Here is a 281913-nt window from a genome sequence, read left to right as displayed (position 1 = left end):
ACCTCTATCGGTTTGTAATATCAAGTCCAGTTGATTGTCTCTACTACTTATCATACTTTTAAACAATCTGGGCAACTGGGAACCAGAATAAACAAAAAACGGCAGACTATCACTTCCACTTGATTTAGTTATGACGTTCCAGTAAATAGATCTTCATTATTAGATCTCCAATGATGCGCTTTAGTTATATTCCAAACACCTTGATCAAGGTTCAAGTCCTTCAAGTTGTATTATGAAAAGCACAGGTGTTACTAATAACATTAACAATGGTGTCTCAAGTGTCCCAGTAAGCCATGACAATGAGACAGTGATAATATTAGCAATACCAGCAACCTGAAACAGAAGCAACTAAGTGGAATTGAGGTAGTTTGATTATTTACAGCTGTTCTTAAGGTGACCAGTCAAAATGTCGGCTGTGAAAAATGCCTACAGACACTATTTTGTAACTGTACCGTCGGGACAATCTGTATTTGTAGCCATGTTAGAACAATGTCTTGACTACTTCTTCATGGATTGTTATGTCATCATGGTCCCCAGAGGATGAATCCTAAAAACGTCATGACACCCGACAGCACAGTGAAAGAGCTGCAGGGGGAGAGTAACCACCCCATGAATGATTCTTTTGGTTCTCTATTTTTTAATACCACAAAAGAAAATAATAGATCCAATACAAAGCTGACAGAAGTTCAGGGAAAAGTCACAATAACAAATCCGTCTACTACTTCAGCACCACGGACAGCGCCATGGATTTATTTACACAGCGAAGTTAGGCTCCTGATGTTTTAGGGCAAACTAAATTACCCAAATAAACACCTGAATATCATTCCGACTTATTCAAAAGTCTTTTACTGTCAAACCTTTTCACTAAATCTGACTTATTTACATCCGCACAATGTGGAATAATCTAAGGTATATTGATTTTGAAGCACATTTTTCCATCTTTATGCGTCTTCACACCACAAACACCTCCACAACACAGCCATGACAGAATCTCCTCTAATATATTTCCAGGCTACACAAATTGCCTCCGACCCGCCTACAGCTGGAGGCTCCTCGCCCACAATCCTTTGCTCTCTAATTATTCAAATAACAGACAGGACCGAGAGCTGTGATTCGCCAGCCCTCTTCAATTAGCGTAGTGTTAATTAAAGAGCATCATCAGGTTCTCGTTAGTGATTAAACACCCGAGTGTGATTACTTAACGCAGCAGGACTCCTGACGAATCATCAGCCCCCTGATCCCTCCGATGGGTGTTTGTGAGTGTGCGCATGCATTGGAAAATTTAGCGATGCTAGGGCGCTAGCAATGGGAACAGATTCTCCCGCTCGCGCTGCATATCAATGGCTCAGTGAACACTGCATATGCAAAGCTGCGAGGTTGTGTGCATGTTTGTGTGTCCGATTAAAGGGGGATTTTTGTTCACTGGCTGATGAGGTGTCTGAAGTAAGTTAATTGCCTATCAAGAGAGCAAGCCAGCTCTGCCTCTTGTGTGTGTGTGTGTGTGTACTTGTATGTGTGTATTTGTCAGAGGCTCTGCGTGCGTGTCTATGTCACTTCACGAGCTAATTGCCTATCACATGACTGCACAGGTCCCCGTCCTTTGCTTGGATCAAGTCTGTGTTTAAGTGCGTGTTGCACGAGTCCATGTGCATACATATATATTTATTCAGTGTTGGAAAGTAACAAAGTACATTTGCTCAAATACTGCTCCTAAAGAAAAACACTGGTGTTATTATAACTTAGTATTAAGACAAAAAACAGTAAATTATTAATCCTGCTAAAACGTATTGTTTCTGTCGTCACAGTCGAACAATGCTAAAGTCCCCGTCCAGTGTCTTTGTGTTCAAGCGCTTTAAAAATATGTATTTTTACGCTTTGCTGACAAGCAACTTGTGGTAGTGACGTTAATTACTGTGCATCATGAGTAGCAAGCGCAGACGTAGTGCATCATTGTAACAGCGTCACAGGATGTCTGAAACCGGACTTATGCTTCTGCAAAGCTGCAAGTAAACATCTCAGCGAAGGGTGTTATAGGCAACCTTCTAGGTTGCAGAGGGTCTGATGCACACACCTGCAAAATCTCAACAACACATCGTCCTTCAAGAACACAGATCGCTTGATCCAAATCCTGTCAGTAAGCAGGTTCGAAACGAAGAAAAAAAAAAGTAAATGTCACGCTCGAAACGAAGAAAAAAAAAAAGTAAATGTCACGCTTATTGTATGTAAAAGTGAACGAAACGGCCACCCCGAAGGCTTCAGGGTTAAAACACAAAACCACAACGACTGGGGGCCTTTGTTACATCTGATTCTGATTTCTCCTGGAGGCATGTCTTTAGGCATTCAGTTCACAAAAATACTAAGTTTTTACCAAAAATATAATTTAAAAATGTATTTTTAAACCAAGTACAACCTGCCTAAACCAGACATTAAGTTGGTATCATCGTCAGAAAGTGACTTGTTTTGGGAAAACTGACATGACCTGGTTGGTTTTACAGTATAATCCATTTTATACTTCCCCAAAAATATAGCAGGAAATATATTACTTTTTACACTTTTACATATATTTGATAGCTTTTGTATCCAGTGACTTTACTGAATAATTTTTGACAGACAGAATACTTAATAAAACATCTCTGAATATCTTATATGTTATGAAATATGATGCAACGTAAACCACCCAACAGTATATGACGTGGATTAGTTAGCCAGCTTTATGAGCTAACTGTACCTCAATGCATCAGTAATAATACAATAATACATAATACATAATACAATAACAGAATATAAGTAGTCATATTTTTTATATAAATTGTATTAATAATACTCCTTGTATTGGGAGTATCATTATAGTATGGTTTTGCTACTTTTACTAAGTAAACATGTTTCACATCGTGTGTGTGTCTGTGTGTGTGTGTGTGTGTGTGTGTGTGTGTGTGTGTGTGTGTGTGTGTGTGTGTGTGTGTGTGTGTGCGCTCGCGTTCCCAGCAGAGTAATTTACCTCCAGAGGACCGAGATGCTAATTAAGATGAATCCACCTCCAGCTCCTCCTGGCCCCGCCTCCGTCCCTCACATTCATCAGTGTTATGCTAATGTCTGTGTGTCTGTGTGTGTGTGTGTGTGTGTGTGTGTGTGTGTGTGTGTGTGTGTGTGTGTGTGTGTGTGTGTGTGTGTGTGTGTGTGTGTGTCTGTGTGTGTGTGTGTGCATATGTGTGCACAAAATCTCAAGCCACACAGATCACAACTACCACCATCCCATCTGACTCTTAGTAATATATAGCATTTAATAACACTGTGCACACACACACATGCACAGAAAATCAATACCAATGATTTAATAATGCAATGTACTGATCCAACTGGTTTCACGGGCCTTATTCCTGGCCACAAGAGCGCATCGCCATGACAAAGGCACCAGAATAACAGATCTACTGCTAGTGCTAATTGAATGCACATATATATGTGTGTGTGTGTGTGTGTGTGTGTGTGTGTGTGTGTGTGTGTGTGTGTGTGTGTGCGCACACATACGCTGACAAAACGGGCAGCACATTCTTCATCTTTGGAGTGATGAAGTAGGATTTAATAAACTAGCAAAAACACACTCATGAACTCACACACACGCAGATACCCTCAGCAGGTGAGCGTAGCTGAGTTGACACTTTGTCAGCGCAGTGTAATTTGACATAATGAATGCAAGCATCGTTACTGCTGTTAATTGGCCAGACTAATTATACTCCGAGGACGTCATTAGAGAGAACCTGGCGCTCCAACTGTGTGTGTGTGTGTGTGTGTGTGTGTGTGTGTGTGTGTGTGTGTGTGTGTGTGTGTGTGTGTTTACGAGTCAGGTTGGGGCAGACGGTGGGAAAGAGGTGCAGGAGACTGGAGGTGGGTTTGAGCTCAGGAAGGGAGCGGGATGAGGGGGAGCAGTGCAGGTGGCGAGGACGGATGGAGGGGTGAGGAAGGGTCTAGTTTAGGGGTGAGACGGTGGGAGGGGTTAGTTTAGATTTTGGGCCAAAAAGAGGTGATGGAGAAAGACAGGAGGTTTGAGGCGTGAGAGCAGGGAGCTTGAAAGGTTCACGCTGTTAGGAAAAGTTTGCCAAAGTCAGGGTTGCAAACACATTACACAGACATCGTATTTAGTTTATTATAATGTGTGGAGTAAATGTTGTGGAGTTCTAGAAATAATAGTTGAGTGAGCGCAAGTGTATTTTTACCCATAAGAAGCTAAACATTCGTACATTGCAACACCTCTCTGTGTTCATCAGAGTAGCTTTGTGGTTCAGATGTTTTAACTGCTTCATTAGCACCTATTTAACACTGATCACAGTTTCCAAATGCCTGCACTTAATGAAGCAGATGAGCACAAATTACTTGAACTTAAAGGGATAGCCAGTGTGTTACCTGCTGTAGATGGCAGCCCCCATTTTGGAGAAACACACACAACACTTCTGAAGTCTGAACCCTTTAAATGTAGAAGAAAATGTTCAAACATGTTTGAAACCACGAGCTTGTTTAACATAATAAGCTGACGTACAGTCTCCTGTGTATACAAGGTGAAATCTAACGTTATTAGTGTGTTTGTTGTTTGGTTTTCTGGTGAAGGTTAAAGGATTAGCAAGTCAAACATTCACTTCCTGGTGGATTTGTTTCCACAAACAAGCCGTCAAAGCACCTGATCAGGAAAAATGCATACGTCAAATTAAATATTTTTCCATTAACAGAGGTCTGCCACAGAGATCTCTCAGTACACATAGTGACTTTAAAGAATAGAGTCTGAACACAATACTCACACGTCCTTATGTAATATGTTGCCGTTATTACGCTTCTCCACACTGACCACAAGGAGATCCCTTCATGTCTTCATGTTCCCTTTTGCCTAAACCTGAACCCCGACAGTAGCTCTAACCTGCAACCAGTTATCTGTCCAATGCCTTAAAATAATCATAATGTTGACATAAATTAACCTTCGACCTGAAACTAATCTACATGTGACTACCAAGATGTATCCCTCTGCTGCAGCTCTGCGAGGAAACACTGTCCATGAAAACAAAAGAGGGAAGTTGGTACTAAAAAGGTCGTAACTTTGGACCTGATTTGGCTCATTCAGCCCGCTGAAGCCTCACATTCGCTTCAGCTGAACGGATATTTGCACAGTAGTCATTTATGGTATCATGGCTCTTCATGGCCTGTATGGAGCGAAGGAGACCGCTAACTTTTTCAATTTACTAAAGCATGCGAGTATCGAATTCTATCTTTAAATTCTTCTGTGTGTGAGTACATGGAGAGAAACTTAAAACAGGAGGAAAATCTATTGTATGACACGTACATGGCCAATAAAAGGACAATATACTTATTTCATTCAAAGTTAAAAACCCTCACCTGTAAAATATTGGGTAGAATACTACGAATGAAGAACTACAAGCGAGGAAACAACCATCTCTTGGTGAACATGCTGATGCCTCTTGGCTGAAACATCACCGTGGAGTATTTACTTAGCCAGCCATTACAGCCGAGCAATTTCAGCAAATTCTGAGAAACAATATCGGCTTGCAGTCCGCTGGCAGAGAGGGAGGGGGTGTGAGTCCGCGACGGTTAAAGCATGTAATTTCCTAATTCCGATCCTGCAAGACAATCCGTCCTTATCAGTGTCTGATTCCCACATTGGAGGAAAAGTAGACAGAGAAGCTTCAGGCCAGCAAACACACACACACACACACACACACACACACACACTCACACAGCAGACAGAGGCATGAAATTACATAAAGGAAAGGGATACAGATGGAAAGACTGAGAGACTAGTGAGAGAACAAACAGGCCTCTCAAAACGACCACAGACCCAGATAACAAGATAAGGCCTAATCAATCAATCCTTGCACACTGAGAGAGATTGTGCTAAGTGGCTCATGAGTCCTGCAGTAAATTAAATCTGCACACTCCTTCAAGTAAGACAGAATGTGGGGAGTGAGAGTTGGAGGGGGAAAGAGAAAGAGACAGGGGGGATAATAGAGGGTAATTTCATCAGCGTGGCCCGTGATGAAGCTTTTACACGGTGGTTTGAGAGGCCAAACTAAAAGGCTGGAGGTTTGGTGATATTGAATATGAGTGGTGTGTCATGATTCGATTTGTAAGACGATAGCCGGGAATTCGATTATGGCGTCTAATGCGGCTATCTGAAAGGGTGTCAGATCTTAAGGGTTTGGTGTGTCCGTGTGTCTTGAAAATGTTCTTCCTTTGCAGGGGAGGCCTAACACACTGTGATTCACTTTAATTCACTCACTCCGCCCTCATCCATCCGCATCACCGCTGTTCTCAACATGTGTGTGTGTGTGTGTGTGTGTGTGTGTGTGTGTGTGTGTGTGTGTGTGTGTGTGTGTGTGTGTGTGTTGTTTTAGTGGACTAACCATCACCAGGCTACTGAAACAAAAACAAATACTTGGGGGGAAAAAGCGAAGCAGCAGAACCAGAAATACGTTTTAAAAAGATGGAAGCCAAAAAAAGAAATGAACGCAAATAATTGCGTTTGGTGAAACAGCGGTGCTAGTGTTCTACCGGATGATAAATCTTTTTCTTGGTTTTCTGTTTTGAAGCCCCAGCGCCGAAGTTTGTGTTTCATTTGGCCTCACTTAATTTTTCAGACGCTGGAAAAACGTCTTCACGAGGCAACGGCCAGCTCCAGCTCTGTGTTTATCCAGGGAAAATAGCGAGTCAGCATAACACAGTACCAGACATTAGCAGAGAGTGATGGTTCTGATGATGGACACGTTGAGACCAAGTGTTTAGCTGACTCTGTCTCATCTTTTACTACGTTGTAAGTGGTGATTTATTTTTTTTTAAATCAGCTCTGCTGAGCTTTTAAGCATCTTTAACTCATTGTTTTGGTTTAACAAAACGCAAATCATACGCAGGTGAAGGTCACATGATCAGCTCCTCTATCACCTGCAGTCAATAGAGCGGTCTACAGGCTAATAAAAGACATACATTTAAAGTGATAACAAAAGCATTAAAAATATTTTTTTAAATGCATGTCAAGCTAGCTGGCTTGCTAAGCTAGCTGGCTCTACCACCTTGGCTCCATTGGACTTACGTGTTTCTTGTTTCCTCCTCATTGGACGATGTTGTAAATTTCAGAAATTTTAAAAATGTTAATTAACGTGAAATCTTAACAAACAGCTTTTGTAATCACAGCCTTTAAAAAAAATGTTTTGTGTCATAGAGGACCCAAATGAAACCACACATTCATCACACACACTTCTATGTGGCCTACCTCAGACGAGGTTCTGACACAGGTCTCAGCGGTACCGGTCGGAGTCCTTCGCCACTGGACCATCTCCACGACCAGAGAGAGAGAGAAGAGCAGAAACTCTCCTCATCAACCTGCAAATAGACTAGGTTTATAGACTGAAACCTGTTCACACTTAAACATGTTCATACTGACAAAGTCTAATTCTTCTCAGTGAGGGTCACTTCACCTCTCAGAGTCCCCAGAGCTCAGCTGGTAAAGAAACTGTTCCACAGTTTGTCTTTTCCTACTGTTACCCCTAAAAACACTCATATTAAAAGCCAGAAAAACATTAGTTTTTAAGGGTTTGAAAAAAACAAAAAAGTAAACAATAAAGAAAAATATAATCAAAATCCTTTAATGTTATACAGTTCAACAGTGATTGCAGCATTTGGAGATCTGCTCACACATGACTGCTGCTGCTCAGGCCTTCACGCATGCGGCCCAGGTGTGTCCCACACTGCTGATTACACTCAATCAGGTCTGCAGCCCTGAGATAGAAAGCACAGAAACAGCAGAGAAACCAATCAGAGGGGCCGTCACATTTCTGTCGACCATCAGAGGGCTGTTTAATGAAGGTGTCTCTTATTGTGAAAAGCCTGTCTTGAATGAGCTTAAGGTTTTCTGCTTCATAAAGACACTCAGAGCCTGAGTTCATCAAAAGGTCTCAGAGGAGGAAATCATTCCCAACTGGACAAAAGTCGTCAGAGTGATACATATTTGGTTTTTCTTTTAGGATGAAGAGTGAAAGCATTTGACAAAGTTTTCCTGACTTGTGAAGGGACTAATGTCTCAGGACAGGACAGGAAAAATAAGACAACTACTCAATCAACATTAAAGTATATTTGTTATTGATCAGTGCTAATGAATAATTACAATTTCTGGGAATAAATGTGGGGTCAAAAAACTATATTCCGGAGGCGAGAAAGGGGTCCAGACATATTTTTTGTCCTCCCTTAGAACTGCCGCATGTGAATCTGAGAATATCTTGAAGCCTGGGCAACGAAACCAAAAGTAAGCAAGATGCCACTGGAAGTGAGAAAGAACAATGTTTGTTTGTGTTTTTGCAGTTGGAGAAAGCAAGAAGAGAAGGAAGGAAAAAGTAAACAAGGACAGAAAGGAGGAAATAATTGTGAAAGAAAGAATCAAAAAAAAGAAAGCAAATGAAAAATATTAGTCATATTTTTCTCATCTAAGTGGTCATCTTATTTTGCTAAAAGTAATTTGTCATGCCCATTTTAGTCAAATTTCAGCATACAGGGGTAGAAATTACAAGATTTGGCAGAGAAATGAATCAGCAGTACAGTACTTGTACCTCCAACATGATCTTCCACAAACACAACATGAACACATACAACAAATCTGAATTATAAAACGGGAAGAATGATGCAAAGTAAAGACCTCATAACGAAAAGTGGACAGGTACACACACACACAAACACACACACACACACAAACATACTAATAAAATTGTCAGAGTGTTGTTTGGCAGAGAGGGTGGGCGGGAGATTCATGAGTTTTAATATGCAGAGCAACTGCAAAGTGGAAAACCTGACACACTCTTAACACATGCGCAAACACACACACACGCACACACACACACTTTGCATGAACTATGAAGATGTTTTTCTATTCGTATGGTGACAGACAGCAGCTAACACACAACAGATCGCTCCCAGCAGAGAACACAGAGCCCTCACATCATTAACACCTCCTGCTGCGTACCGCTGGGCTCCGACTGTCTGGGGACACCAAGCCAAGAGAGGGAAGAATCAAGAGACGAACACTTAGGACACGGACGGAAAGGTGCTATAAATGTGTGTATTTATGTCTCCGTATGTGTGTGTGTGTGTGTGTGTGCGCGCGCGCTCTCTATCTCCCAAATGCCTCGACTCATCTGCTAATTAGTCAGGAGCAATTAAGTACGCTTAAACTAACCGCACACAGAGGCAGCCGGAACACACATCCAGGTAAACAAATAATGACAAACAAATGACTCACTTTAACTGTATCAGCTAATAAAAAACAAAGCAAAAGGAGTCCTCAAATGGAAATAGAAGAAAGGAATCACTGTAGATGAGTGGGAAGAGAGAGAGAAAGGCAGACGGAGAGGAGGAAAGGAGTGAAGCAAAAAAGGAGGTGAAAGACATAATCATAAGTCCCAATGGACAAATTCAAGCAGAGTGGATTCTATCGCATGCTATCTCTCATTTATATGCTAATTCACACTATTAACAGAGAGAGAAAGAGATGGGAAAAGAGTCTAATAAATAGCTACCGATTGCTGTTTGTTCATAAGTTAGTTTGTGGTTTTGCAGAAATGTTGTATTGAGCGACCAGCCAGCTGTTTCCTTTGTAACCAAAGACAAACTGTAACGAGTGACGGCAACATGCAAAGTGGATGATTGAAATGAAATGAGAAAAATACATATAAAATAAAGCCAGAAAAAACGATGTTATCAATGTAATTCAATTTGGATTAACGCTGAAAATCATCTCCTTTCATCCCTCCTCCCCTCCTTCACTTTTGTTCCTTTATGATACTGATAGCCACTTGAGTGCTTCTCTCGTTTTCCGCCTTAAGCTTTCTGCTGGTGCTGATCTCAATTCAGCTCAATTAACTATAAATATGAGCTCACATGCGCACACATACACACAGCGTCGGTGTACTTTATAGACCTTCAAACACAGAGGTATAAGAGATCATATTAAGGTGCCACAATGCACAAACTCATGGGCAGCAAAAGTTGTTTTTCGTGTTGTATAATAGTAAAAGGATGGATTACTGAATGGGCCTACAGGGCACAGGCCCAGGGGCCCAAAGTGTCAGGGGCCCCTTTGGCCTTAAACTACAAAATGTCACTCAAAGAGACACAAATCAACCTGGAAGAGACTCTGAATGAACCCAAAGAAACATAAAATGACTACAAAGAGAAAATGAAAAACTACAAAGAAACCAAAACAACTGGAAAAAATATGTAAAAAGACAATGAGACAAATAAAGACTGCAAAGAGACTCATGAGTACAAAGAGAATCATAACGACTACAAAGAGACCATAATGAATAAAAAGAAACACAAAGAGACTATAAAGAGACACAAAGACTACAAAGAGATGCAAAACAGCAACAAAGAAACACAAAGATACTGCAAAGAGACACAAAGACTACAAAGAGATGCATAAAGACCACAAAGTGACACAAAAAGACTAGAGACAAAAACAACTACAGAGAGACACAAAACTATATAGGCGTACAAAACAACTACAAAGAGATGCAGAAAGACTACAAAGACTACAAAGAGACAAAAACAACTTCAAAGAGACACAAAACTATATAGGCGTACAAAACAACTACAAAGAGATGCAGAAAGACTACAAAGACACATACAGACTGCAAAGAGACAACTCTGAAAAATGGCAAAACAACTACAAAGAGATTCAAAATGACCACAAAGAGACACAAAACTACACGGACATACAAAGAGAAACAAATTACAAAGCGACACAAAACCACTGAGATGAATAGCGACTACAACACAACAACAAATAGAGGCTAAGCAACTCTAAAGCCTTTGTGTCTTTCTCCTTTGTATTATAGGTGTTGGGGCCTTTTGCATGTCTGTGTCCAGGGGCCCCTTGTCTCATAATCCTCCCGTGATAATTGTTATCAAAAGGGGGACGGAGTTTGCGCAAATCCAAGCAAAGATACTCAAAACATACTAAACTGCAGGACACCAAGGTGGTCTGAACACTGTCCCAGATAAACATTTTATTTCTCTTTCCAAGGCAACGTTTCGATCTGTAAAGATCTTCTTCTGGCAAGTGTGAAAGAGACAAGAATGTGTTTCTTGTAGAGGCAGCAATTAACTCAAATCATTATCACCTGCTGGTCAGCAAACAGCCAGGAAAAACAAAACACCACAAGATGGCGATCACAGTACTCTAGATTATAGGAAATCCCACAGAGTGTATATAAGAGGTGGACCAAGTCACCGAGACATCGGCCATTGGTTTCTTGTCATCTTGTTTTTATTTGCAACCAGAAGTGACACAAGATGGTGGAGATAAGTTCAAGCGAACGCTGAACAACACATCTTTAAGCAACTAAGATGTTACAATTATCTTTTTATACATATATATATAACAACTCCTAAAGCATACCCTGTTTTATCGTCACTCGTCTGGACATTTGTAGTTTTAAGTAGAGTTAAAAAGCCATTTTTTTTCCGAGACTTTTCCCTTTTCTGTTTAAAAGAAATGTAATCAGAACTGTACTTGATCTTTTCAAAAGTTTGAACATGTCAGTGGAAATATTCACCCTGATAGACAGTGTTTTTGATTCATGGAGCACATGTCCTCTCTGTCTTTTACGTTACTAATTCAGACAAACAGAAGTATCCGCCCATAGAAGAGCTACACACACACACACACACACACACACACACACACACACACACACACACACACACACAAACTGATCATTACGCTCCTTCCTTGTCACAGACACTTAGAGAAATACAAAGAAGAAGGAGACCTGAACCAAAATCCTGAGATGATTTTGCCGCCTGTCGCCACCACTAAGGTGTGTGTATGTTATATCGTGTGTGTGTGTGTGTGTGTGTGTGTGTGTGTGTGTGTGTGTGTGTGTGTGTGTAAGTAGAGACCACATGCAAAGGTTTCCACGGGCGACATCCAGAGGTTCTTGAGGGGGGGGTCCCCGAGCTGTGATCGCTTTTCCAGTGCTGTCATCACAAAGACGCACTTATGCTCAGCACTCTTTCAATCAATCAATCAATCTTTATTTGTGTAGCACCTCTCAGACAGGCCAGTGCAGGTCAAGGTGCTTCACAGATGACTGACAAGCCGAAAACAAGATCCCACTGTGAAAACAACAGAAGGGACAAAAGCAAATCGGCTATTTAACAATTTGAGACAAATGCACGCTGGAAAATAAAAAGATAAACATTTTATAAAATATAATTAATATAATATCAGCTGAAATAACAGTAATAGCAGTAAAACATACAATTATACAACTTAAATACATTGAAATAAGTGGTAAATAAAATAGAATAAAAATGTCAAAACACAGTGATGGAGGCTCAGACACACAAAAAACAAAGCAAAAAACAATTCAACCATTTTGTTCCTTGTGTAAATGCACGCAGCAATGCATCACATCAGCCTCCTCTTCCTCCTCCTTCATGCAAAAATGTGTAAAATCTGTCATCACTTTTACACCTTATTCTCACTGTTTTGCCGAAGCAGAAACATATTGCGCTGCAAAGAATGTCATCCAAGCAGAGACTAAATATGTTCACGGGGGTATCTTTTTTTTTTTTTTTAATAAAGCAGCCGACCAAATAAGCTTACAGCACTTTAAACTTTCTCATGTGGTCCATTTTATGACCTCTCGCTGTTTTATAAGAATCTCGTGAAATCCATCAAAACACACTGAGGGCGAGGAAGTCCCACTCCCTCATAATCGTAAAAAAATTCATCACTTATTTTTTTCTGGGGACCCACTTTTTAAAACCACGGGAACCAATTCACAAGGTTCCTTATCTACAAATCGTGAGAAGAGTGAATCTGTAAGTAAATGAATGTTTCTGACCATTTTTATTTCCATTTCCAACATCACTTCATATTATGTTCAATCGGTAAACCAGACATTTTGAAGAGCTAGTTGTTTGATAAATCAAAACTTAATTTTATACATGTGTTATTCAAAACATATACGCATGTTAAATACTTTATAAACGAGACCAAGGGTCACCAGGCTCTTGTTTTTTCTTCTAGCCTTTCATATTCCATTGAACGTTATAAGTCGGCTCCAGTTATAAGAGCAACACGAACATTCAGGCTCTCTCATGGGGCTCAAAGCTTAACTGCAGATATAAAAGACAATTAAAGAATTTCAATGGAAGAAATTGTTCAAAATGATTTGCCGACCCTAAGAAAATATCCTGCCACTAACGTGTTGGACGTCTTTGGGAATAACTGATATGTGATTTAAAAACAAGACGTTTTTTCTGTATTTTGTAGAACAGATTTCATCTTCCTGCTGGAGAATAAATAACCAAAATCCAAGGTCCACTACATGGCCACTATATGTGGACACCCAAACTGTATGTGATCGTTCAACATACCAATCCAAAGCCTGCACGGGCGCTTATGTGCAGCTCTAACAGTCTCCACTTTTGGACCGTGGCGGCAGGGATTTGCTCCCATTCCGCTACAAGAGCATCAGTGAGGCTGACGTTGAGCAATAAGGACTGGCTCACTAGCAACTTCAACGGGGTTGAGGTCTCTGTGCAGGCCTGTCAAGTTGTCCCAAACCAGACTGTTGAAACAGGAAAGGAATCTTCTCAATCTGTTGCCACACAGGTAGACACACTAAAACATCATTGTATCTGATAACGGGACCTAAGAGGCCTGAGGCCCAATCTACAAGAAGGACAGACGTGTCTACTTACAGATTTTTTTTATCATCATAAGCACACAAAGCTTCATATCTGCATGAAAAAAAAACAAGTGTAGTCAGACAACCAAATGCACAAATCAACCATGTTCCCTTATAACTTGACCCCGCCGAATGTTGACAAAAAGAGCCATAGTTTCATCTACCAGATATTTCCCTCAGGAGATGGTTGAGACCAAAAGCAGAGCTAGAAGAGGAGGGACCATTGGCCTTACATGTACCAGGTGGACACTAACGATGAGTATTAATGTTGCTACCACATGTTCTACGTTATAAGATGTCAACTTGTTGGTCACGCCACCCCACCCCCCCCAAGTGGAAAATAAAACAACGAATTCAAGTGTAATGTCATGCCAGGAAGAAGGAAACAAGAGACAGCTATAAGTACTGAACAAGAAGAGGAACTTTACTTGAGTTGACTTGAAGACACCATGAAATCAGCGAGTTGTGTGTGAAAGAAAGCTGGTAAAAGGGACGAATATAACTAGTGTGCAGTGTATCGAATCCTGAACACAGCGTCCTGTTAAACCTTAAAGGAAGAGAACATAAAGGCGTGTGACACAACAATACCAACAGGTTGAGTGTATGCTAATGTCGCCTTCATACTATTTTAACACGGATTGAACAGATAGGAGCTGTGAATGGTTGAATTTCATTATGTCAGAACAGAGTCGAGCCTCACTCCGAACTCCCTAAACTGTTTAAAAGTCTTGTGTGAATGAAATGTGAGGGCCCACTGTGTTATGTAAATGAACCACCTCAAAGGTATATTTACAGTCTGCTCCGCAACCGCAGTCTCCCGCGTTATAAATGTACCTTATTGAGACGACTTAAGGGCACATTTTTAGCCCAAAGATAAACACGCTCCAAAGTTATGCGGAGACATGATTGATTCAGACGCACAGCGGCTCGGCGATGGAACGTTTTATCGTGGTTTTTTTTTGGAAGGAATCAACAAACACTTTCACACATAACAACAGGAACAGATGTTGCCTTTGGAGAGGAGAAGATTACACCGTTTTCACGCCAAAAGATATAAAACAAACAACAACTATGAGCTAAAAGTCAATTTCCCTGCTCTTTTCTTCTTTCATTGTATTATTCCTCTCTTTTCTCCTTCGCTGTGCTGTGAATGGATGTTTCAACTGCAACCGAGAGAAACTGTTTGCATGTGTGTGTGTGTGTGTGTGTGTGTTTGACCTCGTCACTGTGGTTCTGTTGCAGTAGATTACCAGCTGTTTTTAGCAGACAGTTTTCCCCCCCAACTCTGTCTTTTTCTGCATACTCATTCCTCACCTGTGGCCTTTACAGGTAGGATGATACAAGATGGCTGTACCGCTCAGGTTTTTGGTCCAAAAACCTTGATGTTATAAGAGCCCACTTGAAATGTTCCACGTGAACATCTATAAGTTACATGCAGATGACAAAAATACTCTTTTTTTCTGTCTTGAAATCTCAAAAATGAAAAATAATGTATTTTGTTCTCCGCTAAGGGCGACCAGGAATTCTTTACTCTGATGAAACATTTAATTACAAAAACAGTATACGGTTGGGAAACAAACACACTAAGAAGACTGCTAATCTTGTTAACATCCATAGTTTTTCTTTGTACTTCAGCATCACAACCTCTACATTCCTGTAATAAATATGCTAATTTCCTCTTGTTGCCTTTCATCAATGTGTCATAAGTGTGTTATTTTGAGAAATAAAAGGATGTAAGTTAGGCTTGAGGAGCATAGAGGTGTCGTACGCTGTGCAAATTGTAAATTCCTTTGAAGCAAATCTATGATTTATAATTTAAATTGTCGAATCTCTCCTCACTGTTTTTGCAGAGTTGCATTTCTTTGTTGTGCAGGAAAAAAAATCCTCTGCAGCAGAAAAAGTAAAATGTGATTTAAAGTTTGTTACAGACTGTTAACAATCAGAGTGTGCGTTTTACTTCGTTTTTTAGTTTCACCCCTGACAAAAGATCAAGAAATATATGTGACGTGTGTATTATGCAATAGTTTCAGTGGAGAAGTGAATTAAACTGAACTGTTATTGGTCGTTTGTCTGAAACTTTGTTAAATGTGCTGCTGCTGCCACGAGACCCTTGAAAATTATTTTTTACTATTATTTTAATTTATTTTCCTAATTACATACATTTTAAATTAATTAAGCCAAAAAAAAAATAGCTTGTGTTGCCTTTCTGCATTAGTGAGACAAATCCAAAGCTGAAAAACGTAACTTCCTTTAGAATTATACGTATATAATTAATACATCTTTCATGTTGTGTCTGGGTCGGATCGTGTGTATTTATCAGCTCTAAAGACCAAAAGACATAAAAGGGATTCATGCTCCGCGTGAGCTCCAGTGACATGGAAAGTCTCATGCTGCCTCCTGGTGTCTTTAAACTGAAAATGCATCATCACTGCTGCAGTTTAATCAGTTTTAAAAGACCAATAATAAATCCTGCTTGGGCCAAATATGATCACAATATTACAGTGCCTGAATAAAACCACTAAAACACATAGGCACTAACTCAAACTCCAACACATTCAAGAGAGTAATATAAAGGTAAATTAAGGTGGTTTAGCATTAATTACATTCACCATTAAAATAATATCTATTATATGGAAATATCTATTTCCATACGAGTGAATATCATAATATCAGAGAACCATGACCCATAAATAACGTCATCTTTTTATTAAAATTCTAGTTGATGTATGACAGAAATGTGTTTAAAATCCTGTTTTAAGTTTCGACTTTATACACATACAACCGAGATGAAGGGAAATAAAAGGGGACACGAACATTAACATATGTACAATGTTAGATTATGCAAAACACCAAACAGTTGTGTTGTAATTGAGCAATTTGGTCACGACACAGAAATTAAAAGTTGGCTTTAGTGCCTCTCCAAAAATGACTGATAAGCAAAAGATTATGACACAAAATAAACCGTTAATTCAGATTTTGAAACATCCAGATCCAATATGGACCAGTTCTTGTATTTCTACGACTCAGAATCATCCAGTCAACTGATTTCAGTTTAAATTGGTTAAACCTGTGAGTCACATGACACCAAACCAGACGCATACTGTTCCTCTAGTCAGTTATACAAACTACACAAGTACAGCAGAACATGAAAGTAAAACAAAGCACGACATCCAGTGACTTTCTTGCAGCCGTGTTTGAGCATCAGGTCTGCGTTAACTCATAAATGTATTATTAAAAAAAAACATTCATTTTTAAATGTCGAAGCAAATCTAAGCGCAAAGGGAAACTTTATGATTCAGAGCTTTTCCACTTGATTCCTGGAGGATCACTGTCGCTTAATGAAAACCTGAATGTGCAGCTGGAATCTGTAAATGATTAGTAAGGAAACCTTCACGACCGACTGCTGTCAAAAGTCAAGAAATGCTGCGAGTGCGTTTGGTTCTGTGGTTTCCAGCCCATTAAAACAAAGCTATCAAATTATGAGTACATTTTGTTTCTATCTTTGGCATATACACTCTTAGAAATAAAAAGGTGCTAACTAGAACCATATAGGGTTCTTCGGTTTGGTCCCCAGGAGAACCCTTGAAGCCCCGATGACGGCTTCTAAAGAGAACCCTTCTACGGTGTAATGGTCCACCTAGAAACTTCCCATCTTCTAAAGGCCTGTACACACCGGGGGCGTTTCTTTCGTGCGCCTAATTTGCACGTCAATATACTGTTGTTTTTGTCATGAAAACTTTCACACAAAACGGGAATATTACGCAATGAAAAGCAACATAAATTTTTGCCGGAACGAGGCCGACTTTTCTAAACTTTCGGACCGTGATCAAAGACATCAACCCATCACTTTGTGTGGAACGTGTTGATTTGCACTAATATCTATAAAAACCTTTCGGAATAAAAGCCCATGACATAACAGTCAGCATTTTCGTGTTGTAAATTCGTTATACCCCCGGTGTATAAAGGCCTTATGTGTGCTTACAACCTACCCAGGAAGACCTACCAATAACCCTCTTATATTCCCTTTTACTCCATAGATCTTTCTCCAACCTAACCAGGTTAGCTTGGGAACACGGTCCAGCAGCCTTGGGCCTCAAGAGCCTCCCAAAGGGCTGGAGGTGGTGCAGTTCAACCCACAACAATCATGGTTCACAGTCAGGGGTGTTGGCTCTGCTTTCAACAATACATGAAGAAAACTTTCTCCCAAAAACGGTTCTTTGAATGGAAAGGGTTTTTAATGGAACCCATAGCCCTTCGGGGAGAACCCTTTTGGAACCCTTGTTTCTGAGAGTGTTCCTACAAGCTGTGACAAAGTTCAACTAAAGACTAGAAATAGAAATATGTTTTCTCTATTTTTTGTTTTCCTGAGAACTCCTGAACCTCCGGTTGGAAACCGTTGGTCTAGAAGATCAGAGTCGAGCTCTGAGTAAACGAGATTTTAGCGAGACCTTAAATGTAGTTCAACGTGTAATGAAAGCGACCCTGACGTTAGTCTCGTAGCGTGGACCCAAACATGAGCAGAGAGCAAGAAACAGCTGTCTGACCTCGCTTCTTTAAATCGTATTAGCATCTGAAGTGTTACTGTATACAACCAACATTCCACTAAGTTGCACATGTAAGCAGATAGAGGAATAAAATGTGTGTGTGTGTGTGTGTGTGTGTGTGTGTGTGTGTGTGTGTGTGTGTGTGTGCGCGCGCGTTTCAGAGCATTAAGTAGACAGATTAAGACTAGAAGGGTATTAAAACTAACAACTGGAGCACTGAACCCAATCACATCACGGCTGGTGAGTCATTAACCCCTCAACGTTATTTGTGTGTGTGCATGAGCTTGCATGCATGTGTGTGTGTGTGTGTGTGTGTGTGTGTGTGTGTGTCACTGGCAGGCAGGAGTAACGTCAGATCTTGAGTGATGCAGTCGACAGAGGGAAGGGCATTTTTCTAAAAGCGCTTAAAATGACAGATCACACACACACACACACACACACACACACACACACACACACACACACACACACACACTATCAATGTTATCCCATGAATCACAGGCGTAAACTGACATTAAGACTACAACAAGAGCAGTAGGGAAAAAAACGATCAAAGAGAGGAGCAGCGCTGTGTTTTGCGGAGCATCATCCCTCCTTCTTGTTCCCCCAACCGAACAGTTTGGACATCGGAGACTTCTTCTTTTGTTTGTCTTTCTTCACGTCTGAGAGAGGAGAGAGGAGGGCGGTCAAAAGATGACACGGAGGTCAATGAAAACTCAATCAATCAACTCAGAAAAAGAAATTACATTTTTAAAGAAATCGGAAAATCTGATTTTTGTTGTTTTGCAGCACAAACAACAACTTAAGCAAACTACTACAAACGTGTGATTTATGGTTTGATGGGAAATTCTGCAAGAAAGCGGCCAAAAGAAAAACAAAATAATGCATCTTTAAAAATGGGCGACAACCTCACTGCAGAAGCACGAGACATTGATGCTCAGTACAACAAGACAAGATTTCCTAATATATTATTATTTCTTTGCACTATTTGTGTTACAATCTACACATTTTGACTTTCCATTGCAACCAATGTATGTTGTTGGTCGTTGCTGCTTTTCATTATATATTTATATACCTATTTTTCCATATCTTTATTAAGCTTTGTTACTTCTGCCAAGAAGTTTATGTTTTAGTTTGTGTGGTTGGTTTGTCTGTTGATTAGCTTGTCTGTTTGTCAGCAGGATTACGGAAAATCTACCGGCCTGATTTTCATGAAACTTGGTGGAAGGCTGTAGCATGAGCCGAAGAAAAACCCATTACATTTTGGAGCTGATCCGCATCACGGGAAGGATACACGGATCATTTTTCAATTACGGATACGGCCTTGTCGGAGGTCTGCGCTCGCTGAGTGCAATCTTTATTTTTAGCTCTTTTTCCAAGTCTTATCTCTTATTTCATTGGAGATAACCAGAGTCAAATTCCTTGTATGTGAACACATAACTTGGCCAATAAGGCGGATTCTGATATATTAAAATAACATATTTTTATATTAGCGCATGTATTAATGTGCCGATACCACAGCCACAAGAAAAAAAGAGAAGCTGTGTCCACAAGTTGTGTTTAAAGTGTGTTTCTAGTCTAGTTTAACTTAAAATCTAGTTGTTGTTTCACCAGTGAGGGTTCACACAACAGAAGCAACTTTACCATGGTTAAGAGCAATGTAACGTCATTTAACCCCTGTTTGAGGTTTCCTGATACAAGATTAAAAGAAGAAGAAAAACACCTGCCAGGAAAGAAAAGAGTGGTATAAAGTAGCATTTCTCTTATGAGATACAACACGTGTGTAAACGACCACATGACTACACTCCGAGTGGGAATGAACTGTGAAACTTTGGCATTAACTTTACGAATACATTAAAATAAAATGGCTAGTCTTTAGCCCACGGTCGGCATTCACTCGCTGCAACATAACGACCTTTCACTGAAGTTCAATAAATCTCCTCAATTTTCAGCCCGGCTTTCCCAGTCATGAATTGCAAATGAAGCCGGCTTTAACTCTATTCTATCAGAGGGTCAAATTAACCAGCTACATTATCCATTTGTCTAATAGGAAACGCCGCTGACAAAGAGAGGGGGAGCATTTTGTTTGATGCTTTTTCCATTAGCAGTCATTAGATCAAATGAGATGAAAACATCGCCCAGTGGCACCCTTAAACATGCAGCACATTCTCTCACACACACACACACACACACACACACACACACACACACACACACACACACACACACACACACACACACACACACACACACACACACAACAATGAGATTCCTATCTACTTCAATTAGAGGCGTCCATGATGGAAATCATCAATTGGATAATTTATAAGCAAACTAAGTTGCAGCGACATCGAGGTTGTGATAACTAATGAACAGAGCGAAGGGGGGGGGGGGGGGGGGGGGGGGGGTCAGACCGACGGCCTGTGGAGGTGTTAGAGACACTCACTGAAATTCATCATCAGCTTGTTGAGCTCCACGTCCTCCTCTTCCTCCCTGAGAAAACGCACAGAAGCAAACACAGATCAACAGCAGTTCCTACCTGTGTGAGCTTATACTGCATTTATACACGTGTGTGATCTGTGAGTACTCGGGCAGTGAGACATTTTGTCGTTTTCGCTCTGTACTCGAGTAAATTGGATTTGAAATCAAACAAAGACCATGAGATAATTCATTATTGAGTCATATTTTTCTTTGGTCTATTATTTATCATTTATTATAAAATGTCAGAATAAAATGAAAACACGCCTGGACATCACAATTTCCCCAAGCCGAAAGCGACGTCTTTAAACTAACTGCTTGTTTTGTTCGACGAATAGTAAAAAAATATAGATATATTTTCAATGTACAGCGATGTAAAAAGAGAGAAAAATCACAATTCCCCACATTTGAGAAGCTTTAAAGAGTGAATATTTGGCATTTTTGCTCAACACACAACTTTAAGGAATGTATACATTTGTAACTAATCAACAAAATTGTATTTATAGCATTACTGTGAGGTTGAAGTGCTGATGCTCAGCTATATTTTTAAGGGTTTTACACATACTCCACATACTTCCCATCAGCTGAAAAGTAACACCGAGGTGTTTTATCTCTCAAGTTTTTCTTCAAAAGGCAGAGTTTCACATGTGTGCTGTAGAGGATAATCCACATTGTTCATGGTGAGCACAGGTATCGTCTTTAATAGAAATACTTGCTTCTGACAATAACAGTTTTTGGCAAATAGCCAATCAAATTACAGCGAGGCAACAGGCATCAAGTTTGTGCCGTCAGCTTTCTTTGCCAAAAGTTTCGAGGATGCGCTTTGTTGCTTTCCAAAACTTGGGGTACTTGACATTGTGAGCGTGGGGCAGTCTGCACATAGCGGATATTCAAGCCAAGACCTTAAATTGTAGAATTTAAATTTCCCCAAATGACCCTCCGCTGTAGTTGCATACACACCTGAGTCTATCGTCATCCAGACCCTCTATAATAGCGTTTCTGTCGTTGACGATGTCCACCAGTTTGGCCATCAGCTGCTCTTCCCTCTTGCGGTCCGAGGTTGTTTTCAGATGTTCTGCTCAAACACAGACACATTTTAGTCTCAGATGTTTGATCTCTTTCATGTCATTGTGTCGAGTGCGTTTCCTTGAAACTCTCACCTGGTTTGTCTATCAGTCTCCTGAGCTCCTGCTCAACAGTGGGCTGCTCTTCCTCCAGGTCCTGGGTTTTCCCACTAGAAGTAAAAACAATGTAAATCTGTATTAAAATAGTTTATCGCCTACGATTGCATTTCTCGAGTCTGGAGTCTAACAAAAAAATTAAACACTATGAGAGACAGGTGATACTTCTCTGTAGGTTTGTCAACACAAGCGACCCCTATCAGATTACACGTGGTCATTAGATCCATTGTTAAAATATTGATTAGAGCAGCTTTAAATGGCCATAACTCAAAGGTCATATGCTCAGTGTCCCCCAAGTTATTTTCCAAAAAAACGCATGATTTCTTACACTGTGTGTATTTGAATGCAAATCTGTATTAAAAAGACAATTTTTTGTTATAATTTACCGTTAAAATGCCTTGGTAGAGGTAGAGGTTTAACATTAATCAATGAAAGGAATATTTGCAGTGCATGTGTGCTGTTAAGCAGCATCCTGCTTCACACTGCAGCCAGTGGGAGGGGGGGGGGGGGGGTGTGAGCTGTCTTGTTCCAGGACGCCCTGCTGAGAGACGGAGGAGGGAGGACACTGGGAATTCACACTGTCAACCTTCTGGCCACAAGTCTGTTTCACTAATCGCTAAATAGTGGCATGCCCCTTTTCTAAGTGTGTGTGTGTGTGTGTGTGTGTGTGCGTGTGTGTGTGTGTGTTTACTCACACGTAGACCAGTTCAGACTCCCGGCGCATTGCCACCTGCTTGTTCCTGATCAAGTTGAACCACTCAACCATGAACTCATCCATGAGAGAGTCATCTTCACCCTCTGACGCACAAAAACACACGCATGCAGTTAATCCCAGAATACATTCCTTCCTCTGAATCTTTTTTTCCCACTCCTGATTCATGAGGAGGTTCACACAGTACGAGTGTGTTTATCTCACCTTCTTCACTGCTGCGGAGCTTCACCTCCAGCTCCACTCCCCTCTTCTCCCACTCGTTCAAGCTATCTTCAATCTCCTGCAGTTCCCTTATGATGTCCTCTTTGAGAATGTAGTCTGGTTTCATCTACGGATGTAACACACACACACACACACACACACACACACACAAATGTAATGGAAGCTGTGAACCAAAACATAGATCCGAAAACTCAGGCGAACCTAACTTAGTGATCCCACTGTCGTTATTAAATGACATCCTTACATTTCAGTTTAAAGAAAAGAGGCAGTAAAAGATGATCAGATGAGTAAGATGTATAAATAATTACATTAATAAACAATTGAAATGTAGTTAGTTTGTTAAAAGAGAAATGCTTTTATTTAAAAAAATGTTTTACTACCAATCAGTAGATTAAATAAATTAAAATTGTTGTTGTTGTTAAGATAAAAACCTCAACGTGATTACATTTAAAACAATGTGCTGTAAGCTAAAGCAAACTGATTTTCTACGGTTCGATACCTTCTTTGACTCTGACTTGGTGCCATTTGCAGTTGGGTCTGTCTGACCGTTCAGGAATCCTGAAAAAGAAAGAAAGATAATTCAAATAGATAGAATGAAAGTTGAGAACAAAGGCAGGAGACCCTGAGAGGTCGGATTCATATATAGGAATTCTTTAGAAGACCATTTGTGGTACGTTGTAATGCCGACGTGGACTAAAAGAAATGGGAATAAAATAGCAATGTGCAGGGTTGTTGTTTTTTTTGTCCAAAATCATATTTAAACGGAACAACATTACAACACAGGTACCCATGTTACCCTTTGCTGCAGGTGGAGTGACAGAGATGCTCGGGTTGTGAAGATGAGAGGAGGGAGAAGGCCCAACAGACAGCTCTGAAGTCTGAGGCTGTCCAGCTCCATTAGCCCAGGGTTTAGGGGAGGGCTGGGAAGGAGCAGCAGGTCTGAGGACGAGCAGAAAAGAGACAAAGAGACTTTAATTAATGGCCCTTTATCTGCTCCTACAAGTAGTCCCCCTCTGGTGTTCAGTTTTGATTCATGAGAGCGGGAGGAAAGGTCATCCTAGGGGAAAGGAACCCTGAGCACCGAGCATATGTTGCACCACGGAGGACTCTACTCAGTCTTGACACCATTTGGGGCTCACATGCATGTGGGCGGAAGAGGAGCGGCCGAAAGCTCCGACTACAAATGATGGCCGAGCCATTTGGAGGAGCAGCAGGTACAGGCTTCCTGTGGGAGGGAAAGGTTGGATGGATGGATGAAAGGCAGGATCAAAGGATGGATGAATGGACAGGATATCAGGAGAGAAGAGGAGATGTCGCTACGCTGTGAGCCCGCCCACGTACAGATACTCCCTGCTGGAGGTATGACTTTAGGAGCTGAGCCAATAAGGGAATGAATTAACCAGAAACATAGAACACGGAGGGGACACAGGACAAACGTTTATTTAATAAGTCTTACTTGGAGATGGGTTTGAGCTTCGACCTCCAGTCCGCAGGAGACGCTTTGTTTTCTAATGCTGAGGAGAAGAAAACACATAATATTCTTGTTAAGCAGTGTGCCATATCAACATTCAGGTTAAAAGTCAGTTTAATCATGGCACCACATTAAAAATGAAATCCCCGATCGGTCTATAAAGCAAAATAAAAAATAAAAAACATTTTCTCCCTAAATCAGGACATTGTGATTATGCAAGGGGGCTGCCATCCTGACGAAAACATCCACATCTGAGCTGAAATCATTAACACTACCAGCCCTCCGCCGATCTTTATCAGCAATAAAATTAAACAAATTCTGCAAAGGAGGCAGCGAGTGCTAGCCAATCAGAGGCAGAGTAGGGCGGGTCTTCGCAAAAATGCAAACTATCGTAAAATAACTGCCATCGGCTGTGAAAGAGGTACTTTAGCGTGCAGATGAGAGCGCACTTCCAACATTTCCTGTTCCGGCCACACAAACAATGCTACTAACAAGCTGCTCTATGTACAGCCACCAGATATGCGAGTTTAACCTGAGCTGTAGGGCGATGCACTGCCGGGCTTTGAGGCTTCTCTGTCCGGGGTTCTCGCTCTGAGTCCACTTCTGCCGGCCGGGCTGGGAGTCCGGTTGTCTGTCGGAGTCACCAGGTCAGCGAGGATCGACGGGTCTGCCCTCAGCACCTTTCTCCCTCTGACGCCCTCCGTCTCCTTCTTTGGAGTCTCCACTTGAGAAGGTCTGATCAGAGGTGAGGAGTTATTAAACGCTACTATTCACCAGTAGATGTCAGGGCGAAAGCCAGATGTTATAAAATCATATACGTGTGCGTTACATTACTTACTTGTCAATTTTCTTCAGCGCTACAGTCGTCCACGCAGGCTTAGCGGTGTTGTTGTTGTTGTTGTTCTCCTCAGCCAGTGTCTTGGAGATGAAGGCTGCGGCCGATGCTTTCGCTTTCGAATCTCCACCTACTCCAGATGCTTTCGCTCTCTCCCCACCTGTGTTTGGGCTCACATCCGCTTCCTTTCTGCCAAAGCCACCAACATTCACAACCACAGAGACGGCCTGTCCTACTGTGGCCTCCTGGACCTTGGCGATCACGTTCGGCCCTTTGTTTACGACAACGTTGGCGGTTGCAGTCTTTTTCTCTTCATCGCTCTCCGATAGGAAGAACTTGAGCTTGGACTGCATTGTCTTGGCCGCCGTGGTCGAGGTACGAGGAGCAGCGGTGGGCCTGGTGTTGATAGAAGTTGTTGCTGTGGTGGAGGGAGAGTCACTAGGAGTCATTGAAGCCGCGGGTTTGGAGACGACACACGTCTGAGTCTCTTTAGCAGCAGGAGAGACACTGGAAGCAGGCCGGGAGGGAGGCGAAGAAGAAAAAGTGGTGGAGAAGCTGGGAGGGGTGCTGGCTTTCTCCGTCAGCGATGACAGTCCCAGTCTGGAGGGTGTATGAGTCGGAGTGGCCGTGTTGGTTTTAGTGGAGTCAGCTAGAGGAGTTAATCTGGAAACGGGAGTTTTGGGAGTAACGGGAGTCAATTTGGAAACGGGAGTTTCGGGAGTAACGGGAGTCAATTTGGAAACGGGAGTTTCGGGAGTTAATCTGGAAACGGGAGTTTTGGGAGTAACGGGTGTTAATCTGGAAACAGACGTCTGAGTCTCTTTAGCAGCAGGAGAGACACTGGAAGCAGGCCGGGAGGGAGGCGAAGAAGAAAAAGTGGTGGAGAAGCTGGGAGGGGTGCTGGCTTTCTCCGTCAGCGATGACAGTCCCAGTCTGGAGGGTGTATGAGTCGTGTTGGTTTTAGTGGAGTCAGCTAGAGGAGTTAATCTGGAAACGGGAGTTTCGGGAGTTAATCTGGAAACGGGAGTTTTGGGAGTAACGGGAGTTAATCTGGAAACAGACGTCTGAGTCTCTTTAGCAGCAGGAGAGACACTGGAAGCAGGCCGGGAGGGAGGCGAAGAAGAAAAAGTGGTGGAGAAGCTGGGAGGGGTGCTGGCTTTCTCCGTCAGCCATGACGGTCCCAGTCTGGAGGGTGTATGAGTCGGAGTGGCCGTGTTGGTTTCAGTGGAGTCAGCGAGCGGAGTTAATCTTGAAACGGGAGTGTTTGTGGGTAAACCTCTGAAAGGTGCAGGTGGGTTTGTAGCCGACAGTGCCCTGAAAGAAAGAAAGAAAGCAAAAGACACGTAATTGTTACTAAATTCTTCCCACAGCTGGCAAATCAGAGCTCCTGCTGGTTCTGTTTGAGCCTGGACATAGCTACGGTTTTATGAATCCTGGATGTTGCCAGAAACATGTGTAATACTTGGATTTGGTCTGTGGAGGTCAGGAGCAATGAAATACAACTTTACAAACTGACAAGAGTTGATGTTTGAGACAACAGCGGCAATTTTTCAGACGTTTTGTTTTCGACAGAATTTGACCTTAATTTTCTCTAAAAGAAAGGCAAAGAAATGTCATTGCAATGAGTCAGAACCAGAATTACTGACAACTCACAAAAAGTAAATCAAGTTATTCTTTACATTAAAACCATCATGAAATGGAAACTGTCAATGGAATATAATAAGCAGGGCACAGCCGCTACTAACATCACATACACAAACTCCAAATGAACCGGTGGAGTTGCATTGTGGGTAATGTAGGCGTCAACTTATGACAAGGAAGAAGAATGCGTCTGCTGCCTCAAATTTGATCCTTTTATTTGTCTGACAATGTGATATGAGTTCTATTTATAATTTTAATTATACATTTTAATTATAAATTCATAATTGCTTTTTTTAAATCAATTATTTCTTTTTTTTTTAATTTAAATAAAAAAAGAGTCTATAATCGCTCTGGTGGCACGCTGCAGACTAGAATAAAGAGGATCAGTTATGATTAAATGAATTAGCACGGGTCCTTACTTTGCACAGCTCCTGTGATAGAGCTTCCCGTCCACTAGATGTCGCTGCACCAGGTGAACGTGCTTGGTGCAGGACACACATTTGTTGCTCAGGGTGCCTGTCTGATGGGATCTCTCAACCACCACATCCTGGAAGAGGGGAGGAGAGGGCGAGGGAGGTTTCATGAGATGGAAATGATAACTTCATTCAGGACAAGTTATCTATCAAGGTAATTGCTGTAACATATCTGAGGCAATGTGTGTTGTTTGTTTGTTATGTAACAGCAGTTTGATACAGACACAACAATAGAACTTTGTAGGTATGTGAATTGTCTTTAATGTGTTTGGCTTTGCAACTCCCACATCGTTTGGGACGTTATTCCAAAAACAAACAATTACATTTTTTGTAATGCTTATGTGAAGAATTAAGGTTACCTTTGTGGCATTTCTGGTTTGTTTTGGGGAAGGAGAGGGCCTTGTGATGTTGGCGGATGGGGGAGGGCTGTTCTCTCTGGCCGGTTTGGAAGAGGGAAACACCTTCGCTGCCACCGGCTGGTTCTTCTTCCCGGACGGTTCATCCGTGGGGTCGTCAGCTGGGCGCTTTATACCTCCCAGACCACCAACTGCAGCGAACACATGAACAAACAGAGGCTGGTGAGACAGGAAGAAGGGGGACAAAGGCAGAGACGAACACAGCCAGAGACACTGATACTCACTCGGGGAGCGCCCGTGGAAGTAGTTGTAGTACTGGGACACGTATGTCAGGATACTGAGGCGGTCAGGAACCTTAAGAGCCACCATGTCTTCTGCATCCAACAGCGCTGGAATTCCCAACTGCTCCTCCGCAACACTGAACGCCTGCAAATTACATCGACTTTATCCAACAAGACAGAGGAAGCTCAGTGTGTTTTGACACGCTGAAACATGTTGGAAATTTGTTTTAAAGAGTTCATTTGTATGAAATCATTTTTATCTTTGATGTCTATTTGAGTGCCTAGTATTGTATTTTAGATTTCCGTCCTCCCTTTAGATGTGGACATGTATTGTCTTTGTTTAAATGAATGGTTCAACCATGTCTTGTTTGGGTTTGTTTTTTGCGTTTCCTGAATAAAATCCCTTTTTTCAAATGGCAAACATTCTGACCACAGATTGAATCTACACCTTCTGTGTACAGAGAGAAAGCGAGTCAGGAATTTCCAAACTAGATTCACATTCAGCGATTCCATGGAAGCAGAAAAAAAACAACACAAGCAGAGACAGGCCGACGAGCATGAGAGGCATTACTAAACCAGTAATCAGACGATCAAGAGAGCCAGAAAAACACTGTTTACATTGCTGAGCACTTTAATCTCTTACAGCTCATTGTTGATTTTTAACTTGTATCTGTTCTTTCGGCTTTGTTTTAGTTAAGATCCTGAGTAGAGTCAAATAGTAGCTGCTAATTTGGGCTTTTATTTAATATCACTTTAAAAGAGCAAAAGTGATGTTGAGCTTTTCTACAGTAATGAAGCTCTGCGGAGAAAGTGAAAGTAAAGAAAGCAATAACGCAGCCAACGTCAAAGTGCCCGGGCTGAAACACTCTGCATTTGGCAATGACTTCTTCTCTCAGCTACGTCTGAACACTGACACTTTTGAAAATCCTCTGTTACCAAACATCAAGCGGTGCTGATGCAACATCAACAGACGGCACGCACGTAGAAGCAATTAATGGCTGCAAGTAACAATTACTTTCATCAGCCATAAACAAATAAGTTGTTTTTTTTATTGATTTATTAATCATTTAGTCAATAAAAAAAGTTCAAAATGCTGTTAAATGAATGACTTAATAAAGTAAGGGATTTTCAAGTGTTTGAACTGGGAAGTTGATTTAGTTCAAAAATGATCCGCTGAGTTACAGACGTCTTTACGAGCTTGTAATCTTCTTCTTCACTGTCTTTGTTGGCATATTGCATCATATCCTGGTGTGTTACCGCCAGCTGCTGATCAGTGTAATAGTGTGAAACCAAAGACTGTACGGAAGAAGTACGGCCATTTCGGCCCTTGAGTTCTGCATTTTTGCCATCGCCATCTTGGCTTCTTTGCAACCAGAAGAGACAGGAGAGGGTGGAGCTTAGTACAACCCAGCTCAGCATTTTAGGCGGCAAAAAGGTTACAATTAACTTCCATGAACTGAAAACACACTGTGAAAGGGTTAAAGTTGTACGATGAAAACACGGACAACTCCCAGACCAAACAACGCTGTGGTAGCAACCGGTTAATCACAAGGTAGCCCCGCCCTAAAGCATACGCCGCTGTATCGTCTGTTTTTCTCTAAATGGACCATAATTTACTAAATGAACTTCATGCTGAGGCCATAAACTCATGTTTACTGAGGTAATAAATCAAGTGGGAAGTAGGGTCATTTTCTCATAGACTTCTATACAATCTGATTTATTTTTGCAACCAGAGGAGTCGCCCCCTAATGGCCATTAGAGAGAATGCCATTTTAAAGCACTTCTGCATTGACTTCTGCCTGAGTGAAACCATAGGTAGGGCAGGGAACCTCTAAATCAGTACGATTAATCATCTGGTCTGTAGACTAAAGCCGCGAGTGTGGACTCAGGAATCATGAGTTTGTCCGAATAAACATGTGTGGGAAACATTCAGATGACAAAATGCAGAACGTAAACATGTCTCACCAGTTTGTTGTTCTCATAAACATCTTCCTTCTTCAGTGAATCAAAGTTGCTGCAACAGAGGAAGAAGGAAAAAATGAGTAACATGTTATCCAACTTCCCTTCCTCATTGGTTTGTTTACAGTCTGGACCTAAACATGTGTCGTTTAGTCAGGCGCAGCCCGTCACATCGACATGTACCATGACACAGACAGTCGGACGTATCAATTCATTACACGGCCGCGGTGGTGACACATGGTCTCATGTCAGCCTGCATTCTTTAGAAGGATGGAAATGTCTACATTCAGGAAAGCAAAGCGGAGACGCGTCTCTTCCTAAAATGAAACTACTTGTCTTCCTGCAGTAATGGCTTCTCTGGATGATGAACAGGCGTCTGTGTGTGAAACTGGGCAACGCTCCACTGGAGATGGTGAGTCGGGTCTTTGGAATATTTAAACCAAAGCGTAACGTGGACGGATCTCATTCACGACAAAACACTTTGCAGCTGTCGAGTGACAAATATCAACAAATATTCCCGGGTGGAAATTCCCCGGTAGTTGTCAAAAAGTCCCGGGAAAACACAAAAGAGACGACTTTTTTACTTTCACTTGATCAAGGCCTCGAACTGAAAATGATCTTTGACACACAGACGGACTGTTTGAAATCCCAGTCACGCTCCTATAATTATTGTATATTACATTTCTTTGGATTTTGCGCTGCTGACCGGACACAACAAACAATATGAAGACGTCACAACAAGCTACTACAGTCAACTTGTGACGGGCATCTTTCACTGTTTTCTGACTAAACAAAGACAAACGTCACCTAAAAGTGACTCAAGAGATCATTCAGTGATGTTGAACATCATTAGTTGCAGCATCTTACGCAGGCCAGAGGATTGTGCAACTTTAAGATGAATACAAGAACAAACATTTACAAAGGAGGCGTTTTTTAAATCTTTTTGGGGCTGAGAAACAGTCTGCGATAGCTGACCAACACATTTACATTTGAATAGACTGGAAAGCTCCAGAGGCCTTTCTGCAATTCATTTGAATGATTTGCATTGAAACAATAGTGCTTTTTAACATGTGTTTGTGTGTATAAAATGTATCTTTCTGTGACGAATGTGTGTGTGTTTGACTCTAAAGGCATCATTACAACTCCCACCCACCTTCTTTTTTATTGAATTTTAAACTTTTTCTATTTCATCTTGTATCGGTTTTACATGTTTTATGTATTTACTTACAGTTATGCCCAACTATATTAGCAAGCTTAGGCCTATAACTAAATGATGTTATTACTAATGTGAAACATGGTAAAAGTAAAGTGTTTTTCTACATTGCTTGAGAATAAATGTACAGTTAAAAGACGTGCGGTGACGATGGAAACAGACTTAGGCTTTGTATTTAAATTTTAAATTGTAGTGTGACGAAGCAGATCAGTCCACTTAAATTCAGATAGACAGCTTTCAAAGTCAAATCTTTTCATTGCCACTATTTGATTCCATAGGCTTTTCTTCTTTTTTTAAGATCCAAGATTCTATCAGGTCAAACCCTGAGACCTTCATGTTGCTTCCTTTAGTCTAGATTCAGGTCATGAAGGGCGTCAAGACTAAAGTCCTTTAAGTCTCCAGATCTGCACTCTATACAACATAAACACTGAGTAGCAGGATTGCACAGATGATCACTTTAGTAGGTCAACTGTAAAGGAAAATAAAGCCCCGGCCTAATGTAAATACAGGCAGACTCTGCAGACACTGAGCTCCTCAGCTCAGCTCCTGCTCCGGTTTTTCCTGCAGACCCACATGAAGTTTCTCTCGTCCCTTTCATAACTGCAAAACGACAAGAGTACGTCTTCCCTAAACAGCTTATGTCAGAAACAGACGGGACACAAGCAGCACGAACTGACAAAAAGCGTCACCCAGTCCTCGGGTGGTCTGAGTCTACTCACATGAGATCGGGTCTGTGCTTGTGGATGAGGGCGCAGAAAGCCATTCCGTTCCTGAAGGACGTGGTCATGTTGGTGATGGACACGTCCCGGTAGCCGTCACACCGGACCCGGCACCACTGCTGCAGCGCCTTCACGGCCGACATCCCCGGAGCTCAGACACGGAACTGATCCGCGTGTGAGCGCAGCAAACGCCGCAGTAGGTTCCCAGAGATCCCCCCCCCCCCCCTCCCCTCTTCACCTCCTCCCTCTCTTCACCTCCTCCCTCTCAACAACAAAACTTCTGAAAGTTTCCACAGCAGCTCGGACGCGCTGGATCCAGGAAATGAGAGACTGCAGGACACTGCATGAGTGTGTGTGTGTGTGCGTGCGTGCGCGCCTGTGGGTATCGCCTCTATCGAGAGAATGTGAAGAAACTGGAAGTGACACCTGTGAAAGGTAGTTAGTGACGCGTCATGGGTGGAGTTCAGTCCTCCTTTGTGTTCCTTCTTTGTCAGTGTGTGTGTGTGTGCGTGTGTGCGTGTGAGATATGAGTTCATTAGTCCAAGTTATTAATAGGACATTTTTAGCCACCAAATTATTATTTTTAAATTTCACATAATATCTATATATTTTCTTGTTGGAAAGTCTTGTTTTTTATTTATTTTATTTTACTTTGGTACATTTAAGATGTTAAAGCAACTCAAACAAACACCAGTCAGTCAGTCAGCTGCCTGAAAATAAAAAAAAACTCACCACATAAATTGAGTGCAATTATGTCATCATGTCGACTCCACCTCAAAAACCCACCCAGTAACTAAACTAAACTTCCCCTCATGAATCACCTCATAGTAGCTAAGTTACCGTCACACATTTACATTTTATATTAAAGGAACGTGTAACATTGATTTAAAGGTTATAGTATGGAGCTATTGCAGTAAACGGTGCCACCAGTTAACCAGGTGTGGTTGTTGCTTTAGTAAGGCGGCCTGTCCTGTCTTGTCTGCTGGGTGTGTGTATCTTAAGGTTACCTGACACCTGCACATGCGCTTTGTTCAGCAAGCAGCAGCAGTAGCTTTGTTGCGCTGACTCAGCCTTTCTGTGCATTGTACCACCGTCTTCACTGCAGAGAAATGTTGCTTTCTCTTCCCGTTTGTGTGTCTTGTTCGTAAGCAGAATGATCTACAGATTTCATATACATTAGGTAACAGACTACAGTCATATTACAATACATACAGTGTCCATTTATAAAACACCACACACACACCTGTCATGTACACATCACCTATTCCCACCGCTTAATATACCACAGCGTTGATTTATTTTTTTGTTCGCAAAACAGTTTTTCTTCCATTGATTCTTCAAACTTTAAGCAAATTAAATCCACATTTCAATATCCCCGACAAAGTTTTTTGTGTGTTTTCTGATGGTCTATCTCATTTTCTAGTGATTGGCTGCCTATTTATTGTAGGTGTTGCCTATTTTAAATAAATTGCCATCACTCTTGAGCAAGTTTAGTCAACATGAAAACATTGATTCAACATAGTTCATGCATTTACCTGGTGATGCCAAAGCAATTAAATTAATTTATTACCATAACTCTGTTTAAAGCTGAACTGAAACTTTGTCATAAGTCGTAGTTGTGAACCTACAGATAATTATCACCCAACCTTTCAGTTCCCTTCAGCTCTACGAAGCTTTTTAGCATCTTTTACCTCTTTTTTTCCCCACCTTGCCGCTGTGATGTAGAGGCGCACTCCTGGGCAATTTCAAATGGAGTGTGCAGGAGATATAGGCTCCTGGGTGTGGCTCTTAGCTCTTGTGACGTTTTCTAAAATCACATATCACTCCACTTGTTATGAATCATCATTTCCCTCTCTATGTCAGGGGTCAAACTATTTTTTTCTATATTTACACTCATCAAGTGACCCTCGTGTCATTCTCAGTCAGATGTTCCAGAGGAGCAGTTACATTGACTTATTGGACTTTTAAACCAGGATGCGATTCTGTATTTAGAAGACGATGATTAATTAAGGGGTTTAGTTTGCAAAGCGGAAAGACAAACACACACACACAGATTTAGTTAAACCAAAGCGAGGAGAGCAAATAGAAAGGAAGACTGAGAAAAGTTAATTTGATAACAGGGTAAATATTTGGCTAGTTCATGTCTCACCACACCTTTGTGGAAGCTGTAGGTGTGGAGGCCCAATACAGACTACCGAGTGTAACACTGACTGAGCAACCTGCAGAATACTTGAAAAGGAGTCTTCCCCTATTTCCCCACATGCACTATTTTGACTTGTACATGTCCATGCATGACATTTCTTCACTTAATTATTACCGATACCTAAAACTCTAACCACAAACCTGAATTTAAGTCCAAAGTGATCCTCGAGGTAGTCAGGACTCGACTCTGGATTTACAAAACTGGATGTCTTGATGAGATGCTTATAAGTGAATATAAAGATCACACCGTTAGAAGAGCTGTAACGTGTTTTTGCTGCACTGTTTTTGTCGGTTTGAAAAAAACACACCCAAACAGAAAAGGAAAGTTTAACAATCGAACAATGACGCTGCTTTTAGATATTTTTCATGACCCCTCCAGACTCTCTTGCACAATACCCATTCGTCCAAAACGATTAAATGAAATAGTTCTCAGTTAATACGTAACAGATTTGTTTTTTGTGAAGCTTTCACTATGAACTGTGCTACATAAATATGACAACACCATAGAAAGCCCAGACTGAAACATTAACAATGTTCTGTTTTTCCTAAAAACGTGTAAACCCTGACACTACATCCCTTTTTTTGCTTTCACAGATCTGTTCCCATTCCTCCCACATGCATTAGGAGTCAAATCAAACATGTGCACGATCCCCGAAAAGAGTCCCGTACTTTGTCCCTCTCTCTGCATGCCGACCATACAAACACCCCCCACGCACAAATACTTAATCCTCCCAAATCCAGACAGGAAATGCCCTCGTCAGTAGAGCAGAATGCTTTTGACAGACCCCCGCTGCTCTCTTTTTTTTCTCTCTCTCCCTCTCCTCCCCCCTCTGCAGAATGATATATGTGCCCTCTACCAACCATCTGGAAACAGTTAGGCTGTGAACGTTTGCACAGAGCCAATAAAAACACGTCTATCAGCAGTGGAGGAGGATTCAACCCGGCTATCAGAGGGGGAATAGAACACAAGTTGTCTCCGCTTTTACTTTCTGTTGCTGATAAGTGAGTTTGTTGGGGACAATCAGATACTTGTTTGGTGTCATGGGATCAACGTCTATGGAGGGCGTGCACCACATTCTAGATGTTAATTATGGGAAAAGACTTTTTTTCAGAGACAAGCTAATTCAGCTCAGTCCTCAGATGACCCTCGTATCTTAATACCAGACTTCCTGAGACTCTTCTATCCGCAGAACAAAGCTGCTGGGTTTAGAATGGGGGAGACTGAAATACTCAGATAGAAAGAGAAAGAAAGGCTGCAGAGCTGATTAAAGGGAAACACTGACAGAAGATGTGATTAAAATAAAAGTACCGTTAGAATTAATGATGCAGTAAAGATGTGACACATTTAAAATATATTAATATTGGATGCGTTTCTTTTCATTTGAGCCAACGCAGACGAGGATTTCTACCTTCATAACCGTTTAGATAAATAAGGTAAACATTAACCTCACATCTTGCAGTTTCTCCGTCTTCAAAGGCTGTAATTCACTCAAGAACAATAAGTATTAAAAGATAAGACAGTCATATCTTATTGTTACAGTAAAACTGCATGCACTTTAACCCCCTCTTGGACCCAACTACCTCGTTCAGGGATGATTTGACCAGAGTTGTAGAGACGGGGAAGAGATTTTGTTTAGTTTGAAGCTCCTACTTTTTGAGTTAAAACCTGAAAACAATTCAAATAAATTAAACTGAAAATTTATAACAAATGACATCCGGTATTTTGTAGCCTTTGGGGGGGAAAACAACAGAATCTGTTATGAGGAATGAGTGCAACACTCACCACAGCATTGAGAAAGTGTGTCCTCTAGTGGCACACGTGCTCCAGCACCTCAAGGTTCAAATTCAAATGCAGGCAAGATAAAAAAAAAATGTAATAAATAAAATGTATTCAAATTGAATAAACTTATCCTTTTTTTATTGTTGCCACAAAAAGATGTTTGTCATGAAATAGAAAAAAACAAATCCAGCAAAACTCCAGACATTTTCATATTGTTCTTATAATTAAATTCAAGCAATTACACAAAAATTAAACACAATGAACGATAAAATACTGCACTTTTTCTTCATTTCAGTAACCTTAACGCAAAAGACAGTAGAATGTGCTCCGTTTTGCGTCGTTTGCGTCACAGCACACGTGCGTCGACGGCGCTCACGGCTGGTCTTCTGTGAGTTACAGACTACGAATTCAAATCAGATGTTCACAGCTTCACGGTCAAATTCAAGCAGAATAAATGAACTTCGCTTCAGGTTTTAGTTACATTCTGCCGTCAGAAGAAAACAAGAGAAGTCACAGTGAAATGATTGCAGGAGACACATATGGCTGGTGTAGCGTACTGGAGTTGTGCATTAAAGTAATCCTCGAGCATAGCAGTACTGTGGTCATCCGCGTTACAGGCTTACAATAGAACACTGAACAAAAAGGATAATTTGGTACAAACAGGAATCATACGGCACCTGTTTCTACTAATACTTACTTAGTACTAGTACTAATTAGTGCAAACATAAGCTGTAAATAGCATTCAAGCACATACAACGCATTACATCCTGACCAATGTTCAGGCTCATCCTGTTTCACTTATTGCACAAAACCGTACTGCTGATGAGAATTAAAAAAAATAATAAAGTTCAGATTTGACTCATGAACTGAAATAAAAGTGAAACTAAAAAAAAGCCACCAACACAAGCTTTTTGTTGAAATCCGATGACGGTTCAGCGATAAGTTATCAGGCATTAAATTAGATTATATATAATATCCACACGGATATTTAAAGCAGTGTCCAGACTACTGTAGGTCGGTGGTCGTGTGTGTTGTACTTTCATGAGTCTTCATGTGTGTTGGTGCATTTATTTTTGACAAATATGATGAACACAAACTTGAGTTGACTCACTCCAGAGTACCTGTTTATCTGTTCATCTTTTCTAAAAAAGGACAGCTTTTAATGTTTCTGTACTCCAGCACATTAGATACGAAACACAACAATGACTGAGATTAAAGTGCTGACTCTCAGCTTTAATTTGAGGGTGTTTTCAACCACATCGGATGGACAGTTGGGACCGTTAGCTCTTCTGTACGCAGAGTCCCCGCGGGTTAAAAAAGGTCTACGAGTCCTACGCCGATCACCCAAAACAAAGCGTGAAAATGAGCACGTTAACCTCAGTTATTGTTCGCTTTAAGACCACAGAGACAAAACATCACCGTCCTAAAACATAAAGACTGCACCGTGTGCATAAAAACATCCGATTCATCACATCCAGCTGATGGTGAAGTTCTGACTGAGGTTGAGACCGAGATCTGCAACTGTCAACACCTGCAGAGAGAAAACACATCATTTCAGCATGAAGAGTTTCTCCATTCTGATAAAAACAAATAAAACACGCTAATCTAAACTCATGGAGTGCAGAAGAGGAATATCGAAGGTACGCGACACTCGCCTGCTGCAGCTCTGTGGATTCAGCACTCTGTATTAAAACACCAGTGCTGTCACACAGTGGTAGAAAGTAACCCAGTACATCCCCCCCCCCCCCCATTGTAAAGCCCCTTAAGGAAAATAGGGATTTGGGATATAGGGCTAAATAAATAACATTGGAGTTCCTCTCCCCAGGGAGTAAAACAGATCTACATGATTCAATCACAGAAAATCTGGAGAAACCACACCCCTGTTAGATCCCCACACGATGAGTCACCAGGGACGTCTACCACGACTCCGCGTGAACATCAAGCACGACCACAGTTTCCAGGTCGTTTACTACCCCCCCCCCCCCGACCCTCACCTGGTTGGGTCTGTACATGAACGCTGCATCCTGGGAGTTCACCAGCACTCTGCTCGGCTCCTGCTTCACACCGTAGAAGGAGGCCGTCTCCACGGTGATGTACGTGGCCTCCACGTTGCTATGCAGCACCTGTGATGTCATCGCGTTCTACGAAAACGAGCAGATGGACACGGCCGGGTGAGTTACATCGCGACGCTGAAGCCGCAACAACCAATTATTCTTATTTTACTTCGGCTCGTAGTGATCAAACCACAGATAATTATTCCCCTCAGCGTATTGTTTTGGTTTTACGTCCCACAACAGATTTTAACACGCAATTTTCTAACAACAATGGGCATCAATGAGGCCTCAGCGGACCAGAATGCACTGCTGCTACAAAGTATGTTGTGCTTTCAGTAACTTTCTCTTCATCGACACACACGCACACAACCTTGAGCTCAATCAAACAACTACAGACGCAGTTTGTGGAGGTTTTCCAACAGCGTGGGCACCTGAGCGACGTCGAAGACGATGTAGGAGTACAGGTCGTTCTCGTAGGTGTCGATGCTCTCTCCGTCGTCCCAGTACAGATCTCCGCTGGCTGAGCCGCCGTCGGAGAGAGCCGAGACCAGATGGAGAGGCTGACCGCTGCTCACCCACAGCGTCAGGTTGGGCGCCTGTACACGCGAACGAGGAGAGAAGACAAACGAATGTGACGTTACAGACTTCTGATTGTGAGGTTTGATTAGTCAGATCCACAGAAAAAGGTCAAAACCACAACGATGTAGAAATCGCAAAACTTCAGCTTATGAAACAAACATACAGTGTATGCTAAACAGATCATCTAACACTGTATATAAATAAAAGGATATATTTACCTGTGTTGGTGTTATCGAGCCCTCGCGCAAATGCAGGTTGATCTTATCTAGAGGGGCGTGGAGTCGAAGGTCTTCACCCTTACTGCGCAGAGAGTCGCCCTGGGAAGTAGACCATCACCAGCGCTCATAAGTAAACTGTTTACACCACTTTGTTCCTGACTCATACAACACCGTGTACTCTGTGGTGCGAAGGCACAAAGAATGGATCGCGGTCGCTGATAGCGCCACGAATCGAGGAGGATTTGCAACCGATATATGCCGGGTCCGATTCACAAAATAAACCGTCTGTTTGCAGTCATCCATGTGGCAAAGTATAAATGCTCAGGTGTCGGTTGTGAGGGGCGAGAGTCGGCCTGAGTGTTGAGGGAGTGCGGGTCTTACCGTGTAGTAGTCGTACCACAGACCCTCTGGGAAGTAACCGTCCACGTAGTCGACTCCCGGATCCAACACTGGCGTCACCAATAAACTCTTCCCCCACAAGAACTGTTTGTCAATCCCATATGTTCTCACGTCTTTCGGGAACCTTTGGAGAGCACACAGTGACATTTACAGTGAGGCAACGATGCTCCCAGTCCAGATAAAGTAAAGACAATCGAATACTTACTCAAACATTAAGGGCCGTGCGACAGTGTGTCCGTGTACATGCGCATGATGGAAGAGAGTGTACAGGATGGGGAAGAGGGAATACCGCAGCAGCAGAGCCTGCTTCATGGCTGTACGAGCCAGAGGGCTGAACGCCGTCGGGTCTTGAGGCTGTAAATGAAACAAAGCAGCACTTCTTAAACAGGGACCGAAGGACGGACCAGCGCTCGACTTTGGAGCTGTGATATTAAGCTCTCACCTCCATGTCGATGGCGTTGTGGTTGCGCGTGAAGGGATAGAAAGCTCCCAGCTGCGTCCAGCGGACACAGAGCTCCTCCTCTGGCTCCTCGCTGAAGCCGCAGATATCTGCTCCCACCAACGGGATGCCAAGAAGGTTAAAGGTCAAGATACCTGAAGGAGACAAAAGAGAGAAGGTGAGCAACATCGGGAGGACATGGAGGGGAAAAACACTTAAATGATGAGGAGAGTGCGGGTGTTACTCTTCATCCTCAGCACAGAGTAGTGTGTGCAATAAAACATGTGAAACCACAGACAGCTCTAACTCTGTGTTGATCTCCCAACTTCTGTGAAAATGTATCCGAGTGGGTCTTTAGCTTTAGCTCCTTAGCTAGCTTCTGCTTTCCTCACCAGGGAGTTGCTAACTTTGTCTGTCGGGCATTAGTAAGCAGCAAGTATATAGTCGATTTATCGGAATATTTTTACGGATAACATCTGTCTGCTGTCACGGGAAGCATTCAAATATTTATTCAGAATCTGAATGTCAACGTTACGAATGAAGCTTCCAAGCTTCAAACTATAATATCCATTAAAAGCTGTTATATAGCTGTAAAAAGGTGCAACCCATGCGTCTCACCTGAGATCGAAGAGTACAGATCTTTCCACTGGCTCCTGTTGTCTCCGAGCCAGTGACCAGAGAACATCCCCTGACTGGGGAAGGTGGAGCGAGAGATTACAAACGGTCTCTTTGCCAGGATCCGCTTCAGAGCGCTGGACACAAAACAAGCAAAGACAGCGGAGAGGCAGGGGATTTAAGGAAAGGACCACGTAACAAAGAAGTCGTTCAGCGTTTTATCTTTGTCGTGTGTGTGTCTATGTGTCGTTATAGGTCTCGACCTTGCAGACGCCTTAGCTTCCATTAGTCCATAGAGGCTGTGCATGTTATAGTGGACGGACTGCTTCTGCTGTGCGGTGGCACACACAGTTTTAGCTCTCAGCAGACCTCCAAGTATACCTAAAAAGGGGAGAAAGACACAACATTTTGACAATCACAGGCAGTGTGTCATTGTGCATCGTGTTTGTTGTGAGATTTGTGCTTGAGATCTCTCACCGGGTGTGTAAGGAGGATTTTCAAGACTGTTTGATGGACAGCCATTGGTGGACCCGTCCAGGAAATTTGACGGCTCATTCATGTCCTAAAAATAAATAAAATGAGACGAAGGTCAGGGAGAAGATATATACATCGTGAAGTGCAGAGAGTCAGTTCTTCCCATACTTACGATCCATAGTCCATCAAATGGCACCTTCTGGTGGAACCTCTGGAGGTTGTCGTACCACCATTCGTGCGTCACATCATCGGAGAAATCAGGATATGCTGTCAGACCAGGCCACACCTGGAGGAAGAGACCCATAACCTTTGTGTAGTAAATGCGTGTTGGGTTAGCCTCATTTGTGCAACATCATTAGAGTCTCACCTTCCCAATGAGTGTTTTCCCTTCGGCATCTTTAATAAAGACGTTTCTCCTCAGTCCCTCGTCGTACGGCCAGTAGGAGCCCTCGGGCTGCGAGCTGCTGATACCCGGGTCCTGCAGGTCCGAGACACAACCGTCATACAAACACTCCGAATCAGACGACACGTATTAAAGCAAACACAAACTCCAGTGTACCAGGATCATGACGTAGCGCTGGTCGTGAGCGTGCAGGTCCTTGACCAGATCCGGCAGCGTGCTGAACTTTGTCGGGTCAAAAGTAAAGTCCAGGAATTGGTCCATGTAGTCGATATCGTTCCACTGGACGTCCTGTGAACAAGTCAACACACCAGTATCGATTTTAACAAAAGAACGAGAAACAAATGAATACTGACACACAGAGAAACAAACAGTCTGCTGGCTCAACTGTACCTGAGGTATCCCATAATTCCTCAAGCTCTTGACAACCTCCCAGGTGGAATTGCTGGTTTTGTAACCCCAGCGACAGAGATGGTAGCCCAAAGCCCAGTAGACGGGCATCGTCGGGTATCCTGTGAAGAGGTGGAGGGACGAGGAGAGGTCACATCCGTACTGCGTTACATCTTTATGGACATAGAAGTCCATGAAGATGAATATCTTCCAATTATTTTATCCTTAATGATGTGAACGTTGACATCCCTTTGAATCTATTTTTGCACATATTTTCAAAAAATGCATTTTTTTATAGTTTCATTGAATTTTTATTTTTCGATTCTGGTCGTTTTATTCATCCAGTAATATGATGCAAAGTCCATCAGAGTCTCTCAGAGGTACTGAAATCCAGAACTCTCTAAGTGAGTAACGGTTGTAAAATATATTCTGTAAGACAGGTTTGTTTTTGATTTTTAACCTTAATTTCTCCAGCAGTGACCCACTGAGGTTTTAAATGTATTTTTTAGTCTTACCCAAGACAGCAGCATTAAAGGTTTCACACAAAAGCCCAAACAACCCGCATCCCAGCAGACTCCTACTGACCTACGACCTCCACATACTGTCCAATCACAGAAGCAGGATCAGGACCGAGGAAAACGTAAAAGTCAAGGATTCCACCAATAGTGCGCCAGGTGAGGGCCGGGGCGGGCTGGAGGGCCACATCTGAGCAAACAGGAAAAACTGCTGATGAAACATTTGTAAGAGAATCCTGCAGAGTAAGCTATTAGGACAGCGAGAGCATGTCTATGACGCTAAAGAGCGAAGAGATAAAGATCGGGTATTAGGAGTAACTAGTTTGCAAACAAATTCAACCTTTGAGTGAGCAACATGAGCCCTAAATGACCTCTTCACCCAACACTGGAAAGATATTTACTGACACTGCTGACTGTACAAACCATTCAGAGACTTCTGTTTTCATAAAGTTGCTTAATGTTTCTTTAAATGAACTGTTGGGACACTGTCAGAATCAGCTGCTAACGTGCGTCATTGCGCGTGGTGAAACCTGCAGAGGAAGTATCGGGGGCGACTAGCACACTGACCCATTGCGTTGCTGTTCAGCAGGAAGAAGCCGTGCGCGGTGCCTCCGTCCTCCATCGCCAGGTAGAACGGATGAGCTCCGTACAGGTTTGTCTGCTCCTACAATGTAGGAGGAATGAAAGAATTAACGACGGCTAAAAGCTAAAGACGCGTTCCAAATCACATCCTTTCTATCTTTACTGTTAGTATATACCGAAGCTGCCCTAATAAAGTACGAACTGCTGCATGCAGTATGCATTCAATTGGGACTTATACTTCTTCATAACATGGCCCCTCGAACTCTCTCATATATCAGCAGCGCAAAGGATTGTGGGTCAGAAGAGCCAGAAAAGCCAGCCGGCTTGCATGCTGCAAAATGCTTCCAGGTGTATAGATAGAAGATCCTGGTATTTCTTGCATACTGCATTTGACATACTATGTATTGGGACATGATAATAATAATTATTATTATTATTAGTAAAGCACATTTCATACAGACCATGTAGCTCAAAGTGCTGTACATTTCAAAAAAAAGAAGAAAAAATGACAAAAACGTGATTTTCCATACCGTAGGAGGGACATCTCTGGCCCACATGGTGAGCGTGTTCCAGTGCAGGTCATGCAGGAAGGTGGAGCGGTGCTCACCCAGGCCGTAAATGAACTGGCTCTGCAGGGAGGTGGATAACTGGAGGAACTGATCCGCGTAGAAGAGAGGAGCCACTGTGGTGTTGAGACTAACAGGGAGCAGTTGAAAGGAGAGGCAGTGCTAGAGTGTTAATCATTATTATTTTCACAACGGAATGTGCTTTCAGAGAGTTTCTAGTAAACAATAGAAGTGCGATCGTGATCATCGGCCTTCCGTCACTCAGACTTACAGCACTACTCCTGTGGAGCTCCTCTTCACGATGAGACCAAACGGACTCTTTGAAAGCTCCACGGTGTAGTCTGGACTGTCGGCCTTCTTGGCGGCAGCGGGAACAGAGATCGGAACCTCGAACCTCGGACTAGAGGGGTCGGTAATCTAGACAGGGAAACACCAGGAAAAGTTCGTTATTAATATACAGACCAGAGAATTTACAGCGGTATTTCACAAAACATCACAAGTAGTCTTAAAGGGCCAGTGTTGGATTTTGTGGCATCTAGTGGTGAGGTTGCAAGTTACCAACTGAAACATCTCCCATGTGCCAAGTGTGTAGGCGTCATTGGACACCTTCTAGGGTGGCCGAAAGCAAAAAGGCAAATGGCCTTCTTCAGCGCCAGCGCTTGGTTTGTCCATTCTGGGCTTCTGTAGCAACATGGCGGCGCACGATAGAGGAGTCAGTGGAGAGGACCTGCTCCCTATGTAGATATTGGTTATACTAGTTAGATACTGGTTTTAGATCAGTGTTGGTTCCTACCAGCTCCTTTAAGTGTTACTGGGTCATAGATGCTCCACTTTCTTAATGAGCTAGTGACTAACTTTGTCACAGAGCAAAGGGGAAGTGCAGAGTCACTTGTTTGTGTGTTTAGGAGTGACCTTTTGGCATTTAAATGTTTTTATATTGATTCATTAATTAATCAATACAAAAACATTGATTTAGTGCAGCTTTAACTTTTAGAATTTACTCCAGGAAGCACTTTAAGACTTTGATACTGTCAGCAAACTTAAGCAGCTGCAGGGTCAGCGGTTCTTCACGATATCAGAGCTTATGTGCATGAAAAACTGTTTAAATGACAAAATATTCTACTACGCCTTGATGAGAATTGTTTTATAATTGATCAGTATGATTACATGTCCCTTAAATTCATGCTAGATCGTTGATAGTGCTACAAGTCCTCCCCACAGATGTAAAAAGTAAAGCTCTTGATTAAAAAACAGAAACTGCATGCCGAGTAAAACATGACTGAATGCTCTCGTGACTCCCTCACTCACTCACCCTGACACGTAGCCGCGTGTCCGTCTCATGACGTATCTCCACCTCCAGAGTGAGGATATCTGCAGGGTAGTAGGTCTTCACCTCCCTCACCAGCGTACCTTTCTGTCCCAGCGATGTGTCGTTTATCGACACCAGCGAGTAGGAAGGGAAATCCTGAGGATAGAAACACCAAGGGATGCCGTTTCTCCCGGATGGGCGGGCGGCAGCGGAGGAGGAGGGAGCGGACGCAGGGATGAAGCAACAGTTCCTCGCCTCACACAACTCTCGGGTCACAACCACGGCTCTTTCGGGGTAGCAGTCAAACCTCCACGCCTCGGGGATTAAACTGCAGGCCTCTCGGCGGGAGGCAGCTGCAGTGTCGTTCACTCCCGTTTCTACTTGAGAGTCCGGTGTTTGCGCAGGGGCCGGTGACGGGGGCCCGCGTGGCTGCTGGTTGGACGGACGGTGCAGCCAGAACATGGTGCCCAGTAGCCAGCCTCCGCATAGGAGCAGCAGCAGGGCGCCAATCACCAGGAGGCATGTGGTGACGGAGCACCGTGGCCTTCGGGGAAGCAGGGAGGCTTCCTCTGGATCCGGAGCCTTGAAACACAACAAGGGAATCACATAAGCAACACGTTCAGCGAAGCAACCATGAGGACCCAGACTAGTCCCTTTATACTGAAACAGATAAATGGATTAGACAGGCAGCAATAGCAGCACGTTAAAGACTAAAAACAGAGAAATAATGAGACTAATGCATCTAGATTCTAAAACATCCCAAACAACTGGCAGCCTGAAGAAAGAGCATGAAGATTCTGCTGCAATTATTATTATTATTATTATTATTATACACTTTAAAAGCTGACTGCAGGAGGTCGGAGGCAAAGGGAGCGGTAAACATATGAACTCACTGGAACTTCTTTACGCACAGGACAAGGCTCTTCTGACAAAACCGCGCCGGAAAACTGAACATCTTCCGGGTTCAGCCGCTTGTACGACACCATCCTGAGAGAGTGTGTTCGTCAAACTGAGCGACTGAACACACGAGAGAAAGAAAGAGAGACGACAGAAGAAAGTTCAGTTCCAGAGGGTTACGTCTCATTTCCTGCTGGTTGGAGCTGGTGGGACGAGTGAGCAGAAGAATCTGTGACATTTGATTTGACAGTGATGATAATTTGAACTCTATAACAGAGGAATGAGGGAGAAGAAGATGTGTGTAAGACAATTTTGAGGTACTTTACTTCTACTCCACTACATTTACTTGATACATAAGGAATATGGATTAAGATAAAACTTTACTGATCCTTTGGTGGAATTCACAAGCTACCTGGCAGTATATAGTAAAAATGAGCCCCACTTTAACCAGCCGCAACATCAAAGGGATCTATATGTTAGTGCATTGATAGTTATAATGCAGTAAAATAATATATATTACTCTGAAATGGACCATTCTGCAGAGTGAATAGTTTAACATTTGTACTTTAAGTATATTTGAATGTGAATATTTTTTTTTACTTCAGAAAAAATTTCGATTGCAGGACTTTTACTGGCAACAGAGTATTTTACACTATGGTATTACTTATTTTACTTCAGTAAAAGTATAAATATAATGTAAAGTCAGGGATTAAATAGGAGCATTGCTTAAGGGTCATTAGAGTTAAAACACACACACACACACACACACACAACACTTAACATTTAAGGACACATTAAGATGCCATAGATGTAACACCGTCAGTAATGTGCAAAGTGTTTTAATAATCATAACTGGATGATATTAGAGTCTTTGTCTCGAGGAGTTTACACGTGAGTACATATCTTATCTGTTACTTTTGACAAAACGTTGTTGACTTAATGTGTTCCTCAAACACAACACCCTCGTGACAGCTCACGTTACGTAACTTAACGTTTTGTTATTTACGGAGGCCCATATTGATAAGGCACGTTGCACAGTTCGTCCAAAGATCATTATACTGTAGCTAACTAACTTTAGCTAGCTACACTTTAGCTAGCTACACTTTAGCTAGCCATGCCTAGGACACAACATGTGAATGTCAAAGTTCACCAGGGAAACATTTGACCTCTTATTAAAATGCAGTTTTGGCTGACAACACATTAGAGTTACGAGAAAACAATTCCTAGTCACCTGAGAGGTAACAATTGACGTTACGTTAGTATAGTAACGTTAATTAGCGTTAGCTAACTTTTCACAACAGTGTAACTTTAGCTAACATGCGCTAACGTGAGCTAACAATGGCGTTAACATAAACACTGCTTACCTATAAACCATCTCAGTCTTACAGACACAAAACAATACGGCGTGCGGAGCAGATCTGTCCTTTAAATAAACGTATCGTTTGCTAAATAATCCGTAAGGTCGATAACCGCAAACATCTGCATAGTGTGCGTCTGTTTATCTCCATGTCACATTCACTACGCCTCGTAATTTCGAGAACTTCCGTTTAGAAGCCTCTGCTTCTTCTTCTTCTTCTTTTACGGCGGTTGGCATCCAGGTTATTGTGGCATTACAGCCACCTTCTGCTCCGGAGTGTGGATGAGACAATTATATTTACAATATTTCCCTCAAAACAAAACAACAAACACCACACATACCACATTAACCTATATTTGATCCTTGGTGTTTTACACTGTAGACCTATACAATCCGACACTCTTTTGAATATGATATAAATGTCTCCCTTTCTCCTCTCTGTCCCACCTTTTTTACCAAACCACCAAATAATACACATTACCTCTGCTTTACTTATACCAATTTACTAATCTTCTGACTTAGTATCTCATAATTATGTATATATATATATGAACGAAGGTTCCGTTCAGTTACAATATGATGCGTTCAGGCGCAGTTCAGTGAAAACCCGCAGCAAATATTCATTTGTGTACACATATTTGCACCCAACGCCAGTCCTAAGTATTATTTACTTTTATTGTACAGTACAACATGTCCCATACTATTAGACAGAGGCATCACTTTTCCATCACAGCCTTTTAGGATGATTCTTTTATTCACAACAGTCGTTGGCCTTTAAGAGTTGTCCAAACCAGGTGAACCTCATTCATAACAGAGATAAAGATTCATCACCACTAAGGCAAAATGGTCTTGGCCAAAAAAAAAAAAAAAAAACCCTGATGAATATCACAATCCTGTTGCTTCATTACTGGCTAAAATATGTCGGACCTTTCAGTAGCTCATACACACAGAATGAATTCCAGTTTCACCTGATTCTTTCACTGCTCATTGGCCATCGTAACGTTTGATACAATAATATATTTACTCTTAAATCCAATTTCCACATACATAAGTAGTTTAAAGGACAAATACTGCATGGACAAATGTGAAATCACAGACCTTAAATGAGCCATTTGTACTACAATAAATACTATAAATGTGATATCTTGATTCAACTAATATATAAAAAACAGTAAATATGACTTCTAAAATTTATCGTTTAACAGTTTCCAAGATTTTACCTAAGTTGTGTTATATTTGTTTGGTCATTTTGTGTGAAACTCTTAGTTGCTGAACATCATTTGTTGGAACATTTGTTTATTCATTTCAGGGAGTTCAATATTTTAGCTTCAATACTTCTTTAGCGAGCGACCACGCAAAGTTCTAACGGCGGTCTGTCCACAGAGGTAGTCCCTTACTTCCCCCCCCTCTTTCAGTTCATGTTTAACTGCCTAAAATCTTGTATAGATATATATATATATATACACGACTACTGTTCTCTATGGTTCATATGAATACCGTATCACTCATTTTTGTCTGCTATACACATATTAATCGGAGAGTTATCGTCGCTTTGTGATAAATCGTCGCTCCTCGCGCCGAATGCCGACTCCTCCTCGGGGTGAGTCTGCTCGTGTTTCCGTTTGTGGAGCCTGAGGCTCTGCGAGCGGCTGAAGCCTCTCCCGCAGACGTCGCAGGCGTACGGCCTCTCTCCCGTGTGGAGCCGGAAATGGTTCTTGAGGCTCGACGCTCGCGTGAAACTCTTTTCACACTCGGGACAGTCAAACTTCTCCCCGAAGTGGATCTTCTCGTGCTCCCTCAAGCGGCCGGACTGGTTGAAGCTCCTTTCGCACACGGAGCAGTGGTAGGGCCTCTCCCCCGTGTGTGTGAGCCGGTGCCTGTTCATGGCCCCCGAGTGGGCGAAGCTCTTCCCGCAGTCCGGGCAGCAGAACGGTTTCTCTCCCGTGTGGACCTTCTGGTGACCCTTGAGTTGACCTTTCTGGGTGAACTGCTTGCCACACAGAGAGCACTGGTAGGGTTTCTCTCCCGAGTGAATCCGCATGTGGATCTGAAGGGCGGACATCTTGTGACAGTCTCTTCCACAGAGCCCGCAGCAGTAGGAGCTCTTCGTCAGACTGTCGTTACACTGTTCCTGCCCTGGTGAGGCTGGAGGACTGTCTTTATCGCTGTCAGAGACGTGATCGGGATCCCCTTTAGACACTGTGGGAACAAAGATGACAAGATGAAACACGCCATTTAGTGACCCTGAAGACAAACCCCCCCCCAAAAAACTCATTAATCTTTTTGCTTGTTGAAGGAATACTCCAGCCACAAAATGACCAGCTGTATATCAGTTACTCACATCAAGTTACCTGGAATTCTTGAAGAAAACATTGTTTTTCTCGCATGCCTTCAAGGTCTTGCTAAATTGAAGTAAATAGGAGCCACGTGGAACAACAGCAAAACTACAACTACACACACGTTTACAAACTAGCGCAGGATAATCCGGGTCTCATTTGTCCAGTCGTACGCTCACTACTCCCCAAACACATCGGCTTTGCTAAAACCTTCTAGTTAAAACAAACTCACGCTTTTGTGCAGGCGCGCTCGTCATCCGTGTGAGTCAGAAAATGTTTGGGAATTACTGATCATACACGTACAACTGAATAAATGAGACCTGGATTATTCTGCACTAGTTGTGTTAAAGTTTGTAAGCGGTCGGTTTGATGTCGTTAAAGGTGCTAAATACGAGATCGGGAGCATTTGGATTTGCCTCTGAGCGCCTCTCAACATGCCGACGGCTGAGGAGGTGGAGGAGCTGTGTCAGCATTATCGTCCGGCCAAGGAGTGAGTTTGTGTTCAGCAAGTACAACCCGACTCATTCCACTATGGACAGGCTCCCGTCTACGGCCGGCCGCTCACAGGACAATGTGCAATATTGCGATAATTATATTACTGGCGATGAATAAAGAGATATTTAAGGGGACTCATTTCTGTCTTTCTGCTGCTTGTTGAATTTTAAAAGAAGATTTTTAACATTCTTTTATTGAACAAACTGAACATCGAACTGAACACAAAAGGCAGCAATAAAGAAAGAAAGCTAATTACATTTTTTAAGTGCCGATTTCAACGGATACTAACTCAAAAATCCCTGAGTGCAACGTGCCAGTCTTTGGTGATGAGTTTGTTGTGAAAGTCAACATGGCGCTGACGATATAAATACTCTATGTTGTACAGCACTACACCTGTCACAACCTTAAAAAAGTCCACAGGTGCAATATTCGTTTTCCTGCCATCTCTATGAGAACAAGACAAGGGTCCACTCTGAAGCAAAGGCCTGAGTGGAGCATTCCACCGATTAAAAATAGACTCATCAAAGGACAACAATATGCAATGCTACACAGTTGACTGATTAGTCCCGGAGAGAATCAACTATTCTGTCCAATTTATCATCGAGAATTATTTTAAAAAAAACAATGGATCATATAAAATTCCAATGAGCCGAAAGAAGAAACACAAAATCACCACTAACCACAAGTGCAGGCTTCTCATTTTCAAAGCAGTCAGTCAGAGACAGCAAAGAGTCAGTCGGAGTGAACTGAAAGAGACACAGTCCACCTTTTATCATTCCAAATATCAAAGAGGTAGAGCGTGATGGTTCTTTCTCTAAGAAACCACCGCTGCTTGTGAGATAAACACAGTATAAAAAAAGGCAGCTTTTAAAAAAGCATTTTAACCGGACGGAAAAAAAAAAGTTTAGTTTTGACTCATAATTAATCGATGACAGCTGGAAAGAAAAGGAGAAGCCTGCTGCTGTGATCTTTAGGTAAGTTGGGTACACTCACGATGTGTCGTCACTAAACTAACTAGATCTGAAAATGTGTCTTTTTCTCTCCTTCCCACATTCACTCAGCTATTTAACTCCCTAAAACTATCCGGAGGGGATCATCTGAAAACGAAGGAACAAAGCTTTTTTGAAAATAGATATTTGTGTCCTCTGAGAAAGAGAGACAACTTAAGAAGACAACTTCCTGTTGCCTTGAACTGGGTGGTGAACATGTTCCTGTTCCAGGGTTTCAGTGTGAACAGAAACCTTAAAAACACGAGTGTGAACACACCGCACTTTCACACACAAACGCTGATTCCTCAGAATTACCCAGTGTCGTGTGGATGAAGTCTCTGCACACATGAAAAAAGGGTGAAATGAGAGAAAAGTGGGCTGAAACCAGTGAGTGATGCTTTAATCCAGTCATTCAGTGGAACGAGGTCCCGGTTAATGACTGAAGTAAAGACAGTAACGTTGTTTCTAATGTGAGAGAGATTTGCACTCCTGTAAAACAATGTCCTTACTGTTAATAAGTTCATCTTCTTCCTCCTTCACTGTAATCCGAATTTCTGTGTTGCTGTCCTGATGCTGCTCTTCAGTTTCCTCCCGCACGCTGCAATCCTCACTACCGGACAGCTGGCCAGGAGCTTCTTCTACACAACACAAAGGAAACGATACATAAATCATCATCGAAGGCATTCACGTTCCTAATATTATATAAGAAGGGATATCTGGAATCTCATGTTCACGTACCGCACAACGGCTCCTCTTCTTCCTCCTCTTTCACTATTACATTCATATGTGGACTGGAAACCACATCCTCCGCTCGGTCTTCTGGTTCTTGCGGGTTATTTTCACACTCGGCTGCTTTGTCACAGTTAGGACCCTCTGAGGGAGGGGGCTCAACTGCACTGGGCAAACTCTCACTGACCGACACCTATGAAGACAGTTAAATAAGAACAAATGGAAACAATGGTGTTAACGGTTGTAAAGAACTGTATAAATGCAGAAGAATAAACATTGAACATCTCAATCAAAGGGAAAAGGATTCTACTTTGAAGGCGCTGTGTATTCTACCTCAGAGCTGACGTTGTTGGCCAGGTCCGGCTGCGATGATTCACCAGCTGCAGCTGGAACTGGAACTGTGTCCAAGACGACATCTGTAACTGGTCCATTCTTGTTCTGCGTACATGACCTTTTGTGGTTTCTCAGAGTTCCTGCCAGTGAGAAGTGCCTCCCGCAGTCCTTGCACGTGTACGGCTTCTCCCCCGTGTGGATCCTGGTGTGCCTCCGGAGCTCTCCCGGAGCTACGAAGGACTTATCGCACTGCGTGCAGCTGTAGGGTTTTTCTCCCGTGTGAGTCCGCATGTGTGTCGTCAGCGTCCACTGCTGGGCAAATGTCTTCCCGCAGTCGGAGCAGTGATAGGGCGTAATGCCAGTGTGGAGGCGCTCGTGTCTCACAAGTGTACCCGACAAGGCAAACCTTTTGTCGCAGAAGGAGCACTGGTAGGGCCTCTCTCCGGTGTGAGTCCTCTGATGATCTCTCAGCTCAGCGGCTGAGTTGCAGCTCTTCTCACAGTCCGAACACGGGAACTTCTTCCTCGTAAAGCCTGCGACGACCTCAGAGTGCATCGCCTCTAAGTGCGTCTTCAGATGCCAGTGTCGGGAGAAGCTCTTCAGACAGATGGAGCAGTGATACGGCCTCTCCCCGGTGTGTGTCCGCCGGTGCAGCCGGAGCTCGCCCTGGCTGGCGAATCTTTTCTCGCAGAAAGTGCACGGGAAGGGCTTTTCCCCGGTGTGGGTCCTCTCGTGGATCATGAGCAGCCCCTTCTCTGGAAATCTCTTCTCGCACATGGAGCAGGGGAAAGGCCGCTCTCCCGAGTGAGTGCGTAAGTGGCGCTGAAGTTTGGAGGCGTAAGGGAAGTCTTTCCCGCACACTGAGCAGCTGTGAAGACACGGCGGTTTTTCATTCTCGCTCTGATCGAATGTCTTGGAGGGAGTATCTGCAGGCACGGTGCCAGGGATGGCGCTCTCTCCTGTGTGGACAGACAGACGGGAAAGAATTGTATTGAGGAAACAAAATTGTTGAGGAAACAGCTCCAAAGCAGTTTGTCCCCGAGCACAACGAACAGTGACGCTGATGTTCAGACGTACTGTAGGTCAGTTAGGTGAGGATTTATTTACGCAGACTCATTTAGAGTCATTGAATTATGTCAAAGGCACGAAATTGAACATTTGACAAATTTGAAAGGAAATTTTTTTTACTATAGGCCGATTATGGAACTGATTATCAAGAGACAGAAAAAGAGGGATCATAAATCTCTTCTGTGTGCAAGCCTTCAGATGTGGTGCATTCAGGTTCCTTCGTGCATTCACATCCTAATCGAAGGCCTTGGGTAAACTTGTCTTTTTCGGATCTTGCTCGCATTGAGATCCGACCTGTCAGCCCTTACATGCCCCCCCCCCCCCCCCCCCTCAGATGGGAGTTTTATTTCCTGAGCGAGAGCAAAAGGGAAAAGAGGAGGAAAACGGAGGCTGGAGCACAGCTGACTGAGTCAAGTTACTGCTGATGAAAACCCAACATTTCCTGATTTTGCTGCTTCAAAATAAAAGCCTTTAAATACTGTTATTGTGAAGAACTTATAGAAAAATAAGTTCATCACCAAATTAGCGGAGCTTTGTTATCAGCTGTTGTGCTATACTGTGAAGAGGAAGCAGACGAAATAAGGAGGGACTTGCATGCATATAGATGGCACTGGATGTTTATCCTGACTACGTGTAACATTTTGATATAATTAAAACTTAAAGCAAGTCAACATCTTATCATTTAAAATAGCTCCTGAGAAAATCTAAACATGCCTGTCAAACTTTCGGCAGTTGTGCAAGTAACTCGCTACCATTAGACCTCCGCAGCAGAGAGCTGGAGGTAAAATTAGCATTGCCATATTTAGATTTTTACCATCTTAGATCTAATATTACCTTGTTTATGTGTGCTGTTGCTGCCAAAGTTACAGACTGCTGCTGTATTAAGATCATTACTAATGCAGCCATAAGTCTTTGTAGTGTGAATTCCCTAATTAATCATATTTACAGATAATTGAATCCAGATGTTACAGGGGAACACCTGTAGGATGTTTTGCAATGCAATAAATACGTCCCACAATAAATATCACCTCACTTTAAATGTTCTACTGTGTACTACTTCAGACGACGATGTACTGAATACAATTTTGAGCCTGCACTTTATATTATAATATATTGGAAGGTATTTGTAATGTATCGGCAACGCCATTAACATATACAGAGCGACAGCACAAACTGCAAAAGTTCAGTGTCTACTCAAAATATTAAGTTTGACAAAGTTAGTATTTATGACACGCCTGTCCGATTGGACCGCACTATACAAAGTCACTCAGTGTACACTTTGCTGTTCTAATTCGTTTGCTCACTGAGATCTGAGAAATCCACTTCTTCTCCGTCAGAGTTGATCAGGCCTCCAATTTCTTGCGGTTCCTCCTCTGCGAGGATCACAGCTGGTCCGAAGACCTCTGGGTTTTCAGAGCCCATCTCTCAAATATTCAACCTGACAGAGGTGGAAAAAAAAATCAAGAGTCAGTAAACGACAATTCAATTCATAGCAAATCACTGAATAAATGAGAAAAAATTCAGGGACACTTGTCATGTATTGTGTGGACTAATGCGTTTCGGGTCATTTGCGATATTAACATGCATTCTCTGTGTTAAATAATGATGCATATGTCAATCATAGTCCTGTTACAGATCAAATGATTTCAACTATTACAAGCATAAACCAAAGCCTACATTTACATTTATAAATCTGACAGCCAAAAAGATAAGACTTCGCTTTTTCAGCAGATTTCATTCCCCTAAAACAAAACGCATTCACTGACTGTATCTAGATCTAGATTTATTTTAGGGGAAGTATTTGTGTGTCCCCTCCACATGAGAGTGCCCAGGAAGACATTCATCCCCCTGCTCAAGGACACTTCAGCAGGGCGGATGATTTGTTGTGACAACAGGACTGAACCTGGCTGAGGCCTGATGGACAGTCTACCGTAAACAAAATTAATCGTCCTTAAAATGTTGTCGTACAGCACAATGAAACTGTTATAGTGTATAATACCGTCAACATAATTGACGTCACTGTGCTTTCAAGTGGTTGCACGTCAAGAGGAAGCACTAGAAACCTCTTCTTCGTGCATCTTGCACAGAGCAGTTGACGTTAGCTCAGTAGCATTAGCTTGATGACACTCATCTTTGCTCCATCCCTTTTAACCCCCCCACATTAAATGTAGTTTAAGTTGAGGAGCAACCTCATTGACAAAAACCTGTTGTGGCATGGTGTGTTACAATCACAGCCATCATATCAAGAGCACCCGGTAGTACAGACACTAGTGTTTGACCTCTGAATGAAGTGACGATGACCAGCGCTTTGGTCAACGACCACCTCAGCCTTGGAGGAAACTGTTATTAGCCTGCTAGCCACTGGCGTTCACTAGCATTGCCGACACTAGCAATTAGCTAACGGTTCACAACCCCCTTAAGCTACAGCCGCAAGTCAACAATAACAAACAGTCCCGACGGATTCACCATTGAGTCCAACGTGAAAATAACACGTTACATCTTCTACAAATATCACAACCACTCGCTAACTCAGCTAGCTAACGTTTAACAACAGACAATAGACATTTTGACCAACCTCAGCATTGATTTTTCCCCCTCAGGTAAAAAAAAAAGTAGTCGCTCGACAGAAGTTTATTGAAACGACTTGGTAAATGTTCTACTTCTCTCTCATTTTCATGCTCGATTATGTTCAAACAATGTCAAATTATTGGCACCTAAGTAATGAATTAAGTTAAATAAGCGTTTGGCTCTGATGATAACCTTTCTAGCTTCAGCTGCTAGCCACTTACAGTAGTGGGGGAACTTCCGGTTGGCTTTTAACACCACAATAAAAGCCCGAATAATATAACTTATTGTAGTCTCTTATGTTATTTAATCATAATCTATTAGTAAATCAATATATTTTAAACCACTATTATAATCGGGTTGATTAAATCTGGCATGTAAATAGCGCATTATAAAAGTACCAGCAAAGTGTATTTATCAAAAGTACACTCTATATACAATACTTACCTACAGTTGTACTGTATATTGTTATCCAGTGTCAGCGGTGGAAAGTAACAAAGAATATTTGCTCAAGCACAAGTACAATGTTGACATACTTGTTCTTTACTTGAGTATCTAATACTTTATACTTCTAGTGTACTTTCTGATTTGAGGAACTGCAGCATTTAAATGCTCTTAGATATATGTTAGCGATAAAAAAAAAGAATTTAATATTCTATATTAATTTAACACTTTGAAAGGAGCTATTCTTTATTTTGAGTACCTTTACTTTTTGTTGATAATACTTATATACTTTTACTTAAGTAACATTTTGAATTCCGTACTTTTATTTATTATTATTGTGAGTATTTTTTTAGACTATTGTACATCTACTTTTTAAAGAATTCAAGGATACTTCTTGCACCTCTATTTTAAGATTATCAATAAGGAAAGAGTAGTCAGTGTGTGTTTCTATGTTGTTATTATTATTATTGTGTGTACGTGTTGTAAAAGCCAATCCTTTGGTGGGAAAAGGTAAACTGACAATACCTTTGGGTCAAAAAAGTCAAAACCAGCAGAAAAGTTCCAAACTTTTTATTTTTTTGATGATCCTATGTTGCCTCCTGTTGAAGGTTTTCCAAGCATATTGGACTTGTCAGGATGTCTCAGGATCCCCTGGAAGAACTGGACAACATGGCTGAGGAATAACATTATTATATTGACTGATGCATTGTGTCATAATGAATGTTATGACATCCTCTTGTGCTTTTCCTGCAGTGAGGATGCAAAATGTCTTCTATAAAGAAACAAGAGCGCTCTGATGTCAACAAGGCTATCATGTTGGATAAACACTTGGTTCATGTTCAATGTGATATTTCACATTTTCTGACTTTGAATAGAGACAAAACGATTGAGAATCATAATTTGTATACAAAAATATGGTCAAACTGAAACGTATTTCCTTCCAGTTTATATCCTCTCAGACTATTGTGAATTCCCAGGTTACATTATTGACTATTTTGTTTTGGTCTCCCCAGCGGTTTTGTTCGAGGTTTTGGCTTCTTGTCGTGAATCTTCAGATGCTTTCGATAACCTTGAGAGTAATAGAAGCACTTGCCACACTTCTCACAAGTATACGGTTTCTCTCCGGTGTGAACTCGCAGGTGAACTTTCAGAACGGATGCTTTAGAGTAGCTTTTACCGCAGATTGAGCAGAGGTGAGGCCGCTCTCCGGTGTGAGTCTTGAGGTGCACGTTGAGGTGGGAGGATTGTGAAAACGCCCTCCCGCACTGATCGCAGCGGAAGTTCTTTTCTCCAGTGTGCGTCAACTCGTGTTTTTTAAGCGAGTCTGCTGTGACACAACTCTTCCCGCACTCCGAACAGAGGAAAGGTGACTCTCCAGAGTGAATGCGCTTATGTATTTTAAAATAATATTCGTTTTTGAATGTCTTGCCACAGTCGGGACACGCGTAAGGCTTTTTGTGACTCTGGTGGTGTTTCTCCAGCTGGTGTTTCTGAGGGAAGTCCATGCCACACTCTCCACACACATGAACCGTTGCAGGAGACTCTTTAGGCGGGCTCTTCTCTTGAACTAATGTCCAATTTGGTAACTCTCCTGTGAGAAAAACAAAGACAATTACAGTCACTTAAAGTTCTGCATTTATAAAGTTTGGTCATGAATTAGCTTGAGTCAAATCACGTATATTTGTTTGCCTTTAGGCCGTGTTGCACCATCGCTTTCATTAAACAACTGGCAGTTATGAGAAAGGAATACATGGTACACATTCATCGAAAGAAATCAACGTGTGAACATTCATCCCTTTAGCAACTGAGGTAAACCAAATATTGCTCAAAGACATGGGGATTATTTTTGCTTTGCCACTTTTTTTGGTGACCAGCCCTTCAGGACAAAGCCGACACTAGTTCCACAATAAGAACCACTTATTGCTTTTACACACAAATGAAAAACACTTTGCAGCACAAGAAGACCGTAGTGGAGGCACAAGATCAGATCTACATGACTTATCCGTCATTCAATTCAAGAAATAACAATTTAACTAATTAAGATTAGTAAATTAAAGGTTTTCTACACAACAATCAGAGCATTGAAATAGCAGCAAACAACTACTAATGTAAAGATAAAGTGGAGTAATGTCTACCTGAGCAGAGAATGAAGTCGCCCTCCCTCTGCGCGTGTTGTAATCCGAGCTTCTTTGTGCTTTGTTTACATAGCCGGGCCTTTTAGTGCATGTTAGCGTGCATGTTAGCGTGCCCCACTAGCTAGCTCATGGCCGCTGCTATGCACTGCGCTCTGAATACCGAATTTAGCACCTTTAAGATTTCAATGAAAACACATGACCAGAGCTAAAGTATCTCATTCTACAGCTAGAGTTACCGCCTCGTGGCTGTTTGCTTCCGTCACCCAGTCGAGTTACAGTTTACATCAAAATGTCCTCACTTCATCATGTTATCCTATCAGACAATTGAGTAAAATTGTCATAATTAGCATGTGAATTCTTGAGTTATGGCCAACAATGCGTTTTGTGAGGAGACCTTTGACCTCCAAAAGCAAATAAGTTCATCTCCAGGCGTTCACGAGACATCACGTTCACTAGAATGGTCGTACGGACAACCTAAAAACATAATGCGGCGCGGAGGCATTCAAAAAACCTTGAAGTAAAGATAAAGGAACTTGTTGTTCCTTTGGTTTGCCTCTGACCTTTGTGAACTTTCATGTGCGTTTTGAGGTTTCCACGCTGCGTGAATCCTCTCCCACATATGAAGCACTTAAACGGCCTTTTCCCCGAGTGAATCACAAGGTGTCGCTGCAGAGCGGTGTTGTTAGAGAAAACTCTCCCGCAGGCCGGACAGTCGTAGTTCTTCTTGAGTCTGCGAGGCCCCTGGCATTGTTTCGACGGCTTCTTCTGAGGCTGTTCATGGGAGCTGCCGTGTTTAGGTTCTGTCCGTCTTAAAGTTTCTTCTAAAAAGAGAGAAAAAAAAAACACACACACACACACAAGGTAGTGAACATATGGTAATTCTCTTCTAAGGAACAATTATAAAGCTTCTCAAATAGGAGCAGGTCTGATTTGTCACATTGGGGCAGCAGAAACAAAAGAGCAACATTAGCATTCCTGTCACTGCAGACAGTCTCTCTCTCTTTCTTTGGCTGTTCCCTGTTAGCTTCCCTTCTGTCTGTGGATTGCTACAATTGCTGTTTCTGCTATATTTCTGTAGAAACAAAGCTTAACTCACTAATCAGTGAGCTAGAAAAAATGATTTTAACGACCTGTAGCAAACAGGCGACACTTGACCGATTATATTCAACTTCGTACATTCTTAATTGGGGTCACCCCTATAGTTAATGCAAACATATTTATTAATGCAGCTTTAAGCAACAAGTTTGTTTTTTATGACCCCTTTTCTAATATAACTACCATACAAACGTTATCTTTATTGCAATATAATCATGTACTGTAAGTTCATACCATATTATTCTCTATTATGTCTCCATGTCTATAGTACTGCGTCAGCTTTTATCTTAAATCTTTCAAGATATAAAAGTCAGAAACGATGCTGACATGTTTTGTTCCAGGCTCACTGCCTGTGAGTTTCCTGATGAACTGTAGATTCCTTTGAATCTAAGTAAAGATTGTATTTTAAGGCTCTTGAGAACTTGAGTAACATAGAAGATCAAAGTCTTTCTCATCTTGATTATACATCTCTAAGGTTTGCACGTGTTCCCACACAAAAACACAAGACACTCACCTGTAGATGCTGCTCTGTGATCCTGGTCCTGTGTTCCAGGTGGTCTGTGTTCTTCGTGGGGGTTCACCTCTGGACTCGTGTCGCTCAGGTGCATCTTCTCGGATGTAGTGACGTGTGGAAGAAGCGGTGCAGAGGGGGTGGAGATCCAGAGGAAGTCCCTGAAGCCTTTTCTGTGATCACGAGAGGTTTCAGATTATTATCAAGTGCCTAGCGATATGGTTTAATTGTTTTGTTAACCAAAGTTGCACCTCTGAGTGTGATGTCTCAGTCAACGACCACCTCAGCCTTTGAGGAAACTGTTGTTAGCCTGCTAGCCACTGACGTTCACTAGCATTGCCGACACTAGCATTTAGCTAACGGTTAACAACCCCCTTAAGCTACAGCCGCTAGTCAACAATAACAAACAGTCCCGACAGATCCACCATTGACACCAACGTGAAAATAACACGTTACATCTTCTACAAATATCACAACCGCTCGCTAACTATAACTTGATGCCTGCTTACTGATGTGTTAAGTTAAATAAGCGTTTGAATGTGATGATAACCATTTTAGCTTTAGCTGCTAGCCACTGACAGTAGTGTCGGAACTTCCGGTTGGCTTTTGAAACCACAATAAAAGCCCGAATAATATAACTTATTTCATTGTAATTTCTTATGGTTATATCTTGTATGGTGTTTAATTAATTAGTCAGGCGTTAATTAGTCAGACTGACACTTACCACTGACTAGGCATTGCGGTGCCAGTGCCACAAGGAGGATCTCGGCCTTGCGGAGTTAGTTGGTGTAGTAAGAGTTCAAATTTGAAGATATGGAAGAAATTATAAAATGTTTAGGGTTTTGCTTGGTGTAGTTTATTTATTTTCTTACCTAGCGTTGTTTTTTTTAACACTCAATGGCTGACTCAGCCAGGAAAAGGATTTGTATGAATGGTGTTCCTGGCTGACAGCGAGTGGATCTCCAGATCAGCTAACACGTTGGCAGGGAAACAGCGCAGCGCCGACCGGCACATTCGCGGCATTCGCGACACCGGCCGGCATTTGCGCAACCACCGCCGACACCGGCCGGCGTCTTTTTAGCCGTCTGTGCCGCCGGCCGGTTTTTGTGGCGTTTGTGTCACCGGCCGGCTTTTGTTCGGCCGGCTTTGCCGGTGACCGGCTTTTTTCGCGGCCGCCTGTGTCTTCGGCCGGTTATTTGGGGCATTTGTGCCGCCGCCGGCCGGCATTGTGCCTTGTTTGGGACCAGGGGGACTCATGTGCCTGCAGAAATCAAACCAAAGCATTTCTGAAGTTTCCTAGCAACCACTATGAAGCATTATGTTTTGAAAACTATCAATTAGTTAGTTTGTAATATTGTTCTTGAGTTTCAGCTGTGATTCATCATTTAACTTACAACAGAGTACCTGTGGATATGTCGAGGAAGGAGGATACAAAGACACAAGGCTTCAGCCTGAAGCCCGCCATGAAGGTGAGTGTAGATATTTGTAACTTAAAGTTAGCTTGAGCAATGTATGTTAGCTATAAATTGGACAGTTTTATTCTGAAACAATCGACTTACAGCTGACTATATAAACTATTTACTGCATAAGTGTCATTAGTGAAGTTATGAAGTTATAAACGCAGGTTCACATATTTAGTATCTATTTAGTGGCTAACTGCAGCCATGTTACCCGCTAGCTTTTTCCTCGCATTCAGGTTACCACAGCCAGCATTTCAATTTCATTTCAAACTGACCACCCGTCTCTTCATTCCCATTTTCTCCTTTGTGTCTGAGCAGGAGGAGGGTCCCCCGTCTACAAAGGCTTTTGAACCGTGCCCTCCAAAAGTGTCCACCTTTCGCAGGATGTGTGACCGCGGGGACCTCCCACTCCAAATGGACTACAACAGCAGAGGCTACCGTGTCTTTTGGAAGGTAGGATCGCTGCCCTCTGGTAAAGAGTTACTAATATATGGGATTTTCTCACAGCATTAACAAAAAAAAGCCAGGGTGCTAAATTTGCCATCAAGAAACGTTGTATGTCATAATGGCAATGTTGATAGAAACTCATTAACACATAAAATGCCCTATGGCGCATAAAGCCATAGCTTAATTTAAGGTTTGCAAAGAAAAAAAACATCAATCAGGCCATGAAGAAAATGTTTTTTCTTAAATTTACAATTATACACAAAATTTTTCTTTTTGTACACAAGCTACTGTTTATTTATCGTCATCATTATCGGCTCAGCTGAAGGCGACGATGAGTTTCTCACATATTCACAGGTCCAATGTGGGCTGTTATCCTCTAGGAGGCAGTGTAGATTTGCTCACTTGTAGGCCTCCACCTGTCTCATAGCGCCAATCACAGAATCCATCAATCACAAACTCTATAGAAACTCAAGGCAGTCGCAGCAAAACACAGGGACTAGTTGTGTATTTCTGTGTACTGTACTGCGTGTGTGTTTCAATACACAAGCCTCCACAGAGCCATTCGACTCCTGACTGGCACAGTGTGGGATGGATGCATTCTTCTAATCACCATGTTGCTTTATTTCTGCCACCACCATGCTGCCTGCCATTTCATAACTTCCCAACCGTCATGCAGCAACGATTGTTAGACATTTATTCATAGTAAGCAACGATAAATGAATCTAACTAATTATACCCTTTTCCTCCCCTTTTTCCTACTTCAAAGAGAGAAGGAAAGGTGGGTAGGTGAGCGAGCATTCTCGCTAGTTAGCTGTCTGTCTTCAGGTGAAAACACTGTCAAAACTCTCTTTGTATGAATTATTTCCGTAAAATGTTCAAATGAATCTTTGCGTTTGCAGAAAAATATGGATATCTTTTGTGCTCCTCACATGAAAAAGCACTCAGCAAATGGGATGTGGTGTATGAAATTGTTGTCATCTCCAACGCAGCTGTTATGCTTATTGATTCCCTCCATTACACACATGAGTCATTTTTAAAGTCCGCCAAAAAAGAAGAGTTTATTGCTTCTTTGGGTTTACACTTTGACTGAGAACAAGTGTCAATGGAATGTTTTTTATGAAACCGTGTCGGTTTGAGTCGAGGAGATACGTGTGATTAGTTGTTTTATGTAATTTCTGTCCTCAGGTGGCATTGGACAAGCTGGACTACAACTACTACCTGCCTCTGTTCTTTGATGGCTTGACTGAGACAGGTCATCCGTTCAACTTCTTCGCCTCTCAGGGAATCCACGAGATGCTGGAGAAAGGGGGCCCTAGGATCCTGCCCGTCATTCCCCAGCTCATCATCCCCATCAGGAGTAAGTCTGGCCCGGGCGTCTCCTCTCACGGTTCACAAATCACACGCAGCACAGCTCCCTTCACAAGTGACCCTGCGTGTGTTGATATCATTTCACCTTCACTGTGTTCCTCTGCCGCTGAGCAGAAAAATGTGGTTTTGTTTACTGATCTTAGATGAACCCCCGAGTCTAGAGGACATTCACAGTTGCTTATATAGTGTAGCCAGCTGGAGCCTTATTAGCTGTAGGCCAAATATCCCTGTGATTGGCTCTCACTTACTCCTGCCTCCCCAGTGCATTTGAAATCACTGATTGCAGACAAGCCAGTCTAAATCAAAGCCAAGTTATAAAGGAAATGCTTTCAAGGAGAAAGTAGTGTGTGTGTGTGCGAGTTACGTGTAATTCGTCTTATGTACCATATCATTGCAGTTGTCAGAACCACTCCACATTTACTGTACCTCCACCTGCCTGAACAAACAACCTGCAAATCAGAATCTAAAAATGGACGGACAGTTTTACCTTGTAGCCCCTTTTTTTTCTGACTGACCTCTGGCCTTCTGTCCTGCTCTTCAGAGGCCCTGAACACGAGGAACCATGCGGTGATGTGCAGCACACTCAGAGTCCTGAAGCGTCTGGTGGTGTCCGGTGAAAAAGTGGGAGAGGCTCTGGTGCCGTACTTCAGACAAATCCTCCCCATTTTCAGAATGTTCCACGAAAAGAGCAGTAAGTTGAACTGAACAGTTTAAAAACACTGCTGCCGTCCAGTCCCAGCTGACCACAGCGTTGAAGAAAATGAACTTCGGTCCGTCCGGTGGATTTGAAGTCAGATGGAAGGATGGCCACAGGTGGTGCTCTGTGAGCCTTGACATCAAGCTCACAGTCTGCGATGACCCCGACTGAGCCTAAATATCTTTGTTGTCCTCGTCCTCAGGCACTGGAGATGTCGTGTCCGGCCAGAGGGGCGAGGACATCAGGGAACTGTTCCGTGAGACTCTGGAGCTGTTTGAGCACCACGGAGGAATCGGTGCCTTCCTACAAATTAAATACGTGGTGCCTACCTACAAATGAGGAGGACCCCTGATGTTACTCTCTACTCCCTTTGCTTTTTAATATATATATGTTCTGTTCAATCCATAATACATTCATTTGAAATTAATATTGAAATTTATTGTATTGTTGTGGCGCTTGCGCGACATTTTTTCAAATTTAAATCTATTTCTTTCTTTAACAGACTGATTAAAAAAAGAGCATACCTTTATTATTCGTATTATAAAACCATTATTCTTCTGCTACTTTTAAAAGGCAGAAACATAAAAATGACAAAAATAAATCTGCCTCAAAACGTATATCTTGATTTTGCTATTGATTCGCAAAGTATTGCACCGTCGTACCTGACGATTCAGCTGTTTGGTACCCAAGAGTGGATTTACAGCACCACCCACTGACAGTTTACCGTAACTTCCCCCCCCATTCCGTCACTTTCTAAACAGCAACAATGTATCACATACCGCCGTGCCCATGAGCAGGGCACTGAAGTCAATGCTTGCTCCTGCTGGAGCACCATAAGCCTGGTGGGCCCTCTGAGGCGCTCCAGTGAGATGCATTTGGGTTTTGGTCCCACGGGTTGAATGCTGGATAATGACCGACGGTGACTGTGATGCGAACAGGCAGAGAGTTAACTTTAACATGAACAGGATGTCATTTCTCTGAGCTGGCTGGTTCTCTGCAGCAGGGTTCTCTTGGATGCCACGGTGATGATGGGGCCTACTTCCTGTATAAACAATGACTCTTATTCAGTAGATTCAGTATTTTTGGTGAACTGACCCTTTAAATCAGAGGCCCTTTTCATAATTATCATAAGAGTACTGTTAACAAAATAGTTTGCTCCAGCACGAGTCCTCTGGTGTCTCTGTAGAGCTCCGCTGTGAGAGTTTCTTCCCACACACACACACACACACACACACACACACATGGCTTTCATCCAATCCGATCATCAGTTTGATGCACATTAGGAATGTTTTCTTTCAGACTAAACATCCAAATACACATTTAGGTGTTGATCTTATTACACGTTGTCTATTTGTGTCTGTAGACCCAAAGGTAGAATTAGATAAAGCGTAGTTTGAGTATCTAAACATAACATTTCAGAAAAATGTGTGTAATTCTACAGTAAATATCTTTCAAGGCTGTTTTCTCTAAATTAATTTTTCCTCAGACATTTTGGATGGATCCTCACGTTAGGTACCAGTTAGACATCCTTATATGATTGGTTATTAACTATCAAAAGACGGGTAATAAGCTGTTTGTGGAGAATCAATGTAAGGATACATTATTTCAGATGTAGACAAAAAAAAAACAGACACGTTTCTGAAAAACGTCTGTATTCCATCGACATGGATTTTAAAATAACAAGGATATTGTGCATAATTCTTTTTAACATTAAGTATTAGTATTTGGCATGCATGATACAAAGGCACTCAAATTGTACAGATGGGCTACGAGAGGAGAGTAAACCAAAACATGGATGCAAGAAAGACAACACAGCTCCCAAAATATTCTTGGCAACCCACGCCGACTCTGTAGCGCTTATTTTCAGACACATTAATAGTCCCAGCTGGAGGCGGAAGGAAGAAGAGCAGGAGAGAAGCGCGTTTCACTGTAATATCATCAAACACAGTTAACAACAACAACAACAGAAGTCATCATTAGATCAACTGCTAGATGTCCAGCCTGGCATGTTGCTTCGGTCGACCGAGCTGTCGGGTTGGTCCGATGCGTTTCCCAGCGTGTGTGCGCTGATGCTGCCGCAGACCCTGGCGGTAAATGAAGCTCTTCCCACACTCCCCACACTCGTAGGGTCTCTCTCCGGTGTGAAGCCTGTGGTGCACCTTCAGTTCCTCGGCTCTGGAGTAGCCTTTCCCGCAGACGCTGCAGATGAAAGGCCTGTCTTTAATGTGGGTCTGGTAATGTGCCGTTAGGTACGAGTTTATCCGAAACGTCTTGCCGCAGATGGAACACGCGAACGGCCTCTCCCCGGAGTGCTGCATCTCATGCAGCTTGAGCGAGGAGGCCGTGTGGAAACCTCTGCCGCACTGCGAGCAGAGGAATGGTTTCTCCCCAGTATGGATACGCTGGTGGATTTGTATGTAGCTTTCATTGATGAACCTCTTGCCACAGTCGGGACACGAGTAGGGCTTCGCCTTGATGTGGGTTTTCATGTGTTCCTCCAGCTTTGCTTTTTCATTGAACTGAACGCCACAGCGGCGGCAGAAGAGAAGCTGCGCTGCGCTGTGCTCGACCGCGTCCGATTCCTCAGCCGTGTCTGTGTGCGTAGTAACGTGGTGTGCTTGCAAAGCTGAATGATTCTCACATTCTTGTCCGCATTCCAGGCAACGGAGGGAGGATTTGATCCTGGACTCCCCCGGCAGAGACTTCAAGTATTCGGAGAGTTCTGACGCTATGGGATTCACCTCATCGTCGAAATCCACAGCGCCCTTTCGACCTTAACGGACACAAAAATGAGAGACAAATCATGTTTTACTCTACAAGTATAAGAATCTTTGCACTGTTTAAGACTTCAGTTTTACTTCACTTATGCTTTACATTGAGCCAGGTATTTATTACTGTACTTCTTTCCAGGTGGAAACAGTCATTTCTGTATGGTTTCATTTGAACTGCTCTTAAAAGTAGAACGTGGTAGTTTGAAGGTACGTTTGTTTTGGTTTAAGAGCTCTCACATAAGTGGACTTTGTAGTGCGTTTTGAGATTTCCCTTCTGGTTGAAACCCCGGGCACAGATGGAGCAGCAGTAAGGTTTCTCTCCCGTGTGGATCAGCCCGTGCCTCTCCAGCTTGTAGGCGTGAGGGAATTCTTTGCCGCACACGGAGCAGTGGTATTCCATCTTCTCTTTGGGCTGCTTCAGGAGCTCCGGAGGTATTTCTATTGGAACACGAACCATCTTTCTGCCGGGGCGCTTCTTTCCTATGCGGGGAGAAAGGAGGTGAAATGACAGGATGGTTGGGCTGAAAATCTAAATGATTAGAGGGCAGTCGTGCAGAAATACTTGACCTATGCCCTACATTACCAGTCATCCCATTGGTGAAGCTGAGCTAACATGGGGTAACATGGTATGAGACAATTCAAACACAGACTGCTGACCTTTGGTAAAGCAATGATCATTGCTGAGGATGAGCTGCAGCTGCACGACCACGCTGGTTATAAACTCTATACGGACATTTTTATTTGCTCTTACCAGCAGAAACACTTGTGTTGTTTCCTTCTCCCTCAGCAGATAGTTTGGTATCTTTCCTTCTTCTGTAAGGTCGCTTTGCTGGTAAAAGATTAAAAAAATAAAAAAAAGGTTTATTTCTTTAATCTAAAACAAAAAAACAGATGTTAAACTGATATATTAATATGGGTTGGGTATCGAGAACTGGCTCAAAATTAGATTAAACCTTTTTAGGAACCAGTGAGTTGTTAGGAAATCAATCTTAAAGTTTGCATGTTTATGTTGTTTACAATATGGCAGATCAGAGCTCAAACTTCAAGTGTTTTTTATGACAGAAAATGGATGAAATAATGCTTCCTCGTCCTCTAATGAACTTCCTGTAACTACCGTATTCATCTCACCTCCCACTGAGCAGATCCACTGATGATACCCCCCCACAAATATCCACATCTTAATGTGTTCTTAAACCTGTTTTTGGTTGTCTTGCTTAAATAATACACGACGAACCACGCAGAAATGGATTCAGAGTCAACTAAATCAAAGCGATACCCGACCGTATGATTTATTGTCTTACCAGCAACCCGGCGGACATGTTTGGAGTGCAAATCCTCTGATTCAACGATGGTAGGGAAATTTATCTTCCTTCGGGTGCGCCTTGATACTGTCAGGTAAGATAAGAGGTAAGACTTATTACAACAAAACAATAACATGCAAAAAAGATCACGTCAACAGCACATCAAGAACACTCACTTCCTGGCTCTGCCTCCAGGTCCTCACCAGACAACACCGGAGCTTTACAGATCTTTCTTCTGCCCCTTCTTTTGACTTCGTGACAAAGAGAAACGGCAGAAAATTGTTGCCACGTGGAAAGAAAAAGTTATTATATTGATGCTGAAACCCACCCAACTTCTATTATATTCTATTATATCAATATTGAGAAAGTGTATTATAATGAAAATCGTCTTTCCAACACTTCACTCACCGGGAGGAACTTCTTTCTCCGTGTCCGAGGCGTCTAATGACACCACCGTTACATCCGGAACCTTCTTCTTTCTTCTGAGTCTCTTCCCTGGCAACGTTTGTGTGCAAAAAGACAACCGAGTCATGACCATCGCTTACAACCTGAACACTTGTCATTGTTTTTCGTTTGACTTGTGTTTACCACGATGTACGGGCGAGACCGCTGCCATCTTTACTACTCTCTCTTTCTCCTCCCCTTCTTCCCTTTCTTCTTCCTCCCCCACAGACACAACTTCCATGATGAGCGTTGGACTACTGCTGTCTCTCTGGTTTTGGCCTTGCAGCTGAGACTCGGACTGGACGACACCCTGTGATCATAATCATCAAAAACCATCAGAAACGGCCTCCCCGGGTAACAGTACTTAGGAGGGTAACTTCAGTGTTTTTCAACCTATTTTCTCATGTTTTTCTGTCTCTAAGTAGCTCATGGAATTGGTTCAGTATTGGTGCCGAGTGCTGCAGATGGCAGACACATTTAGTGGCTGCAATGGAATCATATCGGGCAATTCCTCACCGTCAACGTACGTCCAATAAAAGTGCTCGTTTTTTGCCACTGACAGGCTCAGATTGTCACTACAGTTCTCTGACAACATTACGGAAAGGAACCTACAGAGGAATACAACGCTTTTCTTTACCCTCGCTTGTTCCCGTCTGTTTGTTTTTGTGTCATGTGACTCGTTGCAGGAAGACAACGGTGGAAACGTGAGTGAGACTTGGAGAGAGGAGTGACGGTGTTTGTGTGCTGGAGTACAGAAAGCGGAGCTTAGCATTAATGTGGATAACTTGGACGCGACGTGAGATGTTAGAACGAGACCAGACCAGATCAAGAGAAAGAAAAAACGTTTTATTTCTCGTTTTGTTTTCCGTAATGTTGTCAGACACTTATAATAACAATCTGAGGCTGTCAGTGGCAAAAAGCAAGCACTTTTGGTGGATTTACATTAACAGTGAGGAGTTGCCGTGAGCGATTACATTACGGCCCATTTAGCGGCTCCTCATTGCAGCGTTCTCCTTTAACACTGAACCAGTTTTTTTTTTTATTGTTTTCCCCATTTGTCACTAAAAATATGGAAGATAGGGTTGAAAAACACCAAAGTCACACATTAAGCCTGCAAACAGGGCAGAGATAAAATGCATTTGATAGTAGCGGTTATAGAATGTAATCCAAACTATTCTGTGTTGTTTTCCGTATCTGTGTGTGGGGGCTGATGTCTTGATGTCTATTAATTACTATTATTATTATTATTGGTAGCTGTTAATTAGTTAAAACCACCAATTTATCTTCCCTGCAGTGAGATACACAAGACTCTTTCCTCTGGTAACTAAGTAACTAAGTAACTAAGCAGAAGTTACACTGTCCAATCATTTTGTAAAGTCACTTATTTGTGGCAGGCACCCTCTGCATGGACAGTCAGAAATCAACACATCTGGGGCACTTCAGGGATGGATAGTAATTCTGCTGCACATTACAAGTCATTTTCATGTCGTCATTTCTTACTTTCCACTAAGTCAAGCTGGAAAAGGTTTTGCAGGGCACATATTAACTAAACTTGTTTTGTCATTCTGGAGCTTGTACATGTGGAGCTGTTGAATTGTATTACATGCAATGTAATGATATGCTGTATATGCCATCAGAAGGTTCAACAGACCGCCCTTATGTGTCTGAAGACAAATTACCTTGCTGGGCTGAGGACTTTCTCTGCAGCCAGAGCCTCGGTCAGGACCGCCTCCTGTAAAAAAGATGGTTATCTCAGGTTGAAGAGAAACCAGACATGACAACTGATATTCCACACTTTCAACACAAATAGCTGCACTAATGTAAACTAATGTTGTGTGTTATGACCACTCATTTGACTGTTAACAGAATGATGACAGAAAATAGAAGAATGAAGTCTCTGTACAACGGAGTTTTCATGTATTCTTGTTTTGGAAAATACTAAATAAATAAATATTTGGTTGCAAATCCCCAGAACATGTCCTCAATTTTTAACGGCTGATCAAAATGTGCTTTAGCAAATAACCTCTATGGGAAACTGAAACAACATGCTGCGCTGAATCACTTACTGGCGTCCCATTCAACCACTTCTCCATCAGAGTTGATCAAACCACCAATTTCTTCATCTTGCTCTTCTTCCTCCTCCTCCTCCTCCTCCTCCTCCTCCTCCCCTGCCTCCAGTCTGACAGTCAAGTGGAGCGTTTGGTCCTCTAAGTTCGCAGATGCCCTCTTGAGTTTGTGTGACATCAGGGTCGTACGTTCAGGAGAATCCTGAATACAGAACACAGTGCGAAAAAAGTAGTGACACCAGATTTGGACGTTTCTCTCATTTGGCTGGAATAATAAAAATCTCTAAACCGACTTTGAAACTAAAACTAAAATTTGCATACTGTTTGGCAAGGTGCTGATCTTTTGGTCTCTTCTGCGTCTGCAGTCGTCGATGTGGATTGTTGTTCATCGAGGCTCTGGTCTTGAGCAGGACACTCATCCCCCGCATGTGCTCTCTGATTGGATTTCGCGTTCCTTTTGCGGCTGAGGGTCGTCTCGCGCGCCGGACAGGAGAAGGGTTTCTCCTCTGTGTTATTGCACTGATGCAAAGTCACATTGGCTTTTCCCCGTATGCAGGATATCTGAGGTTTCTCATCCGTGTCCATGAGCGCGTGTGTCTGCTGCCCCTCTCTGGCCGAGGAGCTCTGCCCGTAGAGGGAACATGTCTCCGCTGAATACACCCTCTGCTCACCCTTCACTCCGTAGGAAATGCCGCTCTCCTTCCCGCACGCTTTGAGGTCGGGATGTCGAGAGTGTACGGAAGAATCCTCCTCTTCTCCCTCGGAGCTGATGCTCTCATCTGCGTTTAACATGACAAAGTGAAAAACAGAAATGTGAAAAATCACGAGCGAGTCTTTTTGTTTTGTGTACGTCATCGAGCAAGGTGATGCTGGTATTTAAGATTGTCCACTCACGATTTTCACTCACAGTCCAGCCTTCCTCTTCCTCTTTGATGATTACTCGAATCTCTGGTGTGTCGCAACTATAGTCGGGGCTCGCTGGTGCTTTCTGTGAATCACGACGTGGCGAATTCTGGTCGTCATAGTTCTCATTAAGACTCAGCGACAACGGATCTTGGAGTTCAGGATCCTATTGAGAAGCAAAGACAGAGACACTAATGCTCAGTAATGAACGCAGGAAGGCAAACAGCAACAAAGCTCAGAAACCTTTGGAGTCATAATATAAATTCAAAATATAAAGCAACATGTTTTTACACGAGCCTTGGGCTGTAATAACAAAAGCAAATCAAAGAGGTGGTTATTCGCTGCACTATTCAAACTTATTTTATGAATTATGACTTGTTTTTTGCCAATCATTATATTTTCTATTACATTCTATGGATATTAAAGGGTATACCTTCTGTATTTTTTGCCCTGTTTTTGTGTCTAAGTGACTAATGGGGGACAACATTTTGTTTAAATTGGTGCAGTATTGAGTGAGAACGCTGCAGCTGGCAGCCACTAAACGGGCTGCAATGTAACAGCTCAGCTCAAGGCAATGTTTACATCCACTAAGAGAGCTTGTTTTTGTCACTGACAGGCTCGTGTCAGTGGCAAAAACAAACACTTTTAGTGGACGTACAGTACATTGATGGTGCAAGATTTTCCCGATATGATCATTTCTAAAATTGTTGCACCTATTAGTCACTAAGACACAAAAACACTGGAAAATAAGGTCCAGGTTGAAAAACCCCAAAGCTACCCTTTAAGATGCCTTGCCTGTCTTCTTTTTTTTTTTATTGATACATCGTACCAATTAGTGATTGTGTAATTGCCCGAGTTGTTTGCTGCTTTATTGTTTTTTTATCCTGTCCAAGGTTTTATTTTTTTCAACAACCTTAGTGCAACATATACAGTGTGCAGGGCTTAAAAATATTCTTGCAACATAAAATGTAAAAGTTAGAAATAAAAAAAACGAATCTTTGTTTTTTTGTGTCACATACACATGGACGCATTTTGCTTTAAATCTCTATTTAAATTTACTGAATCGGTTTAATATTGAATATAAAAACTGAATATTACGGTTAATATCTGACTCACATTGACCTGCAGACGATGGTGGGATTGCAGTGCCTTTTAACACAGCGATTAACTGTTACGCATAACTATACTTTTAAGTATGCAGTTTATTAAGTACACCAAGTTATAATCAATAAATCCTACCTTTATGAAGGTTATATAGTTACATTTTTCTTCAAACTGTTGTACTGAGGTGTCATATACAGCAGCACAAAAAAGGCTCTCGTTATAAACTTTTTCTAATTTTTACACGATCATTTTAATGTTATAACAATATTCATGCATCATCAGCTTGTGTACCTGTATAACACATCTATGCAACGTGCACTGATACACAGTGCATTACTGTGTCACTACATTTATACATTAATAGAGTTAGAGGTGTAGTTCAGTTCCTTTTATCATTCTATTTAATGTGAATTATTAAAAAGATTAAATTCTTGTAGTGTATTTTGTGTCATTTTACTGAGAAGAAAGCCAACATTTGGCCTGCTTACATCCAGTAAACGTGCTGTGCATCAAGCATAAGGCTAAAATAGTACTTTTCTGCAACCCTTTAACGGATGATGGCTCGTTCACACAGGTGACACCAGTCTTACATGCATGACTGCAATAATACAACTTCTCTGTTTTGTTATGCTAGCTAGAATTATTCCTCGCACTGTGAGCTATCTGACTTATTATTTTCTTTACCAACACTTTGGGCAAGTAACAAGCTGTGAGAGCAGCGCAAATTTTTGTTAACGTTAAGTTGTACATGTTACTGAACGTTAGTTTAATAACAAACACCACTAGCTATAACGTAGCATAGCACTCAAGCTATTCTCACAACATTTAGAAGCTGTTGTTGAATGTGGAATTGAAATGTGTTTTAATGTTTAATCCACTCTCACATAACAAGGTAATAGTCATTACGTATTCATGTATACCAGGTTAACGAGATACGTCTACCTAGCTAACGTCAGTTAACTATAACAGTAACGCTACATCCAAAATCCCAGCAAACGACGGTTAGCTGCACAATAATACGCAGGTACCTCAAACATAATGCGATGCTGTCGCCGGGTTTGAAGGATGTCATAAGAAAACCAGTGTGAAGAGTGAACGAAGCTAAAGTGTTGCGTTATTCTGGGTGACAGCAGCCCGTCATGAACTACTAACTGCCTGTGCTAGTAGCTAGTTGCGAGACCACTTCTTCTTCTTCTCTAATTTGATTGGCGGATCGCAACCAACTTGAATAGCTGCATACCGCCACCTACTGTACCGCAAGTGTGCAGTTTCAGAGTAAACGTTTCATCACTGTTCTAAGGGATAAAAATAATAAAAAATAATAATAATGAATTAAAAGAGAAACAACAACTAAATCCTACATTCTAATCCCGTTTCTTTTGCGACACTACTTCTTCTGTGGGGTTTTTTCCTCCCCTTTTTGCAGCGATTCCGGTCTGTGATGGGAGGGTCAGGCCCACAGCGCCATCTAGTGGACAGTGTAGAGTAAATCATGTAAATATTGACAGTCGTCATTTTACCACAAACCAGTAGAAAGTGAAGACACCCAAATTGGGCAATAAAGTGCAAGTGGTGGGACGTGACTTCGTACATTTACTTAAATTCTGCACAACGAGCTATGCTCCCAGTAGAACACACAACACTAAAACATCTGTGCAATATAAATACTGTGTAATACTGCAATTATTCTGTATATATACAATTTTTACTTATTTAATATTCTTTACTGTTTTAATACTTATTTACTTATTTATAATACTTGTTTTGATCGTATTTTTTTACTGTCTCTTGTTTGCACTATCCACTATGCTGCTGTACTCCTGTAAATGTCCCCACTGTGGGACTAATAAAGGATTATTTTTACGTTATTGTATGTCTTAGGCGACACATTTGAAGTACATGCACTTTACTTGAGTATTTCCATTTTATGCAGCTTTATAGCCTACTTCTAAGGCATACTCCAATTAATTCCAGAGGGAAAATGAAAAGTAACTAACTTAAATCGTCCAATGAAATGTAGTTAAATAAAAAGAACAATATTCCGCTGTGAATCACAGTGGAGTACACAAATAAAGTAGCAACAAGATTCAAACATAAGAACAAATACCTAAAATATGTACTTAAGTGCATTACTTGAGTAAACGCACTTCCCACCACTGATATGAATCATGGTCCATCCTGTACCCACAGAGCCCACGTGTAAGTTAATAGGTTACTGTTTTGTTGTTAGCTAATACCTTCACGCTTCAGTCCAATAATCTGATATTCAGTGACGGAATCTGGTCTGAACTTTGAACTGAAGCCGCTTTAAAAAAGACACATGGCTGAAAAAAAATCAGCTGGTTTTACACAACATCAGGCGAGGCAGGCTACGGACGGTATCTTCTTCCTCCGTCCTCCAGGCAGCGGGGATAGGTGAGCGCGTGACCAATGTGACGATGACGAGCGCTGTATCAAGGTATACCCGCATGCGGAGACGCGGACGTGCGCATGTACGTGTGCGTAGGGGGCTTTTCCCACAGCATCGCGGAATCGAAGCCATGGCGACAGCTGCTCGAGCTGAATATTTACCTTTGATTTAAGGTTAATTTCACGATAAGCACACCTGAGTTATTTTAACCACGTCGTTATGTCATCCTCCAGCAAAGGCCATTCCTGAGGTAAGGTAAAACTGTCAGTTTGACCAGCAGTTACCTTCCTAACGTTAGTTGTTATGCTAACGTTAGCTATAATTTTGCTGGCATATTAACTAGCATATCAGTCTTAACGCGAATGATTTATCATTTACCTGTTATTTCTGCTTTAGAGAGCAGTGACGTTACGTGTCGTGACCTAACGTTAACTAGCTGCTAAGTAGCTAACTAGTTACAGAGGACAGCTAACGTCCAGAGCAGGCTGTGATAGCTACGGTAGCGTTAGCTGCTATCAAAGTAACGATAGATATATATATATATATGTATGTGTGTGTGTGTGTGTGTGTGTGTGTGTGTGTGTGTGTGTGTGTGTGTGTGTGTGTGTGTATATATAACGTTATATATATATGTGTGTATATATAACGTTATATATATATGTGTGTATATATATAACGTTATATAGATATATGTGTATATATATAACGTTATATAGATATATGTGTATATATATATAACGTTATATATATGTGTGTATATATATATATATATAACGTTATATATATATATATATATATATGTATATGTATATGTATGTATATGTATATGTATATATATATATATATGTATATATATGTATATATATATATATATGTGTGTATATATATATATATATATATATATATATATGTGTATATATATGTGTATATATATATATATATATATATGTGTATATATATATATATATATATATATATATATGTGTATATATATGTGTATATATATATATATATATATATATATATATATATATATATATATATATATATATATATATGTATATGTATATATATATGTATATATATATATATATATATATATATGTATATATATATATATATATATATATGTATATGTATATATATATGTATATATATATATATATATATATATGTATATATATGTATATATATATGTGTGTGTGTATATATATATATGTATATATATATATATATATGTATATATATGTATATATATATGTGTGTGTGTGTGTGTGTGTGTATATATATAACGTTATATATATATGTGTGTATATATAACGTTATATATATGTGTGTATATATATAACGTTATATATATATATATATGTGTATATATATATATATAACGTTATATATATATATATGTGTATATATATAACGTTATATATATATATATGTGTATATATATAACGTTATATAGATATGTGTATATATATATAACGTTATATATATGTGTATATATATATATAACGTTATATATATATATATATATATATATATATATATATGTTAGTTATCAGTGTCTAAAGTAACGGTCCTGACCAACTCAGTGTTTGTTATATAAAGCTAAGGCATCTAACTAAGTAGCTTAGATACATTTACTCAAGTACCTGTAATGTTACATCTGAACAATTTTAAGGTAACGTTACTTGTACTAAAACGTTCATTGAGTCTTTTCTTTTCGTAACTCGTCCAATAAATATCTGCATGTGTTTAGGGATATTTGTACTGTGTTGACATCAAGGATTGAAATCTCTGTGTGATTCCTATTGAGCCTGTTGTCTGTTCAGCCAAACTCAATAGATCAACGTCTCCATTAGTACAGGCCGTCTTGTGGCAGTTGGCTTCTTAAAATAGTTTTTTTCCAAAGAGCAGGGCTCCGTGATCTCAATATCGCATCAAACTGCTGCGATGTATTGAATTATGATTGCACTCTTGCATAATTTTAGGTATGTTGCAATCCATTTAGTTATAATCTGTCCAAACCTGTTTCAAGTGGGATTAGCAATACTTCCTTCATTGCTTTCTAATGCTACTAGATGATGTTTGAAATTGCAAAAAGATACATGTGTAACTGAGCTAAGGAAGTAAGCTCTATTATGCAACAAATCAAGCCATTACACAAGCTGTCATTTGCTAATTTCCTGAACCCAATGACAAACATATATTCCGTATGGCATTGAAATAATATACACACTCTTGGAACTAGCTGGAGTTGTGAAATCCATCACAGGAAACAAGTCTGTGTTCATTTGAAGTTACACTATCTTTGTGTAGTAGAGCAGTGAAGAGCTTTCAGTGCTGAAACAATTACCTCATTAACCAATTAGTCAGTTGTCTCTGAGACACTTTTAGAGACTACACACACTTTCTCCATGTAGTTATTTTGTGACCTTGTTGCTCCTCTTACTCAGACCTGGATATGTTGCACCACATGGAGTGGGATTCATCCGACGATGGTCTGGAAGCATCAATGGACGCCCCCTCTCGCTTATCTGACTCTCCTCAGTTGAAGCCCTCCACCACCACCGACATCTCGGAACACGAGTTCTCATGCCACTGTTGCTACGACATCTTGGTGAACCCCACCACCTTGACCTGCGGCCATAACTTCTGCCGCCACTGTCTGGCTCTGTGGTGGGAGTCCTCTCGCAAGAACGAGTGCCCAGAGTGCCGGGAGAAGTGGGAAGGCTTTCCTAAAATCAACATACTGCTGAGGTATGCCTTTCACAGCCAGACCATATCAGGGAATGAATATTTGCTTTTCTGACCGCAGTGTTCACATTTCTCTCCCGTACAGTAGAGAACAGAGACCCACTGACAAAAAAACCTGTGTGTGTGTGTGTGTGTGTGTGTGTGTGTGTGTGTGTGTGTGTGTGTGTGTGTGTGTGTGTGTGTGTGTGTGTGTGTGTGTGTGTGTGTGTGTGTGTGTGTGTGTGTGTGTGTGTGTGTGTGTGTGTGTGTGTGTGTGTGTGAGTGAGAGAGACACAGACAAGATGTTGTTCAAATGCACCTCCATGAGTTGGGGGCTGGGTATCATTTTATATATGCTGGAGTTACCGCTCTGCTGGCCTGTCTGCCTAATGAATGATGAGTGAGACAGTACAATGCATGCTCCACATAACCTGCGTCAGACTTTCCCTTTCAGCATCTGGTCCAAGATAACATTGTTTTTGTTTCATACAGCAGTCTGTTTGCATGGTTTCACTTTCACACGATTCCCAAACACGCAAACGACTTCGGTGAACAAAAGTCACACACTTAAACATATCTTTTGTTCATTGGTCAAGAATTTAGAGAGTAGAAGGAAGAAAACATCACGATGGAAGAATGTACTCAGATGTATGGAGTTGGTGTTAGAAATGACCGCTGTAACGCTATACTGTAACGGACACTAGTCTGGGAAAGGGAACGACTTTATTAGGGTGTTTTCACTTGTCTAGTAATTAAACTGTTTCAAACACAAAGCAGACCAACTATACATTTTTCTCCACATGGCTGTGGTGCATGAACTAGGTTGATGCTAAAGAAAAGCCCACAGAGCATTTCCCTTTCATCTACTAATTGCACTGGTTAACTTAATGCTCTCCTCTCTAGGGATGCAACTGAGAAGCTGTTCAGTGAGGTCGTTGAGCGGAGGAGAGCAGAGATCCAGGCGAACCCCAAAATCTCCCGGAGCTTGCTGGCCTTCCAGAGGTAGGACAGTATAATGGTGTAAGGCTTTGGAGCAGTCAGCTTAGTATACACTCAAAAGTGTACTCTGTCAATTTAGCACTGCACTCCTACAGCGTTGTCAGACTCACGATGGACTGTTTACTACAGAAAGCATAGAGAAATAATAGATGCAGTCTTTTTTTTAAATTCCATGCATCCTTCTTCCTTGTCAAAACCTGGTCCTGAAGCAAAAGAGCTGCCTTCCATTGAATCTCTACGTGTGTTTAGGTTCGGTGACAACTTGGGGAGATCCAGGACAAACCAGCAGAAAGGAGCCGGCTTCTTCTTCTCTGGAGTCCTGACTGCTCTCTGCTGTGTGGCTGTAAGTACGATGTACCCATTGATCAGCCACAGGTTGACATGAGCAGTCTCTCGTATGCACGATTCCTTTGCTGCTCATATCAACACACGAGGATGGTCTTACATCCCGCTCAAAGCGACAGACCGTAGAGTCTCAGCCACACACACACACACTATTTTATTTGTCCAGTAACCTGGAGTATGTTTATTTTGAGATTTGTTTGTGTGAGATTGAGAGAAGGTGCTGTAACTTGGTGCAGTTTTGGAGAAAATGTATTAAAAAAGTTATTTAACAGTTAATGTTTTACTATGAACATACAATTTAATTTAAATTTTCAATGAAAGAATATTTTACATGCTGTCAATTACAGTTCTTAGAAGGAAAGAAAGAAAATCAGAATCGCCTGGTCAGACTTTTTAAATAATTGGAAATTGGCCAAGAAAATTGCGATCGGTGCATCTCTTCTTCAAATGTCCTAAAAATGTATGTTTTACTCGATGCATACTCCATAAGATATACAGTAGTATGCAGTCAAGGCTTTGTTGCATCACTAATCAGTGTTATTTTGTAATATATAATTTCTCACTGAAGAGTTTTTTCCCCTTCTTGTTCTCACTCCATAAAACGGACAAAATCATTGTAAATCTGACCTTTTATAAGTTGCTCAGGTAATGTTACGCCTACACTGTTTATTCTGTTTAAAATAATTCACCGGCTGTGTTTTGAGCTTATTTTAACAACGGTGGTATGAAATGTTTCAAAGTTATCACAGAAGTGGATGAAGAGGTCAGTGTTCACATCATGTAGACAGATCATGTTTATTTTGTCCATGTGGCAGTTGGGAGCAACATGACTGTGTGTCTCGCTACGTGGCTGTGTCTCTGTGTGTGTGTGTGTGTCTCTGTGTGTGTGTGTGTGTGTGTGTGTGTGTGTGTGTGTGTGTGTGTGTGTGTGTGTGTGTGTGTGTGTGTGTGTGTCTCTGTGTGTGTGTGTGTGTCTCTGTGTCTCTGTGTGTGTGTGTCTCTGTGTGTGTGTGTGTGTCTCTGTGTGTGTGTGTGTGTGTCTGTGTGTCATGTGTCTGTGTGTGTCTGTGTCTGTGCGCTGCTGGCAGCATGTAAACAGAAGAGAGCTTGGTCCTGTGTTTGACCCCAGTTCATTAAATATTATCATTAATGAACATTATTGGCTCTTTTTCTGTGTGCAAAGCATCAGTTTGTTTTGGATATTTTTGGCTTCGTGGATTATGACTTTTGACTTTCTTGGCTTCCGTTCAGTGCTCTGGACAATAACACTGCCTGGAAACTGAGATTTGTACAGTTTTATCATTAGATAATGGTTTTTTGAATTAATCACGCTGGAGAAGAAGTCCCAGGATAAGAATACCTAATGTTATCATTTCAAGTGGATGTTGAGCTTTCAATTTAGTCATTATTACAATTTTACAGTAGACTAATGTGACTTTGTATGCCCACCAATCCCTTGCTAGTCTGGGTCCACCTTCGTTACAGACTCAGGTTTATAATGTACACGACACAGCACCGGAATGAACTGGAGGCAAAACCACAGCTGTGAACTGTGTGAGTAGTTGGCACCAGTCTGGCCTAAAGAGGGACTCCAGCCACCATTCCTCCTCCTCCTCCTCACCAACAACAGCTTTGTGACCCAAACCTTTTCGTTGCATCTGAAACGAGTGTTCACTGTACCTCCTCTGTATGTCTGTGCGTTTCCAGTTGCTGGTGCTGGTGTTTCACTGGAGCAGCGGTGTGGTGGAGCCCCATGACCTGTTGATCAGTAAACCGGTGTCTCACTGGGCGCCGGAGGAAGTCGTGTCCTGGTTGGAACACTTGGGGCCCTGGGCCCAGCTTTACAGAGAACCCTTCCAGAAGGAGAACGTCAACGGGAGGTACGGAATGACTTTCTGTGTGTGTTAGGATTCCGTTCATATTGGGATGTGAGTGGGTGCGTTTGCTCAAAAGAGCTGTTAACTGTAGTGCATTGTTCTACGATGAGGTTTATACTTTGCACAGACCGCCCTCATGTTGTGGATCCTTATGTTCGTCCGACGTGGTGTTGGTTTTCTTTGCTTCAGGCTGCTGTTGATGCTGGGGGACGAAGAGTTGTTAAAACCGCCTTACAACATCGAAAATCAGGCTCACCGACGGGCCGTTCTGGCAGAACTGGACCGAGTTAAAGCCCTGGGGGCCAAACCTCCGCAGAACCTCTGGGAATACAAGGTTAGGAGTCCTTTCTGCTCCACGACGAAGAAACCACTGAGCATTCACCTTTTCAGCGTCCCTTATTTTGCACTTTTACTACTTCTTTTCATCCTTAAATGAGTAAATAATAAGTTGATGTTTTGCTTCCACCTCCACTACAGTACCATGCACTAATGACGTAACGCGTGAAATGCTCTATAATTGAGTTTCTAACAACTGAATCTCCAAATAGTGTGTCTGTCATATTATTTGTCATATCTCTTCCACAAACAGCTGACAAACTGTGTGTCCTCCTCTCGCTTTCTGCCAGGCTATCAATGCAGGGAAGTCCCTGTTCTTGCTGTACGCACTGAAGCGCTCCCCTCGTCTCACACTCTTCTACTTGTACTTATTCGACTACTCGGAAACCTTCCTGCCCTTCCTGCACACCTGCTGTCCGGCCATCACACACATCGGCCAGTCAATGGAGAGCAGCTTCCTCAACGCACAGGTGACCCTTTACAAACCGCGGGTGCTTCTCTCTCTCTCAGTTCATTGAACGTCAGTGAAATGCGTCATTAGGAACGTCCCTAGTGAGCACTCGCACTAACTAACCCAGGTGTCAGACATCGCTCCTAATGAGCCACTACCCAGATCCGGGTTGGTCTTGAGGCCTAGGGGCCTTAAACGTTGGGATTCTATAATGTAGGCAAACAGAGGCGGTGGATCCAGGTCACCTTTCCTCATGAACACACCCTGGAAGATAAACAAACATTAGAATATTTGGCCAAATTTGAAATGGGCATCATGCTAGCAGTTATAAGTGATAATAACTTCATTCTGACTAAAATATCACAGCAAGAATCATCTTAACGTAACATCTGAATTCTAATTTGCATGTAAATATGCTTTCTCCACCAGATTGTCTTTGTGTGACGGAGTGATGGTGGATCTAACTGTCTGACATCCATGCCTGTAATGATTGTGTGTGTGTCTTTCGTTCTCTGTGCTGTCCCCGTGTCCGTTAGTTGGAGCCCAGTTGGCGCCAGTGGGCAGAGTTTCTGGTAAAGTACCTGCTGCTTCCGTACCAGCTGATAGCAGAGTTTGCGTGGGACTGGCTGGCCGTCCACTACTGGACGTCTCGCTTCATCATTGTTAACGCCATGCTGCTGTCTGTGCTGGAGGGCTGCGCCCTGTGGAGACTCTGGACAAGAGCCAGGATCAGGTACACACACTCTGTGTTTTAAATATATTTTAAACGCCTGTCACGCTCGAGATGCAAAGGCGAAGCAGAGAACAAACAAAGCTAGCGTCCTCTCACCATGAACAGACTACAGGGTAAAGAGACGGCACTTCTAAGCTTCTATTCTTTTTATTCAAGAGAAAATAAATATGGTGATTGTAGCGTTTGCTTCCTTAGTTCTCAAAATGTTGCATAGTTGAAAATTCCTACACTACTTGAACATTACTGGGAAATGTAATATGTTAATGGCCTGATTGATCGTCCGCTGCTCCTAAATGACTATTGGGCGAAAGGTAAATGATATCGTTATCATGATGTGTGTTATTTTTGAGCGAGAAACTTGAATGAATACAGTTGTTAGATGGAGATGTTTTCTCAGCAATGCAAGATGGATTTAAGAATTCTGACCCCTTTAACTTCCTAACACCAGCTCTTAATTTGAATTGGGTGTTTTATGCAAATAACTAGCACAGATGACAATAAGAAACAAAGAGTTAACAATTACTTTGTTTGTTCCGGGACAGTTCTGGGTCGTTGGTGAATAAAGTTAGTCTGGAGCCTTGTATACCAACTGTTTCAAGCTACTGTGCACGTTGAGGTACAGGTCGGTCAGTTCCTGTGCTGGAGAAGGCGACATGCACTAACTTGTATCTTCCACTTTCTTTAGGTCTCTGCCGCGCAAGATGTGGAACCACTTGTGGAAGACGTTATCTCAGGGCTTTGCCTTCGCCCTCCTGTGGCCTTTTGTCCCTCAGTTTGTGTGCAACTGCCTCTTCTACTGGGCTCTCTACTTCAGCCCCATCATCAACATAGACCTGGTGGTGCAGCAGCTAATGCACCCAGAGACACAGGCACTGTAGCAGACTGCATGCAGTCAGTGCCCAATTAATGCCGTACAGTTCACAGCAAATTAAAAAAAGAAAAGAAAAAAGCCAGAAATCCAGTTGCTGAAGAGGAGAAGTGTTTATTTTCAGCGGTTTACTCATGTGACATGAAACTGGCTTATTTGCTGTTGGAAAGGAAATCTTCTCGCTTCCGGTCTTGTCTCTCTGCTGGAGGGTTGCCGTGTTAGGAACAAGACGGGCGTTGAGCTGGTGAAGGAGAAACGGAACCAACAAGATGAGAAACGGTGAAATATCTGTGATGACATTGATTAGAAGTACTGCAGTGCATTCACAAACCACATTGCCTAAACGGTCTAGAGGGCAGTTATGCAAATGATAAGTGACGTGGTCGTTGGAGACTGGACACAGCCTGAGTTTCATGAAAGCTTTGTAGCACTGAGGTGACCGCTGAGCTTTTTTTAACCACACAGACTGAAGGTGGAACAAAACGAGTATAGATATATTGTTTTTATTATGTGTCTTCATGGCATGTTGTCCACAACCAATTACATGAACAGCTGCTGCTCTTAAAGTATCAGTTTGAATGAAGCAGCGTTATCAGTGTATATAAATCCTTATTCTGCATGAGTTTCAATTAGTTCTCCGAGTCCTTTAGTGCGGTTTCGGGCTTTCTCGGTGCCACAGAGCTGTCTGAAAAATTCACTGTACGACGTATGGTGACATCATTGTGAAATGTGTCGGATGTTGAGGTTTGCAGTTCTGCAGCCTGATGGGAACCTCGGCTGATTAAAGCATAAACGGAAACAAAGTCTTTACGAGCAAATGTTCAACACTTGAGCGCATTCCGGGAATTCCAGGCGTTTCATTTCAGCATAATGTGGCACTTAGATTTGAAATGCAACATATGTTCTTCAATTTGAGACGCTGATACAGATGTTTTTATAATTTTTATGATTTTAAGAGGAAACTGTTCATAGCTTATTTTATTTTCTGGTACTGCCAACAAACATTGTGTTGCATTCTTTTTCTTTTTTATTGTTTAGAAACCGTATACGTTTCCATTTGATGGGTGAGAAGAGCTAATGAAAGACTTTATTTTTTACATTGTTCATTTGCACTTAAAAGTTCTACACTGTGATTTTTGTTCTTCACTGTTCCATAATGACAAAGGAAAAATAAAGATTTTAAATAATATTGTCCTGTTGTGTCGATTTGTTTTTCTCATGACATATATAATTGCTGGACAATTTAAATTTAATGAAGACAATTCTGTTTATAAGAAGAGGTAAAACACAGTTTGGGGATGTGATGATCTGAACGGCAGAAAAAGAAATGTTGATTATTGAACAAATTACTTCTTAAATACTTTAATTGATGATTGCGTACCTGTATCATAATGCTGCTGTAGCGAACAAATGTCCCCTTGCGGGATTAATAAAGTATCTATCTACATATCTATCTACATACATATCTGTCTATCAATTGTATAATAATAAAACTTGAAAGACCTGCATTATTAGCCAGTCTTTTGATTAAATGACTAAAACATAAGAGTTAGGAGAGAGAGGTGCTGTATAAATAAAGTTTCATTGATTGAAAACGACCGCCCTCTGGTGTTCTCTCACCATAACAACATAGGGACTGTCTAAAAAGAGCACGACAGACTCGATACGCAAAAATAACCACAAACGCAATTACTGCGGACAAATTGAAACGTATGTACACATACAACACACACAACCCATTAACCTAAGTAACACATTTATTTTTGACCGAGCTTACCGCCGTTAAACGCACCGTGCGCTTTTAAATGGCCCACAGCATTTTACGGTCTCTCCCTCTACGTCATTGTTGCGGAAGTCAGAAGTCTACGTGGGGAAGAAAGGTTGGTTCGACCGTGTTTGAATCGTTTTGACTGCCTTACACACCAGCAAGCACCCATGTCCAATCCAGGTTGACTCCGTGCCCCACTTGTCGAACCAGTCCTCCTCTCCGCCCCCGCCCCCCTTCGCCCCCTCGCCCCCGTTAGGCAAATGGAGCGTTGAGTAGTGTCCGGGGCGTATAAATGGCACGGAGAGCTGACAGCGCGTAATGCTGCGCCGGGTGCGGCAGTCTCTCCGGCAGGTGCTGTTTCTGATGGCCCGTAGACCGGGTCTACTCTGCGGGACTATCGTGCTCGGCGTCCTGCTCTTACTGGCTGTCCATTTCACATGCAGGTAACAACAGTCGGTAGTGTGAACCAGAGCATATGTATAGTAAGTGTTGTTGTGACTCACGTGAGGCATTCGTGACCGAACATATTGGATACTTTGTGTTGTTCTAGCATCAGGGGATCGTAAATTAGCTCTTGTTGATTATAGTGTAGCTACTTGTAACTAATTGGGCTCTTAATCATGCTGTGCAGTTGATCTGAGACGGACGTGAACTTTAGGGAAAGAGGATTAATTAACAGACGGTGAACTACCCGAGGGCGCATCGTTCCTTAAGTTTCTTAATTTTAGTAAGTTGTTGGCCTCTGTGTTTGTAAACGACACCAAAGACAACAGTGTAACCACCGTAACTCTGTAGTAAACAACCCAGATGTATGTCCCCGTGGAGAGCTCCGCTGCTGACACTGAAACATGAAACTCTTGTTTCTAACAAATGACCTCAGATGCATCCTGCTTCTTATCCGGTTGTAGTGGAAGAAGTATTTAAGTTTTAACTGACTAAAAGCAGCAATATTATTGTAACTATACTCTGTTACAAGTAAAAGTACAGCATTCATGATATTATTGAAGTAGAAGGACAAAAGTGTTTCCAACTAAATCTGTAGAACTTAAACAATTTGTCAAATAATCTATCATTCGGCTTTATTGATAAAATGTCAAACATCCTCTAGTTCCAGCTCCATAAACCAATTTGGGGTCTTCATTATGTTACGCAGCTGATCTTGAATATATTAAAGTCTTATTTATTGTGATTTGTTTTTGTCTGGTTAAAAACCGTGAATAGATTTAATTCAAAAACCAACAAACCAGAGAATTCCTGGCATGTTTTTATAAAAATTGTTGGTGATTAATTTTCTGTAGATCTACTAATCAATTGATCATCAAATCATTGGAGCACTAAATGACACCGACTTGTCTTCCGTCTTATCGGCTGCGATGGTAAATGATGTTGACGCATCCGACCTCCTCCGTCTGTGACTGTGGCAGTTTTGCTCCACCTGTGACAACCCCAGATTGGAAATGCTTAGTCGTTTAAGGTGTCGTTGTTTATTTCCGCATTTAACATCAAATTATTTTTGCTCTGTAGCCGTGCTAAAGATGTGGTGGCAGCAGCTCGGCCTCCGGTGCGGTTCTTCTCTGCCGAGGCCCCGGTAGTGGACCTCTACTTGGGTCAGCTCGACCAGGTGAGATTCTCAGACGACTGATGCAAAACGCTTTAACACGAGTCAGATGATACCGGAATTTCCCTCATTACGTCATGTAAAATGTGCATGGTAGATGGAGTTTGAGGATGGCTATAACAGAGGAGCAATGGGACGAGGCCACAGAGTGCATACAGCTTTAACTCTGCCTTGCATCGATTACATTTCTCCTGTCCTCGTCTCACTTGCCCATATGCTTTAGCATCGTCTTATCCAGCACAGTGGTTAAGTCCATAACGTTAACACCTACACTCCAGGTGGAGCGTCTCAGGAGCGTGGCGGAGGTGTCTCTCATCTTCTTCTATGCACCGTGGTGTGCTCACTCGATGGCTGCTCGGCAGGAAGTGCAGCAGGTGGCAAAGAATCTGGCCAAACAGGTACTGAACACGACACTCACTCTGCAGGAGTGTGAAATACCAAGTAGCAGCCAGCTGCCCTGTCTGATGACCACCATGGTAGCAGAAAACCAAGGCTTGTTGTTACAGTAACATGCTTGTCAGTAAACATCAGAGGCTTCAAGGACTCTCAAGTGCTAAGAAAAAGTAGTATTTTGTAGAGGTTACATTAATAATCTAAATAAACTGACAACAGCCGCAAATAGATACTAGAGTTAGTATGAAGTTTATAGAAATCTGTTGGGATTATAAAATCAAATCAACCCTTAAAATCACAAAAAGGTAATTAACTATTAACTGTGTGTCCGGCTGTTGGGATTTAACTCTTCAGGAACAAATTTTTGGGGGCTTATATATTTGTAAATGGGACAGAATAAAGCCTGATCGGACGTCTGTCTGAGTGATAACACACTCTGGTCTGCTTGTTAAACTCTCTTTCTCTCTCTCTCTCTCTCTCACACACACACACACACACACACACACACACACACACACACACATACACACACAGGTGCAGTTTGTGGCTGTTAACTGCTGGTGGAATCATGGGAAATGCAGGAAGCAGAACCGCTTCTATCAGTACCCGATCATCCATCTGTTTTATAGAAGGTGAGACGCTCATCCTTTCGAAGTTATTTGTGTTTAACTGAACAGATGGGGAATAATGGGTGCGTGAACAACGGAACAGAACAACTGTGACTTTTACATTGATTGTAGGATCGCTGTAGTTTGATGAACTGTAATGAGCTTCAAACTGTCGTCACGTAAGTCATTTACTTCCTTTAAAATTTGCCATAATCGAGGCACCCTGGTTTGGTTTTTGGGTGCAGACCGTGAATCACAACGTCTCGTTAGTTCGTGTCCGGCCAGGGACATTTTTTGTTTGTTGTTTCCCATTTTTCCCCCCCAAAATCTCATAGGTTTTTAGTTTAAATTCATTTAGCAGGCCAGGTGCTTTTACTTTGTAACAGCTATCCAGTCAGCTTGCTTTGTATTGTTTTGCTGGCTTTGACGGCTTTAATCTATTTTTGTGATTTAACGTGTGTGTGTGGTGTATTCAGTATCTTAGAGAAGACAGTGGCTGGGCTGGTCTACTGTAGCTTACTTTATTTATAGACTTAAAGACGCACACAGCTGGTGTGTTCCCAGAGCAAGATGGTCTTTAGTGGTCTCTCCAATTTTGTTCTTTTTTTTTGGGGCTCTTTTGCCTTTTATTATCACACAGACAAAGATAGAGAGAGAGGTGGGGGTGGGGGGGGAGAGAGAGAGGGGACGACAGGCAGCAGAGGGCTGCAATGCGTGGGGGGGGGCCCACTCTACCTGGTGAGCTACCGGGGAACGCTCTGATTATTCTTGATTAATTGATTAATCATTTTATCTATAACATCTTCAAACTGTTCAAAACCCAAATATATTACGTTTACTATGATACAAAAGATAGAAAAGCAGCAAATACTCCCACTTAATAAATGCTTGTATTATTATTGTGTATATAGTATTTCACAGAGCACGTTTAATATGGTTACAAAGTACGATGCAGCATATTCAATTCCAATTTAAATGTTTTACTTTTTATGACCAAGAAGACCAGAGCGTGTTGACTTAGCTACCCTGCCGGCTTCACTTGCTGTCTTGTTTTATCTCGTGGTGCGTTCAGTGTTGTACTAGAACATCGGTCACTTCATTAGTGGCTGAGGTTTGTTGTCGTCCAGTTGATAATGTTTCCACGGTTTCCCCCTGAACTTTGTTTCCTGATGAGTCTCACGATCAGTTGACGTGGTCGAAGACGACGCCCTGAACAATGGCATCACTTAATTAAAGGCTTTTTCTCCTGAGTGTAAATGTTGTATTCTTTATTTTTAAGGATAACTCCACTTGTACAGTTTAGCAGTTGGTACGAGATTCCCAAATTGATCCATTATATTGTTTTTCTTTGTGTTTCTTTGCTGCAGGTTTGGGCCTATAGAATACAAAGGTCCAGTTGTGGCGCCGTATGTAGAAAGTTTTATCCTCCGAGTCATCACACCGCTCACGTACCTCCCATCAAGAGCCACACTGGAAGAGTTCCTCTCCTGTCACGAGGTATTGTTGGCTTCAGGCCATCTGATGGAGAGCGACTTACTCACTGACCTAACTGTGTGTGCTGGTCGAAAAAGTCACATTTATGCCAATGTTGGCTATCTTTAAGGAACGACCTGAAAGCTTAAGTGTTGTTGAATAATCTGCGTCTTTACACAGGTGATGTATTCTAATTGGTTTTTTCTTGTGTGTTTCCAGCCTCGAGTGGTGGGTTTCTTCCAGTTTAATTCCTCTCCTCAGCCGCCGGGGTACATCACATATCTGTCTTCTGCACTGCAGGCCTTAAAAAGGGGTATGAAGTCATCATACAGCCAGTTGTTTTGACGTTTTCAATTCAAGTATGTAAGATTAGATGACCAGGTTTTGGGGAAACTTGGGTCATTTTAACAGTGACGATAGCAGTAGATTGATAAGAACTGTGCTATGATGGTGTGGTTAATGTCGATGTCTCCAGCCCTGAGTGTCTCTGTTTTTTCTGGTGCAGATTTCCGTGGTGTTATACGTTTTGGGGTTGTGACCAGCAAACAGGTGGCAGAGGCCATCTCGCTAAAAGAAGATGAAGCGGTCTATCTCTACAGAAGATTTAACTCCTCTTTGGTGAGCAGCACTGATGTAGAAGATCTTATTAAACGCTGGATACATGTTACTGTAATCTTGGATGTTTACTAAGGTGTTGCACCGGCATCTGTGCCTTTCCCTTTTGTTAGATCTTCCCTCGAAGTGAACGCAACTTCACATCAGAGGCCATCTGTAGCTGGGTGTTTGAACACCTCGAGACCGTCGTCCAGTGGCTGCAGCCTCCAGGAACAAAGTCCCGTCTCCTGGAACGTGAGCTCACTAAAGGTCCTGCACTGCTGCTGTTCCTGCCGCACAATCCACTCATGTCCAGACCGAGTCCCATACTACAGCAGGTGAGCAGGGATGGAAAAAACCCCACAGAGGGTACATATCTAGAACACATTCCCAGAGATCTACTCGAGCTCTCGGCTCTTTTAAAATGGAGCTAAAAGCGTTTATTTTTGCCACTTTGACTATTATCGAGTTCAATTTGGAACAATTTCTTCATTTCTTACACTGCTCTGTTGCTGCACTTACATTTTATTGTACTGTGATTTGTGTTGTTGTATTTTTGCTGATTTCTATCTTTTTATTTCATTTTACTCATTGCTAAATCCTATTTGTCTTTTTCTTCCTTATCTTTTCTCTTTCCTTTTGTTTCTTTTATATATTGTCTGTGCCTTTCTGTTTCAGGTTGCAGACATTGCTGTGCGCTACCATTCCTGTCACAACAATAACCACTCCAGCTTGGACAAAAGCTTCCCCTCCCATTCGCTGTGCTGCCAGTCACTTCTTCTCCCGGAGTCCAGTACAAGTGTGTGCGAGGTGTGCCTCAGTTTGTCACGGTCGAGCCCGACCAGCTCCTCTGTGCGCTGCTCTTTCTCCTCCTCGGCTCAGGGAGGAGACCTCTCGTTGCAGTCTTATCTCAGACACTGCTGCCTACACCGACTACCTGCTGTGTCCATGAAAACCGCAACCTCAGCGGGCTGTAGCAACATTCTGAACGGCTACAGCCCGTTTGGTCAATACAGTGCCTGCTGCAGAAAAGTAGAACCTCAACTCAATGAGTCACAAGCCAAAGAGGAGCCAGACTTGCAGAGAGCTCCCCTTACACCACCTCCTTCCTCCATCCCTCCGTCCTCCGCCCCTCAGCAGGGAGCAGACGGCATCACGGGGCTGCGGTGTCAGACCAACAGGACGCTCAGGTTTTATGTGCTGGATGTTGCTCTGAACTGGCCTCTGGCGGTGAGGCTCGGGGCGACCGGCAACCGAAGTGCTTCTCTTCACCAGGACGCTGGTGACGGGTTGTTTGCAACTATCGTGAACCTGAAGGACGAGATTAATTATGTTCTCCACCGCAGCCCGGCAGCCACGCTGACAGAGTCTCTGGGTAAGACTGGGGCAGTGGTTCCGTTCATATCACGTGGTTTTGTTTGGGTTGTAGGTCTTAAGGCCGAGGCTGTGCTCGAAATGTATCTCCAGACCACGTCTAAATCCAAATGGCCACATTTCGAAGGTCGTAAGAGAGCGATAGGGTTTTCTTTCAAGCACAATGACCCCGATACTCCTTTTGAGTCAATGAAATCTGGCAAAATGCTTCACTCACCACAGTTTTAGACAAGTCATGTCACCATCTACACTAAAAATGTGAGATTAATAGCCAAAAATCATCTACCATCCAGTAGCTTATAATACAAAAGTGATGTATTTAAAATCCATTGTTCTCCGTGTTTTTATAGCATAGAAGAATTTACACTCATCATAGACTCGTATTTCTATTGAAAAATGTCTATCGTGCAGTATAATAGGCTTTTCAATCAGTTTTGCTAAACTCCAGATTTAGATGTGTAGTTTAAGGGCCTGTCTGGACTGTGTGTACTAAACCCCATCAGGTTGGCTGCAGCCACAGTTTAGAAACTCATTTCATGCGGAGAGCCTGCTCATTTCTGTGAGAGCCGAATGAAAAGTTAAGGAGTGAGATTAGTGTGTGGTTACCGCGTCTGTTTATATTTAACGATTCTGTGTACAAAGTGCAAATTCAACGCATCGTCAGACAAAGAAGTCTGAGGCAAACCGCAGTTTTGCATATTATGCATATCAGCAGATCAGCTCATGTCTTAGTTTCATGGTCTTTTGCATACTGAGTCTGTGCAGATGTTTTCAAGGGAATAGTCGGCACCATGAATCAAGGTGTCATGGTTATCTGCAATTTCATGTAACCATTCTGCATGCGTCTCTCCATCCATCGTACTAATTCTCTGTTTTCACTCTGCGTGTGTGTCTGTATGTTATTAAAGAGGCCTTCATCAGGAACTTCAGTGCTCCGTACAGCCTCTTACAGAGACACCTGGTGGGAGAAGAAGACGAGAGAGGAGGGGAGGAAGAGACCAGGCAGCACTTGCCTCCACGCCTCCTCATCACAGAACTGACCACTTCCTCCTTCCTGCCCGCCGTCATGGACCTCCAAAAGGTGAGAAGAGACCCAACGTGTCCACTCTACATCTATTTGTGTGAAGGATTCAGTATCGAGATCACGGACTTGAGCCGTGGAGGAAAATACAAATGTGTGTGTGTGTGTGTGTGTGTGTGTTGTCTCCTGTAGGATGTGCTGCTGTTCTACTACACTCAGTGGTGTGGATTTTGCTCTGTCCTCAACCACGTCATCATCCAGCTGGCCAGATTATTACAGGGAAACGGCACCATCACTGTGGCCAGGTACAGTTTCATGTTTGACTTGATGCAGGTATTGTCGCAGTACTGTGTGTTTTTAATATGATTTTTTTTTTTTGGTAGTTTTAATTTCAGTTGAACGGGTCAACATTAGTTTTCTGGTCCAACCTTTTAAGAAAAATTTAATAATATAACTACATTTTCTTGCTACAGGGTAAATGTTGCACGTAATGACCTCCCATGGGAGTTCATGGTGGATCACGTTCCCTCTATTCTTCTATTTCCCAAATACAGGTAAGAAACGCACACAAACATTTGGAGATGGTATTTTCCAGTAATGCCTGGACATTTGGCTGGCAGTGTCCAGAGTACAAAAAAAAAATATGTATATATATATTTACATCTATGGCTTTTCACACTTAAGGATATGCAGGTTTTTGCATCGTTGGTCAGACAAAACAAATAATTTGAAGATGTCCCCTCGGGCTTCAGGAAGTTGTGATATATATTTTATAGAGCAAACAATCAGTTAATCAAGAAAATAATTGGCAGATTAATTGATAATAAAATTGTTAGTTACCTTTGTACTTAACTTTATTATCCCCAAAAGATTTTGTCACACAAAAACAAAATGTCACCACAATTTTTTATGAATGTCAGTTTTCACTCTTTCTTCTGTTTCGTCTCTCTTCTAGAAAACACTCAAGTGTGAAGTTTCCTGACGACCTGCCCATCACGTTACCCAACCTGCTCCGCTTCATCCTGCAGCACTCTGGCTCTGTACAATATGCAGACAAACCAGCGCCGGGTTCTAGCGATCCCGGTACCGTCCTCCGCACAGAGTTTCTGGCACTCCAGCGAGAGGTCCAGGCGCTGCGTCACGCCCTCGAACGCCTCTCCCAACAGCTGGCGCAGCTGTGGCGCGACAACCGCCGACTGACGTTTGACGCTCTCAGCTTAGAGGCCCAGAACACGGAGCTGCGGAGAGAAAGGCAGAGCTTAGAGGAACAGCACCGGGAGAAAAGCCGGCAGCTCGAGGAGGCGGTGAGGCGGCTGGAGGAGCTGGCGGACACCTCTGAAAGCCTGCTGAATGAGAACACGCTGCTCAGGGTCCTGCTGACGGCGCTGAAGGACAGGACTGATGTTAAAGAGCAGGTGGAGGTGGAGAGAAAAGAGGCAGAACAGAAAAGAAGCCATATGGCCTCCTGACCACAAGTCTGCAGGGAGACCTGAGAAGAGGGGGAGATAGGAAAGACGGACTGGAATGGATGAGAAAAATGATGTTTAGACCTGCGATGTGGAGAGCAAAACAAAGCCTGAATGAGGACGTCATGTAAAACCCAAGGAGCAATATGACCTGATAATTTGTGGACATTTTCATGGAAAAGAGCGAATGAGGAATAAGGATGAAATGACAGCTGTGATCTGTCCGAAGAAAATCTAAGACTGCTGCTAAGTCAGGGCAGAAGCAAGGAAACACTTTAAAAAAGGTGGATGGGTAGCGAGGGGGAAACGGCAGTGTTTGTTAGAGACAGAATACTCTGAGGTGCTGTCATGATTGTGGGCTCATCCACTAGTAGGAATACACTAGTATGGGAATTCAGTGCCAACTGCTTTCAAGAATGTAATTTCTGTCGAGTTAAACGTTCGACACAGACCCTGCAGCCCAGTTCTCTACATTCCCTGAGTAGCCGTTAACTTACATACAAAAGGCGACATTCAAATAATTTGTCTCAAAAAAGAGCAAAACCTTGAGGGGGTTTAAATGACCTGTAGCTTACTACAACAGCTCGCATGGTAAATCCAGTATAATTTCCACATCACTAATTCTATCAACAGACTGGTGATGTACTCACCACTCTTCTACAGTTTCTCTTTTTTTATTTTTTTTAAAGAGAAATGTTTTCATCATAGTTTTTGTTTTTTGTTTTTTTTAATCTTAAATGATTTCACTTGTTCCTTCTTTGCCTTACTGCTGATCAACACTTCCTGATGTTTCCACATTAAAAGCCTACTACCTGTGAAAGGAATGATGACGGAGGCAGTTTGATTCATGGTAGCTTAAAGGACAACACCACCGAAATTAAGAATTCCAATATGTTATATTCAGGGATTATTAGTTCAATCAACATTTGTGAACATGAGCTTCTCTCTCTCTCTCTCTCTCAAGGCCAGAAACCAGAGACGATGTTATCAAGTATAACGTCTGGAGCTGCTCCATAGAGATGATTTTGACGCACACAATGCATGTTTTCTTTTTTATACCCAAAAGAGCTTTATTCTACTGCAGTGTTCTCGGTTCTGAAAGGGAAAGGTTGCGTCCAAATTTCCACACTAACACGCTATTTAGTACACTAAAACATTAGGCGATTTTATTTTATTTTTATTATGTCCGAAACCTTAGTATGAAACCAATAGTACATGAATTGCATACGATTTCCAATGAAATATAACACTTAGCAGAAACTGTACAACGGCATAAATATCCCACAATGCAATGCGGTAGTAACGTCAATAAGTCATTAATTTAAAGGTTAAAAGATGCCACTCGGCCCTAATATATTTTTCAAATGAGTTTTTCAGACTATCATTCTCACAAATCATCATTTGGTCACATGAGGTTACGCGTCTCAAACCGACAAATGGGCTCTCAGGAAGTGACGTGGTAATTACAGATCAGTGCGTCCGAAAAGACACGTACTACTGTTTATTCACAAGAGACAGTACACGTATTGATTATTTTTTGGGCTGTCGATGACAATATGAGTAACATTTTGAAAATGGGCAAAATTTCCATTTATTATCGTTTGGGGGGGAAAAGAGGCAAAGTGGAGCGCCTGACTCCGGCTGTACTGATGGAATAAGTACCGTGGAAAAGTACATTATACTGAAATTTATCAGGACAAAATGTAAATGTGGAGGGAGTGCAGGGAGTATTAGAAATACTGGCCTGGTTCTCTGCCACTGAAGTAACTATAAAAGCCACTATTATGCTGCTACAAGCTGAGAGACGAGGATGTTTCCCATCAGTGCTTAGCTTGTTAATTGATGTGCAGCGGTATGACTACAGGTTAGTGATGTAGAATCGCTGCAGGGACAGAGGGCTACTAATGGAGCTGAGACTTATTTAATACTGAAGATGTGGCACCTGCTCACCGACCTGGAGGTGAGCCTTAGAGCACTCTAAATAATTAGCAAACACTTTTTTTTTTTTTAAGGGATATTGTTCTTTTGTTGAACTGATCTATTTTTACAGGAATCCTTGAGTCACTAAAATCTTATTTCTTTGTAACTATTCAGGTATTGAAAATGAGATGCTGCAATTGTTTACATGTGAAATATTGCACCTGTTTTTACTGATTAAAAATCTTTCAACTTATTGTGCGGTGATGTCTAGGTATTGTGAATTGGGGCCGACATTTGTTTCACTTAAATAGAAAATACAAAATCAGTGCAATTGATACAAATATGTCCTCTGATTACATCGTTGATGTTAAAGTCCTGCTCGGTTTCTTTTTGACAATTGTGTCTCTCTGAATACATAGCAGCAAAGAAGCACTATAGAGTGAACATTGCAGAGACAAAGAGGAAAGTATGGATAAATCGCCTCTATTTCTTGCCTTTATTTGTGGCCTATTTTAAAAGATGTATGTTTTCCTCAGGGAACCAGTGGGCTTTCTGCTGAGGAGGAAGAACACCGTACCCTCACTATGTTCAGCAAAGAGCTAAATGCCCGATTTAATTTGGAGCAGTCATGTGCTGTTCATTTCAGTCTGAATGGAGGCTTATTCATGCACTGCAAGTCTCCGCCACAGAGTTTTATATTTTCACATCTTTGCTGCAGCTTTTAAAAACACTAAATACTTCACACACCTCTTTAGTACGTCAGCTATATTTCTAAAAACAGTGATCTTTATGCAGTTAGCTGCCTTGAACCGAGACGGCACAAAAGTCAACAGCAGTAATTATTTCCTTGGCAGATGTTAAAGATAGATTCCCGTTCAGACCTTTAAAAAATGATATTAAGAGCTCAAATAAATCACATTTATTTAAAAAAATATTTTAGTCATATCTCGTTAAAGTTTTATATATTTTTCACCATCTTAGACAAAGACTTTGGTGCCCAAAGATATAGAGACAAATAACACTAATGAAACCATGTTAATTAAAGGTTTTTGTATTTAGGACATAATCCAGCTGAGGCACACAATCCAGCTCATGCACAGAGGAAATAGGAAATCTATGGTTGTAGAATTGTTGTTGTAAAATATTTTCCTCGCTCACTGGGTTTGTCACAGGGTTCGGTCAGTCAAGTTCCAGCAATCTCATGACTCCGGGGGGAAGTAAACAAGGTTGGCAGGGAAAGTGGCCTCCGCTGGGAAAACTGCCTTCACTGCAGTCAGACTGTCCTCCTCACAGACTGTGAGTACTCTGCCGTATTTGAAAATGGTTAATGTGTAAATATACTGATTAGTATTTACGATGTATTTAAGATACATTTGTGATCACCATCATTTATTAAACTATTTATTAATTGAATCATGATACACATTTGATCCTTGTTTTTATTTGTGTATCATGAGTTTGTCTCTAGTTTTGTTGTCGCTTGTATTTACTGAAATCTCTGCTATGAATTGTTTGCACAAGTGTCAGTTGGTGAGTTTATACCGTCTGTTTGTGGAGCACAGTTTCAACAGAGCACTTTGGTTGATCCTCATCATTTCCTGTATTGGGATTGTGATTCTTCTTAACATGTTGTCAATCCTTTTGGTCTTCTCCATCCTCGTTTCCGCTAGCGCTTTGGGAGACAGTCCAGTTCACGTTGCCTGTCCAAAGTGCCATCAGACCGTTGTCTCCAAGGTGGACTAATCGTCTGGTTTGCTCACCTACCTTTCCTTTGGAGGACTCTTCTTCTGTGGGTATAAGGCATGAAGTGTCATTCGCTCCATTATGTTATTCCTAATGTGTGACTACAGCCATGCCAGCAGCCCAGCGAGGCTGTAAAACACTTTTGGGTGGATGAAAAAACTTGCTGTTGGTGCTGAGGTGTTACTGAACCTGGCAGCTGCCACTAACATTGTTATATGTCTTGTTATTTGCTGCCTTCAGAGTTTTACAGTTAGATTGGAGAAACGTGCTTACAGCTCAGACTTATGTTCTATATTCATTGATGATTTTTGTAACTATATTTGTTGTATGTTGCCCTGCACAGATGACATGATACGACTGTGACAACTTATTCCCTTCAAACGCTTGAAAAATAATAAACTGTGACCAAGCAAGTGATGAACTTTGATGATTGTAAATCGTTGCACAATCAGCATTTATTATTTATCTCAATACAGCTCAAGGAAAGATAAGCCTTCCTAAAGAAAGGCGGAATTTAAAAAATGGATACTACAGCGACACAAATACAGCAGAAACTGTCACCTTCATTTGTTTGTCTGCATCTCACCATTCATTTTAACAATTCAAAAAACTGAACTACCAGCAAAAAAACAAAATAAAGCAGATATATTATGAGCATACATACTTGCTCTAGAGGGATCAACTAATCGAGAATTTCATTATTTACATCTGCTGGATTTGTATTGCACATTAAAATCTTCGTGGTTAGCAATACAATTTAGCATGTAGCTTCGCATGCTACATGTGAAGCTACATGCTCGGATATGTATTTATCAATTACAATAATCAGCCATGTGTTTCTTCATACAAAGGGAGCGATGAGCAGCGCAAGAAGAACAAGGAAGGAGAAGCCAGCGTCTGCTCGGATGCGGGCTCCGTTGTTTCCTGAAACAGACACACAAACTCAATTTAGAGATCAGTAAAATTGTAGAAGAAATCGATCCTGCGACTCTAAGCAGAACACAGTGAAAATACAGAATGCAGGTTGTTGAACGGGCAAAAAGGCTAAAGAGAGAAACTCTGACAGTGATGATAACTGTGTGTCTTTATTAGTATTAGTACAGTTCACATGTCTGCAGACACTAATTCCATCAAAAGTCTCTCCAGCTGCTCTTGGTGGACTGTTACTATGTTACTCCAAACCAAGAAGGAGTCCAGCAGTGAACTCTCCCAATCTGTTATTTGGGTAAGGTTGTCGTAGTAGCTAAGAAAATGTTGCCTTAGTTTTGTTTACAAAACTTGCCACAGTCTCTTGTGATTATTCAAATTATTTGTGATAAACGTTAGTTTCTAGGGACAGTGGTCGGAGTGATCCACGGGTTTTTCCAGCCTGCAGCGTGACGTGTGCACAGGCCCCTAATTTGTGTAAAACACATAAATTATTATGTATTTATTATTATTATGGTGCCTGCTTACGGGGGAAGAATGGATAAAAAGTCGGTTGGAAAAATAAGATAGGCTGTTTATGGGTACTTTGATGCTGTGCTGTCTTTTCGCCGGCTCTGGTGGATGGGATCTGTTACAGGCTGTGAAAGCCTGCGATCCTCCAGCTGCTGCTGAGGGTCTTTGTGCCAACTGAGGTTGGATAATTGGCCCCGGTGGGTTAACGTAGTCTCTGGTGCCCCAGTGCCAACCGTTTTATTACTTGAGCCAGGTCGTAACTTTTAAACTTATAAAAGTACCTTTAAAGAGTTTAAGACAGTCTCCTGTTTTTAAGTTTGAAATGGACTCATTTCACAACAAGCACCCTGTGACATGTTCAAAATGGACTTGACGGCTAAATATGATATAATGCTAAAAGACTGCTAACAGGTCCCAGGGAATGAGTCTGCATTCTCACCAGTTGAAGGTAAAAGACATGGAAATAAAACAACATAAACTTTTTCAGTACTCGCCTGTGGTGGTGGAGGTGGTGGTCGCAGAGTTGGGGTTGGTTGGGGAGCCGGTGGTGGTCACAGAGTTGGGGTTGGTTGGAGAGCCGGTGGTGGTCACAGAGTTGGGGTTGGTTGGGTATCCGGTGGTGCTCACAGAGTTGGGGTTGGTTGGGTAGCCGGTGGTGGTCGTAGAGTTGGGGTTGGTTGGAGAGCCGGTGGTGGTCACAGAGTTGGGGTTGGTTGGAGAGCCGGTGGTGGTCGCAGAGTTGGGGTTGGTTGGGTAGCCGGTGGTGCTCACAGAGTTGGGGTTGGTTGGAGAGCCGGTGGTGGTCGCAGAGTTGGGGTTGGTTGGGGAGCCGGTGGTGGTCGCAGAGTTGGGGTTGGTTGGGGAGCCGGTGGTGGTCGCAGAGTTGGGGTTGGTTGGAGAGCCGGTGGTGGTCACAGAGTTGGGGTTGGTTGGGGAGCTGGTGGTGGTCACAGAGTTGGGGTTGGTTGGAGAGCCGGTGGTGGTCACAGAGCTGGGGTTGGTTGGGGAGCCGGTGGTGGTCACAGAGCTGGGGTTGGTTGGGGAGCCGGTGGTGGTCACAGAGCTGGGGTTGGTTGGGGAGACGGTGGTGGTCACAGAGTTGGGGTTGGTTGGAGAGCCGGTGGTGGTCACAGAGTTGGGGTTGGTTGGGGAGCCGGTGGTGGTCACAGAGTTGGGGTTGGTTGGAGAGCCGGTGGTGGTCACAGAGCTGGGGTTGGTTGGGGAGCCAGTGGTGGTCGTAGAGTCAACCCTGCCTCCCACAAGCCCAATTTGCAGCGTGTTAAGCTCTGGCTGGGACTGCATGCTGATCCAGTTCTTTACCAGTGTTTGGTTTTCATAGGACTTTAAATTTGGCAAGTTGGTGCCAAGCAGACCTTTAACCTCATTAACTGTCAGGTTCTAGGGGAAAATAGAGCAGATACATTTTATATTTGTGTGCAAATAAACACTTTTTTTTTTATCCATGCAGAACATAAAAACTAATACCAGCTATGTTGGACACAGCCATGAAGGTAGCAGCATTTTGTCCAGATGCAGGAGTAACTAAGTAGTTTACGCACGAAAAGTAAATGCTTAAGTACAAATTCAACGTACTTAAGATGTAGTATACACATCAATGCAGCAGTAATATTAATCCAGAAACATCATATATAATGGTAAAACACTGACAAGGAACCATTTTTCTGCACAATGAATACTTTTACTTGTATTCACATAATGTATTTATATTTTATTTTGCGGAGATTAGATGTTTACACAGCTAATGGCCATATTTAGCATTACGAAAATCATTTGGCAAAGGTGAACGCTAATTGCCAAATCTCACGAGAGTGTGTTGCAAAGACAGAGAAAGGTCTCAAACAAAGATTTGTGTGTTCGAAAAATGCCCTTTTAGTGTCAGAATGTTTCCGTCTTCTTTCTGAACTGTCTCTGGTATTAGTGCTTAAAGATCTAAGTACATAGACTAGATTGCTGCCCTCTGTAAACACCTCTCACAAACAACCGACCTTTCAGAGACTTCTGCCTCCCAAGAACTCGCAACAGCAATTGCAACAGCTGCCAAACATACACACACACACACACACACACACACACACACACACACACACACACACACACACACACACACACACACACACACACACACACACACACACACACACACACACACACACACACCACTGACCAGTGCAAGGTTCTCATCCAGGCTGGTGAAGGTAGCCATGTCCATGTTAATGTTGGAGGCTGCCAAACGTTGGACATAGTCTAAATCTGCACCTCCTGCAGGGCCAGTAAAGAAATCATCAGCTGTGCTCAAATAAAGATTATCTGCTTGCAGCATGGATGTGTGTGTGTGTGTGTGTGTTTGTTTGCGTACCGATGAATGGCTGCATGAGCTGGTAAGACGCAGCAGAGATAGCTGATGATCTGGTGTTTGTGGCAAACGCTTGTTCGGCGATGGTGAACAGTATTTTCTTTTTCTCCGTGGTGCAGATGGACACTGTCAGGGCGTCGGCATTTCTGCAGGATGCCAAAAAGGAATAAACAATAACACAACAGACTTATACTCGTTTACATTTCTCCTGCCTGGAGGAAGACTCGTGTTGGGTTGAAACGTCGCTAATAAAAGCTTAAGGGAGCTCCGATTGTGGGTTCTTTTATATCATATTTTCCAAGAGACAAAAACACCACAAACTCCATCCAGAAATTGAAAAGTTTACTCTTTGAAAATCACAACTTTTTTTTGTCTTAAAACCTATACGTCAATTGTATCATCGTGATTTAGATATGTCTGTTTTCAACTATGCTTAAAAGAAAATAGCTGCACACTGGAAAGTGTGGTCAAGTAAAAATGATTCCTACTTTATTTATAAGACTGCTTTTTTCCAAATCTGTAGTTTAGGGTTATGGTAGATGTCTAAACTAAATAATGAACTCATATTGCCTTCAGTTAAAATATTAGTTATCTAGATATTTCTAGGTCCATGGACCTTTTTTGCTGCTCTATCCTCACAGCGTGTCCTGCAGACACTGTTCAGGGCGGAAAAAAACCAACGCCACCTACTCTGTATGTTTGTAGTTTCATCTACATTCTGATGCACTGAACAAATTATGGTAAAGACACTAGAATAGAAAATAAATCAAAGATAAGGCAGTAAAGTGCTCATTTTAGTAAATATGCAAATATAACATTATCTAACAATGAAACTAACTGTGATCTTAAGAGGGATGCATTAAAAAAACAACTTGCATTTCATAGCAATGTCCCCTGACTCAACCTTGCCCCTTACACCTGCACGGCCATTTGAACTGTGAGCAACGTCAGTGAATACTATTTGGACTCAGATGTCATGGTAAGTGGTTCTGACTTCTTACTTGATGCTTTGTTGGGAAATGTTCTTCAAAACGACGGCATCCAGGGAGCACAGGTTGGTTCCTCCGATGGATTTGAGCTCACCACTGCCCAGTTTGTTCCCTGATCGACTCAGATACTTAGAGATGACGGCCTTCGCCTGGACGACGAGAAGAAACATCCATTCGTCACACGGGCACACGCGGTTACATATACGAGCAACACATTTTTTCACTTGTTTGCTCACCAGGCTCGGGTCCCACTGTCCGTCCGACGAGTCCATCAAAGCGGCGAGTGTGTCGATCTCAGTGATATTCCACGTGTCGACGTCGGCAATAGTTGCCACACGGGACGCTGGGCCTAAGAGCTGAACCTGATCTTCTGGGATGGTAGAGTAAACCTAAAAGTATAGGATCAGAGTCAGTTCATGAGTTTATGGTCTCAATCGCTAGTTTGGAGTTGTCTTCAGTACAGGATGATGCTCATTTAGTAAATGATGGTCCATTTAGAGTAAAACAGACCATAAATCAGGGTGTGTTTTAGGGCGGGGTTGGGATTTGATGGAAAAAGCGTTCTATCAAATGGCATTACGGAGAGCGGAGCGCCCAGAAAACATCAGTGCAAACGGAGGCAGAACAAAATACAGTTATAAAACTTTCTGAAACTACCTGTGAAGCATTTGCTTTTTGACTTTTCTATAGAAGTAGTGAGTACTATACACAATTTCTATTGTTTTTGGGTGAGCTAATCCTTTAGATAAAATTGACTTAACCAGCACCAACAAGCCTGAACTTTTATTGCTCAGTTTAAAAAAAACACATTTACAAACCAATCACGTCTTCTCGTCACTTACCTCTCGCAACTTGCTGAGAACGATACTCAGGTATTCCTCCTGGTCCACCTTCTCAGTGATGGCATCCAAGTTGTTTTTAACGATCAAGGCGCTGAGGCAGCAGTTGAACTGAGCTATGTCGTCATAAGCGAAGGGAAAAGTGGCATCGCTGATGGTCACCCGGGTGATCGTTCCTACAGTGCACTCATTTACTAAAAAACACAGGGGGAAAAATAGTTAAAATAGTAAGTTCATGAAGAGAAAATAGCAGATAACGGAAGGAGACTCACCGATTGATCGCTTTGACTTATTTCTGATCGACTTCCTTATTTCTTTCTTCAGCCCCTTCTTCTTCTGTCTGTCCACTCCGTTGCTCCTAATAACTTTCAGGAAGTATCTCAAGAATGTCCGCTTCGTTTTCTGCTCGCAGGAATTAAAAAAAACAAACAAAAATAACATCACCAACCTCCATCCAACACCAAGCAGGTGACTTAATGCCAAAGAAGAAAGGAAAGACAGTCACCTTTTCTTCTCAATGCGTTTATTCACGTGTTTATTACTCACTTTGTCAAAGTTATTGTAGAAGGTTGAAGTCAGATACAGCGGTAACATCCCAAGGTCCTTCAGAGTCTGTACGTTCCATGTTGATGGAGCCCTGGTTATCAAAAATCAAAAAGTGTAAAAACAGGATATCAAACTGAAATGGAAACAAAAACCCATGTTTTAAATTACAATTTATTTGTTTTTTCAAATTGTTTCATATTTTGGAAAGAAACAAAAAAATATAGGATAATTTAAGGTTACTGGTAAGAAATAAATCTGTCGATACTATGACATACAAGGAAGAGGATTTGTGATTGCCTTTTAAAAACTTGCTATTAGATGCATTGCTTCTGTTGACGTACCCGTACTGCGTTTTCCCGCTCTGCAGTAGAGCTTCAACAGCAACCACTTGAGCGTCGGCGAGGTTTGCGCAGTTCTTGAGTTTTTCCAAGATGGAGTCAGAGCTCTCGATGTAGGACCCATCCAGAGTGCAGCACATGTTTCCCAACACCGATATATTGTCCTCAGTCAAACTCGTGTTTGTTATGCCCTTAGAACATAGAAGGGTTAAGAACAGAAATGAATTACAGATTAGATTGTTAAAAGAACAGAAATATTTAGCATCTGAATTCAGATTTACACTGTTGTCACAGTTGTGCTTTTACACGATGATGAACGCTGACACTTGTTCTTTATTAGTTTATGTGCTAACAGTCAGGGTACAATTTAATTTAATGGCTTTCTGAACCACATCTGAAATTTCGATCAGCCACCTTTTATCTCCACCAGGACGATCATGCGATCGCTCGTGTGTGCTTCCGTGAGTCTGTAAGTGAGTGAGTGAGTGTGCACCTCTGTGTCTGTCCACTGCTAATCCTGCATTCTGCTGCAACAAACTGCATTATATTTTGATTGTCAAGTTATGACTGCATGCTCAAGGACCTCTCGTGGTTGCGGTGACTCCCACTTTCTCTTAATTAACACCATTAAATGCCTGTTTTACTGCCATTGTCTGCCTGCTGACTGTATGACATGTCTTGTACGATTCAAACCTTTATTTAGTCTCCGTGAAACAATAATCTTCCTTCAGAATTTATTATATTCATATTTCTGAAATGATCAGTTTAAATGTAGTTTAACGGGCTCTTTCAGCATTTGAGGAACATGTGAGATGTATTATGTGGTTCTGTTTGCTCAGGTACTCACCAGGCAGCTCCTCGCGTTATCGAACAGGGCGGTCATTTTGTAGCTGAGGGTTGAGGAGAAGACGGAGAAGTCTGCTTCTGCCAGCTGTTCAAAATAGGACCTGCAGCTGGCCTGTGGCACCAGGGAGTAGCTGTAGAGTCACAGAGAGACAGAAACTAACAAAAACTGTTCTGACAGTTATGTTCTCAAAACAAAACCTGTTTTTCCACCAAACTCACTCATAGTACAGCAGCATATCAGGAGGATAGAGGTCAAACATGGTGGCATCTGAGTCTCCATTAATGTGGTTGTACATGCAGGTCAACTGTTGGTGAGATGAGCAAATACTGTTATGAAGTCTGTATAAATCTCTGTTATTTTTCCACTAAGCTGTGATTTGTAGGTGAAAAAAGCTGTTGAGGTGAAAAAACATTCATTTTAAATATCTGGGCCACATACAGTATAACAAAGACATCTTGTCTCAACTGCGTTACAATGACTTTATTAAGAAGTCACACGTTCTCTCACCTGAGTCTCCACCAGAAGGACCTTGTTCTTGCCTTTCCTCCGACAGGCTTTGATGAGCTGCTTGATCTGCACCGATTTAACAGTCCTCACTCCGGTGCATGTGAACCCTTGCAGCAGAGAGGACGACAAACTACACACACACACAAACACACACACACGCATTGTATGTCATATACATGTTGAGAACCACCTGCAGGATATTTCTTGATTGAGTATTTCGTGCTTCAAAAAACTCACTTGTTTGGACCTCCCAACGCCACGGTCGCAGATTCCACAGCGATCACATCAAAGAACAACTCAACCTAAAATAAATAAATACATAGTGCTTATCTGAAATGCACAGCAGGTGAGTTCAGAGCAAAAGTGTGTGTTTCAGTGTTACCTACCTGCTGCCGTTTCCATTTCTTCTTGTTGAGTTTCTCGATAACCCTGCTGTTATTTGAGAAGCCCAGCAGCAGAGCACGAGGGATCTCGGCGGCCATTTCGTCTGGAACGATCTGTATGATCGACTCGATGTTGCTGTTCCCCGATATGATCTGGGTCAGGAAGTGGGAGGTGAGTTAAATATGTGTTTCACCACCGAGCACGCCCAGCAGTGATCTCACAGTGTATTGAAGTACACTTCTACATCACTTGCAGCAAGCAGAGAGGTGAGACCAGTGGAGGTTGGCAAAAACAAGACTTTCAGGGGGTGTGACTGTTAAAATTCCCCACCTTCACGCAAAAAGGTAAAGTGTGTGTGTGGTCTAAATTTGTAGCATCGGTTAGTATTCAATTGAGGCTTGAGACAGGCCTTTGGACGTTTCAAAGGTTTCAAAGGTTTATGAAGAATTAAAAAGAAAAATACATAGATTGTGACGCTCTTTCACAAACTGCATCCAAATTTTGGAATTTTGGACCTCAAAAAAATATACGAAACAGAGTAAATTTAGGTAAATCCCAGTCTGTGAGTCTCCAATCTATACTTAATGTACTGTCTTTTCTATATGACGACATCTGCTGGATGTCTGTGATATTTCTCCAAGAAAGTTTTTGTTTTTGTGTTTTCCGTCTGAAACTGAATGGAGGGTCTAAGGATAGAAAATGTTGTATATCTTGTTGTATATCTTCTGCTGCAAATTTGGACTATAAAAAATTGAATTTGTATCAGAAAAAGCAAGCTGCCATACCCGAGTAACAAAGGTCTGCCGGATGATCTGTGGAGCAGACATTATGTGCTCCACAAATGAAAGCTCTGTGAGGGATACATTAATCAGCGAGGCGGCATCGAAGTTGCTGATTGCTTTCGCGGGTACACCCACGACGAGAGAGCCCAGCATTATCAACGACGCCGGGGTGTTGATCTGTTGGGATGGAGGACACGGATGAGACAGCTTTATTCTGACTGCTGTGGTCCCGGACAAACTAAATCTGAATTCAATAGAACATGCAGTAGCAGACAGACTGACAGACAGCAGCTACCTGGAAAGCTCCCGAGGACATCAGAGCCTGGACGATGGCCTTGGCCTGACCTTCACTCCAGCCCGTCACAGCGCTGAGAGTGGTGAGGGCCTCCAACAATTCCTGAGGATTTATGGTCTTTATCTGCCCGGTGGACAAACCGGTGCTTTCGGCGCCGAGGGCAGAAATGGTCGTGGCATCGATGTTGTCACCGAAGTTACCCGCCAAAGCTGCAGACACCTACAACGAAAAAGTATAAACTCAGTCAGTTGGAGTTATATTTTTGTGTAAAGTAGAGTTCTTGTTTTTGAGTACAAAGGCTTGTTCTTGGGGCGGTTCCCTATAAAAGTACAACGTATAGGATTCACTCTTAAGTACATTTTTTTGTACTTCCATTAATAGCTTCTAAATTGCAATTATGTTCCCAAAGAAACCAAAACGTTATTTTTTTTTAACATTGAGGAGGATCACAGGGAGGACACAGAAATTCATGCTTCCCCCAAACTAACCAGTATAAATTACTTGCACAGCGAAAAGGACACGATCCCTCACCATGTTCCCACCAGTGATCACTGAAGAAATGTTTGACGGATCGCCAAAAACCCCCGCAGTATTTTTCTGATTAAACTTTAATCAAGGCATCTGCATTTGTTGCGTTTCTCCAGGTTTTTCCTTTAAAATTGTCGCCTGTCTGTTTGTGCAAAGATTACGTCCCAGCTGAAAACTACACTGCTAACCTACGTGTGTTCTAGTGTGCGTGTTTATTACCTGTGGGTCCACGGATGTACAGATGGTGGTCAGGTTGTGCAGAACTATCATACTTTCCTCTGGTGTCAGCTGGCTGAACGCTGGACCAGGAGCGACACATTGACACGACAGAGGAAGTCTGCAGAGAGAGCGAGAAGAATCGGTTTACACACAGATGGTACCGTTCACCATGGCCGGTACGAGACAATGGGCCCCTGAGGACAGACACGTAAGAGGCCCCCCACCATGTCTACATCGGAACAAGACACCCAAACTCAAACAGTCTACTTTAAGTCATTTTGTGTCCCTTTGTAGCCATTTTGCATCTATTTCTAGTTGTTTTTTTAGTGGTTTATAGCTGCTATGTGTCTCTTTTTGGTCATTTTATGTATATTTTCAGTCATTTTGTGTCTCTTTGTGTTCGTTCTGTGTCTTTCCTTCCTGACCCTCTGCCCCCTGACTGAACGGGCCTATCGGGGCTATGCCAGTAATCCATCCATGTCGTCCACGTATGTATTTGTGATGATGTGGGAGGGGTTTGTGGCTGTTTAGACTCACAGTAAGGGGTTGAAGTTGCTGTCCTGCTGATAAACGAGCTCGGTGTAGTAGTTGGTGAGGTTGAGAGGTAAAGCGGTGTGGTTGAGTGTGGCGAGGTTCAGAGGGTTCACTGTGAACACCTGGATAACCTGCAGAGAGGACAGAGAATGGCTTTAAAAACACGGGGAAAAAGGTGGTCTGAACATCATTATTCCATCTCTCTTCAACTTGATTTCAATCCCAGTGAACACAGATTTCACAAATCCGGTTCAGTACCTGTGCCGATCCAAACGTCTGAAGATCCTCCAGAGTGAGGAAAGGCATGAAACGGCCGATGTACTCAGCGAACCAGGCTGTGGAGTTTAGTTCTGGGTTGCCGGGGTCGTAACATCTTGGTACCGTCGCTACAACGACAAGTTACAAATATTTACACGGAGGACTTCACCGAGGGAATTAAGGTCTGCCAAAATAGTTGCTCGATTTATTGCTAGATTTGAAAACAAACTGGTTGCTGAAGGGGTCTTAAAGTTCCCAAATCTAGTGAGAAAGTTGCTCAGTTGGCAACACTGTTAAAGTTAAGCTCTGTGTTTTAATCAAGAATGACCTGAGGTGAGGTAGTCCCTGATGGTGTTGAACACATCTCTCCTCATGAAGTCTGCGGCAGTGTAGTTGTATTCACCCAGAACTGAAACTCTGAAAAACATAACACATGATTTGAAAACATCCAAAAACGTAAATAAAAATATCAAAACTGAGTCGAACGTTTTGTGAAGACCACTCGTACAGTTTTTGGAAAGCCAGGCAGGAGGCGTTGTGTGTGCTATTGGGGCTGATCAGACTCTTTGGGAGGAAGACCAGGTAGTTGTGGAGACGTCGGTCAAACCAGGCGTTGACCTCCGACCTCTCGGAGCTGCTGAGCGCCATGGGCCAGACGCAAAGCAGCGTGGGCCGCCGCACCGCTGCCGGGAGAGACTCCTGTAGTGAATGTACACAATAACGTTACTGTATCATGATTATGTGTTTGCTTTTGTGTGCTTGTGTGTCTGTGTGGTACATACGTTCTCTAGGAACGTCGGTGTCCGCATGTAGATGCTGTAGATCACACAGAGCTCTGCGTCGTTGTCGACGACGTCAGGGCGGCGGAGAAAATCTCCAAGAGCTGATGGAGGTATGGAGTTCACCAGCTAGAGTAGCAGCAGAGCAGAGGAACATAAGTCATCCTCTCATCCTTCAGTCCAGATACTAACAACTGATCTCGCCATTGTACACCGACCTGATGCATCCTGTCGTGAGGCATGAGGGACAGGAAGGTGGTCAAGTTGGGGAACTGGAATCCCATGAATGAGCGCTCCAGGAAACTGTAGAAACTGTGGTTGTAGTTGTCACCGTAGCACTTGAGAGGTATCGGTCCTAGAATGAGGGAGAGTGAAAGAGGTCGCCCGTCAAACACACTTGAGTTGAAATGAAGGCTGTGTGTTTGGTTTCAAAGATGGTAAATCAGAGTTTATGGACTTCTGGACAACATACAAACGCTTGCTGTAAAGTATCATTGAGAGTGTTAAGTATTCCTTTCCATCTAACACACTTGCAAAGACATTTTTCAACATAAAACAGTGTGAAACCACTGGCAGGATTTAACGGCGAGCTTGTGCGCATGCAAACAAAACAAGAACCCGCTCATTACAACATCTCTCCAAACCGCTACTAGTGGTCAAAACCCTCCACAGGGCGCCTTTAAGCATCAGCCTCTCTGCTAAATGTCATGCAATTACTGCAAAGGGTATAAAGGAGAAGTGAAGTGATTGCAGTAATGCATCATTTTGTATCATGTTACCACCCAGAACTGTTACCAGTTTCCTTTCTTTACCTTTGAGAGTCTGAACGATGTGGTTGTGGATTTCTGTCTTTGTATCTTCACTGAGAGAGGAGATTGCTGAATTCAGGCCCTCGACTCTGAAATAAAAGAAATAAAACAAAATAAAAAATAAGGTAAGCAATTTTTATTTTTACTGTATGACTGCATTTATTGACATTTGATTGGAATCTATACTACAGAGATGAAGGTAGAACTATTACATTTTCTAAAACCATCAAGGATCTGTTTTCAACACTAAGTTCAATTGATCCCAATAAAATTAAATCATCAGTTTGTCAACTTACCCCTGCTGCTCGATGCTGCAGTTTCTTCCCGCCAGTATTCTGAAGAACGGTGCAACGTGCTGCGGCAACAGGTTGACCAGCAGGGGGCCCAGTCGGTTGTGGAGCCACAGCGAAACCACTGAATCCCCCACCGAGGGGTCAGAGAGGTTCGCACGATCAAACACAACCTGCAAGATGGCCGACCTCACCGCCGAGGAGAAATTGTTTTCATGACCCTGCGGGGAAAGAGAAACGACAAAATAAGAGTTAAAAAGAAGAAATCAGTAAAGCAACGACAAAGAGCAGCTTTTAGAAATATAGGGTTTCGTTATGTGTTGCCAGTTTAACTGCAACTCCTTCAACATTTCTGAGATTAGACGGCTTTGAATTGTATTTTGCTGAAGGCTTGTCAAATCATGTTAAAACATTCACAGGGAATGTATGAACTATGATATATTCACAGGGTTCAACATTCAAGTTTATTTTTGAGCTTCAGGCAAATTTGGTCAGAAATCTAATTGCCCACAAATTGTTTTATTCATTAGCAGTTATCAAATCATGTTTAGTCTCTATTTAAGTAAATGTATCTGTATCTCGCTTGTAAACTTTGTCTGCTTTCCAAATCCTGTAAATTTCTTTCTTTTTTTATACTTCTAGTACATACTGTAAATGCCCTTAAAAAGTATGTAAAGTTGCATGGAGTATGCATTCAATTGTGACATACTACTTCGTCATAACATTGCATCCTAAACTTTGACCCTATCGCTCATATATCCGCTGTGCAGAGGATTGTGGGTCAGAACAGCCAGAGAAGCATGCTGGCTTGCGTACTTGAGAAAGAAGCGAGATAGGTCACTCCTCAGCTACTTACATCATCCTCTCCGGAAAAAAAACAAGGTGTTCATTCCTTTTTTTTACCACTTGCCTGATCGTGCAAGTAATTTGCTAGATTTGCTGTTAAACCCTGATACAACCTCAGATAAGCAGACAAACTATTTCACACACTCACCTTGATAGCAGGAGAGAAGTCATCAAAGAAGGCGGGCAGGGATTTGTTGGGGATGTGTTTCATCAACATCATAACCTGGGCAGGAGAGGTGAGCTGGCCGGGTGTGGCGGACACCTCTGCCAGCTGTCTGACTGTCAGCTGCGGTAAAGCCGTCATCTGCACGTGCACGCAGACAAATACACGAATAACAACGTAGATGGTTAAAACATGGAGGCAAAAAACAGACAAATAAATGAGGATAAAATCAAGAGATGTAAACAGGAAGTACCGTTGAAAAGTTGGAATAGAGCATCTGCAGGTCGTGGATGGACGCGAAGACGGAGAACCCTCCCAAGTTCTTCTGCAGCCATTCTCCACTGCTGTTAATGTGTGAGCTGCAGCTGGAGTCTAAACCACAAGAACAGACAACAAATTCAACTTTACTGTATGCTTTATGTGTGCAGCAGGTTCAAAAAAACCATGATGCCTTTAGTATATTTATGAATGATAGTTCTGTTGGTATCGAAAACATTATCATGCTGCACAGATGGCCATGGTCGACACGTCATATTCTACAGACTTAACGAAACATCTTTGTTTGGTACAGATCCTTTTGAGCCACTTTATACGAAACAATTTGTGATAACACACTTTATAAAAATGTGAGAACATACCTGTGGTGCTATTCCTGGTCAAGAAAGGCTTGATGAAGTGTGTGTACACAGAAATCTGCCTGGCGACTGTCATGTGTGGCTGGACGTGGCTCAGTATCTGCACCCTGAAAAGAAACGAGGGGTCGTGTGGTTAATGCAGAGTGTGATGACATCTCGACGACGACAAAAGAGAGAGATTCAGATCTGCGCTGAGATCAGATCAGTTTGGAGACGTAAATGTGCTGCTCACATGTGCTGGTAGGTGGTGCAGTTCAACCCCTTTGTGGTGAGACATGAGAGGAAGTTAGGGGAAACGGCGGGCAGGAATGGTCGAAGCCGGACTTGGAACCACAGCTGGAAGAGGGCGGGATTGTTGAGGTTGGTGTCCAATCGGATTTCTCGTATAGTGTCCAAAATCATTGGCACTGCAGGATTTGTGGGGTCCAGAGTCTACAAAAAACAACAAAATTAAGTATATAGTTCTGATCAGTAAAAGGGTAAATTGGTAAATTGGGGAGAACTGATTCATACACTGTTGGTTAGAAGATCCAGAGCTCTGTCCAGCACACGTGAGGCTTTGGAGAGGAAGAGCTTCCAGACGGGTCTCGAGCCGTAGGAGATGGAGGAGCGATTACACAACAACTTCGCTGTCAGATCTTCTGCTGTCAACGCTGTCAGCTGTGTGATGAATGAGCAGAAGGACAACAGGTGAATAATGAAGAAAGATCAGTAAAAACAAACCGAAGATCCAAACTATTTCACACATTCGGGCAGTTATTGATCAGTGGTGGAAAAGGTACTCAGATCCTTTACTTTATGTAGGTAAACTGACATTTAAGTTTAGAAGTAGTAAAAGTATCAAAAGTTAAAGTACTCATTATGTAGAACATCTCCTTTAGAAGTTTTATATTATTATAGAATATTATTTTATTCTTTTTTTAATCACTTACAGAAACATGTAGGAGCATTTTGATGTTGTAGTTTGCAGTTGTGGATGTAACAAGTACTCAAGTACTGTACATAAGTAGAGTTTTGAGGTATTTTATGTTACGTTGTACTCTCTACTTCACTACATTCTTTTTGACAGCTGGAGTTATAGTTACTTTTTTCAGATTAAAAATAAAATCAACAACAATAAGCTAATAAATGATGATGATGATGATGATGTACTATTATAGATTAAGCTGCAACAGTAGCGATGCTCACATATTAATACCTCAATAATTATAGTAAAATAATAATGATTCTGCACAATGAGTACTTTTATTTTAGGTACTTAACTTTTAATTTGATGCTCATACTTGTAACAGAGATTTTCTTCACCGTGGTATTGCTACGTCTACAAAAACATCTGAGTACTTCTTCCAACCCCTGTCGTTTGTCACCTTGGAGCGATTTCACAGACTTTGTATACTACCAGGTGGATTAGCAGTAGAGCCCTGCATCATATCATATGTTTTATGTAAAAAAAAGTAACTATAAGCGTCAAATAAACGTAGTAGAGTAAAAAGTAAAAAGATATATTTCTGTGATGCAGGGAGAAGAAGTAGTAAAGTATCATAAAATGGATGAAGTACCTCCAAACTCAACTTAAATACTTGAGTAAATGTACTTAGTTCCACCGCTGGAGGTGTTTCGGTGTCTTACCGACGCACAGGCGAATTCCTCGACAGCAAAGTCACAGTAACGTCCGTTAATATCTCCTCTGTCGAGGTGGAGCTGCAGCATGCTGCTGTAGTTTCAAAATAATAAAATAAAAATATCAAATTATTTATTGATGATATATGAACACAACAAAAATAGTGTAAAAAGCTCAAGTAAGATAGAGAGAGAGAGGTTTATAAATCCCACCTGTTCACTCCAACACACATGTCTGTTTCTGTAAAAAGAAAAAAGCAATAAATGAATTCATGGAGATTATTAACATTCACGTACTGAACTTTATAAATGTTTAAGCAGTGAGACGACTTACCGTTTGTCATGGTGACATTGCACTTGGGGAGAAAAGGATTAAGATGGTTATGAGTCTTTTATCGCAAAACAAATATGAGACAAACAATAGTCAGGGAAAAACAGATAAAATCACAGTGAATTACCTCTCCACTGTTTATGATGCAACCTATGAGAAAAGTATAAATGCACATTATTTTATGGTATAGTTCATGAATGACATATTTAAACGCTCATTGCAATCACAAGTTCACATTATGGCGTATTAACAGCTAAATAAAGACGTGTTCATGTTCACTGTGTGTCTGTTAAACCCGCAATGATGATTTTAGATTTTTGTAACACTTGGGGGCAGGGGACACAAGTTGCAAACACAACTGACACACTGACATACTTGATAAATGTCAATATTCTCTCTGTCTTTTTGCTCGGTTTTTGGTCTCCTCCAACTCCTGAGGGAAATGTCTGTCTCTCTCTAGCTGCTGAATGTTGCACTATGATCACCAGCTAATCTTTAATCTGCTGCTGACCAGGTAGTGTACAGTACGTGTTTATAATTATCTGTAGGTTCATCACTACAAGAGACACTATTTTTCTTAAATTCTTCTTTATACTTTCATTCAGTCGGATGTTTATAATTTCACTGACCTGACACTGGGTCCTCATTACAGACTCATCCTGTGCAGCTAAACAATGTTCAAACCCAAATAATTATATCTTATATTCGAGTGACGATCTCAAAGTTTCCAAAGATACCAAATACATTAAGTTGAATTTCGGAGAAATGTGTATAAAATGATCCAAACATATATCCAGAATATTTCATTTTGATTGAATGGTGAGGCAACAACATCAATCTTGGGTTTGAATATTTTCGGATGTTTTTTTTCAACCTTAAAGCTCCTCATGATTAAAGTCTTATATTGTTATTATATTGTTATACATGTTAATAATATTGTACAGACTGAGCTTCTCACCTGGTGGTATGTTGTTGGATAACACTTCCTTAGTGTACATGATGCTTGATGCTGTACTAAGAGAAACTGTAGGCACCAACAAGTCCAGTCTGGTGAACCTAGAACAGCAACAAGTGGGATTGACATCACAATGTTATGTTCATAGAATTATTTATTAATAATATAAACACAAAAAAAACATGAATATATATGAACTCACAGTGTTTTGTATGATGAACAGGAGAGGTTTCCCTTAAAATACAGAAAACAACGATTATTACCTTCAACACGCACTACAAAGTGTAAATTCTGAATAAATAAAGATTTTTGTTTTTTTACCTGGGTCTGAAGCTGGGTCGGATAAAAGGTGAGGTAAACCAGGAACAGTTTAATGTCATCAGTAGACTCCTCCACGATATCAAAGATCATATTTATGACGGCGTCTGTCTCTGCAGAATTAGGAAGAATCCACACCAGCTGTGCACTCTGTATTAGATTCAGGAATTGTAGGACCTCCAGCTACATGGAAGGGAGGCAACGAAACAAAAAGTTGACTTCTGTTGAAAATAATGAGGTAATAATAACAGCAGCGGCTAATTTTCGAAATCCTTGATATCAGCAGAAATGTATTCTTACTGGGTTTAAGTCCGGGTTGAGTTGAAACAGCTCTTTCATATTTATAATATGTAAAAACGGACCCAGATTCTTCTTCAGCCACTCTGCACTGCTGTTGGAGGCAGACACACAGCCTGGACCTGGACCAAGTCATGAGGATAAAGAGATATCTGTAAACATTTTTCAACTCACTATTTTGGAAACCAGTCGCAGCGTTACAGTCATTCCGATCGTGCAGCGAGTGTACCTGAGTGTGGCTGCGACAGGAAACGGAGGATGAAACCCTGGATGACCACATCTTTTTGCGTATAGGTCATGTTATCAAAATGGTGGGTAAATTCCTGCAGTCTGACAATAAAATCAACGACAGAATGAGACATATTTGTATTCATTTTATGATAAAAATGGTTAAAATGCCAATGGGCAAAAATAAAAGAGACACCAGACGAGAGGCCATGTTGTAACTGAATCAAGTGGGCTGTATGTTGGCCATCATCTCAAGCCAAGACCTCTTAAGTGTGATATACAGTAACCTGCAATGGATCTGCAACGTAAGACTTGTCAGTCGTTGGAAAATCTCTTACATCTGCTGGTATGAATGACAGCTGAGGTTCCTGCTGCTCAGACACTGCAGAAACCTTCCAGATGTAAACGGCAGCAACGCACGCAGACGGCCCGAGAACCACATCCTGATGACACTGCTGTTCATCAGCTGCTCGTCGGTCAGCACCGACACTCTGATCTCTCCAATCACTTCCAAAACCGCAGACGCCGATGGACCAACCATCGTCACGGACTGTAGGAAAGATCAATTGATTGAATCCATAACTGTAGCTGTCCTCCCTCAATCTACTTTAAACTGATTTGCTCTTTTGGGACTGTTAACATTCACTTTCCACAGTCCTGAAAAGAAGTTGAGGATGTTCATCAGAGGGTTAGAAAGATACCGACCATGTCAGCCAAAATGTCCAAGGCGGGGTCCAAGATGAAGGACAGCTTCGTCAGCAGCAACTTCCACAGCACTTTGGAGTTCCTGCTGTGTCCAGGCAGATTACACTTCAGAAGAGACACCAGCTGATTGGCTGTGAAGTTCTCCAGCTGTATGTGTGACACAGCAAGTGGTCATTAATATTCTGTCATATATATACTGTACATTAGGTTATACAATACATTTCACCTTATATTATAATTTACTTTATATCTCACACTATATTGTGCTATGCATGTACTATTCTGGTGTACACTGTTTAAGTAGGTATTACTCTGTACTATACTTTGTTGCTACTATGTCACTATGCTTGAGACTGTATTGTACAACTATTTTTTTCTATACTGACTGTATTGTATTTTTTTGTCTAATTGTATTAGACAAATTTTCATGCTTTATTAATGTATATGGTATTCTATCCTATGTTTAAATTGTATTCTAGTTGTAGCAATATGGCATAGTGTATTTTAACATATTCTTTATATTATGTATTCTATAGATATGCATCTTTAGAGTTGATATAAATATGTATTTATAGTGTATTTAATGTTCCTGTCTAATGCCTGGATAAGCTGCTATTGTAACACAATAATTTCACAATTTGGGATCAGTAAAATGTATTGTATTCCAACTTATATTTTTATATACTTCAAAGTATTTTATTTTATTTTGTATCGTTCTCTGTGTATCTTTGTATTTTTGTCTTTGTGCTGCTGCAACATCTGAATTTCAACAGTAAAGGCTTATCTTATCTTGTGTATTAATTAAGCCAAACAGGAAGCATGTTGCAGACTTTTCCTCAGAAATGAACCGTTGTATTTCCAATCTGACTGCGGCTCTTTAAAGCATAGTCACCTGTGCACATGCATACGTCTCCAAGGAAACATTGCAGGGAACTTCCATAGATGTGTTCAAATAAGAGAGCAGGTCAGAGCTGTGAATAAATGTAAAAAATAAATTTAAAAAAAAGGTCAAATACACATCAGTCGAGAGACTAATGAAACCGTTTTTTTTGTGTCATTTTGGATAGGTATTATAACAAATGGGATACCTGTTAACTCCTCTGCAGATGTTACTACCTGTCAAACCGCAGAGACGAAAATGTCAAATGATTTTTAGTGCTGAAAGGATTTACAGTAATGTAATGAGTAACAAAATGAGACTTTACTGGCAAAGTGTCAAAGAGCTCTTACCACTGTAGGGGGTCGCCAGGCACTGTGGATGACAGAGGTAATACATTTGAAGGAACATTGCAATAATTACATTACATTACAGTCATTTAGCAGACGCTTTTATCCAAAGTGACTTACAATTCAGAGTCTATCACATTTCTACACCGTAGGCACAGCTACGGGAGCAATTTTTGGGGTTAAGTGTCTTGCTCAAGGACACATCGACATGCGACTTGCAGAGCCAGAGCCGGGGTTCGAACCACTGACCCTCTGATTGAAAGACGGCCCTGCTATCCACTTAGCTACAGTCGCCCAATTCATCAGAAAAATCTAAATATGAGCAACAAAACACAGATGAAATAGATTCATTTGAAATATTTAAAGAACTCTCACCGTTAAGTTCGCCGGCAAACACTCTGTCCAACACAGAATAATATGCAGTCAACTATTGTGTGCACATGAGAACACTTAAACAACACAATAAAAATGGTGCCTTTGTGTTTATGGTCGTATGTTTTTCTATGTTTGTGTGAGAAAGGGACTGACCATCTGGCGCCATGTTTATCAGCTCTTCTATGGAAGTCCAGACGCCTGGTTCGGTGTCTCGAGGCACGAGTGGTATGGCTCCGTACAATCTCTCAAAGCTGGAGGGGAAACAAAACATTCAACAAGAAAGCGTTGAGAGAGGCTATCCACCAACTACCGCTACAGATTGGTTTTAAGATGATAAGTGTATAAGTTCAATATTTAAGTTCTGTAAATTACAGCACAGAAAGGGGGCAGGACCTTATAAGTGTTTACTTCTGCCTACTCCTTTTCAAACATATGCTATTTATTGATTTATTATTTGGAATTTGCTGTATGTGTTTACTGTTCACTTTATTGTGCATGTGTGAATTATTATATTCGGAGGATTTTCTCAACACATAAAGGAAACACTTCATCCTTCAGTTTATCACAAACATTCAACATCAACACATCTGGAGACACGGGGTTTTCACTGGACAGGAAGGAGATGAAGAACTGTCGTCTGAAAAGTAACTAAAGCTGTCAGACAAATGTAGTGGAGTAAATATTTACCTCTGAGATGTGGTGGAGTAGAAACTTACAGTTGCATTAATTGTAAATACTCAAGTAAAGTACCTTAAATTTGTACTTAAGCACAGCATTTATGTAAATGTAGAATTAAGCACCAACGCAGTGGTAAGTTATTCAAGCACCTGAAAGTACTCACATGTGTTTGAAGACATCGCAGGGTGGTTTTACCTGAAAAATTGAATATTTTACAATGAATCATACAGGACAGTTTAAAGATTTTCCAAAAGCTTTAATCTTAATTTTGTATGATTACAAAGCCGTTACCTTATAGATGACATAGTGCAGGTGGTACAAGGCCTCTTGAAGTTGCCTGTTTTCAGGGGACTCCAATAAGAAGTCAAAGACTCGGTCGATAACGACGTCTTTCTCAGGTGGAGTAGGAAGAGGCAACACAAGCATCTCTGCTATCTGCGTTGGAGACAATTGGGGAAGAACCTCCAGCTGGACAAGAGACAAAAGAGTAGAAATGATTAACGACGAAGGAAAAGCTTCAGGTAAGTGAGTTTTAGGTGAAGAATATCAGCCTGTCAGTGCTTTCCGGACTTACTCCAGAGAAGTTTGGGTTGAGCGTGTAGAAGTCAGTGACGGAGGGGATTCTTGAAAAGTCACCAAAGTTGTTTCTCAGCCATTCTGCGCTGTTATTGGCTGAGGAGACACACTGAGGGTCTGACACATACATGCAAAAATGAATGTATATTTATTAAATTAGTAACTAACTACATTTACTCAAGTACTGAATTTAAATTTGAGGGGACTTTACATAAATATATTTCCATTTCATGCTACTTTCAACTTTTATTCCACTATCTTTATTTGACAGCTAAAGTTACTAGTTACTTTATAAATACAGATTTTACAGACAGAAAATATGATTAGCTTTAAAAATACAGATTCAAATTGAATCCACCTCCACCAACTAAAACGTTAAAATAGTGCTTACACCACAGACATTTTCCAGCATACTTTTACGTTTGATACTTTAAGTACATTTTGCTGAAAATACTTTCTTATAGTAACTAGCAGGACTTTTACTTGTAGCAGAGTATTACTTAGTTTACTTAATAGGTAGTTCACTTGCTTCTCTGTTGTTCTTTTGCACCATTTTAAAGGCTGTTACTTCCGGGAACAGTTTACTTACCAGATGTGTTGTGATTCAGCAGGAAGGGATAGATGAAATGCATATAGATATCATAACTATATATATGTTGGTGTTTGCTGAAGGCTGCCACACTGCACATATTGAGAAAGAAAAGAAAGAAATGACATTTGATGCATCATACTGTGTGTGTGTGTGTGTGTGTGTGTGTGTGTGTGTGTGTGTGTGTGTGTGTGTGTAAGAGAGAAAGACAACATCTCTTCACACGTGTGAACTCACATGGTTTGGTAAACTGGGCAGGAGAAGTTCTTGTTGCTGAGGCAGGACAGGAGTTCTGTGGGTATGTCAGGCAGGAGGGGCACCAGTTTGATCTGAAACCAGAGCTTGATGAAGTTGGGGTCCTCCAGGTGTTCCCGGGTCAGAGACGAAGAGTCCACCTCGCCAAAGATCTGCTGGAAGTCGGACGCGACTTCTTTGAGGTTCTACGGGAGGAAAAGGTCGTAGATTTTAAATTTTTACGACAAACACACATAAAGTAGTCCACTGAGAAACTAAGATGATTGAATATTTTAATTAAAAAGAAGACAATGTAAAAGATGTTTAGGTTGACATGCTCACCGATGTGAGCAACTCTTGGATCAGTGAATTCAGACGTTCTGTCAGCTGTCCAATCAAACTCAGGACCGTCTCCTCGGACATCGTCAGGTTGTTACCAGCAGCACAGTGCAAAACGTTGGCCACATTTGCCACTGCATCCGTCAGCTGGTAAGAAAAGAAGATGGGAAGAACAAGAAGATCTTTAAGATTACTTTTCAAGCGGACAGTTGACAACGAGGAAATGTAAATGCAAGTTTGAATCAAACTTCTAAACATTCTAAACATGATTCATTATATACAAAAATGTAAGAATAAAATGAAGCCTCACCCCGCAAGGGTTCTTATCAAGAGTGATGCTACAGACATCCTGGATTTCAACGGTGTCATTGTCCATGGTACCATAGTCCAGATAGCTGCACACAACCAAGACACAAGCATACATTTAAAAGTAATTATCATTTTACAACACAGAAGCACATTGACTGACCGGGGGATGGATTTAATAGACTGGTGCTGATTATTTGACCACTAGTGGGCAGAGGAACTCTACAACAAGCCGACAAACTTACAACCTCAACACACTTCATGAAGCTACTTTGGCAATGGTCATATTACACATCTAAAAGTTAGATTAGCAGTAATTTAGAGTCATGTTTCTGCTCAACTGCCAAATCTAAATCCAACAGTCACCCTTGTTTTAGCTCTGTTTTGGTCCGCACCAGCTCCTGAGAAAGACATCAGGATCTGTAGCTGCTGGATGCTCCACTTTCTTCACTAGCGAAGTCGCTAACTTTGTCTTTCTATCTTCTGTTTTAACATGTTGACTTTGAGGCATTTGAGGAAAGACATAAGCTGATCTCTGTGTGGCTGCTGCATGTGTGGATGAAATATATATAGTCACTGTACAACGAGTCAAGAACTCTGTACAAACCTTCAGAATTGAGGCAAAATGTATTGATTTGCTCAAGGTTGAACTTTCACTTTTGATAACCAAGGTGAGTGCAATCGCTCTCCGTCACCTTTTGTACCAATTCATGTGTTTACGATGCATCATTTGTAGCCTCTTGAGGCTTATTAATTATTGTCACATATGTATGTTGGTATCAATTAATTATGAATTAATGCTACACTGCTGCTGCTGGATACTGAACAGTAAAACTGAAACAATGAAGAGGCTACAAACATCTACACAGAGATAAGTACAGATGCTTTGAATTGCAGTAATTACTGGAACTGAGCCATCATTAAGATTATCGGAGTTTTAAATGTGTATTTGTCTCATCTAATGATTTGTTTCCCACTTAGGTCTGTCTAACTGACACACACTAAATAATAAAATCAGACATGGAAAAAGATAAACAAATACTGGATGGGAAGCGATTAAGAATTGAATCTAAAATGTGAGCTTGACTTACAACACTTCGTGGAAGGCCATTGTGATGTTTTGATGCATTAGTGTCCCGTCGTTTGGCAGGAACCTCCGCAACACCGGCATCACGACATGCTGGTACCAGTCCTCCACATTTGTGACGTCAAACTTTGGTGTCTCTGGAACTGCAGATGTGTTTCGTGGTCGGTACATGTCTGCCAGCTCGGCCAGAGTCCAGTTGAGCAGGAACTGAGTCAGAGTGGTGCTTTTGATTTCTGACACGTTCCTCTGGAGAAACACAGCAGGTCAGGAGTTATTTCACTTGCCAGGTGTGCTGTGTGCATTCATCTGCACGTTGAATTATGTATAGCCTGTGTGTGTGTGTGTGTGTGTGTGTGTGTGTGTGTGTGTGTCTGTGAGAGAGAGAACTGGCACCTCTTTTGTGAAGGACACAAATTCATGAACGAAGCTCCCAATGGGTTTGAAAGCCGTCATGAATCCACTTACAACCTGCATGTGTAACAAAAGAGGAGAGATAGTCTAAAATGAGAACGAATTAAAACACCTTAAACAGGGGTTTCCCCTTATACGGTATTTAAATAAATACAGTTGCTTATTTACACATCCAGCAGATACGCAGCACCATTAGCATTAGCTGTTTGGTGCTGAGCACGTAGAGTGCATTCATCAAACGTATCCATCTTTTCGTCTAACCCTGAGCGAGATATCCAATAGGTGTATTTCCCGAAATGTCAAACTATTCCTTTACGAAGAACTGTGAGAGTGAATTAAAACAGTGATGTTTCCAGCCATAAAACCAAAACAACAGAGCTGAGAAGAACTTGCAGACTTGGTGATAATTCTGTGTGGGTTGAACGGCCACTTATACAACATTAGTCATTTAGTCCATTGCTCATATAAGAATATTGGTTCAGGCAGCTTTACATAATCAAAAAAAACACACTATGTCGTGTGTGTCTGTTTGTCCCAACAGCATTGATTTACCCTTGAACAATTAATGATTTTAGATTCAGACACTTGATGGGTGATTTAGCATTAAAGCCTGGCAGCATCGGTACATCCACGCCACATTGCAGTACCTCTCTGAAGCTGTTGTGTGGGGACGGTTGTGGGTTTGGGTAATATGTGGGATGTGGAGGATAGGTAGAAGGGTATCCAGAGTCAGTCCAGTTGTAGCCCTCTCCAGGGCTCGTCCAGTTGTAGCCCTCTCCAGGGCTCGTCCAGTTGTAGCCCTCTCCAGGGCTCGTCCAGTTGTGGCCCTCTCCAGGGCTCGTCCAGTTGTGGCCCCCTCCAGGGCTCGTCCAGTTGTGGCCCTCTCCAGGGCTCGTCCAGTTGTAGCCCCCTCCAGGGCTCGTCCAGTTGTGGCCCTCTCCAGGGCTCGTCCAGTTGTAGCCCTCTCCAGGGCTCGTCCAGTTGTGGCCCCCTCCAGGGCTCGTCCAGTTGTAGCCCTCTCCGGGGCTCGTCCAGTTGTGGCCCCCTCCGGGGCTCGTCCATTGATGGGGAGGGCCCTCTGCTAACAAGCTGTGGAAGACCAGGCTTAGGGCGCCATTGTCCAAACCCGTGACCTCAGGCATCAGCAGCAGCTCAGCCTTCTGCGCTGGAGATAGCAGGTGAAGAACCTCCAACTTTGGGGGAGAGAAAAAAAAACAAGGAAGAAGAGAGGAGGGGGATCAGATGAAGAAGTAGAAGTGTGACAAACTTTGTCCTCCACTGTGTCACTGTGAGGTTGACTGGTAACCTCATAGTATCCGATAAGTGTTGAGGGAATCTCAAGGGAACTCACTCCACTGAAGACCATGTTGAGTGTTGTGAAGTCCTTCAGTCGGGCCATGGCTCTGAAGGCACCAAAATTCTTCATCAACCACTCTGTGCTGCTCTGCTGTGGGCTCACACAACCTATACAGATATTACACACACTGAGTCAACACATGTGCACATATACAGAAGATATAAACAATCTCGTATGTTAACAAATCTCAAAATATAAGTGTGTCAGTTAAGGTTTTAGTACATTGCATATAGGCTACAATGAACTTCAGTAGTTAATTAATTAATCTACCAAGGAGGTTTTTGTTCCATTATATTTATGGAAACAGATTATAGCTATTATTTGTTTTTTTTATTTTGTCATACCAGTCTCCTATAATTTTTTGCCAATTTTTGTAAGTGTGAATAACTTGACAAATAAACGTCTCACTGTGCAAAAACAATCACATTTTGATGTCCCATACACACACTCCTGATTCTGCACAATTCGATTGCATTGTGCTTATAGTTGCCACTACAGCAACAATCAAAAATTGTTCCCAATGTAATGGCTGTGAGTTTGGTTAATGGGGAATTATACATAATTCATGTAATTCATATAATTCCCAGAATCAATCTTAAAATCACAGGGCAGGATAAAGCAGTTCCTCAAAAATCATGTCCGCTATGAGGCAAAATGATTCCCTACGTGTATGATCCAGAACCAGACATAGATTTTAAAACCCTGGGGAACACACTGATTGACTGAAGACTACTGTCTTTATCAGGGCAAAAAAACAAGTCTAATGAAAATACAATGATGTCAAAACATTGGGTTTGTTCTGAGAAGCACCTGATTCAGCTGCACATTTTCAGAAGATTAACAGAGAACCTTCTTTTCTTATAATAAAAAAAATATGATAACATTTTCTATTATTGAAATGAATGCATATTCACCTACTTCCAAGGAGAAGGAAAATGGTCTGATGAGGTTCATATTTAAACAACACTTGACCACCAGACTTTTATCTAAATGCATCAGACTCAAATAAAGTTGTTTTTTATACGAGTGTGTTTCTGGAACTATTACAAAAATAACTAATTTAGCAACATGTGCAGCTTTTTATGGAGGTATGTGCTGTCTAAGTCATTTTCTAGTTTATCACAAAGTCGAAGTATACACATTAACTTTACCAACTACTCCGTGTCCGGAGAGAAATGGGTACATATAGAATGTGTAGATCCACTTCTGTCTGACTGGATTCATCTCAGAATAATGGTGGCTGAGCTCCCTCACCCTGCAGGAAGAGAGAGAGAGAGAGAGAGAAGGTGAGGTGAGTTGTTGTAACAAAGGTAACAGGAGCATGCATGCGGACCAGAGACTCAGACGTACACAGTCTGGTAGGTGGAGCAGCTGAAGTTCTTGGTGCTGAGGCAGGACAGGAAGTGCTTGGTGACAGATTTCAGCAGCGGGTTTATCTTGACCTCCATCCACATCTGGACCAGGGCTTCGTTCTGGAGGGGGTCTGCTCCGGGGTTTAATGCCAGCTCTCCCTGCAGGCCGAGGAGTGGCACTCCTGTCACGCTGGACCTCTGTGGGTGTGGGGACGGAGGAGAGTAGTTTAGTTTAGTTTGTATTTGTTCGAGAGGGACAATGTACATTGATGAACACTTTAAATTAAAATGTAAATGCGCCCAATTACAGCCGCAAGGCTGATTTCCATTAGAAAAATAACAAATTGAAGAGGTGGGATGACGAAGTCGTAGAAATATAGAAATGTATTTATGTTGTGTGGGGGGGAAAGTACACAAACACGTGACATTAAATATTCAGTAAAACAATAGTTTCCACAGAAGTCACCACATCGTTAATCTGCCCCAGTCTGCAAAGAATGAATGCTGAATAAAGAAAACGCAACAGGCATAACAACACGGGGGCGGGGCGATTGTGGCTAAGTGGATAGCAGGGCTGTCTTTCAATCAGAGGGTCGGCGGTTCGAACCCCGGCTCTGGCTCCGCTAGTCGCATGTCGATGTGTCCTTGAGCAAGACACTTAACCCCAAAAATTGCTCCCGTAGTTGTGCCTACGGTGTAGAAATGTGATAGACTCTGAATTGTAAGTCGCTTTGGATAAAAGCGTCTGCTAAATGACTGTAATGTTATGTAATGTAATGTAACACCAACTGGTAACGGGAGAATTTCTGACAGCATTCCTTTCGTTATGTGTCAGCTGAAGAACATTAAAGCATACCATGAAGGTGTAAACATCCATCGTCGCTTCAAGCATTCCTTTCAGCCTCCGCATGTGGTCCCTCCCTGTGTCTTTCGATGGCAGTCCCACACACTGCAGGAAGTGAGAGGTCGGATCTGGCCCCTTGGAATGACGGGCAAAAGGAAAACTTGAGCGATACGGAAACAATTTGATGCACAGTAAAATAAACCAACCAAAGCTGCTGTGGAGGCAACGAGAAAGCTTCTTTCCAAAGAAATCAGAGCCCACAAATACTGAGGTGACATAATAGGTTCATGGCGTTTAACGTGACACGTAATGTGCTATTTGTGACTGATTGCCTAATTGCACACTCGGCTATGTTTCGTCATTCACTGTGGTTTGGCAAAACAATTACCTAAGTGTTTAATAGTTCCTGCTTGCCGTGTACAGACGGTGGACAGAAACACAGCAGACATTTTGACATGTGACAGCAGGAAAATCACAGGTGTAATTAATAATATTAATTTGGCTGCGATCCATTTATCTTCCCTTTTTCAAGGCACTCTGATGTTACATTCAGGCTCATTCTCAGTGGTATTAATCACACCTGTGTTTTCTTTCTGCTACGTCAGGTAAAAGTATACGTAGTAAAATAAAAAGCTGCCTATATAATATTACAGTCGTTTCTTTTTTCATCTGTACTGTACGTTCCTATGGATGTTGGCTTGAAGACACACACTCTTAATCGTACAAGTATTCACTGCATATAGCATACAGATATTTCTGTTATAGAGCTAGATGTTGCATCAGATGCTTTGACAAACTCTGTTCAGGAATATTTTATCAAGCTTCGTCAGATGATTGTGAAACAAGATGGAAACTCGTTTTGATCTTGTTGGTATGTGATTTGAGCAGTTGATACAAGTTGAGACGGTGACAGAGAAGTCACACGCATTCCTGGTCGTCTGTTGGTATGTTGCACGTTTTTTTTCTTTTCTCACATCACATGACCGATTTAATACCTCTATTAGAAAACTTTTGATTTCATCACCACCGACCACAGACTTTACACTTGCTGCCTACCATTTCCCCACAGAAACTATAAATTATAACTTCAAATATTCTACTCTGAAATAATAACAAGTGCTGAAGTCACTCTGCTGGCTAAAGAGGACTATATTTAGTATCTCACACCATGTCCACGCCGAATCTTTTTCGTCACTTCAGAACTTGTCTTATCTTTTGTTGTTTAGAAAACAATCTGAGAAATCGTCATCAAAGGACAGATAAAATCAGAACACGACGTTTGTACCTGAACCTTTGGGAAGAATTTGATCATGATGATAAATCCAAATGTATCAATATAATAAAAGAACCGAATGGAGATCTTGTGATTTCTCTTTTGCCTTTTGTTTGTTTTCGGTGCACAATTAGGCAATAGTGCATTGTATAAGTATAAGTGTGTGACATCATCACTTACCTGATCACATGCTCCTCTTCTAAGACAGGTTTCATTTCTGTAGATTTCCGGGTGAACAAACACGGCCAAAGTTTAATGACAAGAGGTCATAACAATTAAAACAGGGTGAGGTCTTTACAAGTGGAAATTGTATCCTCCACTGGTTTTGTAATGATAATGTTGTGCGTAATTTTCCTTTACAACTTTCTGATCTCACCTTTGTGCATTTGAGGTCCCTGTTGGGAGGAGACAAAGTTCATTGTTAGAGCTCCCACAAGAATTTGAAGGACTTAAGCTAGATTTAGACATATTTATGACATTTCTATCATGAGACATGTTTTTATGAGAGGATAATTGTTTATGCTTTAAACATAATAGCTTTCTGTATTCCTCTGTCATCTATTTTCAAACCTAATTTAAATAGATATTTAAGATATAACTGCAGAGATATAGATAAAAAACACAAGGCTGCTTTGCATCATGGTTAATATCGTTGGACAAAAGGGTATTTTTTTCCATCCTTATGATGGATTACTCTTTATCGAATGTCCAAAATTGAGAGAGAAGTTTTTTAATTCTGACAAACTGAAATCAAAACAGCGTGTCGTCAGGTGTTCGATTACATTTCATCAACACTGAATATATCCCAATGCCTGTTGTCTGTATTTAATCACATATCAGGGAAGTAAAGAAAATAAACATTCATAACAAAATGGGCCAAGAAATTCCAGGTATGTGCAGTGACTTTAAAGTCTTTAAAAGATAATGTTGGCAATATTCATCAATAAATCCAAATACCACAACCAACAGTGAATTAATCCTTCTGAGGATCCTATTGTCTTGTATATCCAAAGTCTAATGCCATAGACCGCCATTGTACATTAAAACATTAATAACACGAAGTTAAAGCCTTGCATGTCAATCAAGTTTACCTTTAATAAATATGTTAAACATTAAAGGAATACTTCACCCCCTGATGGACCGTTTGAATATCAAATACTCACCTCATGTTACCTTTATAATTTTTTACAAAACATGGAACGTTCATCACAATAAAAGAACATGTCACCCAGTCAAACAGTGGCGCTACTTTACATGATTTAAAGATTTTGCTCAACTGAACGGAGGAAGAAGCTACGTCAGGCTTTGGATGCACTTGCTAGCAGCATAAATTCATTGTTGGTTTATATCATCAGCCTTGTCCTTTGAGAGTGGATTTGGTCTTTGGCCATTTCTTGACAATAGATCTTGACACTAATACAGAAAAGAAAAGGCAGAAAATCTGCTCTTACCTAAGCAGCTCCCCAGTACGTAAACCAGTAGAAATAGGTGGTGTGATCTCATGATGTGACTAGTCTCATGGGATGAGAGGGCTTTATGTTGAAATTCACTGGGGAGGTAATCAGAGAAAGCAGTTGACACAGTGAGCCACTACACCAACAAGCATTTAAACACTAATGGGTGGATCAGAAGTCTGAATTAGAAATGTTTATTCCAAATTACAAATCTTCTTTTTCTTTTAAGGTTATGGCAAAATTGAAGAACATTATATCATCGTGGTTGATAATAGTAAGTACAGAATGGAATATTGTTCAGTGGTTTTTATCAGAGTCGGGCTTTTTGCTCTTTTGAAATCTAGGCCCGTCAACGCTTCAAGAATCACATCACATCTTCAGTCAGCCCATTGCTGTCCAGTCGCTGTCATTGGAAATGACGCTTGGAGCCTGTGTGTTTGGTGGCAGATATGAATCAGGGAGTGGCTGTGAGAAATGTTAACAGTAAGTGGCATTACCTTTAACTTAGTGGAACAAAGATGACACAAAAGATGCATTGGTGGAAAGAATGCTGAAACTCTACACCATTCACCTCCAAACAATGAACAAAAAGACCACGAGATATCACCCTTCTCGAAAAAAATATATTCTGTAAAATTAACAGTAGTCACAGTATTCATTACTAATGCCTTCATCTATGCAGTATAAAATCATCTCAAAGCAGTGTGTGTACTTTTAAAACAAAATATAACTCAAGAAAAGGGAGTTTCCCCATGATGGGTTTGATATGTGTCCCGATTCTCATGTTGTTGCTAATCTACTCACATCTCTCAGCATCTGTCATGGTAAAATGACAAATAAATAAAGCACACAGGTCAACATTGGTGTACCAGGGTTGGTACTGCGTGTGACTCCACTTCACTCCACTATAAATCAGGTGACCAGGTCATGAGAGATAAACAGGTTGTCTTGCTTAGCACTCTGTACAAATGTAGCAAATTGATATTGTGTGTCCTCTGTATGAACGTGTTAGCATTTTGCAATGCCACAAAGAAGTCTGACGAGTAGATGAAAAACATTTTACAGTGCTAAAATCTGTCCTATAACATGAAAATATGTACTCTAGCAAGTTACAATGAACATGATTACATACACATTCATTTGGAGTCATATTTCTGTCCTTCTAATGTAATGTAAGTCCAATATTCCAAGCTGGCTTGGTGCTTTGCTATCCTCACCAGTCCTTAACTTTGTCTGTGTGCTGTTTGGAGCTGGGCAGGTAATGTACAGTAGATTTATCAGAGCTTTTTTTTAGCCAAAAACAGCTGCCTGCTGCGGCTCGAAACTAGGTTGATAAGACCAGAGTTTGAAGGCCGTAGCACCAAAACAGTTATTCAAAATAAAAGACTCCATAGAGCTGTGGGGAGCCAGGTGATTATTCTTTACGACACATTACACACGGTCATTTGGTCTATTCTTAATATAAAAAATATTAATTAGTGCAGCTTTTTGTCCCCAAAGGAGAGGTGAGTCCCCACAATGTGACTGTGTGACCACAGTCTCCACAACGTATTAATATAAGTACACAAACACACACGCACACACACACACACGCACACACAGTCATGTTTTCATGAATTTTGGGGACATAACATTGACTTTGCATTAATGTCCTGGAGACATTGTTGTGCATTTTGTAATTTTAACGTAATCAGATTAATGTCCCCACCAGACGGGTATAACACGCCCACGAGTTCCCTTTTAACACTTTCACCCACTGATTCTTTCCTTCAAAGCCATTTGTTGCAACATACACCCATACATAGTTGGTTCCACTTCAAATGTTTGTTCAGGATCGTTCATCTTCATCACATATTTGTAGCTCTGGCAAGTGAAAGACAAATAGTGTTCTATATATTCTTTGTGACTAATTCACTATTTCCAAACCTGGAACTGAGCAGAAGTGGTGTGAAAATATTTGTATAACAAGGCTGGTTAATACACACACACACACACACACACACACACACACACACACACACACACAACCGCTCCCATTTTCCTTTTAGTTTTTTTGTATTCAAATTATGTAAGAAGAAAAAGACAATAGAATGGGGTCTGAAAGGATTTTGACAAAATCAAATGATGTTACACAATCCCCCACTAAAGGTTAACAGTTCAAATGTTATCTTATACATTATGAACTATAGATTACAAATGTTTTATTTGGAAGGTTATCACAAATGTACCTGTGATAGACTCAAATGTATTATATTATTTCTGTATCAACTCACCTATTCAAATCTGCTTTTAACCTGTGAAGCTAGTTATGTATGTTTTGTGTTGTTTCTTACAGTTATGTCATGTTCCTCGATGTAAAGATAGCAACGATGCAAGAAGTCAAGTGACATAATTTGATCATACTTTAAACAAAGAACATTTACTCAAGTAATGCACTTAAGTAATAATAATAAAATATAATAATGATAATAATAAAATAAAGGACAACGTCTGAGGTGCTGAGGGAGAGCGTTCCGGTGGGACGGAGCAGAAGGTCCGGTCCCCCCAGGGCACTTTGCGTGAGTATTTCCATTTGATACTACTTCATACTTATTCAACATTTTACCCCACTACATCATGATTCATTTGACAATTGTAGTTACTTTGCAAAATTTTTTGCATGCAAAATATAGTTATACATCTTCTGAAATATGGCGCTATAGAGTAACTAACATATAGAAGCTAAAACTGACACCACATTGAGGAAGTGCAACACTTCAATCATAGTATGTACACATTCATAAAAAGCATCAGTAATAACCTGAAAGGAAGCATTCTACATAAAGACTACTTTTACTTTTGATACTTTTAGTACAATTTGCGAATAATACTGTACTTCTAAGTGCAGGACTTTTACTGGTAAAGGAACTTTTGTACATTGTGGTGTTGCTATCTTTACTTAGTAGCATTTGCATCTTTCGTTCCTCATGAAGAACTTCATTCATAAAAGGCCATAAATAACACAGTACAATTTTAAATAATTAAAAGTAATTTTGTCAGCATTTATTATTCTTTAAAGGTCATTTATAAAGTCATCTTTTTATATTAGACTCACGCAGGTTTGAGCTCACCCTAACCCCATTTTAATGAGGCAGAATTTATTATTCCCACTGCTCAAATCCCCAAACAGCATGTTGTTGCCAGAAGCACACTCACACAACAAAAAGGACCAGATCGTGGTACCTTAAGTGATTACTTCACAGATTTGTTTTACCTTATTCGCATTCATCTATCATTGTATGACCTGCCACTGTACACCATAAGCTGTTTATTCTATCTTAAATACAATTAATATCAGTAAATAGGAGCAAGATCCAACCTTAACAACAACACCTAAACTATATATTATAACTATATTATATAATATAAAATGACATGAAATCAAAGCTACATTTCTTACCAAATCTCGGTGTTAGCCGGAGTCCTTCGGGAGCTGTAAAGTGCCGGCGTATAACTCGTTCTCTCGCTGTTGACACCGGAGACACAGGTGCACCAGTAAACTGCTGTAGGGTGTGTTGTTACTGACAATGGCACAGGTAATGCCGGCTGACTCCTTGGTGCTGCACAAGTGGGCCGGACAAGGTTGCCTTTTTTCTGCCTCACTGCAATTGGTTCGCTTCATGTGTTTATGTGCGTTCATTGACAGTCAGCTTTTCTGTACATGAACGTCTGAGTGAAAGAGAAAGAATGGAGACGCAAAGTATGAAGTTGCATCTTATTCTTGTTCAGCAGGTTGAACCTGCATATATAATATAAGCTATGTCTTCAATAAATCTAGTTAGAGTCACAAACGATTGAGTAAGTTTATCTTTGAGAGCAACACAGACCGTGCAGGAGTTTTCCTTTCATTTCCTTCATATATCTCACAATTATTTCAAGGTCTGCCAATGTGCTTTGACGCCTGAATTAAGAAATAACAAGTTACACCAGAGATCATCTTGTGATGGGATCACACCAACCGCGACACCAAATTAGGCGAGGGGGCGTAAAGTCATTGTGTCACTCCTCCCCCAGCCTACATCCTGCGCCTTTGCTCAGACCACACCCATCTTCAACCTCATCCTTCATTGTGAGCTCAAATAGTGTGTGAGGTTTCGGTTGTGACTATCGCGTTGACAAAATCAACAGACCATCAAAAATATAACCACCCGGCAAAGCTCTCAGAACAGTCTCTGAATGCAGGAGCACATTTTGCCACAATGACGTACAAACAATACCAGCCATGTCGATGCGTGCGCACGCACACACACACACACGCACACACACACACACACACACACACAGATCGAGTTAAACTGGTTTGTTAATCACCTGAGGTATTAAACAAGCTGAAATCAGCATGGTAGGAAGTGATTTGTGACTCAGTCCCACAGTAGAATAAACAGAACGCCAGCTTTCACACAGGAAACTGATTAAAGGATGTTATTGTAAAAGTAACCTGATGTTTACTCAGATATTGAAGAATGAAGTTAAAACTACTACAGCTACTAACTCACAGGTCACGCTACTTCTGTATTTCCGTCAGAGGGTAACGCCATGACTTGGTACGAGGGTGTTTTTGCAGTGTTTTCCTCAGTGGCACATTGCATCATAGCTCTCTGTACGAGTTCATGTATGAGACTACTTAAACTGGTGTCTCCCACCACCTGTTAGTTTAAATCATTTTGTTTTTTTGACTTCCCGTGAGTAAGTCTGTGTCGTGTCAATTTGTCTCCAGTTTTGCCCTTCGGTTACTGCTCCAGCATGTCTTTCTGCTCCATTGGGTTTCCTCTTCGTCCTACTACTCACTGCCAAACGTCACCTACTCCACACTGCTCGTTAAAGCTTCAGAATTCACTAAAAGGGATATTAAATTAGCTTGTGTTAACCACACACCTAATTTCAGGCATCCAACCAAAAAACCCATTGACTCTCAGACGAGTGCAAAAAATGCTGAGTCATTTATAGGTTTTAGGACTCATTCTTGCAGCGCTCTATCCCACAGAAAATTTATATTTGAAAACGTTTTTTCTAAGGGTATGTACAGGCGTTTTCCTAATGTAAAGTGATCCCGTATCCACATTTATTATCAGTATTATCAGCCTATTTCCCCTTCTTGTGACTAAACGTTGTGGACATAAAAGAGTCAAAACAAATACTATATTGGGAAATCAGTGTATAAAAAGGTTTTTACATACAGAACAGTACGTACGCGCACACACACACACACACACACACACACACCGTTTACAGTCCTTGGGCAACATGCCACTCATTATAGCAATCACGACTGGGAAGAAAGCACAAAGGCACATCACAGGAGGAGCACTTCACCGGCGTCTTCGCATGGCAATTTCTGCACTTCAGCCGACCACTGGTGCTGTGCCCCGTGATGTGCACGGGCCTGTGGTGTGATCCGCTTGGTGGAGGATGAGGAGGAGGAAGAGGAGGTGCGCGTCTGGCTGTGGAGGGAGACGCCGCCGCCGCCAGCTCCTCTACGAGGTTCTCTCTGAACGCCTTCTGATGCAGAGGTGTCTCTCCTCTACTCTTTGCGATGTCTTTGTGGAGGAGGAAGGCGTTCACGATTGCAATGTCCATGAATTGATAGAAGAACATCGTATACCACTTCTGGGTCCTGTGGGGGACTTTGTACGGCCCTGGCTGGGCGTTAGAGGCTCCACCCACGCACCTGGATGGACAGGAAAAAAAAACATTAAGAAAAATGTACCAAACCGTTAAATTTTAATTTTAATAAATAAAAAAATAGTACATACAGTCTGTACTCCTTCACCGCTGGTGGAACGGAGACGTCCTTCACCGCTGGTGGAACGGAGACGTCCTTCTCCGCTGGTGGAACGGAGACGTCCTTCACCGCTGGTGGAACGGAGACGTCCTTCTCCGCTGGTGGAACGGAGACGTCCTTCTCCGCTGGTGGAACGGAGACGTCCTTCTCCGCTGGTGGAACGGAGACGTCCTTCTCCGCTGGTGGAACGGAGACGTCCTTCTCCGCTGGTGGAACGGAGACGTCCTTCAACAGCCAGTGCCCATCTTCACATTTGATCCTCCTTTGCACTGTGTCCTCCGCATGGGCCGTGTGGATTGTTGAACACATGAAGACGTTCCTCGCGTCTCTCCACTGGATGAAGAGCAGAGAGTCCCTCCTGATCCAGCGTATACTGCCGCGGGGAGATTTGGAGTCCAGACTGTTTTTCATTTTCGGGAAACCGACTATGTTCGTGTGGATGGTTCCGCACGCCCAGATCCCCCTCTGAAGGAGGTCGCGGAAAAGGGTGGGACTTGTGTAAAAATTATCGACGAAGAGCTTGTAGCCGGTGCCCAGCAACCTCGTGTCGATCAGCTCCATCACCGAATCATAGCGGAGACCCTGGCCGCCGTTTCCCTGGAACTTTCCCTGGTAGATGAAAAAGTCCCACGTAAACCGGCTCCTGATGTCTGCCAGAACAAAGAGTTTAAATCCCCAGCGGAAAGGCTTCTTTTTAATATATTGCTTGGGCCCAAAGTGGGCTTTGGAGGCAACTATTTGCTCCTCAATGGCAATTTGCTGGCTAGGGTGATAGTTCCTGATGCAGGCGTCCCTCATCTCCAGGTAGAGTGGCTTTATTTTGCAGAGAGGATCGAAGGCTACTGTGCCCCTCTTTTGCTCATTTGCAGCATCCGCCGCCGGGCTACTGAGGCGAAGGGCCCGGCAGATCCTGAGGAACCTCGTGCAGGTCATTACCCGTCTCGGGAACGGCAAGCCGTACAGTTCCCCCCCTCGCCAGTAATCAGTTAACGCAGAGCATTTCACTAACCCCATGTAGACGACTAAGGACATGAATGAAAACATGTCCTGCAATGTCAGATCAATCCACGGGTCGGAGGCTGTTGAGTGAGTCGAGCCATGGTCATTGGTGTTTTGGACGATTGTCTGTAAAGTGGAGTTAGGAAAAAAAAGCTGGAAAAGCCGCAGGGCTGTGTAGGTAGCTCTGCGTCGGAGCTGGGGGCCTGGTGTACGGGTGGGTCTGAAGGTGGGCTGTGGTGGTGTTATGTCCGGATCGTCAGCGTCATTCCATCTCCCTCCCTCCAACAGGTCGCCACTGGGGAAACGCACGAGAAACAAGGATTAATGAACAGGCATACTGGGCACAGGGGCCCAAAGTGTCGGGGCCTCCTGGTCTTCACCTATAAAATGTCACTCGAAGGGAAACCAACCAGAGGGACACTAAACATCAGCGCAAAAAAAACATAAAACTATCACAAATAAATGCCAAACCACAACAATAAGGGTTGTTTTGCATTTCATTGATGAAAGAAAAAAAAAATCTACCAAAAGACCAAAACAACTACAAAGACACAAACAACACAGAGATGCGTAACGACTACAAACAACAACAAAAAGCTGCTTAACAACTTCAAAGTCTTGGTGTATTGATCCAAAGCAGTCTCATAATCCGCCCATGCACACAAGAATAATTCATAATTCAGACAAAAGCTTATATATGTCAAAATGTACAGATATATATTACATAATATAAAAGAATACTAACTTGTCTCCTCCCTGCAGAAACGGTGCATCTGCCTCGGAGTCAATAGACGACACGTGGCTCTCTTCGTCAGATATTTTGTCCAATGACTCGTCGCTTTCACGCTCAATACATTTTACACGCTTTTCTTGAAACGTGGGCATAGTTTTTTTAGTACGTTTCGCCATCATTCACTCTGCAAAGTCTAAAAACACCCCACTTTAACTGTTTCAGCACTGGCTCAGCCAGGAAACAGCATGTAGCGCGCTTTGCGCCTAGTCCCGCCCTACTCTGCTGTGATTGGCTATTGGCCATTTCATTGGCTCTATGAAGTGTCAGTCAACAATACTCGCGGTTGCTATTGGTTCAGTCTTTTTACAAAATAAGAGAGGCGGGTTGTGTGTAGGACTTTGCCAAGTTAGCGGAATGATCGACGTGAGACAGCATCCGGTTTTCAAAATAAGATGTCAACAAAGAGTATATACACATTTTATATATGGAAATAAGATTAAATGAATTATATTCACATTAAGAATAAAACATGATACTTGCATCTCGTGAGTTAAAGGGAAAAAAGCGTGAAGTGTCTTCAGTGTGTCAAAGTACTAAAAGTACGAGTACCTATTATAGAATATTACAGTATATTAGTTTGCTTTATCACTAATGAATACATGTTAGAGCATTTTTTATGTTGTAGCTTGTTAACATGGAGCCAGTTTTAGATGTGTGTACTATTACTAATTAGTATTATAGTACTGCATCATAACATTTCAATGTGAAAAGTAACTATAATCGTCAGACAGATTTAGTGGAGTTAAAGTACAATATTTCCCTCTGAAATACAGTGGAAAATGTTGATACTTGATTAAAGTACAAGTAGGCCTATTTTATTTTTAGCCCAATTTTTTAAACTTGGGCTGAGGTTCTTATTTTACTTTCGCTTGTGTTATTTAAAAAAAAACAAAAAAAACATATATATACCTATATATATATATATATATATATATATATATACATATACAGAGTGTTGTTGGAGGGAGCCTGAAATCCAATATTTCCATTGCCAACGACCGCTTCTTTGTAATTGTTGTGGATTTGATAATAAAGAAGGAGAAATTATGTATTCCTCCGCTGGGTGGCAGTAGGCTCCTTCAGGACGCTCAACTCGTCTTCCGGTCCTGTTTCGACGAAGAAGAAAAAAGCCTCAAATCGTGTTTGACCCAAACAAACGCCTCCAAACCTACGAACCACAGACTGTACACATGTGAGGGACAACTTTTTGGTATTATAAGGTCTCGTGTTTTTGTTTTGCTGTCGTTGAAATGCAGTTTCAGTAATTGTCGTCAACATTTACGAAGCTGGAAGCTAGCTTAGCGAATGTAAAACTGTAATATGATGCAGTTGAGATGTGTTTGGTGCCTGTCAGCGGTGAGAAACAGGCCGGTTAAACTCCAGCTGAAGGCTACAAGACGCTGCTCAACGGTTCAGGGTGAAGTGAGGGTCAGGTTTGCACCCAGTCCGACAGGTAAGGTCCTCAACCTGAATACTGTCAAACTGTCTTGTAAGGTCATCCAGAGGGATAGCTAGCAACTGGGTCAATTTTTATCTTTTTACCACACCACACATTCCCCATCAAAGATCAACAAATCAGCTCGTCCCAGCGAGAGAGGGCTGGAAGTTAATGAATGCTCACCTTCAACATATTTTAGCTTTTGGACCACACAATTCTCTGGAGTTAATATGAATTTTTGGGTAACAGGAGTCAGAAACAATCCTACACAGCCATCACGGGAATCTAATTGTTCAAATGAATACTACTCATGATATTAGTACCAACTGTGCAGAAATACCGGGTTTAAACAGAATAAAGAAGAAAAGCTGCACAGGATTCAAGCTACTCGCTGCAGCCCTAGTTAACTTTTTCTCTTTATTAATATTGTTCTGCATCTGAAAAACAGTCTCTTTGGATATTTTTGTCATTATTCTGATGTTGTAACTATACATTATTCTGTGCTGCAGGTTTCTTACACCTCGGAGGCCTCAGAACCGCTCTCTACAATTACATCTTTGCCAAGAAGTATGGCGGCTCGTTCATCCTGCGCCTGGAGGACACGGATCAGAGCAGGCTGGTACCTGGTGCTGCAGAGTCCATCGAGGACATGCTGGAGTGGGCCGGTAGGGTCTGAAGTCATGTGATCCATCACGGTTATTGGATCAATCTGATCAGTACATTTAGTACTGAATAATATCTTAATAAAATGTCCCTGTTTACGGTCATTCTTGGGATTTTACCTAAGCTCCCTCTCACCTCCAGGTGTACCTCCAGATGAGGGTCCTCGTCGAGGTGGGTTGGTCGGTCCATACCTGCAGTCTCAGAGACTGGACCTCTACAGTCAGACTGCCCAGCAGCTTGTCGGGAGCGATCACGCCTACTGCTGTTTCTGCAGCTCTCAGAGACTCGACTTGCTAAAAAAAGAGGCCTTAAGGACGGGACAGACGCCGAGGTGGCTGCAACACGAACGCACACGCTATTTACAGTTTCACCTCATCATCCTCTCCCAGGGTTGAAGATAACATACAGCCGTACTTCAGGACGTTTTCGTCAGATTTAAAGCAGCGGCTGTGTCGCGCTCTCTCTTTCTCTCTCTCTCCCCCCACAGGTATGATAACAGGTGTCGTCACCTCCGGGCCGGGCAGGTCCAGGAGAAACTGGCTCAGGGAGTGCCACATGTGATCAGGTTTCGTCTGGATGCAGGTGTCGAGCCTTTTCAGGATCTGATCTTTGGACGTAATCATCACGAGGTGGCCCAGGTCAGATTTGTAGTGTTTCAGTGGGGTTCATACTAAATTATGTCTGATAGAGTCACTCATCTATTAAGGTTGTGAGGTCCATCAATTCTCCCTTTCTCTCTGCTGTTTTTATGCATTATTACTTTTGTTGTTGTTTTTAGGTGGAGGGCGACCCTGTAGTGATGAAAGCAGATGGTTTCCCCACCTACCACCTTGCTAACATAGTAGATGATCATTACATGAGGATCAGCCACGTGCTACGGGGGTCTGAGTGGCTCATCTCCACCTCCAAACACCTCCTCATGTACCGGGCTCTTGGATGGCAGCCGCCCACCTTCGGACATCTGCCGCTCCTGATGAACAAAGACGGCACTAAACTGTCCAAGAGGCAGGGGGATATTTTCATTCAGAGCTTCCAGAGAGACGGAGTCCTGCCCGAGGCCCTGCTGGACATCACCACCAACTGTGGGTCTGGATTCAACAGTGAGTGACGGAGGAGAGGGAATGAACAGCACACATATTTAGCATTTACAATTACGTCTAGAAACAGAGATCTGCCTTAATACAAAGATTACATGCTCCGAAATTACTTGTGTTGCTTTACAGCCAATCGAATTGGACGGAGGTTAGATGAACTGATCTCTGAGTTTAACCCTTCAAAGATCACAACACATTCTGCTCTGTTAGACCTGGAAAGACTACCAGAGTTCAACAGGTAAGTCAGAGCTCTTTGTACTGTATTGTCATGTTTATCATAATAACAGAAGGACAGCAGTGTTGCTCTGTGGAAATAGAGATGCCTGTTGCTCATCAAAGTACAGCACCGCCCAAGATGACTGTAACTGGTTTAAATAAATAAATAAACCGGAGCCCCCCCCCCCCCCCCCCCCCGTCTGGAAATCAAAGTGTAAAAACAAGGTGTTTTGTGTTATCATGTTATTATCGTCTTATGTGAACTAAGTGACTTCCTGGAGTCTTGTTATCTCTGTGAGGTCATCAGGCAACCAACAGAGACGAGTTCAGGAAGTTGCTGCACGAAATGCTCCTCCACATCACCCCCCAAAAAACCACAAACTGACGTTTTTAAACTTTGGTTTATAAGAGACCCAGGCTAGCTGTTTCCTCCTGTTTTGAGTCTTCATGCTAAGCCAAGCTAAGCTAAGCGGCTGCTGGCCGTGGCTTTATATTTACCAGACAGTTATGAGTCATCTTCCTCTGCAAATAAGCACATTTCCTAAAATGTTTCATTTTTTCTTTCAATGTCCGCTAGATGCTAGCGTGGTTGTTATTGTCTCCCCTATAAAGGTAATTGTTCATTTATCAGTAAACTCTCTGATTGGGGCAGAATTCACCTGAAGCGCCGTATTGAAGATGAGGAGCAGTGTCTTCTGTTGATAAGAGATCTGCAGGGACAGATCCAGCAGGCCTGTACAGCACAGATCCAGGATGAGGAAGTACTACATGAGGACTATATCAGGCGGGTGCTGCATCTTCGTAAGGTAACCACAACAGCATACTCACAAATATGTATTCAAACCATGTTACCATGTGTTCATATTACATTTTTAACATGCTAAATGTTAGATGCTTAAAGTTGTTAACTATCTGACGTGGCTTCTACTCTTATGTCTCAATACTGCTGCCGTGTCTCTCACAGTAATAATGAAACTGGTCTCTTCCCCTCTCTACAGGGTCACATATCCTCCCTTAAGGAGCTTGTGAGTCCTGCTTACTCTTACCTGTGGGTTCGTCCTTCCGTCTCCAGCCAGCAGGTGGCAGCGCTCACCACAGAGGCCCAGCACATTGCTTCATTAGTGCTCAAGTATGTCGTATTAGTTAAATCTCTCCAACTGCATGTTTCACTTTACCTTACAGGATTATAAACATGTGTGTGTGTGTGTGCATTGCAGATTAATAGCTGAGCGAGGTGAGGAGCTGGCAGTGGATCGCCTCAATAAAGATCTGAAGACTCTGGCTAAGCAGATTAAAGCCACCAAATACAGAGAAGTGATGAAGCTGTTACGTCTGGCTCTCAGTGGTCTGCAGGTACCTGAACGCAACATGTTAATTTTTAAGACTGATAGTGACACAAACACTACAGCTTAGTGGTGGTGACTTGAAGTCCTGCCACCGTGGTGTAGTTTCTTCACAGCCTAAAGTTGGCTTTTTACTTCTGGCACGTGCATTTATGCATCAAAAATCCCATTGAGGTAACCAGTACGCCATAAACAAAAATGCATCAACCCTTCAGCATTGTGGGTCATTGTCTATGGTTAAGTTGCACTGTGGGTAATGTAGGCTCCAGGTTGTGACAATTAAGAACAATGTGTGGAGTGAAAAATGCAATATTTTTGGTTCTGCTGCATGGAGATTTTATTTCAAACTGATCAGACTCGACGAGCCTTTAAGGCGGTGCTGATTCTGTGCCGACACAGGGGATTGTGTCTTGTTTGGTGCTCTACCCTCACTGTGTTTCGTTCCAGTCCCAATATTAATCACAAGAGTTTGCAGTTATGTCCAGTCCTCACAATATCTCCATAAAATGATCTAAATTATAGCTTGTGATCATACTTTTCCAGCATCAACAGAACGAATCCAGCTTCATTCTGCCGGCTGCTCTCTCGGTTAACAAATCAAAGATGAACAGTTTTTCTGAGCCTTTTATTGCCATCGGTATTGTTCTGTCTGCCTCAGTAACAGCACCTGCATTGTAATATTTTAAGATCATTTTGACTCTCAGAGGAACTGATAACATCCTTTTTAATTATTTTTTTACAGCTCACTTGCTATTTTCATTTCTGCAACTGCATTTTTCAAACTCCACCTCTGCAATGCATCCAACCAGCTTTAGCTGTATTCATCAAAAATGACACAATTTTTGCTGACTGTTTCAATTGCACAAGTCCCCTTTTTTAATTTCTGTCCATGGCATCACTAAGCTAAACTCAAAAATAGCATGTTTTAAAAATGATAGTAATGACTAAAGCCTCAGAACCCCTGCTGTGACTCACTCACCACAGTAACCCTGCTGCAGACAGAATGTGGAAAGAGGAAGTTGATTCTGATTGCTTCTCACAGAGGTTACGGCCTGTTTGCTGACTGTGCGGTTTGATTGCGTTACTTCACTGACCTCCGATCATCTGTTCTCTCCTGAACCTGCAGCAGGGGCCCAGTGTGGCCGAGATGATGGTGTCTTTGGGGCCCGCAGAGATCAGCCATCGATTCCAGAAACTCTCGCTGCTTTCAGAGACGAGTCAAACCTAACGGATACCTGATGAAGACGAGCTGCTGTTGAAGACAGTATGTGGAGAGTTACGTGAAACCACCTTCTGATTCAGCCAAAGCTAACTGGGACACATTTAAAACCTGCTGCACTCCACTGAGTTAATTTGAATAATACTTGAATTATTATAAATGTTTTATAAAAGGGATGAAAACTGATTGTTCTCACGTGGTCTGTGTGTTTTATTCATCTCTGTGAGATTTTACAGGACCAGGCAGCCGAGGACGGGAAGTACCCGCTGTACTTTTATGCAAATTTTCTTGTGCTTTCTCCTGCAAATCGTTTTATTTATTTTTTTTTTAAACTATAACAGACGGATGTATAGTACATTCACAAGAAAAGCCTTTCCAAGAAGTCATCAATACCAAACATTTTAGCTTTCCTCCGTCATGCCAATAGTGGGACACTAAAAGCAGCTGTCATAAATTAAGTAATAGCTCTTATAGTTTTTTTTTTTTTTTTTTTTAGATGTCAAATTCGAGTAATGTGGAGGTTGGGAGAAGAAATTCACTGTAATGGATTTGTGTAGAATTTAATACTGATCATTACTGTTGTATTTTTTTATTGACAATTAAGTAACTGAAGTACAGTTTTGATGTACGTATACTTAAATGGCCCCTTTTTGCTGCTTTGTACCTCTACGTCAATACAATTCAGTCACAAATATTGTAGTTTTTACTCCACCACACTTGTTTGACAGCTATAGTTGGTACTTTATTCACTGTTAAAGATTTCACAGGCAAAATTAAACTACCCAACAGCCTACAAACTACTTAAAACTAGCTCCACCTCAACCAGGTACTCGTAGCCGTGAAATGCTAAACACGTGCACATGCAGAAGTATTAAGAATGCAGTGCTAAAATATATAATATATGCAAAACTCACAGAGGTTAGTTTGATAAGTACATTTGCTTTGGTTCCCTTGTAATGGAACAGAACACGGGACAGTACACAACACGGGACACATGCACACATATACAGTATATCATTATATGGGTACTTTAATATATTACTACTTGTACTTAGGTAAAGGACTTAACCACTTTTATACGTGCAATATATAAGTGTCAGTAAGAGATATACTGTTATATAGTATTTCAATATTCCTACTGGTTTATTAACACGTATGAACATATTTTATAGTTGCTGGTTGAGGAATTCCAATTTCTTTTGCATAGTCTAATAGAATAACTCGCTATAACAATTCATATTTTATGATCTCGGCATGAGCTCTGTATCTAAAAGAATTACTTGAGTAACGTTTCATGTACTTCGTTATTTAGCACTGGTAGTCGGTAATATGAGTAAAAAGGGCAATATTTGCATCTGAAATGTAGGCAAGTAGAAGTAGCGGAACATTTAATTATTCAAGTACAACTGCCTCAGAATTGCACGTAAGTGTAACACTTGAGTAAATGTGCAGTGCTATGTAGCGCTGCTGAGGAGAGGGGTGTGATAGTTTGGCTGGTGTGTCAGGAGGGTGACTGGGCGTGAGTGTCACATGTCAGTTTGACACCTCCGCTTCCCCCACAGAAGACGCGCACCGCTCGGCTACTAAACCTCTCTGGAGCTGCAGGAGAAAGGACGGCAATGGCGACCGCGGACAGCCAGGCAACGTTTGAGTCATGGCTCAGTAAGTAAACGGGGAAATATATAGAAGCGTTTTGTTTAGCTAAATTAATCTCCTCACATCTGAACTAATTTTGTTGTTTGCTAACGTCACAGCAACGGTCGGCTCGTGCCGTGAGTTTGACTTTATTACAGTAATAACTGCTTAGATTTTCAGTTGAGTTCTACAATGTGTCGTTTTATTTTAACTTTATAGGAATAAGTTTCGTATTGGTGCAGAAAGTATCAGTTGGAACAGGAAGTTGGTTAGACCATGCGCGCGCCTATAGCCAGCGCTGGAGCGCTGTGTTGTGTTTGCGCTCATGTGCACGCGCATCGTGGCAGAACATTCGTATACATTCTTCAATTGCTGAATGAAGTTTTATTTTGAGTAAAAGTAGCAAAACTACCATGGAGGAATACACACTGACAAGTTAAAGACCAGCATTTAAACCCAGTAAAATGTACCTAGATATGAAAAGGACTGCTCTTAAATTTCCTTCAGATTAAAGTTTGACATCCTCTTTGTCTTTCTTTAGCTTTTTAGATATTTTGTTGTTTACAATGTGGCTCACGATTAGAGATATAAGTACTATTTATCATGAGCAATGCGACATCTGAATCTTCAAAGTAAATAAAAACTCCATTCAACAGATAAATGAAGGGGAGAAAAGTCTAATGAAAGGCAACAAGTTAAGTTGTAGGATCTTGAAATAGTAGTAAAAGTAAAATAACTTTAGTAGAACTACGTACTATACTTGGCATAACACAGGTATTGATTCCCTGTTTTCGGTGTAAATCTGTCCATCTTTCATTTTCACTTCCTCATTAAATTGTGTAATTGTTTGCATATATTTGATCCAATTCATGCACATCATGAAAATATGTTTGTGTACGTTCAATCTGTTTCTCTGGTGTTCCAGACCAGGCCACAGACCCAAACAACCAGGAGGACAGATGGGACTGCATCCAGGGCTTCTACCAGCTCGTTGACCAGGAGACTGATGGGTAAACTGAACACAGTCTGCGCACCTCATCAAAGTTGTTTCCTTCTTTTTAAGGTGTTCGCACACATCGCCAAGTAGATCCTCGGATCATCCTCTGAGCTGAAGTTTTCGGGGGAGGCTGTTTGCTTCGAGAAGTCACTTTATTGTATTTGCGGCGTTTGAGAAAGAGTTGCTTCACATCCATGTTGCAGAAACAGCCGCTCAGTTGCACCATCATGCAAGAGAGAGGAGGACGTCTGCAGCACCTTTCTGCCCTTTTGACCCTTTTCTTAGTTTCAATATCAATGTGTTATAATGTCTTCATGTAACGTAAATTAAAAGCAAGCATGGATGAAAACGTTTTTTAGGTTTTCATCCGTTCCTTTTAGCTTTAATCAAGCATTGCTATGTGAATAGTACTTATTTAAATGTCGGTAAAACATGATGCTCACGGTCTACTCGGGCATTTTAAATGTGACTTGTTTTCTGCTCTCAGGCCACAGGTAGCCGTTCGTCTTCTCGCCCATAAAATCCAGTCTCCACAGGAGAAAGAGGCTCTGCAGGCTCTCACTGTAAGTCATCACATTCTTCATCTCTACATGTAGTACACAGATGATACACGTGACGCAGTTTTATCTGTTGTTAAATATCCAGTGTATTCGTCTGAGAAGTTCCCAGAAGCAACAAGCAACTTCACATATACACATCTGTTTTTATTTAATGCAACTTATTATGGGTTATGCACGGTATTTGTCACAGCATCTTTTAAAGGTACCGACCATTCATTGAAAAATAAATGTCTTTGTTCCGACCCTGGTAGAGGGGCGGGCCTGTGAAGAATATCTGTGACTAAATTTCATCACATGGCCCGAGAGACATGAGGGTTTTAATTGGCATTTTGAATCTGCTGTGACAGCGCACGGTTTGTCATATAATGTAACTTAGGGAAGCTTCATGAGCCTCATGTCATGTTCTCTTTTAAGGTGGTTAACCATGAAACACGCTGTGACAAATCCGTTCTCTCTTTCATCTTTGTGTTGCGTAAAACCAAGAGGCTTTTGTTTCTTTCATTTTCACATGTGGAGAAAGCTTCCGTTGATCATGATTTATTCTGACTTGGTGCTTTCCAGGTTCTCGAGGCATGTATGAACAACTGCGGGAAGAGGTTCCACAGCGAGGCCGCCAAGTTTCGCTTTCTCAATGAGCTCATCAAACTCTTAACGCCAAAGGTAATAATAGAGAGACAGGTGTCCTTAGCTCCTTATGCGTGCATGTACCAATACCATTTCATTAATTACTCATTCATTATATAATCAAGGGTAATGTGACTGGTCTGCTCTGAGCTATTTGGGGAAAAGGCAATGACGACACACTTTTGACTTTTGAAATCTGACTTTACTGGTCACAAGTAACAAAGTGCTTCTCTCAAGACGGCAAAGTAAAAATCAACAAATAGCGAAATAGATTCATGTAATATAAAAGGACAAATAAAAAAGTCTGAGAATGAAAGTATAATCCAGATGAGCTCTGGGATAAAACCATTTCAAGAACCATTTTTCAGTTTTAAGAAACACAGGAACCATAAATGCAGATCTAGAGGTCTAAACACCAATTTTAATCAAAATGATAGTCGAAAGAACCAAAAAATCCTTTCAAAAAGTATCAATCAGTTCAATTTATTAACAACATGTTGGCTCTCAGACCTTCATCAGTCAAATTCATACAAATAAACAAATTAAAGTCAATAAGCTCTTTGTGTAAACAAAACCATACTGAGCTCTTTCAGTTGAAAACTTAGTGGTACATTAACAAATCATCTACTACGCTACAAAAATATATATCCACTGCTGAATCAAATAGAAAAATACAGATCAACATGAATAGAAGTGTAAAGAGTTAAAGACGTGACTGACCTGGTTGATCTTTTCTGAGCAGTACTTTGGCGCGTGGACTCCACAGAAAGTGAAAGACAGAGTGACGGAGGTCCTCTACGGCTGGACTCTTTGGCTAAAGGACGAACCCAAGATTCAGGAAGCTTACAACATGCTCAAGAAACAAGGTCTGGATGCAACAGATACACCTAAACTCTTGAGACTAACCTCACCAACAACACCTCAATTATTCACATGATATATTACGAGTTTAGAGGCACATAAAAGAGTGATCTATATTGTAATGTGTTGCTTTGTGTTATGTCCTTCCCCCTCGAATAAATCCATCTTGCCCTTCTTTTTGTTATTTAAGGTATTGTGAAGAAAGATCCCAAACTACCAGACACAGTTATAATGGCGCCTCCAACACAAAGAACCACAGACTCTGTGTTTGACCAGGAGGACAAGGCCACAGTGAGTGTTTGTGTTTAATATTCGCAAATGTAACGTAAACTTTCATCCTGCTAAAAACAGGATGTTTCTGTATCATCAGCTGTTAGCCAGATTACTGAAAAGCGCCCGTCTTGAAGACCTGGAAACAGCCAACAGACTCATTAAAAGCACCATGAAAGAGGTGAGCGGTGCTGGTGGCCATGTTTGCATGCATGCAGCTGTAATAATTGTATGAGTTTGACATTGATTTGTTTATGTGTGTGTGTGTGTGTGTGTGTGTTTCAGGAGCAGGAGAAGGCAGAGAAATTGTCAAAGCGTGAATCGACTCTGAAGGAGGTGGAGAGCAGCACCGAGCATCTCAGAGAGCTGCTGGACGAGCACACGATCGCTGGAACCTCGTTACAGCCGAATGATGACGTGAAGGTAAAGGCCAATCCCGATGAAGGTCCCACAGAAATGTTCCAGTAGTTTTCATCACTATAATTAGTTATTCACATAATCATCTGTGTGAATTTGGTTCAGTGCAACATGTTGCTTCTCTTCTAGTACAACTGGTTCACGCTGGTCTGTCCCTTGTATGAAGAGATCATCATTGCTAAATAGAAAGATAGTGCAGCCTGGTTCATATCCCCCCCCCCCTCCCCTCCCTCCCCGGCTGCAGGCCTTGTACGAGCGCTGTGATGGACTGAGGCCCAGCTTGTTCCGCCTGGCCAGCGACACGATGGACGACGACGCAGCTCTGGCGCAGATCCTGGCGGCTAACGACGAGCTAACGCTAGTAGTGAACAGCTACAAAGACCGGGTGGGAAAGAGAGAGTGTAACGGCGGACGAGAAAGAAGTAGAAGTGAGGAAGAAGTGGAGGGTAAAAGTAACGGTAGGCCTCATTTTGTCCGCTGTTCTGTTCTTTCTTAGTAGTCCCTGTGGACAACAGCTTGTTTGTGTGTTTGCTCATCTTTGAGTCTGTCTCGTCTTGTTCCTCCAGCTCCGAAGAGTCCCAGAGAGATTAAAAGCTACCACCTCATCGACCTGTCAGCGCTGGACTCTCCGCGCACACACAGAAAAGCTGATTCACCAGCATCCTTTGACTCCTCTTCGCCCATGTTTTCCTCTCTTCTGGAAAGTACCTTCCATTCAGCGGCTGAACAGGACTTCAATGAATTAGGTAGGCCTGCATTCGTACCCTAGCTTGTTCTCTCACTCTCACAGTGATGACTCATAATGTAATGATGTTCTGTCCTGTGACTACAGAGTTAGATCATCTGGTCTCAAAACAGACTCCAGGGACCACAACGTCGTATTATGAAGAACTTCTACAGGTGAAGCTTGGATGTAAAGTTTAAAGATAAATCTTTTTTTTAAAGATTTTGTTTGGAAGAGTGTTTAACACAGTTTTGTCTTCTTCTGTCAGCTCAATGGAGAAGTTCAGATGAAGAATGCTGAGCAGAACGGAGGGAGAGGTGTGGTGTTGAGAGCCCGTGGATGTGGGGGGAGCAGTGCTTCATCTAACGGGACTAGCATTTGGTGAGGATGGAGGAAAGAAAGAAACCATTGTAGACTGCCCAAATCAGAAATTACATTTAGAAGGAAAAGTCTATAACGGAGTCACACCAATAATATCCGCCTGCTGATGTGTGTTGCTGGACAAACGAAACTAAATTGCAAAGCAGTAAACAAACAAAATTGCCTTCTTGTATCAGTATATATGACTCATAATCATCTCAATTCATGTTTCATTTAGTTTTGTTCTCCGCCTTTATCTACTGTCCATATTTCTTCTATCAGGTCACTCCCTCACGATCAACAATTTACTACAGAGTCGGAATCACCGTCCAAGTCGCAGAACCAGCTCAGTGAAATATCTGGATATCCTGGGAAATTTACCCCAGAACTCCTGAAAAACATCTTTGTTCCAATGGAAACCATCAAATCCAGTATGTTCATTTGGCCAAACAGCTGGCTGAACTTTGTGTTTCATAGTTCCTTTATTACGTGTTTATCGCCCACTGGATAACCTGTGCTAAATGTCTGTTTCTTTTCTTGTGTGCGATAGGAAATCTTGAGCCGATCACCGTGTACGATCACGGCGGCGTCCACGTCTCTCTCCATTTTGCCAAAGACTCTCCGCCGGGTCATCCAGGTGTCGCCGTGGTCGTCATCTCCACGGTGAACACATCTGCCCTCTGTGTGAAAGACTTCCTGTTCCAAGCTGCTGTTCCAAAGGTATGAAAAAAACAACTGCAATTCTTCTTTCACATGTAAGTGCCATGTTCGGTTATAAACAGCTGCTACATCTTCCCCCGTAGTGTCTCTGTTTCAAGCAGATGCCCAGTGCTGATTGGTCGCTGCTCCTTTATACCGATTATGTTAGTTTCATCGTGTTACTGGAGACACTTCAGATTGGCCAGACTGTGAAAAATCTTCAATTTGCTTTCTTTTTTTTTTACATTTTATTCACATTTATCATTCGACGATTTGCTGTGCCGACCGGTTTTCCATGAATGAGTTGAATATCCATTTAAATGTCATTTTATTACTTGTCCTGCAGACGGTATTGGTGAAACTTCAGCCTGCCTCGGGGACAAACTTACCTTCATACAACCCTCTCCTGCCTCCGCCGGCCATCTCCCAGGTCCTCCTGTTGGCTAATCCTCAGAATGTGAGTTTGAGGAGCGCTGCTGATTTACATTAAAAGCTCAACATGCGAGTGATGACTTCACTGTTTAGCATCAGTGGTGGCGGAAGTACTCAGATCTTTTACTTAAAAAGTAGCAGTACTACATTAGTACAAGCACAAGTACAAATATAAGCAAGAAATATAACCAAAAGTAAGTACTTGTTATGCAGAAAAGCCCAGTTCAGAATTATTGTTGATTCATTATTGTGTTCATCACTTTAATGTTGCAGCTTGTAACGGTGGAGCTGGTTTAATTACTTTAGAACCTGCTGGGTAGCTTGTGTATATTTAGCCTGGAACACCAAAGAAACAAAGGATATTCACGGGACTTTCCGTGGGTGTTGAGGTGCTGCAGTGTTTATTCATGGGCAAAATGAAACCAACGCCGTACATTTACTGTTAATTTCTTCTCTGCTCTGATCGCAATACCTGTCCGCTCCGACCATATCTCTCTTTCTCGCTCTCTTAATCCCATATATGTATGTATGTATGTGTGTGTGTGTGTGCGTCTTTTAATTAATTATTGGTTTGAATTCTGTGAACTTTGACTGTCAATCAAAACTAATAATGTCCTACAGCCAATGGCGTTGCTTTTATATAGCAGCTGCGAGTGACTTTCACTTTTCACTGGCGGATTGCCTGCTAATTTTACACTCTGGTCATAGTATGGTTTGCCATAAAAAGTCATAATATAGGGTGTAATAAAAAAGTCATAGTATAGTATGTCATAAAAAACATCTCACATGTTTGGCCTCTTCCTGTAGCGGAGGGTGCGTCTACGCTACAAGCTGACACTGACACATGGAGACCATCGGCTGAACGAGAACGGAGAGATCGACAACTTTCCTGACTGGACCTCTTTGATCGGCCACTAAAAAAAAAAACAGCTTTGACTGAAAACAAAAAAACTCTGGACCTGAAATCTAGATTGTGAAAGCAAAAGAGAGTAACATGAAGAAAAACCCAACAAAAAGGTGGGAGATGCCTGCAGTCGACCCTCAAGAGGGAAACAACAAACAAATGTCAAAGCTGTATTTTCGGAAATTATTATGTTTTCTGATACATTGATGATAAAACCTCAGAAAGATTTATATTACTCTTAAAAGGTGAGTAAACTCTATATGGCATGTTAAAATGTCACAGTTCTGGTGGGTTTGGTGAATCCCTAATTCTTCCTGTTCAGGTTCCTTCTGCTGTTTCATCAGCTGCTGCCTCCTGCCTGTTGTTGAGGCGCAGTTTGATAGCGGTTTGTTCACGTGTACACTGACGTATTTATTTGCACTTGAGCATTTGTGACCTAAAAAAAAATCCAGTGCCTTAAGATGGAAGATGTGATGTTTTTAATATGTATTTATGTTAAGAATGAGGTTGTCTTAAGGAAATGAATGTGTGAGAAACTTGTCAGAAAACATTGCATTTGCAGGTCATTTGCTGGATTTGACTGCATAATTGATGAAAAACGTAACGATGTAAATGCACTGACGTCACATTTTATACAAGCTGTGTTTTGAAACACTGCGACTTAAAACACGAGCAAATGAGGGAAAGATCTTCACCACTACGACTAAACTTTGGGAGCATTTAGAAAACCAAATAAATCGCCAAAAACATCAAGCACAAGCAAATCAAGAAACACTTCTCTGAACCTCGAGACATGTGGCATAAAGAAATGTGCTACAAATACAGGAAACGGGCACAAACAGGACAATGTAAATGATCCTTTGAAGTATTTTTTCACGTGACGAAAGTTGTCACAGTTAATTTCTTGATTTGCTTTGTTTTCTTAAGTTTGTTTTTACGACATGCTCTGTCACTGTTGATTTCATGTGTTCAGTGTTTCCTCACCAGCTGTTTTATACTGTGAAGCTTTATCATTTTCAGCCCAGAGCAAAACAATTCTGTGCAGCTGAACCTGTTCATCATCTCATACTGTCAGATATACACATGTTTAAAACGGCTTGCAAGTAAAGTTGGTCAAAACAATTTTCGACGACTTAATAAAGCCAACGTGGATGTTTCTGTAAATGCTTCCATCCTATTGTTGCTCTGCCACATGTCATCAATAAATACACACGGTCTGAAACACAGTGCACAAAAAATAAAGGTTTTTATGATAATATAATGTTATAATTTATAAATTATTACTATTATTTATTATTCTCGTCATTCAGACAACTCTTGAGATTTAAACAGCTTGTTTAATCAATCCAGCAGTACAAAGCTTATATTTATTAAGCTTAAAGTTATGCAGTTTCCCATCAAGAAAAACTGGATTTGTTTTCTCAAAACTGACTTTATTGATGACACACTATACAATGAATTATGTTTTTTACATACTTTACAATGACTTACGATGCTATTTCAACATAATATACTCTGACTTCTCATGATTTTTTAAAAAAATACTCTTGACTTTTTAATATACTATGCTATGAATTCTTCATGACATTTACTATACTATGATTTCTATCGACATACTACGCTATGACATTTTTTACAAAAAAGTAATTAAATGCCATAGTATTGTATGTCGAAGAGATAAAAAAAGTCATAGTATAATATTTATAAAAGTCATAGTATATTATCTATAAAAGTCATAGTATAATATTTATAAAAGTCATAGTATATTATCTATAAAAGTCATAGTATAATATTTATAAAAGTCATAGTATATTATCTATAAAAGTCATAGTATAATATTTATAAAAGTCATAGTATATTATCTATAAAAGTCATAGTATAATATTTATAAAAGTCATAGTATATTATCTATAAAAGTCATAGTATAATATTTATAAAAGTCATAGTATATTATCTATAAAAGTCATAGTATAATATTTATAAAAGTCATAGTATATTATCTATAAAAGTCATAGTATAGTATGTTGAAGAAAGTCATTCAATGTCACAGTATAGTAAGTCGTAAATATTCATAAAAATGTAATAGTATATTATGTCGAAAAAAGCGATAGTACAGTGTGTTGGAAGTTGTCAGAAAAAAGTCATTCATTGTCAGTTGACTTGACATACTATCGTGTAGCACAGTAAGTCATAAAAAGTCAAAAAAATGCCATAGTATTGTCTGTTGAAGTAAGTCATAAAAAAGTCATAAAAATGCAATAGTACAGTATGTTCCTCCACTATACTAAGTCTTTTTGAAATCGTATACTATTACTTTATTGCATTGTTTTTGACATACTCCACTATCACTGACTATTGGACATGCTATACTGACTTTGTCATGAAAGATCCTTTCCAGTGTTATTAGTATTATTCAGGGGAGAAAGATATCAGAGACCTGCAACTGGAAAAAATCCATCCGTCAACTTCATTGATCATATTTATTATATGACATCAGCAGATTAAAATACATGTTTATTATGTACACATATGAAACAGGGGTGTTAGATAAAGTGCCAAATTACATTTTTACAAAAACAAAAAAAAACAACAAAAGGGATTTGTGGAAGACCATCACACCCATGTACCCTGGTCCCACAGTGCATTGCTTAACGGACACGTAGCCTTGTTTGGAGGAAGGCTGAATTGCTCAGTGCTGGTCGTGGGTCAGTTTGGCACGATTCACCCGGGAATCAAACTCACAGTCTGATAGCGGTGAAACTGTCGTTACGGGATGAATACTGGGTGTGTTTTTTTAAAAAACATGAACAGACATCGACACATACGACAGGTCAGCCTTTTGAGTTGGACTGCAAATGTTTCCACCTTGACATAATGGTCCAGATATCATTCAGAACCCAGCATTTCTGCTTTAAGGTTAGTATGCGAGGAGGTTAAACTGTTCCTAGACCAGAGCCCAAAGTTGTTCTCAGCATCCTGTTCACAAGTGGAAAGTTTTTGTTGTAAATATAAGACGACAGACATTTTCCAGACTTTTTTTCTCTTTTCTGACAAACAGAGGAAGTTGACATTGTTTTAACAGTTGTTGGTCATTGTGTTCCTAATAAACAAGACAGTGAAAGAGAGATGATGGGTAGTAGTCCATGAGATCGCACTTAATTGCATGTATGCCTTTCAGTTTTTTTCAGGAGCTACAAAAGGTCGATAAAACAGTTTCCCCACTTTTATTATCCTCCGTTTTATTCCCTACGGCAGTGATGGATGTACAGATACTCTGTGATGAAGACGCAAAAGTCTTTCTATCACTACCAGTTGATTAAGACGCTGCAACAATCAGGAAGGCGTACGCTCCGGTGCTGTACTGTCCGTCTGGGAGCTGTCAAGTTTGTTTAAGACTTCTGCAGTTGAGCCTCCAGCTCTCCATCCTCCCCTATGACAGTCTTACTTATAACTGTCGAAGCCTTTCGGGCTCCAATTACGTACTTTAAAAAAATCTCTCGTTAACTTTTATTCACTGACCCTGTTAAGGTATGTTTTTACACCCAATTAACATTCCTCTTCCTCCTCCTCTCCAGCTTCATCCTCAACAGGCACCTCCTCCTCTTCTGCTTCTTCCGACTCTCCTTTCTCCTCTTCGATATCTTCCGTTTCTCCGACCTCCTCCTCAGCTTTGTCCTCCATTTCTGCTTCCTCCTCCACTTTCTCCTCTGTCTCACCTTCCTCTTGTTCTAAGTTTTCCTCAGTCTTTGTTGCCGCCTCCTCTTCTTCTTCCTCCTCCATCCTTCCCTCCTCTTTTTCCTCCACTTCTGCCTCATTTTCGAATTCCTCTTCTACCTTTTCCAAAGTTTCCTCACCTTCACCTTCCTCAGTCTTTGTTGCCTCCTCTTCTCCTTCTTCTTCTTCTTCCTCCTCCTCCATCCTTCCCTCCACTTCTGCCTCCTCATTTTCAAATTCCTCTTCTGCCTTTTCCAAAGTTTCCTCACCTTCACCTTCCTCAGTCTGCACCTCCTCATTTTCTGCAGCATCCTTGCCTTCCAATTCTTCTTCCTGCTCTTGATCTCCTTCCTGATGTTGCTCATTCTCTTCCTCCTCTTCTTTAGTCTCCTCTTCCTCCTCTGCATTGTTCACTTCATCTGTCTTTCCTTCGCAGTCTTCTTCTACTTCCTCTGCATGTTCCTCCTCCTCTACGTTCTCCTTCTCCTCTTCTTCTTCTTCTTCTTCGCCCTCTCTTTCTCCAGTATCCTCCTCTTCCTCCTCCTCCTCATCATCTTGGAGTCCATTGTGTTCGCTGTTGTGATTCTCCTCGTCTTCGTTCTCAGTTTCTACATCGTCCTGCGTACGGTCTGCACCCGCGTCATCACAGGCGCTCATCCTGCCGTTGCTCCTCAGGTGTATGTGGTTGTGGTTGTTGTGCTCCAGGTCCTCCAGGCTGAGTTCGAACTGGAAGCGGTCATGCTGCAGGTGTCTGTCCGGGGGAGGTGATGGGGACTGGGGCATGGTGTTCAGATACCACTCCCTGTTCTCCTCCAGCGTGTCCAGCAGCTCCTGGGCGTCTGGGTGCACCAGGTCAGCCCACGTCTCCCACAGCGGGTGGACGATGTAGTCGATGAAACCCACCTGAAAAAAAATAAATAAATAATCACCCCTGACACCATGATAACAAGTAGTGTTAAAGAAACAATTAGACATTTAGGGGAATACGCTGGATTGCTTTCTTGCCCAGAGTTTGATGAGAAGACTGATACCATTCTCATGTGTGTGTGGTAAATATAAAAGGTACAGCCCGCACCCAGTTAGCTTAGCATAACTACTGAAAACGGAGGAACAGCTAGCCGGGCTTTGTCCAAATGTGACAGAATCTGCCTACCAGCACATCCTAAACTCATACATTAACAGATTATATCTTTGTTCAATCCATTCAAGTTCAAATTGACAATGCTCCTGTAAAATTACAAATTGTAGTTTTTACACTTGGGTTTTTGTATTTTCTATTTCAGATATTGTTGATAGTGTTGTAATTTTATTTGGTTGTTTATTCTGTACACATAACATCTATTATCTATTATCTATCATCTATTTTTTTTCTCGGGTCCAATGACAGAGGATATTGTACTTTGTGCACACTGTAAAGCCCCCCGAGGCAAACTTGTGACTTGTGATAACGGGCTATACAAATAAAATTGAATTGAATTAAAAATATCGAAATTAACTTTGGGCAGAGCCGCCAAGAAAGCCGTTAATGTTTATTTCCAAACATCTATCGTACAGACATCGGAATGGTATCAATCTTCTCATTTAACTCTTGGCAAGAAAGCAAATAAGCTATTACCGGAAGTTTGACAGAGAAAAATGTCACTGTTTAACATCATGGAGACCAGAAGAGGCATATGACTGAAGCTGCTGCCAGCTGGATGTTGACACAGTTGTGATACATGCATCCAAAATACAATAACAAAAGCTTTAATGATTGCCAGAATTTATCTTAAGTTGTTCCAGGCTTCATTACTGGGCCAGACTTATGAAAAAGAATGTTTTTCATGTTTGGGGGGGGGGGGGGGGAATCAAAGTCTAGCTCAACAAACCCACGTCCGCCTCTTTCTCTTGCCACAATGCAAAACAAGAATCTTTGAATTAATTGTAATTATTTTGGTGATTCATTGACTTATATTCTAGACTTTTCAGTCATCAGGTGAATTCTGATCCAATATTTTGGTTTATGACCATCAGTCTCAGCTCTACTTTAATTGAATTACATGCTTTGACGTATACTTGACATACTATACTATAACTATCCACGGAGTGAAACTTGTGTTTGTCAATGACACAAACAATGGTCTCAAAAAATGACCGTTCGCACTTCTAACAGTCTTCGACAATAAACTGAAGGGTTCAAGCTTCAAACACAGTTTCAATCAGTCAATTTGGAAAGTGGATGGTAGAGCGGGATTGAGCGTTACCTGGCTCTTCTCCACGGAGGCGGTGTGTTTGTCACACATGGCACTGATCTCCATCCCTTTCTCTCGCTCCTTGTCACCCTGTCGGAAGAACTCCTCCATGATCCTCTCCGTCCACTGTCTGTATATAGGCAGCGTCTTGGTGGGGTTGCTCAGGTCTGCACAGTGCACCATGTTCCTCAGCACCTAAACACGCACATCGCACAGTGTAGATAACAATTTATTCACACGGTTCAGTCGATTCTTGAGTCTGCGTGAGCAGCCATACCGGCGAGAAAGTTACCTGTATCCGTTCTGTGTAGTTGTCCAGGAGCAGCACGCCGGAGCTGGTCACCTTCTTGGTCTCCACCATGGTCTTCAGATCAGCCAGGAGGGTCATGTGTTTGGACATGTCTGTGGCCAACACCTGCAGACAGAGACAGTAAGAAAAAACTAGAAAAGAAGCACACAGGTCCAAACTAATCTCTGTCCTTATCTGTCAAATGAAACCAAAAACCAAGGATGAGTGATGTGATGCGAGATTGGTTTCAGGGACGAGGATAGTCATTTAAAAGGGGGTACTGCCACACAAAGAGCACTTATTTGAAATGATTCTGAGATCCTTAGAAAACGTCCTGACCATATCGATGACGAGCTTGCGAAGGCTCTGACGTTGTCGCTTGGTGAGGTTCTGGAAGATGTCACAGTGTTCCTGGTGCAGAAGCTTGAAGCCCACAGCGAGGTGGTGGTTCTCCAAAACAGACTCATCGTTATACATGAGGGCCAGCTCAGAGTCTGGGCACAGTGAAGAGAGAGAGAGAGATTATACCTTTTGTCTCTGTCTCTGTGTGTGTGTGTGTGTGTGTGTGTGTGTGTGTGTGTGTGTGTGTGTGTGTGTGTGTGTGTGTGTGTGTGTGTGTGCACTCACTAGTGTTGATGAGGAACTGATTGGAAACCCCGGGGTGGTCTACATCGTGGATCGCTGCAGCGAACAGAGCAGCGAGGATCTCCAGGTCGGTGAAGACGGCCTGAAAGGAACAAGAAGTCAGAGAAACCGAGATATTCTCATCCTTTATTTTAAGTTGTTATCCAAAGAAAATATGTTAATTTGTCCGTTTATTTAGTCAGTAAAATCTTGATTTCAAAAATGTAATTTGCAATGCAATCACTTTGTAGTTGAATCCTGCTTTCTAAGAGGGACTTCATCTTTTTTTCATAAAGGACTTCCTTTATTCGTCACAAGAGGACTTAAATTACTGTGGTTGTTCGCTTGTTGACAGCAAATCCAGATGAAATTTGGTTAAAACCAATTTCATAGTTTTTGGGGTGAAAAACAGCCCTCAAACACAAAGGAGTACAACTTGAATTGAAGGTGTTTGCAAAGGCTGGCCTTGTGTTCCATGCTTGTGTTACGACTGGATACGGCTCTAAAATCAGTCAAAGAGACGTAACAGAGTAATGAACATTTTTATATTATAATGGCTGTAATACTGTCACATGCTCTTTGATAACATGAGTACAGCTTGCAAAATATAAAATATTTAATATATATAATTTTTTAATACATAAAATCGTTTTAATTATTATCATCTCTACACATTGCACATCTTCTCTATAGTTTATACTTTGAGCTTTTGCACATTCCTGCGCTAATTTTACTAGCCTTTAACAAGGTCACAAAAACTTAATATTTTCATCTGAAACATTGTTGAAATTAGACAATTTTTTGTCAGAATTATACTGAAATGCTGTTACACGCTTATTGCTTAGATTATTGCAACTCTCTTTTTATTGATCTCCCAAAAAAGTATTTCAGAAAATCACTGTTACATTCAGAACGCCTTCATATATCAGCGACTGCCTTTCATTTTGAGCAGGACATGTGCTATACAAATAAAGTTATTATTATTATAAATTAGATTCAATTAGATTTAGCTTAGTCCATGAAGGAATGCCACAAGTACTGACCCAAGTTTCTCTAGTTGTATGTGCTGTCTGATATCTCTTCACCATAACATGTAACTGGGAGGTTGTGGGTTTTTCCAGTTTTATTAACTTTAAAAAGGTTGCGATATTGCAATTGACAATATCTTAATTGAACCCGATAGCTCAAAGCTCAAGCTTTGACAGACATTATGTTTAAATGAACAAATTATTGTTGTACTGTTGTTTTTAAACATTTATCGCTCAGCATCAGGAAAGGTTAGGTTCTAATAGTTTTCCAGCCTTGGTTTAATAATAGAGTTCTGTTGTGCTGCATTTAGATGTTTTCTAAGAAAGAAATGTGTATTCGTCAAACCAAACAGAAAAATGAAAACTTTTCCATGACTCAACCCAGCGGGTAGATCTGTATGACCAGTATGTGTGTGTGTGTGTGTGTGTGTGTGTGTGTCAACATACATCAAGAGCAGGTGTGGACAGGAGGACGTGAATGGACTGGGTGACATCCGCAGCATGGAGGCTGTTGTGGTACGCTACATTTCCATGATAATGGTCCTCCAGGGTCATCACATAAGTGACAAAGGTGTCGACTGGGATACGAAACGTCTTCAACAGCTCTCGCTCCTGATGAGGGAGGACATGGAGCCACAACTTCACACATCATGTACATCCACAAACCCAGCACACACACACACAGAAAACACACACACACACACTCAGTTTGTTTACCTGGAAGATGGTGTACATGATGCAGCTTAGAGGCCTGTTGTTGGAGAATTCTGCTAATCTGAATACGTTGAAACTCCATTTGTCCAGATCCTCCAACTCCTGCTCAAACACCACACAGAGACAGACACAATGTTAGAAATGTCCTCTCTAAAACCCACAATTCCAGCACCTTCGTGTATTCCTTCAAGTATGAAGTACCCTTTAATAGATGGGATTCCGGCTTGTATGGGGTTGGGACAAGACTGATTGTTGTGCTCCTCGATAGATTAATCAAATTACCTAAATGAATAAACTGAGAAAGAGCAACAACAACAATCAATCATATATATACAGACATTAGACCAATTAGAGGTGAAACAATTAGTTTGATTGATTTGACAGAGAAAGAAAAACCCGTAAAAAAACACTGGTTCCAGCTTCTCAGATATAATATATACTGGATTTATTTTCTACTCCTCTGTGAGAGTAAACTGAACACCTTTGGGTTTCGGACTGTTTGTAGGACAAAACAATCCATCTGAATAACTCACCTTGGGATTTAATAGATTGGTTTGGCAGCTTTTCAATATTTTCTTTTGACATTTTATAGACCCAACAATTAATCAAGTAAATAGCTGTCAGAGAATTCAATGATGAAAACAATTGTGAGTCACAGTCCTAAATTACTTTGGGCAAACACTAGAAATGATTCAATACGTAAGGAAATATAATGATTTTATGTAGATTGTTTTTATGATTACATTTATTGTTAGTGAGGTAAAATGTATCATTATAAAACTTTAGATCTTGTGCCTTTTGAACAATGATCACACAGCAGACCTCCCTTTTGTCCCAACTTGATCCTTCAGTCTGTGTGTCAGCGTGTCCAGAGACACTATGAATATCTATAACCTCTTTGACTGACTGACTAGTCCAGTTCTTAATGATGATGACAGGCCACAAAACATTTTTCTGTCAGCCATGCTAAAGGTGTGGCTGTCTGAATGGATGTCAGTGGAATGCCATGGAATTTGGTACAGACTTTGATGTTCCCCTCAGGATGAATTCCCACTTTGGTGATTTAAAAACCAGGGTGAACCAGGGACAGTTTCCATCCTACTGTCTGTACTGGCTTTTCAAACAGTTGGTGCTACAGACCGGATGGAATTAACCAATGTTGGCACCAAGCACAAAATACACACAAAATAAATAACAAAAGAATTCCATCTTTATGCGATGCAGACATGGAGCGAACGTTTGAGTACTATGAGCACATCAACCCCGAAGTGGCTTAGTGTTCAGATGAAAGTCTTACAGCCTTAACACACTAAAGAAACATGCACGTCCCACAGAAAACCCTCACACTTCAATCTCAATGTGATACTAAAAGAGCCTCGGCCGTAAATCATTAAAAGAAGAAAAGTGCAGGAGACAAACTTCCTCCATACTCAACTAAGCCAAGATTGAAATAAAACTTTTCAAAGACGCAAATCTACGGAGCCCCCGGTCCTGAGAGATTTATTACATTACATTACATTACAGTCATTTAGCAGACGCTTTTATCCAAAGCGACTTCCAATAAGTGTATTCAACATCGGTTTTCGAGAGAACAACTAGTCACCAGAAGTAATAAGTGCATGTCCTTTCCTCAAACAAGCATCTAAGAGCATAAACCAGAGCCAACGTACAGTGCAGAAACAAACGAATGCAATAAGTGCCACAAACTAATATAAAAACAATAAGTGCAATAAGCTAGCGCAGGCTGAGTTTTCAGCCTGCGCCGAAAGATGGGCAGATGGGCATTTATCTCGTGTGCACAAGATACAAAGAATAAATCTGTGTTCACAGTCCAAGTCTGAACATGGATTGATTTGTGAATCTTGTTTTGAAGTGAATCAGAGAAAAAAATGAAGAAAAAAAGAAGACAACGAGACCTTGGCGAGCTCGTCCTCGTGGTCCGTGTTGACACCGAAGCGAGGCATGGAGGAGCTGGAGAGGCTGGAGCTGTGAGACAGTTTCTTCACTCCGCTGATGTGACTCATAGATTTGTCTTTCAGGGTGGGAGACGGGATTTCCACGTCGTTCTGCTTGTCTACAGTTTGATGGAGAAACACGCACACAGATAGATTTATTGTTTTTATTTGGCAGAGGACGTGGACCAGAGAAGAGACTGTGGTCCCACTCACCCATGAAGGTGCTGGAGATGTATTCAGACACCTGGTTGCCTGAGCGACTCATCTCTGACAGGTGGGACAGCTCTCTGTTCAGCATCCTCTTGAACTGTGGCAGAATGAGAGCAAAACAGAGGTATGAGTCAATGAAGTGCTGGTTCTCTGAGTTTTAGGGATAACTAAGAGCTAATATCCAAAAGAAAAACGTCAAAGTCCATAAAAATGTGCTGTAGTTTCTATCTTCAACATATACTGTACGTTCACATGTGTATTAGCCTGCTGATATGTTGGTTGGACTGGTTGGTTCAGGGATGTTTTGCAAACCTTGTTGGAGGCCATTTCGCTGACAGAGCGGTGTGTCTGAATGGTCTCCAGCTGGTCCAGGCACCAGTCCAGCTCCTCCAGAGTGTCCAGGGCGAGCTGCTGGTACTCCTGGTCTGATAGAGACGCCCTGGGACTGATGCACACTCCAATCAGAGGAGACCTCCTGAGGACGCAACGGCTTAGTTTGACCTGACAGACACTGAGGTTATCAAGGCATTGTTTTGCAAGTCAGGTGCCAAGACAAGTCACAAGTCAAGTCACAAGTCAAGACTGACAAGTCACAAGTCAAGTCACAAGGCAAGTCACAAGTCAAGACAAGCGACAGCGACTGAACTGAACCATAAAAAAAGATCTTGGGATTCATTTGTCAAATGTCTGGGAATGGTTCGTGTTAACGTTAGTTGATTTTGTCAATTCGATTCTAAAGTCATCAAATTTGTGACTCGAGTCTAAACATCTGCTTATGCATGTTTTAGACTTTTCCTTTGTCCTGTGTGTATCTGTTGATCTGACGAGCTGCTAAGTACAATTTCGTAATAAAGCTGTATTGAATTGATTCTAACATTGGGAACTTAAATGATACAGCATGAAAGTTGTTCTCTCTCTCTCTCTCTCTCTCTCTCTCTCTCTCTCTCTCGCTCTCTATTAACAAAAGATCTGTACGATCTGGATGGCCTAATGCAGGATTTGGGTTTGGTGGTCACGTGCTAATAAAGTTAAGTACTGCATGACTACTGTTCCTAATTATTTAAAGATGTTGCTGTAGTCACAAAATGAGTGTATGAGTGTTACATGAGCGTGCTTATAATGACAAGTAGCTTTATTAATGTGTCATATACTGCAGTAAAGTAGATTGTTGTTCAGTCTGAACTGGTTACACAGATGGGACATTGCAGGACAATGAGTTGGTACTGACTGGACTGGTGTTGTGGAGACGTTGGCAAGAATGGTGAAGTTGCTCCGCACTGATCGCAGACTGGCCAATACCTAAATAATAATAGTAACAAATAATCATAGAAATATACATACCCTAATGGTTGCTTTTAGAAATGATGAATGCACACTCTGCTTTCAATTCGTCAACATGCTAATTTAACCATTTTTCAACCATCGTGAAACATTTTACACAATGATTTATCTATTACTCACTTGAGCAAAAGGTGTGACGATGAAGTCCTCTCCTGTGTGCTGCCTGAGAGAGAGTTCAAAATAAGAGCGGAAGCAGAGATGATTTTTCAACATATGACTACAACCACACACACCTATCCCTCTATTAACTCATTGTTTTTGTCTTTGTCCCTGAGGCTCACCCTTCGCTGGCGAGGGACGAGTTACGTGAGACCGTCTTGGGCGACATGTCGTAGTCCGAGTCTGAACGGTAGAGGAAGGACTCCCTTCTCTGACCCTGGGGAAAGGAGGTGTGCAGGGTGAGGCCTGGACTCTGAGAACCCAGAGGGGTGTGACCTGGTGACACGCCATTTTCTGCTTCGTAACTGCATCATGAGGAGAGGAGGAAAAGTGAGCATCTAGAAAAAAGCTTTGTGCGAGGAGTCAATCAAAGGTTTGTGTGAGTGTGTGTGTGTGTGTGTGTGTGTGTGTACCCGTCAGCGTCTGCTTGTGTGATGGAGATGCGTGGCGGGATGAGGAGGGGAAGGGTTGTTGGACGCGATACGTTGCTCAGGACCTCAGGTGAACGCGTGCGGTCTCGAGGGCGGAGCCAGCAGGGTACCTGTAGAGTTAGAAGGAATTTAATGTATTTTTACTGTCCTTCTGGGCAGCCATGATGTTTGCAGTCATTTAAGTGCAACAGAGATACAATTACCTTAATTAGTCAGATTGTTTTGGTCATTTGGGGCCGAAACAAGCAGACCAGGAGGAACATTTATTTAGAGTTGTGTTGTGTCAAATAAGTAATATTTTAGCTGTGTTTTGCTCTTTATCAACACCTGCGATAACTTTTTGACTGTTTAGGGGCTAAAGGCGCGACTATGTTCAACAGCTAGTTGCTAACTGTTGCTGTCTGTTAGCCCTCTGGTGCTCGGCAGTCAGTTTACAGTGGATTTTATCAGTAATGTTGCAGGACGTAAAAACCAAAACAATAAGCTGAGGAGTTCAGTTCGTCACTACGACCGACCCCATTCACATTACACACAGCTATTTCATCTATTGTTAATATATAAATATCACAGTAAACATCAAGTCTGCATAAAATGTTCTCATTATTATTGTTGCATAGTGATGCATTTTAAGCACAGCCTGATTTAGAAATACTGCATTTAATATAATGTTCACATGATGGAGGGGGGTTAATACTGGTCCCATGCAGGTTAATGCACCAATGCTTGGTTTACCTGGAGACTCGATGAGAGTCTTCTGCTCCTCCCTCTGCGTAGCTCAGCCCCAAGTGTGGCTCCGGACGTATAAGATCGACTGTAGCGCGACGACTCCGCCTTCTCCCCAGCACCTGCTATATCTGAGTCTTTACCCTGTGAGACAGAGGAGGGAGAGCAGGCGATGGAAGCAGAGAGACAACAAAAAAAAACAACAAACATAAATTCAGAGTCAGCAATAAAAATTAAAGTTGGTCCGTGCAGTTGTCATTTAAGAACATTCACCAAACCATGGTTACATATTCAAATACTGATGAGTGAAGAAACTATAAATCAGCAATGTATGTGTGTTTACATGCGTGTGACGGTGTGTGTGTGTGTGTGTCTGGGATAAGGCCTCTACAGACTGAGCTCTTGGAGGCTGATCTGCACTGCAGTACCGTAGCAACAAAACACTGGGGGAATGGTAGCAGTTGCTAGGCAACAGTGCCGTGTTGCTTGCATGCTGTGTTTGATGTCGTCCAGACCCAGATGTGGACAGATGCTCGCAATCACACACACACACACACACACACACACACACACACACACACACACACACACACACACACACACACACAGCACACACACAAACATACACAAAGGTATAGGCACTCGCTCCTCATCATAATCAATAAAAGAGCGCTTGAATATTTGCAGACGGTATTATGTCCTTCAGCCCCCCCCCCCCCCCCCCCCCCCCAAAAATAGCTGATTTCCATAGAGCCTTCATTTAGCTGGGGCTCATTTACATACAGGACTATGACGGACTGAGTGGTTCACACTATGTAAATGGGGGCGGGGGAGGACAAACTGTCCACTCTGACTTTTGAGTGCGTCCACAGACCTTGACAACAAGAACAAAGGGAGCCTTGGCTAGATGTGTGAAAGTCACAAGGTTCGTGTGTCATAGTAAGCGTTCAAGAAAACACACACACACACACACACGCGCACGCACTCACACAGTCCAGTGTGACCGGACTGCTCTGCCTTTTATCTACTCTCATTGGAACAAGAGACAAAGTTAGTTGATTTTCCGGAGCTTTGTTTGTTATTCTCACCTCTTCTCCAGTCACAGACAGCACACTGCGGCTCTTCTTCATCCTGATTGGCTCGTTCTGGGCCCCAGGGCGGAGCGTTCCGGAACCCAGGCAGCAGAGCAGGTGGAGAGCCAGGACCGGAGAGGTCAAAGGTCACTGCAAGGTCAAACCGGGGGGTCAGACCGGGTCACAACCGGCCCCCATCGGAGCTGACTCGGCCAGCCAACCACCTCGCTCGCGCTCTCTCCACACCTCCGTCTCCAGAGGGCTGAAACCAGGTGTCCAACCTGCCGTTAAATGCTAACGGTGCATTTAAATGCCCCTCAGAGATTCCAGGTTCAGTCTGAGGTGGACGGCCTTCGTTTTGATCTGTTGTCGTTGTTTATTTTCCCAAAAAGCCAAAGGCGGAAGAAAAGAAAAATCTAGATGAATATTCTCACTCCATGTTAGCGTAAACTACGAGTTTCTGGGAAAAAATATGTCCCCCTTCATGTCGTCTTGCTTTGGCCAGACGGGCCAATGGGACGTCACTGCAAGTTTTCTTAAATGTTTATCCGACTTGGAGAATTGTTTGCATGACATTTCCCAGTCGTAAACCTGATCCCACATGAATGCAACAATCAATAATCCAGATCCAGCCTGTGGGAGGATTTGCATGGAGTCTCTCCCGTCTCAGATCAGCTTCCCAATGTCTGAGCGGGCGGTCGGATCCACATTCTGCATGGGGAGAGGTGTTAGATATGATTGGCTCATCTGAGAGGTCCAGATGTCAAAACTCCAGGTGTGATATGCCGGGTTCCATCCTTGAATACTTCTCAGCTTGTAGATTCCGCTGTAAGAAAACAGATATGAAGAGTTAACGAGCAAGCTAATTCTCTCTGTTTTTGAGTCATCTTCCCTCTCTTTGATTTCGCTGTCCTGCTTTCATTTATCTGATGAATCATCAAATATGAGAAAATCCTTTCCCCATACATAACATACTCTTTTAGTAAGCTTGGAGGTATATTTGGATTTGACTGTCCATTGTTTTCCACAATACAAGGATCATCTAGGGAAAAAACTAATCACAAGTTATTGACTAATATCCAAACAAACGATTGGTCGACTAATGAAGGGGGGCTGCCCTGGCGACACATGTTGGCTATTGTGGTGCTGCAGGAGCCGTACCTACAGTGTGGCTAATTCTGAGCAGACACTGCAACACCAGAGCCCTCTGATGTTATATAATTACTCAAAGCAGTCCGAGATGACCTAATTCCATTGGATAGGACAGATTTAGCATATCAGAGTGTTTCCGATCGAGTTGGTACACAGACAGAGTGGTGGAGACGACTTTTTACCAGGGGTCATGGAGAACACACCCACTCAATGAAAGCACTCTCGCACCAGCAGTCTGCACAGATTCACCTTGTGAAGAAGAAAGAAGGGGAAAAAAAGGCTGCGTGTGGAGAAATCAACAAATGCAGTGACACAGTGACATATATATGCACAATGACAAATTTGAGCACGTGCACACACACGCACACACACACACACACACACACAAACACACACACCATGGCTGCCACCACCACCTCCATAAAGCAGCTTATAAAACCAAGCAGCAATGCATCAATATGCAGCTCAACTACCAGCCTGCTATTCTGTTACAAAACACCCAAATATATATATATATATATATATATATATATATATATATATATATATATATACACACATATAAGACACAATGAAACCATGCACACATGAGGATAGCCCTGCCGTCATGCCTGTCTGCACACGCACTGCAAGATATACGTGTCAGACGGACGCACACACACACACACACGCGCGCGCGCGCGCAAACACACAGTCAAGCCGCAGCATTGAGGATAAAAACACACTCACCTTGATCGCCTCAAGATCAATGGCAAGATGGGCCCCGTCTTGCTTTTCACCCGTCTGTCCTCCCCCCCCCTCTTTCCCCGCTCCCTCCGTCTCTCTGCAGACTAGCAGTGTGTCACCACCACGGCGAGAGAAAAAAAAAACACTCGGCGTCCTCCCTCCCTGCCACTCCTCTCCCTCTCCCCTGCCACAGTGGTCTCCCCCAGTCACCCCCCACCACCAGCACCACCACCACCGCGCGCCTCCGTGGAGAAGCCCATCTCCCCTCCCTCCTCCTGCACAGTGTGTCCATTAATCCCATACGACATCCTCCGCTCCTCCTCTCTCCATCGGTACCCCTACCTTTTTGGTACCCTTGCAATGACACACGCCGATTGTCTGCTTCAATAGTCAGGCGTCATTTATCTCCATTACAGCCTCCCACACAGATCAGATTTTTATTGGAAAATCACAATAAAGGATTCATGCATCCTACTCTCTCTTTCCCCTCCTCACGTGCCATTTTACATGTTTTGTTTTTATCTTGAACATTATGGAATAAATGTGTTCATGGACACGGAGCTAGTACCCAAAGCTGCAGAGCAAAGAGCAACAAGCTTTTGTGTTTAGGCAACACCCTAATAAATGTACTCCATTGATGACAAACGAGGCTGCAACTAATGCTTGTTTTATTATCAATTAATCATCCGATTACAGACCAAGCAGGGAATCACTTCATTGCGAAAATAAAGTGTCAGAAAATGGTGAAAATGAGAATCATTACTTTCCATTGCCCAAGGTGAATTATTCAAATTGCTTGTTTTCCCCCTGAACAGTTCCAACCTAAAAGGAAGCAATTCCTCTCATTTGAGGAGCTAGAACAAGAGAATATTTATAATTTTTTGATTTAATAAATTACTTAAAACGATTAATAAATTACCAAAATAGTTGCAGATTGCTTTTCAGTCCATCGACTGAGTAGTAATTGTTTCTTTACGGACGCCGTCTAGACAAAATGTCAGTAGAACAGCATCAGATGACCACAGTTACCATTCAGAGAGGAAACCTGTTCCTTTGTTCCTGTTCAATGCCAAATTACACATCACGAGACGACCTGACTGTGACAACAACAACCACACATTGATCTAAACATACAAACAAACACACCCGAGCAGCTCCGCATGAAGCTATTGTGGTTCTGTCTCGGCATTTATAGGCATTAGCTAGATTTGATTTATGCCTCGGGCCTGCGCTGATTGTTTTCTGTTTACAAAAGTGACTGCACAAAGAAGCTTTGCCTCGACAAAAAAACAAAAAAAATCCTGCACAGACCACCAAGTCAAACCCAGCGATTAATTACGAGGGAGAGCGAGCGAGGGAGAGCGGCAGAGCAATTCATTATGCAAGTGAGAGAGAGAAAGAGGTGGAGAGAGAGAGAAGGATGGCAGAATACGAGTCAGGATTCACAGCAACTAGAGGAGAAGTCAACAAATGAACTAACAGTTCGTGAGCAACTCAAACGAAGCCTGGTTTATTGTACAAGTTCTACACAAATTTTAAAAACAAAGTCTCAGAACTACACACGTAAACACAATAAATCTGATTACACGGAGGACACGCAAACTTTTAGGTATTGTGACAACTTACATCACAAACATGGATACGAACTATTTAACTTGGACTTGCACTCAGTTGGACAGACTCTTCAAAACATCTTCACATCTTTTCCTCCACTTTCAGTCATTTTTCACGCAGAAATGTCAAATATTCTCTTGCTCCAGCTTAATAAAACAAGTCATCAAGTCTACATTTGCAAAGCGATGTTGTGCTTTGTGATTACAATGAAATCCAATTGAACAGAATCTTGACAGGTTTACAACCTGTGATGGATTTTTGAGGTTTGATACCAGCATTGATATTTAAGAGTGACAAGAACGACATGATGACATATGAGATGATGTTTATTTTTCTACATAAATGGTCTAAAACAATATCTTGATACGTATCGGCTGGCATATAGCTGTATATATATATATATATGTCAGGTATACCTGTATATATGCAATAAGCAAATATCGGCTGATAGTTCCCTCGCTGTAGGTCCTACCATACCAACAATACAAACTCAAAACAGCAAAAGTGGAAGAGCCGTTTAAGCACATATTTATATTATTACATATGTTCTGATATTATTTAAGTTTATACCTCAGTTTTTGTATAGTTTGTACAGCATTATATAAGTGGACTATGCCAAGGTTATGGTTCTGTTTGTTATTTTTCTGTCATAAAGTGCTACAATACAGACATTTTATTATTTACGACAGGTATAGTGCAGTTTTCGGGAGGTTTCGATTGGAAAAACTAGTTGTTGTTATAGTGTTTGATAGCGTGTAATATTGGGACATCAAAGTCTGTAGAGGACCAGGCCAGAGTCAACGTCACTTTCTAGTTGAACCAACACCTTTGTCTCAATAAAAAGCTAACTTCATCCAAGTTCACCTAATTCAAATTCATGTAAACTTTTCTACGATGTTTGTTATGTTGTCCACCAAAGCGCCACAACTGTAATATTCAGAATGCATTGCAAGGGCCAACTGAGGTTTTGATTAAATCAAACAATTTTATATTTAATTTGGTTGTCAATCGCAAAAAGTTAAGTGAGGAGACTACATCATGCAGGCCTGTGCTGTGGTTTATGGACGTTCTGTCCTCAAACAGACTGGAGGTGGCGCTGTTGACCTCAGTACGACATCAGACGGAGGCAGATTGTTAGATCTGTAAATAGTGTGTCTATGATGGAATGCTTACATTTTATCCATATGCTTATTAAATATGTGTATATTATGTTGCATGTATAGAGCATTACTTTGTCAACGAACAAAGAATGTTCACTCTTCTCTTATGAATCGTCTTCCTCATCCGCTTCTTCCTCTTCATCACCATCACCCTCCAGTGAATCAGGGACCCACAGTCCAGAGTCTATACACCTCTTTAGGTGGTATTTTCCCTCCTGGAGGGAGAAACAGAGCGACACCAGTTCAACACACAGAACAAATCAAATGAACAGGTATATTTTGTGCCAATCAAAGACACCTTCTGGTCCTTCTTTAGATTGTTTTTATTGACTGGAAATAGGATTTTAGGGCGATGCTCGGTCACAAACACACTCACGTCCAGGTCCAGTTTGTTGATAGCTTCCTGCAGCATCCGAATGTTCTTCTCATCAAAGCTCTTCTGTATTTCCTAGAATACGAAACAGAAAATATCTAAAATGGTCCAATAAACATACCGTGCTGAATTGACGACTGCAGATTGATGTCTCAGCACTGAAAACTGAGTGACTTTAGTAGAAAATCGCTCGAAGATTATCACTTTTACGCAAACCCGTCATCCTAAACATCAAATTCATGTTTCGGTACTCGTCTTTTTGGATCTAATTTTACTTAATGAAAAATGTATGTCACTAAGGAGAAGCTGAAAAATGTGTAATGTGTAAAGTAAACACTGCTCTTTACCTGCACACACAGAGCTCATGCCTGACTGGTGGAGTCCATTCTGCTGAGCTGTGTGCTGACTTCTCCGATTATCCAAATGGCAACGCGGTTCATATCAATAGACTGAGCAAACACTGACTTCAAAGCCTACAAACAACGGTTTTTTGAAATCTGTGGAAAAAAATGTAGTCGCTCGCACCGACTACATGACTGTCAAAGTAGACAGATGTTTTTAATTAGCTCATGTCAGGAGCCATTAAGAGGATGAGAACTCTGAAACACACATCTTCTCAAAACAGGATGTAAAGAAAAATAAAGAAAATGTAGAAAATGACATGAACATCTTCCTTCTGCTGCTTAGTATCAACTACATAGCTTTGCTCCATGTGCACCTATTAAACAATCCTGTAAACAAAGTCAACGTTTAAAGTTTCTCTAATACTTTTTTAAATGAACAACACAATAACCTGTAGCCATGTGGCTAATGCTAGCCTGTATGGGGTCAACTGATCTGCAGTATTGACTTTTCAAGCTTGCAACTTGAGCCGCTGCAGCAAAACATGGTGGTCATTGATGTGGTATGTAAACTGGGTAAAATGGGAGACGCTCGGACAGGCCTGATGTTTTCCCTCACAGCCTCGAGGGATGTAGAGCGACCAAGCAACCACTCTATTAGTTGAAGTGCAAGGTTATATCATGCATCACTGACATACATTCATAGAGGAACGTCTCCCTGAAATAACCAGAGCTTTGCTTATGCTTACATGTGTGTGTGAATGGTTTACCTTTGGTAGGGATTTATAGACCTCTACGGGGTCCAAACCTCCCGGGCCGAGTCTCTCCTGCCTGTCTTCTTCCTCTAGCTCCTTCATAGCGCTCTCCTTACGAATCTGCGCACAGTTGCGGATCCGCTCCTTCAACAGCTCCAGCTCGTGGTCGAACGCGTCTTGGTACGGCTTGTCTGCAGTCTGACGTGGACCCGAAAAACACGCAATTGGCCAAATACACCCCCCAAAAAAACCCTTTAGACTACACACAGATGTTTGGCTGACTACAGACCTTGATCTTTGAAAAGAATTGTCTGAAGCAGCCTCTTGCGTCGACCTTAAGCGTCCGAGCCGAATCCAAGATGAACTGCATGACGATGGCCTGGTGGGCAACCTGCTCCATCAGAGCATGTTTCTACAAGTGCACGGAGAAGTTACAAGGATTTAGGGCTGATGTTGTTGTTGTTGTTGTTTTTTAACATGCATACACACTACTCTCACAGCACTCACCTCATCTATCTCAAAGTCAATACAGATGACGACCAGGCAATTAGCCGTCTCTTCGCACACCAGATGTGGGTTGTCTGAGAGATACTTCTGACTGTCGTCCCAGCGCCGCGTCATACCTGGTGCACAGACAAACAAGTCCAGCATGAGGCTACATTCAAGCTTATCAATTAGCAGCTTTCTTGACTGACGACTTACCAAGTCATAAATACAGTAAACACTACACGCCACATAAATATACAATAAACGTGTTTAACCATAAGGTTTCCACCTATTTTTACATTTGTCCTTGTGTCCATAATTGTTCGGTGTTGACTATTGTGTTTCCCATAAACTACTTCTACTTGATGATTACATGCACTGACTTAAGGATTTTAAACTGTTACATGTAAATTTAAAGATTACTTTAACTATCAACACCCATCAAGGGACTGGTGGTGAACAGTAGCTTCGGCTACACGTGTACAGTACATCGGGCACTGCTTCTGCAACTGCCAATGTTACTCTGTACTTAAAATAAAGATAAATATTGAAGCATCCCACAATGCAACATAAAAAGCAATATGTAATTCATGCACACTAACAAAGAGCTAAATACAATGATATATTAAACACATAGAACGGACAATTAAATGACTGGAATGGCTAAAAGAAAATGAACAAAATATTTTTTTGTGACTTTGTTATTTGTTTCAATTGACACACATCCTTCATAGACTGAAACGTCTTTGTTGGGGCTGGAGAATACAATAAGAGCGGGTTAAAACAACAACATGAAAAGTCACATTTGAAAGAAAGGGCCAGTGTGAGGCAGCAGGAAGGCAAAGACAACAAATGCACACAATCGCATCGAAAATAAAAGCATACCAAAGTGTTTAATTTCCTTTGCGTACTTCTCCACAAAGGTCTTGTGCTTCTCCGCCTTTTCCTCCTCCGTTGCCTCCTTTGTTACAGGCTTTATGTTGAGCACACTCTAGAAAGCGAGATAAAGACAACAGATAAATCCGGCTACAGCGACTCCCCACTAAATCCTGCGCCCCTGATGCCATGCCTCACCTTGCTGAAGCCTTCTTTGCTGATACTATCAACATCCCAGGGCAGTTTCTTTCCTTCTCGCCGGTGTTCTTTCATCATTTTCTCAAACGACTTTTCATCCTTCTTCAGTTTTTTCACCTCGTCCTGGACTTTCTTCAGCTCAGCCTCTCTGTCCTCGTCCTCCTCTCCCGCTCTCCGTCCTTCCTCCAGCTCTCCAAGTCGTCCCTGGGCTTCCTCTAACTGCTTCTTGCATTCCAATACGTTGCACTCCAGATCTTCCCCTCTCTGCTGAAACTCAGCCATTCTCTCCAGCCGGGCCTGTTGTGGCAGCCCAGAGTGGATGAGAGCAAATAAAAAAGAAACGTATGACACAGATGACATACATGCCCGTTGCTGGACAATGAATCACGTTGAGGGCGTGAATCAGAATGACTTGTTGAACCTCATTTTGTTATCTTAACTAAAAAAAACACATGCACGTCCAAATTTGAGGTTGAAAGGATTTAACATGTCAAACATATCAGCCAGAGTTGTTATTGTAAGTTCCCCTACATATGAGCGAGCTCTGATTCTCCACAGATTTAAGAAATACTGGAATGAAAATAGACCAGGGAAACCAGGGGGGGATGCTGGAGACCACAAGTCATTTCACTTAACTAGTCATGTGACAGCTCGGCGCCGGCTAAGCTCATTATTTACTCAGAACCAGAGCCATACAACCTGAGCTAGACCAATGCATTAAGCAGCCACACTAGCTCCACAATATATGTATTTAGTATCAAGCAACCTGTGATTTTATGCCTCATTATTTAATGTCAGCGTAGTTGGATTGGGACCCAAAAATCGGACACAATTTTAATTCAGGCAATATTTACTTTCTTATTAAAATGAAATACGATTTTACTGTTGAAGAATAAACTTGTCAGTGCTCTCTGACCGACAAACTGACGGTGACACAGAACAGTTTGGCAAAAATAATCTTAACTCCTCTTATTGGCTTTATCCGGAGCTTTCAAGTGCATCTCATATCTTCATCAGCGGATAAAGATTTATGGATAATTATGTCCTGTAGATGCAATGGAAAGCTGTGGAAAGGGCTAAAGACACAGGCAATGCAATATGGTTGTAAGTTCTGGAGAGTAAGTGGACCGTAACTTATTATTATTATTATTACCAAGAATTAACCTTAAAACATAACTTTGGCAATTCTTCGCAGCATTTTCTTGTTCAGCCGACGTGTATGACATAACAATAAAATATCTATTTAAAATCAAATGATATTAGCTTGGCTGAGTGTCTGATTAATTTCTCTTGAAAGAAGCAAAATAGATATTGTGACAATTTATTTTAGTTGTGACAGCAAACTAATAGTGACTATTGGATCATGCTCATAGTACGTCAGCACTTTGTTCTCCATCTCCCTCTTTTCATCTTTCTGCAAACCACTGTAAGTCACTTCTACTGGTAAAACTAAAACAGGTACAAGACTCCGAACTGCACGGCTACTACTTCACTACCGCTGACCCGGTGTCTCATTCTGAACAAGCTCGGTGAGTCCACGTACGGATTGGTCACATCTTCATCGTCGGACACATAGATGTGATCCCAGACGCTGTAATCGATGCCCGCTCCGGCGCTCATCTTTGCGGCTCCTTCTGTCCCTCTTTTCTCTTTTCTCCTCCGCGTTTTTCAGTTTCAAGTAAAAAGGGGAAACAGCAGAGTTGTTCAGCTGCAGGACAATGCACCGGCAAGCGGCAGGAAACAACACGGAGATTGATCGTTTCCCAATCCTCTTAGCGAGACAGGCAGCAACCCACACGGCGTTTACAGGAATCCAATTTAACACGTCATCAACAAGCGCGGGCTTGGTTTATTTTTAAATGGCCTAAACACACAAACTAACTGTAATTGTGACACATTAATTAATAATATGATAGTAGTGGAGGTCTCTGCTGGTGGTGGAGGAAGTACTAAAACATTTAACTAAAACATTGACAAAGTACTTAGTCAATGTTTTAGATACTTTGTATAGGCTTACTTCTTTTATACAGTCTATGGGTCTTCCACTGGGATTATAACATAGTAGGCCATGTATGTATGTACTGCATTATTTAATATAATGAGCATATCATACGTTTATTTATATGTAAAATATGTAAAAATCAACTAGTAACTATAAGTGTAAAATAAATGTAGTGGGGTAAAAAGTAAACTTACAATATTTACATCAGAAATGTAATAGAAGTATAGCATAAACACATTAAACAAATGGATACTGGACAAAATGTATCATTATTTTACATCTTGTAACATTTAGAACATCTAGTATAAACACACATTTCACAATGTGTAAGTCAGGTTTTTTGTGTGTAAAATGTTTTTTAAAGATAATGTTATTTATATATTTATATTATTCAACACTTTATTTTTATTTTTTAATCTTGGGCAGTTAATGTCTCAAAATCTGGAGAATGTAGAAGAACATTTAGGGTGATATCTTTAAGAAATTAAAATGTATTAAAAGTATTCTCCAAAAAACACAACAGGTTAATGGATGGTGAATAATACTTTATATTCAGTTTTTTTAATGGATTTTTAGTCACCTTGTTATGATGTCACTGCTAAAGTTTATTTGCCCATTGTTTCACTTTCTACATCCTGTGTGTTGAGGAGCTTCCAGGGAGATTTTTAATGTGAGTGTTATGAGTAACAAGGGTATGACAAATCACATGTTTTCAAATGTGTACACTTATGCAACTGCAAGCATGATCATTTGCCACCATAAACACTGAAGCAAGAGCTGGACAAGAGTTCCAGGAGGCCAAGGTGTTTCCTCTGGAAGTGTTTTCTGAACTGGTGATAACACCATGAACTAGGGCCACAATATTCAGTGATAGCTTGCAAAATAATGTAGGCTGTCATTCCGTTTCAGTTGTACGGTTGTTCTACATTACTGTACACTAGGATGGATGGATCTGCTTTCCAGTCTCATGTTAATAAAAAAATATTTAGGCCAATCAGGGAAATGTATTCCCTGCAATGAGAAAACCACAAATGCTTAGATAGACATACTGTGTAGCCAACATGAACACTAGTTGGATAATAGTGCAGATAACATTGTGGAGTTGTTGTTTTTTTCAAAAGTTTATCTATAATCAAAGTTTTCTCATGTCCTCCTTTTTCCTCTTTTCATCTCCTCCAAGTTTCTTCCTGGTAGGAGAGGAGAGGTAGTAATGGAGGCAAGGAAATGAGTAAGGGTGTAACATGGGATGCATTTACTCACTTCACCCGAAACATGACCTCAGCAGCGGAGTTCCCCGTAAAAGTCCCAGAGATCAAAAAGCATCAAGAGTCCAGCTAGCGATGAAGGATCTCACAAACAGGAAATCTATAATTACGTCTTCCACTTCCATCACTCCATTTTAAACTGAGGCAAGGTCAGATTCTTCCATTGGATCACTGGAATGTAAGGCCCATGACAAAATAAGGAAATAAAACGTTTAATATTTAATATAATGGTGCATCAATTTTGTGGTGTTTTAACACTGTCTCCATATATTTGCAACTACTTTAGAAATACAGTAAAATAACAATAGAAGAGACTGGGATGGATGCATCTCATTGTACAAAGTGATCGTTTATTTATAATTTCTAAAATGAAGGTGGTCAAAGCATATTCCAGTGTGCAGTTCATTACTATACAGTTTTTGCTCAAATTAATTCCTCTTTTTTTCAGTGTCACAACACAGCACACACACATGCACACACACATGCACACCAAACACATTCAAACGGAAACTGTTGCGCTGTGGGTTGTGAAGAGGTCGGGCACAAGCTTTCAGTGGTTTAACACAAAGCCTTGAAGTTCAGTGTACGTGTTTTCACACAATGATATTCTATTTACAACACATCTCTACATAAAGTTATGAAGTATTTTGCAGTAACACAGCCGGTATACAACAGAGAGAAACAGTAAAACGGCATGTTCAACAGCTACATGGGATGTTTCAGCCACATGCGGCCACATAAGCACCAACAAATATAACTAGTTAAAATTCAGTTTCATTGTTCAAATTTATTTTATTTTATATATAACTTGTTTATTTGCTACTTTAACTTTTGAGTCTGGCATTAATCAATTTACACAATAGCCTGTGTTCATTTAATAATAATAATAATAACTTTATTTATATTATTATTATTAATATATATTAATACCTTAAAAATAAACAGTAATCTGTACACTTTTAGAACAAAAAATTCTCTGCCAGCACTCTACATCCATAATCAATAAACTATAATTCTGCATAAAACTACAGCAGGGACTGGTCTGACAACTTGCTTATGGCAACTGTGATATATTATATTCACATACTTTTGAGTGTGTGTTTTAGGACAACACACATGAATCAACATTTCTGGATATATGCCGGAGTTAGCAAGCCAGCTATACTTTTCAACAGCAGTCCTGAAAAATAGTTCTTAAGGAAGCTTGTGACTTGTTCCATTCAAGGTTACACAAGTTGAAACTTGACTTAAACGCTGTTTTTTTTTAAATCATTTGGGGCATTTTATGTCATTAGATCCATACACATTCTCATGCCTTCCCGCAGGCTTACTCTGCAGTGGGCACGGCAGCGTGCCACCTGTGCGGGCGTAAAACGTCCTTCAGGTTGTACTGCCCCATTCGATTGTGTTTGTAGCAATAGGAGTATCCAACTAGGCCCAAGATGACGATCACAACACCAACTATCAAGCCTATTATGATTCCCGTGTAGTTTGTTGCAGGAAGTTCTGTGAGGGGGTGAAGAAAAAAAGGAGCAGAGAATACTCCACGTCAGATCAACACCAAATACCAAAAGAGTGACAATGAACTTCCTTCCTTCCTTGGGTCACATGTGTGAGAATCACTTCTCGTCTGCTGTGAGAAAGCGCCAGCGAAAGCAACACTGTGGCTGCTGCGCTCACTTTAGAGTAACAGTCATAACCTCTGAAGAGCGGACAGTAAAACTCACCTTGAACATCCACGTTGAACTCCACAGTGACAGTCCCCACGCTGTTGCTGACAGAGCAGATGTAGTTCCCCTCATCCGCAAGAGTTGCAGAGTTGATCGTGATATTGCTGCTATTGGAGGTCGAAGTGCTTTCTGACGGCAGCGTCCAGGTGTACGAGGGGCTGGGGTTTCCCACGGTGGAGCAGCTCAGTTGTAGAGGCTTTCCCTCCGTGACGGTGATTGGGTCCGGATGCAATGACCCCTCTAGCTGAGGCTTGTCTGTTCATAGTTAATTGATTGAGGATGAAACACAACATGTCATTACAGTAGCATGGGAATATTTGGTTCTCGGTGTAGATATACAATTCATTGTGTAGAGAAGGGTTGGAAAGTACCGAACTGTTGTACACTCACTTTCAGTTTCTGCTATTATATACTTCTACTCCAAAACATGGAGGAGCAGCTGTAGTTATAATAACAATAAACTATCCTTTGTTTTGATGTACAAAACATATGATCATCTTACTGTATTAGGAGCATGTTAAGAGACAAATTCTTAGTATTTTTTTTATCTTATGAGGGACATACACAAAACTTTTTATTGATCACCAAAGTTCATCCTTTAGTTGAAATATCAACCTCATGGTGGTGCTAAAGGAAAAGTCAGGGGATCACCGAAGTTAGCAGAATTCACCCTCTGTGAACCACACATTTCTTTACAAAATGTCAAGGTAATCCATCCAATGAGATAATTCAGTCCAAACCAAATTAGTGGACTACATGATTTTACGGCGTGGTATGAAATAATTGGGGGTTTTGGAACAGTTGGGGGCAGCGTAAGCAGGCTGCTAACACAACACTGACATATCACCATGCTGAGTAGCATTAACATTCATATGGAGTCATGTTTCTGGTCACCTGAGAAATATAAGTCAATATTCCCTCTTCTTTAGCACTGCTTTCGGTCTCCACTAACTACTGAGGAAAATATGTTGCTCTTCAGCTGCTGAATACTCCATTGTGTTTAACGGCTAAGATGTGTTGATGTTCTCTTGTCAGACTCACAGTACACAGTGGTGGTGATGTTTTGTGACGTCATCACTGGAGGGAGCTGTGGTCCATCAGGTCCCAGTTCTAGCTTTGCTTCACACCAGTACTGGACTCCATCGTCCTCTTTACTGAGGGTGATGTTTAAAGAGAAGATGTCAGTCAATGGTTTCTTGTTTGTGTCGCTGATGTTGGACTGTTGTTGACTCAGTACTGTCCGTCCTCTGTAGAAGGTCACAGTGAGGTTTTCAACAGGAGCCACGTCCTCTACTGTACACTGCAGAGTGTTCTGCTGACCCTCAAACATCGGCCCAGTGGGGTCAACAAAGCTGATGGACACATTACGTGGAGGCTCTGTAGAGACAAACAGAGAGACAGACACACATTCAGAAACAACTATCGAACTACCCAAGATGTTTTATTACTCATTCAGATTATACATTTTTAATCATATCTTGCAACATTTCTTTTTTTAACTTACGGTAGACAGTAACAGGCAGAGTGGTACAACACTGGTAATTCATCTTGTTATTATTATAATAGCAGATGGCAGATGTGTGCCACTGAGTCAGTCTGTTAACTGTCCATGAAATCGTGGTTCCGTTCGTCGTTTTGTCTCCAACAGAGATTTCCAAACTATATAAGTTGTTGATGCAATCATGCTGACACACAGAGCAGCTGGCAAAGGTCGGGTCACCGAACCTCACCACCAGTCTGGACGGAGTGAATACTGGTTTATCTGCACAGCTTTCCTCTGTAACACAGACAAGGTATAAATCAATAAGGTTAGAGGTTAAGGTTCATACTATGGTCCGTGGTTATTCTCCTCTGATTACAAGAGTTCAAACTGATTCACTGAATGTCACATTTACACTTTTAGAACTGACTGTAGTCTACTAGCAGTGTGTAAGTGAGCCTACTCCAAATTCAAATGAGCTTTTTTGGCATCGCCATATTTATAATGTGTCCACAGTTTGTACGAAGTTCACAATAATAAGTACAATATTCAGAATGTGAGAAAAGAGAGATGACAAATGGTTTGTACATTGCTACACCACTATATCCACAGAGGCTATAACACATATATTACAATACTACACTATTACTACAGTAATTAATGAGGAAAGAAAAACAAAGACTTAAAAATATATATATATATACGAAATTTGAATAGGTGAATCTTTTGACCAACAACTGCCAAGTTTCGCTACATCTGATTAAAAAAGGCTACAAGTGCTGAGAACATTAAACATAACATTTTCAAAAAAGAAACACTGTTTTATCACGATGTAAAACGCCCCATTAACGACTTATGGAGGGAGATAAACCGCTTTCTACAAGAGGAAATATTCAGACCGCAACAGACGCAGAAAACTTACCACAACTGGAGACATGGAAGTCCTGCAGAAAACTCATCATAGAAATCACCAAAAATATGTGACAGAAAGGCATTATTCCCAGTAGGTCTTGCAGGCAAATTAGATGTCCGGTAATAACAACAAATGCGGTTGTGCCCAAAGCCCAGAGAAGGAACGAGTGAAATTGAAAGTAAAAAATAATAATAATGATAAAAAAAGTCCACTCCCTTTCTTTTCCTGGAAGAGCGCAGAACAGTGGGAGACCCTCTTGTCTCATGTAGCCTGCCAGCCTACTGACACTGAAGTGTTTCCAGGCACGTTATTAGAAATGGATAAGCGAAATTGAAACCAGTCAGCAATCAGGGAGGATTTCCGAAGCAGTTTTTGGGAAATTCCAGTATTGTGAGTAGAGGATGAATGAGTTTCATGACCTCGAGTGAACATAACATGATTCAGCCTGACAGCAGCCAGCTCTCACCCACTGAACTAAAGTATAAATATAAACACATACTGGTATCTAACCTAACCTGCACACGAGCAGCAGAGCTGTAGCTTTTTTTTCTCTCTTTTTTTTTTTGGTGGGCTTTGGTAGAGGAATCCGGAAGCATACTCGCCGTATCTCCTTCCTGAAAGCAGTTCCTCCCTTTGGTTAGTAAGTCATGCTCAAGAATCCCCTTTCACATCCACAGATAGCAGAACTACCGGTGACCTTTAACCTCTCTCCCACATAGATATCAACTTCCTCCCCACATACTCCAGATTTCCAGCTGTTTTCTCATTTTTATCTCCACGTATTTGTTATCTTTTTACCTCTCTTCTACCTCCCCCATCTCCCACCACATGCTTGTAGCCAGTAGAAGGCAGGACTCCATATCAGCGGGCCAGGTATTTTAAGGGCACTTGGTGTCAGGAAAAGAGCAGCAGAGGCACTCAGATGGAATTAGAAACAATCAGGGAACTGTGGTAAACCAGAGAACAGAGAACCAACCCAAAACCAGAACCACTATAAAGGAATAGTGTGGAGCATTAAAGGGTGGTATATATAGTGTTGGCTTGGATGTTAGCTTTAGTTTTTGTCAGTATCAAACAAAACAAGACATAAGGTATTAATTAGTGACCTTTAGAGGGCCAGGTTGACCAATCAGCTGCAGAGCCCGGCTAGCAGTTTACACCTGTATTTACAAAGCTAACTGCACTGATTTGAAGAAAGCAGCCATACTGCACCTGAGCTGTTAAACAGGTTCAACAGGCAGTTCAAACTCCGTGGTAAACTTCAATGTCTGTTGTCTGTCATTAGGCTATGACCTCATTCAGCTGTTCTCTGCACATTCTTATATAGTCGAGGCTATTCACCCCAAAATGTGGGTCAACCTCACACCAATTGCAACCAAAACAAACTCGACGGATTTTTGTGCCCCAAATATTTTCCTAATGAGCAGAAAAAAAGTGCAAAGGAATCGTATGAAGGGAAAGTCCAAATATGATCCAACCAAAAACGCCTTTTGGCCATATGTTAGTGACCATACAAACCCACATCGTTGTGCATGCTAGATTTTGACCATACTGTAGTTTTTCCTCAGAGCAAAAAAGACAATCAAAAACACTTATATCAGTGATGGAAATGTAATATGATCACATGACTGGTCTCCTCAAGGACAAGAAACAGAAACACTGAAAAATATGAAATCATTATTTTCACTATGGACAGCCATTTCTTGATTTCATGATTTTTTTCCTGTAAATATTAAAACAACATAACACTTTATATATGTTGCAATATGTGTGAGGTCTAGGTATGTTATTACCCGACTATAAGAACATGTTCTTTGGATGAAGGCTGGGCACGTTCCAGTTCATAATGATATAGTTTGAGCAGGAGACGGTGAGCCTTAACAGTTTGACACGTAACATAAACAGAGACAGGCTGAACCAGGACCTGCGTATGTTTGACTCCATTATCTCCCTCAGATTCCTGTGAATTACACGTCTCTGCTTGAAGTCACGGCTAAATTTAATGAATGTGAATATGTTGCATCTTTCCATATTTTGGCTGGAAAGTAACAAGTTTGATATCATTGACTTTGACAAAATAGCAGTGTTTATGGATGTCTTGAGGTAGCATACAAGTTATGACCTTATGTCCACACAATGCTTTTCCCCTACATTGTGAAATGCCCTTTGAAGTATTTAGAGTTTCCAGTTCTGCAAAGTAAACTGAAGTGAAACATTCAGACAAGTTAATGCAGATCAGCTGACGTATTTTGAGAGGAAGTTGACACTAGGTTAAATTTAAGTCATGCAGGGGGTTTTTTCATGAGAAGTATTACGAAGCTTTACCGTCTGAACTAAGCCAGCACCACCGTCAGTACTGTCATTTTCTGAAGTCCTGTATTTTAGTTATAAGTGTTACATTAAACTCTCACACAGAATCAGCATGATGAAATTTAAAGGGAATATACTAAAAAATAAACGGCTCAACTATCAGCTTCTTGTTTTCTTGGTACCAACTGAAAACTTCTGTCCAGGAGAGCATTTTACAAGGCAGTAGAGTAGTTACTTATTACTTTTTAAATAATAATTAATGATGGCTGACAATGACCAACTCAGGTCTACTACAGGTTCTACATTGTTAATTTGATTCATTATTTATTGATGTATTTATAACAGATTCCACATTTACATTTAAAAAGTTTCAGCCTTTCAGTGTTTTTAGCTTTGTGATTAACAGTATTTTTCTTTCTTCTCTATCTGTAAATGGGCTTTTGATCTGCGTGGGGAGCTGCTGCATACAATTGACCGGTGAATACCAGCAACAGAGGGAGGAGGACTCGAATGCAGACAAAGAAAACCACCAAGCAAGCGGGTAGAATGAAGGGAAAAGGCTCACAGGCTGGCAACAGGACGGCAGCACAAACAAACCAATCCAAGAGGGGCACGCCAGGTGAGCAGGTCAGCAACAATCAAACAATCAAGCTGGTCAAAAAGAAAAGCCGGAACAGATCAGGTATATTTGAGTTCACATGGCTGAAAAACAAAGGCACAAGCAACATTGACAATCTGGCAAACATCAGGTGAATGACAGGTAGAGAATGAGAATGAAGGGGCCTGGGGGAGTGGGAATGTGGCTGAAAATAAATAAATAAAGTTTTCTTCAATTGAATTGTGATTCATTGTGTATTAAACTCTTCACATGTCCACCGTCCTCACTTTTTTTTCATTGCCCTACATCGCAGGTTTGCATCCACGTTTACAAAATGCTTTTGCATAGTTTGCCTATAAGTACGATGTGTATATTATTTATATATATTTTGTTATAAATTTTACTTTTTATTTATTTTATTTTGTATTCTTTTTCGCACAATAGCAAAGTCTTAAAGTATTCCATGCTGCATTTCACTCCCATGTACTGCTTGTAAGAAACAAAACCTTGGAATCCTTGCAATCATTACATATCTTATTAATATGTGACGTTTTTTGGTGTCAGTGCAGGTTAACAGTTCTGGGGAACTGGAGAGGTGAGAGGGGTGATGTTTGTGCAAGTTACAACCTGCTCATATTACACTTCACAGGGAATTCCCATAATGTCTTTTAATAATTAAACATAAGTCACATATTGCTTTCTGCTTTCATATCAAGTTACTTGAGGCAAAACTTCTTAAGATGTCAAAACATTCAACTTTAGATTTGATTATTGTTCAAATACAAATATTTAAATTGATAACAGAACTGCAAAAAATAAGCAGTCTATTTGATAACATATATTTAAATATTCTGACTATGGCACCTCCCAGTGGTAATGTGAATAAAGACATGGTGGCAGACAGAAATAACAGCTTGCTGTTTTAGAGGAAGTAATGATCTACTTATTGAATCCTGAAAACGCTGTGAATCATACTAGAAGAGCTGTGAGTGGTTCAACGTTTTAATGAGAGGAAATAAGCTTGGAGAATTGTGTCGTTGCACAATAGTTCTGCTTTGATTGTAAAATATTGACTCAAGAGAGGAGATGCATTCATGTTTTATTCTTTATAACGGTTGATGAACCCAAATATTAACATGTTATAAAAAGGTAAGAAAAACAAATATGGCAATGACTTAATACTTACCGACGGTGTTCTCTTCTCCTTTTTGAACATTGGTTATAGGATCACGGCAGGATTATTTTAGAATTATTGGTCCCTCCAATTATTTTGTATTTGTTCTTATTTATTTAGTTCACTGTAAAAAAAGAAATGTTTTTTTTTTTTTAAATGTTCTTTCCCAATCTGAAATTCTAAATGATGTTTCTAAGACTTCTCCATACTGCCAGGACAATGATAATAAAAAAGACTAGAGAGTATCAAACCTCATTCTGAGTACTAATTAAAATACTTCTGTTACATCGAGTATCGAAAAGTGTCGTTGTTATTGAATGCTTTGACAGATTTTTTGAAGCTTGTTTGCTCATTCTTTGGTCAGATATTTACTGATTTAAATAAGGAAACTCGTCTCACTTCAAACTATATTTCGGTAACGTAAAGCTCGCAGTTTGGGGAAAAGGGTTAAAACATGTTTGAAACTTTAAGTCAAATTTAAGTACAGCAACTCTGCTATTATTGCTACTTGTTAGAAGCAGCCATAAATCACTCATTATGTGTGAGTTTTTAATTCTACAGTGTAAACTGGGTCCTAAAGACCTGAAGTTCCCATAAAAAAACACAAAGGACATGTCCTTAGTGTCCTCAGCGGTAGTCACAGCCCTGCCTCTGATTAGACAAAGGTAGACGGATCATTTAAAAACAAATCTGATCACTTCATAGACTACAGTCTTCCATCATCTAGTGGTTAAACATCAGTATTACATTGTGAAAAGTGGAGCTTTGCACCACAACAGGCTGCCTTCTCACAGTCTATTTTGAAAACAGATGTCCACTCTCTCATTTTGAACTATCAAAATAATCCGAGCAGTAGAAATACCCCCTTAAAAATAATTATACTACAATCTGGAGCCTTAAAAAAATATGAGGAAAAAAAAGAGGGACAGAGTACATTAATATCAAGTCAGCAAGAAAATAATCTTGAAAACAATATTAGTGTTTCAGTGATTCACTTTACAGTATTGATTGATCTGAGGGGCAGGCGTGACAAAACGTTTGAACTCACCTTGGACATCCTCGTTAAACGACACAGTCCCTTACTGGTAACCACTTTCTTGCAGACAGTAGATGATTAAATATAAAGCTGGAGCCCAGGGACAGCTAGCATAGCTTAGCATAAAGACTGGAAACAGGTGGAAACAGCTAGTGGCTCCTTCCAAAGAGAATCCCTTTGGTTTGATCAGTTTGAGTTTATTTTATTGAATTTACTGGATGACGTCAAAGTTAGCAATATTCAAATCCTACACACAGTGGCTTTCATTGAATAGAACATCAACTGAATATTACAGCATTACACAAACAAAAATACATCTATGGCAACAATAAAACACTTATTTATGAATGACTTTGTCCACCACTTACATCCAGACTGAAAACCCCAACGACTACGGATTGCCATTAAATTAGGCACAGACATTCATGACCCCAAGAAGATGAATCTTGTCATCTCATCTATTTGGCTTATGATCAAATAGCTGCAAAACGAATGACATTTGCATCTCCCATTCGATTGTGTTTGTAGCAATAGTATCCAACTAGGCCCAAGATGACGATCACAACACCAACTATCAAGCCTATTATGATTCCCGTGTAGTTTGTTGCAGAAGGTTCTGTGAGGGGTGAAGAAAAAAAGGAGCAGAGAATACTCCACGTCAGATCAACACCAAATACCAAAAGAGTGACAATGAACTTCCTTCCTTCCTTGGGTCACATGTGTGAGAATCACTTCTCGTCTGCTGTGAGAAAGCGCCAGCGAAAGCAACACTGTGGCTGCGCTCACTTTACAGTAACAGTCATAACCTCTGAAGAGTGGACAGTAAAACTCACCTTGAACATCCACGTTGAACTCCACAGTGACAGTCCCCACGCTGTTGCTGACAAAACAGATGTACTTCCCCTCATCCGCAAGAGTTGCAGAGTTGATAGTGAGAATGCTGCTATTGGAGGTCGAAGTGCTTTCTGGCGGCAGCATCCAGGTGTACGAGGGGCTGGGGTTTCCCACAGCCAAGCAGCTCAGTTCCAGAGGGTCCCCTTTTACTACAATGTTTGGACCAAGATGTGGAAACTTCACAACCTGAGGTCCATCTGTGTGTTGATTTAGGAGGAAGAGACAAAGAAAAATACAACATATGTAATTAATGCAAAAAGTGTACATGTACAAACCAGGCGGTAGCCTCCGGTTCTGCAAAGTGCAGTCAATGTGGAAGTGCCTTAAACTTACATTCTCTCTACTGGTCAGCAGGGGGCAAACAAGTCAGATTGTATAGAAGAAGTCTATGATAAAATGACTCTACTTCTCGATTTATTACCTCAGTAATCATTGTAAACATGCGTTTAAAATGGACCATAATGCAGGGTATGCTTTAGGGCGGGGCTACCTTGTGATTGCTACCAGAGTCGTATACGTTGTCACTACGTCACTCCTCAGTCTGAATATGGTCACTTCTGTTCACTGGTTGCAACAACAACAACAAAAATGGCGACAGCCAAAATGCCGAACTAGAGCCTTAAAAACCACAGTCCACAAACCAATGGGTGATGTCACGACGACTATGTCGACTTCTCATATACAGTCTATGGTAAAAACTTAAAAATACATAAATAAACAGATGGTGATCTTAGGAATAGTTTGACATGTTTTGGACAGGCACTTATTGATTTTGTTTCAGAGCGTTTTGCTCAATGCTAAAATTGGGGTGTGTTGATGTTCTCTTGTCAGACTCACAGTACACAGTGGTGGTGATGTTTTGTGACGTCATCACTGGAGGGAGCTGTGGTCCATCAGGTCCCAGTTCTAGCTTTGCTTCACACCAGTACTGGACTCCATCGTCCTCTTTACTGAGGGTGATGTTTAAAGAGAAGATGTCAATCACTGGATACATCTGTGGGTAGTTTGGGTAGTTGGACTGTTGTTGACTCAGTACTGTCCGTCCTCTGTAGAAGGTCACAATGAGGTTTTCAACAGGAGCCACGTCCTCTACTGTACACTGCAGAGTGTACTGCTGACCCTCAAACATCGGCCCAGTGGGGTCAACAAAGCTGATGGACACATTACTTGGAGGCTCTGTAGAGACAAACAGAGAGACAGACACACATTCAGAAACAACTGTCGAAATACCCAAGATGTTTTATTACTCATTCAGATTATACATTTTTAATCATATCTTGCAACATTTCTTTTTTTTAAACTTACGGTAGACAGTAACAGGCAGAGTGGTACAACACTGGTAATTCGTCTTGTTATTATAATAATAGCAGATGGGAGATGTGTGCCACTGAGTCAGTCTGTTAACTGTCCATGAAATCGTGGTTCCGTTCTTCGTTTTGTTTCCAACAGGGCTTTCCAATTCATATAAGCTGTTGATGCAATCATGCTTACACACAGAGCAGCTGGCAAAGGTCGGGTCACCGAACCTCACCACCAGTCTGGACGGAGTGAATACTGGTTTATCTGTACATGTTTCCTCTGTAACACAGACAAGGTATAAATCAATAAGGTTAGAGGTTAAGGTTCATACTATGGTCCGTGGTTATTCTCCTCTGATTACAAGAGTTCAAACTGATTCACTGAATGTCACATTTACACTTGTAGAACTGACTGTAGTCTACTAGCAGTGTGTAAGTGAGCCTACTCCAAATTCAAATGAGCTTTTTTGGCATCGCCATATTTATAATGTGTCCACAGTTGTGCCACAGTATGTACGAAGTTCACAATATTAAGTACAATATTCAGAATGTGAGAAAAGAGAGATGACATTTGTACATTGCTACACCACTATATCCACAGAGGCTATAACACATCTAATATTACAATACTACACTTACTACAGAACTACAGTAATTAATGACGAAAGAAAAACAAATACTTAAAAAAAGAAAATATATATATATATGATGAAATTTGAATAGGTGAATCGTGCTGAGAACATTAAACATAACATTTTCAAAAACGAAACACTTAGCTGTGTTTTATCACGATGTAAAACGCCCCATTAACGACTTATGGAGGGAGATAAACCGCTTTCTACAAGAGGAAATATTTAGACCGCAACAGACGCAGAAAACTTACCACAACTGGAGACATGGAAGTCCCGCAGAAAACTCATCATAGAAATTACCAAAAATATGTGACAGAAAGGCATTATTCCCAGTAGGTCTTGCAGGCAAATTAGATGTCCGGTAATAACAAAAAATGCGGTTGTGCCCAAAGCCCAGAGAAGGAGCGAGTGAAATTGAAAGTAAAAACCTGTAAAGATACTGATAAAAAAAAAAGTCCACTCCCTTACTTTTCCTGGAAGAGGCCCAGAACAGTGGGAGACCCTCTTGTCTCATGTAGCCTGCCAGCCTACTGAAGTGTTTCCAGGCACGTTATTATTAAGTAAAAGTAAGTAAAATGTATTTATAAAGCGCTTTTCAAAGACATTAGTCACAAAGTGCTTAACAGGAGTGGAATTACAAGCATAAATAACACAAAGTGACCATATAAGGGCCAAACGTTTCCATTTAAGACGACACAAAAAACAGAAAGAACACAATTAAAACATGGCATAAAAGCAGGCCTAGGACATGAGTTTTAAACAAACACCAGTCTGAACAGGTGTGTCTTGAGCTGATTCTGGAAAGAATTCACGGAATCAGCAAAACGTAAGGGTGCAGGCAGAGAATTCCACATGGGTGCTACTGCCTCAAAAGCTCGGTCACCACGGGTCTTAAGGCGAGTGCGTGGGACAGATAGATAACCTAACACATTTAATCTGAGAGTGCAGGCGGGTGAATATGGGTGAAGTATAGTTCAGTCACATATGATAGTGCTCTGTAAGTGAGGGGGAGAATTATCCCTAGATTACGCAGGTTGAAGTGGGCTGCAAAAGAGAGTGGACCAATACTCTGTTTGATTGTAGGGACAACTTAATCTGGTGCAATAACCAGAACCTCCGTTTTAGTGCCGTTAAGTTGTAAGCAGTTTTCTGCTGTCCAGTCTCTAATAGCATTTACACAGTCCATGAGCCTAGTTACTGTGAAAACCTCACTGGGTTTGAATGAGTTGGATATCATCAGCATATAAATGATAGGCAACATTATGACTTTTTACAATCTGTCCCAAAGGTAACAAATATAGGGAAAATAACAGAGGCCCCAGAACTGAGCCCTGCGGTACGCCACAAGACAGGGGAGAGGTAACAGCCACAACATCACCCACAGAGACATTAAAACTACTGTCAGCGAGGTAAGATGTGAACCAGTCTAACACTATGCCAGATATGCCCACCCAATCACGCAGCCTCTTAATCAAGATGTTATGGTCTACACTAGTGTCGAACGCAGAACTGTGGTCGAGAAGTACCAAAACAGAGCAGTCACCTGTATCAGAAGACATGAGAATATCATTTGAAACCCTCAGGAGAGCGGTTTCAGTAGAGTGTTTTTGACAGAACCCAGACTGGAATTTGTCATACATATTGTGCCTCTCCAGTGCAGCAGTAAGTTCGTTGGCCACCACCTTCTCTAAGATTTTTGAAAGGAAATGCAGTTTTGATATGGGCCTATAGTTCATGGGCAATGCCGGATCTAAGTTTGGTTTCTTTAATACAGGCTGGATAGTGGCATGCTTAAAATAGGAGGGGACAATTCCAGACAATGAGGAATTAACAATAGATGTTACAGCGGGGCCAATAATTGGCAGAACTTTCTGAAATAGAGTGGATGCTATAACATCCAGGGGGCAAGATGATGGCTTTGTTTTCATGATTAAGTCCATCAGGTCTGGAAGGCTGATAGGTTGGAAAGAGTCCAAAACAGTAAGTGAATAAGAGGAGCTACAGGTGGATGAACAAATCCAGGTTGAATACCAGACCAAATAGCTGTTACCTTATCAATAAAATAGGTAAGGAATTTGTTACAATCGTTAACAGAACAGCATGGTAATGTAGAGACAGATGGTGAAACAATTGTATTAATTGTGTCAAACAAAATCTTGGGATTTCTCTTTGAAGAAGAAATGAAGTTGGCAAAATAAGCAGTTCTAGCTTCCTTTACTCCAGCATTAAAAGAAACTCTGAGGTCTTTGAGATAAGTGCGATGCACTTCTAGCCCAGTGGCTTTCCATAGCCGCTCTGTCCTGCGACAGGCTGCGTCTGTCATCCACAGACAAGTGTTGTAGGCAGCCCTAGTCCTTTCCTTTAAAGGTGCCACTTTGTCCATCAATGTGGTGCAATATTCATTAAATTACTGTACTAAAAATTCATTGAGATTTGTGTTAATATCACAGCACAAGTGCATTGAGAACTGATCAGCTGTACTCTGAGTAATAATGCTGGAGGGGAATGTTCGTTTCAGACACAACGGGTCAGCATTTACAGAAAGATCAAAGAAAATACATTTATGATCACTGATCAGTAGGTCCTCACAACGGGTATGATCAATATCAAGACCCAGAGAGAAAACAAGGTCCAAGGTGTGACCACCCCTGTGAGTGGCACCAGAGATATGTTGCGTGAAATTTAAAGATTCAGTAATGTTGAGAAACTCAGTGGCAATACAATCTGTGGCATCATTGATATGCAGATTAAAATCACCAACCATAAGCACTTTATCTATAGCTTGATAATAGAAGTCATAAAGTTTGTGAACTCTGATAAGAACTGACCTGCAGGACCCGGAGGTCGATAAATTAACAGACAGTAAAACGGCTTTAGCCGACCCACTTTAGTCAGCCGTAGTTCAAAAGTAGTATAATGTTCTGTGCTCCCCAGCTGGCAGGAAAACGGATTCTTCCAGACCACGGCGAGACCTCCACCGCGGCCTGTCAAACGCGGAGTCCCAATAATTAGAAATGGATAAGCTAAATTGAAACCAGTCAGCAATCAGGGAGGATTTCTGAAGCAGTTTTTGGGAAATTCCGGTATTGTGAGTAGAGGATGAATGAGTTTCATGACCTTGAGTGAACATAACATGATTCAGCCTGACAGCAGCCAGTCCTCACCCGCTGAACTAAAGTATAAATATAAACACATACTGGTATCTAACCTAACCTGCACACGAGCAGCAGAGCTGCCTTAGTGTCCTCAGCGGTAGTTACAGCCCTGCCTCTGATTACGCAAAGGTAGACGGATCATTTCAAAACAAATCTGATCAGTTTGAGTTTATTTTATTGAATTTACTGGATGACGTCAAAGTTAGCAATATTCAAATCCTACACACAGTGGCTTTCATTGAATAAAACATCAACTGAATATTACAGCATTACACAAAGAAAAACACATCTATGGCAACAATAAAACACTTATTTATGAATGACTTTGTCCACCACTTACATCCAGACTGAAAACCCCAACGACTACGGATTGCCATTCAATTAAGCACAGACATTCATGACCCCAAGAAGATGAATCTTATCATCTCATCTATTTGGCTTATGATCAAATAGCTGCAAAACGAATGACATTTGCATCCCGACATAAAACAATTCTGCCAATTAACAAATGTTATCATTCTAACCTGCTAAGCTAAGATAGTAAACATGCTAAACATTGCTACAACTACACCTCAGCATGTTAGCATTGTCATTGCGAGCATGTTAGCATACTGATGCTAGCCTTTTTAAGGAAAAAAAAGCATTCAAACAGGTCTCACTTGCAACTAATGCCCCTAGTGGTAGAATATCAGTATTACATTATAAAAAGTAATTTCTTACACAACAGACGAGCTTCTCAATGTATTAGAGAACTGATTGTATTGATCAGATGTGAGCGATATAGGACATGAATAAAATACCTTTTATTGTCCATTTTATTGTTTATTCTTTAGTGGCAAAAATGTTCCTTTCTATTGTTTTAGAAACAAACCTCTTTTGTTCTTTGGGAATGAACTCAAACCAGAGCGGAGAATAAAAGCATGAAACACATTATCAACCTGTGAAGCACTAAGCTGCTGGTGCTGCAGTTCACTACGGTTCTTTTCTCTGTGGGTGTTGGTGGCAGTCTGGTTGTTGTGGTGGAGGTTGTAGTTGTGGTGGGTGTGGTTGACGTGGTTGTTGTGGTGGAGGTTGTAGTTGTGGTGGGTGTGGTTGACGTGGTTGCTGTGGTGGAGGTTGTAGTTGTGGTGGGTGTGGTTGACGTGGTTGCTGTGGTGGAGGTTGTAGTTGTGGTGGGTGTGGTTGACGTGGTTGCTGTGGTGGAGGTTGTAGTTGTGGTGGGTGTGGTTGACGTGGTTGTTGTGGTGGGTGTGGTTGTTGGCGGCAGTCTGGTTGAGGTTAACTCCAAACCTACGGACAAATAGACAGTTGACTTGTGATTTTGTGGAATTTAAATGAAGGCCTGACATCAACCGTGTTTCCTTTTTTTGTAAATCTCTTGTATCTTTTTACTGGTCTTACTATGTTTTGTTTCACATACCAGCGATAGTAAAAACCTGAAAAACCAAAACCAACAAAAACCTCTTAATCTCGACGCCCCCAAATTTGGGGGCTCTCGGGCTCAGAACCCCTCAAACTCAAATGCGGAAAATAGCATGATTATTAGCCAGTAGCATGTACGTGGCTACTTTTTTTTTTGGATGAAACAGCAACGTATGGGCAACAACATCATATAAGTCACTTCTTACACACTCCAAACACAACTATAGGCTACTCACATAAGCATAAAAAATCGTGGCATAAAAGCACCAAATCCGGGCCAGAAATCGGCGTTATGAGTACCGCAAATCAATGTTTGTACCCTAATGCTAGCGGCTACCAAGTCATGCAATGCATTTATTAGCATTAGCACACGTGGCCAAACACGTAACTAACTTCTGTTTTCCGATCCTTGTGAACACTGGACAGTTGTGAGTGGTCAAACGTACCTTCGTGCTGCCCTCCGCCGAAAAAAATCGTAGGTATGCGCCCAAGTTTTATGAAAAATATGGATAATAACGTCGCAGAATTCCCGTTTCAAAGCTGTAGTCATTGTTGCCAACTGCATACTGTTGACTTCCGACTTGTTTCCAGAATAAGAGCGGTCAAGCAGGCTTGGGCGAGTGGTCAGACTGCCTGCGACCGGAAATTTACGCCGGGGTACACGCGTCACTTCTGGCAACTTGATTGCTTGAAACATTTGCCGATCACCACCAAACTCGACAGAGGTCTTCCTCAGACTCTGACGCGTCGAAGGAGGGGTTATTTTTTGAAATCGACCGAGGATAGGCTGAGATCCAGCCACATACACACACATGAACTGAGAAAATCCTACAGATGACAGCCAAAACTGGCTCTGATGATGTTATGAATATGAATATGATTCCTATTATCTGTATTTGGATGTATTGAATCATATGAGTGATAAAGAAAGTGAAATATATAGTTATATAGTGTATAAAAGTACAATGTAAGAGCTGCAACAGCTGGTTCGAAAATGATGACCTCGCCTGACCGCTTTGTACTAAAACCTCTTATTCTTAACTTTATTCCACTTTAACCTTTTTTTAATAACTACTGATCAGTTATGCTATGACTTGGGAACGTTTTAGGGAGCTAGCTGCATTATTTCAATAACCTTTTATCAATGAAAGTGCATTTTTTCCAGGCGAAGCTGAATATTTTCAATTTCAGCTGTGTAATGTCTTATTTTACTATATTAACCAGCAACATATACACAATATTACCTATCTAAACTATGTCACAGGTGTTGTGATCTGATTATATCAACAAAAATTATTAAAATCGACCTTGTAGTTACAGAACTATGGTCAGTTTTGTAGGGCTATGCTTTTTCGCTCAGAGACCTCAAAATCGGCTCCGAGATTAAGAGGTTATCAAATCGTAGCCTACTGGAAGTTCAATCATTAAAAAGGACTACAAAATAATCAATAACGTTTATGCTTATTATGTTTTTTAAATTGAATTCCTTTTACCTGAAATCAATTGATAAAATCAATTAAATCCATTTTTGCAGATGGTTAATGATTTATCTGTGTCCCAATTTCCTCACCATTTCTAATTTTCCTCGACAGACACGCTCACCATATTATCACATAACAATGAGGAAAATTAGAGATGTGGTGAACAAAAAGGGAGAAATTGGAGATACATAAAAGCAAACGTGTGGTAAAAAGATACACTATATGTACATACTATAACATCAATACAGCATTCATAATATTACCGAAAATGTGCCTTTTATGTCTAACGTATGAATTATCAAGAATATCCACATTTGCAGATCATGATGATGTTAACCACATCAACTCCAGGCAGACAATTAGCATATAGTTGTCTGCAAAGAGAGTCGAATCAGACGTTTAGGTAAAGAAAGAAAGAACAGAACTCACGGACAACCACGTCAAACTCCGCAGTGACATTCCCAATGCCGTTGCTGACAGAGCATGTGTAGTTCCCCTCATCCGCAAGAGTTGCAGAGTTGATCGTGAGAATGCTGCTATTGGAGGTCGAAGTGCTTTCTGGCAGCAGCGTCCAGGTGTACGAGGGGCTGGGGTTTCCCACAGCCAAGCAGCTCAGTGCCAGAGGGTCCCCTTTTACTACAATGTTTGGACCAAGATGTGGAAACTTCACTAGCTGAGGTCCATCTGTGTGTTGATTTAGGAGGAAGAGACAGAGAAAAATACAACATATGTAATTAATGCAAAAAGTGTACATGTACAAACCAGGCGGTAGCCTCCGGTTCTGCAAAGTGCAGTCAATGTGGAAGTGCCTTAAACTTACATTCTCTCTACTGGTCAGCAGGGGGCAAAAAGGTCAGATCGTATAGAAGAAGTCTATGATAAAATGACTCTACTTCTTGATTTATTACCTCAGTAATCATTGTAAACATGAGTTTATGGTCTCAGTCTCTAGTTTCAAGACTTCTTCAATACAGCATGATGTTCATTTAGTAAATTATGGTCCATTTTGAGTAAAATGGACGATAATGCAGGGTATGCTTTAGGGCGGGGCTACCTAGTGATTGACAGGTTGCTACTAGTGTCGTATACGTTGTCACTCCTCAGTCTGAATATGGTCACTTCTGTTCACTGGTTGCAACAACAACAACAACAACAAAAATGGCGACAGCCAAAATGCCGAACTAGAGCCTTAAAAACCACAGTCCACAAACTAATGGGTGATGTCACGACGACTATGTCGACTTCTCATATACAGTCTATAGTAAAAACTTAAAAATACATAAATAAACAGATGGTGATCTTATGAATAGTTTGACATGTTTTGGACAGGCACTTATTGATTTTGTTTCAGAGCGTTAGTAGAGAGGCAGGCTAGCTGTTTCGCCCTGTTTTCAGTCTTTATGCTAAGCTAAGCTAACCTGCTGCTGACTGTAGCTTGGATACAGAGTGATATCTTCCCATTTAACTATTGGAAAGAAAGCAAATGAGCAAATTTCGTAAAAAGTTAAGCTTTTCCTTTAAATAGACGACCAAAAATGTTAACGTGTTTGTTTTTCACATAATAGTAAGGTTTTGATACATGCTCAATGCTAAAATTGGGGTGTGTTGACGTTCTCTTGTCAGACTCACAGTACACAGTGGTGGTGATGTTTTGTGACGTCACCACTGGAGGGAGCTGTGGTCCATCAGGTCCCAGTTCTAGCTTTGCTTCACACCAGTACTGGACTCCATCGTCCTCTTTACTGAGGGTGATGTTTAAAGAGAAGATGTCAGTCAATGGTTTCTTCTCTGTGTCGTTGATGTTGGACTGTTGTTGACTCAGTACTCTCCGTCCTCTGTAGAAGGTCACAGTGAGGTTTCCAACAGGAGCCACGTCCTCTACTGTACACTGCAGAGTGTTCTGCTGACCCTCAAACATCGGCCCAGTGGGGTCAACAAAGCTGATGGACACATTACTTGGAGGCTCTGTAGAGACAAACAGAGAGACAGACACACATTCAGAAACAACTGTCGAAATACCCAAGATGTTTTATTACTCATTCAGATTATACATTTTTAATCATATCTTGCAACATTTCTTTTTTTAACTTACGGTAGACAGTAACAGGCAGAGTGGTACAACACTGGTAATTCGTCTTGTTATTATTATAATAGCAGATGGGAGATGCGCGCCACTCAGTCAGTCTGTCAACTATCCATGAAATCGTGGTTCCGTTCTTCGTTTTCTTTCCAACAGGGTTTTCCAAATTATATAAGTTGTTGATGCAATCATGCTGACACACAGAGCAGCTGGCAAAGGTCGGGTCACCGAACCTCACCACCAGTCTGGACGGAGTGAATACTGGTTTATCTGTACATGTTTCCTCTGTAACACAGACAAGGTATAAATCAATAAGGTTAGAGGTTAAGGTTCATACTATGGTCCGTGGTTATTCTCCTCTGATTACAAGAGTTCAAACTGATTCACTGAATGTCACATTTACACTTGTAGAACTGACTGTAGTCTACTAGCAGTGTGTAAGTGAGCCTACTCCAAATTCAAATGAGCTTTTTTGGCATCGCCATATTTATAATGTGTCCACAGTTGTGCCACAGTATGTACGAAGTTCACAATATTAAGTACAATATTCAGAATGTGAGAAAAGAGAGATGACATTTGTACATTGCTACACCACTATATCCACAGAGGCTATAACACATCTAATATTACAATACTACACTTACTACAGAACTACAGTAATTAATGACGAAAGAAAAACAAATACTTAAAAAAAGAAAATATATATATATATGATGAAATTTGAATAGGTGAATCGTGCTGAGAACATTAAACATAACATTTTCAAAAACGAAACACTTAGCTGTGTTTTATCACGATGTAAAACGCCCCATTAACGACTTATGGAGGGAGATAAACCGCTTTCTACAAGAGGAAATATTTAGACCGCAACAGACGCAGAAAACTTACCACAACTGGAGACATGGAAGTCCCGCAGAAAACTCATCATAGAAATTACCAAAAATATGTGACAGAAAGGCATTATTCCCAGTAGGTCTTGCAGGCAAATTAGATGTCCGGTAATAACAACAAATGCGGTTGTGCCCAAAGCCCAGAGAAGGAGCGAGTGAAATTGAAAGTAAAAACCTGTAAAGATACTGATAAAAAAAAAAGTCCACTCCCTTACTTTTCCTGGAAGAGGCCCAGAACAGTGGGAGACCCTCTTGTCTCATGTAGCCTGCCAGCCTACTGAAGTGTTTCCAGGCACGTTATTATTAAGTAAAAGTAAGTAAAATGTATTTATAAAGCGCTTTTCAAAGACATTAGTCACAAAGTGCTTAACAGGAGTGGAATTACAAGCATAAATAACACAAAGTGACCATATAAGGGCCAAACGTTTCCATTTAAGACGACACAAAAAACAGAAAGAACACAATTAAAACATGGCATAAAAGCAGGCCTAGGACATGAGTTTTAAACAAACACCAGTCTGAACAGGTGTGTCTTGAGCTGATTCTGGAAAGAATTCACGGAATCAGCAAAACGTAAGGGTGCAGGCAGAGAATTCCACATGGGTGCTACTGCCTCAAAAGCTCGGTCACCACGGGTCTTAAGGCGAGTGCGTGGGACAGATAGATAACCTAACACATTTAATCTGAGAGTGCAGGCGGGTGAATATGGGTGAAGTATAGTTCAGTCACATATGATAGTGCTCTGTAAGTGAGGGGGAGAATTATCCCTAGATTACGCAGGTTGAAGTGGGCTGCAAAAGAGAGTGGACCAATACTCTGTTTGATTGTAGGGACAACTTAATCTGGTGCAATAACCAGAACCTCCGTTTTAGTGCCGTTAAGTTGTAAGCAGTTTTCTGCTGTCCAGTCTCTAATAGCATTTACACAGTCCATGAGCCTAGTTACTGTGAAAACCTCACTGGGTTTGAATGAGTTGGATATCATCAGCATATAAATGATAGGCAACATTATGACTTTTTACAATCTGTCCCAAAGGTAACAAATATAGGGAAAATAACAGAGGCCCCAGAACTGAGCCCTGCGGTACGCCACAAGACAGGGGAGAGGTAACAGCCACAACATCACCCACAGAGACATTAAAACTACTGTCAGCGAGGTAAGATGTGAACCAGTCTAACACTATGCCAGATATGCCCACCCAATCACGCAGCCTCTTAATCAAGATGTTATGGTCTACACTAGTGTCGAACGCAGAACTGTGGTCGAGAAGTACCAAAACAGAGCAGTCACCTGTATCAGAAGACATGAGAATATCATTTGAAACCCTCAGGAGAGCGGTTTCAGTAGAGTGTTTTTGACAGAACCCAGACTGGAATTTGTCATACATATTGTGCCTCTCCAGTGCAGCAGTAAGTTTGTTGGCCACCACCTTCTCTAAGATTTTTGAAAGGAAATGCAGTTTTGATATGGGCCTATAGTTCATGGGCAATGCCGGATCTAAGTTTGGTTTCTTTAATACAGGCTGGATAGTGGCATGCTTAAAATAGGAGGGGACAATTCCAGACAATGAGGAATTAACAATAGATGTTACAGCGGGGCCAATAATTGGCAGAACTTTCTGAAATAGAGTGGATGCTATAACATCCAGGGGGCAAGATGATGGCTTTGTTTTCATGATTAAGTCCATCAGGTCTGGAAGGCTGATAGGTTGGAAAGAGTCCAAAACAGTAAGTGAATAAGAGGAGCTACAGGTGGATGAACAAATCCAGGTTGAATACCAGACCAAATAGCTGTTACCTTATCAATAAAATAGGTAAGGAATTTGTTACAATCGTTAACAGAACAGCATGGTAATGTAGAGACAGATGGTGAAACAATTGTATTAATTGTGTCAAACAAAATCTTGGGATTTCTCTTTGAAGAAGAAATGAAGTTGGCAAAATAAGCAGTTCTAGCTTCCTTTACTCCAGCATTAAAAGAAACTCTGAGGTCTTTGAGATAAGTGCGATGCACTTCTAGCCCAGTGGCTTTCCATAGCCGCTCTGTCCTGCGACAGGCTGCGTCTGTCATCCACAGACAAGTGTTGTAGGCAGCCCTAGTCCTTTCCTTTAAAGGTGCCACTTTGTCCATCAATGTGGTGCAATATTCATTAAATTACTGTACTAAAAATTCATTGAGATTTGTGTTAATATCACAGCACAAGTGCATTGAGAACTGATCAGCTGTACTCTGAGTAATAATGCTGGAGGGGAATGTTCGTTTCAGACACAACGGGTCAGCATTTACAGAAAGATCAAAGAAAATACATTTATGATCACTGATCAGTAGGTCCTCACAACGGGTATGATCAATATCAAGACCCAGAGAGAAAACAAGGTCCAAGGTGTGACCACCCCTGTGAGTGGCACCAGAGATATGTTGCGTGAAATTTAAAGATTCAGTAATGTTGAGAAACTCAGTGGCAATACAATCTGTGGCATCATTGATATGCAGATTAAAATCACCAACCATAAGCACTTTATCTATAGCTTGATAATAGAAGTCATAAAGTTTGTGAACTCTGATAAGAACTGACCTGCAGGACCCGGAGGTCGATAAATTAACAGACAGTAAAACGGCTTTAGCCGACCCACTTTAGTCAGCCGTAGTTCAAAAGTAGTATAATGTTCTGTGCTCCCCAGCTGGCAGGAAAACGGATTCTTCCAGACCACGGCGAGACCTCCACCGCGGCCTGTCAAACGCGGAGTCCCAATAATTAGAAATGGATAAGCTAAATTGAAACCAGTCAGCAATCAGGGAGGATTTCTGAAGCAGTTTTTGGGAAATTCCGGTATTGTGAGTAGAGGATGAATGAGTTTCATGACCTTGAGTGAACATAACATGATTCAGCCTGACAGCAGCCAGTCCTCACCCGCTGAACTAAAGTATAAATATAAACACATACTGGTATCTAACCTAACCTGCACACGAGCAGCAGAGCTGCCTTAGTGTCCTCAGCGGTAGTTACAGCCCTGCCTCTGATTACGCAAAGGTAGACGGATCATTTCAAAACAAATCTGATCAGTTTGAGTTTATTTTATTGAATTTACTGGATGACGTCAAAGTTAGCAATATTCAAATCCTACACACAGTGGCTTTCATTGAATAAAACATCAACTGAATATTACAGCATTACACAAAGAAAAACACATCTATGGCAACAATAAAACACTTATTTATGAATGACTTTGTCCACCACTTACATCCAGACTGAAAACCCCAACGACTACGGATTGCCATTCAATTAAGCACAGACATTCATGACCCCAAGAAGATGAATCTTATCATCTCATCTATTTGGCTTATGATCAAATAGCTGCAAAACGAATGACATTTGCATCCCGACATAAAACAATTCTGCCAATTAACAAATGTTATCATTCTAACCTGCTAAGCTAAGATAGTAAACATGCTAAACATTGCTACAACTACACCTCAGCATGTTAGCATTGTCATTGCGAGCATGTTAGCATACTGATGCTAGCCTTTTTAAGGAAAAAAAAGCATTCAAACAGGTCTCACTTGCAACTAATGCCCCTAGTGGTAGAATATCAGTATTACATTATAAAAAGTAATTTCTTACACAACAGACGAGCTTCTCAATGTATTAGAGAACTGATTGTATTGATCAGATGTGAGCGATATAGGACATGAATAAAATACCTTTTATTGTCCATTTTATTGTTTATTCTTTAGTGGCAAAAATGTTCCTTTCTATTGTTTTAGAAACAAACCTCTTTTGTTCTTTGGGAATGAACTCAAACCAGAGCGGAGAATAAAAGCATGAAACACATTATCAACCTGTGAAGCACTAAGCTGCTGGTGCTGCAGTTCACTATGGTTCTTTTCTCTGTGGGTGTTGGTGGCAGTCTGGTTGTTGTGGTGGAGGTTGTAGTTGTGGTGGGTGTGGTTGACGTGGTTGTTGTGGTGGAGGTTGTAGTTGTGGTGGGTGTGGTTGACGTGGTTGCTGTGGTGGAGGTTGTAGTTGTGGTGGGTGTGGTTGACGTGGTTGCTGTGGTGGAGGTTGTAGTTGTGGTGGGTGTGGTTGTTGGCGGCAGTCTGGTTGAGGTTAACTCCAAACCTACGGACAAATAGACAGTTGACTTGTGATTTTGTGGAATTTAAATGAAGGACTGACATCAACCGTGTTTCCTTTTTTTGTAAATCTCTTGTATCTTTTTACTGTTCTTACTATGTTTTGTTTCACATACCAGCGATAGTAAAAACCTGAAAAACCAAAACCAACAAAAGGTCTTATTCTCTCCGCCCCCAAATTTGGGGGCTCTCGGGCTCAGAACCCCTCAAACTCAAATGCGGAAAATAGCATGATTATTAGCCAGTAGCATGTACGTGGCTACTTTTTTTTTTGGATGAAACAGCAACGTATGGGCAACATAAGCATAAAAAATCGTGCCATAAAAGCACCAAATCCGGGCCAGAAATCGGCGTTATGAGTACCGCAAATCAATGTTTGTACCCTCATGCTAACGGCTACCAAGTCATGCAATGCATTTAATAGCATTAGCACACGTGGCCGAACACGTAACTAACTTCTGTTTTCCGATCTGTATAAACACTAAACAGTTGTGAGTGATCAAACGTACCTTCGTGCTGCACTCCGCCGAAAGAAATCGTAGGTATGCGCCCAAGTTTTATGAAAAATATGGATAATAACGTCGCAGAATTCCCGTTTCAAAGCTGTAGTCATTGTTGCCAACTGCATACTGTTGACTTCCGACTTGTTTCCAGAATAAGAGCGGTCAAGCAGGCTTGGGCGAGTGGTCAGACTGCCTGCGACCGGAAATTTACGCCGGGGTACACGCGTCACTTCTGGCAACTTGATTGCTTGAAACATTTGCCGATCACCACCAAACTCGACAGAGGTCTTCCTCAGACTCTGACGCATCGAAGGAGGGGTTTTTTGAAATCGACCGAGGATAGGCTGAGATCCAGCCACATACACACACATGAACTGAGAAAATCCTACAGATGACAGCCAAAACTGGCTCTGATGATGTTATGAATATGAATATGATTCCTATTATCTGTATTTGGATGTATTGAATCATATGAGTGATAAAGAAAGTGAAATATATAGTTATATAGTGTATAAAAGTACAATGTAAGAGCTGCAACAGCTGGTTCGAAAATGATGACCTCGCCTGACCGCTTTGTACTAAAACCTCTTATTCTTAACTTTATTCCACTTTAACCTTTTTTTAATAACTACTGATCAGTTATGCTATGACTTGGGAACGTTTTAGGGAGCTAGCTGCATTATTTCAATAACCTTTTATCAATGAAAGTGCATTTTTTCCAGGCGAAGCTGAATATTTTCAATTTCAGCTGTGTAATGTCTTATTTTACTATATTAACCAGCAACATATACACAATATTACCTATCTAAACTATGTCACAGGTGTTGTGATCTGATTATATCAACAAAAATTATTAAAATCGACCTTGTAGTTACAGAACTATGGTCAGTTTTGTAGGGCTATGCTTTTTCGCTCAGAGACCTCAAAATCGGCTCCGAGATTAAGAGGTTATCAAATCGTAGCCTACTGGAAGTTCAATCATTAAAAAGGACTACAAAATAATCAATAACGTTTATGCTTATTATGTTTTTTAAATTGAATTCCTTTTACCTGAAATCAATTGATAAAATCAATTAAATCCATTTTTGCAGATGGTTAATGATTTATCTGTGTCCCAATTTCCTCACCATTTCTAATTTTCCTCGACAGACACGCTCACCATATTATCACATAACAATGAGGAAAATTAGAGATGTGGTGAACAAAAAGGGAGAAATTGGAGATACATAAAAGCAAACGTATGGTAAAAAGATACACTATATGTACATACTATAACATCAATACAGCATTCATAATATTACCGAAAATGTGCCTTTTATGTCTAACGTATGAATTATCAAGAATATCCACATTTGCAGATCATGATGATGTTAACCACATCAACTCCAGGCAGACAATTAGCATATAGTTGTCTGCAAAGAGAGTCGAATCAGACGTTTAGGTAAAGAAAGAAAGAACAGAACTCACGGACAACCACGTCAAACTCCGCAGTGACATTCCCAATGCCGTTGCTGACAGAGCATGTGTAGTTCCCCTCATCCGCAAGAGTTGCAGAGTTGATAGTGAGAATGCTGCTATTGGAGGTCGAAGTGCTTTCTGGCGGCAGCGTCCAGGTGTACGAGGGGCTGGGGTTTCCCACAGCCAAGCAGCTCAGTGCCAGAGGGTCCCCTTTTACTACAATGTTTGGACCAAGATGTGGAAACTTCACTAGCTGAGGTCCATCTGTGTGTTGATTTAGGAGGAAGAGACAGAGAAAAATACAACATATGTAATTAATGCAAAAAGTGTACATGTACAAACCAGGCGGTAGCCTCCGGTTCTGCAAAGTGCAGTCAATGTGGAAGTGCCTTAAACTTACATTCTCTCTACTGGTCAGCAGGGGGCAAAAAGGTCAGATCGTATAGAAGAAGTCTATGATAAAATGACTCTACTTCTTGATTTATTACCTCAGTAAACATTGTAAACATGAGTTTATGGTCTCAGTCTCTAGTTTCAAGACTTCTTCAATACAGCATGATGTTCATTTAGTAAATTATGGTCCATTTTGAGTAAAATGGACGATAATGCAGGGTATGCTTTAGGGCGGGGCTACCTAGTGATTGACAGGTTGCTACTAGTGTCGTATACGTTGTCACTCCTCAGTCTGAATATGGTCACTTCTGTTCACTGGTTGCAACAACAACAACAACAACAAAAATGGCGACAGCCAAAATGCCGAACTAGAGCCTTAAAAACCACAGTCCACAAACTAATGGGTGATGTCACGACGACTATGTCGACTTCTCATATACAGTCTATAGTAAAAACTTAAAAATACATAAATAAACAGATGGTGATCTTATGATTAGTTTGACATGTTTTGGACAGGCACTTATTGATTTTGTTTCAGAGCGTTAGTAGAGAGGCAGGCTAGCTGTTTCGCCCTGTTTTCAGTCTTTATGCTAAGCTAAGCTAACCTGCTGCTGACTGTAGCTTGGATACAGAGTGATATCTTCCCATTTAACTATTGGAAAGAAAGCAAATGAGCAAATTTCGTAAAAAGTTAAGCTTTTCCTTTAAATAGACGACCAAAAATGTTAACGTGTTTGTTTTTCACATGATAGTAAGGTTTTGATACATGCTCAATGCTAAAATTGGGGTGTGTTGACGTTCTCTTGTCAGACTCACAGTACACAGTGGTGGTGATGTTTTGTGACGTCACCACTGGAGGGAGCTGTGGTCCATCAGGTCCCAGTTCTAGCTTTGCTTCACACCAGTACTGGACTCCATCGTCCTCTTTACTGAGGGTGATGTTTAAAGAGAAGATGTCAGTCAATGGTTTCTTCTCTGTGTCGCTGATGTTGGACTGTTGTTGACTCAGTACTGTCCGTCCTCTGTAGAAGGTCACAGTGAGGTTTTCAACAGGAGCCACGTCCTCTACTGTACACTGCAGAGTGTTCTGCTGACCCTCAAACATCGGCCCAGTGGGGTCAACAAAGCTGATGGACACATTACTTGGAGGCTCTGTAGAGACAAACAGAGAGACAGACACACATTCAGAAACAACTGTCGAAATACCCAAGATGTTTTATTACTCATTTAGATTATAATTCTTTTAATCATATCTTGCAACATATCTTTTTTTTAACTTACGGTAGACAGTAACAGGCAGAATGGTACAACACTGGTAATTCGTCTTGTTATTATAAAAGCAGATGGGAGATGCGCGCCACTCAGTCAGTCTGTTAACTGTCCATGAAATCGTGGTTCCGTTCTTCATTTTGTTTCCAACAGAGATTTCCAATTTATATAAGTTGTTGATGCAATCATGCTGACACACAGAGCAGCTGGCAAAGGTCGGGTCACCGAACCTCACCACCAGTCTGGACGGAGTGAATACTGGTTTATCTGCACAGCTTTCCTCTGTAACACAGACAAGGTGGTGGTTTTAAACAGCTTCATGTGAAATTAACATTCAGATACACTTTTAAAGCATTTTCCATGCAAAAAGTAAACTTTCATACACTAATATTAGATGATGCAGTTATGTTTTAGCCTATATGCCTTTATTTATTCAAGGTATTTATATAAAATGTACAATGAGCGATAACATTTTAAAAATAATTGAGAATTCTCGAGGCACGAGAATAAATAAACACAAGGACTAAAACAATAGTATGAAACCAGTGATTAAGACTTAAAGGCAACAGATGACGAAGCACCTTAAATTCAGACTAAAAAGACATGTCAGCTTTCTTTTAATAATGTTCACAGGGTAGATGGATCCCCTCAGATTCTAAGGCAGACACTTCCAGAGAATAGGGCCACAACTAATTAATAACAATACAAAATGATGAATGTCCAAAGGAATCATAAGTCAAATGTGATTTAATAATAAAGGCACTGGACAGAAATCATAAAATATTAGAAAACACTAGAAAATACTTTCATATTCAAGTACGTCCTGAAAGGTAAAGGTGTTTCTGAGTGTGCATCACCAAAATTCAACAGCAAAAGTATTTCTTTTTTAAACAACCAGTACAGATCATCATAGGAAATCACAATCTAGTTTATAAAGAGAAACCAGATGGAAAACTCTTCACTCACCACAACTGGACACACTGCGCAGGAAACTCATCGAAGAAACAACCAAAAGAATAAAACGGAAAAACATTATCCCAAGTTATTTTTTTTTGTCAGTTAAAAAATAATAACCGTCCCAACATAAAACCCAAAGGTGGTCAGAGAGTGAATGAGTCCGCTCTGCTGTTTTTATGGGTTTTCTATTGCAGTCGAACAATGTTTGGCAGCGCAGCCTGTTACACATCCGCTCCTTTTCTTTCTTATGTCGTCTTCATAGTCTTATGAAAGTGAAAGTGTGGCATTGTACGAATCTCCAGAGGCGGTCCAGGTTTATACATCCCGTTCTCCAGACACCAGACTCATTACAAAGGGACTTTACACAATCAGAGTGCTGCCTCTATTATCTTTACTCTACTGACTGGCCTGACTCTTCTCATTGAACCCGAATAAAGAAATACAATTCATTTAGTTTCAGATCAGTGCAGTCAACCATTCAAGGAACACATTGACATAATCAAGAAATCATAACACAAACTGGAAAATATATAATTTTTCACATTAGAGAAATAATCCACTAAATACAAATCTATACCTAGAACATGAACTCCATGTGCACGGTCAAATAAAGAAAGTAAAAATGTTGCTATTGTGTTTAATGGTTTGAGTCCGACAAGCAAAACTCTATTCTTCTCCATTGTAACCTATTGACCTACCACCACTAACTAGTAACTACCAAGTTACCACACAGTCAGAACTACTGATCCGGCACACCATATCTGCAGGCCTGTAAGGTGGGCTAAACTGAAAGTTGGGTACTTCAGGTAGACAATGTAGAGGAAGTTTTGTTCTTATTTATTTAATGTGGAAACAGTTCGGAGTGCAGAACTGAAAGCAAACATTCCTCAACTTCCCGGTGATCTTTATCGCTCAGTTTCCTGAGGGCCCTCCCATGAATACTGGGCTCGTTATAGTACAACAAGTCTCTCATTTATTCTACATCAGTGCTTGTACCCTACCAACTGCATTATTATTATTATTATTTTAAACTTGGTTTTTGCTCAGAAAAGAGCAGCAGAGCGACACAATCTGAACAGAAAGAGGTGTCATACAGACCGACTTCAACTTACTCCAGTGTTCAGGAAATTGGAGGTTACTGTACATCAGAGATTACAAAACCACCTGAACCGCTAAATTAGGCTTCCTGACTACAAAAACAACTGCATCCTTGCAGTAAAGACCTGGATGATGCATCACCGGTCACTTCCTGTGACTCATGCATGAGCTTCTGGGAGTCCTGTTGGATTCTCAAATGTATCTTCAATATGCAAGCGACCGTCATTTGTAAAAACATGACCTGACCCTGCTTTCTGAATCTGAAGCCCAACACTCACACAGAGGCTACTTTACGGCACGGCTGGCATTAGTCTTCTCGGGGAGTCTGAGCAGTGCGATAGCAATTCACTAACAACAGAACACACGTGAACACTGACAAGTACAAGTCAAGAATGTAATGCACTTTTATTAATAATTTAAAAAGTTATTTAGCATACAAAAAAAGGAACACGTACTTTTCTGTCTTAGAATTACTTTTTAATTATTCAAATTCTGAGAAAAAAAAAAAAAAAAATCTATAGAGAAAAAATGTAAAAAGAAATCCTCGTTCTGTAAAACCAGAAGTAAAATCTGTCAAAGAACCCGACATTATTTAGGCTTGTAACAACTTTTCACTCAACTTAAACTCCAAAAGCCTTCTATCGTGCACAGAATGTGTGATACCAGATACGGTCTGCCTTTCACGGTATGCAATAGTTCCAGTGGCGTTCGTTGGGTAACACCTGACTGAGCCGCAGGCAGCAGCTGATGGTGGGCTCGTAGAACACCTGACCCGGATCCTCAACCTTCACTTTAGTGTCCGGGCTCGTCTGGAGCACGGAGCGGGCGAACAGTGAGGGTTTAGAAGCTTTAAACATAGTTTTCTTCGTCACACAGCCCATGTCTATGAGCGCCTGCGGATGAGACAATGAGGGCAGTGTATTAAAAAAAAGAAGCTTTATTTCAAGGGTAGATCTGGACTATATAAATCACTTATGAATAAAAATCATTACTTGAGCCATGAAGCTTCCCAAATGAGTACGCTCTCACCGGAGACGAGTTTATCAGCCGATGTGAAACAACCTAAGGTACCAATGAGCATCACGCGATAGTGTTTCCGTTTACCTGCACCAGGTCGAGCACCGCCATTGGCTGCAACACGTCTTTGTAATGTTCCACCAGAGTCTGCTGCGTGAGTCCGGGCCGGAACATGATGTGGTACATAATGGCCTCCAGCATGCCCTTACACACCTGCCGGTTCAGATTGCCGTCAACCATGCGCCACGGCCGGCTGATGAAGCTCACATTTTCCCTGTGTGGATTGGAGGAGAAAGAGATGACGCACAAGAAAAGGGACACGCCTCTTTAACTACGATTAGATAATCAGTCATAGTCTGCACTTACTCATGATCAACACCAGCTGGTCTTGTTAGTAGAGCGCACGCTTCTTCCTCTCTTCTGTCGATACTCCTCGTTCGGATTCTACGATCTTTCTTTTCTTCCCGTCTTCCCTCAGTGTCCACCGTCTCCTGCTCTCTGTCCTCTTCGGCCTTCATCAGCTTTCCTCCCTCCTCCTCCTCCTCCTCCTCCAGGTTCAACGATTTGTCTCCGCTCCCCTCACCTGGCTGCTCCTTCTGCTTTTCCAGCTGTTCTTCCTCATTCAGTTGCTCTTTAGTTGCGTCACTCGACATTCCCCCCAAGTCCCGTCTGTCTTCGCCTTCGTGTTCGACCAAAGCCGTTTTCTTCGCAGGCGGTTCCTCGGCCTCCGGTCGGACTTTTAGCTTGGGTCTCTTGCGCATGAAGGGGATGTTGTGGACTTTCTCCAAAAACGGGTGTCTTTCGGATGAGAAGCGGGACTGGGACCACTGCTTGGAGTTCACAGTCAGCAGCCACGAATCAGCGTGCTGCATGAGCACCCAACGGACGCCCAAACCCCCGACTTTTATCACCTGGCCTTCTTCTTGTAACTCCTGGAGCAAAAAGGGAAAAATACAGATCAGGCAGAAACAGAAGAAGAAGAAACGAGGAAAACCAATTGTTCGCTAAACCCCTCACTAAACTGCAGTTATACAAGACTGACTAACTAGGCTCTGGATTCCTCAACATGCAAAGGGAATATTTAGAGTTCGAGTGGTGTCGTTTCCAAAAACAAAAAGATGAGCAAAGTGTGGGCTATCGTTTTGAAGCCTCGAGTTCAGTATTTTGGCTGCCGCCATCTTGTTTTTTTTGGAGCCAGAAGCGACCACACTTGGACCGCACAGAAGAAACCGTTCATCTATTCACAGCGGCTCACCTGAGCTAGCTAATGTTACAGCTTGGCTGAGGAGGACGCCATTAATGTTTACCTAGATGGCACCACAAGCCGAGCGCCATCTACTTCCATTACATCGGAGAGAAGACAGACATCTCTACCGCAACTCAAACCACAACAATCTAGATTGATAAGTATTACTACAGGTAAGGGGAAACATATGCATTTATGATTTTGGAGTAAGCAATCCCTGCGTTATACATGCGTTTACCTCCATGTACTGCTGCAGGCTCTTGGTGCGTCCAAACCATGGCTCCTCCAGGTGTGTGTGGTTGTGGTAGAGGTCCCGTATGTCCAAGCCATTCACACCAGCAGCATTTAAGCTCCTCCTGAGCTCAGCACATGCTTTGATGTCATGAGGAGTGTATCCTCTCTGCTGAATCAAACGCCTGTCACACTCCTTCACACTGTTGGGAGAGCACGAGGAGGGGGAACGGGTGAAGTAGGTGAGGACGGAGGGCAGCAGGGACGGACCGCATTTAGTCAAGTCCAGCGGTGGGGAGCCTAAAAACCAAGGAAAAAGGAAAATAAAGAGTTATTTCCTGCAGATGAAACGGTGTTTGTATGCGTGTGTTACATGCGTTGGTACTTACTCTCCGTACTGAACAGGTGGTGAGCGGGTGTGTTGCGCAGCCGCAAGCTTATAAAACACGACTCCACCACGATGTTGTCACTGGTGTTGAGGTTACGTATTTTGACTAGAAACAAAGCAAAATCTCAATTATATAAATATGAATAGGGCTCCAGCTGACTAGTATTTTCTTTACCGACTAATCTATCTTTAAGTTTTTACACAAAACACACCGTAACACAAAAATGTTAAATTTATGACATAAAAACAGAGAGAAACAGACAATCTTCACATTTAAGGAGTAAAAAAAGAGATTGTTTGGCATTTTTGCTCGAACAATGACAGTCGACTAATCAATTAATTAGGGCTTCAATCAAATAATACTCTTCAACCAATCCATTGCTCATTTTAATATGTTTAACATCTGCTATTGTCTTTTTCTAAAAGCGTAAAGCGTATTGAGACACTTGTGATTGTGAACTTTAAAGTAACTTAAGAAACACTTTTAAACACATTAAATGTAATTATTGTTTAATATGTTTCACCATTTCATTCGCTACGGTCCTAAACTAAACATTTCACAAAAAGTTATTGTTGCCTAATTATTTTTCTCCTCTTTGTTTAATCCAAAGTGATTCAAGTGATTTTGCTGATAAAATAAACTTTACTTTCTGCCATCCACCAGAGTGAGAAAAAAGCGTGCGCTATACATGTAAACATGTATGTACAAGTAAAAAATGTAAACTCTACCTATGCCAGGACAGCAGTATCCGCGCATCATCAGGTAGTTGGTGTGAGACGCTTGATGTGCCTTCACTTCTAATTTTTTCCTCCCGTCACACTCCTCATCATCATCGTCATCGTCCTCGTCATCCAGAGCTGCCATACTGGAAAACAAATGCTTACCTCAACATTGTTATATCTTCAGCAGTGTTTCCATTGGCTGGTGAATCAATCTCAGCGAACACTTCAGGAGACATTTAATAAGTTAACAATAACAATAAAGCATCAATGAAATCAACAATAGAGCATACAATAAACAATAGAGCATACAATGACTCACTTTGTCATCAGTGGCGCTCTTAGCAGCTTCTCTTCAGTGTTCCCGTTACTCTGGACAAACAGTGACGGATTTGGACTCACCTCTTGACTACATCGTTGTCCACCAGGTTGCTGTCCACCACCACCATCTGTTTCGGTATGGACATGTAGACACTGAGCAGTCCCAGAGACATCAGGCTGAGCGACACCAAACAGGCTCCACCCGGAGAGTCGATGGAGAACCGCAGCATCTCCGACACATCTGGAGGCTCCTCCTCTTTGGGCAGATGATCGTCCGTCTGCTCTCTGCTGGGTTGATCTTCACCAGAACCAGCTGTGAGGCAATCTTCTGGGTTTGTCCGTTCGTCTGCTTTGCTCGCCGCCTCTGTTTTCTCGTTGATCACCTCCATCAACTTCTCCTCTCCTTCCGTGTTGCTTTGGTCGTTCTCTCCTTCCTTTGTGGAGGCACTGTTTGCTGTGTCTGCTTGTACGTCTGGTTCACTCGCTGGTCTTCGTCCGTCTTCCTTCCTTTGTCTTTTTTTCTTCTCCGACCCCGCTCTTCTCTCCAACACTTCCTCGCCGCTCTCCGACCGGTTCTCGGTTTCATGGTAGAACTCAACAACGGGTGTGCCGTCTCCCGTCCCGTTGTTGATCAGATTCCTCAAGAAGCGGAAGGAATCCGTGCACAGCAAGTGAGGAAAGCGCCACGAGAAACACCTGTCGGGAAGGAGTGGGAGAGGCGTGGTCAATGAGCTTTGCAATCAAGCAGTAACATAGTGTGGCAACGATTTAAATATTGAGACATCAGATGGTTCAAGACGGTCGTCTCACCAAATGTTCACAGGAAACTAAACTCAGGAATGACATCAGAAGATAAGCAGTTCCTTTAAGGTATCTTAAGAACAGCAATGTGATTCTTTACATGCTAAAGACAAAACGGAAAATAATGCATAAAAAAAAATTTAAAAAAATGTATATGAATATTTAAAAATAGAATTAAAAAATAGAAATGAAATTGAAAAATGTAAAATAAAATAAATAAATTGGTAATTTAAATGGGAATGTAGGGGAACTAATACAAAAATTAAAGAAGCAAGTTAAAACAGAAATCTTAATTTGTGTATTATATTTGGCTGCCATTAAGTTCATTACAATTAGGTGGTTGACACCAGATGCACCTCGTGAGATGATGTGTACTAGTACAAGTAATCTGAGTATTCACAGTGATCTCTGTGTACCTGTAGTAGGACTGGGACAGCTGGTAGGACATGGGCAGGATGGGCAGCGCTCGGTTCTTCTTGGGCCCAAACGGCTGATTGATACGCCGGCGGTTGACCAGACCCCTCTTCCTGCATTGTATGAACACTTGGCACAGCAGCTCCTGGTTATACTTACTGTACATGTGGAAGGTCTAAGAAAGAGGACAGGTGGTCAATCAGAGGTGTGTGTGTGTGTGTGTGTTTTCTACCTAAGAGTGTCTGATGAAAGGAGAGTGAGAAATGGATAACTTTAAAAAGCAGCTCATGACCCACCTGTGTCTGATTTATTCATATTTAATGGTGGTTTCACACTTATTACGTCTATGAGAAGCTCTTTGTAGTGCTGTGCTCGTGAAATGTGCTACACAGTTTATTTGTGTGCTACATTTAAATTCAGAGCATTAATACAGCAGCAATCAACTCTTTGCTATTTAAAGATGCAGTGGAGTAAACTCTACTTGAGCAGAGAATTAATTCGTCTCCCTCTGCGTGTGTTGTTATGTATTTTTGGTAGCCAGTCCGGCTGTACATGCGTGTTAGTGCATGTGAGTCCCAGTATGTGTGCCCCACTGGGTAGCTAACTGCCGCCGCTAATATGACGGTTACAGCTAATAAGGAAGCGCCGCTAGCGGACTGCAGGGGGATTTGACAAAAAAATTGGAGTAGAATCGCTAACTGCACCTTTAACGAACAAGAGGAAGTAAAATTAAAGATGGCCGTACCTGAAAGGATCTGGAAGACTTCATCTGACAGTTGGTCATAGCCAGAGTGCTCTGGATCACGTTATGCAACACTATGGCATGAATGTCGTCTGAGCTGCAATGGACACAAAACAAACAATCAACTACCACCATAACAGTTAAAATGTATTAAGTAGAAGAAAGTCTAATTGAATCCTCACCAGTTGAGAGTGTCTTTCCACGACACCTGCTTCCTACTCTCTATTGCCGAAACCTTGAACCTGTAACACACAGATACAGCGTTACATCACATCCTGCGCTCAGCTTTCTTGTTCCGGCCATCGCCGCCGGTTTAGAGTGAGCACATCAAACCTCCTCCTCCTCCTCTTCTTACCGAGAGAAGAGCTGACGTTTTGTGTCTGGCATGATCACATCCCGAGTGCTCAGAAGAACAGCGCTGAACTTCTGTCTGAGCAGCCTGGCGTACTCAGAGAACGATTTACCACAATCCTGAAACAACACAGGCAGAAATATTATCAAGGAAATAGCAATAAGTGAACTTCAAGCTTTCAGACACAAAAAAAACAATATCGACAACAAAACAAAAACAACGCACATCTGGATTGTTTGGAGCAGTAGGTTTCTTCGACTCCAACAGCTTCATCAGAGGTTTGTCCTGGTACACCTCAGCCAGGCAGATCCTGCAACACACAGCTGATGAATCAAACTGCAGGTTTACGTTTAGTGAATGTGTGTTTTCTTTAGTACTGCCTACCTGTAGTTCAGAAGTGTCTGAGGGTTTTTCAGGATGTATCGCGTGCGACGGCCGACAGCGACGGATGTTTTATCCATCGATATCTCAAACTCTGCGTGGAGCAGGTCTCTCACCACGCAGTAAGGTACGTATGGCCTTTTTAACTGCAACACGTGAACAATACATTGAAACAAGTACAAACAGCTGATCCTAACTTTGAATTGATTTGTTAAATCAAAAAGTTAAACCATTCTTGTACGTTCAAAATATGATTTAACTGTTAAAAATTGGGAAGCTGCAGATTCAGCGGATAATTCTCTGTAGGTTCATCACTATGAGTGACCCTTTTTGCGTCGTTTACACATTGTTATTATAAAAATATAGTTGTTTTTTTTTTTGGACGTTTTAAGCTAAATAAACCATTTAAAGAAAATAAATTAGCTGAAAAATGCATCATCAAAAAGCTGGAAACTCGGCTGATGAAAACGTGATGTTTTGGGCATAAATGTTTTTTACAGGGCAGCAACTTATTTAATATATAATTTAAAAAAAATTGGCAAAATGGGGAAAACGGAGAGAAAGTAAACAAAACATTTTGTAGCCAATATAAAAAGAAATTGCAATTTAATCATCTTGTGACAAACAAGATAGGAATCAGGAAAATAATACGTTTGCTATTGCCATTTTTAAAGTACAAGATAACTTTACCCCTACAAATTATTCAAATGCAATAAGAGGGAGTGGTCTATTTGCTCATTAACAGCAGACAAAGGCCTATGCGATGGGTAAAGAGGCCGTTAACAAGGAGGAACTATTTAGTTTGAAGGGAACCACCATTAAAGCAAACACTACTTCATGCATTTGTGTGTGCGTACTTTGCTGTTGAGCAGGTGTGTGGCCACACTGCAGAGCATCATCAGCGAGTCTTCCTGTACAGACCAGTAGACTCTCTGTCTGGTCATCATTTTTAAGGCTCGGTGGTCCGCCTCGTCGTGGGCAGGGGTGCGTTTCTTGGGCTCTTTAAAGGCAAATAAAAAACAAAGAAACAGGCAATCAGACAGGCACACTATCTGTAAGATGTCCGTCTTCAGCCCATTTTTAATGCTCATAATGTACCCTTCTTCTTCTTGCGCGAGGCCTTGACGACCTCCTTTTTGCTTCTCTTCCTCTTCTGTTTCTTTCCTCCGGCCACCCGCTGGTTTCTGGAAGCGGGCTCAATATCCACCTGGTTAGAAAACAACAGTTCGTATTGTTTGTAGCCTGAACTCTTTGCTCTCAGAGTCTGAACTAGATGTAGGAATCAGTCGAGTGTGTCAATCTCACAAACAGACACCGTTCTGAGACGGGGCATTTCTATTATTCTGTCCATCCCATTCATGCCAAAGAGGTTTAGTCAACAGCACCACAAACTACAACCTCCAAAATAATCACATAGAATCAACACCTCTATAACAACAATAATGGAACATTATAACCTTCATGTAGGATCTTTTACAGGACAGTTGTATTAGACTACGTGTACCTAATACACTGGCAACTAGGTGTATATACGGATAATATAACAGTAATAAAATAGAACCAATTTAACTCATACCTCCACAGTTTCTGTTATCTGTGGTCTCTTGCCAGTCACGTAACGAGGTGTAGCAGTTCCTCCTGTTACACACAGACGCATAGAAAGTACTTTATTCATTAAACTGTGACAGTTAAGTTTTTTGAAGGAAATCAGATTCTTACAACACTGACTTGGGCTTTAGTTTCAAGCAGTAACTCACCAGCTTTAAGTGCAATCCTGAGAGCATTTTTAGTCAAGAGGCTCTTCAGTCTGATTTTATTCTCCTTCGCCGCCAAACCACTCGGGGCCTAAAAACAAAAAGCCAACAGACAAAATGTGCACAAACATGAGGCCACGTTCAATATGCTGGAGTCTGCCACTTCATGCACAAACACACCGTTACGTACCGTTTTGACAGCGAGAAGGTGATTGGTCCACAGCCAGTTGCGTTTAAGATGAGCAAAGAATTCAGAGTCCAGACCTCCGGCTCCTTTACCGTCTCCTGGTATCGACCAGTCATCACATGCTTCACGAGAGCCCCTACGTGTGTGTGTGTGTGTGTGTGTGTGTGTGTGTGAGTACAGATACAATTACACATCAATGCTACACACTGGTGATGATACGCTGCTCCAACCTCTTCTTTGTCGACGTGTTTTGCTTCATGTTGTGTCCTGGTAACGTTACTATCACTTGTCGTGTGAGGGGAGAGTTTGTGTGTGCATCTCTGAGTCTGTCCACGGCTAATCTCGCCCACCGCTGAAGCAAACTACACAATATTTTTGGGTGCTCATTTATGTCTACCATGCTCAACGACCTCTCGTGGTTGCAGTGACTCACACTTTCTTAAAACACATTTTATTGCCCGTTTGATGCTTACATTCATTGACTGCTGACTCCTCACTCACTGCTCTTAACGGGTCTATACATTACTGATCACTCTATGTATACTCTTTACATTACTCTGCACTTTCCCTCTTTTAGCACTTCTGGTTAGATGTTGAACTTTATTTTGTTGAACTCTGGTCAATAACACGTCTAAACTAATCGAAGAACTTAATGGTTTCCGGCCAAAACACATTTGTGCTTCTCCGTTATGAACCGTCCAGACCTCTCAGATCGTCAAAACTAAATATGTAGAAGCAGCATTCAGTTGTTAAGCACCACATATCGGGAACAAACACCCAGAGAACTGCTCCAACTCAGTTCTTTTAGATCAGAACTTAAAAATAAAACTGCTTTGTCTTACAGAGGCTCCACTTACTTTAGCAGGTATGCTAACCCCGCAAACACGTTGCGTTCATGCACAAAGGAAGGAGCCGTTTCTTCATCTGTGTTTCTCTTACTGCGGATTACCCCTAAAAAATGCAAACAAAGAGAGATGGGCACATCTTGTAAATTGAAAATTATATTCTTCCATATGGTTACCAGTGCTGTGAGTGATTCTGCTTTTGTGTGCGAGAGTGTGTGCATGTACCCAGTGGTGTATTGAGGCAGACACACATCAGGTCAAACCAGTAGTTTTCTACGTCTTCGACGGTGTTAAAAGTGTACTGGCGCCTCTCAAACGGTTTGTCAGTTGACTCGGTGACCAGCCAGTAGTGAGGCTCGGCGCTGGTGGTGTCGACAATGGCGGCATTGCGCCTCAGGTACACAAACACCTGGATCAGAGCAGATGTGGAGGAAAAAATATGACACGCATGAAAAGAGAATTTCAGAGTCAGCTCATTGTTCCCTTTTAGCCGAAGAGAAATGTTCTCCAAAAAAATAGGAATGCGAATTAGGCGCGTTTCCACCAAATGGTCGGTCTACGTTTTAATTGTTCTTTCATGTCAGCTAATATTGGCCATATTTCACGTTGTCCGGACATGAAGACAATATCAAAATATGTCTTCAGAAAGACATTAATTGCAGAAACAGCAGATGAATCATGTGCACCAAAACACCAAACATCTTGTCTTTCTGTGGAGTGTTTCTGTAGCGCTGACGCCGCTGACTTGTTTCTGTGTACCTGGTCTTTCTCCTTGAACTTCTCCACAGGACCAAACTGCAGCAGACCCATGTAGACCAACTTCTGCAGGTTCTCATGGAAAGAGAAGATGTATCTCCTGACGTAGAGAACCCACAAATACTCCATTTAGAATAAACAGTTACGATGCACACACAGAGAGAGAGAGAGAGAGAGAGAGAGAGAGAGAGAGAGAGAGAGAGAGAGAGAGAGAGAGAGAGAGAGAGAGAGAGAGAGAGAGAGAGTCACCGTTTGTAAAGCAGCTGTCTTCTCATTCTGGCGGGCAGCGCTCTAACAAGATGGTGTTGCTTCACATGATCGTTGAGATAGTCCTCCAGTCCATCCACCTGTGGACACAAGGCAGCAAATGTGGTTTTATGTTCTGCATGTTTCTTTCTTCATCCTCTTCACTCCGGGAACATTCACCGACATTAATAGCTTGTAAGAGTCGCATTGAACAATTTAACGAGGCGCGCAACAGAAGTGATCCTGGCCAGGCATAAACCACAGAAGAGCGCATTGCCAATTGTAAATAAATAGAACAATTTCACGATGTAATTGCACTGCAGATTAATCATCTTTTTCCTGCTCCAAACTTATCGTTACTGTATTTGCCTTTAAAAATCAATTTTCTGTCGTCTGTCCTCCAAAAACCCAAACACGGTTCGTCTTCTCACCTGATAGTTGATCTGAATGACTTGAATGAAGATGGAGAGAGGAAGGCAGAGGAGCAGGTCTCCGACCATCGCCCAGCCGCTGGTGAACTCCTTGTGTACTCTGACAGGAGGCATGAATTTCTTCCAGGAGTCTTCATCGGCGTACACTATCAGAGACGGGGAGAATATCGTAGAACAATCAGGGTGGTTGGATGGGGGGAGAAAACAGTCCTACCCTAAAAGATAAACTCTTGTCCACATAATTAACTATAATATGCGTTCAAGCCCCCATGTGCAGTGATAAATAACAGTATGCAGAACTCAAAGAAACAAGCCCAAACCTTTTACTACAGGGGAGTTCCCACACATGATGCTGTCTCACCTTTCAAGTCAGACTGAGAGTGTGCAGGTGTTGCTTTATCCTTCACGTCCTCCTCCTCTTCATAATCCGATGATAACGTCAAAACCAGGTTGGACTCTGTAGAATCTGCCGTTTGTTGGTCCGCAGAGCCAGAGGCGGCTTTTTCAGACGGCCGTGTTGGTCTGTTCTTCTCTGTGGACTCTTTCGGATGTTTGGCGTCAGGATCGGAGCACCTCACGTCTGCTGGCGTTTGAGCGATGGACTGGAAGTCAGCGGAGTCGTGTCTGCCCGGATGCCCGTAAATCAGGTGCCAGAGGAAGTTATGAACAAGACGCAGACGATGCATCTTAGGCTGGAAGCCAAAGGTCTTCCCCAAACCGCGAACTAAAGAAAAGAAGAGGTTTAAAAGAGATTAAATATTTCTTAAACTGTTTTATGTGATGGACTGATTGCTCTGACATTTGGCCTTGGTGCCCTCAAAGTGGCCGTGGCCCAAAAATGATGAAATTCCAGGCCTTGATATATTCAGTCTAAAAGACACTTAAGTCGAGCAGCAAAGTGGGTGAAGTCGCAGGATCGAAAAGTATTTTTCCCCAACTGTGAATAAAAAAAATCAAAAGTTCTCTCTTTAACTGGCCCCTGAAATGAACTGGACCCAGAAGAACAGACCTCCAGACCCAATGCCGACCAAAGCATCTCCTCCCATTTCGCTGCTCTTCTAATACGCCGTGAAACAGAACCTGTTGTGGGCTTGAACTCGTCGGATTGTCTCTTCTCTCTCTTTTGGTCTTTGGACGTGCTGCCGCTCGCATCCTCGGACCCTTTGGCTTGTTCTCTGGCTTTCTCTTCAGCGTGCTGCAGCCTGAGGGACAGAGACCAGAGTGACGGAGGGGAAGACAGCTGAACAGAGGCTTGATCGTGAAACAGGACACAAGACGGGATCGAGTAGGCAGAACATTTAGACTGAGCCACTGACAAAATCAAGTACAGTCAAAGGAATCGCACAGCGAGAACCACACATACCCCATTCCTCAATGACGCATTTGTTTTGTGCTCACCGTAAAGCCGAGTAAGAGCTGGAGATCTTGAAGCGGACCTGTTCAATGACTCGGCTCACTATGTCATCGTTGGGCTGAATGGACGGATGAACGACCATCTCAAGCTGCAAGAAGAACATCAGACAGAGAGAGGAGGTGTAAGCGGTACATTTGTTATACGAGTGTGCTTTTATGCTTTTGTGCTGACTAACCATCGAGGTGCGATGTGTGCTTTTACCTTCTTGGTGATCCCATCCTGTATGATGGTGGTCTTGTATACCTTAAGTAAGCCTTCTCTAGACAGGTTGTCTACGAGACGTAAGATAGTCTTCCTACAACACTTTGAGATCCTTCCATCCAGCTTCTCTTCGTCATTGATAATCCTCTGCAGCCTGGAGAAAGACAGCGTGTTGACATTTCTCTTCCCTCTTACTGGGCAACAAAATGCTTTGAAACGAAAGGGATAGTTCAGATGTATTGGAGTGGGGTTGTATGAGGTGGTTATCCATAGTCGGTGTGTTACCGACAGCAGAAGGCGGTCAGCACGCCCCCAGTTTGGAGAGAGACAGACAAGAGTATCAGCACAGAAAGAAACAGTACTTTTAGCTCGCAGAACACAGAAGTGTCTGGTCTACCGCTGCCTCGATGGGTTAGTTCGTCTGTGTATTGTATGACTTGAATCCAAAGTAGCCCTTTAAAGTCACTCAATACCACAAACAAACGAACAGATCGAGGCAGGGGGAGGCCAGCAACTCACATGTTCTGCAACTCAAATGTTCTGCGAGGTGAAATTACTGTTTTTAGCTTTGAAGAAAGCACAGATAACAGCTCGAGTCACCCACGGAAAGTGCTGTCTGAAGGCAAGATAAACATCATCTAAGTGTAGCTTATAAACTGATATTGATTTTTTTAAGGGTAGCTTTTCTTTCAGGTGGCTGAAATATGTTTTGCTGGTACTCCTGTCCATTTCTCCAAACTGGGGGGGGCGTGCCGACCGTCATCTACTGTAGATAATACACCGACTATGGATAAGTACCTCATACAACCCCAACAAAAAGCTATGGGTTTAAATGATAGCATTTAAGTCAAACTGACGGGAAAAGACCCTCGATGATTCTGAAGCTGCGGACCGCCTCAATGATCAGGTTCCTCCTCCTCAGCAGGCGGTACGTCTCATGAGACCTCGCCGAAGACCACCTGGATTTTTTACGAGCCTGCAGGAAGAGGATCCAACTGTTAACTTCCAACACTCATCTACTGATCTCAAACTGCTGGAACAAAACAGTGAGGAAAGCGACCCGTCACACTGACCTGCGGCTTGCAAACACCTTTATTATTAACAACCACAATGTTGTTGTCCACAATGTTGTTGTTCACAATGTTGTTGTTCACCGGGTTATCGGCTGCAATCAACTCCTCACTCTCAGGTAAGGGGCTGCCAGGACTGGAGACGGATTCTTCCTCCTTAACTCTAGCTTGTTCTAAAAAAAAAAAAAAAAAAAAAAAAAAAAGAGAATTAAATATGATTGAACAGAACAAAAAGGTAAACACACATATAACGTGCAATTCTGCAAACTACCTGCTCTGGAAGTGGACTCTGAGTCCAGGGTCGTGCTGGTCGTGCATTCGCTGCTGGCTGGAGTTTCACCTGAGTGATGACAGAACATAAAGAAGTGGGATGAAGAGCTCTAGCTGCCCGTTTAACAAATACTTTGGTTATCACGGGTCGCAGTCAGGATGTGAATTTCGTCTTCCTTGTATTTGTCTGTGTATCTGTTGTGAAAGGTTAAATGAGTACTCACATTTAACCGGTGAAATTTGCACGATGGAGATCTCAGTTTGTGTCTGATTAGTTTCCATACTGCTTTTCCCTCCTGCCGTCTTTGTTTTAGCTCCTGACTTTCCTCCCTCTCCATCCAAGCCTTCATCTGCTCTCTCCACTTCTCCATCACCACAGTTCCACCCGTCTTCCTTCGCATCCTCGTTTCCTCCTCCGCCTGCTGCTTTCTGAATCTTCTTTGCCGCACGGGGTTTGCCGTTTTCTGTCGCCGTCGACTTAGAGGTTGACGGTGTTTTAGGGGCGGGCCGTTCTGCATCCGATGTCTGCGGTGCGGAGTAAAGAAGCTTCTTCCGCTCCTGCTCTTTAGCAACCCGTTGGAGTTGATTACTCACACCAACACACCTGTCAAGAGAAGTGAGCGGAACAACAGTATTTGATATGATGCGGTGTTAAATATTAGAATTTAAAACTCTGCACTTGTTTATAGATACACACTTGTGGCTGATGAATCTTGTAGTCCTCTGCCGACCCGCATCTACCATGAATCCCTGCAGGGGGAAAGACATCACACACATTAAAACGATTCAACAAAAACATGACAACACCGTCACAATGTGACACAATATGGAATAGAATTAATGCTACATTACTTAAAAAGCTCAGTTTTTGTGTTAATTGAGGCTGTACTGGACCACATTATAATGAAGAGTGTTTCCCATAATGTGTCCACCTCATCCAAGGAGAAGACTTAACATATAATACAGTCCAGCGCGGTAAATTACATTATCGGGGTGATTTGCTGACGCTGTATAAAGAAGATTAATTGTCTACATCTAGCCGGTCTGTCAGGCTGTACTTAGGCATAGCAGTGCAATAAGCTAAATGCCAACGCTGTGGTTATATGCTCACAATGTTGATGCTACCATGCTGATGTTCACCATGTTCACCAGAGCAAAAGAGGGCAATTCATACTGTAAAGACTTGCCCACCGGAGGGGAAAACATTCGGCACCACAATGTGCAACTAAGGGCTGAAATGCTAACTAAATGCCTTAAGCAGCTTTGAGAGCTAAAGCTAGATATGTGTTAGCAAGCCACTGCACTTGTGCAAACATGACACTGCATAGTTTTCTGATTTCTCCACATTCCACTATAACACAAGTTGCATAGCGTCAAAATGCTTCAGCGTAACTTACAGAAATACGGTTCTCCTAAAACCGACATTTGGACAAAATGCTTGCTGCACATGGAACGTCAGACATACTGAGAGTCCAGGTGTTCTTTGTGGCGGCGGACCTCTGCTGGAGGTCACATGGGCGGGAAGCCCAAACACATCCGACAATTGAGAGTCGGCTGCCAACGTGATTGCATTCACAAGCTAACTTCCTGTTATGTAAGATATGTTTTTACAAAGTTTTTGAACAGAAGAAGTAATACATAGAAAAAAACAGCAATTTATTTAAGAACCTCTCTATATGGGAAACATTGTATTAACAATGTAGGCCTTACCTTAATCACACCGTCCCTCTCCAGCCTTCGGCAAATCATACGAGCTTCCAGCTTACCGACATTCATTCTTATCCCGATATCCCGCTGGGTGATTCCCTTTGTACCGCAGGACAACACTGCATTACAACAAAAAAAGACAAGGGATTTGCAAAGTAAGTTATTTTTAGAGAATTAAAGTGCAATCAATCATTTCTCGGACGATGTGGCATGTATTTGCCGCGTTATCGCCGTCCTCTTGAACTTGGGATCTGAATAGAAACAATAGATTTGAGGGTGAAGTGCTGACAGAGGTTGAGGGAGAACAACATTTGACGTGTGGTTCAAAGAGGATCAGTGCTGAAGACTAATGAAGAAGGATGTCCTCAATTGTCTCAAAGGTATCATCAGTGATGGATTTTTAAACTTTAGTTTTTCCTGTTGAAGCCCCAATAAATCACCGGCGTGAATACATTTTCTCATCAGTATCCTTGTTTATTAGATGATCCGGCTGCCTGTTTTATAAAGAAAAATAGAGCATAGAACGACTTTAAGTTGGTAGTTACTTCCCATTTGCTCACATGTGATGTGTAAAGCAGTTTGCCCAAAAAAAGACCCTGGATATTAAAAGTCCTTGTGCATTATTCTGTGCATAAGAGAATTAAGTGGGACATTTATTACACTGCTGGTAAGAAGGTGGAAGAAAAACATTAAACAGCTCTCCGTGTGTGTATTTAACCTTCTGCAGCCTTAATGCGAGGCTTGATTCAGACTGTTGGGAGTTTTCTGGAATCTGCCGTCATGATTTGAAAGCGACTTGGGAGCTGACTCAGACACGAGTAAGCTCTCAGACATCACAGTAATCCAACGTACCAATGTGATAGGCCTGTGACAGGACGTCCTTCTCCATGACGCGCCCCTCTGAAGGGAGAGCTCTGTTGTCGTAATCTTCGTCCTCGTCGTCATCGTCGTCATCCTCAGTGACACCCTTCTTGGTGTACGGCTTCAACAGCCTCAAACAGCGCACAAGCACTTTATTCCCTGGAGAACAAAGTGAAAGGATGCAGTGCATTAGTAGATTTCAAATTCTCAACTTCATTTAGCGTTTTAAGACGAATCATTAAAGCTGAATCCAATACATCAAAGTATTTAAGGCAATAAAAGAAGCAGCAACTCTGTAAATGGAACACAAAAAATGCAATTTCTCACCTGGGCATCGACTTTATATCTGATATTGTGATGGCATACTGTATCTATGTCTATTGTTATCAAACAGATGTGTGCAACGAACACATACACTATCATGTTGTGCTCATACTGGCGATTCCGTGGCACGTTACCTTTTTTGTTGGTGCAGGGCCCGGCGTCGGGATCCAAGTCCTCCAGAGGGTACTGGCAGTACTCAACCAACTTGGCCGATCGCATGTATTGAAACAAACGCTTAAAGCTACTGTCATTCACGTTCTGCGAGAAAACACACAGTTATTACCGCAAACAGAGTGAGACGAACACACACACACAGACCGACGGACACTCGCAGAGAGATACTCACAGAAAGGTGTTCTTTGAGAGTCAGCAAAGTGGCGAACTGTCCGGGTGACTGCAGCAGAATGTTGGACACGTACTCCATCAGTATGTCGTACTTCGTCCTCCTGAAAGAGCAGAGAGGGTTACGGGGAGTTTCTCCAAGAGAGAAACAAAGACGGGGGGGGGGCTTCAGACTAAAGGTGCTCCTAAATCTTAATGCCACATATGTAGTGGCACAAACATCGGCTTTGTTCCCTCTTAATATTTTCAGTATTGTAAAGACTTGAGAGCACATCTATGGCGGAGAAAAGATGCATTCAACACTAGAGGATTACAAGAGGGAGAGAGCAGGCTATCACTTCTCTATTGGTGCACAACAGCAGAGCAGTGTTGCGACACAGACCTGTTCACATGGAAGCGTTTGAGCAGCAGAAGAATGGAGTGCTGCTGTTGTCCCGTATTCACTCGTGTGACGTGAGACTGCATGGTGATGAGTCCGTATTTGACGAGAGCCTTCCTCATGTAGTGCAACTTCCGGGCATCGATCCTGTCGAAAACACAACGCTGGTTGTTACAAGGTGAACGTCTAAGCCGCAGCGACGCTGTGCTAAATGAGAGCCTCCTACTTGAAAGCGCATCCGTGCAGATCCCTCTGTAGCTCTCCCTGCAATCGAGCTCGGCCCACTCGCTCCAACACACAGAAAGAGTCGTCGTTCAGCTTCAAATCGGGATCGCTGTCGATGCCAATCAGGGTTCTGAATCGCAGCGCCTGAGACGCCATGACAACGAGCTTTCGCCCATATCTGAGGAGGGACGGGTGAGACAGAAGGCGGGGGGGGAATGAGACAAATGTACAGTTCCACTAAAATGTAATTAACTTGTGTTGAACACGTCTGTATACTCTAACTCTACAAACCTTTCCAAAGCCTCCTGCAGGTTGAGTAAAGGGGCGAGGGACTTGGAGCGGACGTGCTGAGTGACATCTGTCCTCTCCTTGAAGAGTGCACACGAGCCCTGTATCCCATCCTTGTTCTCCACAGTAATATGGATCGGGTAGACCTCTTTCCGCGCCTCAGAAAACTTCTGTGCCGCTTCAATGCCCGTGTCTGGGTCGATGCCTTTAAACCTGAAGAAACGCGCACGTGCACGGAAACACAACATCTGCATCAGGGCATTGAAACTCTTAAAGAAAGCCTCAGGTGGAACATACATATCCTGCAAAGTACTTTATGCATTTATTAAACTTGAATTGGAACTATCGAATGAAGTACTATATACAGCATATCTAAAAAACAAACAAAATAACTCTTTTCCCACAATATTTTTGAAGTTTTTGGGGGAACTACACTCAGTTACTGAGAAGTGATTGTGGTCATTCGCATGAGGGTGGACAAAATAATAGAAACACCTCTAAGTACAATTCAAGAGCAGCACAAACTGCAGTCTGAAAATGACCAATAACATTAACTAACATTATAACCTTTATTGAGGTCTGATTCGTTGCAGGGCTGTTGCATTAGACTCCATGTATTTTAGCTGAATGGATCTCATAAACTGATAACCGAGTGTGTTTCTAGAAGGAAATAGTCTCACTGTCATGTTTACAGTGTGGTCTGTGAATAACCAGGACACCGAGTGAGGTAAATATCATATACCGTTAATTAGTTGATTAAACAATTGTGTTTGAGCCTTCCGTGAACGATGAACTCACCTGTCATACAGCACCACGTCGTCTCTCTCCTTGGGGAGTTGATAGAACTTCAGGTCGCTGTTGCTGAGGAGTGACTTCCAGAGGAACTCCTTGGTGCAGTCGTCGAGCTTGAGGGGGAACGCAGGCTTTATGTCGGCCAGTCGTATCCACAGAGAGGGAATAGTTATTCCGTCCAGTCCCTCCAAAGCCACTTCATCCGCAACGATGCTTAACGGCTCCATAGTATGCTCACCATGCACACCACCGCCGACTAAAGCTGTCAGTAAGCTAACATGCTAGCTTAACAATAGCTAACTAGCAGCTTGTGTGCTCCTTCCGGGTTCACACAATTCGCCGGGTGTTAATAAAAATAACTAAAATAAAAAGATTATTCGCGTGCTGAAGTTCTCTCGGGTCAGCCGACTGTGTTAATTTATTTTAAAAATATTGAAACAAACTTGTTTACAAAACAATGCCTCCTCCAAATGTTTCATCTAGTGCGTCACTGCGTACGTGATGGCGTCATATTTCAACTTTGAACTCACGTTGAAGTTACGTTTTTACAGCAGAAGAAAAAATAGAATCCACAAGGTGGAGTCCAAGTACACAGGTTTCTGAATTGTCTACCACGGACGCATTTTTAAGGGTTTCTTTTATAGTTTTCAAACAGATTAATATGGTCACACACACATTTTAATAAAATATAATACAATTACAGCTGAAATTACCGAGTAAATACCAACAATTTTGTTAACTTCTCCAGTGTCTACTTTCTACCACACAGTGACATGTAGGTTAACATCTGCAAACATCTTGATATTAGATTACATTAAAAGTCCTGCCTTCAAAGTTTTACTTAAAAAGTATAACAATGTTATTTGTTAACAACAAAATATGTTTAAAGTATCAAAAATAAAACTCATTACATAAAAAATAAGGAATTAACATTTGTATGTCACATGTAAATGTATGTAATTTGTCAATTTAAAGCCTATGTACTTTATATACATTGTGTTTAAATAATCTACAATTTATCAAATTGTATTAATTGATCACATTTGTTTTAAGAAATCTTAATCTGCAAAGTAACTGCTGTCAATGTAATGTAATAAAATCTGAATTGTAGTGACGTAGAATGTAGCAGAATAGAAATACTACAAGAACCTCTAAACTGTACTTAAACACAGTTCTTGAGTATTTATAGATTGATGGAAAATACTTCCTCCTTCAACAGCACAGTGAAGAAATAAGCCTCTTTTAATTGAAGACATGTCACAGTAAAAGCACAGATGTAAATAATAAAATGAATGATGGCTGAATTCCATTTAGCTGCTTCGGTTTCAAGGTCCTGGTGTTGTGCTTGTTGGCAAACCTAAATAGACCGGAGTCGTCGTTAATGTTATTAGTAACACCTGTGCTTCTTCAAAACGGAAAAGTCGAAATATCTGCTGTGGAAACGACCTACGGCATTTCAAATGCCACAATGCGCCGTATTATTAAAGAAAGTAATGTACGTGAATAAGGAAAGTTAAGTGAACAAATATCAACGAAAAGGAGATGAATGATTTATTTAACATCTTTATTATGAAGTACCTTTTTAAAAGAAATGTACAAGTGGAACCAGCACAGTGACATCTTGGCGTTTACCTTCGAAAAACAGAAACACCATGGACATGTGGTGCGGGTCTGAAGACATTTATGAAATGATAATGTACATATTTACAGCAGAGGATCTATCAGAACAGAAGTGAGCAAGCATGACTGCAGCTAAATAATACAAGGGGACTGACGGGAAATCAAAACTTTTAACAATAAAAGCATGGATTGGTTCAATAAAGATATTTTTCAAAAGATAACATGATAAAGGCACTGTGTTTCACACAAACTGACAACACAACAGACGCAGTCGTTTGTTTTGTCCATCCAATCCATAATCACAAGAAACAACTCTTTAACAAATGTCGTCATTCAACTGTCCCTGGGCGTTCTAACAAAACAGATAAAATATACGTGAGGGCCATAGCAGTTCGCACATAAACATGAAAACAAAATAGATAATTCAACTCATCAGGAAAACATTCCTTATAAAGAACATGCTTGGTGATTATTAAAATTACACTTTTTTTTTTATAAACAAATACATATCTAAATTTTAAATTTCATATTGAAGGCATAATGGGTTGAAGTGAGGACACATGTGTTTTTTTCCGATCCTACGTTTCCCTTACCGGGCCGAAGCCCAGGACAAATTGTATTTGACATTCCTGCAAGACGTACAGTAGGGCCTCATGAACACATTCAATGAACTACCAGCATAGATAACACAAAACACTCATTCAGGCCAACAGCTTGAGATCAATACTGAAGACTCGACATGATTACAGGACCGAACGAGGGGTTTCCTTTGAGGACATAGCAGGTAAAAGTTTAAACAAAGTCAAATTACATTCAGCTTCCACAGCTGGTGTGTGATAAGTGCACTCTCTGCACGGTGCTTCGTGACGTCCTCGACTGCAGTACTGTGCTGATGTGAGAGGTTTGAAGGAATAGTTTTGACATTTGGGAAAATACGCTATTTTTTCATTTCTGTGAGTGTTGGACTGATACCCTTCTCATGTGAAGCTACAGTCAGCAGCCGGTTAGATTAGCTTAGCATAAAGAAAGGAAACTGAGGGAAATGGCTAGCCTGGCTCTGTCCAAAACAACAAAACAGAAGCACCTTTAAGGCTCAACTAGTTAACAGGTTGTGTTTAGTTGGATTTACAGCTGAGAATTAGTCAAATAATTGGCCAAAAATTAACTAGTTGCTATTTTGGTCAGGTTCTAAATTGTGCAGATTTATCCCACGTGACAGTAAACCGCGTATCTTGATTTTGAACTATTGGTCGGACAAAACAAGTGATTGTTTAAAAAAAAAATATGTGATAGGAAGACCAATAGCTTAATCGCAAAAATATATTTGCAGATTAAATCTGTATTAAAAGCAATAAGCCAAAGCTAGCCATTTGCCCTTATTTCCAGTCTTTATGCTAAGCTAACCAACTGCAGCTTGTAGCTCTAAATTTGCCAAACAGACATGAAAGTGGTGTTCATTCTCTCACCCCGACTCTCGGCAAGAAAGGGAAATAATTGCTCAATTGTCAAACTGTTCTTTTAAGATGAGCTGCAGATGTTTAACTCAGTGTTGAGCTACAACGTCTTGACGTTTGGGAATCTGCAAGAGGGAGAAGATTCCCCATCTGCTCGTGATTTAAGAACACATTTGATGCTCGTGGACTCGGACTGCACGGACAGACACACGCATGAAGGCGTACGGGACGCACGGTATGCTCTTTGGCTGAGTTCAGGCAGACATGACACGGGCTTTCACACTCGCTTCAGAATAAGCATTCTAAATCGTAAATGGCACTGGCCGGGCGGGCAGGCAGGCACCTATACTGAGTACAGAGTTACATACGCAGTGGAGCAGAAACACAGAGATGAGGCGACAGTGTGACCTGTTAAAAACAACAGATACTGTGGTTGAAAGTGGCACACCGTAAGTGTGCGCTGCTCTTTTTCATGAGAGTTGTTGTGGGTGAAAAAAAAAAAAAAAAAAAGAGCCTAGAATTAAAAAAAGCATCGCGCAGCAAAACAGAACTACACACTCGCAGGTTAACAGTACAGAAGTGAGGTGCAAGGATGTATTATAGAGATGGAAAAACAAACAAAATGGCTGCCCTGAAATCACTAATGAACTAGCTTCAAAACATACACAATAATACAACATTAAGTTGAGATATAACGAAATACGGCTGCATTAATAAGTAATAGTACCTGCCTTGTACATACACAATTCAAATAAAATGAAACAAGTAGCTAGGATACTTGACTTATCAAAAATATGTAGCTTTGGTAAACAAGTTATGTAGAGAACTGTTGTCTGAACATGTTGATGTGAGAGATCACTACATGACATCTAGGAATCAAGGGTGAGAACGTTTCTGTTTGGAGGCTATGAAGTCAAACGAGAGGAGAAGCAGGCTAAAAAGTTCCTCCATCCTCCCCCCCCTTTGTCACCAGCTGATGAGGAAAAGAGACAGCAAACGGCAGCGAGACTCCCGAACGGACCGACGCCGCCGCTCTCTTTACTGTCCCGAGCACCGATTGAAGAGTTTCCGTGGTAATGTAGCAGCATCGTAATGGTCTGCGGAGGACACACCCCCCCCTCCCCCCTCCCCCCCCCCCCCCACCCTGGAGCAGAAGTGGAAGACTACTTCATCCTCTCCCTTCCAGCAGTCCCCTCACCCTTTTCCCCATCCGTCGCAGTGGAAGTGGAAGACTGGTCAGACGTCAGATTTCAACAGCGCTCCTCGAATATCCACAGTGGAGACAAGACAGGTGAAATAATTTATGTTCCTTTCCTTATTTCCTTTTCCTCTTTTCTTACGGCCGAGCTTCTTCGCTTTACGTGGGTTTGATCCGGGCATGACGCCGACATCCAGACAGTCCATAGAAATAACCTCCTTTACACTCCGGCAATCTCCCTTCTGTCACACATGGCTCCCTCCATCTTTCTACTTTCTTTCATTCCGTTTTTCTCACCAAACCCCAATGTTCTCTTCCTATCTCCTTTTGTTATTTTTTCAAATGATCCATTCCCCCCCCCCCCCACCCCGATTCTGTGTCATCTTCCTGTTCCCAAATTTCAGTCAACCTTCTCCACCTTCCCGATGATCTTCTCCTCGAAGATGGGCAGGATGGCGTCATCGTCACGAACCTCCTCGAACACCACACCACAGTCAAACTCGTCGCTCACTTTCTTAAAGTAGAACCTGCGCACACACACACACAAAATACAGACATGCTAGATTATTAGCTAGCCAAAAAAAATAACAAAAATGGCTCCTTCACAAATGTGACATTCCCACCCAAACTGTAATATGAACTATATGCATGTTCTCACCTATAATGGCCCTTTTTGGTAAGCAGCTCCTTGAACTGGCCCAAAGTCACCACACGGCCTTTGACTGACGTTCGGTATGGGATTGGCTCTCCACAAAAGTAGTAAGCGACCGTCATATTCTCACACACTTGGCGCTTACCAGACTTATGCCTGAAAGAGAGCAAGAGCCACGTCAAAAACGCTCAAATAAGAATACATTTAAAAGATTAGAAGATATCTTGGCCACGTCACATAATCGACCTGGCGCCTACCTCTGCTTGGCCTGCTGTAGTGCGTTCCTCCTCCTCTCCTCCTCCAGTCTCCTCCTAGCCTCCTCCAGCTGGGTGAGGGGGTTGGGAGCCGGGTTGGGGGGCATAGCTGGGTCCTGGATGAAAGGGTGCGAGGGCTGGACCTGGGTGGACGTTGAGCCGGGGATGGCGGGGGCCACTGAGGAGGGGTTGTTACGCAGCTGGGCGGAGACCCACGGGTGCACGGCTCCAGGGCGCTCCACCGACGTCGGGTGCGGTGACTCGCTGCTGGGTCCCGTCCTCCTCGAGCTACTGGTGCTGCCGCTGGAAACACAAGGAGAGAAGGAAGCAGGGTGAATACTGGTAAATCATCATTAATATATATTAATAATTATTATTAAAGATTTATATTAATCATGAGTAATACACGTCATATCACTCACCCGTGTGAGGTCTTCCTTTGTCTGTCTCCTTCCATCATCCACTGCAGGATCTTCTGGTTTCTCTCCAGGTCCTCCAGCGGTACCTGGCCCTCCACGCCCCGCCCACTCTCCTCTCCTTTGCCCGACGTCTCCGACGTCTTCTTACAACCTCGCCGTGATAGCGTGCTGCCTTTACTACTGCGGAACGAACAGGCGACACATACAGTTGAGGTCATCCGCAGTAAAAACAGCACATGCAGTAACACCGAACAAATGTCGGCACGTTCGACCCCGCTGGCCTACCTGTAGCCCATGCCCTCGAGCGTGCTGGCTCCAGCCCCGTCGGCGTAGTTGCGACTTCTCCCTGCGTACTGGCCGGCCGGGTCTCCGTTCCACATGGGGTTGGCCTGAGACCTAGAGCCCGCCTCCTCCGGCCCTTCTCTTCCTCTGTGGTGATACGGCTGCTTGTGATGATGCATACCTGAGACAGACGTCACAGCCAGTTATTGGTAACATGCTAGCCTCTCTTCAATACATCGCACGGAAAGCACACTAAAACACACTACGATGCAGCTTAATTTGACGTCTGCGATGGCATGGGAAAAATGCATTTGAAGCATAATAGAGCACAAACTATAAAATTCGGGACTCTTCTTGTTTTATAACACATGATTCAACACCCGAAGAGCAAAACCTTCCAGCTATGGCTCACCAGGAAATGGTTTTAATAATATCTTTGTTAATCCAGAACTGTGGCTTGTCGAGATCTTCTTCTGTACTTATGCAGGGGTCGACAAAAAGGATCGCCTGCTTGTATAACAAGTTTTCATTTTTTTTTAACATCTAAAAAATTCCCCAAAGGAGAGTCAACTTAGGCTGGTGGAAATCCTGAGGATGAAACTCCAGATTTATTTACTTAAATAAAGATAAAACAATTACCTTTGGTCTTTGTTATTATCTGATAACTGCTTATAAGTAATTGATGCTACGATCGAGTCCGTCCTGCTGTTGTAAACATTCACGAGAGCAACAAATGTGTATTCATCCTGTTCTGGTGTGAGTTGCCGAGTCTTGAAGATATCGACCATAGAGAAGCTCCGCCTTCTCTTGAATATTATGGAACTAGATGCCACTCGGCTTGATACTGCTAGCTCACCTAGCATCGTTGAGCTAACGCCAAGAAGGATTGACCCCGTGCCGGGTATGTTTCCATGTTTAAAATCTTACCTTTGACCCCAGCAGGAGGCAGACTGTGACCCCTCCCTGGGGGGCAGTGAGGCGGGCCGATCCCGCCGTCAGGTGACCGTGATGATTTGGGAGGAGATTGCCGACCCCCTCCTCCTAAGGTGCTGTTGGTGGCCCCTGGCGACTGGCAGCCCGGCGTTTTCATCACGCGCTGCACGTGCTCGTCCAAGATGGATTCCGGGTCGTCGTCTTGGGAGTCCTCCATGGCCACCAGGCCGCCGTAAGTGGCGACTGCCGGGTTAGCAGTGGTCTCTGAGTAGCGGGCGCCGTAGAGAGGAGGAAACGACGAGGGGAGGGGGAGTGGTATGCTGTGAGAGGACACGGAGGCCGCCACGGAGACGTCAGCATCATCACCTTCTTCTTCCTGTTGGGAGGAGGAGGAACGTGTTACACCTCTAACTGGACATACACATTGTATAAACTAGTAAGTACAAAGACAGACATCAATAACTGCCCTTACCAAAACTATTATGTAAAGGTATGTTTCAGACAAATAATGCAAAAATTATTTGGTTATTTCTTATTAAAAATAACCTAATTCACATTTTTCTAGACTTTTATCCATCACTTGGGAGGAAAAGTGTGTTTAGACAAACACATAGAAGCACAACAGCAAAAGTGCACAAGCCATGCATACTCAAATTAACGTCAAACGCTCCATGACGTAAGTCCTACGGCTATGTCCAACAACAAAGATGTTTTGCAAAACTTAAAACAAAAGCTTTGCAAACTGATGGCTAGTTGGTTTGTGTACAACGCACGAAGCTGGGCTTAAAAAAGGCAGGAGTGCGGGAAAAACCCCCAAATTGAGACACACATTCCGAATGCACTCAAAGAATGTTCCTGAAACTGGAATAATATCTGCATGTCCCACACGTCTTAACTGGAAAATGCTGCATAAAGAATAAGGTAGAAATGAACGTGTGCATCCCGGCCATAGTCAAGTTCTGAAATCCTAGTGCACTCTCTCCTTTGAGACGATTTGCACCAACCACAGTTTCTCATAAATAACAAAATACTTCCACTCATAATTCAAGTATTACTGAGGAAACAACAACATCCTCATTGTGTAAATAACTGGGATGAATTACAGCTGAACTCAGTGTCCGAATTGCATCACATCATGTGCAAACACACACACACACACACACACACACACACACACACACACACACACACACACACACACACTAATACACTCACCAGTCTAACTCTCTTCAGCCTCTCTTCCAGTCTTTCCTGAGCATCTCTCTCTCGGAGAACCGTCTCCAGCCTGCTGATGAGCTCCGCTGCAAACCTCTCAGGCTCTACGTGGATGTCCTTTGGCATGCGGTACGTGCGCTGTATATAGACACAAACACAAAAAAATGACATGCCACAAATTATACACAGCTGAACACATCTACAGATGAAATGTAGATGCCGTTTTAGTAAATTAACGTGTAATAACACTAACAATATAGTAATTACAATCAATAAAAAAACAGAAAGCTCAGAATCGTTTGTTTGTCTCATCAAAGACTATATATCAAAGGTTGGTGTTACTGTTATACTACATGAATACAGATATGAACGCTGAGGAGAGGCCGAGTGAGGAGTGTCTGTGTAACTCACAGGTATATGAGGTAGGGGCACACGTCCATTGGCTTTGGCACTTTCATGCATCTCTTTACGATGCTGCTTCCGATATCTGTATGGAGGAATACCATCTCTGCGCGCACGCACACACACACACACACACACACACACACACACACAGGTTAAACACAGATCTGAACAGCTAATTCATTCCGAGAACCCTTGTGTTGTCAGAGATGCATGCGGCAGCTCCGGGTTCATCTGTACTTACAGGCTGCTGTCGGTCAGCGACAGTGTGTCGGCATCGCTCGACATGCTCTGCTGCTCACTGTCATTGGCACTGGTGGCTGGAGCGCGAGCGTAGCCCATGTTTGCGTAGTATGGGTTTACCGGCTCCCTCCAGGGCCTGAGGATGAGCGTAGAGAATATAATGTGGTGAGCTCGCATTCAAATGTTGATGCACGTACACATCCATGCACACGGGCCAGCATGAAGATAGGAGTGGTTCATGCATTCTCAGAGGCTTTTCTTCCGTTACATTAAACAAGATTTCTATGACCAGGACACGTCTCGCCACTTCTCATGTTTGATTGCTTCTAACTCAGAAGGTTTGGTTTATTATTGGTCTTCAATATTTAGATAATGAATCATTTAAAGAACATAGTGACAACAACTCAATTCTATACAGAAACCCTTTTTATGTGGATGTCCAATCAGTGTTGATGGTAAACAGTCAATTGAAGCGATAAATTCCTCAGTGAGTGCTTTATTAACCGAGAAAGCAGAGTTCTCCGCAGCAGTATACCCAGGCTAAATACAGCTGAAATACATTGTTAAATATATCTTTGTCCATAACATCCTCTGCACTCGTGTTTTGGGATGCCACTTGCGCCGTTGGAAACATAGATTATTTGCAATAAAAGCGACGGGGCGACGGGTTCTAGAGAACGTCCCCGGCTTTCCAGAGATGAAGACTGGGAATCAAAGCTGAAACAGCAGCCTGTAGTTCTTCCTTGCCTCTGACTGCGTCCCTTCCACGTCAAATGACGCTGCTGGATGCAGGAAGATCAACAGACCTTCTCTGTCAATACAGCACGCGCTGAGGAATTTATTGCTTTGATTGACTAAATTTACCATCAACACCGATTGGACATCCACATGAAAAGGTGGCAAATGTTCCCTTAAAGTAAAGAATCAACAGACTATATTTTTTTCCGTTTACATATCACGTATCGGGAAAGTGTTTTCAGGAATGTTGCATTTGTGCCAAAATGCACTATAAAAGAGAGTTGGGTAAACTGTGTAAACATGGAGGTATTCATCAGTCTTCCTTATGAACCTTGACACACACACACCTGTACTCCCTGCTGTCTGGCCTCTTCCGGTTGGTCGAGGCTCGATGCGGTGCTGACTGCATCAGCAGGCTTTGAGTCAGCCTATCAGCTTGCGTGTCTCCACACTCCTCCTCGTCCTTCTCGTCCTCCCTCACACCTCCTCCACACCTAAAATCAGATTCAATTAGATCCGAAACATCACAAACGATCTTTTATTTCAAACGTTATGAGAATGTTCTGACGTTTTGTTCGTGCTTCGCTGAGCGATGCAGAAAAGTCGGTGGAATGAATTGTTGAAATTATTCCAGATGACAGGCGTGAATCCTGTGCAGTATATGACATTAATTCTGCATCATCTCACCTCCACTCCTCATCCTCAGCGAGTGTGGGTAAGTACCCGGGCACAGGCTTGGCTAGCCCCGATGAAGGGCTCTGATCGCTGGGGTTAGGCTTGGGGCTCTCTCCTCCCGTACGCGTGTACTCCAGGTACAGATCCGACTTCAGGAACAAAGGGTAGGTGTTCTCCTCCATCATGCCCTGGATCTCTGTCTGGGCCTGGAACAAACACACAAACGTAGCGGTCACTTGGGCTGGGTAGCATTAAAAAAAAGTGTGTGTCCCACTGGCTAGCTAATCGTCGCTGCACTGCACAGAGCTCATACAGCGGCTCCGCTAAATGATTCACAAAGAAGTTACTTTCACTTCACACAATGTTTTAGCACTCATTTAGGTCGGCTCGCAACTATGCTCTTGATTTAGGCTAAACACAGTTCCAACACTGCTTAGCTTTTGAAAACAAATGTGAACACATTTTACGAGGATTACTATATATGTTATATAGCAAACTAATACCCACTCCAAACACAATGACACTGAGTAAACCCATATTTATGAATACAGCTAGGTACACATACACCACACTGACAGAGAGGTGTGTTATGAAGGTCAATCTCTGCGATAGTTTGGGTGTCGTGTATATTATCAGTATCCTGCCATCCGACACAGCAATACTGATTTGCATTAGTCATAAACAACAGCCTCAAATTTCAATCACTTAGTCCGGCTTAACCTGACAATGTCAAAGAACTGAGACAGCCTGTGTAATCCAACATGCATTGCTGTTAATAAGAACATTAAATCCGTGTTTTAATTACCTGTTCAAACATGGCAGGGTCTGGATGCGGCCTTCCCACACAGTCTCTGATGAAGCTCTTGGTGGCGGCTTTGATCTGCCGGGAGACAATCCCAGTTCCGTCTACAATGTACTTCCTGTAGATGGCCTTGGCCAGCTTTGCCCTCTTCTCCTGGCTCGTCTTCCTGAACCCCGAGCAAGCAAACCAGAAGTCGAGAAGGTCCGCGCACCCTTCCTGGCAGAGGAAGTTTCGGAACAGCTGGATGCCCTCCTGGTCGTCCAGCAGAGAGTGAAGCGACTCTGCCCACTTCAGGTACGGTGGAGTTGGTGAAGCCGAGCCCTCGGGTTCATACCCCAGGTCCAGATCCGGGCGACGCGGGGTCGCAGACGATGAGGAGGGCGCGTAGCTCGATAGATCCCCCATTTTAGAAGACGAGGATGACGGAGGATAGCCAAGAGTTTGGGAAAGGTTGTTTGGACGGGTGCTGGCTGACTGGATTGGGGGGTCCAAATCAGATCCCTCCTCACCAGGAACTGGGGGTCGTGGAGCATCCTCGGTAAAGTGGGTAGGGCCGCTCAGAGAGACCACAACCCCACCACCCCGGTACCCAATCCCATGTAATTCTCTGACAAGACTCATGTCTCTGATTGCACAAGGGAGAGGTCAGATGTTCCCCTCTAGCAATGATTTTGCTGGCAAATAATTCACCCTACAATGGAAACAAGAGAAGCAGTTAGCCGGGAGTTGACACCAACGAAATAAACATTATGACTAAGTTGATAGAGGTGACTCATCTGTCAACCCCTTCGTTGTGTCAGACCACACATATACATGTACACAGCAGTGTTATCAAGCAGCAGAATTAGATGATGAGCAGAACAGATACTTAAAAATAGAATAGAGCACGATATAAACAAGTGTGGCTGAGAAAGAGGAGAAGCGGATCATACAAACTGAATGAAATGAATATATTGGTAGAATGCTAATATGAAATGTAACGTTAGGAACCAATACATGTTAGCCTAAGATACGGTGTTATTGATACCGTCGGCTACTTAAAGCTAGCAACTAAGACTCCAGCCTGGACCAAAAACTATTTAATGTTCTGTGCGTAAAGCTGAAGTTCACCATTAAGTTATTGTCGTCAGTTTCACTGTTAGCTTAAACGCTAGCGCTAACAGTTGTCAAAACAAAGCTCACACTTCGTGTAGCTGGACACGATCATTTCCTAAATAACCAACTAATGTTAACAAGCTAAGACAGCTAGCGCTAGCCTTGTAGCAATGCCACCACCGATGCCAGTGCTTTGAAGTGGGAATCTCATTCATCTTGGCCTGCAAAAGACGGTGGGGGATGGGTAACGTTACAGAAACAAACTCTACAACCACACAACACGGGCCTGCCTGCAAAACACTCCAACAAGACTTTGTGAGAGTATTCGTGGCGGACAAACTCGTTCAGAAGCAACATCAACTTTCCAACTGATTAACGCCAACAAAAGCAGCCGATCTGAGATCAAACAAAACAAGAAAGCGAGGGCACGTTTTCCACTCTACTGGCTGCTAGCTCGGTGCGTTAGCTAGTTTTTGGTTAGCTCGTTAGCTTAGCTAGTTACGTTAACGTCCCGTGTTTTCCACACAAAGTGTTCGTCCTACCGTCTCTGTGAGCCCGATCCCCGTAATCCGCTGCATTGGGGATAGTGGCGCGAACTGTGTGCTCCAAAACGCAGCATATGGAAAGCTTTCTGATATTAAATATTAACGAAAATGACCCGTCGACTGCCCCCTCAACTCCCCATGGTGGCTGGTTTCTGAGCAATAATACAGCGCGAGCGAATACGTGCGTGCGCGCCGGCGCCGTGCGGTAGTGTAGTGCGTTTGTAGAACTACAACGAATAGAAGAGACACACATAGCCCATCAACAAGCTCACAGTTTAGCAGTGGTGGTTTAGGTATTTTTAATTATTTACTTAAGTAAAATTACTCATAAAACCATTATGCACAAGGACTCCATTATCAGCAACAATCCTGTATTCAACCTAAGGAAAAGTGCATTAGTGCAACAACTAACAAAATGTATTCACTAAGTGCTTACTATGCAGTGTAACGTTATTATATATTATATTATTACTGAGGCATTAACATTAAATAAATGTAGTGTAGTAAAAAGTACAGTATTTTCTCTGGAATGCAGTGGATAAATAAAAATAAATTGCATGTAATTAAAATACTTAAGTAGAGTACAAGAACTTCAGAACTCTAGATACATAGTTTAGTAAATGTATGTAATTAGTTTTCATCACCGCAGTGAGTTTAAGTAACATTGCATTGACAGTGTATTGGGTAAATACAGTACGTGCTACATACACTGATCTTCCACTTAAGTACATATATATATGTTATCCGATAATTGTAGTGGAGAAAAAAAGTACAATTTGCCTCTGAAGTGTAGTGGAGTAGAAGTACAGCATATCATAAGATTAAGATAGCCAAATAAAGTACACGTACCTCATAATTGTACTTAAGTAAAGTAGTTGAGTAAATGTACTTAGTTACTTTCTATCACTGACATTGTATTAATTTAACTATCACATTACAGATAATAACGGTTCTATCTGTCACAGTTCTATGTCAGGGTAGTGAAATCGCGCTCAACAGCGCCCCTGCCGACAGCAAGAGGTCATTACATAATTTCCCAACCCAAGAGGGAATTGCAATACAAACGCAAAACTACTGATAGACTCTAATTAGTGTATTACAGGGTTAATGATTCGTTGTTTGTACCACACGTTGCTATTAAGATAAATTAAATGTCAGAATTAATTCAAACTGAGAAAAATTGTCAGAGCTCGACACAGGAGCAGCAGCACAGAAAATCATGAGCAGGTAGGTTACATCTTACTTTGCTCCGGGAGACCAGCCGACTTTAAATGTGAGACAAATCTGAGGACAACCCACATCTCGGGGAGAAACACTGACGAAATAGAACAAGCCGACTCACCGCGCATTTTTTTCTTACCTCTGGACAGGTGTTCAGATCACGGAGCCCACCTCCACTGGAAGAGTGACTGACGGGACGGAGAGAGCACGCGGCCGCCGCCACCTGAGCATCCTGCTTGTCAGTCGCCTCCGCCGGGCTGTCAGTCAGTCAGGAGCACCGGGCTGCCACCGGTTTGTGTGTGTGTGTGTGTGTGTGTGTGGGTGGGTGGGTTAGTGAGAGAGAGAGAGCGAGGGAAAGAAAGAGAGAGAGAGAGATTAGACTACAGTTCACATTCATATTACCAATATCTTAACATCCCTTACTAATAATTTAAATTCAAGTTTTGAGAGAACTCATCACATGTGTTTTACCTGTGAAACCTAAGAGAATGTGCCCAAGTATAATTTTGATAATAATAGTTGTATTTCACTTGAGTATTTCCACTCTGTGCTGCTTTATACTTCTATTCTACTACATTTCAGAGGGAAATATTGCATTTCTGTTGTTGTTTAGTCTTACTATAAAAGCAGGCCATCAAAAACTGTATATAAAAAATTAATTACAATGAAAAAAATCTCACTAAAAGGTCCATTTAGTACCTGTTGTGGAGCTTTTGATTATGTGATCTTCATCAGCAGATGGATTTTGCAGTTTTCTCAGCATGAGGTGTTATTACCTCAGCTTACAACAATGCTTAAATAAAATGAATGTCGCTATTTGTATTTAATTATAATACTATAAGAAAACTAATAAAACACAGATTTCATAGCAAAAACTACTAATAGCAGCACAAGTTAGTACAGTACGAGGTAAAATCCAACCTTCTTCAGTTTCGCAAATTAAAATTGAGCTGTACAATATTATAAAAAAAAACTACAAGAATACGTCTGAGAGTTAATTTTCTCTTTTAAATATGAATAAAGAAGACCTCTGAAATCAAACCGTCACATGCAGTGGTTAGCAGAGTAGTTTACCGTGCCTCCTGTAAGCCGCTCAGGCTGGCCCATGAGGAGAAGGAAGGGTCGGGTGGCTCAGGTGAGGTCCAGACACCCGTCCTCATCTCTGTCCACTCCTGGATGCACAGTTCTTCCATAGTGATCTGAACCTGGGGAGCAGAAAGGGGGGGGGGGGGGGGGGGGCATTTAAAAATCAAACTGACATCTTTTCACATTCATGTAACAGTAGCAATCAGAGAAGACCATACGTACAATCAGAGAACAACAATGTAAATATACTATTCATAAGGTGAAATAAGAATATATATTTTCTGTGATTTTGGTCTTTTTAATAACACGATATAGCTTAAAATGTGTGCTCTGTTGCCTCTATTGGTTTGCTCATACAGTATATTATTATAATATTACTTTATTATAAATATCTTTTGAAAGCACCAGCAGTCCGTCCAAAATATTGTCACGTATTGATGATTTGGCATGGAGATATTGAGGATTTCAGTTGGAAATATTAGATTTTGATCAGCATTGCCCACCCGTCATTTGAGCCTAAAACTATTTAAATTGCCGTTGAACAGTCAACCAGTGTGACGTTGTTCAGAGGAGCCTTTCAGACCGGGATGTTTCCAGTGGTGGTTTTGAGAAAAACGAAGATGAAATGTACAGTGTCTTTGATTAGCAGCAGACTTTACATGCTGAGCTAAACACGCCTCATTATGGAAATGTATCATATCACTTTGGCTTGTATAACAGTCAACAAACACACACACACATACACACACACACACACACACACACATGCATGCACAGGCTCCTGCTGCAACAGGCTGGTGTTGTTATGGTTGCTGCAGTGCCCCCAGAGACAATGAGGAGAGAGGGAAGGGCGACAAAGAGAGAATACTGAGGAAGATGAACTTGACCTTTATGATGTCTTGGTGAGGGAGGGTTGGGGGGCATGTTGGTACTTATGAATCTATAATGAATCTCAACAATGTATGTGTGTGAGTGTGAGTGTGTGTGTGTGTGTGTGTGTGTGTGTGTGTGTGTGTGTGTGTGTGTGTGTGTGTGTGTGTGTGAAATAGTGGAGGTCTGAGCTCTTAGCTGAAGAAAGGTCATCACACAGGGGGGGCACTAATGCACCTGGCCGCATGCTCCACTCTTTCTCTTTCTGTATGTACGAATCTAACAGAGCTCGTTATGTGTTGAACTACGCTCATTTGCTTTCTCGCCAAGACTTAAAGGAGTAGTTAGGATTTTTTGAAGCGGGGTTGTATGAGGTTTCGTATCCATAGTCAGTGTATTTACCTTCAGTAGATGACGGGCAGCACACCGTCAGTTTGAAGAAACAGTCCGGAGTACCAGAACAGGAGCAAAGCAATGTTCTGATGTGGACGGGGGCAGCAGCTGAACATATTTCAGATATCTTAAAGAAAGGCTCCCCTAAAAAAAAAAATCAATATCACTTTAAGTGATCTTGAGAGCGGTGAGACGTGTGTTTAAGTGTACGCTTTCCTCGCTTTCTCTTGCTGTCAGACAGCCCTTTCAGATGGGGAACTAAAAGTGAAACTCATATTTAAGCTCACTTCAAAGCCACCAGACTTTGTTGACAAAAACAGTGTAGCTGTTATTCGTTGAAAAAACATTAGCATACACTTAAACCGACATTGATTTTTTGTTTTCGACAGGTCTTTCTTTTAGCTGGCTAATAGGTTTTACAGCTGCTCTAGTCCACCTGCTTTGCTCCGGTGCTGGTACTCATATCTGCTTCTCTGAACTGCTAACCCCCATCTACTGTAGGTGATACACTGACTGTGGATAAGTACCTCATACAACCCCACTTCAAATAATCGGAACTATCCCTTTTAAAGACAAAGCCGATGCCACTCATACCACTGATAGCTTAGCTTAGCATAAAGGCTAGAAACGGTGAACCAGCTAGGCCGGCTCAGTACAAACAAAAGTAACACAATCCACCAGCACAATTAAAGCTCGCTAATTAATACGTTATATCTCATTTAATGCGTACAAACTCTGAAAAAGTCAGGTCACATCGTGACATCATGTAAAACTTACTACATTTATTTGAATGAGTAGATGCTTAAACTGGCTACCTTCCTTTTGAGTTGGAGCTGAACTTCAACATGAACAGCAGTCACATTCAAAACGTTTATATTCAGTATGTGTTAAGTTAGATTTTAATGAATTCTGATGAACATTTTTTGTGATGTTTGTTTATTTTACGGTTGGAACATATGATATATATTTATTTACCATGAAACAATGTACTGTAAATCGTTCAGAGATGGTGCCACACCTTTTATACCGGGGGTGTCCACCCTTTTAATATCTCTGGTTTGTACTTTCTCACAGCATTGTGACGCTTTGACCTGTCATAGTAGGAAAAAGCACAGGTGTCCAGAATTACATTAACGATGGCTCCTTTCAAGTCAAATGTCCCAGTAAACCATGAAAGTGTGACAGGGAGCCAGCATGCGCGACACCACGATGCTGAAACTGAATTCAGCCGCCATCGGTCTTATCATCTGTGCTTTTCCTTCTGTGACACTTCAAGACAAGTGTCGTTTGTGAGAATGTTGCAAATCAATGACTAGGATGGCTTCATGGCAACATTGGACTTTTAAATAATCTTTGCATCAATGTATGTAAATAATGACCTTGATTATTTGAGAATTATTTGGTTTCTCAACAGAATTTCCAGAGAATGTATAATGTCACGGCAATTATAATGATATCGCCATATAAAATGACATCAAATGACATTATACAATACAGGATTTATCCATCTATTTATCTACCTAGCTTTCAATCAATCTATCTATCTATCTATCTATCTATCTGTCTATCTATCCATCTATTCATCCATCCGTTGCAGCTGGTACGGATTAATTATAATGTCAATGCCAAATGAAGGATCCATATCCACTGACTGATGACCCTTGATTGCTAGTTTGAACTATTTGCACAGTCTCAATGAAAATACACAGAGACCCAATAAATTACTCTCTAAATATTGTCAAGTATGTGATGAAAAACAACCATTTCCAGTGAAGATAAAATTGGATTATTAATTCTTAAATTGAGGCAGCCCCCTTAGCCTACTGAGACGGAGCTTTCTGTCAGTGTGCTGGTCCAGCTCAGGGGTCCCTTTGTTCCAGCTGCCACAGCAGATTTGGGCGTCTGTACGGAGGCCTGTCAGAAACAGGCTTATCTCTTGGGGGCCTCCCAGCACAAAGACCCATTTAGATGCTCACGGAGAGTGAAATCTTCATTATATACCCCTTGAAAGAGGAACAGACCTCTGCTCTTTAAGATAATTAATTGGAGACGAGTATTTTTGCGTGGCTCCAATGGTGGCTACAAAACAAAGGATAAGGAGAATCTAGTACAGTGGATCCTTTTATTGCGTTAGACATCGAGTGAGTTTGTTTCAATGTCGATGTTTCAAGTCTGTTTGTGTTCATCTTTACTTTAAAAGTAGACAATGTCACAGAGCTTTGAGGGACATTGAGAGTTGAAGCTTATCACCTCCTTTTTTGTCTTAATCCTACAACTCCAGTTTTTTCGTTCTCTTAAAATACTCTAATTAAGATACACCGAGGAACAGACAATATGTGAAATAAAGAAATCACTGCATCAATATCAAGGGTTTCCAGCCGTACATTTTCCATTCATGTATCTCTATATCATCCATCCATCCCTCCATCCACCTATCCATCCATCTGCTGGCCTTTCCCAGCCATGCCTGTAGTGAGAGTGTCAGTATATCTGCCATGGCGTCCTGCTGATGTGTATTGTGATGGGGCTGAATACTCCAGCTACCAATATGGCCTGCACCAATACTGGATTAGCCACAGTGGATTAGCTGCCTGCCCTCCTGCTGCTTATTCAAATATTGTTTCACGTATTGTCATCATTGGGGCAGAGCTCTGGCCCAGTAGCCTTCAAGCTACCGAATATTCTCAAAGAAAAAAACGGGGACAAAAAAAAAAGAAGTCTTTTGGTTCCATTACCCCGCAAAAGCGTCTGATTTCATTTTTTTTAAGCGAATGTGGAATATGGACAGCAGCGGGTTTTGGAGGTAACGTCGATGGGTTCGGAGAGCGGCTGCAGCCCTAGAACAGGGAGAATAAGGAGGATGGAAAGATGATGGAAAGCAAAACCCAACCAGGGCCAAAATCAGGCATGAAAGCGTGCCTTGATCTTTGATACATGGTGTTCTTCTTTTTTTCTCCACTCTCCCTTTCTCTCTTTCACCCTCACACATACACTTGGGAGTCAAGGCAATTGATGTGCTGCCTTTGATGGCAAAGAGAGGCCTATATTAACGGCCAAAAGACCATGATGAAAGGAGCTGAGAAAAAGAAAGAAAATGGGTAGAAAATGTGTTATCAGAAAGAATGGCAACTCATGTTAAATACTTGGGATGGAGCGATGGTAACCAGACATCGGGGCGTTGAGGGTTTGATGGTTTAATGGCAGCGGAGGAGAGGCTACGGTAGACGGAAAGCTTACCGTGCTAGCCCGGCGGTAGTGGTGGCTGAGGTTGTCCTGGTGGTTCCAGTATGTCATGCTGGTGGTCATCCTGTTAGAATAAGGGACGTGAATGCACCTGCTGCGTTGCCGGGGTTCCTCCTGGTGATCCGGAGGTCTGGACGCCAGTGGACGTCCCAAAGCAGGAGCGGTCGCCATCTTTGTCCCGTTGTTGTCTTGGATATCCTCTCCTGCGTCTTCATCCCTCCCTCTCTCCTTTGATCATGCCTCCCTCCCTTGCTCTCTGCCGTATGACATCATCACGCAGCGGTATCGACAAGCATCAAAGAACCTCTGGGCAGGACTGTGTATCTGTCGGTCTGCGCGTTTGAAAGGGGTGTAAATATGGAGCGTAAAGAGTCCTGTAACCCCCACCCCCCCAACGCTCCCCCCATCCACTGTTCTCCTCTCCCAGCAGATGCATGGTTTATTTGGCCAATACAAAACTATACAGACACCATGCGCACGCACCCACACCACCCATCTCTCAGACGGTTGTATCCCGAGGCCCCCTGCTGTGCCTGTAGCGTTTGATGATGTGTTTAACGGCTTCATTCATCCCATAGCTCGCTCCTTTCCTCCATCGTTTTTTTTTTTCCACCCTCCTTATCCATCTTCTCGAGCTGTTGCAACAAACCCAAATGTGTCCTTTAGTCAACTTTGTGGCTAAATGACAGTTAATTCCCTCTCAAACGGATCTAGCAAACACTCCTCCTTGAGTCGCCACCCCTCCTTCCTCCCACTTTGACTCTCATCCCCTGCTCTTTCTCTCTTACCTCTTACAGCTGGCCGGTACCATTTCCAATCCTGTTAAAGTTGTATGTCCTCTTGAGGAGCCCTTCTGTCTGTCTGTCATCTGCCTGAAAATCACATATACATGTTTCACTGTCACACTCTCAATCCTCCGCGGCAGCTGTTATCCAATCCAATGAGATCTTCCCCCTAAAAAAACACACAGAATTAGCAACAGAATGAGCAGCATTTGACCAAACATTCACGTATAACGGCAAACTGAATAAAGCCAATCAACTTTCCATAACTATCAGCATATCTCTGACATACATTTAACTTAAATAATAAACATTATTCCAGCAAGAGAGCGATTCTACAGAAATGGTGAGAAGTTGTAAAATAGGGATTAAAGTTTTCAGGTTGGTAACAGATAGAAAAGTTACCATAAGGTGTTATTTTATGCATTTTAGGGGGGGAAATGCAAAAGTTAAGATGGCAGTCACTGCTACCTGCTAGGGTAGTTATCTTTTAGCCAAACTAGTTTAGCTATTTTATTTAGATTTCGTTTTGTGGAATAGATAACTGAATTACCAAGGTGTCAGCTCATCAAATTTGATATTTCTCAAGAGAGTGTTGTAAAAAAGTGAATCAGCTAAGACTAGCAGTGGCTAACTGCCCAGCTACCTTTCACTTGATAAGCTTGAGCTATGTTCTTTGAGCTTTCTTGTTAGCTAACTACCTCTGCCATTTGGTTTGTAGCTTTATTTTGTGGTTGGTTATTGAACATTTTACATTCATTTTTGCAGATTTTTTTATATCCTAGAGTATGATCATTTTTCATATAGTGAAACCGTTGTCATAAAGTCGAACTCAATTTTGACTAAAATATGTAGTTTGAACGTAACATTTAGGGAGAGGCAAACATCTTTGTTATGTAAAGTGTAGAGTCAAACACGTCCTCTCTTAACAGCATTGTTGTTGCTGGAATCCAATTATATAATATCGTAATTACTTTTGCTGATAGCTAATAAGCTTACTTAAGCTAACCTATTAAAACCAAACCGAACAATAATACTGCAGCTGAAACAAAGGGTTTATGGTAAATTATAAATCTGATATATATATAGCATGGGTTCAATGTCTTGCTCAAAGAAACTTTGACATGCAGAAGTGTCTCTCAAAGTGTCCTTTAACCATAATAGAGGACGACCCGCTCGCCCCAATAATGTGTACTGTAATAACAATGTTTTACTGTGTAATTAAACTTTAACATTTCCTGCACATGCTTGAGAGGTTTTTAAAAACATACAGTAGTTTTTACATTCCAGTTTCTGATGCATTACTCATGAAAAGCTGAGGAAGTGACTGAGGATGTACTAGCATCGCAGCCCACAGTGTTTACCTGTAGTAGATTGCAAGATTAAACTCAGTATCGGTGAAGCTAATAACATGTGAATGTATGTAAATGTATGTTGCCTGTAGAAATGCCAAATTATAATGGCTTCAATAACATCTCAGGAGCCTTGGTGCAATTCATAGGCTGAGTTCTTTCTGTGTGTTCAATACAAATAAGGGCAAATTCATAAAAGTCTCATTAGTGAAATAGTGCTTTGATCCACTTTCTCTTAGCACTGATCATCGGCCAGTTAAATAAAAGAAAAGTAAAGCTTGTTTTAGAGTCGCAGAGCTGATGTCCCAGTTCCACCTCCTCTCCTCAGTCTCCTGTTCTTCTATTTTTCCCATTCACGTCTTTACTCTGCTCACCCTGCCGCCTCTCTGCCCCCACGTCCCCTCTGCTGTCTAACTAATTGTCAAGGTTCTTGTTAGCATTATGCTAAAATGCGTCTCTCTGCAGCAAAAGCCACCCAGTGATATGGAAAGCACCCTCTCAGCGAGGATTATACCACTGATGAGAATGAGTGAGTAGATGTGTGTGTGTGTGTGTGTGTGTGTGTGTGTGTGTGTGTGTGTGTGTGTGGAAGAGAATAACTGCTCCTGATTTTGTTGTTCACTTATGCTCTCTCCTCTCTGTGCCTCCTTCTCTTCAGCCCGACATACTGTTCCCTCCTAAAAACCAAGCCCTCCTCCACGTTCCAATCACATAAACAGTGATTTGCATTCAAACAGCATCTTCAGCCCAGGTATTAAGAAAACTAATTTCACAACATTAATAGACCACTTAAAAATGCCCACTTATTTCCTCCACAAATGACTTCCCATAATCCTCATCAACTAAATCCGTCTGCTGATTGCTCCCTTTCTGCGGGGACAAATGGGAATGTTTGGAAGCAATACGAGCACTCTTGGCCTACCTGTAGGATTGTTGGGGTAACAGCTAATAGCAGCGAGCTGACAGGCTGTAGAGGCTTGATAAGCATTTCTCATTATTGAACCCCATTCACATAGCTGGCTGCCACACACACACACACACACACACACACACACACACACACACACACAGCATCTCTCGGAGAAATAGATGTCCTCTAAATCATATTCCAATTGCAACAATAGATATAAATAAATAAATCATTGGTGTCTGCATCTATTGACTATGCATGTGTGTGTGTGACAAAAGAGAAAGCATATGGAAAGCTACAAACTGACACCTAGGGCTGGACAAAATAACAGAAAAGCCTCCCTATACAACAGCTCTGAAAAAAAATAAAAACAGTATGACAAAGCCCATAATCGGCGGTCATTTTTTAGGCCATAATTTGTTATCAAACAAACAGCACATTCAGTCAGTGTTGGTCTACTCGTGACAACTTTGCGAGTTGCCACAAGCGAATGCAGCTGTGTTTGTTGTACGTGCTCATGGTTTTTGAGACTTCACCATATTGCATAAATTTGCAGTGCTTGTGACAGATATGCAGACATGGAGACGCAGATAGCTCCGCTTTAAGAGGTCTGACAATCTCGCATAATGGCAAATGAGGAAATGCTGATGTGTAAGGTAATATGCGGTTGAAACGAATTAAAAGTGGAACTATAAATACACCATATTAAATAGGTTTCCAATGTAGGGGTTAGGACCCGTCGAGATGTCGCAAGGCACAGTAAATCTGCAACATGCATAATGAGACAGGACAGAAGAAAAATGTAGTTCTGCTGCTACTCTCCAATATTTGGTTGCATTCATTCTAAGTCGCAGTCTTGCTTTAATGCGTTCCTTCATAACAATGTGTGCCATTATTGTTACTATTTTAATTTGTTCAGACAGTAAAATAACCATTTTTTAAATTGGTTTTAAAAGCAATTTACTGGTGTGAAAAGAGACAAGCTGCCTAACCAATAGGCAATTAATTAAAGGAAAAACAATCTCCATCAGCTTGTTACTGTGATCGATGGCGTCCTTCATAGACTATATTCGGCCTAGATTGGAACAGTTTTAGTTATTTCACATGATAGACTTCTGTATTTGTGTTTTTATCTGTCCACTGGTGCAGTGGGAGGGTCTCTGTTAGAGATGGTGATGTCACGTACCTGCATGCACCAATCACAATGCAGAAACATTTGAATAAAAATGTGATGACAGTCGTGGGGTTGTTTGCTTGTCAGGTCACTGTCAATAAGATTTAATAAAATCACACCGACACAATTCTAATGAAGCAGTAAAAAACTCTAAACAAAAAACAAATGTGTTTTAATTCAAACTTTATCCTTTATTATTATTAGCTTATTAAGTATTAAATATGGAAGGTTATAGTATGATGCTTAAAACTTATTCTCAGGGGCTTTAACGGTTATTTTAACCACATGAGAGTAAGTGAAAGTAGACATGGAGTCCTTGAAAATCCCTGAAGCTCAACAGTGTGAGCCTCGGCGTGTTCACTCCGCGCCGTGAGAGAGGAGGCTACAGTTGTGAGGGGGCTGAGGCCATTGTTCGGGTAAAGTGAGACAAATGAGACCCTGGAGAGTACTACTTAGCCACTCATAAAGGTCAGATATGGTGCCACACCAATGGATGCTAATCCTGACCCTGGGGACTGTGTGCACATGCGCCTCTGGATGCGATTGTTTCACAGGCCTGTGACATTTCAACCTGAATGAGCGTACAATCCTGGGTGGCAGAGCAGCGTGTACGTGTCTGTATGCCTGTTTGGCTGGAAAGCAGTGGGCTTCAGTGCCAACTGAGGTTTAATTAGAAATGGCCTCGGGGGCAATTAAAACATCAGAGGCTATTTTCTCCTGTAGACAACACCAAGCGGCTAGTGCTGTAACTATTCTCTTGATTTTGATGAGGCTGGTGAATATCTAAAACTGTCCTTTTAAAATAAATTGAATAAAACATTTCAATAACCTGCATTTGTTGTACTTTTAAAAAAAAGAAACATTCAGCAGTCATAAAAATTGTCTTGACATTTCTAGGAAATTATGCTTTTATAATATTCTCTGTAAGATTTCACCTGACAGCAGCAGAGATATCATTACGATGCCGCCACTGTGATATCATTACGAGGCATCGCTGCACGTTAGCCATTATGTAGGCTAGTCACACCGTCTAATTGGCATTGTACTAATAACACGCTGGCAGGCTGAAAACATCCACTCCTTCCCCGCTTGTGGTGGAGCTATAAGCTTGTCAGCAGGTCACGCTGATTAGGGCACCTGAGAGCCAGCGCGAATGCAATTTGTGAGTTTTAGCAGAATGTGGTGGAGATAACGACTGACGGGTCACTGCAACAGTTCAGCACAAGTGTAATGAGCGCAGAGAAAATTCCTAACTCTGTTCATGCGTGTGTGTGTGTGTGTGTGTGTGTGTGTGTGTGTGTGTGTGTGTGTGTCAACTGTACGTGACGGAGGCAGAGTAATGCGGAGTGCTGCAGTTACAATGCACCACTTTTGTTTCAGCGACCATTTGTAGGAGCTCCTCAATTTTCCAGAAACAAAGCCAAGTTCTCCCGGTAGTACCTTCAAGAAGACAAACCATCAGCGGTTCATGACCTTTGCACATATACTTGCACTTGCTTAGATCTGTAAACTGAGTTGATGTAAAACGCATGAAAGAGGCACAGATGTAAAACATGCAAACACAGGAAACAAAAAGAAAAGAAAGAGAGCAGCTCATCATACCTGACCAGTTTGATCCAGAAACATCTCAATAACTACTGGATTGCCATGACATTTTGTACAGACGTTCATGGTCCCCAGATGATGAATCCTACTGACGTTGGTGATCCCCTGACTTTTCATCTAGTTTCACAATCATTTAACTTATTCATTACTTTAGTTTATGACCAAACACCTGCAAAACTAAAGGCATTCCCATCATCCTCAGCTGTTCTTATAGCTTGTTAAGATGCTAACACACTAAAACTATACGATCACCATCAATGTAAATCCACTACATCTGTAGGAGCTATTTATTTGTTGTTAGTATTTAGTTATTGTGTTCATAGGTAGTATTGTTTATTTATTCTAGCTGTTTCCTCATTTAGATTGGATTTTTGATCGCTTTATATAGCTTATCCTTTTGTTAATTATGTGTTTAGTTCAATTATTTTTGATGTTTACTATATTTAGTTTTTTTTGGTTTGTTAATGAATTAGGTAACACTGTGGGCACCTGCGGTTATGAATACATAAGTAGGCAGGTATAGGACCAGCATGCACCAGGGTGGGCTATGATTATTTACCAGAGCAAGAGAGACAGCGATAGGCATCACTTTTTTGGTTAATTCGCTTGAAAACCAGAGTCAAATTCCATGTATGCGTACACATACATGGCCAATAAAGCTGATTCTGATTGTTGCTTGCTTGTTTTTTTTGCTAAATAAATGAGAAACACAGAAATTTACAATGGACAATACTCTTCTGCCTGCGTATATACCACATACTTATGGTGCGTCAGTCAAATTACCACATCTGTCCTGAGACATGATCCAGTCTTTTACATCGATATAAAAGCCTATATTGTTCATTGTACAACCAGCTGAAAGACATTTAGAAAATGATTTAAAGCAGACATAGAAAAAAAAAAGACTGCAATGCAGCAAAGAAAATCTGTAGATTGTTTCATAGATTTTGATAAATGATTCATCAGAAGACCTGTCACACTGATGACCATGTCGCTACAAAATGAGGGATTACCTCCATCTAGTGGTGCAGAGAAGAACCACAGAGACGGTTAATGAGACAAAGTCACAGGACATTTGACAACCTGATGTGAGATGCAGGAATGTAGCCCCACCTGTTATGTTAATCACTGAAATATGATGTACTATAAAATAAGGATTTGTGGAAAAAACATTCAAACACACAGATAACTTTAATTCAGGGACTGCTTCAGGAAATAACAGTTTAAAAAACAGAGTTACTAAATGCGACACACCAGTTAACCAGAACAAAACACCTTTTTTTTTTTTAAAGGACACTGAAATTAAAAATTAAAATTCAGCATTAAAAAACTGAGCTGATGGCAGTTATGCTGCAAAATGGTAATACCAGTTAATTCAAAAATCACTTATTTAAAAATGGACATCTCAATGAAGTCATAGATATCTTTATGAATACAAGGAAAAGATATTAAATTAAATTCCGATTCTCTTCGAGTCTTGCGAACCTTCGTCGAGTCAGTTGTGAAAAAAAGGAACGGCTTTTTTTTTTTTGCTTCACATAGAAATTAAAAATCTGACTGACAGCTTTTCTAAATGTGAGCCATTACTCCCCGTGACCTTCGTCCTCCTCCCCAGCTTCCTTGTCTTCCTCTGGCACACTGTTGTCATTGTCTTCTTCGCCTTTCTTCGTCTCTTCTTTGGTCGTCTCCTCTGCATCGTGTGCATCCTTCTCCCCAGCTGTGCTCGTATCCGTTGGTGCTGGGGTCACATCGGGCTTCGGTGTGTCCTCTTTGACTACTTCCTGGACATTGTACTTTCTATACAGAGCATAGTCTTTTACCACACTGATGCAACACACCACCTTGATGACCTCCACAATGATTGTCAGTTCTGGGTTGGTCAAGTCAACTTTGTTCTTTGGGTTCAGCTTCCCCACGAGACCTGCAATGGTAAAAAAACAAAATCACAACGGATGATCAGAAAAAGGTAAAATCACTTTTCATCAGACAAAATTATCAACCAACAAATTCATCTAGAGTCCAACTCTACCTGCGATTGATTTGATGATTTCGTCTCTCTTGTTGTGGCTGCTGTTGCGAGCCTTGAAGGCGATCTGGTAGGTACCACAGTTTGGGGTTTTGAACCAAGGCTCCAGGAAAGTAGTCAGGTACTTCACCATGTCTTCCTGGAAGGCCTTGCATGTTCCCGTTACCTGGATGAGAAGAAAAACAAAGCATAAAGACAATGGCGGCAGCATGAAACTTAAATTACTGTAACACTATTTTTGATTGTCGTGAAATGGATTAAACAAATGGCTGCAGCCTTATTTCAATAAACTCAAAACTCAAATTTTAGCTTCTCACTGGTAGCATCCGAAGGATCACGCGGGACTTTTTCTTCTTGGTGGTGTGCAGATCAGACAGGATGTGATGAACCAGCTTGTCCGATTCTATGCGAGGAAGAAAAATAAATAAATTGTGGCCACAATAATACAGGAAAATAAAATACACGTCAATGATCCGTTCATTAAAAAAAGGACTTACCCAGATTTCGAGTTTTGATGAAGATGACATTGTTTGCTCCACTGTCCAAAGCCTGGAAGCGCCTCTGCTGTTTAGCTCCAGATGCTTTCAGCTGGGCCACTTCCTTCTTCAGCGCTACCTCAACATCTTCCTCAGCCTCCTCCTCGTCACTGCTGCTCCCATTGTTATCTTGCAGCTGCGATCATGAGAAAGGCGGGTCAATAACACCATAATACACGTCCAACTTTAATTACCTTCGTCTATAAAATGTCAATAAAGTACTGAATCATTTTTTTATTCCAATCATCACCTGCCCAAAAGCCAAAAATATTCAATTCAAAATGATGTAAAACAAGAAATTCTTGAAATTTAATAAGCTTTGGTTGAAAGTAATCAATTACACAAATTGTTGTGACTAGTTTTTTTAGATTTCGTATTTCCTGGTTCAACACAGACACATGTAATTTAGTGTGTATTGAAAAAGAGACCAGCTTGACCAGTTTAATTAAAGTCTGTTGACATGGGAATGTGCACAATGACAAGCTTTTGCTCTGGCGTTAAAATGATTTATGATACAATATGCTGTTTACTGTAGGGCGCAGTTCACTTGCTGCAACTTGCACGATAACGCAGGAACAGGAAAAACGGGGGACGGGATATCAAAGTGCTTCTGGACTCACCTTCTCGGGCCCAAAGAGCTCGTCGGCGTACTCATTGAGCAGATTGAAGGCCTCCGCGGTGCACTTCCTCTCGTTCATGTTGCACGTGATGAGGATCCCCTCCATGCCCACCTCCAGCTCCCGCGAGCCCTTCCACCGCTTGCTGTGGTGGTGGCCGGCCGCATACCGCTTCTTGCTCCGTTTCCTCGCGTCGTTGGACGCGGCCGACATGTTCGCAGATAATCCTTCACACTGATATAAACCCTTGTGTGTATCTAGGCTCAATAGCAGCGGGCTACGCTGTTGTTATGGTTAACGTTGCTGTCCCCTCCTCGGCTATATTAGCCGTTAGCTTAACAGCTGAGGCTAAGATTTCAGAGACTCTAAAGGCGCAGAGACAACAGCGTAAACGCGATGTGGTCTTTTCAAAACGATACAGCCTGTCCCGCCTAAATATGTGCTCACAGTACTGCAGCTGTTTCAGAGAACCGATGTCTCATTCAGTCACAACATAGCACGTTTTTAGTTGTACTGTACGGCGCGTGAAGAGGGACAAAAGTCTTCGACGTTTTCGCGAATCATCGTTCACCTTTGGATTATTGACTTCCTGCTTCAACCTGGTGGTGGACGAAACTAAATATACATTTACTCAGTGAGGTACTCGAGTATTTCCCTTTTATGCTACTTTACACTTCTACTCTACTACATTTCAGAAGAAATAAAACTGCCATTTTGATTTCACTACAGACTCTTAATTAATAAATCACAGATCAATTAATACATTATGATATGCTACTAAAAAAGTATGTTTTGATAGTTTTGAATGCTTTTACTTAAAATATAATACTCTTAAATCCTAGTACTGCTAGTTTTACAAGACAGGGTTGCACTCTAAAATAAAAGTTGTAGCCCATTCACGCTACACACACAAAGAGAGTATATATATACAAATATTTAAATTAGAGTATAATTAAATTATAATAAAATATTTACAAACAGTTACTTAAATACAATTGCTTATAAACATATACATACCTAGAGAGACTTTAGTTTATAATGGAAATGAATGTAATGCAAAAGGTGGGGGTATAGTAATGTGGAAACCAGCACAACAGAAGTTCCATGTCATATATTTGTGGTTGAATATGAGGACGAGGTCTAATGCTGCTCTGTAGTCTAATGTAACTTCAGTAACAGATGTGAATACTTCAAAACACAAAACAATTTAAAGATTAAAACACAAAATACAAAGTCATGATTAAAACAGTCACTTCATTTTATTCAACATTTCATTTGAAAGCACATTTCCAAAAATAGCATTCTTACTGTACAACACGTAGAAAATTAAGTTTATTATCAATGTTCATTATTGGTTGATTTGATTATTTCAATAAAAACTGCATCACAAACATTATATGAACTAATAGTTCATTGTGATCATTCATTTATGCTCATTTCACTTTTACATCCTAAATCCAACATGATATGAAATAAAGAAAAGTAATAAAATTGATTTTTCATGAAAGCCAAAATGGAATCAATACATTTACTTGAGAAATAACTATGTCAGTAAAATGACAGCTTTAGCGTATCGATTACGTTTTTACTTTTCTTTTACAAAACATATGTGAACAAGTTAAACAAAATAACGTTTTTTGACAAACAATTGGTTCAACATGACAATATGATATCACAAAGTCTCTGTGACTGAGGTAGAACATACACTCTCAGCTCCACTGTGTTAGCAGCTCTTTCTCAGTGTGGACCTGTGGGGTGGACGACTCAGAGTGGAGTTGATCTGACAGAGTGAGACAGAAGACCCGACAGCAGGAGCGCCCACTGAACTGCTCTTCATCAGAGCCGACTCCCACTTGAAGAACTCGCAGCCCTTCTGGATCCCTCCGCCGCTGCCGGACCGCCGGACCGGGCAGCAGAAAAAGCCTCGCCCCTGGTTCGGGCCCCCGTTGGATACGACCTGGCGCTTTGCACGACGCCCGCAAGCACACAGTGGGGCTGTGATCCTCTGCCCTCCCTTCGCTGTCACAGGAATGGAGCAACGATTGGTGAGCGAGGCGAGCACGCTGGTCGACAGAGAGGAGAGGACATTCTCGGAGGCGCAGAAAGAGCCACGTGAGGAGGGACGTGAGGGTTTTGCTGGGTTGGTGAAGATGGTGAAGGAAGGTTTTGGAGTCTCGCTGTGCTTTGTGACGACTGCTTGTGGCCGGGCAAATGAGGTGTAAGGGGTGGAGGTCTTTTCTGGGATAAGGAGGTTGTGTCTGAGTAGAGAGGGTGGGTTTGTTTTTAGGATTTCATGAGGCCCGTCTGGCTTTTCTTGTACTTGTAGAGAGGTTCTAAGTCCTGTTTTGTGCCGATTTGATTTGGAGTCCCGAGTAACAGCTTCAGGCACAGCAAAATAAGTACTGGGCTCTGGGATCAATGAATGCTGCCTGATTATATTTAAGTGATTAGACGTTGAGGACCAACTGGTGATCTTATTTTTAAAGTTGCCTTCATCGCTCACCGTGTCTCTTGTTTTGTCTCTGAATGTAACCCGATCCCAAGATGAATGTGCTCCATCGGGCCTTTCCCACACATGGCATCCGCTGTCAAAATCCGCCACATAATCAACGTCAAATTCTCCAATGACATCATCATCACCATCACCCTCCAACACCACATCGTCATATGAACCACACCTGTCCTCGGTTTCCACGAAAGGTTCCGCACCTTCCTCTTCTACCGGTGCTCCCGTGTTGGACGGCTGGTGTGTCTGAGGCAGATTTGAAAGGCAGCCTAGAGTAGTCGAACACAGAACAAGGCTGCTGCTGCTGTTGTTATCGCGTGGTGAAGGACAGTTTACCATAACTGAAGAGGAGATATTAGCGACAGCCACCGCTTTGACGGACCTCCTGCTGCAGCCCCAGAGTGGCGTAGTTGTACCATTCAGCAGCGTCTTTGGTGAGATCAGACTTTGGCAGATTTGTACAGAACTTGAGTTCCTCTTTGGGTCGAAATCCTTTAAAATGTTCTCTGGACATGATTTTATCCGACATGATTCTGGAGGAATTGGTGACGATGAGGGTTTGTTTGTAGACGGTGCGTTTTCCTCTTTGTTGGATGTTTTGTTGTCTGCAGTTGTGTTTCCAAACATGGGTTTGACCTTTAATGGCATCTATATTAAGATGAAAGACATAATCAGTGACTCATAAAATATCCATTCCTGGGTTTCGTTGAAACAGCAGTCAAATAAATTCTCCCTTTAAACTGCACGTTCACTTGTCTTGCTCTTATTTATTTCTTCAGTGTCCGGAAATATTTACTTCACATTTAACGCACAAATGTCTAAAAGCTAGCAAATGTCATGAATATCAGTGTTTAGGATTTGCAACAGTCCAGTTATATATTTGTTTATTTATATAAGAAAGCTTCAAAACAAATTAAAACATTTTACATTTCTGAATCAAACGAGCTTCATCCACAAAGACTTCCGTATATAGTCATCCTCCACAACGGGTTTTGCTTGGGAAGACAGAAGGGAGGCCGGGGGGGGATTTAGGAGTTGGGCTGCATCGCTGGATGACGGCCACTCACCTTCTCCAGGCTCCTGGTGATCTTCATCACACATCCATCCCTCATCATCCTCGCTGCCAACTGAGCTGTATTTCGGGAGTCATCCAAACCTGAGGAAGGAGGAAAAACAAGACACGCTGGCTCAGATTGAGTCTATTTTCTGTGTGGGTGTATTTTGACGAAATAACTTTAAACTTTGTTTGTACCAGAATGTTCTCTCCCTGAAAACTGTATTCCCAGATCTTGTAGTGCCCCGTTCAGGCCTTTGGGTTTCCTGTCGTAAAACAGCTGAAAAATACCAAAAAATTGGTTAATCACGGCACAAGTGTGAAGATTTGCTGCTTTTCTTGGTTACATGTCATTCATAACCGAATACCTTTTGTACAGGTGGTCGGACAAAATAAGCAAATTGAATACTTTACCTTGTAACTTCAAATGGGAATATGCAATAACTATAAAATGTCATTGATGTTGTAGACTAAATAATAACTGGTACACTACACAATTGTTAGGTAAAGCCATAAGCATGAGTGATAAAACATGAAGGACAACAGAGTGAGCTTCCACTTACCTTGTAGGTGCTTCTCAGGTCGATCCAGCTGTTGAGCACATCAGGCTTATGGAGCTGCTTGCGTTTACACTCGTACTGCAAACAAACTCCGAGATCCCAGTCTGACACGCAACGCAGACGGAGGCACATTAAAGTTAACAATGTGTTTTAAGTTCAATTTATCCACTTCATTTCCAAAATTCCAATGAGTTGAAAATAAACTGTTGAGGCAAAGCAGCCTTTTCATTTCACATCATGCAACAGCACGGAGCCAGATAATCAGTGTTGTTGTACACGATTTGTAACGTTAGAAGATAAAAATGGCATTCTAGTTGATGTTAATTGTGCTCTTGTTTCCAAAGCAGGGAAGATCCTCATTAACTGAGTCCAAAGCAGCTGACTTTTACCTGACCATGTGACAAAAGTACACAGTTTTTGAGAAGGTGAAGGTGCAGAAGATCTCTGTGGTCTGTTGGGAAAGACCACACCCATCTCCAGCTGCAGGTTTTGCAGCCAGCGGCTGAACCGAGAAAGGCCGATCTGAAGGGGGATCCCTGCCTCGACTTGAATCTGTAGGACAGAGAACCAAAGACGATGTCAGATGTGATGCAAAACTATTTACAGCGCACGGCACCAGAAGGTGCATTGGTACGTTTGTAGCAGTGTAGATATGCACACACACACACAGTCACCTGTGTAATCCCGGTCAGCTCGGTGCAGAACTCGGACAGAATGGGGTGCTCTTGGGGTTGAACATAAGTGTGAAACTCGGACTCGACCTCCCCTGTGGATGTGTTCAGTAGAACAGCAGGAAACTCAACTGGCATGGCGGGAAAGAAAAGAAAGAGGGACACGTGTTACCAGCAGTACGGGTGAAAAGTAACAATGGTCCACATGTGACATATAAAGGGATACTTACTAATTTCCTGGCTGTAGTTGGTTTTCTCTCTCCAGCAAGTTGACTCAAAATCAATCACAATGAGGTGTGAAAATATCTGATCTGAAAGAAAACAGACAGTGTAATAGAGTAATGACGAGGGGATCAAGTACATGAACTGTGTATGCATATTATAAATACAAATAATCATACTTACTTGATAATGATGTCTTTGACCCATTAGAAGATTTACTCCTCTGCCTCAATAATCCGAGTTCTCTGTGGAGACAGGAAGGGATCGAAGAGCCACCGTTAGAAGTAACGTTACTACTAACGTTACTACTATTACAACTAACGTTACTACTAACTACTGCTATTACAACTACTACTATCTACTGAATAAACTGTTTAGGGGCAAGTACTGCTGACTATTTCAACAATATTCAAGCACTGCACGTAAACAACGTGGCTAATGTGGTTGTAAAACATTTAAGGCTATTAAGTTACAACGTCATGTTTCTAATCGGTCACTTACTTGGCCAGTTTCTTTGTAGACATAACGTTTGCTAGCAAACAACTTTACAAAAAATATGTTTGAAAAAGCAGCAAAAATCGCGCTGCTTTTTTAAAATGTTCATCCATCAGTCTGAGCTCGATTAACTGGGACTAGTCAGAAACAAATAGTCGATCGCAGAAAAATCGTACAGTTCATCGAAACTGAACTGATCGAACTGTATTTCCAGTTTTACCATATAGTCACCAAAACAAAAGCATGAAATACTGCAGCACATATAAAGCACCACGACTGTTAATATTTATATGTCACAGTCTGATTTGTAATGTTTTACGTTTTTCTTCAAACCTCTTAAATTCTTCAATTTAGCTACATTGACTGACTAAAACACATGACTACAGTTCTAGCTTCATTCGTTTATTTTTAAAAGTTTCGAACCGGAAGTAGTGCTGGCACATTTGTTTTTAACTTATCACAAATTGTAACGTGCAGCAGCGCCTCATGTGTTTTTAGCCTCTACCGGTAGTAGAAAAACATGAATTTAGAACCCTCAGGATCCATAACATCTGGTATGTACACCTTTTTATTCTGGTAACTATTCTCACACGTATACTTAACTTATAAGTACTCCTAAATTATAAATGTATAAGTGTAATTTATTGTTTAAACAAGTAAGTAAGTAAGTCAGCTAGCTAAGCGAGGTGTGTAGTGTTTCTAGTAGTTAACTGTTACTCTTTATTCTCACTTTAGTTTCGCTAGCTTTGTACAGCAGTAAAAGCTCAGATTCCACTGGAATCAACTCACTTGAACCTACAGGGAAAAAAAAGCTTAAACTTACTTAATTTACCTGAAAGTTGCAGCGGAAATAAAGACAACACACCATCATACAGTCACCGGATATGCTTTAAATGCACCCCCCCCTCATAATAGTACCACAAAGGCGAATGATACCAATACTAATCCATTACTTATTTCATTGCTTCACATTCAGGTTTGTACTGTAAACATGTTTGTCTTCAAATCATTTCTCTCTTTTGTCATGGACGAAAGTTACTTTCAGTAAAACTGTAATCGTTTTGAGTTATTTCCTATATTATGGGGCTAGGGTGGTATAGATATTTAGTCATTAATGAAGGCATGACAATCTTCAATCTCAAAACTCCTTAACTTTTTCTCTGGGTTTATATTTTTGTCTTAGAACAAAGCAACCACATTCCAAACAGCACCTGAGGCTTAGCTGTCAGTTATAGATATTCAAAATGCAGACACATTTTGCAAGTATTGAGCTTTGACACACAGCCCTAGTTGGCTAAACATAGCGCTCCTGTGTTCTACTTTCCAAAATACAACAATATGAATTTAAAGATGCACATGTGTAACTCCTAGACGTCCATAAACTTCGACAGCCAGGAGACGATGCCATTTCAAATGTCTTTTTGTTTTCACCTCCCGGTAGAAACATCTGGTGAGCTTTCATCAGCAGCAGGAGCATGCAGCAGAGGGAAAAGACGGAGCGTCGGCCCCACAGCGCACAGGGAGGCCAAGAGATTAAGAAGTGTGCAGCGGGAAGGTCAGGAGACGCAGACGTCTGGACGCTCGCCGAGTATTTCTGTGCCGCTCGACCGCCTTCAACAACCAATTACACCGAGTGAGCTGACGGAGCTGCTGCACTATGCCGCTCTGGGGAAAACGGGTGGCGTCAAACAGCCCAGGTGATGACTTATGGTAGTAACATTAACTCTCTGTAAAGCACTTTTACTGCGTCCCTTCGTGCTCTAACGATTATCTAAATGATCCTTTTAAACGCCACACCACTTAGTCTCTTTCCTCTGTCTCTTCATCCGCCTGTGTGTCTTCTAGCTGGTGTCATCTCCACCATCAGAAGAGGGTGAAAGCTGTGAATGTGGTGATCGTGGAGGGGCTGACCCAGAGTCACTTTTACAAACACTACCTCACCCTGCGGCACCTCAGGACCAGCTACACCACTGTGAGTAACCAGCAGGGTAAATGCACAATGATGTCAGCTATGAGTGTCAGTGCTTCGGGTCAACGCTGGACCTTGTCGTTGTTATTTAGAGGGTCACATTTACGCCGTCACCTACCGACCTGGCGTCAGGAATCTTCAGCGGTGAAGTCCCGGAATCGGACGCTCCGTCCCAAAGGCACAGTGAAAGCAGTGAATTGCACAAAGGTGGGAATCTTTTGTGGGTACGTCCTGACTGTGTGTAGATCCGGGCTATACATACATCACCAGTATGACGTAAGAGTCGGTTTTATCTGAGACTTTGTCACAAAATGACGATGAAGCCCACACAGCTATCCTCATTATTAAAGGCTGCTAATAGAATTTTCCAAACTTATTATAAATGCCTCACATCCACAGTTCATTTGACTAATATTCTTCCTCTGAAGGCCTTAATATGCATCCCCGGAATATCATCGCATTATCTTAAAGTGGCATTTAGTCAGAAATAGTATACCTCTCAGCTGTAGTTTGGTTGTTTATTGTTCTTTATTTTGTGTGTGTGTGTGTGTGTTATTACACACTGCTGCAGCACTGAGGATTCACCCAGTAATCACCAAGTTCGGGACACAGAGGAAAGGACTGACAGCGTATGTTCTCCCCCAGGAGGAGATGATCAAGAAACACTACCCTGTCAAAGGTGAGTCAGTCTCTCTCTCTCTCTCTCTGTTTTAAGAGCTCGACTTTGGCTGGGTTAATATGGACGTGGCCTCACTCTCCATTGGCTGCTGTCTCCGTCCACACCTCCACCTTCTCCACCGTCTCTAGCTTCTTTTCCTCGTCTCTGTCTCCAGGAATGCCGGGCTTTGAGGAGTTCGTGTGCACAGACGGTGTTGACTGCGTGACTGACGGCAGCCCTCTGTATGGACTGGACTGCGAAATGGTGAGAGGATGCGCTCAGTTATACACTCCATTCACACTTTACGTTGTAGAATACAGTGCTACAGTTTCAAACAATCAATACTGCAGCATGCGCTGCGACAAAGAGACAGGTAGAATTTGGATTATATATATATATATATATACATACTGGTAGCGGCTTTTAAAAAACGAAACCACGACTTAACTGTGGAAATAAACTCATACTGTACCTAATATTATATGTATTATATATCATGTGTTGTCCGTGTGTGCATGTTGTGCTTCAGTGTCTAACAGAAAGAGGGAACGAGTTGGCTCGCGTCTCTCTAGTGGACAGTGATGGGAACTGTTTGCTGGACGATCTGGTGAAACCTCAGAACCGAATACTCGACTACCTCACCAGGTACACACACACACACACACACACACACACACACAGGTGTGCTTTTTAGATAACCACCATCAATCACTGTGTTAAAAAGCTAAAAGACATGTTTGTTGCTGTGTGCGCTCCGATAGGTTCTCTGGTATAACCGCAGCGATGCTGCGACCAATCACAACGACGCTGCGTGATGTTCAAGTGAAGCTCAGGCAGTTGTTGCCGAGCGACGCGGTTCTGGTGGGACATTCGGTAAACAACGACCTCGTGGCTCTGAAAGTGAGTTAAAACTGACATTTCAATTCCTGCTCGCGTCAATAGAATTATCAGGATAAAGTTCAATTCTGAGTAAGACGGTATTTTTGTTGTATGTCTGAATGTGTCATGAATCTGAGGTCGGCCTTTGTTTACGTCTTTACGACGTGTAACGGCTCGTATCGCTGTTTGCGTGGATTTAAGTATCATTTTGAGGTACATGCACCTCTCGTCACTTCATCTGGACTTATGAATTGGATACATTGTTAAAGATTAAACCAGCGGCTTCCAAACATTTTGACTTTTCACCTAAAAATATATATATATATATGTATATATTAATAGTTTGTTTTATTCATTTATATTATTCATAGGTATCAGAATATTTTTGGAGAGTCTCTCTTCAAAAGCAGATCTATTTGTTCTATGAAGTTTTGACCTGTATTGTGTTTGTGTCCTGCCTGCAGCTGATCCACCAGCATGTAATCGACACCTCGCTGCTGTACAGGAGAGACTTTGGACAAAAGTTTAAACTGAAAGTCCTGGCAGAGGTCGTGCTGCAGTAAGTTCTCTGTCTCCCTCTCTCTCTCTCCCCCGTCTCACCCACCAGGGTTTGTAATTAGATTTTCCACTTGTGTTCCAGGAGGCAAATACAAACTGAAGGGAAGAAGGGTCATAATCCCATTGAGGATGCTGTAGCAGCCCTGGAGCTGGCTCAGTATTTTATCAAAACAGGACCTCGTCAGGTAACACACTCTCTCACACACACTCACACACACACACTCTCACACACGTACACACACAGTTGATATCTTATCTTCTGTATATACTCACTCTCAGGTTGTAGAGCTTCACCTGGAGGAGCTGTGGGGATACACGATAATGGAGGAGTCCGCTGACTGTGAACCTGCACCCAAACCAAGTCTCAGGTACTAAACTTGATGCTGTCTGTAAACCTCTTTGTCTTCTTTACACCTGACCACAGTTACTCAGACCATGTCCTCACAAAACCGTGTCTTTCCTCTGAGTCTGGGTTTGTCCTCCATGCTAAGCTAACATTTTACACACCCAGAATGTACCGATCTCTTTAACTCAAACAGTCTTTTTGACATTTTCTACTCATGTCTAGGCTTTAATTGTCCAACAACAAAAGAAATGGTTTAGGATGTTTAACGCCTTCTTGTGAATCTTTATTTTCTCGCTCAGGTTTGCGGACATATTACAGACTCTCGGCCGGTCAGTCGCCTACTTAGGAAAGCGTTCGGACCTCATCCTGGATCTGTCCAATCAGCAGTGGCACAGCTCTGACAAAGAGGTGAGACATGAGAAGTGTTGACCCTGGAGCCGTCTGACCTTTCACCGGATCAAACAAACTAAATTAAGTTTTTTACCCAAAATATGAAATCTTTCCATTTGTGGTGCATACAAGTCCTTATAAAGAGTTTGATGGTTAACCCGTTTGTTAGGTATTAGGATCCCTGTCTCCGTTTGGTGATGAATATCATCAGGCATCTGGTTTTGATGAAAAATCTTTAGTGGCATTTCTGCCTAATTTAACAACCAACATTGACAAAGAGAGGAAAGATGAATGAAGTTGTACATACAGGACTGTATGTCCTGTGTCTTTCTAACCAACTCCTCCCTTTCTTCACCTCTGTTACTAAATCTCGCCTCCTTCAGGTGTTGGCCTCCTTCAGCAGACGGACCAAGTGTCCGTTCCTCTCGGTGCTCCAGTTGTCGGACCATCTGAAGAGGTGCCACCCTCGCCAGGAGCAGCAGCACCAGAGGGTGAGGGCATCTATTCACACCGTGATGCGTTTTTAAAGTGTTGTTTTAATGTGCTGCTTAACACGTGCGTCCGTCCTGCAGGCGCGTGCGAACCTTCGGGATATGTGCGTCGTGTTCGCCGGGCCGTTCCCCGCTGATTTCTCCGAGAGGGAAGTGAGGCGGCTGTTTCGCTGCTGTGGACCGGTTCGAAGTATCAAAATGTTGACCACAACTGTCAGGGTACATCTCGCCTACATTTACGATTTACATTTAATTGACGGTGTTTCTGTCGCTGATGTGCCACTGAATTCATCTGAGGATGCGGTGAAAATGGCCGCTTCAGTTCTTCTTAAACTAGAGCTGTAAAAGCTGTTTTTGGTTGTCATTTATTAATCGTACCTGTGTTTTCTGACTATGTTTGGTCTCCAGGTTCATGCAGAGGTAGAGTTTGAGCTGCTGGAGGGACCTGTGCTGGCTCTAAAAGCGTTGAATGGACTTAATATGCAGGGACAGCCCATCAAGGTAACTCTCTTCCCCCCTTTTCCTTCTGTCACTTATTCCTTTTACTTTACAGTGGAAGTTACTCCAGAAACGTTTGCAGAACTGTTTGCTTGCGTGTGCCTTTTCTAGGTCCAGAGGCCTGTTTACGAGTCGATGCTGGACCTGGATCTGACTCTTGATGCTTTGATGTGTGACAGTCTCAACACCAGTCACCTCTACGCCGTTCAGTTGAACCCCAGCATGGCTGAAGACCTACGCATTTCTGCACGGGTCAACGGACACGCGTCGGATGCAGAATGTCCGGGTGTCACTTCTGTTAGAGCGGCGAACAGGTTGTCCTCAGCGAAAGTAAACGGCACCAGAGAGTCTCAACTGTCCGAGGAGACGATCAGAGAGACATTCGGTCACTTTGGTTCGGTGGAGAGAGTCGTCCTGCCTGCCAAACGTGGAAACCGTGCAAGTCATGCATACATAAGTGAGTAAAAAGTACTCTACTTGTCGTACCGTTCAAACAAAGTGTCCGTGCGTCTCTTACACGAGTGTCTCCGGTTGACAGAGTTTGAGAGCTCAGTGGATAAACACGTGGCCCTCAGCTCCTCTGAGGATCTCCGGAAGGAAAACTACCTCGTCTGTCCTTCCCTGACTCCGCCGCACTTACCCTCGTGGGTCAGCGCGGTGCATACCGGCAGCGAAGCGGCGGAAGGCGAGGAGAGGACCCACGGGCACACCAGTTCTCAGGTGAAGACAATGGGTGCATCGACATCCAGCTGGTTGTCACACAGACACAAAATGTCTGTCAGCATGCGAACACACTCCAGTGACAAAGTACAGATTGGACGGGCGTTTTCCCTGGTGCCAAAGTTAGATTTTTTTATTCTGTTTTGCCCCGTTAGAAGAAAGTGTATGTAGAAGAATGGTTTCATCCATCACACTGGTGGTACTAGTGTAGCTATAGTCCTGTATGCTTATTCCTACATGGTTGACAGCCCAAGACGACAGCTGTTTTGGGAAACGCTTTAGCGTCACAGTCCACGGAGTTTTGTGCCGTTCAGGAGTAGATGTTTTCGAGACTTAAAAACTACGGAAGCCGAGAACCGCCCTGCTTGCGACTATTTCTTTTTTAAGGCCGTTATCTTGAGATCACAAGTTGATTATTTTGTTATCTCGTGATAACGATGCATAACAAAGACGGCTCCGCCTCAGGCTGACCAGGATTAACCCCTGTTTGTTAATCCAGAATAAACTAAATTAAATCAAAATGAAATGACGAGGGCTGATGTCTTAGACCTTGAGTGAAGTCTGATGCGTTGATCAATAATGGGTACTTCCTGATCTGTTAGTTTCATCTTAAGTCAGCTGCTCCAGTTGTCAAGACGCCATCTAAATGGGAAGCTGAAAGTGCCATTAAACGCTTCTATTTTGAATGAAGACAATTATATAACCCACCTCTTGTTAATTATTTTTTTTATAATTTTTTATAATTTTTAATCAGTTTTATTTACACTGGAATGATTGAAAGAGGTCATTTTAAAACACAATGAAGGCAGGTCAAGGTGATTATATTATCGGGCAAATTCTGATTTAATTCTCTGAAGATTGTCAGAAGATGACATCCCAACAATGGCAGACACTTTGGTCTGGCTTTACTCTCGACCTTTGGACTTACTGGCTGTGCAAAACCGATGAAAGAGCTCATTATTATAATAACTGCTTTTAAACGGCTGTGCTTTTGTTTTTGGTGATTTTAACATGAATTGCGTGAATATAGAGGCGTTTAAAGTCACGTTCTGCTCTCCGTACATCTATGCATGCTGGCATGGCACTGCTGATCTCTGATAAACGTAACAAGTAACGGGCAGAAACGACCTTTTTTGTTTTCTAGTGATAAGGTGTTGATTATCTGGCGATAAAGCTTGCTTCCTCTCGAGATAACAAAATAATTAACTTGTGATCTTGAGATAAAAATGTATTGCAAGCGCGGCAGTTCTCGGCTTCCATAAAAACCTGATAGAAAACTTGAGCTTTTAATATTTATTTATTCCTCGATGAAAGAATATCCTGCTAAGTGTTAATGACTGAAATCGAAGCACAAAGCAAAATCGCTACAAAGTGCATATGAGGGAGAGTAATTAGTACATTTCTGATTTGATCTTAAGACTTGTACAGTTAATGATTTATTGAACGCATGCAATGAAGACTCCTTTTATGTAATCTGTGTAGGACCAGGAAATGGATCTCCTGATGGGGAAGTTGGACCGCCGCCTGAGGAAGCTCTTCAGCTCTCTCCCAGAAGGCACCTTGTCCGTGGTCGTGCTGCTCGGAGACACCAGGTGAGGACTCGGTCTGAGGAAAATCTGCAACCAGATTTCATTATTTCTAAAACCTTCTCTTCTCTTCCCTAGTGCTCATGGCTGTCCTGGTTTGTGCCTGATGGAGGTCAAGCGAGGAGAATGACCTGCACTCAACATATCCTCCAGTCCACTTCCAGACTTCTTTTAGTGAAAGATGAGCGCTGTATGTCTGACTGTTTTTATCGGTAAAATGTATATAAAGCAAAGTTTAAGTCAAATACAGTGTAAAATTGTAAAATATTTTTGGTGGCCTAAAAAAATACTGAAAGCTACAAAGTAAAATCTGCCTTTGGTACCCAATGAGTTTGTGTCTCTTAATGGGAAACTAACAGTTTACGAGTGCGATCATGAAAGTCGGACTTGGCTCATAACTCTTCATAACACATGCTGGGGTGGAGATACGGTTTGTTCTCCTGGAAGAAGTTAAAGATGGAAGATTTATGACCGTATCAAACACCATGTTGGAGGAATGTTTATATTCATTGAAGTAAAATAAGAATATTGATTAATGAGCAGTATTTACCATACAGAATCTATTCATTTTGATACTTCAACAAAATTAGTTTGATGTCAAACTCCTTTCATTTTTGACTTTCAGTAACCATGATTCATGTCTAGAGTTAGAAGTATAGAAGCACAGGTGTTACTAATAAGACTAACGACGCCGTCATTGAAGTGAGGCCACAAGCACAACACCAGGACCCTGAAACTGAAGCAGCTAAATGGAATTCAGCCGTCACGAGTAGCTCTTTACCTGTGCTGTCAAAACTACTTTCGCGTGGAAGACTGTACAAAGTCTAAAGTTAAGACGCAATACACTTTAAATTACTAAGAACATGTAAGGTTTATTAACGGTTTATGTAGTTATATTAGAGCTTAAATATTTCACCCGAGTAAAACTAAAGCATTGAAAATGTGCCGATTTAAGTCTTCGGCTCATTTTGTCAAACAGTGGAGGACATGTTATGAGCTCCATTAGATTATGGTTTTACCTGTTAATAAGTGCATGTGAATGCAAAAGCAGTAAAAGTTGCTCTTGTGAGTATAAACAATATAAAGCGTGGAGAACGCCTCTATTCAAATGCATCGAGAGTGAAGACAGAAAACAGATACTAAGAAACTCTTTAATTTTTTTTTCCCTTTTCAAGGAAATATTTTAAGTAGTTTTTAAACTTTACACCTTTTGCATTAGAACAAACGTTGACATTGTTGCAGGTTGACACGGTTACAAAACAGTTAACACAAAAAAGGTAAAGAAACTCAACTGTACAGAAAGAACTTCTCATGAAGGATCAAAACGCCACCAATTATAAACATCACATCGTCATTGATAAGCTTATATATGTTGGATAAAACTGGTCTAAGTTGACAGAACTTATTTTAAAATGGGAAAAAAAAAAAAAATTATGTTCGACTCCATTAAAATCCTAAATAACCCAGACATTGAACTACAGGACGTGTCGGGCAGCATTTTATCTCTCACGGTTTATGAAACGGAGTCACGGGGATACAAAGAGAGAACATACATCTCCCCCACATGCACAAACTCTCACACAACTCACTCACAAAATATAAGACTGATTGGAGGAGACCGTGCCATTAAAAATAATGAATGATTTCAAAGTGTGGTGGCAGAATCCAGTCTGAACACAGAGAATAAATGAACATTTCTGGAGATTCGATTTTAAGATTCCAGTGAAGAGTGTGTATGTGCGCGCATTTACCCAGAAGAGTTTCCTGCTCCTCTGATACAAGATCAAAATATGGCAGCTGTTATGGCTTGTGTTCTCTGTCAAGAGTCCAGTCTTGGCTGGTAGCTTTGGACACGGTATCCACAGCTGCAGAGGGAACTAATTCATTTAGGGCGTGTCACTCCCAGTGATGTACAACCTTGCAGGGGAGAGAGAGAGAGAGAGCGAGAGAGAGAGAGAGAGAGAGAGAGAGAGAGCGCCCCAAGTGCAGAGGAAGAGACTCTTGAGCAGGAGCTCATTGTGGGACAGCGGCCTCTCCACTCCTCACCGCTCGCTACCACACTTCTGGCACCTCAAACAGCGACGGAGTAGATTCAGCCCCTGTTCAAGAGGAGAGGACCGACATGAAGAGACGAGGACAAGGACCACAACTTCAAGTTATCCTAAACTTAACAATGGTACATTTAAACTTTGGTTCCCTTTGTCTACAGGTTTTGCTTAACACGTTATAAACACAGTTCAAACACACCTTTGCGCTTCTTTTTCTGTTTCTTTTGACCTTTTCTCCCGTGGACTGCAGGGGCTTGTTGCCAGGTGACCGTCCCCTCGGCATCGTTTCCTTCAGGACTTCCCTCCTCATCAGGGGCGGGACTGGACCCCATCGAGTCTGATGCATCTCTGCAGGGCACAGCAACCGTTATGAGCCTTGAATCACAGCGAACAGAACTACATCGACAGCGCCGCCGTTTCACTTACGCCGTCTTTAGCCATCCTTCTGAGGTCTTGCTCTCGATAGCCTCTGCGTTTGCCTGTCCACCTTTGTCTAAGAAACACAAAGAGTGCACGAGAGCCTCAATTAGACCCCTTTATACACCACGTGCACTTTTACTTAGTGAGACATTAAACAAAGACATTAAATGCGTTCACACACCATCAGTTTTCATCTTCTTGCTGCCGGTGCTATCCGGGTACGAGTAGTGACTCCAGCCGTCTGTGATCGGAGCGTCTACGGCCCCCTGCTCCCCCTGAACGGGACTGATGCAGCGTTTCCTCAGACCCCTAGAGAAAACACCCCCCCCCAAAAAAAAGTCATAGATGCATCAATACAGATGCAAACTGTGCATACCTGCAGATCCTCCCAAGGAGAGCGGTAATTACACCGATTGTTATGTTGAAAATGCAGCGCAGGTGTACTTGGGATATCCAAAGGTAGCCGAGGTGTAGTGAGGTTTCATCCAGCCGTCCTCCCCCCAAGATTTGGGCGTGTGGCCGACTTTCTCCTTGTCCTGCTGCTGCTGCTTGCCCTTGATGTACTCTGCATACGTCTGGATCCTGTAACTCTCTGCATAGCGGCTGGTGTTCATAGCTGCGGGATTAGACGGAGACATTGACAGATTGCGGCGTCATTTTTTTTTTTTGTCCAGTCTGGTGTGTGCGTGTGTGTGTGTGTGTGTGTGTGTGTGTGTGTGTGTGTGTATTAAAGTGGGGCGTGAAACTCACCTATCTGCACCTGGTCCGTCTGACTCAGAGACACAAACGCCGACGTGTCGTCTAGCCAGGAAACCTGGATGTTTCCTGAGTGGATAACAGAAGTGCAACGTGAGTGATGAACAATGGGTCATACCCGTTAGGAAGCACAATTGTCCTGCCAACATCACATCTTACCAAAGGCACTGAAGAGCTGGTAGAGGTCACTCGTCTTCCATTCTTTGGGGAAGGTGACGTACAGGACGTGGTCTCTTTTAGGTTGCACTGTGGGAACAGAGGGGGAAAACAGCAACAGTTGCTACTATTCTATGTTCTTTCAAACTGGCAAAGTTTCCAGGCATGTAGTCTAATCCAACAATCCTGGCATTAAGCTCGGCTGTGCAGCATTATACTCACAATCTGGTCCTGTGATGTTGAGGTAGGGAATATCTATTATCCTCATCAGGAAAAGCCTTGAGAACAAACAAAAAATTGACGCATTATATGCATTTTGTCTACAGATATTTTTGCAGTTTATGAAATTTGGCTGCAAATTCAAGTGCATCTCGTACTTGTTGAAGAACGGCTCTACTAGTTTGGAGGAGGAAGAGACGTACGCTTTGGGTGGAGTCAGGAAAGAGCCTGCAAATAAGAGCGTGAAGCAGACACAAGTTTAAATAAACGTAGTTTGACTTTTATTTGATTTACAAAGAGGATCAGTGTGATTGTGTGCGTTACCCAGATAGTTGGCCATGGAGATGAAACAGAGGCCGGTGATGTAGGCATCGTACCCGGCCTCGTGCAGCTGTTCCTGGGCCGTGTCGTAACTGTTGAACCCCTCTGCCGTTTCTGACAGTGAACAGTACAGAGCGGGAAAAAAAATTAATAAAATGTTGCAGAACTTTAGATGTTTGAGAGCAGCTCAGACAAACGTCACGTGTATTTACTTACCGACTTGTGGCGACTTGAAGGGGCTCTCCTTCACCTGTTTCTCCAACTCTGCCAGAGACGTGTTCGTGATCATCTCCTGAGACACAAAGGAAACGTCTCCTTTGAGATATTTTTACAAAAATATCGAGAGACACAAGTCTTGAATACAGTTTTGGAGCCACTTGTAGTTTGTTGGTGCTCTGACCAGTGATGCAACCCGAGCAAAGACATTTTAACTACAATTAAATAATGTCCAATCAGTTAACTTTGAAAAGGTTTTTTATTACCTTTCTAAAATATCTCAATCAGCAACAACAAATACTGCCCCCGATATTCTACAGCACTGAAGCAGATCATTTACCTTAAAAGGCTGAGTGGAAGCCATCAACTTTGTGTCCAGAAGTCTGCAAGTAAAAGCCAATAATGAATAACAAGAAGTACAGAAAATCCTCCGTGGAAACGAGTAAACACATCGAGGAAAGCAGAGGAACATTACCTCGGGAAGACACACATGGTGACCTCTTTAAAGTCTTGAAGATCCTGAAGATAAGAGCAGTGGCACAAAAGAGTCACAAATTACACTAAAGCAAAAACAAAAGCACCATATATGAAGTATGCATCTTAAAGTTTGTACCTCTGGCAGAGGGCAGTAGAACTGGTGGATGGTGTGCATCACATCCAGCAGCATGTTGTGGCCAACCACAAGTTTACCCTGCATGTCAGATTAAAGAGGTTAAGGGTACAAGTCAGACTTTCCAAAGACAAAATATAAAAAACACAAAGTTGAATTAGCAACAGAAGGATGTAATGTTGAGTTTGACTCACAGATTTAGAGATGGCGTGGATGACCCTGGAGAAGCCGACAGCATCATTTACCTCCTCCTGTTGGGGGGGAGAGAAGTGTGGGGAAAAATGTTTTCGATAAGATTAAAAATTATATCGTTTTTAAAAATAAAAGGCAAATTTGTGTATTCCTTCACTGAATACACACCAACACTTTAATTTAATGTCCATCTTTAAAAACTCACCTGCTCCCTCTCCCGTTTCTGCTGTTCCCTCAACTTCCTCTCCTCGTCATCTACTCTGATGACCTGGATGTAACGCTCCTTCTGCACACACACACACACACACACAAGAATATTTCACATATTCCACTCAAAACCAGAGGGAAAAATAGGTTGAAATACAACATGTTCTTACCTTTTCTGTTTCCACAGTTTCCACATGAAGCCCCTTGGGAAACCTGTGAAAAACAAAGACAAATCTTAATCTTCTTACATCCAACATAAAAAAAAACACTAATAGCAAACGTGTTGAGTGACTCACTTCCAGTTCAGAGTCTGGTAAATCAGCTTTCGCTGGAACCTGGTTAGGAAATATAAGCAGAGTTAAAAAAGTAATAAATAAAAGCATTTTTCCGATACTAGTATTAGAAATATTCCTTATTTAACACACTGTGACAGTAAGGAAAGAATGGTATCAAACATTATCAAAAGATGAATACAATTTGAGTGAACATTACCCAGTACATGGCTCCAAGTCCAAAGTCTTCTCTGAGTTAGTGAAGAGGGTCTCAACCTTCCCTCTGAGGGGAAAAACAGTAGACATGACATTATTCCAGAGTCAACTGAGGAGGTACAGTCCCTCCCATGTGGCTGCTAGTGAGTCCGGGGTCAGTGATGGGGTCTCCTTCCAGTTGGCCATGCCCAACATACCCCAAAGGAAAGGGAACCACAGCTGGCTCACATGACGTGGGAAAGAACCAAATATGCACAACTTGTGTCTAAAGGCTCATACACAACACTGTCAGTACCCACAGCCCAAAACCTCCATTTGTGTTGCAACACTTACATCACCCTGTTGATGTAGTCTTTGTGTTCCTCGGGTACGTGTGCGGGGCCTTTGGAGGATGGGGAGATGAAGGACGGGGTCCCTACGCCGTTAGCATGTTGATTTCTCCTCTCCTCCGTCTGCTCCCTCAGCTGGACTTCCTCATCTTGGTTCAAGTACGGGATTCCTTTGAATACCAGACGAGTCACAATTTTACATCCGTCTAGTGAATGAGAACTGCAAAGATTACTGCTCCCTACAGCAGACACGGCAAGCGTTTAAAGTAAACACCGACTGTAAAAGTCATCTCGGTTTCACGAGACAAAGAGGGGTATTTCATGTCGCTCTGCGGTGTACTCACCATGACGGAACACCTTGTTGAAGTCAAATCCCTGACTGGCCAGGAAGTCAATACTGGAACTCTGAAATGACAAAAGGTAATCTTCCGTTTCCATCAAAAAAGCAGACAGAAGTGTCATCGTTTTACAGCTGACCAGGCATTTTACAGGAACAATCATTTTTAACCCATCCACGTCACTATTAAAACTCATTCATCTCCGTTCACACTGAGGAAACGCTCCCAGGAGCATCACAGACTTACTTGACAGATGAACTTTAAGTCGGGGGACGTCCTGTTGAACGGTTTCGGGAATACATAAAAATTAAAAGGCTTTGTGATATACCTGCAGAGATGGGAACACAGGACAATGAGGATTAGCGAAATTATTCCAGCAGCTGGGAGGTTATTTAAAAAAATAACCTGTGTGTGAGTCATTCAAAAGACGGATTACTACCATACTATTATCCTCTAGTTGTCTGATATTTTGTCATGAAAAAATAAAAATCTGTCTCCCAAAAAGGACTATGTCTTTTCCCCTGTACCCGACAATCAACCAATTTGGTCTGTAAATGTGATATAGTTTATATACATATATATCTCAGATCTGTAGTTCTGTACTTGTGAAGCAGACATCACTCACTTTGACTTTGTCTGGTCATACTTGAATGTGCATATTCCAAATTGGAACAGCAGGAAGTCCATAGAGTGCTGGTGAACAGAGAGACAGACAGAGAGATTTTAAATGAGATAAGCAGTAAACCAGAATATAGAGGGAAACGAGGATGCATTAAAAACACAAAATGTTAAGTACCGTAAACCTATCAACTCTGCTTACCTTCTTAAGCTTCGTGTATCGCTCCTCCGGAGTGTCCAGCCCGTTGGTGAGTGCACTGACATTAGGACCGTCGCTTATCCCTAAAAACAACAACACCACATGTCACAATGTATCTACACAACGTAGACTATTTATATAAAAAAAAAGGATCTATCGTTACCTGAAAATTCTCCATCGATGGCAAGGAAGTCCGCCTCCTCTATCGCGCTGTAAACAGCGTTTAAACTGTCTTTAAAATCTGTAATAAAAAGAGAAAGTGTAACATCAGTAGCTACGTTAGCGTGATGAGAGAAGCGTGCTAGCACATACACCACCGCAGCTTAGCTTAGCTTAGCTCAGCTAGCTAGCAGAAACAAACCGCTGAGGACTGAAATGGTCTTGTCCGTTTTAAATAGATATCAGGTCACTGCTACTGTTGTGTGTTAAAACGACGCATGTAGCGCGGCACACAAAAACATCAAGTGGGCACAACGTGTTGGGCTACTTACTTTGGCGTGTCACCTCCATCCCTGCACAATGACTGTTACTGACAGCTAACGCTAGCTAGCCTCCGTCAACTGGCTTTTAACCGTTTCTCAAACACTTCCGGGGCCGCTGAACACGAGCTTTGCACGAGCTTTACGTTTGGTGTTTTATTTGAGCTATATTTTAGATTTAACATTTTTAAATGGCATCCCTTGTGTTAAATATATTAGGTTACATTAGAGGGATGAGAGAGCAAATTAAACTGATTTGAGGTGTGTATTACTGCAGCAGCTTTAATTATTCTCTTCCTTTTATTCTTGATATATTGGTTGAATTGTTACTAGTTACTTGAAATGTATATAAACCTAAAACTCATTTAACCAAGCTCACAAAAAAAATGCTTCTCCAATAAGAGCTCAAAACAACAGAAAAACAATAACAATTTTTTTCCACCTATATTTTCTATATATTTGTGTATGTACCTTTGTGTATGTATTTTCTTTTCAAATAAATGTATATTTCCCTCTGAAATGGAGTAGAAGTGGAGTAGAAGTATAAAGTAGCACAGAAAAGAAATACTCAAGTGAAGTACAAGTACGTCAAAAAAGTATAGTACTTGAGTAAATGTACTACTACCTCTAAACTGCCTCTCTCTACCTCTCTTATACATCTTCCTGTATTATGTCAAGCTTTAAGTCTATGGACATGGAGATTAACTTCAAACTTAAATTTTTGGTCACGGGGTAATCTGGTGAAAATGAAGACGAAGACAAGTAAACAATGCTGGACAAAGTCTATAATGTACCAAGAAGGTATCCGCAAGAGCTGTCTTGCAGGTGAGCAGGATTTGCAGCTCTTATTGTGGATCGTGGTTGGATCTCTTACAAGTTTAAGTTCCTGGTGTGATTTAAGGGGATGTCTCTGAAGTCAGGCTGGCGACACAGCTGCCACCGAGAAAGACGCAGAGCAGTTCCCGTGATTATTATCTGCAGTTTATATGCCAAGATGAACATAAAAAAAGTATTTATCATAAGACACATGTCTTCCCGGTGAATTCCCTCCACTGAAATGCAAAGATGACATTTCAAAGAGTAGGGACAGGAGGAGATGTTCTCTTCTTTAATGAAAGGAAGCAGGAAAAGGCTTCTAATGTTTTCTCCAGGGGTGTGATTTTGTAAAATGATGCATTTTTTGACAGTATTTTAGAAACATGCCATATACCAAGTCTTTTCTAGCCTTAAGATTTAAGGCATTTAAACACACAACATAAATCTATATTATCTTACTGCGTGTGAAATATAGTTGTCTGTGCTTGCAACGAGCTGCACTCTGTATTTTCTATTACTGTTATTATTATTAATAATTATTAGTTTTATGGCTGTGCACTCTCTCCAGATTATTATCATCACTGTACTGTTTCTAAGATGACAACAAGCAGAGGAGACTATGATTACAAAATCTGCAACTGACATCAAAATCATCCCATAAAAGCATCTCACTTTGAAATTAACAAAAGAGAAAAAAAGACAGACAAACATCCGAATGACAAAGTTATGAGTGGCATGAAATAGATTACAGCAGAGCAAAAGATGGTGATTACATAAGTGATAAATGACAAGGCAAATTAAACAATGAGTGGAAGTGAGAGTGGGAGGGAGAATGTGTGTGTGTGTGTGTTGAACTTTAACAGAGGGCTCTTGAATCTCATTGATCCATGGGATGCCTTTATTTTTCACTGACCTTTAAGGTGTCATTGTGGATTTACTGCTGTTGTGGTTTTTCCAACCCACACACTCTGAGGCAGAATCTGTACTATGTTGCTGACAAAACTGCAAACATATTCAGTCAACTTTCTCCAGCTTGTGGTTTTAACGTACGTGAGCAGAAATGTAATTTCAAACTGGTCTCACTCTCAAGTCCTCCAATCCTGTTGGTCAGTGGCTCTCGGCGTCTGATACTAACGCACCGCGCTTTCAAATATCTCCAATGTAAACCCACCCGCGTCACTATTAGATGCTCAGAGCAACTGATGCTGTATAAATGAGGGTGACTTGTTTATAGTCACGTTGGTCAGTCAAGTTAACGTCAACCACGCTCTTTTCCTTTGTTGCCTAAACCTAACTTCTTGTGAAGAGGGAAGTTTATTTTGAAAGGACACTAGAGCATCATATTTGGAGGATGAGGGCCACTGACCAAGCGTCAGTATGAGACAAGTTGGGAGTGATGGACAAGCCCATATGTACATTGAAATAGTTTTTGGCAGTGGTTAAACACAAGTAAGTATTGTTCAAGTACAATTTTTAGATACTTGTACTTAACTTGGGTATTACCATTTCATGCTACTCTATACTTGAAATTGGACATTCTGCGTTATGAATACTCTTACTTTTTAGAATATTGTTTTGCTCATTTGTACTTTTACTTGAATGCAGGACTTTTACTTCTTACAGCGTATGTCTGCACTGTATTATTGCTACTTTTACTGAAGTAAAAGATCTGACTACTTCTTCTACCACTGGTTTTTGCTTTGCTGTAATACTTCCGTCCATACCGACTGCAAAGCGATTTCAGTGTAAGTGATGGGGGACAAAATCGACAGGCCTTGTTTTGTGTGAAAATATCTTTGAAAGTTCACCCGAAGCTAATGTGATGTTTCAGCAGTGATACAATGTTGTGGGTATTCTCCAGAATTACATTATTTTTAGCACAAAATCTGCTGCAGCTCAGCAAGGAAACACTGCCTGTGGGAAACTGTGGGTTTTGTCCCACATCACTTACATTTTATTTGCTTTCGGAAGTAATCTCTTTATAGCCGGTATGGACAGCAGGAATGATAACAGCAACCAGAATTGATTTTAATGCACACATGGGCCTGTCGGTATTGTTTTGTTTCAGACTGGAAAGGATGTGAACTTGTCCTTTAACGGACAGCGACAGCGGAGCGATGACAGGAAATGAGAGGAGAGAGAGAGAGAGATGTGGGATGACGTGTAAACAAAGGTCACCAGCATTTAAGAATTAAGGTCAGTGTTGTATAAGTACCCGTATATATGTATGTGAACATAATAATACCATGTGTGTTTTACAGCTGTCATGATTCACTAACCTACGCACTTTGACCTCGGGGCACAAAATGTGCAGTGTGTATAGTTACTCACCTGTCGCAAATGTGAGTGAAGTTCAGTGCACACTACACTACACATGACAGCGTCATTATACTTTATGTATTATTATATATATCATATCAAATAATGCTGTTGTGTCGTTCAGATTTAAAATACTTACATTTCTTTGAGATGACATCTACATCCCCCTGCATGTACTGGAGGGGAAATAAATAAAAAAAACGTCCATTCAATTTCTTAAAGCGTCCTTCAGGTTTTAAAAATAATCCTTAGTTTGTTTATATTCTAAAGTAGACAGCCACCACAGGAGGGCGCTACACTCCACAATGTCAGATGAGTTATCTTGCTTTTAAACCGTCCCTCCCCTCTTCCTTTACACACACACACACACACACACACACACACACACACACACACACACACACACACACACACACACACACACACACACCTCCATGTGGATGCTTGAGCTCGCTATAAAAGCTTGCTGCTCCCTCAATTTTTCTCCCCCCTTTTCATCAAAGCACAGCATAGCTTTTCCAGTCAAAAGGAGCGCAATGGGGACGTCGAATACTGGGCAGAGTCAGGAAGTGAATAAAAGAATGTCGTTCAGTCAGAGTGAGGGATGAGTGGTGGGATAGAGAGGCAGTGGGGGAGGAAGGGAGGAGGGGAGCTGCAATTTAAGGTAAAAGCAGGCTGAGGGGAGACTATTAGCATCTGTCAAGTGAGCGTGTTCATGTGTGTGTGTTGTTTGTTTACTGATTCAACTAGTGGTCAATCAAGCTTTTTTACAGCAGACAAAGGAATTGAAGCGAGACCCCAGGGGACGGGTGAGTTAATAAAGGAAAATATATCAGTGAAATGAAGGTTGGATGAAGGTAAAAGGGGTCGAGGGGCCCGAGGCTCGCAATGCAGCAGGTGTAAAAAAAAAAGAAAAGAAAAAAGGAGGCACTTAAGACCGAGGGAGCACAGGTGGAAAAAGAGAGTCTGGGTGTAATGTGACACTTAGTAGTTCAATAAACATTTTCTCACCACAGCATATACACACAGACACTCAGAAGGGAGCTCACACTTTTTGTAACCTGCTCAGACAGTCGTGTTATTGCTCTCCTAATCATGCGTGAGATTAGGTGGCAGCACACAAGCAAAAACCTGCTGTTGACGCGTCCTATTCCATTTCATCACACACACACACACACAGACACACGCAGACACACCAACACACACTCTTTTAACTGGTCCTCAAGTGATGAGAAACCGCCTTGCTTTCAGGCCAAATAGAGGAACGAATAAGTGTGGTTTATCACTCTGTAATTGTACGGGAGGGGATGGGGGAGAAACAGAGACGCGGCTGTGAAAGGGATAAAAAGTTTCTCAGAGTTGTAGAAGTGTAACAGATAGGCCTAAGTAAGAACAAAGACTAAATTGATGGCAATTAAGGGAGAGGAGCTTTACTGGCTGCCTCTCTCTGGTCTGGTTCTTTGTCTAAAAAGAACTTGTGGGAGGATGAGCGGTTCGACTGGGATGAAAGGAAGAGCTGGAGTGAATCTCAGCTGTGGAGACAAGGAGGAGGAAGTCTCACTCTCAGAAGGTGAGACTCGTGGAATTTGTGCCAACCGTTTCCCCTGACCTGTGAGCAGAAATGGCTTCATATATCACGTTTGGTACTCTAAATGTATCACATGGGATCAGATAAGCGCTGTTAATTCTGTTAAAATGAGTCTTCATCTTCAGCTAATTCTGGGTTCTCCATTGTTTGCGGTCGATGCGACTGAGATCTCAAACCAAACACATACTGTATGTACAGAAGCAGGATCCAAATTTGACTTGGTGAGTTTGGCGCAGACAACTCCAACAGCTTATTATATGCCATTGTAATGAAGGCGTGGCACTGAACCTGTCAATATCTGAATTGTGGCAGTGGCCCTTTTCACACCTGGCATTAATAATATGCGTCTCGAGTGACCATGTTGCGATCGGATCTCACGTCGCAGCTCTATATGACAATAAACACCTTTATAATTTCTGTTGTAAAGACCAAATGCGTTGTTGTTTTTAACCAGTTTGTTTCAAATGATTTCATTTCCTTATGTGTGCCAGGCAACTGAAGCAGTCAGCAAGGTAGACTGAGAACAAACAATTGTTCGACCCTTAACCCTTCGATGTGGTCTGAGCAATCGGATTTCAATGCGTCCTCAATGCGTCTTGGGTGCAGTCACACCTGTACTTAGAGCTGTCCACTTGTGATCGGATTACAAGGACGCATATTAATGGCAGGTCTGAACAGGTCTCAACAGTCATATGAGAACTCCTGTGAGGGACAACCGGGTGTTACACCTTAAAACGATTCTGAATCTGACTTCACTGCAAGCAAAACCCAACGTGACATAACAGGGCCAACAGAGAATTTGGATGCTATGTCAAATCCAAATTAAGAGCCTCAAAACTATCTTTAGAAGCTAAAAATGTGGCTGGATAACATTTTATTATGAGCCATTTTATGCAACAAATTCAGCTATGATCCACTGAAGCTGTGTTATGATGCCAATGAGCGTAAAGATCTTTGACATGTAGGTTTTGGAAGTCGCTCTCTCTCTGTAAGACAAAGTCGTCAACATGGGGATTTTATTGTCTGTAACTTTGAATAGACCCCCCCCCCCCTCAACACATACACACACACACACGCACACACGCACACACGCTTACACAGAGCTGAGCATTGGATGATGATAATCTCAGCCTGTGATGGCACTCACTGCCGCAGTCATTTTATGAAACCCTTCCAATTTCCCAGGCCTCTGCAAGATAGGAGGCAGTTACCATACAGTTTTCTAAAGAACTGCCTGTGTTATCCTCATTCTAATGTCCAATACCATCTCTAGCTGCACGATACTGAAGGTAGATAGATGGATAGATGATAGATGATGTATGGATAGATAGATAGATGATAGATAGATAGATAGATGATAGATAGATAGATGGATAGATGGATAGATAGATAGATAGACCTTTCAAACATCTCTGTATTGTTGTTACACTGACTTTCATCACTCAGCTGAGTGAAGCATACACTCCCGCTTTCTCTCTTTTACCCTTTCTATATCCTTCACACACAGATGACCACACTGATGCATGATCCTTGCCAACATCAAGTTTTAAAGGATGTTGTAAAGTCCATAGCATTGTCACGTTGTAGCATTGGGACAGCAAACAAAGTGGTGGAGCAGCTTGTGTCAGGCCTGTTATTTCATTATGGTTGGTGTAAACATTGATTGCAGTAGTTGATGTTTTTGGCCACTTTGGGCCAGCAGATCACGTTGTAAACAAAGCGTGGACATTATAACAATGTGTTTGCGAACGTGTTAGCAACCACTTTGAAGTTTGTACTTTGAAGCTTTTTTTTCTTAAACATTACACATAGAATTCTCACATTCATTGATGATATAAAAATATTGACTAGTGCAGCTTTAAATGTGTTCATCATTTGTTGTTTAATTGAATGCCACTGCAACAGGTGTGACCCACGTACGGAGAGCATCTCCATCAGCACAGACAACAACTTGAAATATTTGAGCACTCAGGGAACACAGTGGTATTTTGAATAAATCAGTTCAGCGGTTTTCAAAAGAGTGTGTGGTTTAAAATTGTTTGTTTGTAAAATAATTACTGTTACAAACTCTGGTTCTGACTGTGCAGCAAAGATTCAAAGTTTAGATGAAGTGTTTTTCTTTTTTATTTCCACAGAGATGATGGAAAAAAAGTGCCTGTGTTGCCACTTCATTTAACTGAAAAATGGCTTTCAGGCACTGCTGGATCTATAGAGCTCTTGCTCGTTCTGACTGGATAAACCTGATGAATTAATCAATTTCTCATCCAAACACAAGATTTGAGACACACTGTTACATTTAAAAGAAGAGGAGGACAAAACACAGCTATTTTTCACACAACTCCAGTTGCTTTGGGGAACCACTTATTCTGTGGACGGCACCACCAGTAATCCATGGTTGTTTACTGTAAATGGTCCTTAAACCTAAAAGTCCCACTTTTTAATTTTTCTGAATGAATACTGTAATTGAAGGTCTTCCATAAATGAGCTTATGTGTATATATATGTGCAAAGACATGGCTGTATTTGAATTCATATATTTTAAGATGCACAATCAAGTAGTAACCATACTCTCCATTGTATATTATAAATGTAAAATACCTGTCAATATAATGTGATCCAGCACAGAAAATCCACAATCTGCAGCCTCAAATCTGACCACAGAGTTGAATCAACATCTTTCTGACAGAGCATCGATAAACACTAGATTAAGGCCTTGTCACACAAGGAAGCTGTCACATTGATGGCGCAGGGACGATACACTATACTTGCATGGCACGTTGACAAACTACTGTAGCTATAATGAGCTATTGCTAACACGCTAGCCAGTTGAAATAACTCCCCAAGCTATCTGGCTGAGTTAGCTAGCTGGCTCGGTCGATGATGGGACAATTTGACACATTTTATCCTGGAGACATTGGTTTAATTTCAACATTGGTGGGGACACATATTAGTGTCTCAGTAAATTCAACAGTGGTT

General features: G+C 41.8%; 20 protein-coding genes and 3 long non-coding RNA genes across 33 annotated transcripts; 8 read left to right on the top strand and 15 right to left on the bottom strand.

Annotated features, from left to right (window-relative positions):
• Positions 1-16433: 16433 nt before the first annotated feature.
• LOC142949774 (MICAL-like protein 2) lies at positions 16434-32026 on the bottom strand. The gene is made up of 16 exons (XM_076091601.1): positions 31828-32026; positions 29902-29950; positions 27940-28081; positions 27659-27846; positions 27246-27373; positions 25189-26499; positions 24883-25085; positions 24336-24393; positions 23676-23818; positions 23379-23437; positions 22862-22985; positions 22641-22743; positions 21925-21998; positions 21725-21839; positions 20733-20779; positions 16434-18948 (listed from the first exon to the last, which is right to left on the bottom strand). The coding sequence occupies exons 1-16, from the start codon at positions 31968-31970 to the stop codon at positions 18872-18874; spliced, it is 2964 nt and encodes a 987-aa protein (XP_075947716.1). The 5' UTR covers positions 31971-32026; the 3' UTR covers positions 16434-18871.
• Positions 32027-35925: 3899 nt separating this feature from the next.
• On the bottom strand, positions 35926-46779 carry gaa2 (alpha glucosidase 2). Its single transcript, XM_076091599.1, has 21 exons — positions 46611-46779; positions 45243-45366; positions 44353-44931; positions 43312-43457; positions 43005-43170; positions 42460-42556; positions 41963-42082; positions 41381-41499; positions 41147-41278; positions 40955-41065; positions 40760-40873; positions 40591-40675; positions 40377-40494; positions 40117-40250; positions 39502-39653; positions 39265-39413; positions 39042-39183; positions 38661-38759; positions 38295-38459; positions 37804-37950; positions 35926-37340 (listed from the first exon to the last, which is right to left on the bottom strand). The coding sequence occupies exons 2-21, from the start codon at positions 45333-45335 to the stop codon at positions 37278-37280; spliced, it is 2931 nt and encodes a 976-aa protein (XP_075947714.1). The 5' UTR covers positions 45336-45366; positions 46611-46779; the 3' UTR covers positions 35926-37277.
• Positions 46780-47260: 481 nt separating this feature from the next.
• Positions 47261-73278, bottom strand: LOC142950115 (uncharacterized). Its single transcript, XM_076092013.1, has 20 exons — positions 72893-73278; positions 70752-70926; positions 70179-70636; positions 69858-70059; positions 69471-69523; positions 67936-68101; positions 67756-67842; positions 67524-67598; positions 67348-67434; positions 66798-66875; positions 66284-66526; positions 65265-66048; positions 64055-64198; positions 59307-59476; positions 58258-58518; positions 56554-57153; positions 51486-52444; positions 51162-51345; positions 50933-51061; positions 47261-48802 (listed from the first exon to the last, which is right to left on the bottom strand). Exons 1-20 carry the CDS (start codon positions 72899-72901, stop codon positions 48105-48107), a joined length of 5562 nt encoding a protein of 1853 aa, XP_075948128.1. The 5' UTR covers positions 72902-73278; the 3' UTR covers positions 47261-48104.
• Positions 60411-63876, top strand: LOC142949773 (parkin coregulated gene protein-like). The gene is made up of 4 exons (XM_076091600.1): positions 60411-60772; positions 61082-61216; positions 62396-62567; positions 63120-63876. Exons 1-4 carry the CDS (start codon positions 60716-60718, stop codon positions 63281-63283), a joined length of 528 nt encoding a protein of 175 aa, XP_075947715.1. The 5' UTR covers positions 60411-60715; the 3' UTR covers positions 63284-63876.
• A 1068-nt stretch (positions 73279-74346) lies between the features above and the next one.
• LOC142949770 (bifunctional apoptosis regulator-like) lies at positions 74347-83808 on the top strand. Its single transcript, XM_076091598.1, has 9 exons — positions 74347-74524; positions 76731-77034; positions 77914-78012; positions 78259-78352; positions 80062-80234; positions 80421-80565; positions 80858-81037; positions 81555-81751; positions 82437-83808. Exons 2-9 carry the CDS (start codon positions 76739-76741, stop codon positions 82627-82629), a joined length of 1377 nt encoding a protein of 458 aa, XP_075947713.1. The 5' UTR covers positions 74347-74524; positions 76731-76738; the 3' UTR covers positions 82630-83808.
• LOC142949771 (uncharacterized) lies at positions 82718-84610 on the bottom strand. Its single transcript, XR_012954077.1, has 2 exons — positions 84397-84610; positions 82718-82860 (listed from the first exon to the last, which is right to left on the bottom strand). It is a non-coding gene; the product is annotated as an uncharacterized LOC142949771 (long non-coding RNA).
• Positions 84473-95107, top strand: txndc11 (thioredoxin domain containing 11). Its single transcript, XM_076091597.1, has 13 exons — positions 84473-84830; positions 85912-86008; positions 86284-86403; positions 86933-87030; positions 88374-88503; positions 88699-88792; positions 88985-89097; positions 89208-89411; positions 89752-90448; positions 91356-91528; positions 91661-91773; positions 91942-92022; positions 92424-95107. The coding sequence occupies exons 1-13, from the start codon at positions 84706-84708 to the stop codon at positions 92935-92937; spliced, it is 2559 nt and encodes an 852-aa protein (XP_075947712.1). The 5' UTR covers positions 84473-84705; the 3' UTR covers positions 92938-95107.
• A 37627-nt stretch (positions 95108-132734) lies between these two features.
• Positions 132735-135324, bottom strand: LOC142950046 (uncharacterized). Its single transcript, XM_076091953.1, has 3 exons — positions 135121-135324; positions 133348-134670; positions 132735-133262 (listed from the first exon to the last, which is right to left on the bottom strand). Exons 1-3 carry the CDS (start codon positions 135285-135287, stop codon positions 132821-132823), a joined length of 1932 nt encoding a protein of 643 aa, XP_075948068.1. The 5' UTR covers positions 135288-135324; the 3' UTR covers positions 132735-132820.
• A 976-nt stretch (positions 135325-136300) lies between these two features.
• On the top strand, positions 136301-141327 carry ears2 (glutamyl-tRNA synthetase 2, mitochondrial). Its single transcript, XM_076091588.1, has 10 exons — positions 136301-136621; positions 137116-137271; positions 137411-137600; positions 137757-137907; positions 138048-138369; positions 138493-138601; positions 139232-139385; positions 139578-139708; positions 139797-139932; positions 141049-141327. The coding sequence occupies exons 1-10, from the start codon at positions 136489-136491 to the stop codon at positions 141148-141150; spliced, it is 1584 nt and encodes a 527-aa protein (XP_075947703.1). The 5' UTR covers positions 136301-136488; the 3' UTR covers positions 141151-141327.
• A 1322-nt stretch (positions 141328-142649) lies between these two features.
• LOC142949761 (ADP-ribosylation factor-binding protein GGA2-like) lies at positions 142650-150788 on the top strand. The gene is made up of 16 exons (XM_076091587.1): positions 142650-142803; positions 143702-143786; positions 144261-144336; positions 144895-144993; positions 145700-145823; positions 146009-146109; positions 146189-146269; positions 146374-146511; positions 146750-146963; positions 147072-147251; positions 147338-147405; positions 147498-147610; positions 147872-148020; positions 148140-148309; positions 148635-148745; positions 149528-150788. Exons 1-16 carry the CDS (start codon positions 142761-142763, stop codon positions 149636-149638), a joined length of 1863 nt encoding a protein of 620 aa, XP_075947702.1. The 5' UTR covers positions 142650-142760; the 3' UTR covers positions 149639-150788.
• Positions 150789-152085: 1297 nt separating this feature from the next.
• LOC142949758 (3',5'-cyclic-AMP phosphodiesterase 4C-like) lies at positions 152086-164263 on the bottom strand. Its single transcript, XM_076091582.1, has 16 exons — positions 164132-164263; positions 163053-163187; positions 162303-162430; positions 162012-162194; positions 161851-161893; positions 161618-161688; positions 160702-160864; positions 160393-160486; positions 160141-160298; positions 158228-158326; positions 157958-158122; positions 156486-156585; positions 156198-156352; positions 155862-155984; positions 155582-155764; positions 152086-154241 (listed from the first exon to the last, which is right to left on the bottom strand). Exons 1-16 carry the CDS (start codon positions 164171-164173, stop codon positions 153171-153173), a joined length of 2913 nt encoding a protein of 970 aa, XP_075947697.1. The 5' UTR covers positions 164174-164263; the 3' UTR covers positions 152086-153170.
• Positions 164264-164805: 542 nt separating this feature from the next.
• Positions 164806-175257, bottom strand: LOC142949765 (hsp90 co-chaperone Cdc37-like). 6 transcript variants are annotated; one of them, XM_076091591.1, is made up of 8 exons: positions 171798-173323; positions 171609-171714; positions 170745-170860; positions 170527-170649; positions 170253-170435; positions 169145-169216; positions 168840-168983; positions 164806-164942 (listed from the first exon to the last, which is right to left on the bottom strand). In XM_076091591.1, the coding sequence occupies exons 1-7, from the start codon at positions 172155-172157 to the stop codon at positions 168873-168875; spliced, it is 1071 nt and encodes a 356-aa protein (XP_075947706.1). In that variant the 5' UTR covers positions 172158-173323; the 3' UTR covers positions 164806-164942; positions 168840-168872. The 6 variants fall into 6 exon arrangements, 5 of the variants coding, with proteins under 5 accessions (XP_075947706.1, XP_075947707.1, XP_075947710.1 ...); XM_076091592.1 differs by lacking the exon at positions 164806-164942 and adding an exon at positions 166646-167295; XM_076091595.1 differs by lacking the exon at positions 164806-164942 and having other exon boundaries at positions 167489-168983; positions 171798-172094; positions 173301-175257.
• A 137-nt stretch (positions 175258-175394) lies between these two features.
• On the bottom strand, positions 175395-188502 carry LOC142949760 (vascular cell adhesion protein 1-like). The gene is made up of 8 exons (XM_076091585.1): positions 187381-188502; positions 186505-186777; positions 186037-186375; positions 185139-185396; positions 178299-178571; positions 177836-178171; positions 176792-177049; positions 175395-176570 (listed from the first exon to the last, which is right to left on the bottom strand). Exons 1-8 carry the CDS (start codon positions 187451-187453, stop codon positions 176392-176394), a joined length of 1989 nt encoding a protein of 662 aa, XP_075947700.1. The 5' UTR covers positions 187454-188502; the 3' UTR covers positions 175395-176391.
• LOC142949768 (uncharacterized) lies at positions 185730-191366 on the top strand. Its single transcript, XR_012954076.1, has 2 exons — positions 185730-188791; positions 190064-191366. It is a non-coding gene; the product is annotated as an uncharacterized LOC142949768 (long non-coding RNA).
• On the bottom strand, positions 190443-196768 carry LOC142949763 (vascular cell adhesion protein 1-like). Its single transcript, XM_076091589.1, has 5 exons — positions 196156-196768; positions 195280-195552; positions 194817-195152; positions 193617-193871; positions 190443-191574 (listed from the first exon to the last, which is right to left on the bottom strand). The coding sequence occupies exons 1-5, from the start codon at positions 196226-196228 to the stop codon at positions 191180-191182; spliced, it is 1332 nt and encodes a 443-aa protein (XP_075947704.1). The 5' UTR covers positions 196229-196768; the 3' UTR covers positions 190443-191179.
• LOC142949767 (uncharacterized) lies at positions 196292-200141 on the top strand. The gene is made up of 2 exons (XR_012954075.1): positions 196292-197566; positions 198839-200141. It is a non-coding gene; the product is annotated as an uncharacterized LOC142949767 (long non-coding RNA).
• Positions 199218-204926, bottom strand: LOC142949764 (vascular cell adhesion protein 1-like). The gene is made up of 5 exons (XM_076091590.1): positions 204881-204926; positions 203927-204196; positions 203462-203797; positions 202262-202516; positions 199218-200277 (listed from the first exon to the last, which is right to left on the bottom strand). The coding sequence occupies exons 1-5, from the start codon at positions 204909-204911 to the stop codon at positions 199955-199957; spliced, it is 1215 nt and encodes a 404-aa protein (XP_075947705.1). The 5' UTR covers positions 204912-204926; the 3' UTR covers positions 199218-199954.
• A 1429-nt stretch (positions 204927-206355) lies between these two features.
• Positions 206356-225178, bottom strand: gtf3c1 (general transcription factor IIIC subunit 1). Of its 3 annotated transcripts, XM_076091579.1 has the most exons (40): positions 224681-225172; positions 223886-224095; positions 223596-223772; positions 223373-223516; positions 222995-223094; positions 222783-222906; positions 222316-222483; positions 221467-221582; positions 220454-220506; positions 219981-220360; positions 219758-219826; positions 219490-219659; positions 219274-219392; positions 218417-218570; positions 218200-218303; positions 217882-218003; positions 217163-217525; positions 216802-216947; positions 216374-216471; positions 216128-216224; positions 215594-215777; positions 215381-215474; positions 214527-214659; positions 214340-214427; positions 214159-214220; positions 213681-213789; positions 213440-213582; positions 212586-212728; positions 212427-212511; positions 212205-212320; positions 212032-212091; positions 211853-211946; positions 211110-211282; positions 209974-210588; positions 209581-209717; positions 208853-208957; positions 208471-208763; positions 207353-207918; positions 207074-207260; positions 206356-206862 (listed from the first exon to the last, which is right to left on the bottom strand). In XM_076091579.1, exons 1-40 carry the CDS (start codon positions 224899-224901, stop codon positions 206650-206652), a joined length of 6735 nt encoding a protein of 2244 aa, XP_075947694.1. In that variant the 5' UTR covers positions 224902-225172; the 3' UTR covers positions 206356-206649. The 3 variants fall into 3 exon arrangements, with proteins under 3 accessions (XP_075947694.1, XP_075947696.1, XP_075947695.1); XM_076091580.1 differs by lacking the exons at positions 206356-206862; positions 207074-207260 and adding an exon at positions 208242-208321 and having other exon boundaries at positions 207782-207918; positions 224681-225178; XM_076091581.1 differs by lacking the exons at positions 221467-221582; positions 222316-222483; positions 222783-222906; ... (3 more) ...; positions 223886-224095; positions 224681-225172 and adding an exon at positions 221154-221283.
• A 1046-nt stretch (positions 225179-226224) lies between these two features.
• On the bottom strand, positions 226225-237375 carry LOC142949759 (axin-1-like). Of its 2 annotated transcripts, none has more exons than XM_076091583.1 (13): positions 237199-237375; positions 235565-236252; positions 234772-234965; positions 234432-234578; positions 233348-233482; positions 233113-233209; positions 232702-232839; positions 231481-231862; positions 230557-230734; positions 230275-230451; positions 229856-230155; positions 229605-229754; positions 226225-229473 (listed from the first exon to the last, which is right to left on the bottom strand). In XM_076091583.1, exons 2-13 carry the CDS (start codon positions 236180-236182, stop codon positions 229347-229349), a joined length of 2643 nt encoding a protein of 880 aa, XP_075947698.1. In that variant the 5' UTR covers positions 236183-236252; positions 237199-237375; the 3' UTR covers positions 226225-229346. The 2 variants fall into 2 exon arrangements, with proteins under 2 accessions (XP_075947698.1, XP_075947699.1); XM_076091584.1 differs by having other exon boundaries at positions 230275-230448.
• A 13634-nt stretch (positions 237376-251009) lies between these two features.
• Positions 251010-253525, bottom strand: thumpd1 (THUMP domain containing 1). Its single transcript, XM_076091952.1, has 5 exons — positions 253020-253525; positions 252361-252535; positions 252181-252266; positions 251867-252029; positions 251010-251758 (listed from the first exon to the last, which is right to left on the bottom strand). The coding sequence occupies exons 1-5, from the start codon at positions 253227-253229 to the stop codon at positions 251421-251423; spliced, it is 972 nt and encodes a 323-aa protein (XP_075948067.1). The 5' UTR covers positions 253230-253525; the 3' UTR covers positions 251010-251420.
• Positions 253526-254258: 733 nt separating this feature from the next.
• On the bottom strand, positions 254259-258631 carry eri2 (ERI1 exoribonuclease family member 2). Its single transcript, XM_076091951.1, has 9 exons — positions 258531-258631; positions 258213-258274; positions 258038-258118; positions 257811-257938; positions 257526-257688; positions 257140-257240; positions 256775-256856; positions 256590-256678; positions 254259-256170 (listed from the first exon to the last, which is right to left on the bottom strand). The coding sequence occupies exons 1-9, from the start codon at positions 258551-258553 to the stop codon at positions 254740-254742; spliced, it is 2160 nt and encodes a 719-aa protein (XP_075948066.1). The 5' UTR covers positions 258554-258631; the 3' UTR covers positions 254259-254739.
• Positions 258632-258982: 351 nt separating this feature from the next.
• rexo5 (RNA exonuclease 5) lies at positions 258983-266946 on the top strand. Of its 2 annotated transcripts, XM_076091577.1 has the most exons (19): positions 258983-259078; positions 259966-260221; positions 260370-260496; positions 260586-260700; positions 261065-261172; positions 261327-261415; positions 261681-261796; positions 261913-262051; positions 262495-262589; positions 262671-262773; positions 262868-262956; positions 263234-263342; positions 263708-263815; positions 263897-264034; positions 264224-264316; positions 264425-264770; positions 264852-265033; positions 266516-266625; positions 266698-266946. In XM_076091577.1, exons 1-19 carry the CDS (start codon positions 259045-259047, stop codon positions 266747-266749), a joined length of 2409 nt encoding a protein of 802 aa, XP_075947692.1. In that variant the 5' UTR covers positions 258983-259044; the 3' UTR covers positions 266750-266946. The 2 variants fall into 2 exon arrangements, with proteins under 2 accessions (XP_075947692.1, XP_075947693.1); XM_076091578.1 differs by lacking the exon at positions 258983-259078 and having other exon boundaries at positions 260049-260234.
• Positions 266947-267756: 810 nt separating this feature from the next.
• Positions 267757-274314, bottom strand: parn (poly(A)-specific ribonuclease (deadenylation nuclease)). 2 transcript variants are annotated; one of them, XM_076091575.1, is made up of 26 exons: positions 274228-274314; positions 273900-273977; positions 273740-273819; positions 273545-273612; positions 273166-273247; positions 272926-272986; positions 272586-272751; positions 272257-272319; positions 272061-272099; positions 271935-271977; positions 271763-271843; positions 271560-271616; positions 271369-271446; positions 271231-271274; positions 271096-271138; positions 270756-270831; positions 270543-270653; positions 270377-270446; positions 270222-270277; positions 270003-270089; positions 269838-269912; positions 269532-269703; positions 269269-269396; positions 269094-269160; positions 268867-269015; positions 267757-268718 (listed from the first exon to the last, which is right to left on the bottom strand). In XM_076091575.1, exons 1-26 carry the CDS (start codon positions 274244-274246, stop codon positions 268672-268674), a joined length of 2040 nt encoding a protein of 679 aa, XP_075947690.1. In that variant the 5' UTR covers positions 274247-274314; the 3' UTR covers positions 267757-268671. The 2 variants fall into 2 exon arrangements, with proteins under 2 accessions (XP_075947690.1, XP_075947691.1); XM_076091576.1 differs by lacking the exons at positions 267757-268718; positions 268867-269015; positions 269094-269160 and having other exon boundaries at positions 269271-269396; positions 269496-269703.
• Between the last annotated feature and the right edge of the window lie 7599 nt (positions 274315-281913).

This window comes from Anarhichas minor, unplaced genomic scaffold (assembly GCF_050575085.1).
Source record: "Anarhichas minor isolate MPS153535 unplaced genomic scaffold, ASM5057508v1 ptg000014l, whole genome shotgun sequence".
Taxonomy (NCBI): Eukaryota; Metazoa; Chordata; class Actinopteri; order Perciformes; family Anarhichadidae; genus Anarhichas; species Anarhichas minor.
Note: the sequence above shows the minus strand (reverse complement) of the source record. Positions and strands in the feature narration are given on the sequence as shown.

Bases quoted from the DNA above. Each gene is read 5' to 3' on its own strand.
- LOC142949774 (XM_076091601.1), bottom strand. From the start codon at position 31,970: ATGTCGGCCGTGAAGGCGCTGCAGCAGTGGTGCCGGGTCCGGTGTGAC. The intron at 23,819-24,335 runs GTAAGACTTATT...GCTCGTCCTCAG, and splicing joins AAGCTCAAACCCATCTCCAA to ACCTGCTGCTCCTTCCCAGC. The intron at 20,780-21,724 runs GTGTGTATGCAA...GCGTTTTCTCAG, and splicing joins CTGGATGACGATAGACTCAG to GGAGGAAGAGGAGGACGTGG.
- gaa2 (XM_076091599.1), bottom strand. From the start codon at position 45,335: ATGGTGTCGTACAAGCGGCTGAACCCGGAAGATGTTCAGTTTTCCGGC. The intron at 41,066-41,146 runs GTACACTGGAGT...TCGGACCTGCAG, and splicing joins AGCGCTACGTCATGATCCTG to GACCCGGGTATCAGCAGCTC. The intron at 39,184-39,264 runs GTAAGTATTCGA...TGCTCTCCAAAG, and splicing joins GCACGGCCCTTAATGTTTGA to GTTCCCGAAAGACGTGAGAA.
- LOC142949773 (XM_076091600.1), top strand. From the start codon at position 60,716: ATGTCGAGGAAGGAGGATACAAAGACACAAGGCTTCAGCCTGAAGCCC. The intron at 60,773-61,081 runs GTGAGTGTAGAT...GTGTCTGAGCAG, and splicing joins GCCTGAAGCCCGCCATGAAG to GAGGAGGGTCCCCCGTCTAC. The intron at 61,217-62,395 runs GTAGGATCGCTG...TTCTGTCCTCAG, and splicing joins GCTACCGTGTCTTTTGGAAG to GTGGCATTGGACAAGCTGGA.
- LOC142950115 (XM_076092013.1), bottom strand. The intron at 66,049-66,283 runs GTGAGAGCTCTT...GTGTCCGTTAAG, and splicing joins GCACTACAAAGTCCACTTAT to GTCGAAAGGGCGCTGTGGAT. The intron at 57,154-58,257 runs GTCAGAGGCAAA...TTTTTCTCACAG, and splicing joins GCACATGAAAGTTCACAAAG to GAGAGTTACCAAATTGGACA.
- LOC142949770 (XM_076091598.1), top strand. From the start codon at position 76,739: ATGTTGCACCACATGGAGTGGGATTCATCCGACGATGGTCTGGAAGCA. The intron at 78,353-80,061 runs GTAAGTACGATG...GTGCGTTTCCAG, and splicing joins CTGCTCTCTGCTGTGTGGCT to TTGCTGGTGCTGGTGTTTCA. The intron at 81,038-81,554 runs GTGACCCTTTAC...CGTGTCCGTTAG, and splicing joins GCAGCTTCCTCAACGCACAG to TTGGAGCCCAGTTGGCGCCA.
- txndc11 (XM_076091597.1), top strand. From the start codon at position 84,706: ATGCTGCGCCGGGTGCGGCAGTCTCTCCGGCAGGTGCTGTTTCTGATG. The intron at 87,031-88,373 runs GTGAGACGCTCA...TCTTTGCTGCAG, and splicing joins ATCCATCTGTTTTATAGAAG to GTTTGGGCCTATAGAATACA. The intron at 89,098-89,207 runs GTGAGCAGCACT...CCCTTTTGTTAG, and splicing joins GAAGATTTAACTCCTCTTTG to ATCTTCCCTCGAAGTGAACG.
- LOC142950046 (XM_076091953.1), bottom strand. From the start codon at position 135,287: ATGATGGCGAAACGTACTAAAAAAACTATGCCCACGTTTCAAGAAAAG. The intron at 134,671-135,120 runs GTTAGTATTCTT...GCGTTTCCCCAG, and splicing joins TTTCTGCAGGGAGGAGACAA to TGGCGACCTGTTGGAGGGAG. The intron at 133,263-133,347 runs GTATGTACTATT...CTGTCCATCCAG, and splicing joins GCGGTGAAGGAGTACAGACT to GTGCGTGGGTGGAGCCTCTA.
- ears2 (XM_076091588.1), top strand. From the start codon at position 136,489: ATGATGCAGTTGAGATGTGTTTGGTGCCTGTCAGCGGTGAGAAACAGG. The intron at 137,272-137,410 runs GTAGGGTCTGAA...TCTCACCTCCAG, and splicing joins GGACATGCTGGAGTGGGCCG to GTGTACCTCCAGATGAGGGT. The intron at 138,370-138,492 runs GTGAGTGACGGA...GTTGCTTTACAG, and splicing joins CTGTGGGTCTGGATTCAACA to CCAATCGAATTGGACGGAGG.
- LOC142949761 (XM_076091587.1), top strand. From the start codon at position 142,761: ATGGCGACCGCGGACAGCCAGGCAACGTTTGAGTCATGGCTCA. The intron at 144,337-144,894 runs GTAAGTCATCAC...GGTGCTTTCCAG, and splicing joins AGGCTCTGCAGGCTCTCACT to GTTCTCGAGGCATGTATGAA. The intron at 146,512-146,749 runs GTAAAGGCCAAT...CCCCGGCTGCAG, and splicing joins AGCCGAATGATGACGTGAAG to GCCTTGTACGAGCGCTGTGA.
- LOC142949758 (XM_076091582.1), bottom strand. From the start codon at position 164,173: ATGAAGAAGAGCCGCAGTGTGCTGTCTGTGACTGGAGAAGAG. The intron at 158,327-160,140 runs GTCTCGTTGTCT...GTGTTTGAGCAG, and splicing joins ACGAGGACGAGCTCGCCAAG to GAGTTGGAGGATCTGGACAA. The intron at 154,242-155,581 runs GTAACGCTCAAT...ATTTTTTTTCAG, and splicing joins CCTCCGTGGAGAAGAGCCAG to GTGGGTTTCATCGACTACAT.
- LOC142949765 (XM_076091595.1), bottom strand. From the start codon at position 173,417: ATGAGCGCCGGAGCGGGCATCGATTACAGCGTCTGGGATCACATCTAT. The intron at 171,715-171,797 runs GTGAGGCATGGC...CTCGCTTTCTAG, and splicing joins GCAAAGAAGGCTTCAGCAAG to AGTGTGCTCAACATAAAGCC. The intron at 169,217-170,252 runs GTAAACCATTCA...TTCGTATTCTAG, and splicing joins TCTATAAATCCCTACCAAAG to GAAATACAGAAGAGCTTTGA.
- LOC142949760 (XM_076091585.1), bottom strand. From the start codon at position 187,453: ATGCCTTTCTGTCACATATTTTTGGTAATTTCTATGATGAGTTTTCTG. The intron at 186,778-187,380 runs GTAAGTTTTCTG...TCTGTGTTACAG, and splicing joins CTTCCATGTCTCCAGTTGTG to AGGAAACATGTACAGATAAA. The intron at 185,397-186,036 runs GTGAGTCTGACA...ATCAACACACAG, and splicing joins CATCACCACCACTGTGTACT to ATGGACCTCAGGTTGTGAAG.
- LOC142949763 (XM_076091589.1), bottom strand. From the start codon at position 196,228: ATGCCTTTCTGTCACATATTTTTGGTAATTTCTATGATGAGTTTTCTG. The intron at 195,553-196,155 runs GTAAGTTTTCTG...TCTGTGTTACAG, and splicing joins CTTCCATGTCTCCAGTTGTG to AGGAAACATGTACAGATAAA. The intron at 193,872-194,816 runs GTGAGTCTGACA...ATCAACACACAG, and splicing joins CATCACCACCACTGTGTACT to ATGGACCTCAGCTAGTGAAG.
- LOC142949764 (XM_076091590.1), bottom strand. From the start codon at position 204,911: ATGAGTTTCCTGCGCAGTGTGTCCAGTTGTG. The intron at 203,798-203,926 runs GTAAGTTAAAAA...TTGTCTCTACAG, and splicing joins TCTGCCTGTTACTGTCTACC to AGCCTCCAAGTAATGTGTCC. The intron at 200,278-202,261 runs GTGAGTTCTGTT...ATTTGTCCGTAG, and splicing joins GGAGTTTGACGTGGTTGTCC to GTTTGGAGTTAACCTCAACC.
- gtf3c1 (XM_076091579.1), bottom strand. From the start codon at position 224,901: ATGGAGCCGTTAAGCATCGTTGCGGATGAAGTGGCTTTGGAGGGACTG. The intron at 222,484-222,782 runs GTAACGTGCCAC...TTTGTTCTCCAG, and splicing joins GCCCTGCACCAACAAAAAAG to GGAATAAAGTGCTTGTGCGC. The intron at 208,958-209,580 runs GTAGAGTTTACA...CTTTGTTTCTAG, and splicing joins ATACTGCTGTCCTGGCATAG to TCAAAATACGTAACCTCAAC.
- LOC142949759 (XM_076091583.1), bottom strand. From the start codon at position 236,182: ATGAGTCTTGTCAGAGAATTACATGGGATTGGGTACCGGGGTGGTGGG. The intron at 232,840-233,112 runs GTGAGTTACACA...GTCTATATACAG, and splicing joins TGCCCCTACCTCATATACCT to CGCACGTACCGCATGCCAAA. The intron at 231,863-232,701 runs GTGAGTGTATTA...TCCTCCCAACAG, and splicing joins GGCTGAAGAGAGTTAGACTG to GAAGAAGAAGGTGATGATGC.
- thumpd1 (XM_076091952.1), bottom strand. From the start codon at position 253,229: ATGTCGGCCGCGTCCAACGACGCGAGGAAACGGAGCAAGAAGCGGTAT. The intron at 252,267-252,360 runs GTAAGTCCTTTT...TTCCTCGCATAG, and splicing joins CATCAAAACTCGAAATCTGG to AATCGGACAAGCTGGTTCAT. The intron at 252,030-252,180 runs GTGAGAAGCTAA...CTTCTCATCCAG, and splicing joins TGATCCTTCGGATGCTACCA to GTAACGGGAACATGCAAGGC.
- eri2 (XM_076091951.1), bottom strand. From the start codon at position 258,553: ATGTCTACAAAGAAACTGGCCAA. The intron at 258,275-258,530 runs GTAAGTGACCGA...CTGTCTCCACAG, and splicing joins TCTACAAAGAAACTGGCCAA to AGAACTCGGATTATTGAGGC. The intron at 258,119-258,212 runs GTAAGTATGATT...GTTTTCTTTCAG, and splicing joins GTCAAAGACATCATTATCAA to ATCAGATATTTTCACACCTC.
- rexo5 (XM_076091577.1), top strand. From the start codon at position 259,045: ATGAATTTAGAACCCTCAGGATCCATAACATCTG. The intron at 264,035-264,223 runs GTACATCTCGCC...TTTGGTCTCCAG, and splicing joins TGTTGACCACAACTGTCAGG to GTTCATGCAGAGGTAGAGTT. The intron at 266,626-266,697 runs GTGAGGACTCGG...TCTCTTCCCTAG, and splicing joins GTGCTGCTCGGAGACACCAG to TGCTCATGGCTGTCCTGGTT.
- parn (XM_076091575.1), bottom strand. The intron at 271,275-271,368 runs GTACAAACTTTA...TCTTATCTTCAG, and splicing joins TCTACTGCCCTCTGCCAGAG to GATCTTCAAGACTTTAAAGA. The intron at 269,913-270,002 runs GTAAGATGTGAT...TTATCCACTCAG, and splicing joins CCAGCTCTTCAGTGCCTTTG to GAAACATCCAGGTTTCCTGG.